The following is a 237,702-nucleotide window of genomic DNA, read 5'->3' as shown; positions in this document are numbered from 1 at the left end:
AAAACAGGCAAATGCTCTTTGGGGCTGCATTAATAGAAGCATAGCTTCCAAATCCTGTGAAGTACTAGTTCTCTGCTACTCAGCACTGGTTAGGCCTCATCTTGACTACTGTGTCTAGTTCTGGGAGCCACACTTGAAGAAGGATGCAGACAAGCTGGAGAGGGTTCAGAGGAGGGGAACAAAGGTGATCAGGGGACTGGAAACAAGGCCCTATGAGGAGAGACTGAAAGAACTGGGGATGTTTAGCTTTGAGAAGAGAAGACTAAGGGGAGATATGATAGCACTCTTCAAGTACTTGAAAGGTTGTCACAGAGAGGAAGGCCAGGATCTCTTCTCGATCATCGCAGAGTGCAGGACACGGAATAATGGGCTCAAGTTACAGGAAGCCAGCTGAACAGCAGAAAAGCTTCCTGACTGTTAGAGCAATATGACAATGGAACCAATTCCCTAGGGAGGTGGTGGGCTCTCCCACACTGGAGGCATTCAAGACGAGGCTGGACAGCCATCTGTCTGGGATGCTTTAACTTGGATTCATGCATTGAGCAGGGGGTTGGACTTGATGGTCTTATAGGCTCCTTCCAACCCTACTATTCTGTGATTCTATGAAATAAATAATAAAGTAGCTAATAGAGGATGGCAAACATAGCAGGAAAACATAAGTCTGGTAGCTCTTCAAAAGTTATAGGTGAGGGGCTGGCAGCTGGTATTTTTCTGTACCAGGGATGAAGATCAGCAGGAAGGCTGGGAGATCTAGGCTGAGTTGGGACAGGACAGACTTCCTCCACATCATGGGTTGAAGACCTGTTGCTGGCCTGAGGTGAGATTTTCCAAGGACTTCTTTTCTGCCTGGCCTGGGATTGCTTTCTCCCCCCACCCCTGCCCCATGTCCCACTAACATCTTTCACTCTGTCTCTGCCTGCCTTGCTGTCCTTGCTATCCTTGACCACAGTAGCACAAGCACGTGCACACACATGGACAGAGACACAGAAGAGCAAAAGAAAAGCAGAACTACCTAAGCAAATAAAAGGGTTTTTGTATTTATTGTTTTAATTTCGTTTTCTTCTAGGGAACGCAGGTAGATTTCAATAAATATAGGAGGATGGTGAAGGCGATAATATAAGAGCCAAGAGCAAGCAAAGCATAGGAAAAAAACACCCTTCTTTAATTTATGATTTGGGAGGATCAAGACAGAAAAGAAACACATGATTCACTTCAGAACGGGGGGGGGGGGGAGCCAAACACTAAATGGGTAGGCTGCTATAATATGCCTTTATTTAATAATTTATAAAGAAAGAAAAATCTAAATGGTTGAATATTAATTAAAAGGCAGTGGGGAGGGGGACGAAGGAACATGCCCAGAAGTAAATGTTTGTTTTTAAAAATCAAAATAAGACTGGGTTTTTAAAAATCTAGAAAAGGCAGAGTTGAATGAAAAAATGACAAGGAATAGAACAGGCAGCAGTGAGGGCCAAACTTAAAAAAATGACCACAGCCTTTTCCAGGGTCCCCAAGCGACCACCTCAACCACCTTAAGCAATGAACAATGGAAAGTGGTGGGGCAGAAGGGAGCATAGCAAAGAGTGAAGAAAAGCTCTGTTTGTTTGTAAAAACCTTGAACGGACAGAGTAGAATGGATACCCTGAATGAATGACTCAGAGGAAGAAAGAAATAGGACAGGTAGCTGCAACAGGTGCCAAAAAAAGAACAGTCCCAAAGCGACCGCTTGCACAAGGAGCGAAGAAATGATCCCAGGACAAGCTAGCTATTTGCTTTTAAAAATCTAGGAAAACCTGACAGCAATGGAGAATGAAGGAATCTAAGAAGGAACTGCAGCAACTACACACACTCACGCACACCAGATCCTCTAACAATACACCAGCCCTCTCCCAAAGAAAGAGGTTGCACAATAAACAAATGCAGCCTTTCACCGAACTATATATACCCCCCTTCCTCCACCACTCTGTCTGATTGGGGACTGCTGGAGTAGGTATAGCCCAAGGGTTGCCATACGCCAAAGCATACTCCCTCCTCCTCCTCCGCTCACCTTCCCTGTCCCTCCTTCTCCTCCTGCCCCTCCGCGTGAGCTTTCAGAAGTTGATACATTTTGGAGACAGCCTGTCTGGACTACTCAGGAATAAAAAGAGCTCCAAGTAAATGAGGTGGAGGAGGCACTTCGCCTTGGGGTGCCTTGGTTCTGCTCTGATCTGCTTTGTATCATGAGGAGGCTCCTCTGAATCAGCCCACTCTGCCTCATTATTCTGGCATCATAATGAGGCAGTGCACAGCCCTACCAGGAAGTATGTTCTGGGAATCAATTTTTAATGGTGCAGAGAATGTGCTCATGGAACCCTGCAAGGACCAAAGTGCAGCAAAGCTGATTCCTTTAAAAAAAATCCCGTACTCCTCCATTAGCTTCTCCTTCCATTGTCATGGAAACACAGCCCTAGTTGAAGGCATTCCACTGTGAATAACATTGGTCCCTTAGCACATAGTCACCTTTACTTTTCTTTCTGCTTTCCAATATGGGTAGTTCTGTGAACATTGCAGCTGTACTGTGGTGGCCCCCAGGACAGTTTCTCAGATTGCCAAATGTGCCGTCATGTTCCCAGAGTTGCCTAACCCTGGCATAGAACATCGTCAGCTAACTAGTTCTGTCAGGATGAGCAAACTATTTCCTCCAAGAGCTGCATGCAGTGATGGGTGGTGGGTGGTGGGGTGTAAACTGGCACACACACGAATGCACACAAACACAGACACATTCTTCCACCCTCACCCTTTAGCTTTAGCCCCCACCCCCAGCCTCCCGATGCAGCCAAGGTGACTAACCCCATGCTGCTAATAGCCGTGTGGGAGGCAACATGATCTTGGCTGTATTTGGGAGTGCTGAAGGAGCAAAGTTAAAGCTTCCTCCCCTCTGCACTCCTGATACAACCAAAATTGCTGTTCTCGTGGTGGTGTGCAGGGACAACAGTCTTCATTACAGTCACTGGGAAGGAGGCTTTAACCTTGTCCCCGCCGCAGGATCCCAGTGCAGCACAGGATTGTCCCTACATTGCAGCACGGGATCAGCACACTTGCTCTTGGCTGAACTGTGAGTGCTGTGGGAAGGGGAAAGCTCTGCAATACCCATGAAGACTCCCAATGCTGGTAATGGGAGTGTGGGAATAGTGTTCTTTTCCCCACTGCCCAGCTGATGGATGCTCAGCTGGGCAGCAGGGAGAAGTGGGTGGAGCTACCTGGGGCTCCATGCGCTGCTGGGAGACCTGCTGAGGACCACATACAGGCCATGAGTTGGCCATGTGCGGGCTATATGACACTAGCTGCTAAACTAATATAAGCCAAATAGTGGAAATTACCTAAAATTCCAGACACAGAAGTGTGGATTGCATAGATGTGGGATTCTTCAGCAATGGGGGGCAGAGCAATCCTAAGGCAGGAGAATATGGCCAATAATCCACCACTTCTGAAGCCCTGACTGCTCACACTGGCCAGAGTAGTAGGCGGGGAACTGCTTTACCAGCCTTTTTACCCCGATGGATCTTCATTTTTTGGAATTGCCCTCCCCCATTGAAATCAATTGGGCAGAAAGAAACTATGCCAGCTCTGGGCTGGCAAGGCTGAGGGGACAATCTGGGGGCCGCCAACCAACAGTGTAAAGCAGCTGGGGGTGGGGGGCTTGAGCAGGAGACCCTTGCCAGCTAGTTGCCTCTTCAAAATAGCCCTCTTCCTTGCCAGCCATTTTTCTCCTAGGGAGAAAAGTAACCAAGGAATGGGGCGATTCTGGTGGACAAAAGCCTGGGAAGGAATGGGATAAACAGCCCCTTTCTCTCTCTCCCCCCTCAATTGGTCCACTTCCTGGAGCCCCCTGCAGCTCCTTTGCATAATAAAATAAAGCTTTGGAGGAAAGAATCAGAGAATCAACAGCTGAGGTGCAGCTCTGAACCCATTGGCTCACTCTTGCATCGTCAGAATGTCTTTCCTGCATTGCCAAAGAAGGGTGGGGCTCTGATGGTACTCATAAAGTATGGGCTGATGATGCACACCAGCTAGTTTGCAGCTGCATTTCAAGAGGCATTGCTGCCAAGCAGCCAAGAGCAAGTGCCACTTTATGTAACTGACCTCCACGCTACGGAGATTGTGATGGCCTCATGCTACTACAGTGCAAAGGAGGTAAGGAAGCAGAGCTACCCTCTGAAAATTAGTATTGTACTTGTATTCCATAGTTCTGATCAGCCTTGCCAGATCTTTAGGCAAAAGATGTAGTACTGTCAGCTCCATTTCAGGGGCATTGTAAGAAGAGACACCTTTATGCTTTTCTTTTGGCTCACATTTCAGCAAAGTATATAATAGAATATATTGTGCTAGGAATAACCTTTGTTTGTATTTAATTGCCTTATCTTTAGTGAAGACTTAAATATTCCCTGGTAAATCAGTCATGTGATGAGGATAGAATGATGGCTACTTGGGTTGGATCCAGACTTAGCTATGCTTATCCCATTTATTTCAATGGGTCTGCTGTAAGCATGACTAAGTCTGGATCAAATCCATTGGCTCTGCCAAGTTGCAAATAGGCAGTTTTTAGCACACCTTCTACATATGCATATCCTTATGGATGAAGAAACAATGCTAATGTTTTAATGAGTACATAAGTACATCAAACAGGAGGTATTTGCTGTTCTGGATTAATTAGGCTGTAATCTTATCTATGTATTTGTGGGGAGGGGGATTGGCAAGAATAGGCATTATTGAGAACATTAGGCTCACCTTCTTGCTGTACCATATACCCTGTGCAGATCTTGACAGCTAGGGCTTTCCCTTAATGTATGGTCAGTTCACCATCTTCTTTTCATCCAAGTGTTATGACAAACTGTCAGAGGTTTGATACATGACCAAAACATGACATGCCTATTTCATTTAATGTTTTGAAGGTTGGGCACCAACAAAACAAAATGGGGACAACAGCTGCAAATACAAGCAACAAATGCTGAAGTGTACAAAGCTACTATAATTAAATGATTAAAATCTAAGTGCATGCAAAAACCTTACATATGATTTATTACAAAGTATGTCATATATGGAATGAGATCCGACTATACAATGACTCAAGGCTAATGAACCATAAAACACACCAAAAGTTTCACCAACAAAAAATGCACACATGTGATTTTGTAATGAAAGGCACTCTGTTCTACATTCCTGAATAGGTAAATGTATAGTTTTAAAGGACTAACACATTGACAGAGAAAGCAAAGCTGAAAGTTTTGGACACAAAAACAAAGAACAATGTTAAGACTGTGGAAACTTGCAAATATAAGCAAGAACTTGGTTTGATGTTTTATTTATTTTCTATTGTGGAATGTTACCATACCTCGCCCAGGTCCCATTAACTTCAATGCAGCACAGGAGAACTTCTACTTGGATTGTACATCATGTTCTGAAATATGCTACTGGGATCTGAGCATAATGCACACAGCATGATCAGTTGTTTTGCTGAGCATTCATAACTGTCAGAGCTCCTTATTCTGAATCGATGTGCACATACTCTTTTCTGAAACCAGCCCCAGATTTGGTTAAGTGAAACTGATTTGATGCTCAGTTACAGAACATTATCTCTGTAATTAAGTGCTTTTCATTAAAGGGGCCCAGGAGTGCCCCTTTAGTTAAGACAAATTCAGGAAGAGGTTCTGCCATTATAAGCTTCAAAATGCTATTGTTTGTAAAAATGATACCAGGAGAGAGAGAGAGAGAGAGAGAGAGAGAGAGAGAGAGATGCACACACACGGGCACGTGCACACACACACAAAATGAAATGACACCTGTTTAGCTTCTCTCTCTCTCTCCAAACTTAGCATCCGTAATCTACCTAATTAGTCCTACAATTGTGCAAAATGTCAAACTGACACAATAACAACTGCCACAGACACAGCAAGTTAAAAAGTGTTGAAAATTGGCACATTGGCCCTTTTTACTCCTATTTGCAGCTGAACACATCCTATATTTCTTTCAAAATTTTGGTGGAAGCTACTGGTGGAAACTACTGATGTATGTTATTCAGGCTTGTCGAGGACGTTCTGAGCAGCAGTTCAAAAGTGATTGAGGTTTTTCTGCCCCATTATAGCCTATGGCCACAACTGCTGGTAAAGTTATGGCATATGTGTTCAGTTTCATTCTGAAGCTAGAATTCAACTAGTACTCCAATATTTTCAGAAGGGTGTTACGATGAATTATACTGTATTCTATGTACAACGCCTATTTCTTTAGGTATGGAATGTGACCAGACAAAGTCAGACTACATCTTACTACAGAGATCGGGATCCTACCATGGGGGGGAGTGTAAAACTGTAACTCTTTGCTCCCTGGCTGAAGTCCCAGTCTGGAACAGCCCTCTACCCCAAATGACAGGGTCAAAACGACAGACTCACAAAATGCAATTGACAGGCATAGGACAAAATGTTACAGGCCCCTACCTCCCACTCTAGTGTCCTGATCCATACTGGCTCCTGTGTGCTTACATTTGAGTGAAAAAGACCCCCCCCAACTAGCAACATCTTTAGAGAAATATGTAGTTCAACCCTCAGGCAATGGGGTGGGGGAAGGCATAGGTGAGAAAGCAGAAGTATCAGGGCCTCACACCACCTTTCTGAAAGCAGAAAATCAGCTCAACAGCCCCTATCCTTGCTCTTTCTATGTGGTGGGAAAAGGACATGCAAGGACTGTGTCTCACACTAGGGGTATTTTCACACATTACACTGCACTGGCATTCCCACTTTATGTATGTTTGTTAAGATGGTTGTGAAAATCTAGCCCTATTCAGTCGTTCTCCTTGTGCCTAGATTTGGGCCTGAAAGGCTAAGGAAAATTGTGGGTGCATGGAGGTAAGTTGTAAGCAAGCAAGATTTATGACATTGCATAACATCATCCCTGACCTTGGAGCACGTCTGTTAAGGCATTAGCTTTAGCGTTGTGACAGATTTGTCCTTGTCTTGAGATGTTCTGCTATAGGATCTGGGTATTTAGCTTTGATCATGCATCAGGCGGTAACCATCCTGTGCATATTCCAGGAACAAAAGTAAGGTTACAATATTCCTGGTATTGTTCCTGGTACACAGAGTTTTAAAAAAGAAAAGAAAAAAGAGGACTCTGAGCAGGCAGGTCTTTTCACTTTTTTCTTCAAAATCTCAAGTTGTTTCTATATTTTGTGATATAAGAGCATAGAATACATAAATATAAAATGTGGTTGCAAGCAAAAAAAGGGAAGGTTCCTCCTGTGCAAGCACCGAGTCATTGCTGACTCCTAGTAGAGGGACGCCGCTTGCGCTGGCGTTTTTGTGGCAGACTATAGCGGGGTGGTTTGCCGTTGCCTTCCCCAGTCGTGGCTACCTTTCCCTCACCAAGCTGGGTACTCATTTTACCGACCTCGGAAGGATGGAAGGCTGAGTCGACCTGAGCCGGCCACCTGGGAGCTGGGACCCGGCTTCCACTTGGATTGAAGCAGGTCATGGGGAGAGTTTCGGTTGCAATAAAACTTTCTGAGTTTATCTAGGAGCCTCGCCTTTAAGGATTAAAGCAGCTTACCCAATAATATTTCTGAGCTGGGAGCAATATGGATTGGAGATGTCAATGAGGACTAGTGCTGCTGCTGTCCGTCTGAGGGCAGATGTCGCATCCTGTGAGAACTGATGCTGGGTTCTGTGAGGACATTGGCCTCTCATATTTAAATGCTTAAAAAAAAAATCAACGGCTGATGTATGTTTCCCACAAAACAGGAATTTCTTTAACAATTAGTTCTTTTTTTCACCCAAAGTTCACAGCTATGTTTTTGGGAAGTAATATATTTATTTCATTACTTGTCAGCAATTCTGAGCTACGCTTCCTTTCAAAACGAGATGCCACTTGCTTCTCTCTTATAGGTCCTGTTTACTTTTTACATTTCATGTCATTCACTTCATAACTTGAACATGTACAGTGTTCAGCAGTTATTCTTCCTTTTGTCAACTTTATCTGAACAAGTTTTGCTACTTTCCTGATTTCAGCTGGGAAAATTTCATCTTTCCCATAGCAGGTTCCTAGGTTAGTGAAAGGTTCAGTCAAAAGTCACAGATGTCAGCACACACGCTTCTACCAGAATGCTTCATTAGAATCAAACTGATTCAGACATCATATGATAATACATTTGAATATATCATTTATTTCTCTATGAAAATTGTAAACTTATGAGAGGAATACGCATATCATAAAGATGTGGAAGAAAAATAATTTTATTTTGGATAAATATTTGCAACATAGCCTATTATGCAGGTTGGTGTGGGAGTCTTGCACCATGCAAAGGCTTCTGGGGAAAGTATTTGTCCCAGACTGTATCCCCGGATCTTTGTCCTAGGAATGCCCTGGAGAGAGGGGGAGTGTTGTTGCTGAAAGGATGTGACATGTGAGTTTCCGCAGTTTGCAGGAATTATGAGTGTAGTCTCGCCAAGCTGCAGTGAGAGGGCAGTCCTGGCGGCCCCTTGTTTTGGGTGATAACTTGCTGAACATCCGTAGCCACCAATGTGCTGATGACATCCAGCTCTATTTCTCCTTGTCATTGAATCAGCTGAGGCCCTTTGGGTGCTCATCCAGTATCAGTAATGGGCTGGGTGAGGCCCTGTAGGTAGGTGGTTCTCATGTTCAGGAACTGAGTGCATAGCCTGGTGGTGTTCCTTAATCCAGCATCGTCACTTGAGGCTCCAGCGGCCCTGGTGGCTAGGAGTGCCTTTTACATGTTGCAGCTGGTTCACCAGCTATGATAATTTCTGGATAGGGATAGTCCAGCCACAATGGTAAGCTCCTTATTGCATTATGGCGATGTGTTGTACAAGCGGCCATGCGCTTGAAAACGAGGTGGAACCTTGAGCTAGCTCAGAATGTGGTGGCCAGAACCGTACAGCTAGGCAGAATTATACCACACCCATTCTGGAGGAATTGCACTGGCTGCCTTTTAGCTTCGGGGCCCAATTCAAGCTGCTGGCGCTTACCTTTAAAGCCCTAAATGGCTTGGGGCCCTAATAGCTACAGGGGCACCTGTCCCTGTCCTTGCCTGCCCAAGATCTAAGATTGTCAGGAGAGCCTCTTCTTCAAATACCTCAGATACATTACCTCTTAAAAGGGACACCAGTTCTCAGTTGGGGCACCCTGTCTATGGAATACACTCTCCATGACTAGCACCAACACTGTAATTATTTTGATGCCAGCTCAACACCTTTTTGTTTGCCCAGACATTTTATTTGCCTGTTCTAGTGTGGCGCAGAGTGGTAGGTGGCAGTACTGCAACTGAAACTCTCCCCACCACGACCTGAGTTGGATCCCAGCAGAAGCTGGGTCCCAGGTAGCCGGCTCAGGTCGACTCAGCCTTCCATCCTTCCGAGGTCGGTAAAATGAGTACCCAGCTTGCTGGGGGAAAGGTAGTCATGGCTGGGGAAGGCAATGGCAAACCACCCTGCTACAGTCTGCCACGAAAACGCCAGCGCAAGCAGGCATCCCTCTAGGGGTCAGTAATGACCCGGTGCTTGCGCAGGAGGAACCTTTCCTTTTCTAGTGTGTTTGCTCCCTTCCCTGATCTTATGATGATGATGTAGTTCTAATCCAATTCTGCCAAGAAAAAAAATAGCGATTGAGTTCCCTTTAAAAGAAAATCAAAATATAATAGCAAGTAGCACAAAAAAAATCTGCATCTATTTTTCTGACACTGGGAAAGGGGAATAATGGGCTGAAGAAGGGGAAGGCAAGCTGGGGAGTGGTCAGTCTTTCTGGAGCTAAAAGTGGGCTAAACATAATCACTCAATTAGCTGAATCCCAAACCCATTTTATTGAGTTCAGGACAGTTCCTGGATTAATTGAAAATGGTTACAGCACCCCACCCTCACTCATTTACTCTCAAAACTTCCCTTCCAGTCTTTCTCATATGAGGCTAAAAATCACTTGCATTTTCTCCCATTTCCTTCCATAGTTAAACTATGGAAGTCCCTCCTACAAGATGTAGTGATGGCCACCAATTTGGACAGTTTTAAAGGGGGACTGCACAAATTCATGGAGGAAAACAGCTATCAATGGCTACTAGTCCTGATGGCTATATGCTATCTCGAGTATCAGAGGCAGTATGCTGGGGCACATGGGCAGGAAGGTGCTGTTGCGCTCATGTTCTGCATTTTTAAATAAAAGGAGGTAAGAAATTGCAGGCATACCTTCTGTACTGAGTAAGCAATTTGCAATATTGGTTGTAAAGCAACTTGCAATATTGGAAGAAGTTTGAGAACTTACAATTTAATAAACAAAAGCTACCACTTTTTGCCAGCAGAAAAGGCCATCTTTATATTTCCTTTTTCATCTCCTTTTATGGCAACACACCAGAACTAATCCCCCAAATAAGTGTGTGCCATTAACAGATAGCCCAAGCAAACGAACTTTGCCTTCACTGATTAATCAGTGAAAGCTTTAATTGCTTAAGGGAGCAATCCTATGCATTTATACAGAAAAAAGTCCTACAACATTCAGCATCCAGCATGGCTGGCTGGGGCATGCTGGGAGCTGTAGAACTTTTTTCTGTCTAAACATACATAGGACTGTACCCTTCACTAAGCAAAGGTCGTAGCCCTGCTATCAAATGCTGTCAAATATAAATGGTCCAATACCAGATATTGACATCAAACATCAAAAGCTCTCTTCAGACACTTAGAGCTCCTCCGTGCATTCAGTGAACACATATAGGGCATGGCAGGAGGCAACATCATGGTAGCAGACTCTATCCATCCCTGCCATAGGCTCATTCCTTTGCACACCTGCAACATGCCTACATGCACAGACACCTCTTTGTGCCATTGAAAACCCTGAGCTTGCAGCATTGCATGGAAAGGTGCCATGGGCGTCCAAGCGGACACATGTAGGCATGTTGTAGATCCTGTTTCCCGCCTCCCAGCTGAGCAGAGCAGAGCAGAGAAGAGCAGAGCAGAGCAGAGCAAGCTACTCCAGCTGGTCCAGGGACTACAGAAGCAAGCAAGCTACCAGACAGTGAGCGACCAGAGCTAGCGAACAGGGGGAGCAAACAGGAGTTGGCCAGGGGAGTTGCAGTGGTAAAAGAGACAAAGGAGACAGAGGCTAAGAGGTAAGTGGGCTGCAGGAAGCCCAGGGGGCTGCCCTTTATCCTTCTGAGTGGCTGTGAGCTCACCAGGTGCTTCTGAGAGCTCCAACTGAATTGGGTATGTGTGGCCTGAGTACTCCCAGCAGCTGAGTAGGCGGGAAGCTTCAGTCTGTTTCCCGCCTCCCAGCTGAGCAGAGCAGAGCAGAGCAGAGCAAGCTGCTTGAGCTGGTCCAGGGACTACAGAAGTAAGCAAGCTCCCAGAGAGTGTGCGACCAGAGTGAGCAAACAGGGGGAGCAAACAGGAGTTGGCCAGGGGAGGTCAGCAGGGGAGGTCAAGGGGGAGGCCCCTAGCATTTTTTCATTTTTTTTATTTTATTTTTTAACTAACTTTTTTTCATTTATTTGTCTTGTAACATATACTTCCACACCAGTGGGACTCTGCTTTTAACCTCTACTGAGTAGAGGAACAGGCACAGGCTAGTCTAGAACAATCACAAAGCTAGACACAAAAAGGGAAAAGTGGAAATGGAAGGACAGGACTCTCCAGTGGTGGTGACCTGCAAGGTGTGTGCAATGTTTGTTTTCTTGCCTGAGAACAACATGGCCTACACCTGCAACAAGTGCAAGTTGATCACGCTGCTGGAAGAAAAAGTAAGTGGACTGGAGCAGCGACTGTCGACCCTCCGGGGAATAAGAGAACACAAAGAGTTCTTGGACAGAATGGGGGAACTACAGCAGCAAAGGGAAGACCAGAAGTTTGAAGATCAACAGCAAGATGAGGCAGTGGGAAATGCTGAGGTGAAGAAAAATGGAGTCGAGGATACTCCTTGGAAAAGGGTGACAGTTAGGAGAAGAAGAACTAGACACCACTCTGCACCAGTGGGAGCAGTGGAGCTGTGGAACCGATTCCAGGTACTTGCGGATGAGATTGGAGGACAGCCTGCAGAGGAAGAATCACAGGGGAACCTATATGAGAGTGAGCAGGAGGCTGAAGGTCAGTCAAACAGAGGCGATGAAACCCAGGCCTACAACAACAAGAAGAGAAGAGTGGTAGTAGTGGGAGACTCCTTGCTGCATGGGATTGAGACCCAAGTATGTCACGAAGACCCGTGGACTCACCAGGTATGTTGTCTCCCTGGAGGATGGATTAGAGACGTGACTGAAAGGTTGCCTGCACTCATAACACCCACTGACAGGTATCCCTTTCTTCTCATCCATGTGAGAACAAATGATACCGCCAAGCGGAGCTACGAAGAAATCACTTCAGACTTTGAAGCTTTGGGAAGGCAACTCAAGAACTTTGGGGCCCAGATAGTTTTCTCATCCATCCTTCCAGTAGTTAGAAGAGGGATAGAAAAGGAATGAAAAATACTCCGGGTGAATGACTGGCTACGAAGGTGGTGCCGACGAGAGAGATTTGGATTCTGGGACCACGGGCTATACTTCCTGGAAGATGGGCTGTTGGCAAGGGACGGGTTGCACCTCACAAAGGATGGGAAGAATGTGTTTGGCCACAGCATGAAGAACTTCATCAGGAGGGCTGTAAACTGAATCCTACGGGGAAGGGAGATGTAATGTTGGGGGTAACAATGGATGTAGGTGCATGCACTGCAATGGAGAGAACAGCTCTGATAGCGCCCAATAATAGTCTTCAGACACATGTAGGAAGAAAGCTAGACTATGAAGCACATGGTCTTCGATGTCTATATACTAATGCCCAGAGTATGGGAAGCAAACAGAACGAACTTCAACTCTTAATGCAGGAGGGAAATTATGACTTGATAGGTATAACTGAGACTTGGCGGGATGACTCTCATGACTGGAATACAGCAATTGAAGGATATAGCTTGTTCAAAAAGAACAGGAGGAACAGAAAGGGAGGTGGGGTTGCACTGTATGTGAAAAATACATATCTCTGCACAGAAATACAGGAGGAGAAGCTTGGTAGCCCCATCGAGAGCATCTGGATCAAAATAAATGGAGCAAAGAATAAAAGGAACCTGGTGGTCGGAGTCTACTACCAGCCACCCAATCAAGGAGAAGACGAGGATGAAACTTTTGAAAAGCAAATAGCCAATGTTTTAAGGAAGCATGATGTAGTAGTAATGGGGACTTCAATTTCCCTGATATTTGTTGGGAGACAAATTCTGCAAAACATGGCCCCTCCAGGAAATTCCTGACTTGTGTGGCGGATAACTTCCTCCTACAGAAAGTAGAGGAAGGAACTAGAGGATCGGCTATCCTTGACTTGATCCTATCCAACAGAGATGACTTAGTGGATAAAGTAGCAGTTACAGGAACTCTGGGGGAAAGCGACTATGTTGTACTTCAGTTCTTGGTTCTAAGGGAAGCAAAAGCCAAGTGTAGTCAAACGCGTACCCTGGATTTTAGGAAAGCTGATTTTAATAAACTCAGAACAATTATCAGTAAGGTCCCATGGCAAGCGACACTAACGAGAAAAGGAGTCGAAAATGAGTGGGAGCTTTTAAAAAAGGAAATTCTCAAGGCACTCCTTGGGATGAAAGCTATGGCAAACCTAGACAGCATAGTAAGAAGCAGAGACATCACCTTGCCAACAAAGGTCCGTCTAATCAAAGCTATGGTTTTCCCAGTAGTAATATATGGCTGTGAGAGCTGGACGATAAGGAAGGCTGAGCACCGAAGAATTGATGCTTTCGAACTGTGGTGCTGGAGAAGACTCTTACGAGTCCCCTGGACTGCAAGAAGGTCCAATCAGTCCATCCTAAAGGAAATCAACTCTGAGTGCTCATTGGAAGGAAAGATACTGAAGCTGAAGCTCAAATATTTTGGCCACCTAATGCGAAGAGAAAACTCTCTGGAAAAGACCCTGATGCTGGGAAAGACTGAAGGCAAAAGGAGAAGGGGACGGCAGAGGATGAGATGGCTAGATAGCATCACCGATGCAATGAATATGAACCTGAGCACACTCTGGGAGAGTGCGCAGGACAGGAAGGCCTGGCGTGCTATGGTCCATGGGGTCACGAAGAGTCGGACACGACTGAACGACTGAACAACAACAACAACAAACAGAAGAAGCCAATGTGGCTTCACAAAAAGCTTAGGGATGAACTGAAAACAAAAAAGGACACATATAGGAAGTGGAAAGAAGGCCAAGTAACAAAGGAAGAGTACAGGCAGGTAGCACAGAATTGCAGGGATGGCATCAGGAAGGCTAAAGCTGAGAACGAGCTGAGGTTAGCGAGAGATGCTAAAAGCAACACAAAGGCTTTCTTCAGCTATGTGCATAGTAAAAGGCAGAGGAAAGAAATGGTTGCTCAGCTATTAAATAAGGATGGCAAAATGATAATAGATGACAAAGAAAAGGCAGAGGTGCTCAATTCCTACTTTGGCTCAGTCTTCTCCCAAAAGAGGGTCTATGAGCCCCCTGCCAAAGGCGAAGTACAGGTTGAAGGGGCGGATTGCAGCTTGAGATCGATAGGCATATGGTCAAGGAACACCTAATTACTTTGAATGAGTTCATATCTCCAGGGCCAGATGAACTGCACCCTAGAGTAATAAAGGGACTGGCAGAAGAACTCTCAGAACCCCTGTCTATTCTCTTTGAGAAATCATGGAGGACGGGGGAAGTGCCAGATGACTGGAGGAGGGCTAATGTTTGTTGTCCCTATCTTCAAAAAGGGTAAAAAGGAGGAATCTGGGAACTACAGACCAGTCAGTCTGACATCAATCCCTGGGAAAATTCTGGAGCAGATGATAAAGCAATCCATCTGTAAGCACCTTGAAAACAATGCAGTGATTACTCAAAGCCGACATGGATTTGTCAAGAACAAGTCGTGCCAGACGAATCTGATCTCATTTTTTGATCAAGTAACCTCCCTTGTGGACTGTGGGAATGCTGTAGACATCATATACCTCGACTTCAGCAAAGCTTTCGACAAAGTGCCCCATGATAGCCTGATGAGCAAACTAGCTCAAAGTGGGCTAGATGAAACACCGATCCGGTGGATCCACAGTTGGCTACAGAATCGGACTCAAAGAGTGCTTATCAATGGGACCTTCTCAAACTGGGGAGAGGTAATGAGTGGGGTACCGCAGGGCTCAGTCCTGGGCCCAGTGCTCTTCAACATTTTTATTAATGACTTGGAGGAGGAGGTGCAGGGAATGCTGATCAAATTTGCAGACGACACAAAATTGGGCAGGATAGCTAATACTTTGGAAGACAGAAACAAAATTCAAAGTGATCTGGATAGACTGGAGTGCTGGGCAGAAAACAACAGAATGACATTTAATAGGGATAAATGTCAAGTTCTGCACCTAGGAAAAAAGAAACCAAATGCACAGTGACAAGATGGGGGATACGTTGCTCAACAACACTACAAGCGAGAAGGATCTTGGAACTGTTGTCGATCACAAGCTGAATATGAGCCAATAATGCGATGTGGGTGCAAAAAAAGGGCAAATGCTATTTTGAGCTGCATTAATAGAAGTATAGTTTCCAAACCCCGGGAAGTACTAGTTCCCCTCTACTCAGCACTGGTTAGGCCTCATCTGGAGTACTGTGTCCAGTTCTGGGTACCACACTTTAAGAAGGATGCAGACAAACTGGAGAGGGTTCAGAGGAGGGCAACAAAGATGATCAGGGGACTAGAAACAAAGCCCTATGAAGAGAGACTGAAAGAACTGGGCATGTTTAGCCTGGAGAAGAGAAGACTGAGGGCAGAGACGATAGCACTCTTCAAGTACTTGAGAGGTTGTCAGAGATAGGAAGGCCAGGATCTCTTCTCGATGATCCCAGAGTGCAGGACATGGAATAATGGGCTCAAGTGACAGGAAGCCAGATTCCGGCTGAACATCAGGAAAAACTTCCTGACTGTTAGAGCAATACGACAATGGAACCAATTCCCTCAGGAGGTGGTGGGTTCTCCCACACTGGAGGTGTTCAAGACGAGGATGGACAGCCATCTGTCAGGGATGCTCTGACTTGGATTTCTGCATTGAGCAGGGGGTTGGACTCGATGGCCTTGTGTAGGCCCCTTCCAACCCTACTGTTCTATGATTCTATGACAGTGGGACAGAGGCTGCATGTTCCTTGAACACATAGAACACATAGAGGAGCCCAGTAGGAAGAAGGCTGAAGTCAAATATTGGTTGATCCTAAATAAATACCAAGATCCAGCAAATATTTCATTATCAGCATTCACTGATAAGATAAGTTCCAGCATTCATTATCAGATAATGAAATAGTCTACATCTCCCAGAGAAGTTCTGAGAAACAAGAAGAACAACTCTGCTCCTGCCAGCAGAGGTAAAACTCTGGATCCAACCCACTGTCTTTTTAAAAAGCATCTGAAGACAGCATACAAAATGTTCTTGGTGCTAGTTCTTCAAACAAAAAGTTGTTGTTAAAACAATGGATTATATAATAGCATAGAATGCCTACAGGGCTTGGGACTCAGAATGCAAATAAACAGACTTTACAAGTTCTATCCAGTTCAGGAAGGTGATTTAGTACAGAAACATTTCAGCATCCTCCACAAACCTATTGCTCAGCTGACACACTGGGAATGGGAACCACTTAGCTGAGCATCAAGCGTGGGGAAGCTGACAAGTTAAGTACTCGCCTCTTCCTCCGCACTTTTCAAGCTGACATTCAAGGACAGAGAGGATATTGTTTGTTGTTTGTTTAAAGTATTTTTATCCTGCTCCTCAGCCAAACAGGCTCCTAGAGCGGCTTATCTGTAGTCAGTAAAACAAGAGAGTCCCTGCTTGTAGGCTAATAATCTACAAAGACATGACACACAAGGAAAAAAAGGATGAGGAGGGAAGAAGAAAAAAGTAGGTAGACTGGTGGGATGGTGGAATGGCCCTGCGTCTCCTTCTGTACAGCCTGCTGGAATGGCTGCTGGTGATGACAGTTGAGAACATGCAAACCTGTCTCCAGCCTCCATAGTTCAGCTATAGAAACTGTATGGAGGAGGTGATGTTTGTGCGAAGAATGTAATGAGGGGGTGGAATACATGGAAGGGTCATGGCCTGGTGGATCAGAGAGAGGGTGGGCAAACTGCCTTCCCAGCTGTTTTCTATTTGCAAGGCTGAACTACTCTCTCGTATGCACCTAGTTTATGGACTGGAATGTATCCATATTGTCCAAAATATTCTGCCCCTATCTCCCAACATTCTTTATTTGTCTCTCCACTCCCCAAAATGTTATAAAATCATACATTATTACCAAAGAATAAATACACGCTCCTCATACATGTAGTGCTTATAACATATATTCCAATACACAGCAAAAGATGTCCCATTCTGCAGCAGTTTGCTACAATTTCTGGTTCCATTTCGTAGGGGTTGTTGTTTGTTAAACCATTTATATTCCAATTTTTTGATCTAACAGATCTACATGCTGGCTCACAAAGCATAATATAAAAGCCAAGATACAAATGAAAACAAGAATCCCAGATAGAATGAAAAACAATCACCAAGCAACAGGAACAAAAAAGGGGGGCTAATACATGAATGCAGCAGCAGAAGAGACAGCAGAAATATTCACTCTGATTTTAAATACCAAAGAACTGCCTTTTTGCCTGGAATCTAAAGACTGATGGAGGTGTGGGTGGGGAAGCAAACCTTCCAACTGAAGATGTGTTGTTCTTCCAGTTAATTAAGCTGTCTGGGTGGTTCAAAACATTAAAACCACAGGTACAGCATAAAAACAGTATAAAATAGGAACGATTAAAACCACAGTATAAAGGTACAACCAGAGTAAAATCTAATGGCAATGCAGTTAATTAAAATACAGCAACAAATTTAAAACAGTAGAGCTAAAAGGCAAGAATGCTAAAATCCTAACATCCTTGGGAAAATAAAAATGTCTTCACCTGGCACCAGAAAGAGCGGAATGTAGGCATCAGGTGAACCTCTCTAGGGAGCTCGTTCCACAACCAGGGTGCCACAGCTGAAAAGGCCCTCTTCTTGGTAGCCACCCACCTCACTTCCTTTGGCAGGGCTCCTGGAGAAGAAGCCCTGAAGATTATCTTAGGATCCAGGCAGGTACAAATGGGAGGAGATGATCCTTCAGGTAATCTGTAGGGATGTACGAAAGTCACTTACCTTTTCGAAGGGTGACATTCACAGTGGGGGGGATGCGCTCCATCCCTCCCCCCGAAATTCTGTCCAGCCAGCTCTGCTCCGCGGACATTCCGCAGAGCCGCTGGCCGGGGCCACCCGCAGCCGGACATCCGGCCGCTGGGCAGCCTGCAGGGACACAAATGGTGGCTGCTGTAGCCGCCGCCGTTTGCGTCCCTGTATTTTGCCATGATAGGCGTCGTAAATATTCACGTAGCCTATCACAGCAAACAAACAAACAGCGGATGCAAATGACGGCGGCTACTGCGGCCACCATTTGCGTTCCCTTTTTTTTGCCGTTTTAGCCCACGTAAATATTTACGTAGGCTATTACGGCGAAAAAAAAAAGGAACACAAATAGCACCCACTACGCCATTTGCGTTCCCCTTTTTTTTCCACTGTTTTTTTTTGCTTGCTGTGATAGCCTACGTAAATACTTACGTAGCCTATCACGGCCTCCACAGAGACGCAAATGGCATCCCTGCATTAGCCGTGATAGGCTTCGTAACTATTTATGTAGCCTATCACGGCTATGATGAGGAAGCGAATGGCAGCCACCATTCGCAAGTTAGCACGGACAGCAGCAGGTAAGTGCTCCATTTCGTGTGTCTTTTGTGTGGGGGGGCTTCATTCTGCCACAGATTTCAGGGGGCCGAGATCTGTGGTGGAATTCTCTGACATCCCTAGTAATCTGCCCCCAAGCCATTTAGGGCTTTAAATGTTAATACCAACACTTTGAATCAGGCCCAGACATGGACTGGCAGTCAGTGCAGATGGAAAAGTACTTGCATAATATGAAATGGATATGACATCCATTTCAGGCACAAAGAAAGCTTTCCTGAACCAGTACATGAAATTTGAGCCTCCCCATGCTCTGGGATTCTCTTTTTGTCCCCAGGTTGTTTGACATCTACATGAAACAGCTGGGAGAGTCCCTCTGCAATATTCTTTATTTATTTACAGCATTTATATACCGCTCCATATCTAGACATATTCTGGAGCTGTGAACAATAAAAGATACAATGATATGATGAAAGAATAAAACTCTATTTTAATTTTTTTAAAAAGTAGAAGTAGTATAAAAACCGTGGCTTGTCGGTCAAGGAAGGCTTCCTGAAATGTCTTCAGGAGGTGCCAGAAATAACACAGTGCTGGTGCCTGTCAGACATCTGGAGGCAGGGAGTTCCAGAGAAAGGGGGCCACCACGTTCAAGGCTCTTCTCTGGGTGGACTCCAGTAGGTCTATAGGTCTATGTGGAACCATCAGGAGCATATCCTCCAATGACCTCAGTGACTGGGCAGGTAGGGATGGTGGAGAATTCCGCCAAGGATTCCAGTGAGGCCGGCCCTCCGGAATCTGTGGTGGAATGGTGAAATTCCTCCGGGACGGCACTTACCTGGGGCGGATTCGGTGGCAGCTCCGGCGGCAGTGGCAGCGGCTGGTCTCCTGGCTGGCCGCGGCAGGGCTGCTGCCGCCGCCATTGCCATCCTTGGACCGTGATAGGCTACGTAAGAATTTACATAGCCTATCACGGCTAACCTGAAAAAAACACCACGCAGCATACGCAAATGGCGGTGGCTACGACGGCCACCATTTGCGTTCCCTATTTTTCGCCGATTTATCTTACATAAATATTTACGTAAGATAAAACGGCAAAAAAAAAAGGGGGGGAACGCAAATAGCGTAGTGGACGCTATTTGCGTTCCTTTATTGTTCGCCTTTCTAGCCTATGTAAATATTGCAGAATGAACTGTATGACAATACTACAAAACACACACACACACACAAAAAGAAGGAAAAGTAGGGGTGGAGAGGAGGCTACAATTTGTACTAAGAGCCTCCCAAAACAAAAGCAATATATTTTTCCTTGGCTGAAGCCCTCTTCTGCAGACAGGAGCTAGTGTGCATATTAGGGATGTACGAAAGTCACTTACCTTTTCGAAGGGTGACATTCGCGGTGGGGGGAGGCGCTTTGTCCCTCCCCCCAAAATTCTTCCCGGCTGGCTCCACTCCACGGTGACTCTGTGGAGCCGCTGGCTGGGGCCACCCGCAGCTGGACATTCGGCCGCTGGGCAGCCTGCACAGGGACGCAAATGGTGGCAGCCGTAGCCGCCACCATTTGTGACCCTGTATTTTGCCATGATAGGCTACGTAAATATTTACATAGCCTAACATGAAGAAAAAACAACAACAGCGAACGCAAATGGCGGCGGCTACAGTGGCCACCATTTGTGTTCCCTTTCCCCCCCCCCCCGATAGGCTACATAAGTATTTACATAGCCTATCACAGGGGGAAAAAAAGGGAACGCAAATGGCGGCCGCCGTAGCCGCCACCATTTGTGTTCCCTTTTTTTTTTGTGATAGGCTACGTAATTATTTATCTGCCTATCACGGCTATAATGAAGAAGTGAATGGTGGCCACAGATGTGGCTGCCATTTGCAAAGCAGCACGAACGGCAGCAGGTAAGTGCTCTGTTTTGCACGCCTTTTGCGGGGTGGGGGGGGCGGGGGGTTCGTTCCACCACGGATTTTGGGAGGCCGAATGCACTGGCATTCAGCATCACTGAGATCCGTGGCGGAATTCTCTGACATCCCTATGTGTATTGCAACTCCTGTCCAGCTGGTGAAGAGGAAAGAAGATCATTAGTGGCCCCAGCCCAAACACACCTCACCCAAATCCCAAGCCCATCCGGGAAAATATACCCCTGCAGAGAGGTCTTTGATACACAACCATTTCCCCCCATTTTTTCATGTTTGGTTGGGACTTGGGAGCCACCAAACCACCCACACATCTTCTGGACCAGAAGTATTCCGTTTTCTTAGGAATGGGCCAAAATTTCTGCGGTGGTTCTCAATGTCTCAGCACTATCATATCTAGGGATGGTGGAGAATTTCTCCATGAATCTCGGGGAGGCCGAATGCCAATGCATTTGGCCCCCCGAAATTGTTGGTGAAATTCTCTGCCCCCCGCCCCCCCCCCAGGATGGGACTTACCTCCCTCGAATGTCCCTCTCGGCGGCGGGTCCTGGCGGGAGTTCGGCGGCGTTTCATCGGGGGTGGGGGCGGTGGCCGGTCTTCCGACTGGCTGCCGCCGCTGCCATTACAAAATAAAGCAAAAAACAAAACAAAACACCCGTGATAGGCTATGTAATGATTTACGTAGCCTATCACGGCTAGATTTCCAAAGTCAGCCATGATAGGCTACGTAAATCGTTACGTAGCCTATCACGGGTGACTTTGAAAAAAAAAAAGTGCGTATGCAAATGGCGGTGCCCATGGGCGCTGCCATTTGCATTCCTTATTTGGTCCCGGTAGTTTACGTAAAGATTTACGTAGACTACGGCGAAAATAAGGGCAACGCAAATAGCGCCTCCCCCCCGGCCTGAATTTCGGCCGGGCGAGGCAGGGCGCCTCCCCCCCCAGCCTGAACTTTGGTGGGAGAACCAAAGTGCCTCCCCCCCACCGCGAAGCAAGCTGCGGGACCACGTAAGTGCCTTTCGTACATCCCTAATCATATCAGTCCATGGATTCTATTTTCTGACAACAAAAAAAGGCCCTGCTCAAGGTGTGAATAATCAACCTACTAACTGGAATAATAACTCATACATACTGTAACATGTAACATGTGCATCATAGTGGAGCAAACATTCAGAGGTAGGATTCCAAACACCAAATTAAACATAAGTATTTACCATGCATAGTGAGACACAGTTCTCCATTTCACTTCCTTCCATTTTTGAATTTGGTCAAAACCTTGTTTTTGTTGTCGAACCCCCCCCCCCCAAATTCTTACCCATCTCCACGGGCCAGTCCTAGATTCTTTAGATAAAATAAAAGAGGGACAAGGATCAAGAGGGCATGTGATTGGCTGCATTGCTGCAAGCACCATGTCCATGTCCTCAGGCTGCAGCAACTGAAGGTGATCCCACAAAATATTGAGAGCAAATATTTAGAGATGTACAAAAGTCAGTTACCTTTTCGTGGATTGTGTTCATGGGGGGGGAGGCACTCCGTCCCTCCCCCCGGAATCCTCAATGGGGGGGAGGTGATCCGGTCCTCCCCCCCGGAATCCTGCCCGGCTGGCTCTGCTCCGCGGCGGCTCCACGGAGCAATCGGCCAGGGCCATCCACAGCTGGATTTCCAGCCACCGACTGGCTGGTGTGGACGTAAATGGCGGCCGCCGTAGTGGCCGCCATTTGCGTCCAGCCAGGTAGCCGTGGTAGGCTACGTAAGTCTGCCACTTACATCCTGGTCTTTGCTGTGATAGGCTATGTAAGTATTTACGTAGCCTATCACGGCAATCCATGAAAAACAAAAACAAAAAAAATGGTGTATGCAAATGGTGGTGGCTACAGCGGCCGCCATTTGCGTTCCTTATTTTTCGCCATTTTAGTCTACGTAAATATTTATGTAGACTATTATGGCAAAAAAAAAGGGGAACGCAAATAGCGTAGTGGGCGCTGTTTGTGTTCCTTTTTTATTCGCCGTTTTAGCCTACGTAAATATTTGCGTAGGCTAAAACAGTGAATAAAAAAAGGAACGCAAATAGCGCCCGCTATGCTATTTGCGTTCCCCTTTTATTTCACTATAATAGTCTATGTAAATATTTACATAGATTTAAACGGCGAAAAATAAGGAACGCAAGTGGCGGTCGCCGTAGCCACCACCATTTGCATACACCATTTTTTTTGTTTTTGTTTTTCATGGATTGCCGTGATAGGCTACGTAAATACTTACATAGCCTATCACAGCAAAGACCAGGATGTAAGTGGCGGCCATGGCAGCTGGTCGAAAGACCAGCCGCCGCTGCTGCCAGACCCGCCACTGGACCCGCCACCGTCCGGAACCGTCCCAGGTAAGCCTCGTCCCGGGAGGAATCTGTGGGGGGGCCGGGGGGGCAGGCCATTCCGCCACGGATTTCGGGGGGCCGAATGTCAGTGCATTCAGCCTCTCTGAAATCCATGGCGGAATTCTCCGCCATCCCTACAAATATTGTATGCTGATGACAGACATCTTCATCTTTCCTTTCCATCTTCTCTAAGTGTGGCTGGTAGACATTCTGAAGAGGTGTCTTCTGACACTGATAATGAGCTGGATGACGGCCAATAAACTGAAGCTCAATCCTGATATGACCAAGATACTGCTACTTGACTGCTGTTAGATCTGGCCTCGCAGATGGATGCTCAAGTATCCTCCATATCCTACAGCAGGGGTGGGCAGAAGGTAGATCTCCAGATGTTTTGGACTTCAACTTCCAGAAGCCCCTGCCAGCATGGCCAATGGTCTGGAATGTTGGGAGCTGAAGTCCAAAACTTCTGGAGATTTACTTTCTGCTGACCCCTGGCCTACGCCACCTTTAACCACTTTCTGATGGTACACCAAGCTGCTGACTTTCTAGAAAAAAATGGATCTAGCTATAGGGATGTCAGAGAATTCTGCCATGGACCCCAATGAGGCTGGATTCCAAGAATCTGGCCCCATTGGGGTCTGTGGAGGAATGGAGCAGTCACCTCCACAACCCTCCAGAATCCGTCCAGGCCGGCTCCTCCATGTGGTGATCCTGCGGAGCCAGCTGCCAGTTTTGCCGCGCTGGCAATATGGCTGGCTGCCATTGCCGTATCGCTGTGCTAAGTCCAGATGCAAATGGCATCCAGTATGCCATTTGCATCCCTGTTTACTTTTCATGCGATAGGCTACACAAATTATATCTACGTAGATATTTGCGTAGCCTATCACGTGAAAAAACAGGGACGTAAATGGCATAGTGGACGTCATTTGTGTCCAGACTTAGCACAGTGATACGGCATGGCAATGGTGGCCAGCCAGGAAGGCAGGAAGACACAGCAACTCTGCCAAGCAGGAGCTGTGGTAGTTCTACAGGTACTACATGCCAACGAGCACCTCTATAGGGAGGAGCTGCCTGGGAAGCAGCCATAGACCTTGGGACTAGTTACATTGGTTTTCTAAATGAAGGATCTACAAAAGAAAGGAAGGAAGGAAGGAAGGAAGGAAGGAAGGAAGGAAGGAGGGACCAAAGTGCAATGCCTTTCCCACTACGGCATACTGTGTTGGGAAAAGCGGCCTGGGGCCGCAAACCAGACAACACCAGGGCTTATTCTCTAGGGAAGAATGGCCTGTGGTCAGAAAGGCAGATACAAACTGAGTCAAGCCCACCAAGAGGGAATATTCCTTTCTAGGGGATGAGAGGTGACGGGGGCTCTTCCGCTCTGGGGCTAACAGCAAGAGTAAATGAAGGAATGGTCTCAACAAGCCAGGGGGTGGGGGTAAGGGAGTAACAGTGCATCACTCCTCGGGCCTTGAAACTGGAAATTGTGCCACACTCTCATGCTGAGGACACCAGACACCTCTGGCCTAATGTCCATCAGCGGGCTCCCCTTCCCCAGTACAGAAGGAGATGCTGCTCCTCCTTCAGCAAGAGTGCAACTATCGCAGCTGCCTCCGCCAGCCTCCTTGAACAAGGACCTCCGGGCACTGCAACTGGCCTCTACACTCTGCTGCCCTACTTCACTGGGACGCACTATCTGGATTAGGGGAGAGCCAGCTTGCCTAATGGAGCTGCTAGTGGCAGCAGCAGCTCACCCACCTCTGTCCCTTCCAACACCCCGAAGATACCTCATATTGGGCTGGCTTGTTTTGCCACACAGTGGAGTGTCATTAGAATAAGAAGTTAATTAATATAAATAGTATATGTAGTGCTTTCACCACTGTCTTGCAATGTGGATGTATTGCTTTGCTGGAGCACAGCACAAGCACGCACACCCACACACACAATGACAGAGACACACAAGAGCAAAAGAAAAGCAAATATAGAACTACCTAAGCAAATAAAAGGGGTTTTTGAATTATTGTTTTATATTTATTTGTCTTTTAAGGAAGACAGGTGAAGTTCAAGAAATACAGGAGGACAGTGGAGGTGATAAGAGCCAAGACCAAGCAAAGAATAGTGGGGAGGGGGGGAAACCTTCTTTAATTTATGTTTTGGGAGGATCAAGGCAGAAAAGAAACAGACGATTCACTTCAGAATGGTGGGTGGGGCGGAGCCAAACACTAAACGGGAAGGCTGCTATAATATATGCCTTTATTTAATAATTTAATAAAATATTTACGTAGCCTACCATGGGGAAAAAAAGGGAACACAAATGGCGGCTGCCGTAGCCGCCACCATTTGCGTTCCCTTTTTTTCGTCATGATAGGCTACATAAATATTTACGTAGCCTATCATGGCAAAAAGGGGAATGTAAATGGCGGCAGCTATGGCGGCCTCCATTTGCTTCCCTGCACAGCCCAGCAGCAGCCGGTTGTTGCTGCAGGAGGCCCCGGCTGGCGGCTCAGCAGAGTTGCCGCGGAGCGGAGCTGGCCAGCGAGGATTTCGGGGGGAGGGATGGAGTGCCTCCCCCCCACCGCGGATGTCACGAAACGAAACAGGTAAGTCGTTTCGTATATCCCTAATATAGCCCCTCCTTCCACCACTGTCTCTGATTGGAGACTGCTGGCATAGTTATAGCCCAAGAGTTCCCATTTGCCAAAGCACACTTCCTCCTCCTCCTTCTGCCCCTCCGTATGAGCTTTCAGAACTTGATACATTTTGGAGACACCTGTCTGGACTGCTCAGGCATAAGAAGAGCTCTAAATATATGAGGTGGACAAGGCACTTCATGGAGGAGGCCCTTCACCTCGGGGAGCCTTGCTGCTGCTCTGATCCTCTTCATACCACAAGGAGGCTCCTCCAGATCAGCCCACTTTGCCTCATTATTTGGGCTTCGTACTGAGGCAGTGCACAGCCCTACTTAAAAGGTCCTGGACATGTATGCTTTCATAATATCGAACTCAATATTTTGGAGAGCTTGTGTCATAGATTCTAGCCTTGCAGAATAGGTAAAAATTATAATACGACAGAAGAGAAACATTCCTGAACTTGCAGCTGATCGCAGCCAGGGATGGTGCAAGTGCTTGGCTCAGTCAGATGGACTCTCCCCCCACTTGCATCTCCGGGCTGTGTCCACCGAGCCACTGCTCCCACTCACACACGGCCACGGGCCATAACGAAGTGCTTGACCTTCCTGTGGTCACCATTTTGTGGGGAAAAAATAGTGCCTTGGGAAATTCCGTAAATATAATATTGCACACATAGGGAATTAAAAGCCCCGATCTACACAGAATTGCAGGCAGTGGAGGAGCCTTTACTTACATACTTTTACTTACATTTGATTTTCAAAGTGTTCTTTGCAAAAATTGAGTGTGTGTGTGTGGGGAATCCCAGCCCCCCCACCACCATGGGTTCTTGGGGCAATAGGAGCCATGGTGGAAGGATGGGATTCCTCCCAGCCCTGATTTTCATGAGTTTCACTTTGAAAACCAATGGAAGTGAATGGAGCCCTTCTACTGCCTACAATTTTGTGCAGATTGGGGCTTTTACTGCCCTATGTGCGCTATATTTACATTTACGGAAGTGCTCCGTGTAAAAGTCCAGGCTGGGGGGGTGGAGAATCCCCCCCACCATGGGTGCTTGGATAACAGAATCCAGGGTGGGGGGTGGGATTCCTCACCCCCACCCCCAATTTTTGGAGGAGCACCTTGAAAATCGAATGTAAGTATATGGAGCAATTCACTTACATTAGATTTTCAAGGTACATCTTGGGAAAATTGGGGGGGGGGTTTCCACTCCCGACCAAGGACTGTGGGGGCAAGCTAGTCCTTGGTGGGGGGTGAATTTTACCCCCCAAAAAGTATTTTCCTCCTGTGGGACTGAAGATCCCTCTCTCCACTGGCCTTTTAAAAGGCAACCAGCAAGAAGGATCCTCCACCTAGCTGGGGGGAAATGCCTTTTTGGAGGAGCAGGTGGTGTGTGGTGGGGGGAAAGAGGATGCCTGAGTGGTAGGAATCCCTTTGAGTGTCCCCCAATCTCACTCCATTCTGCCCCCTGCTTTTTTTATGTCTTTGTTCCTTTCTTGCACAAGAATGGAAGGAAGACATCAAAACAGGCTGCAGCCTGTTTCTTCTGAGGAAGTGAAAGTGCCAGGCATGAGGAGTGGAGAGCAGGTGCCCCCACCCACCCCTTCCTGTGCCTGGCACCCTTGCTTCCTCAAAAGAAATGGGGCACTTTCCCAGCTCCCAATAGGGATCCCTTCTCTCCCTTGCTTTGGAGAGCTATCAGTTTTTCGACAGCCCTCAATAGCAGTGCAGGGCTGCTCAGCAAGTGGGTCTCAGTGAGTGCAGAACGCTCATCGAGCACATCTGGGGGAGCATGAGCTGGGACAGCAGCTCAGTGAGCACCCAGGGAAGCTGGGCGCAGGTGAGTTCGTCCATCCCGAATTGCAACTGATGCGCATGTTTTACCTGAAGCTGTAGTGGCCAGTAAGCTTAACTGTTCAAAATTCTTTTCAAAGTTGGTGGAAAAGATTCTGATACTTTGGTATTTTGCAGTCCAACAAATATCACATAGTAATGGCACAGCTGAAATAAGATACATTCTCTTTGTACTCACACGGAAAAAAAACTGATGATAGCTTTAACCATACCAATGGAATTCTGTATCTCAGATACAGCATTCAAGTCATTCACAACCAGATTGAGTTTATGTGCAGCACAATGGACAAAAGCAGCTTTGGGATATCCACTCTTTATTTTAGCTTGCACATCACCTTCTTTTCCTGCCATTGCAGAGCAGCCATCATATCCATGGCCATGTAGTTTTTCTAGATCTAAGCCACATTTTGTACACTCACTAATAATTGTTTTGGCAACTGAGGTAGCATCTCATTCATTTAGCACTGCAAAATCAAGGCACTCCTCTCAGATGTTTACATAACCAGTTGTATCAACAAAACATACAGCAAGTGACAATTGCTCCTTTCCAGATATGTCAGCACTTTAATCAGCAGTGATTGTAAATCCAGTTGAAATGTTGGCTGAAGAAACAATGTCTTCTCTTATGTACCTTCACACAAGTTCATTTAATCAGTTCATTTTCCACACAGACAGATGTATAGCGAGCAGTAGTAACTGGAGAATTTTCCAAATATTTCCGTAGTGTATCATCTCTGGCTTAAATGTGAAACTCAAAGAGGCTTTGTATATTTCCACTTGTGCATCTTTCCCCACATAAAGCAATGTGTGCCACAAAAAATAATAGTGGACAAGACTGGACAGACTTTCTTCCTAATTTCCTCTACTAGGTGCTTCACAGCACTGTCAATTTGACACATTATGTCAAATCTCAGGTTTGTTTTTGATGGCCAAAATGTTTGATGCATCTATTTGCACATGGCTCTGCCAAATACTTGGAATATGTTTTCTTGCAATTTCATTAAAATCATTGTACTTTGTGAAAGGTGCAATGATGAACGCTCCCTCTACCCCATGATGAACAAGCTGTGGAAAAATAGTGCAATATTTACAAAATGCTCCTTTCAGGAGTGTGGAGTAAGCAAGCCATGGTGAATAGTGGGTTAACCACACATGATGGAAACAGTGTGGTCCCTTTGCATCCTTTTTGAAATCTTAATTTGCTGCAGGTATATTAGTATTCATAAGTAGTTCATGTTTCAGATCATCTGTTAATTTTACTGATGAATTCACATACGGTCCAATATCATTACTTAACGTCATCACTCCCCTGACTACGTTGACTACATTTAGTTGTTGCTGTTGAAACTAGGCTTGTGTGAACTCACCTGAGTCCGCCTTGCGACCTGCTCACTGGACCCCTGCCCACTGCCCGACCTGGCTTGCACTGGGATGCGAGCCAGCTGGTGGTCTGCAGGGGCCCAGCGAGGGCTGCCACTGCCGCCGATGTGAGCAACTGTGTCCCTCTCTGCCGAGCACCAGCAGAGAGGGGCGCGGTAGCTCTTGGCAGCGACAGGTGAGGGCCTCTTCTGCAGCGCCACCCAGAGCAACTGTACCCCCCTCTGCCAAGCACCAGCAGAGAGGGGTGCGGTAGTTCTTGGCAGCAGTGGCATGGCGACAGGAGAGGGAAGTGGCACTTCCTTCTCCTGTCTCGCAAAGCAACTGCGCCCCTCTCTGCCGAGCACCAGCAGAGAGGGGCGCAGTTGCTCTTGTGGTTGCTCTTGGAAGGCTTCCCATCCTGCCATTGCTGCTCGGGCAAGGAGCAGGGCCCTCCGCGCTTGCCTGATTCAGCATGGGTCACGTTGGGCAAGAGCAGAATAGCAGACTGGTGTCCGGGGGGCCGAACTGGGGGGAACCCACCAAGCTTGCACCCTCAAATGGATGCTTGGGACATCCCTAGTTGCAACTAGGGATGGCGGAGAATTACATCACGGATTTCAGTGAGGCCAAATGCACTGGCATTCGGCTCCCCAAAACCCGTGGTGGAATGGCATCCCACCCCACTCCCCCCCACGGAATCCACCCCAGAACAAAGCTTACCTGGGGTGGATATTCCGGTGGCAGTGGCTCCAGCGACGGCTCCAGCAGCGGCTCCGGCGGCCGCTGCAGCTGGCCTCTCGGCTGGCTGCTCTTGACTCAAATGGCGGCTGCCGTAGCAGCCGCCATTTGCATCTGGCCAGGCTGCCGTGATAGGCTATGTAAGTATTTATGTAGCCTATCATGGCAAAGGCAGCCACGCAAATGGCAGCCACCACACCATTTGCATAGCTGCCTTTGCCATGATAGGCTACATAAATACTTACGTAGCCTATCACGGCAACAACAACAACAAAAACCCACATTCTCTTTTTTTCGCTGTTTTAGCCTACCTAAATATTTATGTAAGCTATTATGGCAAAAAAAAGGGGAACGCAAATAGAGTAGTGGGCACTATTTGCATTCCTTTTTTTCCTCGCCATAATAGCTTACGTAAATATTTACATTGGCTAAAACAGAAAAAAAAGGGAACACAAATGGCGGCTGCCGTAGCTGCCGCCATTTGCGTACGCGGTTTTTTCCCCCCTGGAAGGCTGCCCAGCGGCCGGATGTCCGTCTGCGGGCGGCCCCGGCCGGCGGCTCTGTGGAATCTCTGTGGAGTGGAGCCAGCCGGATCAGGATTTCGGGGGAGGTGCAGAGCGCCTCCCCCCCACTGCGAATCACCCCGTCGAAAAGGTGAGTGACTTTCGTACATCCCTAGTTGCAACTGAACTGGAGCTGGCATCACTTTCAACCTATGTTGACTACAGATAGCTGTTGCTGTTGGAACTGAACTGCAGCTGGCACTTTGGCATGCATTTCTTATTCTTTTCAATGATGTTCTATTCCATCTATTTTGTGCTTAATTAAGAACTTCCTAATATCTATTTTTAAAAATCTTTCTGCCTCTGTTTGCTCTAAAATATTCTCTGTGCTTCAGACTAGGGATGTACGAAATGTACTTATCTTTCCGCAGATTATGTTTATGGGGGGGGAGGCGTTCTGTCCCTCCCCCCGGAATTCTCGACAGTGGGGAGGCACTCCGTCCCTCCCCCCCAGAATCCTCGATGGCCGGCTGTGCTCCACGGCGGCTCTGTGGAGCAGCCGGCCAGGCCCAGGCCAGAGACATCCGCAGCCGGATTTCCGGCCGCGGAGGGCTCTGGGTAAAAAAAACAAAGAACAAACCATGTACGCAAATGGCGGCAGCTACGGCCGCCGCCATTTGTGTTCCTTCTTTTTGGCCGTCTTAATCTACGTAAATATTTACGTAGACTATGATGGTGAAAATAAAGGGAAACGCAAATAGCGTAGCGGGCTCTATTTGCGTCCCTTTTTGATTCACCATTTTAGCCTACGTAAATATTTACATAGGCTAAAATAGTGAATCAAAAAGGGATGCAAATAGTGCCCGCTACGCTATTTGCATTCCCCTTATTTTCGCCGTCTTAGTCTACGTAAATATTTATGTAGACTAAGACACCAAAAATAAGGAATGCAAATGGCGGCGGCCATAGCCGCTGCCATTTGCGTATGCGGTTTTTCTTCTTTTTTTTTACCCAGCCATGATAGGCTACATAAATCTTTACGTAGCCTATCACGTCTTGAAAAAAAAAATAAAAACACAAGTCTGCAAATGGCAGTGGCGGTAGCCAGTCGGAAGACCAGCTGCCGCCGCCGCCGCCAGAGCCACCATGAACCGGAAGTTCCGCCCCAGGTAAGTCTTGTCCCAGGGAGGGATCCACGGGGGTGGCAGGCCATTCCGCCACAGATTTCGGCGGGCCGAATGCACTGCCATTCGGCCTCACCGAGATCCATGGCGGAATTCTCTGCGATCCCTACTTCAGACTGACTCCTATCTCCAAACTGCAATATTAACAGTGGATGAATCAGCATGGATGAAATTTGGAATGCCCATCCTCGTAATGTGGCAGTTAGCCATTTCTCCCTTTTGAAGGGAGAGGACTTGAACCTTTTTCTCCTCAGAAATGACATGTTGTTGTTGGAGGAATTTGAACATGTACAGTTAGCTGGTGATCAAGGGTCACCTAAATACAGAAAGCATATGATGATAGAACCTCTGAACAAAGACACCTATGTCACAGCACTTTACCATCTAAAGAGGAAGGCAGGTAAGATAATGCAATCCGGAGTCTTCAAATTACCTAACTGCACCACTAGATGGAAAGAAGGCTCTGAAAGGCAAAACTTAATTTTCAAGGGTCTGGCTGGCTACAATAATTTACATGGGAGAAGGGAAGGCAGGAAGAATAGAGCCCCCACTGTCCATTCCATGCAACAGCACTCTAACCTAGGGATGTATGAGAATTTTGTTTTTGCTTGCAAAACATGTGAGCATGCTCTGCTTGAAGCTCCAGACACAAGCACGAGCATGTGTCCTCTGTGTACAACAATTTGCAAATTGTTGTACACATGCTCGGGTTCACTTCATTTCCAATTCCTAGTTTGATTTCTGCAAATTTCCTCTGTAGACCAATCAGCCCTACTTTAGCCTATGGAGTAAATTTGTGCATATTAGGACATCTGTGGAAATTTGGGGGATTTCCCCAAATTTCCTATTTGATCGCTGCCCAATTTGTGTAATTTTCCCATTTGCACAAAGGGAGCAGTGATCACAAATGCAAATGGGAATCAGGAATGAGACGAGTGGCAAGGCAACGTTTGGAGAAACCTAGTGATCTGGAACATCGCTCTTTTGGCCATCTCTACTCTAACCATTTGGCCACTATTAGCTGATAAAAAAGAAGCTGGTGTGCCCTGGTAAACTTCCAGCCTCTCCAACTCACCACATATTCCCTCTCCTCCTGCACACAATGGTTGAGATGATCCCACCATATCTGGAATCTGAAGCTGGCACTGAAGCCTCACTGGATGTTTCAGGTGGGAATACTTGTCTCTAGGTGTGCAAATCAGCAAAACTCAAGTTTATTAAGGTTCTCTGAATTCTACCTTGAAGCTCGTTCTGACTTGTGTCCATATCAGATTGCAAGCTTGTTTTTGTTTTTGTCATAAACATTCATGCGTATTTGTGTGTGCATTTTTCAAATGCTTTTTTTCTTTGTTCCATCATGGATCACATCACAAGTTTGGAAATGTAAGGACCTTGACTGCAGGTTGTGTTCGATTCCACGTTTGCTTCTGGGATGTGCAAACTGGGTCAATTCTGTTCAAAACCAAACTGAAATGAATTTCTCATACAACTAGGGATGGCAGAGAATTCCGCCATGGATTTCAGTGAGGCTGAATGCCAATGCATTCAGCCCCCCAAAATCTGTGGTGGAACGGCCTCCTGCCCCCCCGCCCCCACCACGGAATCCCCCCAGGATGGCACTTATTTGGGGCAGATGCTAGGGATGTCAGAGAATTCCGCCACAGATCTCGGTGAGGCTGAATGCCAGTACATTTGGCCCCCCCGAAATCTGTGGCGGAATGGCCTGCCCCCCCTGCCCCCCTGCCCCCCCACAGATCCCCCCGGGATGAGACTTACCTGGGGTGGATCTTCTGGGCGGCAGCGGCTCCGGTGGCGGCAGCTGGTCTTCCGACCGGCTGCCGCCGCCGCCATTTGTCTTGTAAAAAACAACAAAAAAACCCGATACGATAGGTTACGTAAAGATTTACATAGCCTATCATGGCTGGGTAAAAAAAAAAAAAGACGTGATAAGCTACTAGGGATGGGGGAGAATTTCTCCCCGAAACTTCAGGGGGCCGACTGCCAACGCATTCGGCCCCCTGAAATTGGTGGGGAAATTCTCTGCCGGCCCCCCGCCCCCCCGGGATGGGACTTACCATAGCCGAATGTCCCTCTCGGCGGCGGGTTCCGGCGGCGGTTCGGAGGGGGCGGGGGCGGGGGCGGCGGCTGGTCTCCCGACTGGCTGCCGCCGCCGCCATTGCAAAAAAAAAAAGTAAAGTAAAGTAAAAAAAAAAAACACCCCCGTGATAGGCTACGTAACGATTAATGTAGCCTATCATGGCTAGATTTCCAAAGTCAGCCGTGATAGGCTACGTAAATCATCACATAGCCTATCACGGGTGACTTTACAAAAAAAAAAAAAGCGCGTACGCAAATGGCAGCGGCCCATGGGCGCTGCCATTTGCGTTCCTTATTTTGGCACGTCTAGTGGTTAAGACACTGAACTGCAGACCGGAAGGTTGACAGGACAGCAGTTTGAGACCCGAGTGCCATGTGACAGAGTGAGCTCCCGTCTTCAGTCCCAGCTCCTGCCAACCTAGCAGTTTGAAAGCAAGAAATTGCAAGTAGATAAATAGGTACCGCTTCAGCGGGAAAGGTAACAGCGTTCCGTGCACCTCGGTGTTCAGTCATGCCGGCCACATGACCATGGAAGTGTCTTCGGACAACGCTGGTTCTTGGGCTCAGAAATGGAGATGAGCACCACACCCTAGAGTCGGACACGACTGGTTGGGGACACCTTTACCTTTTACCTTTTTAGTCTACGTAAAGATTTACGTAGACTACGGCGAAAATAAGGGAATGCTATTTGCGTTGCCCTTATTTTCGCCGTAGTCTACGTAAATCTTTACGTAGACTAGACGTGCCAAAATAAGGAATGCAAATGGCAGCGCCCATGGGCCGCTGCCATTTGCGTACGCGCTTTTTTTTTTTCAAAGTCACCCGTGATAGGCTACGTGATGATTTACGTAGCCTATCACGGCTAACTTTGGAAATCTAGCCGTGATAAGCTACATTAATCGTTACATAGCCTATCACGGCTGTGTGTGTGTGTGTTTTTACTTCTTTTTTCGCAGCCGGGTAGATGGGGCACTTCTACCTGGCCTGAATTTCGGCCGGGCGAGGTGGGGCACCTCCCCCCCCTCGCCTGAACTTTGGGGGGAGAACCGAAGCACCTCCCCCCCACCGCGAAGCAAGCTTTGAGAACAGGTAAGGGACTTTTGTCCATCCCTATAGGCTATGTAAAGATTTACGTAGCCTATCACGGCTGGGTTAAAAAAAAAATATCCACGTATGCAAATGGCGGCGGTAGGGATGGCGGAGAATTTACTTACCTTCTGCGAATGTCCCTCCCGGCGGCAGGTCCTGGCGGCGGTTCGGCGGGGGCGGGGGTGGCAGCCGGTCTTCCGACCGGCTGCCGCCGCCGCCATTACAAAATAAAGTAAAAAAAAACAAAACACCTGTGATAGGCTACGTAACGATTTACGCAGCCTATCCCGGCTAGATTTCCAAAGTCAGCCGTGATAGGCTACGTAAATCCTTACATAGCCTATCACGGGTGACTTTGAAAAAAAAAAGTGCGTACACAAATGGCGGCGCCCATGGGCGCCACCATTTGTGTTCCTTATTTAATCCCGGGTAGTCTACGTAAAGATCTATGTAGACTACAGCGAAAATAAGGGCAACGCAAATATCGTTGCCCTTATTTTCGCCGTAGTCTACGTAAATCTTTACCTAGACTACCCGGGACCAAATAAGGAATGCAAATGGCGGCGCCCATAGGTGCCACCATTTGCGTACGCACTTTTTTTTTTTTCAAAGTCACCCGTGATAGGCTACGTAAGGATTTACGTAGCCTATCATGGCTGACTTTGGAAATCTAGCCATGATAGGCTGCGTAAATTTTTTTTTTTCACTTTTTATTTCGCGGCCGGGGAGATGGGGCACTTCTCCCCAGCCTGAATTTTGGCCGGGCGAGGCAGGGCGCCTCGCCCCCGGCCTGAATTTTGGGGGGAGAACCGAAGTGCCTCCCCACACCACGAAGCAAGCTGCAGGACCAGGTAAGTGACTTTCGTACATCACTAGGCGGCGGCTACACTATTTGCGTTCCCCTTTATTTTTGCCATCATAGTCTATGTAAATATTTATGTAGATTCAGATGGCCAAAAATAAGGAACGCAAATGGCGGCAGAACCGTACGCGGTTTCCCCCCCCCAGAGTCCTCCGCAGCTGGAAATCCGGCTGCGGACGGCTCTGGGCTGGGCTGGGCCTGGCTGGCTGCTCTGCAGAGCTGCCGCAGAGCACAGCCAGCCATCGAAGATTCCAGGGGGGAGGAACGGATCGCATCCCCCCCATCGAGGATTTTGGGGGGAGGGACGGAATGCTTCCCCCCCACCATCACAGCTGCCTGGCTGGTCGCAAATGGTGGCCGCTATGGCGGCCGCCATTTGCATTCGCAGCAGCCCATCCATGGCTGGAAATCTGGCTGTGGATGGCCCTGGCTGGCTGCTCCATGGCCTGGCCGCGGAGTGGAGCCAGCCATCAAGGATTCCAGGGGGAGGACCGGATCGCCTCCCTCCCCATCCCCCCCACCGCGAAAGATTCCGTGAAAAGGTAAGTGGGTTGTGTACATCCCTACATACAACCCTACTTGACAAAGGTGTTCAGCAGCAGCCCCATGTTCTTTCTAATATGTAGCTCTGCCCTAAGAAAGGCACATTCTGACCAAATGGAAAAGCCCTGTCCTCTGTAGTTCATTGCACTCTATGGATCTGTCCATCCTTCTACAGCTGTGCATGGTTCAGTAAACATTTTGTTCATCATTGTTTTGCAGATGAAGAGCTCTCCTTGCAACTTGCTGTCTGTGAAAATCATACAAATAAAAAATCTACAAAAGGCAGATTTATGTGAGTATCCTGGTGCTTCCACAAATCCATAATCACATTTATTTCTGTAAGGGGTTCTGTGCAGCAGTTGTTAGTTTGCCCTGACATGGAACATTCACACTGGTATAACGTCACAAAATTGCTGCAGGAGCATATAAGCATGGAAAAGTTACTAAAATGATGTGTCTAAACATCTCAGATCAATGTTGTTATTCATAGATTTTTTTATTTTGTTCATTCCACCTACTCTCTTTTGAAGATACTTTTGTGAAGATGCAGCATTGGTTTCAAACTTACTGTGGATATGGATAAAAGAAGAACAAACACACGCATGCTCCAAAGCCCCACAAACTATCATCCCCAGAGAATTTTGCACTGGGGTCTTCATGGTGTTAAGGCTTTCAAGTTCAATGAAGGCTGAAGGAGCCATCGTCCTCTTTGTAGCCCCTCTCTGTCTCTGCTGCTGAAAGGTCAGCTTTGGGGAAAGGGAGGGAAGGAGGGGGAGCTCAGAATGGCCCAAGCTTAATTACATGCCTAGCTGAAATTCAAAGGAAAAACCTGAACCACAGACTCCTTCAAAATCTTTCAGACTGCCAGAGCAGAGCAGAATAGTAAAATGAACATGTGCACTACAGTGGGTTACCCTTCAGTTCTGTGCAAAAAAATCAAAACCTGACTCTGTACTCAGTCCAAAATGTCTGCAGTGATATGACCCCTCCTGTTCATGCAAAAGAGATGTTGATGTTTGGACCAGAGGATCTCTCTCCCTTTTTATGGGGAGCAGCAGTCACATGCAGCACTTGTGTAGCAACACAAGGTATGGATCCAGGATCTGCCTCCCTCTAGAGGAAGGGCTTCACTTGCAGAAGTTCCCTCTGCCCAATTTGGGGGATTCTCCCTTTCCTCCACAGCTCACCCCATTTAGCAGGGTCTCCTGACTCTCTCTGTAGCATTTTCAGGGGATTGGAGGGGCTGCTGTGGGAAGGAGGGGGTGGTGAAGTCCACTTCTGCCAGCACAATTGAATTGATCCAACTTAAATCTGGATCCAACCCCAAGTGATCTGAATTACTTTGAGATCCTTTTATAACATAAATAGGGCTCCTTCACATGGAGATTTTATCCTGCTATTGAGATTGCTCACTCACAGAAGTTTGCGGGTCCTTTAGATGATGTTGTGAACCTCCAGGGCACATCCAGAGGTATTTCCTGGTTATTTCATCTCAAAAAGATCCCAAATTAATGAACTATCTTTTAAACTTGGAATGTTATGCAATTAAAACAACCACTAGATGGCGCAATTTTGTTAAGTTCTATGGAACTTTGAATATTAAAGGCTTCCCCTCGCAGCAGTCACATGCTCTCGGTATGGGAGCCCACTGTAAATGCGGAAAGGCTCCAGAATGGGAGGACTGTGGGGGTTTTCTTTAGTGTAAAGGCAGCTATACGCAATCTGTGTTAATCTTTAACATCATAAGCTATCATTTACAAAACTAACCACAAAGGCAAACTGCTCAACTACACCTTGCAAAAGCCACAATGTATCTCAATAATGCATTAGTGTGAAAAAGAGCACCAGATGGGTGGAGATAAAAGACAGAGCGATTAGAAGCGTAGATGGATTTTATGCCTGTGTTAGATGGTTTAACCTGTTGAATTAAAATAACTTTAAAAATCATTCATAAAGATGTTCCACAACGAAATGAAAATGTTGCATTCAAAATAGTATTCCTTCTTGATATGATATACTTGCTTCTGACATAAATTCTGTAACTGGCAAAATAGCAATCCTGCATGGCTGTTCTGTTTCTGAATTGTGCTGAAGGAAGAAAAATGCAGTTGGGAAGGCAGATGTTTGTTCATTCATTAGATTAACCACCTGATCCCTGAAAGTCTCAGGTGGCTAAACCACACCTTTTTTCTGCGGCATTTTGAGGGGGAAGTGAATGGTGAGATTATATATCAAGGAATTATAGACTTAACCCAAATTGCTCTTTGCTTCTTTGCCGCAAACACACCCATGAGCCAACATTACCCTTTTGAATTAGGTTATGAGAGTCAAAACAATCTGAAGCTGTGAGCCATATTATTTGGATGCTGTCGGCTTCTGTGTTTTTGCACTGGCATATTGAGCTGGCTGAAAATGCCAGACTGGTGCAGCAGTGATGGATCACATTTACTACTTCTGGAGCTTTCCCTGCTTTCATATCAGAGAAGTCTTCCATAAAATTGCCATTTAACTGGAGGTGTGTGTGTGTGTGTGAGTGTGACAACTCACCCATACTGAATCCTAAAGGCACTTCAGAGTCAGGATGGATGACTGTGTAAAATCTGTTCCATCTGTGTTTCGCAGGCACCTCTTGTGCCATCGTCCGCTCACAGACGGATGCAATTTTTATTTAAGAGGTTTCATAACAATTTACATGATTTACGTCAGTATGGAACATTTAGTGTATTTTCCCCAATCCATTCAACTTTTCCTCACCAGAAACTTGTGTATTTTCCAACCAATGAATATGTGTACATTTTGGGAAAGTAAAAAAAAATCCGAAAGTCCAGGGACTTCTTGCAGCCTGAGGGGGCCGCTCCACAGCAGATTCCACAGATCAGATTCTTAGAAATCTGAGCTCATTTTAGTCTGTCTCAAATTTCTCCAGCAGCCCTACTTCAGAATGCCTTTCTGTAGACACTACAGAGGCTACATCAAAACAGTCCTACACACTCACTGACTGTGGCTGGGTAGCAGACAAAATTGTTCCATTTGTGCTTATGTGCGTCACCGCTAAGGATGTCAGGGAAATCCGCTGCGGATTCAAATGAGGCCAGATTCTTTGGAATCTGGCCTCAGGAATCTGCAGTGGATTGGGACCACTTACCTCCGCTCCAGGAGGACTGGAGGCGGAACGGCACTCGGCTGCTTCTTGCAAGCCAGAGCCGTTCACCTCCCCCCTGTCCCTGCTGATTGCCGTGTCTTTAAAAAAAAAAAAAAGGCGATCGGGAGGATGTGCATAGACTTATACTCAAAATAGAGTCATGAATTTTGCATATAAGTCTATGTGTCCATAGGCTTATATGCAAGATTCACGGCTCTAATTTGCTTATAAGTCTATGGGCACATGTGATCAGCAGGATGTTTTTAAGACATGGCAATCAGCAGGGACAGGGAGGAGGCGAATGGCTCTGGCTGGCAGGAGGGAAGGTAAGCGCCCCCAAGCCAGCCCCCCCTCCCCGGAATCCAAGTGGAGCTGCTCGGAGAGGAGAGGATTCCAGGGGGGAGGAATGGATCACCTCCCCCCCAAGGATTCCCCACCGGAACAGACGGTGGGGAATCCGTACACCCCTAGTCACCGCTCCAAGATCTGTTTATATGTGATGAAGTATATAAATGTTGTAAATAACATAAATAAATATATAAATATGTGACATTACAGCTTTTTATGGTCTCAGCCAGATTTCCCCAACCTGGTGCTCATGTTTTGGACTTCAACTGCCATCAGCCAGCATGGCCGGTGTTGAATGCTAGGAGTTGTAGTCTAAACTTTACTGTTCTTGGGAAGGCTACTTTTCTTTTAGTCTTACCAATTTCCCTTCTGGGAAGTGAGTGTTTGGGGATGGGCCAAATGAGAGCCAGTTTATGAATGGGCAAGCCCCCCATAGTGGCCATTTTGTGAGAGCACCCACAACACACTCTCAAAATTCCAAATGTGCCCACTGACCCAGAAAGCTTGGAGACCCACAAGTATGTAAGGACATCAGAAGAGCCCTGCTGGATCAGACCAAGGGTCCATCTAGTCCAGCATTCTGTTCACACAGTGGCCACAAGCAAGACATGCGTGCAACAGCAGTCTCCAACCCATGATCCCCAGCAACTGGTGTACATAGGCATACTGCCTCTGATACTGGAGGTAGACCCATAGTCTAAAGCATCTGAAGGGCACCAAGTTGGGGAAGGCTGATTTCTAAACCCTCACATTGATTCATCATGAGCACAGAGATGGAATACAATTAAGAACGAATTATGTAGTTCCTATGTATTTTCTTGTTGTAAACTATGTGTGTTATTGACAATGGTAAAAAATGGTTTAGTATTAATATGTCCTAAGAATCATGCTTACTTTATCCCTTTTTAAAACAGTTAGCCAATCTGATTGCTATGTGAGCTTGTTTCTGCCAACGGCTTCATTTGAAAGAGCCCGGACCAAGACTATTAAGGACTGTAAGGATCCAAAGTGGAATGAAACGTTCTGCTTCAGGATACAGAAACAGGTCAAAGTAAGGCAAAAATTCAATAATTAAACATTAGCCATGTTCTGACAAATGTTTTGCCGAGTTATTACTTGCAAAGAGGCTTTAACCAGAAATAATTGTTTGTTCGAGTACAGAGGATGAGACAGGGAGTAGTTGCTACCTCTCAACCTTTTAAAAAGTTTCATAACAGACATTTATCTTCTGGACATTTCTTGAGTGATCAAGGAATTGCTGGTGGCTGCTGCCATTTTTTTTTTTAAATTACGCTTTTATTGAAAATATCATTTTCCCATGACATGTGCATAAAAAGAAAGAAAAGAACAAAACACAAATATAGCAACTGAAGCATGGTAGAGTTAATATATCACTATAAAGGGACAATTTTTGAATTCAGTCACACAGTGCTAACAAAAGATACTATTTATCCTTCAGGCAGGTTAGCACACCCTCAATATTTAGATCTAAATTTTAGATCAACTTTAAACTGCTCAGCAAACTAAGAAGTGTGAGCCTTCCCATCAAGAGAACACATCAGCTAGGAATGTGTGAGAAATTCATTTCAGTTTGTTTTTGATCAGGATTTCCCCAGTTTGTACCTTCTGGACTGAAATTGGACTCAATCTGTGGTTGAAGTCCATACATTTGTGAGCTTGTACTGTGATTCATTAGTCTGCATTCAAGTATACAAAAATTTGGGCCCGTGGGTTCCTTGATGATACAGGTATGAGTGTGGTACCAATCATCTTGTTATGGCATGGGGAATCAGTTTTTGAATGGTGATCAGCTCAGAACCTCTTCCATTACAAGTTACAGGGAGAAAACAAAATGGCCACTGCCTAAAATGGTTTCTCCTGTTTATCCGTGGGTTCCTTGATGATACAGGTATAAGTGTGGTACCAATCCTCTCATTAGATCATGGGGAATCAAGTTTTGAATGAAAATAAAATGGCCACTGCCTAAAACTGGTTTTCCCATTTATCTTGTTAACTGTTGTTCCTATAACAAAATTGACTATTATCAAAATTGTTCATTGTAAAATATTCTACAAAAATTGTTATTGTGGACACTTGGGAATTGGATCTTCAGATGCCAGATAAAATCACAATATAATAAAAAGCATATCATCAAACATAAAATGAAGAAGCAACAAAACCATACCGCTGTAGTCAGAGGTAATAAAACCCGTTTAACATGCTTGGGCAAATAAGTTTGGATTTGCTTTGTGAATCTGTCCATAAGTTCAACGGACTGCATTGGTATCAACTTCATCAAAGATTTACAATCAAAAACTGGTTTTATGCCCATTATTGCTCACAGAAAGCGAAGTTTTTAACAACATGGAGATTCAACAATGGGGAAGCTGCATGTGCAGCTGCTAACAGCATATTTTGGAAACAGCCCCAGCCCCCGTGCAGTCTCAGCATGACTCCATCCTCATGCTAGTGCAATCATTGGCACAAGGACTTTCCAACAGACAAGAAACTAGGAATTAGTACAGATGAGCATCTAGAATGAGCTGGATTGGGACTAGGGAGGGCAGGTTTTAAGCTTCCCCTCACATTGTGGTCACACTTGGAATTGCCCCCCCTTCTTGCTATTCACAATGGGAGGAGACCTCCCATGGGTGCCAATGGAAGCTTTCCTCCCATTGTGAATAGCCTATGCTGGGGAGGTGATTCCAATTGTGATTGTGACATGGGGAAAAAGTTAGGGATGTACGAAAGTCACTTACCTTTTTGCAGATTTGCTTCGCGGTGGGGGGGAGGTGCTTCGCTTCTCCCCCCGAAATTCAGGCCGGGGAGGGAGCCGCGCCACCTCGCCCGGCCGAAATTCAGGCCGGGGGGGAGGCTCCCCGCCTCGCCCGGCCGAAATTCAGGCCGGGGAGAAGCACCCCGTCTCCCCGGCCGCGAACTAGGAAAGTTAAAAAAAAAAATTATTTATTTATTTATTTATTTATTTATTTCTATACCACCCAATAGCCGAAGCTCTTGGCTTTAACGTAGCCTATCACGGCTGACTTTGCAAATCTAGCTGTGATAGGCTACGTTAATCGTTACGTAGCCTATCACGGGGTGTTTTTTTTTTTTTACTTTACTTGTAATGGCGGCGGCAGCAGCCAGTTGAAAGACTGGCTGCCGCCCCCGCCAAAAGCCCGCCGAACCGCCGCCGGGACCCGCCGCCAGGAGGGACATTCGGCTATGGTAAGTCCCATCCCGGGGGGGTGGCGGGGGGTGGCAGGGGGGTCACAGAGAATTTCACCGCCGATTTCGGGGGGCCAAATGTGTTGGCGCTCGGCCCCCCGAAGATTCGGGGAGAAATTCTCTGACATTCCTAGAAAAAGTTAATGCTCTCCTCCCTGCACATCGTGGTCCCAATTCAGTTCACACACACACACCCCGTACCACCTATGTGTTAAACAAAAATTAGTTATAGAAGGCTGAACTATGTTCATAAATGTCTCATTCATTTGGCCCAGGTCATAGTGTGTCTAGGAAGTGAAATGGCTGTGTGTCAGAAGCTGGGTTAGCAACACCTCAGTTCAGTTAAGTTCAATCTTTATTTTTCTTAAAACCAAAGGTCATCACAAAACAGGGGAGAAAAAAAGAAGACCCCCAAACAATTCCACAATAAAGAATCCAACAATTTCCATCGCATATATTTATACAATTATACATAATTCTGTCTAATTTTAAAAGCAGCTATTGCAAATAATGGAACTTGGTATGTAAGTTAAAAGCATACAGTTTTTCTCAAAATCTGCTATCTTAGAACAAGAGATAAACAGGATAAAAATATCTCTCTAGGTGATCTATACAATGAGCAGTACAACAAATAATGACAGATTTCATCCACCTCCCACCGATGCAGAAATGTTGGTCCCATGGAACTTTAAGGAACCTTCCTTCCAAACCAGCAGAAGGCAAGGCATACTTTGAAAAGTTAGCTTGGTGAAACCCTTTCTTAACAAAGGAAGTGTAAGGTCATGTAAATACTCCTGCAGAATATGATTTGCTTTTATATGCTTATACCAAAAAGAAAACCTGGTGTTCCCTGGTTTTTCCATATCCCAGTTGCAATCACTCTTGAACACCTTATCCTTGATCAATTTTTGATCCCTCCAAAATCAATTGTCCCCAATGTCTCAAAAGTGAGGTCATAATCAGGGGTGTTGTTAGGGAAAGGCACACCTGGGCACAGGCCTTGGATCTTTTTTTGAACTGTGCCCCGGATCTTTTGAGCTGTCCTAATTGCCATTTTTTAATACATTTTCCCATTGACTTGCATTGGAAAACAGAAAGGGCCATAACTTTTTTTAGTTTGTATGGTAAAAGCATGAAATTTGGATAACTGGTAGCCCCCATGGAGATGATTAAACCTGCCTAATTTCAAGTAGTTAGGTCCAGTGGCTTTTGTGCTAGTCACAGGTAAAATTTGCTATTTGCTATAAGAAAATCTGTCAAAGCAAAGGGCTATATTTTTTGTGTGCGTAGAATTTGGAGATCTGGCAGCCCCTATATAGATGACTGAATCTGCCAAATTTCAGACAGTTAAGTAGGGATGTACGAAAGTCACTTACTGTTTCGCGGATCTGCTTCGCGGTGGGGGGGAGGCGCTCCATCCCTCCCCCTGGAATCCTGCCCGGCCGGCTCTGTTCCGCAGGGATTTTGCAGAGCCGCCAGCTGGCTCCGCTGGCAGCCGGACATCCGGCCGCTGGGCAGCAGGGATGCAAATGGCAGCGGCCGTAGCCGCTGCCATTTGCGTCCCTGTACTTAACCGTGATAGGCCACATAAATATTTACATAGCCTATCACGGCAAAGTAAAAAAACCCGTGTACACGAATGGCGGTGGCTACGGCGGCTGCCATTTGCATTCGCTATTTTTCACCGTTTTAGCCTACGTAAACATTTACGTAGGCTAGAATGGCTAAAAATAGCGAATGCAAATGGCGGCAGCCGTGGCCGCCGCCATTTGTGTATGCTGCGCCTGGCCGCTGCTGGTCAGGAGACCAGCTGCCCCCACCCCCGCCGCCCCTGCTACCACCGCCCCTTCTGCTGCCGCCGCCCCTTCCACTGCCCTCCCACCGCTGTCCCTTCCGCCTCCGCTGCACCTTCTGCCGCTGCCGCACCTGCCGCCCCCTCCACCACCATCACACCTTCCGCCGCTGCTGCCACACCTTCCGCCACCGGCGCTCCACTGCCGCCACACCACTGCTGAAGCTGCCGCTGCATCCGCTGCTGCATCTGCCGCATCCGCCCCAGGTAAGTGCTGTCCTGAGGGGTTCTGTGGTGCAAGTGAGGGGGCAGGAGGCTGTTCCACCACGGATTCTGGGGGGCCTTGAAAAACTGTCAAGTCACCTAGGGGATTAGAGATCCTAATCAGAAGGTATTTAAGGTGACCATTAGGAGTTCACTATCCCTAATGTCTTGTGTAGGGTTTTTTTGAGGTGCAAAAAACCTCTCTCCCCCTACATTTCTGCTCTTACATGCCCACTGTTAGGAGCTTGCTTGCAATGAAATTTTGAAGAGGGAGAAGGAGGGAAGGAAGAGCTTCATGTGAAATACTGGTATTTCACACAGCACCTGATTTTACTGCCCCAAAGTGGAACCTTTAGCTTCTGCATAGTAGTTTAGTTTAGTAGCTTCAGTGCAGCAAAGGATCCAATCAGCCTCCACAAACTTCTTTCTCCCCTCAACTTTAATTTCTCCTAAATAGCTGTAGGATTCAAATTATTCCAAAAGGAGGGTTAGGACTATGTGGTGTCATGATCGAGGAACTGCTAAGGTTCTACAGTTTTAAAAAGTTAGAAAAAGTCCTCAGCCACCTCACCTCATAAAGTTAATTAAAGGATGTGCAATCCTTCCAAACCTTCCACAGCATCCCAAATTCCTCTGAGGTACTAGCTCTCTGAAAGGAGCCACTTGGCTTAGGGAATTCTCTCTACCCCCCCTGCTCCGCATTTCCAATCACCATTCTTCTTTTCTTCTTCCCTCCCCCATCCTGTTCTTTCTTTCTCTTCTTTATTCCACCCAGAGCATCTTGGGAGATTCTTAAAGAGAATTCTCTTCAGCGGGCAAGAGAAGTTCTGAACTGTATTTGACTTTATACAAACAGACAAGAGGGTTGGTTTCTCTCCTCCTCACTCAAGTCTTTGAGAAGGGTGGGTTCACATAATTGCAGAAAAACAAATCTGGGGCTGTTTTGTTTGTCAGTTGCCATTATCCAGTAATAGGAAGGGTTGCAGCTCAGTGGCAGAGCACTAGGGATGTCAGAGAATTCCGCCACAGATCTCGGGGAGGCCTAATGCCAGTGCATTCGGCCCCCCGAAATCGGTGGTGGAACGGTCTGCCACCCCATGCCCCCCTGGGGTGGGACTTACCTTGGGCGGATCTTCCTGGCGGCGGTGGCTCTGGTGGCGGTGTGGCGGCAGTGCGGCGGCGGTGCGGCGGTGGTGCGGCGGCGGTGTGGCGGCGGCCGGTCTTCCGACCGGCTGCCGCCGCCGCCATTTCCAGTTAAAAAAAAACAAAAACAAAAAAACGTGATAGGCTACGTAAAGATTTATGTAGCCTATCACGGCTAGATTTTTTAAAAAACACCGTGATAGGCTACGTAAATGTTTACGTAGCCTATCACAGCTGATTTAAAAACAAAAACAAAAACATGCGTATGCAAATGGCGGCGCCCATGGGCGCTGCCATTTGTGTTCCTTATTTTGGCATGTCTTAGTCTACGTAAACATTTATGTAGACTAAGACAGCGAAAATAAGGGGAACGCAAATAGCGTAGACGCTACGCTATTTGCGTTCCCCTTATTTTCGCCGTCTTAGTCTACGTAAATGTTTATGTAGACTAAGACGTGCCAAAATAAGGAACGCAAATGGTGGTGCCCTTGGGCGCCGCCATTTGTGTACGTGCATTTTTTTTCCTTTCTTTTAAATCAGCCGTGATAGGCTATGTAAACATTTATGTAGCCTATCACGGCTGACTGCAGGGACGCAAATGGTGGCGGCTACGGCCGCCGCCATTTGCGTCCCTGCTAGCCAGCGGCCGGATGTCCAGCTGCTGGCAGAGCCGGCCAGCAGCTCTGCAGAATCCCTGCGGAGCAGAGCCGGCCGGCCAGGATTCCGGGGGGGGGGGAGGAATGGAGCGCCTCCCCCCCCGGCGAGGATTCCGGGGGGAGGGACGGAATGCCTCCCCCCCAACCATTAGCATAATCCCCGAAAGGTAAGTGATTTTCGTACATCCCTACAGAGCGCACGCTTGGTAGGCAGAAGGTCCCAGGTTCGATGCCTAGCAGCTCCAGGTAGGGCTAGAAAAGAATCCTGCCTGAAACCCCGGAGAGCCGCTGCTGCCAGTCAGTGTCAACAGTACTGGGCTAGATGGACCCAGGGTCTGACCCAGTATAAGGCAGCTTCCTATGTTCCTATGAACAGAAAGCTTTAATAAAAAAACAAATAGGAGTTTTTGGTTGTTGTTTTAAGTGGAGGGGAGATAAATCCTGCTCATTTATACAGTCCTATGTATGCCTACTCAGAAGCCCCATAATGTTTAATGAGGCTTACCCTCAGGAAAGTGTGCATAGGATTCCAGCATGAGTTACTTTTGCAGGGAGGTTTGCACCTTGATGTTCTGCATGCTTACTCAGAAATCAGTCCGGAGTTGTGAGCATGGTACTGCAGGCTGCCTACCCAATTCCATCTAATGAATTGACTACCCTATCAGCTCAATCCTATGCATGTTTTGTCATTTGTGGTTTGTTTGTTTTTTCATTTTGCATGAATTCAAGTTTCAGTGGTGAGGGGAAGACACTTAGTACATGCTCAGAGTTTCTCCATAAATAAGCCCTAGATTTGAAAACAGACTCATTGGCTGAAACCTGGTGAAGTCTTGGCACAAATGAAGTTATGGGGAGGAAGATACAATGAGAGCTTGTGCATAACAAGGAGGAGGTGGAGGAGAGTTGCACAAAATAAGACATCTGTTCTTATGAAGAGTTGCTGGAGGATGGTAGGATGAGGAACGATGGTTGCACAGAGGGGAATAGAATTGGCAGGGGGAGAATGTAAATGCTCACTGGTGAAAGAAAAGCATTCTTCATATGCTCAGAGGCAGCCTATATTTAAGAACATAAGAAGAGCCATGCTGCATCAGCCCAATGTCTATCTAGTCCAGCATTCTGTTCACACAGTGCCAACCAGATGCCCATGGAAAACTCACAAGTAGGACATGAGTGCAATAGCAGCTTCCCACCCATGTTCCCCTGCTGCTAATATTGGTGAAATGTAAATAAATTCTAGTCATTGTAAATTTGCATGATTGTATATCCTTCAGAAACTTTTCAGGTTTCTTGCCTGGGGGACGCCTCTAATGACCTGTGCACTGTCATATGAATTTACCCCAAAAACTATTGGGGAAGGGGGGAAGGGAAAGCAAATCACTCCCTCCCCCAAACTGGAAAACTCCCACATGAACTACTGCACCTATCCTTCTGAATCTTTGCTGGTTTCTTACTTAGGGACAACTCTAGGCTGTCCATAATTTTCAGAACACTGGTCCACCCGGAAAATAAGTAGAGAAGTGTGTTGTCTTTTGGAGATCTGTATTGCCCTGGCTGTAGGCATTGAACTCTTAGGTTAGAGGTGTCAAGATAGAGATAAACCAGATTCAAAGGTTTACTTACAAGGAGACTTTACTGGGTAACTTACAGCACACAGCATGGCCAATAGCCAATGGTTGGATCAGACAGCTTCTCTGAACCAGAGCCATCGGGTACAATGGGTTTTATACCATACATGCTAGCAATAAGGCAGCACGACACTACCAAGTGCCCCCTGGCATCCATTCTCAGCATAGACTAACAGCACTTGGTTCTCAGCACAGCCACCTGCAGCTCAGCATAAACACATAGCATCACTTCTCAGGCACAGCCTGATAAGGGTTTCTCCTCATTAGTAAGGAGTGCACTGAGAAGGCTGTTATCAGCCTTTTGACTCATCTGCACATGCTCAGAGGCTTACTAGCATGGGAATTGCACCAATAATGAACTTAAGCAAGCATTATAGATCTCTACGCCCCTCTAACACTACAAATGACTTGGCTATGCTCCTGGAGCCAATTGTTATTGTTGTTGTTCAGTCATTCAGTCGTGTCCGACTCTTCGTGACCCCATGGACCATAGCACACCAGGCCTTCCTGTCTTGCGCTCTCTCCCGGAGCATGCTCAAGTCCATATTCATTGCATCGGTGATGCTATCTAGCCATCTCATCCTCTGCCGTCCCCTTCTCTTTTTGCCTTCAGTCTTTCCCAGCTTCAGGGTCTTTTCCAGAGAGTTTTCTCTTCGCATTAGGTGGCCAAAATATTTGAACTTCAGCTTCAGTATCTGTCTTTCCAATGAGCAGTCGGGGTTGATTTCCTTTAGGATGGACTGATTTGACCTCCTTGCAGTCCAGGGGACTCGTAAGAGTCTTCTCCAGCACCACAGTTCAAAAGCATCGATTCTTCGGCGCTCAGCCTTCCTTATAGTCCAGCTCTCACAGCCATACATTACTACTGGGAAAACCATAGCTTTGATTAGACGGACCTTTGTCAGCAAGGTGATGTCTCTGCTTCTTACTATGCTGTCTAGGTTGGCCATAGCTTTCCTCCCAAGGAGCAAGTGTCTTTTAATTTCATGGTTACAGTCACCGTCTACGGTGATCTTGGAGCCCAAGAAAGTAAAATCTGTCACTCCTTCCATTTCTTCCCCTTCTATATGCCAGGAAGTGATGGGGCCGGATGCCATGATCTTCGTTTTTTTAATGTTGAGTTTCAAACCAGCTCTTGCACTCTCCTCTTTCACCCTCAACAAGAGGCTCTTTAGATCCTCTTTGCTTTCTGCCATGAGGGTGGTATCATCTGCGTATCTGAGGTTGTTGATAATTCTCCCGGCAATCTTAATTCCGACCTCTGATTCATCCAACCCGGCGTTTCTCATGATGTACTCTGCATATAAGTTAAATAAGCAGGGTGACAATATGCAGTCTTGTCGTACTCCTTTCCCAATTTGGAACCAATCGTTTGTTCCATGTCCGGTTCTTACTGTTGCTTCTTGACCCTCATACAGGTTTCTCAGGAGACAGGTAAGGTGGTCTGGTACTCCCATCTCTTTAAGAATTTGCCACAGTTTGTTGTGATCCACACAAATAAAGGCTTTAGCGTAGTCAATGAAGCAGAAATAGATGTTTTTCTGGAATTCTCTTGCTTTCTCCATGATCCAGTAAATTTTGGTGATTTGATCTCTAGTTCCTCTGCCTCTTCGAAACCCAGCTTGTACTTCCGGTAGTTCTCGGTTCGTATACTGCTGAAGCCTAGCTTGTAGGATTTTGAGCATCGCCTTGCTGGCATGTGAAATGAGCGCAATTGTACGGTAGTTCGAACACTCTTTGGCATTGCCCTTCTTTGGAATTGGAATGTAAACTGACCTTTTCCAGTCTTGTGGCCACTGCTGAGTGTTCCAAATTTGTTGGCATATTGAGTGCAGCACTTTAACAGCATCATCTTTTAGGATTTTAAATAGCTCAGCTGGAATATTGTCATCTCCGCTAGCTTTGTTGTTAGTAATGCTTCCTAAGGCCCACTTGACTTCACTCTCTAGGATGTAGGGATGGCAGAGAATTCCGCCATGGATCTCGGGGAGGCCAAATGCCAGTGCATTTGGCCCCCCGAAATCTGTGGCGGAATGGCCTGCCCCCCCTCGCCCCCCTCCGTGGATCCCCCCGGGACGAGACTTACCTGGGGCAGATCTTCCAGGCGGTGGCGGCGGTGGCTCCAGTGGCAGCTGCGGCGGCTGATCTTCCGACTGGCTGCCACCACTGCCATTTGCAGATTTTTTTGTGGTTTTTTTGCACACCCCTTTTTTTTTATTTTTAACCCAGACGTTTTAGGCTATGTAAAAACTTACATAGCCTAAAATGACTGGGTTTTTTTTTAAAAAAAGGTGAATGCAAATGGCGGCGGCTATGGCCCCGCCATTTGCGTTACTTATTTTGGGCCATCTTATTCTACATAAATAATTATGTAGACTAAGACGGCGAAAATAAGGGGAATGCAAATAGCATCCACTACGCTATTTGCGTTCCCCTTATTTTCGCCATCTTAGTCTATGTAATTATTTACTTAGATTAAGACATCAAAAATAAGGAACGCAAATGGCGGCAGCCATAGCCACCACCATTTGCGTACGTGTTTTTCTCCCCCCCCCAGAGCCCTCCATGGCCGGAAATCCGGCTGCGGATGGCCCTGGGCTGGCTGGGCCTGGCCGGCTGCTCCGCGGAGCTGCTGCGGAGCACAGCCGGCCGCGGAGGATTCTGGGGGGGAGGAACGGAGCGCCTCCACCCCCGTCCAGGATTCCGGGGGGAGGAACGGAATGCTTCCCCCCGTCCAGGATTCCGAGGGGAGGGACGGAACGCCTTCCCCCCCACATTAACATAATCCGCAAACAGGTAAGTGATTTTCGTACATCTCTACTAGGATGTCCAGCTCAAGTTCAGTGACCGCACTATCATGGCTATCAGGGACATTCAGATCTTTCCTGTATAGTTCTTCTGTGTATTCTTTCCACCTCTTCTTAATCTCATCTGCTTCTGTTAGGTCCCTGCCTTCTTTGTCCTTTATCATGCCCGTCTTTGCACAAAACTTTCCCTTGAGATCTCCGATTTTCTTGAAAAGATCTCTAGTCTTTCCCATTCTGTTGTTTTCCTCAATTTCTTTGCATTGTTCATTTAAGAAGGCCTTATTGTCTCTCCTTGCTATTCTCTGCAACTCTGCATTCAGTTGGATATATCTTCCCCTTTCTCCCTTGCTTTTCGCTTCTCTTCTTTCCTCAGCTACTTGTAAAGCCTCATCAGACAGCCACTTGGCTTTCTTGCATTTCTTTTTCTTTGGGATGGATTGAGTTGTTGCCTCCTGAACAATGTGATGGACCTCCGTCCATAGTTCCTCTGGCACTCTGTCTATGAGATCTAATCCCTTAAATCTATTCCTCACCTCCACTGTATATTCATAAGGGATATGATTTAGGTCATACCTGAATGGTTTAGTGGTTTTCCCTACGTTCTTCAATTTAAGCCGAGATTTTGCAAGAAGCAGCTCATGATCTGAGCCACAGTCAGCTCCAGGTCTTGTTTTTACTGACTGTATAGAGCTTCTCCATCTTTGGCTGCAAAGGACATAATCAATCTGATTTCGATATTGACCATCTGGTGATGTCCATGTGTAGAGTTGCCTCTTGTGCTGTTGGAAAAGAGTGTTTGCTATGATCAGCGTGTTCTCTTGGCAAAACTCTATTCGCCTTTGTCCTGCTTCATTTTGCACACCAAGGCCATGCTTGCCTGTTATCCCGGTGATTTCTTGACTTCCTACTTTAGCATTCCAATCACCTGGAATGAAGAGGACATCTTTTTTTGGTGTTAGTTCTAGAAGGTGTTCTAGGTCTTCATAGAACCGATCAACCTCAGCTTCTTCTGTATCAGTGGTTGGGGCATAGACTTGAATTTCTGTGATGTTAAATGGTTTGCCTTGGATTCGTACTGAGATCATTCTATTGTACCCCAGTACTGCTTTTCCCACCCTTTTGTTGACTATGAGTACTACTATGAGTACTACTCCATTTCTTCTAAGGGATTCTTGCCCACAGTAGTAGATATGATGGTCACCTGAATTAAATTCGCCCGTGCTTGTCCATTTTAGTTCACTGATTCCCAAGATGTCGATGTTCAATCTTGCCATCTCATGTTTGACCACCTCCAGCTTACCTTGATTCATCGATCTGACATTCCAGGTTCCTAAACAATATTGTTCTTTACAGCATCGGATTTTCTTTTCACCACCAGACATATCCACAGCTGAGTGTCCTTTCGGCTTTGGCCCAGCCGCTTCACTCTTTCTGGAGCTACTTGGAAATACCCTCTGCTCTTCCCCAGTAGTATATTGGACACCTTCCGACCTGAGGGGCTCATCTTCTGGCATCATATCTTTTAGCCTTGTGATACGTTCCATGGGGTTTTCTTGGCAAGAATACTGGAGTGGGTTGCCATTTCCTTCTCCAGTGGACCACATTTTGTCAGAACTCTCCACCGTGACCTGTCATCTTGGGTGGCCCTGCACGGCATAGTTTATGGGTTCACTGAGTTACGCAAGCCCCTTCGCCACAACAAGGCAGTGATCCATGAAGGGGCCTGGAGCCAATACAAGACCCCAAAATGTCAAGGCCACCCTTGCACCCAAACCCTTGTGGCTAGCATTCTGAAATTTGGAGACATGATCTCCTCTGATGGGGCAATGAATCCTGAAATGTTTATCCAATTCTTCCAAGGAATAAAAATGTTATTGGCAGTTCCTTTTAAAAGAAAATCAAAACATAAACCCTGCACCTATTTTTCTGATATTGGGCAGGTGTAAACCCCTTCCAGGGGGCTACTATGCCTGAAATTATCATCCAGTTCTGACCAAGAGAAAAAAGTTAGAAGTTTGTTTGTTTTTTTAATTTCCCATGGTAGTCAACTGGAAGCATAACGGCTATTTTTTCCAAACCTTGATTCAGGTTTGGTGCTGAGTTGAAATGGTCCGACTACAAATTGGCCAGAGCAGAAGTGGGATGTTTTCTAAAATGCTGAATTGGGGTCTGAGTTGAAGTGGGGTGGGGGGTGGGGGTCAGCACACACTTCTTATTATGTATGTAATCTATACACACATGCAAGCATACCACACACACATATATATTAGAAGTGTGCTTAGACTCGGATATTTTATATATATATATATATATATATATGCATACAAATTTGTGTTATGGCCTTGTGCCCTGGATCTTTTAAGAATTTAGCAGCACCCCTGGTCACATTCCTCAGACAATGCTTCACATCTCTCTTTCCAGCTTTTTGGGCCTAGTTGTTCCTGAAAGCATTGTTTTGGAAGCCTTGTTGTTGTTGTTGTTCAGTCGTTCAGTCGTGTCCGACTCTTCGTGACCCCATGGACCATAGCACGCCAGGCCTTCCTGTCCTGCGCTTTCTCCCGGAGCGTGCTCAAGTTCATATTCATTGCATCGGTGATGCTATCTAGCCATCTCATCCTCTGCCTTGGGAAACATACTTGTTTCATTTATATATGTAAATAATTTGGCAAGGATAGGGGCCTAGATGGATCCAACTTGAATAGTTCTGAGAGCAACGTATCTTCTCTGGGTGCTTTGCCATTTACCAGTTGTTGAATTAAAACTATAATATCTTGCTCCATCACTGGAGGCCAAGGGGGGAGTACTTTCCAGGTCAGGCAAAACCGCCAAAGTTCGTTCCAGGTAACTATATGACGTTTCTAAAAAAAAATACCGCTAAAGTAGGGTTGGCGGAGAATTTCTCCCCGAAACTTCGGGGGGCTGAGCGCCAACGTGTTCGGCCCCCTGAAGAAGTTGCGGGGAGAAATTCTCCGCACCCCCCCGCCCCCCGCACCCCCCCGGGACGGGACGTACCTTTGGCGAATGTCCCTCCCGGTGGCGGGTCTCGGCGGCGGTTCGTCGGGTCTTCGTCAGGGGCGGGGGCAGCAGCCGATCTTTCGACCGGCTGCCACAGCCGCCATTCCAATAAAACTAAAAAAAAAACAACGCCCCCATGATAGGCTACGTGACGATTAACGTAGCCTATCACGGCTAGATTTGCAAAGTCAGCCGTGATAGGCGACATAAATCGTCACGTAGCCTATCACGGGTGACTTTTTAAAAAAAAGCGCGTACGACTAATGGCGGCCCCCATAGGGAGCCGCCATTCCCGTTCCTTATTTCGTCGCTGTAGTCTACGTAAAGATTTATGTAGACTACAGCGACCAAATAAGGAACGCGAATGGCAGCTCCCTATGGGGGCCGCCATTAGCGTACGCACTTTTTTTTTTTTTTAAGTCACCCGTGATAAGCTACGTGACGATTTACGTAGCCTATCACGGCTGACTTTGCAGATCTAGCCGTGATAGGCTACGTTAATCGTCACGTAGCCTATCACGGGGGCGTGTTTTTTTTAACTTTTTATTTCATGGCCGGACGAGGCGAGGCGCCTCCTCCCCGGCCTGAATTTCGGCCGGGCAAGGCAGGAAGCCTCCCCCCCGGCCTGAACTTCGGGGGGAGAGCAGCGAAGCGCCTCCCCCCCACCGCGAAAAGCTGCGAGACCAGGTAAGTGACTTTCGTGCACTCCTACGCTAAAGTAAGCTTCTCACTTTTCTGATAGTACCTCAGCTTCTGTTGAGAATTGAACTTCCTGCATCACATATGACACCATAGTCTAGAATTTATTGCGACACCTCAGCTCTGTACCATCCCAAGGCCATTTATACAAAGAGCCAGCTAAACCAATACCAATCTACATTGTGCCAGTAGGATTACAGTTGACTAGCAGAAGAAAATGATGAACCCAACCTACTTGCCTTATATTGGTGGTGGCGGGGAGGCAGGAAATTAATTCATCTTATGCAATTACTGTGTGAATCTTGGGGTTTAAGGTGTAAAACGTAGTCTAGGTTTAAACTGTAAGGTTCAGTATATAATTCAAATTTTAAAGATTATAGCTTATGTTGATTCTCTCTCTCTCTCTCTCTCTCTCTCTCTCTCACACACACACACACACACACACACACACACATTTCTCCAGCTCCTTTGGGTTTTGTGTCCTTCCAGAATCAAGACTTGATGATTTAACTTTCCTTCTCTCCTCAGAATGTTTTAGAGCTGATGGTTCATGATGAGAACAACTGCCTCATGGACAGCCATCTCCTTACTGTTCTCTTTGATGTTTCTAAAATCCAGCTTGGAGAAAATGTTTGCCTCACATTTCCATTGGATCCAAAAGTAAGAAGGCAGAACTGCAGGCACTGGAAGGATATTATTAACAAGTGAAATCCCTCCCCAAGGATTTACCATGGGGAGAGAAGGTGGGCATGCAACCCAGTCAGATTTTTCAGTCCTCCTCGCCCCTGCTGGCAGAGGAGGTAAGGAAGGAAAGGTCTTTTAGCTACCTCAATTGTTGCTGGGGTATAGAATCATAGAATCATAGAAAAGTAGGGTTGGAACGGGCCTACAAGGCCATTGAGTCCAACCCCCTGATCAATGCCAAGGTTTAGTGTGGCTAAGGTTCCTAAACCCTTCACCACAAAGATAAGGAGAGCAGGTGGAGCAAAATAATGTGCAGAAAGGACTTGAAAACGATAATGAAATGCTTCAAGACCTCTTGGAGAGTGATGCTACCTTCCCAGAGCTACCCTTGCTTGTCCTTGTGCTGTTTGAATGGAAAGCAATTCAAACTTGTTAGGAATGAGCACAACCAATTTTGGCAGAGCAGAGTGGACCCATTCCACTGCACCACCATTTCAGAGTGTAAAGAGGCCTTCCTAGAATGCCCAGGATTGCTACATGACAAGTCCACAGTCAAAGACCTTTGAAGAGCAGGTACTGAGGGCATACAATGGCCTTCATGCCCTGTATGTAAGCAGGTATCAGATAATAAGCATTGCTCAAAACAAACGCACACTCACAGGGTATCAAGACATAAAACAGTAAATGGGATTAATAAAGGGCTACAGTTTTATTTAATTTATCAGGGATCTGCAACAAGCAGAAACATATTAGCAACAAACTCTACCCAGTATTGCAGATCACCTAAGACTGAATGCAGAAACATAGGAAGCTGCTTTATACTAAGTCAGTCCATCAGTCCATCTAGCTCAGTATTGTCAACACTGACTGGCAGCAGCTCTTTAAGGATTCAGGCAGGATTCTTAACTAGTCCTCCCTTGAGATGCCAGGGATTGAACTATTGACCTTCTGCATGCAAAGCATGTGCTCTACTGCTGAGCTATGGACGCTCCCTGAGCTATGGCTTCTCCCATATGAGCGCTTGGGAGGACACACCTGTCACTGTCTACCTTAAATGGGTGAATACCCTGGCTCCAGGTGCCAGATCTATCCATTAACGCAGGGGTCCCCAACCCCCGGGCCGCGGACTGGTACCAGTCCGTGGCCTGTTAGGCCAGGGGAGCCCCCTTTACCTTGGGTCTGTGGGGGGGGAGGCAATCTCCCCCTGGAATCCTTGCCAGCCCTGGCCGGCTCCGCTCCGCAGCAAGTCCACAGAGCTGCCAGCCAGCTCTGGCCGCTGGCGGACTTCCGGCCACTGGGAGGCAAATGGCATCCGCATAGCGGACACCATTTGCATCCCAGTTCTTCAAGTAATAGGCTATGTAAATCTCTACATAGCCTATTACTGCAAAGAACAGGGAAGAAAATGGCGTCCGCTATGTGGACACCATTTGCGTCCCAGCGGCCGGAAGTCCACCAGCTGCCAGAGCCGGCTGGCAGCTCTGCGGACTCGCCACAGAGTGAAGCCGGCCAGGGCCGGTGAGGATTCTGGGGGGAGGGGCAGATCACCTCCCCCTGCGGACCCAAGGTAAGGGGGGTTCCCACACCCCTACTGCGGCCCGGTTCCATCCCCCCCCCCAGTCTGTGGAAAAATTGTTCTTCCACGAGACCGGGCCCTGGTGTCAAAAAGGTTGGGGACTGCTGCATTAACGGATCTGTGCTTTTCTTCGCCTGCTCACCTTGAGGCAACTGACCACCACATCTCACCACAGCTAGGAAGCCTTAGTTTCAGTGAAGATTCCAGGACTCAAGGCAAGGGTAGCTTTTCCTCTCAAGCTGGTTGGCTATGGGAGGTTGGTTGGATAGACCCTTCTCCACGAAGATGCCCCACAGTGCTCACCAAGTTAGCCTGTCCTGAAATCCTTCCCAACTCACTCTGAACCTTCCAGTTCTGACCAGAACAGGCTGTATGCCAAATTAGCTACATGGTGAAATATCTCCCCAAATCGTTGGAATAAGCAACGGTCATTAGATAAAACCCCTGTATTGAGAGAAAATGACTGGTTGAAATCTACTAAATAGTTAATGCATGTAAGTCAGAACAAGAAGCTGGGATGTGCTTCTTCTTTCTCTTCCTGTGCAGCCTACTCAGTGCTGGTTTTGGTTTCACTTTCTTGCCTACTAACTTTGCTTGTTTTAATGGTAACAAGAAAGTGCCATAATGTTGAAGAAAGCTCCTGTTTAATGCTTTCAGTCATTTCCATCTTAAGTGGGGTAGCACAGCGCCAGTATTATCCACTGCATGGGGTAGAAGAAAAAAATGCCAAATTCAGGAAGGGAGGTGGAACGGCCACTGTAGGGGAAATGTTAGGCAGCACCTGCTCTTAAAGGCAGATGGGCTCCTTCTCCATAACTGGCCCACCAGCCCTACTGTCCAGGAGTCTTTAGTACTCAAGCCTCATGTTCCCTCTGATAATAGGATTCCTCCCCACATCACAAGCTGTGGCTGGAGGAGTAGCAATATAGGAATTGATGTCTTTGGTGCCTGAGTAGGCAACTACAGGCATGAATGTTTGATAAGCAATGCTGATACAGCACTGAGTATAAGCAACGTAAGGGGCTGCATTTTCCCTGGTGTCTACTAATTTTTAACTTAGGACAGGGATTTTAGAGATGCTCACTTCTGAGGGTGAAAGTTGTATTGATTTGTCATGTTTGTATCAATGTATCTTATGTATCATCCTTGCACATGGGTTTTCCCAACCTGCTAATAAGGGAGGAAAACATTATCTCGTATCAAAACAAAAATGTTTGTCCTTTCATAGATTAAAGAACAACTGGAGGTGGAGTTTAGCCTGGAGAGCCTGTAAGTACATCCCAGTAATATGGCATATTTAAGAATATACAACATCAGAAAAGTGTGCACTTCGCCCACTGTGAAAGATGTAGTTTATCCAGGGACCCAGATATTAGGCAGGGCATGTCTGATAATGCACATGTCTGCACGCTGTGCTGGCACTGTTGTGGGGCATGGCTTGCCAGACTATATAACGCAGGGGCGGAGGACCTTTTTCAGCCCAAGGGCTGAATTTCATTTTGGAGAAGCTCCCCGGGCTGCAACCCAATGGTGGGCGGGGCCAGAGGCAAAAGAGGCAGGGCCCGAAATAGAAAAAAATACCAGCGTACTTTAGCTGAAAGCCCTTACTGCCAGTAATGCCTTAGGAGAGTCATTTCAACTTTTTTAGAATTGGGTGGGTGGGGGGACTACACAAAAGCTGAACCACTAAATGATGGGTGGTTGGGGGAAAGGGGGTGGGGCCAAAGGAAAGGGCATGGCCATCTGGGGAACCCTGGAGGGCTGGATTGGGACCCCAGGCAGGCTGGATTTGGCCCTGATATGAACGCTCCCTTCCCCTATCCAGGCCTCTTAGTTCTTGCAGCACCTACCCTCCATCACTTTATGTGCAGTATAAGGCGAGCTGGTCACACATGGGCTGAATATGATTGGCTGAGGCATGTTTTGTCCTCTCACACCCACTCTACACTGCTGCATGGGGAGAACCACATTAGTGTTGGGGGCCTGTGCATTAAACTAAGCCTGAGGTTGGTCACAATTTCAACAGGAATGTGCAGGGAAAGAGCTGAATATGTAGAGATTTGGCTGAGTTCCCGGAGGCACCTTTATGATGATTGGGATTCCTGATACCTCTCATTCAGAGCCAAATGACCTGGAGGGTGGGGTACAGATTGCTTTTAAGGCCAACCTTCTTACCTACCCAGAACTGTGGGGCCCTGGGAGTCAGGGAGATCATCTTCAACACCTGCAAGGGTTGAGCTGCTGGAGTAAGTAGCGACTTGGACTGTCGACATTCCAGGGACTGGGTTAACCTTGCCCTTTGCCTGCAAACAAGCTGAGCCTCTGGTGACTCCAGAGCTTAAGTCACACACCCTGTTATTGTTTCAGGCCTTGGCTTGTCGTTATTAATAAATGTTGGCCCTAGTTACCCTATACTTTGGTGTCTTGCCTTGTTATTCTGTTACGCCCCTACAAAAAAAAAGTGAACTGTGTTGTGTGACAGTCAACATGATCTGGATCTCACGTTTCTTATGATCTTGCAAAGCCTCCATGTTGTGCATCTAAGGGTAACTGTCCAATGTTTAAATCTTCTCAGTACCCTGTTGTATTAGGTTATATGATATGAGCTAAATTGAGCCAAATATATTAACACAGAGTTCAATGCTGGCAACTAGGGGATGGATCCAGGATCTGCCTTTTGTGAGAGGAAGGGAACATCCATGACAGAAAGGACTCCACAGGCAGAAGGTACCCCTGCCCAATTTGGGGGGGATCCTTCCTTCCTCCCCGAGCATCACAGCTCACCCCATTCAGCAGGGTCTCTCTGTGTAGCATTTTGAGGGTGGAGGGCATGGGGAAGTTCACTTTCACCAGAGCACTTGGTCCAACTTAGTTTGGGATCCAACCCTGGAAATGCAGATTTAGTTTACTGATGAAGACCAATTATATGTGAAATATTTTTATTTTGTATTGCAGACCAGTTCCTGATGAGCATATTTTCACTAATGGTGTATTAGTGGTAATCTCAATTTTGTGTTTTTTTTAAATCATATAGTAGTTGTGACCATATGACTATGATATCTTACTGAAGTTCTAAAGCTTCTGGGTTCTAAAATCGTTTGGCCCACCAGATTAGCGTGCCAGGGAAAACAAAGACCATGTACATGCGTACATCATATCTCACCTTAATATGAATGAATGAGCCTTTTGGCCAAACCCACAGCCCTAAGCCATCATTTGAAGTAGGCTTAACAGCTTTGGAAGAAACAAGGATATTAAGCCAACTTCAAACTATGGCTTAATATCCCTGCTTGTTCTGAAGCTGTTAACCATAGTTTCATGGTTCAGACAAAATGGGAAACTATAGTTAATGCCACACTTCCCACTTTGTTCAATGTTTTGCATGAAGTAAAGGGAACACATACACATCAAAAGTCTTGTTCATATCTTGGCTTAATAAGATTTTTATCTTAAAATAATTTTGGGTTCACTGAACTTGACATCAATCTGAAAAATTAAAGGTGCCTTATGCATATCCTTACGCATAGCTATGCATATTTTTTTCATCTGAAATATACTCTTGAAACTAATCAGACTGCCAAGGCATTGTTTTATTAAATATAGGTCATTAATAACATAATTTATAAAGAGGCCCATCTATAAATTTAGCTTTATTAACATATAGGCTCGAAAGAATACTTTATTTATTAATTTAAATATTTATAAACCATCCTTCATCAAATAGCTATCAGGGAGGTGAACAATGAGTATAATTAAAATGGCCATACAGCAAAAAACACAATAAAATCAATAACACATAATGATAAAATGGTTTTTGAAAAGTAATAAAAATAAAACAGGACAAAGTAACCAACTTAAAATGTCTGGGCAAACTAAGAAGTTTTAACCTGGTGCCAAAAGGAATGCAGAATCGCCCCCAGTCCATGGGGAGAGTGTTCCATAGATGGGGCAACATAAAAAAGGAGGCTTTTTCCCTATTTGCTACATAATGACCCAGTTCTCATGATCAAAACAAGCCACTGTGCCTTGTCATGTTGTCTGAACCCAAGCGACATGGCTTATTTGAGGGGGAAACAACCCTCAAATAACCCATGACCTGTTGCTGGGTTTTTTCCCATGCCAACAAGCCATGCTGCCCAGGCTTGGGCAACATGACAAGCTGTGCTGGGGCGGGTAACTCGACTAATGGTGCCCAGCACACACCCTGCCAATGTAAATAAGCCACCATGGCTTATTCAAGCTTACTGAAGGATATTTATTTAAACTTATTTAAACCCTGGTGGCTTGTCTGATCATGCAAAACAGCCCAATGTGTAGAAGGTGAGCCTCCCCTCCAGAACTTAATACACGGACAGGCTAGTATAGAGTGAGATGGTCCTCCATGTATTCTGGTCCCAAGCCTTTTAGAGCTTTAAAGTTAAGCACCAGCTTCTTCTATGAGCCCCAGAAGCAAATAGGCAATTGGATGTTATGGAGCATGCATATTACAGAGCACTGGCCAGAGCCTAAAGCCCACTTCTTCCTCCTGCTCTCTACACAGGTATCATCTATTAATGGGCAATCTATGACCTGATGTTGTAATTTCCCACCCTTTCAAGCGGTAGCTAACAGAGTTGATTGGGGGTGGGGCAAACTTGAAACATGATGCTACATTACCCATTTTGTATTAGTAGATGTTACTGGAAGCAGGAGATGAAGAGGAGCCATGGGACTGCATGTAATACAGAAACATGACCCTGATATATAGGGTCTCTGGATCACAGTTTTGCAGCCAACTCTGATGCATTCCAGGTTTCATTCAGAACCAGCCAGAACTCTAAAGGAGCTTTGAGTTCTGGCTAGTTCTGACTGAAACCCAGAAGCCTTATTGGCATATTCCAGATTGGTTCTAGGCTGTTTTTTGAAGTTGCTCGGTAAGGACCTGTTACTTTATAGCTACCTTACTTTTGCCAGAAGGATTTTACCTTTTGCCTGTTTGCCTTTCTCTTTTGATAGTCTCGTGAAATTTCCTGCCTGGAGGTACAAGTGAATGGAGGAAAGACAATGGAGAAGGAATCAAGAGGTTATTTTTTTTAATCAGTTTTAAATATATGATTTTAAAAGTTGCATCATTTAAAATCTCACATTTGGACCTTTACAAAGTTTGGTTATTTTGATGTTTTAATACAGTGTGGTATTTTTCTTCTATTTCTGCACTTCTGATGTTTGCCAGTTCCTATATGAATTGATCTGATCCACACCTCCCAGAGTGCTGTGCAGATCGGAACGTAGCTATCTAATATTACAGCGCAGTTCTTGGATCAAAAATGTATCAACATATATTTAAAATGCATATCACGAGATAAAGTACATTCAGAAATGTGTATTTTAAGAATAAGTATGTTTCCAAAGTATTTAAAATTTCATTTCTATACTGCCCATTGAGACTTGCCTGGCACCAACCCAGCCATCTTTCCAGCGCCAGGTGAGGAGTGTCCTCTGCTCCCAGGCATTTAGTGGCATATGATGCACCGCTCCAAGATCTGTTTTAGACATGGAGAGGTATACAAGTATTGTAAATAAATAAATAAATACGATGGGGCATTTATGCCAGTCGTATGAACAGGTCTAGTATTGTATTGAAATTGTTTTTAGCTGTTTAAATTGTTTTTATATTTTGTATATTTAATTTTTTATGCCGTATTTTCTGCTGTGAGCCTCGTGTGGCACAGAGTGGTAGGCGGCAGTACTGCAACTGAAACTCTCCCCACGACCCAAGTTCGATCCCAGCGGAAGCCGGGTTTCGGGTAGCCGGCTCAGGTCGACTCAGCCTTCCATCCTTCTGAGGTCGGTAAAATTAGTATCCAGCTTGCTGGAGGAAAGGTAGTCACGACTGGGGAAGGCAGTGGAAAACCACCCCGCTATAGTCTGCCACGAAAATGCCAGCGCAAGCGGTGTCCCACTAGGGGTCAGTAATGACCCCGTGCTTGCACAGGAGGAACCTTTCTTCCTTTTTTATGCTGTACTTTATTCTCTTATGAATGGTTGTAAACTGCCCAGAGAGCTTTGGCTATTGGGCGGTGTAGAAATGAAATGAAATAAATAATAATATTTAAATATGAATTTTCATACAATTTTTTGAATTCTCAGTTTAATGTGGAAATGGGATAGAACAGACTTATGAGTGAGCACCTGCAAAAGCGACACAGGCTGGAAACAGATTGATTTGTCTGTCCCCTCTGGTGGTATGATTATATAATGCCTGTACTATATATCTGCCAGTCTGTATACAGGCCCTATTTGATTGAAGAGTGGTGTAGTAAGATATATTTATGTATTTAAAACATTTATATCCCGCCCTATATCATTAGGATCTCAGGGCAGTGTACAGATAAAATCAATTTAGACAGTATAAAACAATAAATAATTTAAACAGCTAAAAACATATTAAACCATTAAGCAAGCTAAAACCAATTTAAAATCTAAAACAATGAAACATTTAAAACAGCGTGCTACTTTAGGAAATGCATTTAGCCCTCAAAGGGCTAAGATGTTAATAATAAATAATAATACTAATCTTAGCACTTGAGAAGAAGTACCTATCTTACCAAATTATAGTACCTTTAGCAGTAGCATTCGTGTGTATAATTAAGAAAAGAGTAAAATTCTGATGTTTTCTGATGTTTATTATTTATAGCTTATACCCTGGCCTTTAGCCAAAAAAGCTCCAAGCACAGAGCAGTTTACAAACAGAAATAGTATGACACTCGCTGCCCTCAGTCTTACAATCTAAATTTAAGACATGACGTTGTGGTAAATGTCCAAACTGGACTTGGAGGTCCGTGCCCAGCTGCCCTCCAATTAAGCTCTGGACACGCAAGTAAGATTCAACTCGAGTTTATTCATGTACAGCAAAGGCAGCTCTGTCAACCCAGAGGCAGCGCAGATCAACACTCACCAATTGCACTTATAATCATAATGTGGCTAAATAAGTGACATCAGCCAAGCCTAGCACGCATGTCTGCTCATTATCAACTAAACTTTTATTGAACCATCACCCCAGCTTCTTCTCTCAAATCTCTGCAAGTTTTTGAAAGGACGATGATTCATACGTCTGGAGTGAGTTGCTGTGGAAACAAGATAACTTATCTCTACTGTCCTAGCAGTTTCTTCTTTTGTATGAAAGAAACAAAGTCAACAGTTATAGGCTTTTGAGGAATCTGCCATGTAGGCACGAAGAAACTGAGACAAAATGGCCTTGCCTTAGTTATTTCCCACAACGTACAAGGAATAAGGGAGGGAGAGGGAGAGAGAGAAATAAAATGGTTAATCAGCCTATTTGAAGAGATGGTGACAGTTTACTTCCTCTTCCTTTCCTGCTGACAGGACAGTTGTTTTGGGGGTGTTTCTACATTAAGCAAAACCCCTGCAAAACCCCACATCCTTTTTGGAGCTTCCTGCTTTCGGTTTCTTTGTGAAATTAGGAAGGGCTTATTTACATGACAGCCACGTGGTTTGAACTGAGGGAGTGCCTTCCTCCTTCCTTGGCATGTGTGCAAAGGAGGATGGGGGGGAGTCTTGTTTTCATAGCTTAACTTCTTCTGTACTGCTTTCTCGCAGCCCCCAGGAAACCTCTGACTTACTTCTGAGTAAACATAAAATGTTAGATTGTGCTGTAAGTCTGCAACCCTTGGCACACTTACGTGGGACTAAGCTGCATTGTACGCAATGGGACTTACTTCTGAGTAGACCTAAGATCACCCTGTAAGTCTGCAACCCTTGGCACTCTTACTTGGGAGTAAGCTCCATTGAACGTAATAGGGTGCTCTGAAACAACAGAGGACGTTGCTTCTGAGCTTGGTGGGGAGGGGGATCAGATATGTCTCCCTTCATTGCAGGGACGCATTTTACCCTCTTCTCCCTCCAGTTAAGAAATGCAGAGGCAGGAGATGCAATCGGCAGGTGATTCTTGCCCTCGCTCCTGTCATATCTCATCCTGACCACACCCCCAACTACTGAAAACAAATGCCACAGCAGGCAGACACAGCAGTTTCTTCTTCTATTGGAGAATTTCACAGCGAAGTCATGGCGCTCCTGTTCCATGGGCTGGAAAAAATACATTTTTTGCTTTTGGGGAAATCACTGGATAGGCTGGAGGAAATGGTGGGAGACACCCTGGAGGGAAACGGTGACATCTAAAGAGCCCGCAAACTTCCGAGAGAGAGCCATCTCAATAGCAGGATAAAAGCCCCATGTGATGAACCCCTTAATGGCCTCTGTGAGGGGAGGAGGCCCAGTCCCTGTTTAGTGATGCAGCAGTAAGTGGAGAAGGCCTTGAAGAAGAAAGAACTTCCATCATGCATCTAGAAGGCAATAGGGAATGTCATGCAGACTGATGTACTTCTTCTAGTTAAGCTGCCTGAAGGGGGATTCTAAGTGAGTCTTCCACCCATGTTCAAGGAATCTTTCTCTCAGCTCTGGAAACTTCAAACTTGGATCCAAAGTGCACGGTGTGTACCTCATTTTAAAATACTGGGAAGACTGCTTCTTGACATTGGCAATCAACATTTTTTCTTCTTCTACTACTTCAGAGTAAGAGCAGGGCCCCCAATCCAGATCAGGACCCTTCCTTGTGATGGGATTATTTGGTATTGCTGCTGCCTGTTAAAACAGGCAGTTAGGAGGGAAAAAGAAAAGGCGGAACAGAATGAGCGGCTACCAGTCCCACATGCACACATAAGGCTAAAAAATAGAGACCACACCTTTTTTTAGTGAAGAAGGAAAAAGAAGTATTCTTGCACATACAAATGCAGGCACAGCATGGGGTTTCAAGAGAGTTTGTTCAGTCCATTTTGTGTTCCTTTACACAGGCAGGAACGAGAGAGCAAGCCATGTGCTCCCAGTAATGGAGGACGTTTGTAGGGGGGGGGGAGCAGGAGACCAATCAGGGGGAAAAACTAGTGCTGTGCCAAAAATTTCTCCCACATTTTTTTCAACCATTCTCATTCAATTTGATAGAAAAGAAATTGCTTTTGAAAAGAAATTCATAGGAGGAGAAACTTTGGAGAAATTCTCATGGGTTGAGTTTGGGGCTCTTGTGCTTACCTTGCTCTTGAGGCGGCTGAGGAGTGTGCATGAGCGGCCGGTCTGTCATTGTACAATAATCTCTGTGGCAGCCTCCTCGGCTTCCCACACTTCAGTTAAAGCCATCATGAGGCAATTCCTCCCATGGGGCTTTTTCAGTTCAGGAAGTGCAGATGGACTGGGAAGTTGCAGAGCAATGGAAAGATGTGTAATAAAGAGAGAAAACAGACACAGCACCCTTGGCCACCTCGCAGTGATTAGGTAAGCTCAAAAAGACCACCAAAAGAAATTCAAAACTCTGCCTCAGAAGAGTGGAAGCCTCAACATAGTTGATGCTGTTGCTACTTACAGAAGCAGTGCAACAAACCAAAAACCCTTAGGAAAAAGGAAAGAAGCTGTGCTACTACCCCTGCCAATAGCGAGCTCCCCCTGTGAGAAACAGTTGGAGAATTTCTCCTCCCCAAGGAGAAATTCGATAAAACTGTCCCCCCCCCCGCCCCAATTTCTCTGCCAACAAATAGGCTGGAGAATTTTGAGAGGCCATTTGTGCACAGCTCTAAAAAATAGGGGTGCACGAAAGTCACTTACCTGGTCTCGCAGCTTGCTTCGTGGTGGGGGGGAGGCGCTTCGCTGCTCCCCCCGAAGTTCAGGCCAGGGGGGGAGGCTTCCCTCCTCGCCCGGCCGAAATTCAGGCCGGGGGGGAGGCTTCCCGCCTCGCCCGGCCGAAATTCAGGCCGGGGAGAAGCGCCCTGTCTCCCCGGCCGCGAACTTCAAAAGAAAAGTAAAAAAAAAAACGCCCCGTGATAGGCTACGTGACGATTAACGTAGCCTATCACGGCTAGATCTGCAAAGTCAGCCATGATAGGCTACGTTAATCGTCACGTAGCCTATCACGGGTGACTTTAAAAAAAAAAGCGCGTACGCAAATGGCGGCCCCTATAGGGAGCCGCCATTCGCGTTCCTTATTTGGTCCCTGTAGTCTACGTAAAGATTTACGTAGACTACAGCGAAAATAAGGGCAACGCTATTTGCATTGTCCTTATTTTCGCTGTAGTCTACATAAATCTTTACGTAGACTACAGGGACCAAATAAGGAATGCGAATGGCAGCTCCCTATGGGGGCCACCATTAGCCGTACGCGCTTTTTTTTTTTAAAGTCACCCGTGATAGGCTACGTGACGATTAACGTAGCCTATCATGGCTGACTTTGCAAATCTAGTCGTGATAGGCTACATTAATCGTTACGTAGCCTATCACAGGGGCGTTTTTGTTTTTTTTTAACTTTGCTTGCAATGGCGGCGGTGGCAGCCGGTCAAAAGACCGGCTGCCGTCCCCGCCCCTGACGAAGACCTGCCGAACCGCCGCCGGGACCCGTGCCGGGAGCGACATTTGTGAAAGGTAAGTCCCATCCCGGGGAGGGGTCCGGGGGCGGGGGGCGGAGAAGTTCTCCCCGAACAACCTTCGGAGGACCGAATGCATTGGTGCTCGGCCCCCCAAAGTTTCGGGGAGAAATTCTCTCCCATCCCTACTAAAAAAACACACACACACTGTAGGCTATAGGGATCCTAAGGCTAGCTATGCCCAAATTCCCATAACTAACTGTTAAATTAAATTTAAATTAAGTTAAATTTCCATAACTGCCTCTCCTTCCTGTAACTTGCAGATGAGGTTGTAATATTCCCAACAGCTTGAAAGTAGGGAGCCTTTAACCTAGGGATGTCAGAGAATTTTGCCACGAATCTTGGGGAGGCTGAATGCCAGCGCATTCGGCCCCCCAAAATTGGTGGCGAAACGGTCTGCCCCCCCCCGCCCCCCCGGGACAGGACTTACCTTGGGCGAATCCTCCTGGCGGCGGCGGTTCGGCGGTGGTTCGGCGGCGGTTTGGCGGCGGCGGCGGCAGCCGGTCTTCCGACCGGCTGCCACCGCTGCCATTTCCAGTAAAAAAAAAACAAAAACGTGATAGGCTATGTAAAGATTTACGTAGCCTATCACGGCTAGATTTTTAAAAAATACCATGATAGGCTATGTAAATGTTTACATAGCCTATCACGGCTGATTTAAAGGAAAAAAACAACAACGCGTGTACGCAAATGGCGGTGCCCATGGGCGCCGCCATTTGCGTTCCTTATTTTGGCACGTCTTAGTCTACGTAAGCATTTATGTAGACTAAGACGGCGAAAATAAGGGGAACGCAAATAGCGTAGATGCTATGCTATTTGTGTTCCCCTTATTTTCGCCGTAGTCTACGTAAATGTTTACGTAGACTAAAACGTGTCAAAATAAGGAACGCAAATGGCGGAGCCCATGGGCGCCGCCATTTGCGTATGCGTGTTTTTTTTCTTTTAAATCAGCCATGATAGGCTACATAAACATTTACGTAGCCTATCACAGCTGACTGCAGGGACACAAACGGCGGCGGCTATGGCTGCTGCCATTTGCGCACCCGGCCGGCCAGGATTCGGGGGGGGAGGGACGGAGCGCCTCCCCCCCACCAGAATTTCGGGGGGGAGGGACGGAGCACCTCCCCCCCACCTTGAATCAAATTTAATTAAAGGTAAGTCACTTTCGTACATCCCTACTTTAACCGCCCCCCCCTTCTGGAGTCCCAATCCAGATGGGGGGCACACCTGCAATTTATATTGCCATGCATTGATTCATTAATGCAAATAGATCACTATTTGGCAATATATATTGAGGGGCCCGATACGGCTTGGGACCACAGTGGGGGGAAGGGTTAAAGTGGGAGGAGTTAGAAGAGACCATTCTTTGGAATACTGCTTTCTTGGCACTGGTAAGGACAGTTCTCGAGGATGAGCCTTTGGTTGGACAGATCAATCTTTTTCCAGTCTGTCGCAATTTCACATTTCTTCATCCATAAATCCATTCCATCCTATTTCTGCATTCTGCATTAATCTGTGCTTTTAAAAAATGCACAAAATTTTTAATTAATAACATTTTGAATGCATTTTCTCTCAAAATAGTATTCTATAAGCATTTTGCTCCTTTTTTTGAGCTGACAATTGCATTGCAGAAAAAGGCTCAAAATCTGAACATGATTTATGTTCCAATCTGTATGCAGACCATAATCCTATTATGACAACATAAATTAAAATGATTTTTGTTTTGCACAATCCAGAAGTAGTGAATGCCAGTAGTGAATTACTGTAGTGAACTGCTGCCTTTTAAAAGAATAACCAGTAACAATGCAGAGGTGTTGGCAGCAAAAGCTTTGGACACTGGTAAAGCTGTGATAAGGGGTCAACTGATTGCCTCAGGCTCTCATTTTAAGAAAATTCAAGAAAAACAAAGGCATGATTCAATTCAACAAGAAGCTAAATTAGAGAGAGAACATTTAAAAATGTGGCTACTAGGACGAGGGCTTTTTCTGCTGTGGCACCCCGGCTCTGGAATGAGCTCCCTAGTGAGGTTTGCCTGGCGCCTACATTGTACTCCTTTCGGCGCCAGGTGAAGACCTTTTTATTTTCCCAGGCATTTTAGCTTTCTAAATTTTTATCTTTGCTGTTTTAAATCTGTATTTTAAACTGCTAGATTTTATTGTGGTTGTATTGTTATATTGTGGTTTTAATGTTCTATATATTTTAAATTGTTTTATTGTGTGTTTGGTTTTAATTTTTGTGAACCGCCCAGAGAGCTTTGGCTATTGGGCGGTATAGAAATTAAATAAATAAATAAATAAATAAATAAATAAAATAATAAATAAAAAAACTACCAAACTTATAAATTACTTTTACATTAAAAATAAATACATTAACATGTAAGAAACAATGAGAACTAATAGATCAGGGTTTTTCAATGTGGTGCTTATGGGGACCTGCAATGGTGCCCACACAACTCTTCACTCCCTCACCCTTAAAAAAAAATGAAAAAGCATAGGGTGCCACGTTCTCCTTCCTGTTCCTGAACCTGCTGCTGATCAGGTGTTCAGTGGGCAGAAAGTGAAAGCAAGGCAAAGGGGTAGAGGGGAGAGAAAGAGCAAAGCTAGAGGCTAGGAGTGGGGAGAAACAGTGAGGTAAAGAGGTGGGAGGGCCAGGAAGCAACTCTTTCCATTTCTCCTTCCCTCCCAGCACTAGCCTCAGTATTTTTCTCCCCCACACCTATTGACTAGCCAGCCCCCCATGATAGACATTATGTGACTAGCCACATCCTCCATGGGGGCCATTTTGTGGTGGGGCTCACAGCAGTTTCTCAAATTCCCAAATGTGTCCACTGGTCCAAAAAGGTTGGGGACCTGTGCTATAGATACGTGTGAAACATATTTAAAAAATCAATTTTGGAAAACAAAAAACATTTGAATGGGGAAGCAAAGCCGGTAAACTACTGACGTATCAGTTGAAAAAACAACATTAGAAGCATATTCCCCTAATAAAAGGAGAAGAAAGAATAGCAAGACCCCAAGACTTTCTAAAATATTATTCCAATGTATATAAAACTTGAAAACTAGAAAGGGAAAATATACTAATAGAGCAATCCTATGGATGTTCAGACAGTGCAGATTTATATCAGCTCATGTAAAGAGGAATGTTTACATTTCAAATTGGTTTAAAGGCATGAGATAGAAATAGAATACTAAAAAGCTAAAACATATCTTCATTAAGTTCAGTAACTGAAAATTTGGAATTAAATAGCAAACAAAGTTTTAAAATTTGGGGAGAAAATAACTGTTTTTGTTATATTATTTTGAAATAAATAAAACTTTATATCTTCATATGCTGAAGTTACTGAAATACTAAATGTTAGGGATCCACACTGTTTTGAATACTTTCAAATTAGATTTTGTTTGACTGAATTAATAAGTGAAAACCATTATTTAAGAGTCCTAACAGAATTTGAAAAAATAATTATGAGGGACAAATATTTCCTGTCAAAACCTTAGAATTGTTTCTTAGATATGATACTGATCTTAAACAGGTAAAAGAGTACATGCTCAAATGGGCACAAGGTGAAAATATGCCAATAGAAATTTGGGGAAATATTTGGAGGAGAAATCATACTTTCTCTTTGACACTGAGAAAAAAATTATTATAAAATTATGACAAGATGATATAAAAACACCAGATTTTATAAACAAAAAATAAATAAATCAAAATCAAAATTACACAAATTACCTATTTGTTGGAAGTGTAAAGATGAAGCAGGACATTATTTTCATCTATGTTGCAAATGCTCCTTTGCCCAAAAATATTGGAACAGAATGAGACTTATTATAGGAAACTTTTTAGGTTATGAAATTCCTTTTGACCTGGTAATTTTCTGTTTGAACTTTTTTTGAGGGATCAGTAGCTCAAAAACACAGGGGTTAATGTCATCTATGTTGGCTGCTGCTAGGATATTGTGCGTGAAGAACTGGAGTTCTAAAAACTTTCCTCTGTGAAAGATTGGTATGATAAAACCATTGGATCTAGCAGTGGCTAATTTAACTCAGTGTGCAATCCTACAGGACGCACCCTGGGCACTTGTAAGCCTCCGATCGCGGAGGTTTACGAGTATCCAATGCAGAGCAGGAGGTGCCTGGTGCCTCCTGCTCTGCATTTTAGCTAGACAGGCAATTTCCGTCTAGCGGAAGCTTTGGGGAGGGGGAGGGAAGGAGGCTGTGGACGGCTGGGGATAACTTGTATTCCCACGTTCCCAGTCTCCTCCCCTCTCCGCCCTCGGGAATGCCCCCTTTCCTCCCTATGAATTCGTGTTTGCCAGTGCAGTTCTCTCCATGCTAGCTGTGAAGGGGAGGGGGCGGGGAGCACAGTTTCCTGGCTCCCAACTTGGAACCAGGAAACCGAAATATCCTGTGTCCCCCAGACGCTGTCTAGCAGGCAAAGGCTTGCTCTCTCATTATATCAGAACAAAAGAAAGTAGACAGAGATGGGATACCTTCAGAGAAAAGTGGAAATCTTTTACGGATTATTGTAAAAAGAATTTTATACATACCAATCTGAAATACTATTTTTCCTCTATGTTCTTCTTGAAATGTTTCTGTTAACAAATGTGGTATATACTTTGTAATGTTTTTGCCCCTCATATTTCATTCAAGTTAATTCTTATATGGGAATTTATTCTGAGAATATTGGAAGAAGATTTTTTCTGCATATTATATAATAATATAATGAATTGGCATTATTTGCTTATTTTAAACTACAATTAAAAATGTTTTAAAAAATCTGTGTTCCAATTTGGACTTTAGTCTGGGACATGTAGTTCAGGTTATTTTGTACTGGAATACATGATGATGAGAAGGAGAATCCCTTCCAAAATTGGCAAGCTGAAATTTGAATTTGAAGACTTAATTTGAAGCAGATGCTGGAATACAACGAAACTGGGGTGGGTGAGGGGAGCTCTGGAGGTCTGGGTTCACAAATGAATTCCTCATGCACTCCTAAATAAGCCTAAAGCCAATAGGCTCCTTCTAAGAAGCTGTTGTCACCAGTGTGGAGGGGGGCAGTGCTGGAATAAAACTCCATGTCTCTGTATTTGTTCAGTTCAGCTTTATTGCTTATTATCCTATGTCATCACAAAGTAAACAAAATAGCGAATATATTGTAAGGTAGACAAATTAAACATAAATTAATGAAAATGATTAATAATCCAAGACTACAAGATTCAACCTCAATATAAAATTCAGTGATACCAGTTTCCAATTTCAATTTTTATCAGTGGCTATTAACCAAATGAAGGATAAAGCATATTAAGGTATCTCTATTTGCTGTCACATGGAAGTACATACTAGTGTCTTTTTCTTGATTTTATAATAGTTATGTTCATGATAGTGTTCATGAACTGAATAAAAACATGTTGTCACAATACTAATTAAATACTAATAGAGTTCTTTTTGTACTTTGTTTTTTCGCTGCAGAGGAAAGCTTCACTTTTACTGTGCAAGGATCCTTTGAAGAAACCCAGGACCTTTTGCTGGGCTCTGAGTTGCATCCTGCTGATCCTCTTGTGTTTCACTACATCAAGCATAAGGAATCTGCACTGGATGTTGAACTACCAAGGAAGTCAGATGCCATAGGACTGGTATGCTTTTAAGTGCTGTTTTAATTTAGGAAGAAATGTGAAGCTGCTTCAAACGCATCCTATTAAAGTGCTTTCATTTTACAGTAAAATATTGAGGATGCATTTTGTCATTACATATTCATGGTCTCTACAAAAATAGGGAGATTCAACATCTTTCTCTGTCAAATATAACACACCTTTATGTGGCACCTTTAAAGATTAACTGACATATTGTAGTATAAACTTTCATGGGCCAGAAACCTGTTTGCCAGATGCATGAATTCATCACCTAAGTGTGTGTGTGTGTGTGTGTGTGTATAAAATGGATACAGAGAGAAGGAAAAATGCAAGATGAAAAAAAGGCTGTGTAGTGCAAAAGATTACAGTAGGCATGTCACAGTACTAGGCAGAACACAAATGAATTCAGAATTCAGTCAGTGGATGTGTGAGCCACTCCTGAATTTAGTGATGTACGAAAGGGACTTACCTGGTCCCGCAGCTTGCTTCGCAGTGGGGGGGAGGCGCTTTGGTTCTCCCCCCGAAGTTCAGGCCGGGGGGGAGGCGCCCCGCCTCACCCGGCCGAAATTCAGGCCAGGGGGGGAGGTGCCCCGCCTTGCCCGGCCGAAATTCAGGCCGGGGAGAAGCGCCCCGTCTCCCTGGCCACGAAAGAAAAAGTGAAAACAACAACAACAAAAAAACCCCGTGATAGGCTACGTAACGATTAACGTAGCCTATCACGGCTGACTTTGGAAGTCTAGCTGTGATAGGCTATGTTAATCATTACGTAGCCTATCACGGGGTTTGTTTGTTTTTTTACTTTATTTTGTAATGGCGGCGGTGGCAGCCGGTTGGAAGACCGGCTGCCACCCCCACCCCCGCCGAAATGCCGCTGAAACGCCGCTGGGACCCGCCGCCGGGAGGGACATTCGCAGGAGGTAAGTCCCATCCCGGGGGGTGGCGGTGGAGAATTTCACCGCCAATTTCGGGGGGCCGAATGCGTTGGCATTCGGCCTCCCCGAGATTCGGGGAGAAATTCACGGCCATCCCTACTCCTGATCAGCAGCCACCTGTGATTAATAGGCATAGCAAACTCAGTAAAGCTAATAAACCCACAAAGAGGGACAATTTATTTTATTTATTACATTTCTATACTGCCCAATAGCTGAAACTCTCTGGGCAGTTCGTATCAACTAATACCATAAAATGCAACTTGATAAAATACAATAGAAATGTTTAAAATTGCATTATGAAAGAAAAACCAAAACCAAAATATAACCTAGCTGCAGTGTAAATACAGCAGTGCAATTTTAAAGTACAGTAACAGATTTAAAACAATAAACTGAAAACTACCTTTTGTAGAGTGTTTGAAAGTCCCAAGGTGCGCTAAAACTAATAGAGAGTCAAAAATATTGCCTCTCATCCACAGCCCCATTTGCAGGCTTGGGCATTCTGGGAGTTGTAGGACTTTTATCCATCTAAACATGCATAGGATTGTGCCCTAAGAGCATCAAGTGGGCTGATGAGTCAGGTGAGTTCCCAACGTAAACAGGTTCTATAATAGTCAAAGCTATTATTGCTTTCATTAGGTGACCTTATGTGCTGATGAGACAAATTAAGTATGTTTGCACATTTAAGTGACAGGTATTTGCATGCTTAAGAGGTTTTGAAATCTTGTTCTTTCTCTTTTAGTCTTTTTCTACTAGAAATGCAGATGAAAAAGTTTGTCTCACTTTGCCACTGGATTCACTTTGCATGGAAAAGAAAGTAACTGTAGCTAAGGTAAAGATCATGTTATGGTAGAGGAATAAGTAAATCGGGGAGCACCTAGAACCAGACATGGAAGATCAGAAAGAAAATAACCAGGGTTTCTCAGTTCTTCCTGGAGATGTCAGGGATTGAACTTGAAACTTTTTTCATGCAGCACATATGTTCTACCACTGATCTATGGTTCTTCTCAAGTAAGGATCTTCCCAAGCAGAGTAAGGATAGTGCTGAGTTTTATAACTATACGCTAGGGATGGCGGAGAATTTCTCCCCAAAACTTTGGGGGGCCGAGTGCCAACATGTTCGGCCCCCCGAACAAGTTTCGGGGAGAAATTCTCTGCACCCCCCCGCACCCCCCCCCCCGGGACGGGACTTACCTTTCCCGAATGTCCCTCCCGGCGGCGGGCCTGAATTTCGGCCGGGCGAGGCGGGAAGCCTCCCCCCTGGCCTGAATTTTGGCCGGGCGAGGCGGGAAGCCTCCCCCCCCCGGCCTGAACTTCGCGGGGAGAGCAGCAAAGCGCCTCCCCCCCACCGCAAAAAGCTGCGAGACCAGGTAAGTGACTTTGGTGCACCCCTACTATATGCAGAAATTAGGGCTGTGCAAATCAGCAAAACTCTCTGAATTTCATCTTGAACCTGGCTCCGATTCGGGTCCGTATCAGATTGCGAGCTCCCCCCCCACACAGACAGGAAGATCCAGGTGTATTTTCTGTGCATTGTCGCCCCAAACATAGGCTTCAATTGTGTGCATTTTTGAAATGTATGCATGCTGTCAAACACTTTTTTGGGGTGGTGGTGGTCAGCAAATCAGACTGTAAACTTGGAAATGTAGTGCTTTGACTGCGGATTGCATCCAAGTCCATGCCGGAAAGCACCAACAGGGTAAAATCATGATCAGAAACAAACTGAAACAAATTTCTCTCACATCCCTAGCAGAAATGTAGTAAAATTATCAGGACAGGCAGAGCAAATATGTTGCTCTTAAGTGCTTGAATGTACCAAATCTGGGGCACTGGTGGTGGTACAAAACATAGGTATTGGAAAACCTACAGAACATCACCCAACATGGTAACTGCAGGAATTGGGAGGGTGAATGGGAGAGTATGATCACATAGAAAGGAACCATGCCATTCATCCCATCCACATATATGTTACCAGAGAGGTGCAGGAAGAAACAAAGGAAAGCAGCTTGCACACCACTGCGATGAAGTGTCAGAAGGTCTTAAGGGTTTCTCTGTCTGGTGGTGGCACCTGTTTCCTGAAGCTCCAGCAGGTTTTAAATTTACAGTTCGAACGATTCATATATTTTGTCCATCATGCTTGTGGCTAAGGTGACCTGAGTCAATGGAGAGCAGAGCTCTTATACTTTTGTGTAGAGCAAATAACGTCAACCAGTGTATCTTTTGTCATCCAGGGTGACAAGCTGTCTGTGTATCTGCTTGCGTCACCTTTTCTATACATCTATGGAAAGTGTAAGAGTACTGCCTCAGTCATATAATGTGTGTGTGTGAAGAGGAGAGGGAGTTGTGTGTGGGAGCAAACAGGAGGGAGTGCAAGCTGCCTGTGTTCCCCTAGGGGCTCCAGACAGGAAGCTCGAGCAGTGCCAAAAATCTCTTCCAGATGAACAATATTTCATGTTATATGTAACATTGCTAACAGTGTTTCTTATTTTTTAATCTCTAGGACAAAACCATTGATCTATGTGTGAAGGTAAAAGATTGGTAAGAATGTATTTATTTAGTTAGTTATTTCTTTATTTTTATTCTAGTGCATATGCACCACTCAGGGTGGCTAACAACATGCTTTTCTAGACAAGCCTGTTTATCCTGCTGTTTCTATTTCCAGTTTTGCTGTAGAATTAAGATTGGAGCTTTACATTATTTTCCTTTCCTGCCTTTCTTATTTTCTGCTATATAACCTCTAGGTAGAGTTGTGGTGTAGTGGACTAATGCAAGTACACAGATAGGGACTAGTGAATCTTAGGGATGGGGGAGAATTTCTCCCCGAAACTTCGGGGGGCCGAGTGCCAACGCATTCAGTCCTCCAAAGGTTGTTCGGGGAGAAATTCTCCGCCCCCTCCGCCCCCCCGGGATGGGACTTACCTTTCACGGATGTCGCTCCTGGCGGCGGGTCCCGGCTGCCGCCACCGCCATTACAAGAAAAGTAAACAAAAAAAAACGCCCCTGTGATAGGCTACGTAACGATTTACGTAGCCTATCACGGCTAGATTTGCAAAGTCAGCCGTGATAGGCTATGTTAATCGTCACGTAGCCTATCACGGGTGACTTAAAAAAAAAAAAAGCGCGTACGCTAATGGCGGCCCCCATAGGGAGCTGCCATTCGCGTTCCTTATTTGGTCCCTGTAGTCTACGTAAAGATTTACGTAGACTACGGCGAAAATAAGGGCAACGCAAATAGCATTCTCCCCCCGGTCTGAACTTCAAGGGGAGAAGCGAAGTGCCTCCCCCCCACTGCGAAGCAAGCTGCAAGACCAGGTAAGTGACTTTCGTACATCCCTACTAGTGATTTGTTTTGCTTTGGCAAAAAATACTGGATTTTATCCTCTCCCCCCCACCGCTGTGAAATTGCTTTTAAAAAGCATTAGCGAAACTGGGTGGTGATGACATCATCGAAAGCACCCATAAACAATTGTGAGTGAGCAATGACAAGCACACAATAAAAGCCTCATCTAAAAAAGCTCAACAATTAGTACCAATAATAAAATGCAATAAAATTCCAAAACGATACCAACAATGTAATAAAAAGAGCTAAAGCAGATAAAACAAAGACAATGGATAAAACTTACCCATCCAGTAAAACAAATGACTGCCTGAACATGAAAGTCTTTGCGATATAATGAAAACCTGTGACACATGGTGCCAACTAGGGATGTTGGAAAAATCTGCACTGGATTCAAATTAGAGGTGGGTGGATCACTTACCCCGTTCCAGCTGGGGGGGTCTGCAGGGGGGGAGGTGATCCCTCCCTCCCCCTGGAATCTGTCCAGGTTGGCTCTGCTCCATGGTGATCCTGTGGAGCTGGCAGCCGGCTCCGCAGCATTGGTGATATGGCTGGCCACCACTGCCGTGCCGTATGTCAAGGGCTCCTTGGAGGCCTCTCTCAGTCTAATCCAGTAGCCAAGTCCAGACACAGACAAAGGGATTCTTTTCAAAGCTTTATTCTTCTTTTACAACTTAACAACTCTATCATTAGCAACTAGATATGAGCAGCAGAATACCTATGCCCTAAGTTGGAACAGTTGGTCTCCGTTTGAAAGGGAATTACTGGCAGACCCTGAGCTTAAGGACTAGGGAGAGTCCCTCCCCTTTTCCCTTGGATCCTCTGGGCTCAGCCGTTGTTTGCGCGCCAACTGAGCACTACGCCTCCTTTCTGCACCCTCCATTTGGCGCCGCTCTCTGCGTTGGTGTCGCACGTCCATCAAGTCTGTTTCCCGCGCTCTGTCACTCCCAGGACTGCTATCTAAACTAGGAATGCTGGTGGGAGGAATCTCCATCAGCTGTTGGCCCTGGGAAAAAAGGAGTGCGCTCCTCTCCCAGGAGCAACTGCTCTTCCTCAGATTCAGAACTACTCTGTGATTCTATGGGCTCAGTGTCCACCCTGACACCGTATCGCTGTGCTAAGCCCAGACACAAATGGCATCCACTACACCATTTGCATCCCTGTTTTCATGCGATAGGCTACGCAGATTATATTTACGTAGATATTTGCGTAGCCTATCGCGTGAAAAAACATGCTTGGAATCCGGCCTCATTGGGGTCCGTGGCGGAATTCTCCAACATCCCTAATTCAAATGAGTTTGGATTTCTATGTATCTGACCTGCAGATTCCACAGTAGACCAGCTGGTTTAGAGACTTGTGGACCAGTTTCAAAAAAATGTTTGGAGGGGATTGGGACTAATGCACATTAGCACAAGAGTACAATTGCGCTAATGTGCACCTACACTAATGGGCAGTTGCGCATATGGAACGAAATTCTCATACATCCCTAAAAAAATCAGATTCCATCAATGAACGGATGAAAGATGCCTGACATTCCATGAAGCGCAGACGGAGTGGATGTAACAAAATCCGTACATCCCTAGTTCCAACCTAGCCTTTCCCTGTCCTTATCAGTAATTTCTTGTCAGCAAGTATGTTTGACTTTCATTAGCATTTTTATCCAGAGTTCAAAGTTTTAAAGTAGTGTTTTTTGTGGGTGGATAATTTTTTTAAAAACAACAATATACAACTACTTATATTTATAATGGTAAAACCAGTAACTTTTGCAGAGAGCACAATAATATGCAACAAGCCCCACTGAACACACTAGGACTAACCTCTCTGTAGAGGAGCAGCAATGGCTTCTCTACATGGAAGACTGCTTTAGGAACAATAGCTTGATTTTTTTTTTTACATCAATTTACTAAGGGTTAAAGTATCAGATAAAACTATTAATGATGTCCAAAACTTTAGAGTATTCTTGCCTGTATAAGTGCAGCTTTCACGTTCCATGTGCACCAATACATTTGGCGTTTGTGCATGCCACAATTCTCTTGTCCCCCACCCCTACCCTTGCACTCCATCTCACATGCACATGTTGTATTCCTGTGTCTGTGTAGAGGTACAGGTATGATTTGTCTTCAATTTCTTTCATAGTAACAGCTTTGTATTGGACTAAGTACATAATAAAAAGCAATACATTGACATTTTGTTTGTTCTGGATGTGGGCTATATATAAGGCCAAAAGACCTAGATGTGCGTTTGGGATATGAGCTATGTTTGGATGAACAAATCCTAATACAGAAACGGAAGAAGATTGCTGCGGCTGCCCTGAAAAAGGCTCTCTGCTTACAGAAGGATTTGCAGGATCATGAGGTATGCAGGACACCGCTTGGTAAATATTCACTATGAGGAAGTAAGGCCCTGATCGTATACACACTCTCTTGAGAGCAAAGCCAGTATCATAGGTTGGAATGATTGGGCAACTGCCAAGGGCCCACAGCCCGGCAGGGGGGCCACTGACAAGAGCCCCCTGGATCTGCTCATCCTCCTCGCCATTACAACCGACTTATCCACCTCCCTTTCTTCTGGCACAGACAATGGTGGTTGTGCAATGGTGGGGCAGCAGATGCCACTGGCAGCTTTCTCTGTCTGGCAAGCAAACAGGCTGGAGCAATGATGAGAAAGAGGAGGGGCAGGAGCAGCAGCTGGTGCCAGTGCTAGTGACAGGGCAGACTCCCTCGGGGGCCCCCACGGAGGATGTCTTGCCCAGGGCCCCCCAAATCTGGAGCCGGCACTGCTCGGGAATAAGTCTTGTTGAATTCAGTGGGGCTTATTTCTGGTTAGATTGATTATATATAGGACTGCACTGTTAGCCTCGCCTTTTTTTAACCAATGTATGGTTCATAAGTAAAGCCTGTTCGAGATCTATGACTATGTACTGGTTACTGGAAGGGCTGAATCCATCATAAAGAAATGCATTTGAACATTTGTGAATACATGAAGCTGTCCTTTTATGCTTGGTCTGACCATTGGTCCATCTAGCTCAGCCCTATCTGGATTTCCGAGGTCTCTGGTAGAGCTCGTTCCTAACCCTGCTGTGTGATGATGATGATTATTATTAAAATACAAAGTGGAGATTCTAGGGATGGAATCTGGGATCTTATGCAGCCATGAAAAGCTTATATTGTACCACTGAGCTATAGGTCTTTCCCATGTGAGCCAGGCAGGAGCTACTTATTTATCTGTTTGTAACATTTAATATCCTACTTGTATTTACTCTGAGCATCCATTTAAAACTAGGGATCGGCAGGCACCCCCCCCCCAGGTTCTCTGGGCACCCACCCAGTCCCTGCCCCTGCTCGTGCACACACTTTTGCTCCCCTCTGCTCACCGAGCCACCTGCACTCCCCGGGCAACCTTGTCGAGCTCCATAATTGCCATTTTTGAAAAATAAAATGGCGATTGCAAAATGCACATATATGCATATATGCAAAATGGGGCCATGAATCGCTCATATACACAAGAGTAAAGGTGTTTGCCTGTAGTCTTACGTATATGGCCCATTCATGGCCCCATTTTGCATATACGTGAAAATGTGCACATTTGCATGTATGCAAGCATGCGTATTTTCGAAAATGTGCACATTCCGTATACACAAATGGGGCTGTGAATAGCCTATGTAGGCAAGATTAAAGGTAAGCAAACGCCTGTAGTCTTGCCTATATGGGCTATTCACAGCCCCATTTCACATATATGAAAGTATGCGCTTTTTCATCATCACTTTTTTTCTGAAAAATGCTAATTGCGGAGCTTGATGCCGCTGCCCAGGTGAGTGCATGTGATTCGGCGAACAAAGGCAGGGGTTGAGCACGGGCAGGAGCTTGGCGACCATGGCTTGGGTGGTGGTGGATGGAGGGGGGTTCTGCCAGATTCCCAGACGGAATCAGGCGCCCACACCATCCCTAGTTAAAACTACAGACTTCTGTTCTGTAGGCATCTAAGTTTTGTACCATGCCCCTGCAGCTTGTGGCCACTGATTTAGATGGCTCTAAAAGGGGGTCAGACAAATTCCTGGAGGAGAAGGCTATGAATGGCTACTAGTCCTGATGGCTACTAGTCCTGAGCCAGTATGCCTATGTACACCAGTTGCTGGGGAACATGGGCAGGATGGTGTTATTGCACTCAAGTCTTGCTCATGGGTCTCCCGTTGTTGCAGAACTCAGAGTCAGAGAGACCACGGAGTGAAGGAAAAAGAGTTTCTTTATTTAACGCACAGGCTTAAGGCTGGAATCATTTCCAAAGAGCCAGAAGCCCCGATTTACATCAGCACATTATTTTTATAGATATTGTGACACATAGGAAACAGCTCCTCCTCTCCCTCCCGTGTGGGGTTGCAGTCCTCAACATTTCTTCTCCTAGCACCATTGTTTATAATACAAGAAATGGGTTATAGGGTAACCATGATAAGCAGAGAACAGAAGAGAACATAATATACAATAAGCAAAGAACAGGAACATGATATGCAATTTGACTTAACCTTAGCCTTGCTGACAAGTCAGGAGATTTCCACATTTTTGTTTTGCTAAACAATAACTTGGCAGTAACATGAGGCTACTTAGTCTGACCCCTGATATGGCTGCTACATTCCCCCCTTAAATGCATAATTTCATTACAATTATAGCATTTCATTACGCAAATAGACATTCTGGTTTTCGAAGCATAACACAGGACTCTTATAGCAACCCTCTTACTTAATATCTTGTTGAGCTATTAGAGCGTAGCAGGCGGCAGTTTTATTAGCCGAGACATAAAACAGATTGGTTAAACAGCGCATAAGACAAGGAATGCAAAGGCATAACAGTATCTCTATGAACAACACTGGTAGAATTAGGATGAACAATGCCTTAAGCCAGCTAAGATCTGGAAGCCAAGGGGTTAACCAATTTAGCTAATTGTTTTCTTATTGTTATGTCAGCCACTATATTATGCATGCAGATTATTGATTTGAACATCTACAGCATTACTATTATTAGTCAAATTAAATGATGGAGGAGAAAAAGATAAAAAAAACCTGTTTGCAGGTATATCTCTTGGCAAACAAAAATGCTTTACTCCAGTGATGTTAGCCAGGTGAAGCCAGTAATTATCAGCGAATCGCTGGGACAGATTTCTCTCTCTAGGGTAGACCCCCCTTTTTCGCACCTTATTAAGGAAACACAATGCAACACTACTAACACTACAACACACATGTTTGATCTTCTTTGGGATCTGACCGTACAGTGGGCAGCTATTCACCTGGCAAGCTGCAGTAGGCTCTAGTCCCCTTCTTCAGTTCTCCAGTTGCAGGTCTGACCGTACGCAGGGGGACAGTCTCCCGGTGTGCCCACAGTAAGGTCTAGCCTGAGTCTTCTTACTGCTTTTTCAGAATGATTTTTAAAGGATTTTTGAAAAGGAAAGAAATCCTTTCAAAGGATTTCTTTTTACAGTCTACTCCCCTCCTCTTGCTTTCTTGACTCGTGTCCAATGTATCCAGGGTTTAACTCCAGCTACTTTTATAGCTGCGGGGGTGGAAAGTATGACAGTTTTTGGTCTTCTCTACTTGGGAGTTAAAGGGTTATTTTTTCCCTCTTTAACTCATACTTCATCACTTGGTTGGAAAGGATGAACTTCTGTGATGGGAACTGGGGGCTTATTTTCTAAAACAAAGCGACGCTGGGCTTGAAGAACTTTGCTCAGTGTTTGGACTTCTTGTTTAGGGCTAACGTTTGCTTGCTCTTGATGCCGCTCCAGTGTCAATCATGAAGTCAATGTCACGGCCCCTCTCAAGCTGTCTTCTCTCTCGCCCGTTCTGGCTCTTTTGGTTTTCTCCTTTGTGTATTTGATTCATTTTATTTGGGCATTTATGCCACCAATGTCTATCTTGTCTACACTGGGCACACTGGTTCTTTCTTAAGAATCTTCTGCCTCTGCTGGGTCTTCTTCTATTTTTTCGTCCATGTCTTCTTGGGCCTCTGGGTCGAGGGGGGTATACTGGCGATAGGCATCTAAAAGACACTCCAAGTATGCTCTGGGGCCTTGGTGGCACCTTGCAGCACTTTAGACACTTTGGTCATATTAACTGACTTCTTCATACCTGCCTTCATGGGTTCTAACAGCAGGGTTTGATACTGGGTGAGGCGCTCTAGCCCCGCTTGTGTTTTGGGATTCCAGCAGGGGGGGTTTACTTACAAGGAGACTTTATTGGGTAACTTACAGCACACAGGCATACCTAATGGTTGGATCAGACAGCTTCTCTGAACCACGAGCTATTGGGCTAAATGGGTTTTATACCATACATGTTACCCATGAGGCAGCACAACACTAGCAAGCATTTTCAGCATAGGCTAGAAGTGTTTGGTTCTCAGGCACAGCTTTCTGTAAACAGACTTCGCTTCCCAAACAAAGTGCTTGATAACACTTTCATTTATTAGTATGGGAACAGAAATCTCTCTCTCTTTCTTTTGCTTTCTTTTTCTTGCTGATCTGCCCGTATTGCAGATCATATTTTAAACTTTTTACATAAAACTTTCTTCTCTATGCACCAGCCTTGTCTCTTTATTTGTCTTTTTTTCAAGTTAAACTCACTTACTTAAACCTTTCTGCCTTACACTAGTCCCAATGACACACATTTGGGATAGGCTCTTCTTCTCCTTCTAGTTACATTTTCTTCATCTTAAAGAACTATTACATTATTGTGGCTACTTTACCCCAGGTAATAAGCTCCAGGCATAATTAGCTGCTTCTAATTCACCCTGGGGGCAACTATGGCCACGCTTCTTCTCTACAAATGTTCTTTCTCTTTGCCTCTTGCCTTCTCTTTCTTCTTCTTTTTCTCCCTTCTCTATCTGTCTGCCACTTTCTCTATTTCTGTCTTTTCTACTTGCCTCTGCCTTTCTCTACTTGACTTTGTCTTTTCTCCTTGTCATTCATTGGGAACCACACTCAGTATCATTTGGAGTTGCAACTAACACTAATCTGCAAATATCACATATATTTTATGATATCTAAGAAATCATAAAATATACACAACAAACTTTTTCCTGCAATTTAACACAATGAATGGAAAACACTTTTTGCATGGTAAGGCATGATGGAGCAGATCCAGCAATCATACTGCTCTTCTGGCTGAAAGCTCAGGGCCTATCAAAATCAAGGGATGGGCATACCCACACACGCAAAGAGTTCTAGGTCACCATTTTTGCATCGGCAACTCTATGCTGCATGAGTTCTGGCAGAAGGAAATCTAAAAGTCATAGATCAAACTCAGCCTGTTGTACACCGAGCTGACTACAAACACAGACACACAGTCTACAGCAATGAGAGTTCAAGTTTATGAAAAGCTTCACAGCACTGTCCATGGCAAGTCTTTGACAATTTAAAATTTTAGTCCATGTGCAGAGTGTCTCTAAAAAGCCCAGATGATGATGGAGGCAAACAGAGAAGGCTCTGGGCAATGAAGATGAGATGTTTCCAGCAAAGGCTCCCCACTTCTGCATTAGTTTAAAAAGGGGAAATGTGGCCCTACACCCCTTCTGACAGACAAGGGCCTTTAACTTTTTAGCAAGGCCTCTGTCTAAACAGAGCGGCACAGCTCAGCTCTCTAGCCGTGACGCTTCAACCTGGGCAATTCTTCTGTAAATTTTATTCTATTTCTGTCAGGTTCTCACAGACATTTTAAAAACTTACTCTTTTTTTTTCTCTCTTTTAACCTGGTACACGAAAGCTAAGTGCCGAAACTCAGGACGCTGGGGGGTGATGGGCATCGCTTTATACTTGCATTTTCAGGCAGCCATTAATCTTCTTCGGGGAGGTGGTGGGGTGATTTGCAGGACTTCAAAGGCAAGCTTCCCAGTTTGTTTGTATTTGTAAATCCCAAGCTTAAAACAGGACAGGATGAGGTACAGGGCAGCCAAATCTTTGCTTTGGCATGGGCAACAAATAACTCAGGTCAGCTTTCTTTGCTGGGGTCTCAAACAGGAAAACAGTCTTAATTTAAAGTTGTAACATCACTGACAGCGTCAGCCAGCCAGCTACACAGATTTCACTGTTTTTTAAGACAGTTGCTCCAATATCTTCTTTTCTTCTCAATCAGGTTGGGTCTCTCAGCTTACACAGTTTATTGCAGCTTCCAGGAGCATGGTAGTAGCGTGATTTTGGCTTGGCCAGGAACATGCTGTCTGGTTTCTCGGTCTCTTCAGCACACACACTTAGGCAGTGTAACACTGGACACTCAAATTAGTGAGATTTCTTCATTGCAGGGAATCCCACGGCAAAAGCTTAACGGTTACGCTTTTCAGAAATCATATAGCTGATGGTCTACAGGCTCTATGAAATTCTAGGACAGTTCAAAGCTAAACACAGCTACCTTGACAGAGATCTTCATCATGGTCTTTCTGCTTCATTCTGCCTTGGGACAGTCTTATGGCACACTTTTCACTTGAAGAGGGGTCTAGCCTGTGCCCTGGGGGCTGATTCTTCACTTTTATTCTCCATTTTGCTCCTTCATCTTCTGGGTCTTCATTTTCAGTTTCTATTTCTTAGGGATTTCATCTCAATTAGGCGAGGTGATGACGTTGCACAACTCAGAATGTTGTGGGCAATTTTTCTGCCCCCTCTCGGCGTGCTAGGCTAACAGCTACTTCTTCAGCCTCACACTCCCACGCTCCCACGCTTCGTTAAAAGCCAGGCTGTCTTGCAACATTTCTCTAATTAACAGCCTTAGATCTTGTTCTTTTTTGTCTCAGCTCGACCTTGAGCTTTTTGCTGTTTCCTCTCTCTATTCTGAATCTTTTTTTAAAAAAAACCTTTTTCCTTATTTTTTGACATACATTTCAAGGGGGTGCAAGTCTTGCTTCCCCCACCTCCCATAGCCTCCCTCTTAAGATGAAGACGGACACAAAGAGGGAAGGGGATTGGTCAGTGAGTAAGGGGTCTCACTGGCCGACACAAGAGGATTTTACACACCACGCACTTTGCTACTGGCCTGGGCACCCCAACGGACAACGATATGCGACAGAAACCGCAGTAGCCACTCACACAATTATCAATTTTCACCACTTCATTCATATGTCCCTGCCACCCACTTTTCCCACTTTTCACTAGAGCGGAAAGCGGCTTCCCCAGCTTCCTGCTGAGTACTGGCCGTGCTGAGTACTGGCGCCCGCTCGGGGGCGTGATCAGGCCCCCCTTCTACCCGCAAGGAGTAGGTTCTTTTTGTATACGTATACCAACACTGACCTTCTTCATAAGGTGGGGCCCTCTTTTTTTCTGCCCAGTGGCCTTTCTCCCTAAAGGCGGGGCCCACTTTTACTCCATATACTTGCCTTTCTCCTGAAGGCTTCCAATGTGGGTTTCAACTCAATTGCAGCTGCAGTATGGGCAGGGCTCAAGTTACTTCCACCGCTTCCCAAGGTTCTCTTGCTGCTCGCTGCCGTTTGGGCGATCCCGGCGCAGGCCTTCTCCCGTTTACCCAACAAAAAGGTCGGTGGCGCCAAGAAAGGGAGGCATGCGCTGAGCTCTCCCTCCCGGTGCGGCGATAAAGAGCAAGCAACTGCCACCTCTCTGTCTCAGAGCCTGCCACATCCGAGTCACGGCACCATTTATGTTGCAGAACTCAGAGTCAGAGAGACCACGGAGTGAAGGAAAAAGAGTTTCTTTATTTAATGCACGGGCTTAAGGCTGGAATCATTTCCAAAGAGCCAGAAGCCCCGATTTACATCAGCACATTGTTTTTATAGATATTGTGACACATAGGAAACGGCTCCTCCTCTCCCTCCCGTGTGGGGTTGCAGTCCTCAACATTTCTTCTCCTAGCACCATTGTTTATAATACAAGAAATGGGTTATAGGGTAACCATGATAAGCAGAGAACAGGAGAGAACATAATATACAATAAGCAAAGAACAGGAACATGATATGCAATTTGCCTTAACCTTAGCCTTGCTGACAAGTCAGGAGATTTCCACATTTTTGTTTTGCTAAACAATAACTTGGCAGTAACGTGAGGCTACTTAGTCTGACCCCCGATATGGCTCCTACACCATCAACAGCTGGTTGGCCACTGTATGAACAGAGTGCTTGACTAGATGGACCTTTGGTCTGATCCAGCAGGGCTCTTCTTATGTTCTTGAAAACCTTGTGTTGGGGTGCAAAGTTCCCATTCCAATGTAATGTTTGGTTTTGCGGTAGCAGTTCCTTCCTGCAGGGGTGGGTGACTGTTTAAGATGGTCTGCCCTTGGAGATTTATGGAATCTGATGGATTCCTGAATGCTGTGGGGGATTTTCTGGCTGATAGGGCTGGCAATTGGGTCGAAGCCTTGGTCTCACTATGGAATGGTGAGATGAGAAAGGCCATCAATACAATCGCTCCCAAGTGCCCACTCCGGTGGTGTGGAGCTCATAATTCACCTTGGTTTACAGAAGATCTACGGGCAATGAAACACGCCAGACTATGGCTAGAGTGCAGGTGGGACAGGTCTATTATGCAGCAGTGAGGATGGCAATAAAATCTTATTATACCTCTATTATCTCATCCTCAAAATATCGCCCAGCAGAACTGTTCCAAGTGATGAAGAGACTGTTAGGATCTGGCTTGGGCTCAGAGAAATTGGGATTGGAACCCTCAGTCATCTGCTGTAATAAATTTGCTAGGCACTTCGAGGAGAAAGTTGTTTGTATTCACTCAGAACTAGATGCCACAGTTATCGCAGAGTCTGGGGAGGTGTCCAGTGTTCCATCTGGTTGTGTTTCTTAGGATCAGTTTCAGTTGTTGCAGCGTGATGATGTGGACAAGACACTTGAATCAGTCCATCCCTCCACATAGTAGCTTGACCCTTGCCCATCTTGGCTTTTCCAATCTAGCAGGGGTGGATTGGCTGGGTGGGTCCAGGGGATGGTAAATGCTTCGCTCTGATAGGGGGTGGTTCCTGCTGCCTTGAAGAGGCTGTGTGCCCTCTCCAGAAGAGGCCCTCCCTGGACCCAGAGGTGTGTGAGAACTATCACCCCATTGCTAATATCCCCTTTTGGGGCAAGGTGCTTGAGCGTGTGGTGGCTTCAGACGTTCTCGGAGGAAACTGGTTATCTGGACCCATTTCAGTCTGGTTTCAGGCCAGGGTATGGAACTGAAATGGCCTTGGCTGCTCTGACTGACGACCTACTCTGGGTGAAGACAGGGGAGTGCTACCCTGTTGATCTTCCTGGATCTCTCAGAGGCTTTTGACACCATTGATCATGGTGTCTTACTGGATCCACTCTGCAGGATGGGAGTTGGAGACACTGTGCTACAGTGGTTCTACACCTACCTGCAGGGCCGATTCCAGAGAGTGGTATTGGGGGATTCCTGTTCTATCCCATGGCTATTAAGTTGTGGGGTGCCACAGGGTTCTATTCTATCCCCCATGCTGTTCAACATCTATATGAAGCCGTTGTGTGTGGTCATTAGGAGCTTTGGGGTGGGGTGTCACCAGTATGCTCATGATGCTCAGCTCTATTTCTCCTTGTCATTGGAGTCGACTGAGGTGGTGAAGGCACTGTACCGGTGCCTGGAAGCTATAATGGGCTGGATAAGGGCCAGTAAACTGAAGCTAAATCCTAACAAGATGTAAGCTCTGTGGATTGGTGGTTCCTGAGTGTGGGAATTGGGAAGCGACCTGTCCTGAATGGGGTTGCACTCACCCTGAAGGAGCAGGTGTGTAGCTTGGAAGTACTCCTAGATCCATTCCTGTCACTTGAGTCCCAGGTGGACTCCGTGTCCGGCAATAATTGGGGCCAGCTTCGGCTGATCCACCAGCTGCGGCCTTTCCTGGACAGGGATAAGCTAGCCACAATAGTAGGGATGTCAGAGAATTTCACCACGAATCTCGGGGAAGCCGAATGCCAGCACATTCGGCCCCCCGAAATTGGTGGCGAAACGGTCTGCTCCCCTGCCCCCCCCAGGACGGGACTTACCTTGGGCGAATCCTGCTCGTGGCAGCGGCGGCTCCGCCGTCGGTTTGGTGGCGGTTCGGCGGCGGTGGCTACGGCGGCCGGTCTTCCGACCGGCTGCCACCATTTCCAGTAAAAAAAAAAACAAACCAAAAAAAGTGGTAGGCTACATAAAGACTTGCGTAGCCTATCATGGCTAGATTTAAAAAAAATACCGTGATAGGCTACGTAAAAGTTTACGTAGCCTATCACGGCTGAGTAAAAAAGAAAAAAAAACAGCACGTACGCAAATGGCGGCGCCCATGGGCGCCGCCATTTGCGTTCTTTATTTTGGCACGTCTAGTCTATGGAAACATTTACGTAGACTACGGTGAAAATAAGGGGAACGCAAATAGCGTAACGTCTACGCTATTTGCGTTCCCCTTATTTTCACCGTAGTCTACATAAATGTTTACGTAGACTAGATGTGCCAAAATAAGGAATGCAAATGGCGGCGCCCATGGGCGCCGCCATTTGCGTACGCACTGTTTTTTTTCTTTTTTGCATCATTTCCTTATGCAAATAAGGAATGCAAACCGTACACACGGTTTTTTTTCTTTTTTACTCAGCCGTGATAGGCTACGTAAAGATTTACGTAGCCTATCATTGCTGACTGTAGGGACGCAAACAGCAGCGGCTACAGCCGCCGCCATTTGTGGCCCGGCCGGCCAGGATTCGGGGGTGGAGGGACGGAGCGCCTCCCCCCCGGCCAGAATTTGGGGGGGGAGGGACGGAGTGCCTCCCCCCCACCGCGAATCAAATTTCTTTCAAGGTAAGTGACTTTCGTACATTTCTACACAATAGTACATGCGCTGGCAACTTCCCAATTAGACTACTGCAAAGCACTTTATGTGGGGCTGCCCTAAGACAACTTGGAAGTTGCAGCTTGAACATTAGATCACAAAAGTCTAGGGGTGTACGAAATCCACTTACGGTTCTGGTCCAGGTTGTCAGCGGGGCGGGGGGGAGGCGATTCGTCCCTCCCCCCAGAATCCTCCCCGCTGTTTGGGCGTTGTTGGTGGTTTGTTAATCATGGCAACAACCCACCTTGTGCCAGGTTTGCATGTAGGGATGTACGAAAGTCACTTACCTTTTCGATGGGTGACATTCGCAGTGGGGGGGAGGCGCTTCGTCCCTCCCCCTGAAATTCTGGCCGGGGAGGGAGGCGCTCCGTCCCTCCCCCCCGAAATTCTGGCCAGGGGGGCGCTCCGTCCCTCCCCCCTGAAATTCTGGCTGGAGGGGAGGCGCTCCGTCCCTCCCCCCCCGAATCCTGGCCAGCCGGCTCCACAAATGGCAGCGGCGGCTGTAGCCGCCGCAATTTGCGTCCCTGCAGTAGGGATGTACAAAACTCAATTACCTGGTCTCGCAGCTTGCTTCACGGTGGGGGGGAGGCGCTTCGCTTCTCCCCCCGAAGTTCAGGCCAGGGGGGGAGGCTTCCCGCCTCGCCCGGCCGAAATTCAGGCCGGGGAGAAGCGCCCCGTCTCCCCGGCCACGAACTTCAAAAGAAAAGTAAAAAAAAAAAAAAAAGCCCCGTGATAGGCTACGTAATGATTTACGTAGCCTATCACGGCTAGATCTGCAAAGTCAGCCGTGATAGGCTACGTTAATCGTCACGTAGCCTATCACGGGTGACTTTAAAAAAAAAAAGCGCGTACGCTAATGGCGGCCCCCATAGGGAGCCGCCATTCGTGTTCCTTATTTGGTCCCTGTAGTCTACGTAAATCTTTACATAGACTACAGGGACCAAATAAGGAACGCGAATGGCGGCTCCCTATGGGGGCCGCCATTAGCGTACGTGCTTTATTTTTCCTTTCAAAGTCACCCGTGATAGGCTACCTGACGAGTAACGTAGCCTATCATGGCTGACTTTGCAAATCTAGCCGTGATAGGCTACGTTAATCATTACGTAGCCTATCACAGGGGCGTTTTTTTAATTTACTTTTCTTGTAATGGCGGTGGCGGCAGCCGGTCGAAAGACCGGCTGCTGCCCCCGCCCCTGATGAAGACCTGCTGAACCGCCGCAGGGACCCGCCGCAGGGAGTGACATTCGTGAAAGGTAAGTCCCATCCCGGGGGATGGCGGAGAATTTCTCCCCAAACAACCTTCGGAGTACCGAAAGCGTTGGCACTCGGCCCCCCGAAGTTTCGGGGAGAAATTCTCCCCCATCTCTACCCTGCAGTCAGCCGTGATAGGCTACGTAAATGTTTATGTAGCCTATCACGGTTGCTTTAAAAGAAAAAAAAAACGCACATACACAAATGGCGGCGCCAATGGGCGCCGCCATTTGTGTTCTTTATTTTCGCCGTCTTAGTCTACGTAAACATTTACGTAGACTAAGACAGCGAAAATAAGGGGAACACAAATAGCGTAGACGTATTAAATACGTAAATATTTAATAATACACAAATATTTAAATACACAAATAGTGTAAATGTTTACGTAGACTAAGACGTGCCAAAATAAGGAACGCAAATGGCGGTGCCCATGGGCACTGCCATTTGTGTACACGCACTTTTTTTTCCCTTTAAAGCAGCCTTGATAGGCTACGTAAACATTTACGTAGCCTATCACGGTGTTTTTTAAAATCTAGCCATGATAGGCTACGTAAATCTTTACGTAGCCTATCACGTTTTTTTGTTTTTGTTTTACAGGAAATGGCGGCGGCGGCAGCCGGTCAGAAGACCGGCCACCACCGCTGCACCGCTGCCGCACCGCCACTGGAGCCGCCGCCACCAGGAAGATTCGCCGAAGGTAAGTCCCGTCCCGGGGGGGTCGGGGGGGCAGACCATTTCGCCACTGATTTCGGGGGGCCGAATGCGCTGGCATTCAGCCTCCCCAAGATTCGTGGCAAAATTCTCTGACGTCCCTATTTGTGTGTCACAATAAGCCATGGCAACCACCCATTGCAGTTTGAATATTCACCCTTGCCGCCAGCATGCGCCACAAATAAGCCTCGGTGGGCTGTGGTGTTCATCCAAAGCAGCTAGGGATGGCAGAGAATTCTGCCACGGATTTCAGTGAGGCCGAATGCACTGGCATTCGGCCCCCTGAAACCCGTGGCGGAATGGCCTCCCACCCCCGCTCCCCCATGGAATCCCCCCTGGGACGAAAGCTTACCTGGGGCAGATGCTCTGGCAGCGGCGGTGGCTCCAGCGGCGGCAGCGACAGCTGGTCTCTCGGCTGGCTGCTGCGGACTCAGATGGCGGCCACCATGCCACTTGCATAGCTGCCTTTGCCGTGATAGGCTATGTAAATACTTATGTAGCCTATCACGGCAAGCAAAACAAAACAAAAAACAAAAAAACCCGCGTGTGCAAATGGCGGCGGCTACGGCAGCCGCCATTTGTGTTCCCTTTTTTTTGCTGTTTTAGCCTATGTAAATATTTACGGAAGCTATTACGGCGAAAAAAGGGGAACGCAAAGAGCGTAGTGGGCGCCATTTGCGTTCCCCTTTTCTTCGCCGTAATAGCTTATGTAAATATTTACGTAGGCTAAAACAGCGAAAAAAAGGGAACGCAAATGACAGCCGCCGTAGCCGCCACCATTTGCGTACACATTCCCCCCCCCCCCGGAAGGCTGCCCAGTGGCCGGATGTCCAGCCGCAGGCAGCCCCGGCCGGCAGCTCTGCAGAATCTCCGCGGAGCGGAGCCGGCCAGATCAGGATTTTGGGGGGAGATGCAGAGCCCCTCCCCCACATCGCAAATCACCTCGTCGAAAAGGTAAGTGACTTCTGTACATCCCTAAAACCAGCCCATGGTTTCAAAATGCCAACTTGTGTGCATCCGTGTGAATTAGAAAAATCTGTCTTTAATGCTATCAGTGAATGCCGTCTACAACTTCACCCTCCTGTTTATAAAGGGAGATATTTTATTTTATGATCTGTCAATTGGCCATCTTCATCTATTCCTTTTTAGGAGTGATTTTTAAAAATGTACCCAGGCATTTAATTTTGTTGCGTTTTATGTTGAACAGGTGCCAGTGGTGGCTGTCATGACAACAGGTGGTGGCGCCAGGGCATTCACAGCTTTACATGGCAACTTGTTTGGTCTTCAAAAATTAGATCTCCTGGATTGTATTTCATATATTACCGGATCCTCTGGCTCCACCTGGTAACAAAGGTTTCCTTTTGGCATTTCTATCTTCTCTTCATACTGAATATTTACCATGGGTTTTGTTGTTGTTGTTGTTGTTATACACTTACTGATAGGTAGCATGAGCAGTATCCAGCAGAGCACTGTGACCCCAGTGATTCTGTTGTGGCCCTGCCAATTCCGCTGCGCAAGCAAGACCTACCACTGGTGTAATGGTTCCAGGAGCAACTTGAAACAAGCGGAAACACTGGAACAGGGCAGGTCAGCTCACATAAGGGAACTGTGGTGACCTGTCCTGGTCTACAAACTAGTGTTTCTGCTTGTTTCTGGGCTTCCTCTAGGAAGTGTTAAGTCTCCATTCCACAAGCAGTGGGTCCCGATTGTGCAATGAAATCAGCGGGAGGGGCCACTTGCACAACAGCCCCATTGGATACTGTCCATAAAGTAGGACTGGCCACCACTTCGGCCTGAAGCCTGAGCTCTGAGTCAAAGGAGGGCGCTTCGGGCTGCTTCAAGCCACCTCTGAGGTGAGGCGGAAGGAGCAAGAAGTGGCACAATGTAGGTCAGACCACTCTGAAGTGCTTCAGTGCACTTCAGTGTAATTTGGAAGCCCAGCTGCACTGCCGCCTCGCAGCCCCCAGCTCCTTACCTGGGTCCTCTGGACATGTGCCAGCAACCGTCTTGTTGTTCCAGAGGGAGTAAGCTTTTTTTAAAATGGTGATTCCCGGTATTTCTGGAAATAAATACTGCAGGATCTATTTCTGGAAATATAGGGAGTCACCATTTTCAAAATGGCTGCCCCCCTTTGCTGGTGCAACAAGACAGCTGCTGGCACATGGCTGGAGGGCCCAGGAGCTGGTGGTGGCAGCAGCAGCTTCTCTGGTGGTGGCAGCGGCTGCCCTGGCAGCAGCTCTCTTGGCAGTGGTGGTGGCAGTGGCTCTCCCCACCCCAGAAAATGATGGCTGGCTGTGTAAAGGCCCAGGTAAGAAGCCAGGGGCTGGGCGGTGCGTCGGGGCAGGGGGAGTGGGATTTGGATATCTGAATCCCGCTTCAGCTCTGTATGCCAAAGTGGGACAGGGGGTCCTGAGTTGGCCCAAAGCAAATTGGGCCCATCTCTGAAGCCACAAAGTGGCCTCTGATGCAGATTGGGGGGTCCATGCACAGCCCTACCATAAAGTCTAATATCGCTGGGCACAAAAACAAGCTGACAGTCTTCAATTCTCAGTCCTTTGAAACTTTGTTTTAAACATTATCCTTTTGCCACTCTTCTTATAAGTGTTTTCATATATAGATAAAATATTTATTGACAAGCTGGCAAACAGCTCCAAGGCATAGCAAGTGTATAACTGCACATCAAATTACATATTTGAAAAATGTTAAAATCTTTTGCTGGCAATAAAATAGCTTCTGCTTTTGTTGGAGAGTTTTCTTGTTTGTTTGTTTGTTTTTGTTGTGGTAAAATGTTCTTATTTTCAAGACTGCTGAGTACTTTCCTTAGGGTTTTTGACATTATTTGGGCTGAAAAATTCCATGTATGAATCAGATTCCTTCCAAAGAATCAAATCAACCAAATTTTGCATAATTATCTGATTCTTCATGAACTAAATTGTTGATGTTTACACATCACTGATGGTTATCAATGTGTCTTGCTCTTGCAGCAATTATTTTTAACCATTTCTTTCCCTAGGGCCCTATCAAATCTGTACAAACATGCTGATTGGTCACAGCAGGACCTTTCAGGGGCAATTGCAGAGGCTCGCAAGAATATAACCAAATGCAAGCTGAATCTCTTTTCCTTAGAAAACTTAAAGGAATACAGCAATGCTCTGAAGCAGCGGCAAAAAGAAGGCTACAAAACGTGCATTACTGATCTTTGGGGACTTCTCATTGACAAAGCATTAGACAATGGGGTAATACATATTTCTGCTTTATAGAAAATGAAACTGAATTACAGAATCTGAAACTGAAATGCTGTCTGTACAAAATGTGGGGAAACAATGTAAGCAAGACCATAGTCCTATTCAGGTATTTACCTTGGACGTGTGGGGGCAAAAAGTGTGTAGGGGGCCAGAGGAGCATGCATCATCAGCCTTGCCCCCAATGTTTCCACATGTGCCACCCCACCCCCTCCACTCCTGACCTTCGTGCATTCAGTGTAGGGATGTCAGAGAATTTCTCCACGAATCTTGGGGAGGCCGAATGCCAGCGCATTCGGCCCCCCGAAATTGGTGGAGAAATGGTCTCCCCCCCGCCACCCCCGGGATGGGACTTACCTTTCACGAATGTCTCTCCCGACGGCAGGTCCCAGTGGTGGTTGAGCAGGTCTTCGTCAGGGGCGGGGGCGGCAGAAGTAGGGAAGTAGGGATGGACGAAAGGGACTTACCTTGTCCCACAGCTTGCTTCGTGGTGGGGGGGAGGCGCTTCGCTTCTCCCCCCGAAGTTCAGGCGAGGAGGCACCCCGCCTCGCCCGGCCAAAATTCAGGCCGGGGGGGAGGCGCCCCATCCCTCGCGGGCGAAATTCAGGCTGGGTAGGAGCGCCCCGTCTACCCGGCCGCGAAAAAAAAGTAAAACACACACACACACACCCGTGATAGGCTACGTAACGATTTACGTAGCCTATTACGGCTAGATTTCCAAAGTCAGCCATGATAGGCTATGTAAATCGTCACGTAGCCTATCACGGTTGACTTTGGAAAAAAAAAGCACATACACAAATGGCGGCTCCCATGGGGACCGCCATTTGCGTTCCTTATTTTGGCACGTCTAGTCTACGTAAAGATTTACGTAGACTACGGTGAAAATAAGGGCAACGCAAATAGCATTCCCTTATTTTCGCCGTAGTCTACGTAAATCTTTACGTAGACTAGACGTGCCAAAATAAGGAATGCAAATGGCGGCACCCCATGGGCACCGCCATTTGCTTACGTGCTTTTTTTTTTTTTCAAAGTCACCCGTGATAGGCTACGTGACGATTTACGTAGCCTATCACGGCTGACTTTGGAAATCTAGCCATGATAGGCTACGTAAATCGTTACGTAGCCTATCACGGGTGTGTTTTGGTTTTTTTTACTTTCTTTTTTTTTTTGCAATGGCGGCGGCGGCAGCCGGTCGGGAGACCGGCCGCCGCCCCCGCCCCCGACAAAACGCTGCCAAACCGCTGCCGGGACCCGCTGCCAAGAGGGACATTTGCCGAAGGTAAGTCCCATCCCGGGGGTGGTGGGGGGCCGGCGGAGAATTTCCCCAACACTTTCGGGGGGCCAAATGCCTCTGCGCTCGGCCTCCCGAAGATTCATGGAGAAATTCTCCGCCAACCCTACTCAGAAGCCTCAGCCAGAGGCTGAGAGGCAGAGACGGGCCTAACGATTGGGGTGCAACTTTGGCACCCAGAGGGGAAAAGCACTCAAAGGTCAGTGTTGCAGGCCCACTCCCAATGCCAGGCCTTGCGGGGGAGTGGGCCATGGCTCAGTTTGCAGCCTGGGTTCAGAACCTTGTTTCCCTGCAGGTTTTAAAGGCCCTGCCAGCCAAGGGGAGGGATACCCCCAGGGAGGGATCTGCCTTGGCTTCTCTGTCTCCCCGCAAAAAGAAAGGGAAGAAGAAGAAGCACCATAGATCTAGGCAGAGGTCTTCCCACAGCCAAAAATGCAACTGCAGATCCCCCTCCCCCTCTACATCCCATTAATCTAGTCTCCTTCGAGACACAAATGCATGATGGACATACAGACCATGGTGTCATGCGTGCATCAACACGGCTTTGTGGTCAATATGGAGAAAAGACATCTGATTCCCACCCAGTGACTGACTCATTTAGGGGTCCTGCCAGAAACAAGGAAGTTCAGGATGTTCTTATCAGAGGAGAGATGTGTCAAGATCCAGAATTGCTTGTCAACCATGATGGCAGCAAAGTGGACAAACCTCATGGACTTAGCCAAGCTCCCGGGTCTGCTGGTTAGGGATGTCAGAGAACTCTGCCACGGACTGAAATGGGATTGAATTCCCTTCAGTCCGTGCCACAGAATCCTCTGCGAAGCAGCACCACGAGGTCCTGCACAGCCAGCAGTCATGAGGCTTTTTTGTTGTCATTCGCAAAGAGTCATGAAATTTACATAAATAAATAAGCAATATAATTCCTAAATCGGAAGGATAGTAAAGTAATATTATGATAATAAATCTAAGTTTTTTAAATTTATATTTAAAAAAAGCTTTATATTCCCACATCCAGTGTTGTTGTTGATGTTGTGAGGCTAAAATGGAGAGGCGAACCAACTCTGTGCATGTCTACTCAGAAGTAAGTCCCATTGGGTTCAGTGGGACTTACTCCTACACATGTCAGCATCCCACTTGGCCCCAGCTCAGCTTCGTATTTCAACATCCAGCTCATTATCAAACCTCCTGTTAGGTTATCTCAGGAGACCCTTGGGTGACCGGGGGGGGGGGGTGTTTCCAGGGAAACACCTGGATTGGGGGAAAACCTCCCCCCCCCACGCACACATACACACATATAATGGAAGAATGTAGTTCTTCATATTCCCTGGTATGTTTATCCCTCATTTTGTCGATTCCTTGAGCATGTTCAGAGTGTACTTTTAATTCAAACAAAGAGAAACTTGCTAATATTTCCACTCATGCTACATTTGTACAAGTGTAACTGCTGCAGAAACAACTTCCCATTATACTGTCTCTTTTTCATGAGTTTCATAAAAGCAGTGTGGTGTAGTGGTTAGACAGCCAATGTAGTCTAGTGGTTAGAGTGTTGGACTGGGACTTAGGAGATGGGGGGTTCTAGTCCCCACTTGGCTATGGAAGCTCACTGGTTGACTTTGGACCGGTCTCAAACACATTGTTTGTATGTTCTTTCTGAAGCAGTTACACTAGTACAAATGTAGCATGAGCGGAAGGATTAGCAAGTTTCTCTTTGTCTGAATAAAAAGCACACTCTGCACATGCTCAGGGAATGGACAAAATTAGGAATAAACATACCAGAGAATATGAAGAACTACATTCTTCCATTATGTGTGTGTATGTGTGCATGGGGGGGGGGAGCTTCACCTCCCCATCCAGCTGTTTCCCTGGGAAAAAAAACCCATTCACCCAAGGGTCTTCTGAGATAACCTAACAGGAGGTTTGATAATGAGCTGGATGTGGAAATACAAAGCTGAGCTGGAGGCAAGTGGGGTGCTGACATGTGTAGGAGTAAGTCCCATTGAACCCAGTAGGACTTACTTCTGAGTAGACATGCACAGAGTTGGTTTTCCTCTCCATTTTGGCCTCACAACATCAACAACAATGCTGTATGTGGAAATATAAAGCTTAGCATGGATAATAATACCTCGTGCAAGGCTCCAGGACTGGCATGGTCATTTTAAAAGGTTTTTTCTTTCTTTAAAACAGCGTTGCTTTAAACAAATAGTTTATCTCTCAGGCACACCTAAAACAACCTTCTTTTGGGAAGCCCCTACACGGAAGTGGAAGTGTTTTTGCTGAAAGTAATTACTGCACAGCAGGGGAGGGAAAAATACATAAACATTTACGAAAAACAGTAATTCCTACGGAAGTTATGCAGATTCACGGAGATGGTAGGGTACAGGAATTACGTTTGTTGGTATGTATTCATCTACGTAATTCTCGGAGTGGGAAAAAAAGAGTAGAATTCCGGGGGCTTGTGATCAGCGGAACGGAGCCACTGGATGCAAACTGCGGAAGTCAAGAGGAATGGAAGGAGCACAGTTCGTACATCCCTACCTGGTGTCTTGTCAGGCACTGGTGTCCTGGGCAAAGTTACATACACGACCACTTCAACACCACCTTCTCCCACTCCAGGACCAGATAGCACAGTTATCTCACATCGGGGTCCAGGTACCTTCACATCTGAAGTTATATCTGAAGTGGTGGATGGAGCCACTATGGTTAGAGAAAGGTGTCTCCTGGGGGCCCACCTGGGGAACAAAGTCACACAGGGGATCTGGTCCGACAAGGAGAAACATCACAGCATCAACTGGCTGGAACTTCAGGCCATTTTCCTGGGACTTCTCGTGTTCCATTCAACCTTGTTGGGCAGCCATATCCTGGTCAGGATGGACAATACCATGGCAAAAACCTATGTCAACAAACAGGGAGGGATCAAATCTTCATTGTTGAACAGGTTGGCCTGGATGTTCCTAACGTGGGCAGAGTCCTCCCTTTGGTCCATCTCAGCAGAACATCAAGCAGGAGTGTCCAATCCTACAGCAGATTGGTTGAGTTGGACATCTCTCAAGGAATCCGAATGGGTTCTAAACCCTCAAAACTTTCAGATCCTGACCAGAAGGCTCCGAAAACCATCAATGGATCTGTTCGCCACACCATACAATACACAGGTTCCCACCTTCTTCTCAAGGTTCGCATGTCACCCAGCAGCAGGCACAGATGCTCTCATGGAACCATGGCCAGAAGGGCTACTGTTTGCCTTTCTTCCAACAGTACTTCTTCCCAAGCTGATTTGCAAACTTCGAAGAACTTCAGCGGAAGTCATCCTGGTGGCTCCATATTGGACCAGGCGTCCATGGTTTCCAGAACTGATAAACTTGTTGATCCAGGATACCTGGTGACTGCCCAGCAGGCAGGATCTGCTTCTCCAGGGCCCTGTGCTGTATCCACATCCAGACATCTTCTGCCTAACAGCCTGGAGGCTGAAAGGCAGTGGCTGTTGAACCTGGGGTATCAGGAATCTGTTCTTAAGACTCTTCTGTCTTCCAGATGAAGTTCCACTAATAGGGTCTATAGTACCTCTTGGAAGGCTTTTTTGGTTTGGTGTCAGAAGAGTGATATGTCTCTGGCCCCTGGAGGGGTACAAGAGGTGTTGGGTTTTCCTGGGGGGGCTGGATAAGGGTCTAAGTATGAGTACAATTAAGAGGCAAGCTGCTGTGCTTAGCAGCATGCTGGGATATGCAAGGAGCCCTCCCATTTCATCTCACCGGCATCTCAAAAGGAGTGACTCATTTTAACCCCCCAGTTGTACATCGCTTTCCTAACTGGAACCTGAACTGGGTTCTTACAGCACTGATGAGTAGTCCATTTGAACCCATGACCATGGAACTTTTAGGCTGCTCACGCTTAAAACAGTCTTTTTGGTGGATGTAACTAGGGATGTGCGAACACACTCCCATCTGAGTTCTCCAGACTCCTGCCTAGCCACTGACCCCACTCACCAGTCCCCGGACTGCACTTGAGCTCCTCCAACTCTCAGCAAGCAGCCTGCACTCACCCCAGCAGCCTCATCAAGCTCTGTGGTCACCATTTCTTAAAAAAAAAAAGGCAATTGCAAAAATGTGCATGTTTTTGTATGCGTGAAAATGCACATTTGCAAAAATATTCTTGTGTGAAATGTGCATTTTTGCAAAGGCACACATTAGTATGTGCATGAAAATGTGCATTTCCCCTAAAATATGCATTTTCGCACATACACAAATATGCACATTTGCAAAATGCACATTTTCACATACACGGATATGCACATTCACAAAAATGTGCATTTTTGCATGTGTGCAAATTTGTGCATTTTTGCAATCGCCATTTTATTTCTCAGAAAATGGCGACGGCGAAGCTCGACAAGGCTACCAGTGTGAGTGCAGGCAAGGGGCAAGCAGGGGCAGGGGCTCGGGCATGTGGGTCCCCCAGATTCCCAGATTGAATCGGGCGCCTGTGCCATCCCTAGCTATAACTTCAATAAGGAGAGTTTTGGAGTTAGGAGCCCTCTCAGCTGATCCACAATTGCGTATTTTTCATGATGATAAGGTGGTACTTTGTACTGAGCCTTCCTTCATCCCTAAGGTTAACTCTGCTTTCCACTAGGGGTGTACAAAACCCACTCATCAGTCCACTGGGGGGTCTGCGGGGGGGGGGAAGCAATCCGTCCCTCCCCCCGGAATCCTCCTCGGCTGGCTCTGCTCCACGGCTAGTCCATGGAGCCGCTGGCCGGGTCCATCCCCAGCTGGACTTCTGTCCGCTGCTGGTCTGCAGATGCAAATGGCGTCCGGCGTAGCGGACGCCATTTGCATCCCTTCTCTTTGCCGTGATAGGCTACATAAAGATTTATGTAGTCTATCACGGCAAAGAGAAGGGACGTAAATGGTGTCCGCTATGCCGGTGAGTGGGGCCATTTGCATCCGCAGACCGGCAGCGGATGGACCGGACCCAGCTGGTGGCAGGTAGGATCCGTTCCGGGGAAACTTCGCGGGGTGGCGGAGGTGGGTGGTCCATTCTGCCACGGACTCTGAGGGGCTGGATTCTAAAGAATTGGAATTCTCCGCCATCCCTACTAAGGAATGGTCAAACTTCAACTAGATCTTTGCTTAATACAGAGCCTAGACAGAGCCCAGGAAATTTCTCTTCCATCATTCTGTCCGAAGCTGGTACGTCCCAAGGAACAGAGTTGGCATAAATGAGATTTGAGAAGGGCATTGAGGTTCTATTTAGATAAGACTGTTGTCCACAGGGTTTCTGGGTTTTTGTTCATTTCCTTTGACTCCAAGACATTGGGGGCTAAGGTGTCAAAGTCTTCCATTTCTAGATGGTTGAAGGAATGCATTGTGCTGGCCTATCAAACTTTAGGGAAGGACCTTCCTGGGGGGATCACTGCTCATTCCCTGAGGGGGAGGCATCAGCGTCTACCATTTTTAAGGGAGAGTTTCCCATCCTGGACAAATGGTAAGGCAGCCACATGAGCATCAGTTCATACGTTCGTTAAGCATTATAAAATTGACACTGGTTCTTTGGCAGATGCTGCTTTTGGGTGCAAAGTGTTGCAAAAGCTGCTGGCGCATTGAATGCTGGTCCCTTTCCTGCCCTGTTGATGTACTGCTTTGTTACATCCCAAAATGAAGGAATGCTCTCTGTGGAGCTCTGGAGAAAACAGAATTTTTCTTACTGTGAATTTTTGTTCTCAGAGCTCCACAAAGGGGATTCTTCCTGCCCTGCTAGGGGCTGAGCATATTATTCTGTTAACGAGGAAGAGTTTGGGGTGGTTACCAGTTACGTCTTCTGCTGCCACTGCACACGCAGGGAGGTAGGCAGGGATTCCTGGGTTGTTTCCCATTGCTGCCTGGAATGTTTGCCATTGTTTGTTTGTTTGTTGGTTGGTTGGTTGGTTGGTTTTTTAAACTTGTTTTCAAGTTGGTCATGTTCATATTTTTAATATGCCGTTGGCATGGGTTCACTTTTTCTTCCTTTAATTGAGGGGTTGAGGGGTTCTCCTCTTCTCTACCAGTCCAGTCTGGGAGGGCAGGGTGGCTCCTCCCCCTGAAGAAGTGACAAATCAACTCTGTCTACATGGTCCAGGGGGAGGTGCCATCCCAAAGTGAAGGAATGCCCTCCATTGAGTTTTGAGAACAAAAATTAATGGTAAGAAAATTTCTGGGTTTTTTATTAGCAGGGACACTGATGTCATCTGCCATTTTCTTTAGAATTCCCTGTCCCCTCTAAATTTAGTTTTAGCTGCAATTCTCATAGTAACAGGGGGAAATTAATTTTCCCAACAACAATATATTGTTCCCTGTTATAATGCAAAGTATTTTGCCCTGGCTTGGTCTTGAATGGGCTATTAAGATCCATTACCTTCATAAATGACCTGTTCCCAGTGTAGATGAAAACTGCTGGAACTGGTTTGTTGATATGGATCAACACAGCTGCCTGAATTTTTGGACTGTCCTGGGGGGGGGGGTGTTATGGGGACTGTCATGATGAGCTCCTGCACTGCAAAATTTACCTCTATGCCACTGATTAGATCTCTATCAGTTTGATAATCTGGCATTTGTTAAATCATTTCTTTTTAAAGAGATGCAGCGGCACTCTCTCAGAACAGAAACATGCCTTGAATCATGGCCAGAATCCCCTGCCTATATACATGGTTCTCAACACCAGAGACAAGTATAGCCTTCCCGAATTTAAAGGTAATGTTATCCATATTGCATCTGATTTGAAAATGGAAAGAGCTCAGCTCCTGTTTTGAGCTGACATACCATCCAAGATGGACACTTCTTTCACATGCGTGCTTGCACTCGCATACACGTGAGATTCTGAACTCATCAAGCCTGTTTGTTTTTCTCCCTTCCTTCCTACTTCTAGTTATATAGGGCCAATATTGGATAATGTGAACAAAATGATCAGGTGTGGGTTTTTTGCAGCATGAGATGAAATGTAAGAGAAAGAAGCAAGGCCAAATTATTTCAGTGTTAATCAAGAAAATGAATTAGAGAAGATGTATTTCCTTCAGTACCAGAGATGTTCTGTCATGTAATATAGACTCTGTTACATACCCCATGCTGAAAGATCTCTGATGCAGTGAGGGATCAGTAAGAATAATACCTCTTTGCTAGATTGAAGACCTTTAGGAAATAGGGAGGTCTGAATACAGCCTCTGGGCTGAGTTACACTTCCACCTTGCATCCTGACAGCCCACTGATCTAGGGAAGGAATAATACGTTTTTATCTACCATTTTGGCTATGACAGAAGGTCTCTGATCCAGCGAGGTGTGGATAAAGCCACAACCCATTCACTGGATTGGAGTCCTTTGTATTGTGAGGTAAGAGCCTAATACACAGTGTGTCAGAGTACTGCTTTGTCAGCTGAAGAGAGGTGTGAACTTTCTTTGCATATTTATTCTGCATCTATTTTTTATCAATAAACTGTCATCCTTTTTCACAAGTGGCTTGTTTCATCTTGGTAATCAAAAGAGCCTACTTTGATTGGGCCCTGACAGAATCAGAACCCCAGATCAATAAACTGGCCACCACAGAAGTGATTGCAAGGGAGAATTTGGGTCTAATCTCTGCAACAAACTAAAACCCTTCTTTGAGCCCACATGTCTGTGTTCTATAGCAGGAACACACTTAACACAAAAAAGAAACTAAGGGCAGCTAAATTACATCTTCTGCCTAAATGCCTGTTTCTTTCATTTTGTGAGGGCTTGCCTCTGAAAATTGACTAATTTATTGGAATAAATACATTTATTTGCTTTGATTAAAAAAGAACACCCTACTACTTTAGACTCAAAGCTGAACAATCACAAACCCAGGTTTCACAAAACTAATCTTCAATTTGAGCCTATAATCAGTCTTGTTCTGTTGTAGAGTGGATGGAATTTACCCCCTTTGAGACTGGATTATTAAAATATGGTGCCTATATTCGTTCCGAGGATTTTGGAAGCAAATTCTTCATGGGCCAGCTAATGAAGAAGGTTCCAGAATCTCAAATCTGCTTTCTAAAAGGTGACTTAAATTTGTCTATGTTTTGATACCACTTTCAAGGTACTATAATGCTTATGAAATCCCCTAAATTCCAATTTATAAAAAATCTATGAATGCAGCATGAAGGTTTGTTTTGTTGCTGTTTATTCATTCAGTCGCTTCCAACTCTTTGTGACTTCATGGAACAGCCCACGCCAGAGCTTCCTCTCGGCCATCGCCACTCCCAGCTCCCCCGGAGTCCGTCACCTCCAGAATATCATCTATCCATCTTGCCCTTGGTCGGCCCCTCTTCCTTTTCCCTTCCACTTTCCCTAGCATCAGCACAGCATCTTCTCCAGGGTATCCTGTCTTCTCATTATGTGGCCAAAGTACTTCAGTTTTGCCTTTAATATCCCTCCCTCAAGTGAGCAGTCTGGCTTTATTTCCTGGAGTATGGACTGGTTTGATCTTCTTGCAGTCCAAGGCACTCTCAGAATTTTCTTCCAACACCACAGTTCAAAAGCATCTCTCTTCCTTCGCTCAGCCTTCCTTATGGTCCAGCTCTCGCAGCCATAGGTTACTACAGGGAATACCATTGCTTGAATTATGCGGACCTTTGTTGTCAGTGTGATGTCTCTGCTCTTCACTATTTTATCAAGATTTGTCATTGTTGTCCTCCCAAGAAGTAAACGTCTTCTGATTTCCTGGCTGCAGTCAGCATCTGCAGTAATCTTTGTGCCTAGAAAGACAAAGTCTGTCACTGCCTCCATGTTTTCTTCCTCTATTTGCCAGTTATCAATCAAGCTGATTGCCATAATCTTGGGGTTTTTTTGAGGTTTAACTGCAACCGAGCTTTTGCACTTTCTTCTTTCAACTTCGTCATAAGGTTCCTCAGCTCCTCCTCGCTTTCAGCCATCAAAGTGGCATCATCTGCATATCTGAGATGGTTAATGTTTCTTCCAGCGATTTTAACTCCAGCCTTGGATTCATCAAGCCCAGCAGGTCGCATGATGTGTTCTGCGTACAGGTTGACTAGGTAGGGTGAGAGTATACAACCCTGCCGTACTCCTTTCCCAATCTTAAACCAGTCCGTTGTTCCGTGGTCTGTTCTTACCGTTGCTACTTGGTCGTTATACAGATTCCTCAGGATGCAGACAAGATGACTTGGTATCTCCATACCACCAAGAACTTGCAACAATTTGTTATGATCCACACAGTCAAAGGCTTTCGAATAGTCAATAAAACAGAAATAGATGTTTTTCTGAAACTCCCTGGCTTTCTCCATTATCCAGCGGATATTGGCAAATTGGTCTCTAGTTCCTCTGCCTTTTCTAAACTCAGCTTGTACATCTGGCAATTCTCGTTCCATGAATTGCTGGAGTCTACCTTGCAAGATCTTGAGCATTACCTTACTGGCATGTGAAATAAGTGCCACTGTTCGATAGTTTGAACATTCTTTAGTGTTTCCCTTTTTTAGTATGGGGATATAAGTTGATTTTTTCCAATCTGGTGGCCATTCTTGCATTTTCCAAATTTGCTGGCATATGGCATGCATCACCTTGACAGCATCATCTTGCAAGATTTTAAACAGTTCAGCTGGGATACTGTCATCTCCTGCTGCCTTGTTATTGGCAATGCTTCTTAAGGCCCATTCACCCTCACTCTTCAGGATGTCTGGCTCTAACTCACTGACCACACCGTCAAATCTATCCCCGATATTATTATCCTTCCTATACAGATCTTCCATATATTCTTGCCACCTTTTCTTGATCTCTTCTGCTTCTGTTAGGTCCTTGCCATCTTTGTTTTTGATCATACCCATTTTTGCCTGGAATTTACCTCCAATGTTTCTAATTTTCTTGAAGAGGCCTCTTGTCCTTCCTATTCTATTATCTTCTTCCACTTCCATGCATTGCTTGTTTAAAAATAATTCCTTATTTCTTCTGGCTAACCTCTGGAATTTTGCATTTAATTGGGCATATCTTCCCCTATCACTGTTGCCTTTTGCTTTCCTTCTTTCTTGGGCTACTTGCAGTGTCTCAGCAGACAGCCATCTTGCCTTCTTGGTTTTCTTTTTCTTTGGGATGTTTTTTCTTGCCGCCTCCTGAACAATGTCACAAACTTCTGTCCATAGTTGTTCTGGGACCCTGTCTACTAAATCTAGTCCCTTAAATCTATACTTCACCTCCACTGCATATTCATTAGGAATATTAGTGAGCTCATACCTAACTGATCTGTGGGTCTTCCCTATTGTCTTTAGTCTGATTCTAAATTGTGCAATAAGAAGTTCGTGATCTGAACTAGGGATGTACGAAAGTCACTTACCTTTTCATGGATGTGATTCGCGGTGGGGGGAAGGCACTCTGTCCCTTCCCCCGGAATCCTCAATGGGGAGGGGAGGCGATCTGGTCCTCCCCCCCCAGAATCCTGCCCGGCTGGCTCCATGCAGCGGCGGCTCCGCGGAGCAGCTGGCCAGGGCCATCCGCAGCTGGCGTTCCGGCCGCGGACTGGCTGCTGCGGATGCAAATGGCGGCCACCGTAGCGGCTGCCATTTGTGTCCAGCCAGGCTGCCGTGATAGGCTACATAAGTATTTATGTAGCCTATCACGGCAGGCAAAAAAACCCCAAAACCAGCATATGCAAATGGTGGCGGCTACAGCAGCCGCCATTTGCGTTCCCTATTTTTAGCCATTTTAGCCTACGTAAATATTTACGTAGGCTATTACGGCAAAAAAAAGGGGGGGGGAACACAAATAGCGTAGTTGGCACTATTTTTGTTCCTTTTCCCCCCGCTGTTTTAGCCTACGTAAATATTTATGTAAGCTATTACGGCGAAAAAAAAGGAACGCAAATAGCACCCACTGCGCTATTTGCGTTCCCCTTTTTTTTCACCGTAATCGCCGTAAAATGGCGAAAAATAGGAAACGCAAATGGCAGCCACCGTAGCCGCCACCATTTGCGTACACTTTTTTTTTTTGCTTGCCGTGATAGGCTACATAAATACTTACGCAGCCTATCATGGCAAACAGCAGACGCAAATGGCGGCCGCAGCAGCTGGTCGAAAGACCAGCCGCCGCTGCCGCCGCCACCGCTGGCGGAACATCCGCACCATGTAAGGTTCGTCCTGGGGGGAAATCCGCGGGGGGGCAGGGGGTGGGAGGCCGTTCTTCCACGGATTTTGGGGGGCCGAATGCCAGTGCATTTGGCCTCACTGAAATCCATGGTGGAATTCTCCGCCATCCCTAATCTGAACTACAGTCAGCTCCAGGTCTTGTTTTTACCAACTGCATAGATGTCCGCCACCTTTGGCTACAAAGGATGTAGTCAATCTGATTTTGGTATCGACCATCTGGTAAAGTCCATGTATGAAGTCGTCTTTTAGGTTGTTGGAAGAGAGTGTTTGTTATGCACAGTGAGTTGTCTTGGCAAAATTCAGCCTACGTCCCACTTCATTTTGTTCTCCCAGACCATGCTTGCCTGTAATTCCAGGTGTCGTTTGACTACCCACCTTAGCATTCCAGTCTCCTGTAATGAAAATAACATCTCTTTTTGGCGTATTATTCAGTAGGTGCTGCAGATCCTCATAGAATTGATCTACTTCTGCTTCTTCAGTATCTGTGGTTGGGGCATATATTTGGATCACTGTGATGTTAAATGGCTTTCCCTGAATTCAAATTGAGATCATTCTATTTTTTTTTGGATTGTATCCAAGCACTGCTTTAGCCACTTTATTATTAATTATGAAGGCTACTCCATTTCTTCTGTGGTCCTCTTGTCCACAGTAGTAGATCTGGTGGTCATCTGATGTGAAGTGGCCCATTCCAGGCCATTTCAGTTCACTGACACCCAAAATGTCTATATTTAATCTTGACAATAATCACATCCAATTTGCTCATAGATCTTACATTCCAGGTTCCTATGGTGTGTTGATCTTTAGAAGATCGGATTTGTCGATCACCACCAGCACCATCAGCTGCTAGCCGTCCTTTCAGCTTTGAGCTAGCTGCGTCATCACATCTGGGGCTAGTTGAACTTATCCTCTGTTCCTCCCCAGTAGAGTTTTGACCATCTTCCGACCTCCGAGTCCCATCTTCCGATGGTATACCGACATATCTCTGGTTGTACTAATCCATTAAGTTTTCATGGCAAGAATACTGGGGTGGGTTGCTGTTACCTTCCCCAGGGATCATATTTAGTCTGACCTCTCTGCCATGACCTTCCCATCTTGGGTGTCTTACGGTTTAGCTCATGGCGTCATTGAGGTTCTCCAGCTCCAGCACCACGACAAGGTAATGATCTCCTTTGCTGAAGTTTGTTTACTTTCTAAAATATCACAAAGGCTGTTTTCCTCTACATACTTACTTGGAAATAAACTCTGCAATAAAGCCTTAGGAGAGGCATTATTTATTCAATTATTATGTTTCTATACCGCCCAGTAGCCAAAGCTCTCTGAGAAGTTCACAAAAATGGAAACCCTACAGTTGTTGTTGTTGTTCAGTCATTAAGTCATGTCCGACTCTTCGTGACCCCATGGACCATAGCATGCCAGGCCTTCCTGTCCTCTGCTGTCTCCCAGAGTGTGCTCAAGTTCATATTCATTGCATCGGTAACCCTACAGTTGTTGTTCAGTCGTTCAGTCGTGTCCGACTCTTCGTGACCCCATGGACCATAGCATGCCAGGCCTTCCTGTCCTGCGCACTCTCCCGGAGCGTGCTCAAGTTCATATTCATTGCATCGGTGATGCTATCTAGCCATCTCATCCTCTGCCGTCCCCTTCTCCTTTTGCCTTCAGTCTTTCCCAGCATCAGGGTCTTTTCCAGAGAGTTTTCTCTTTGCATTAGGTGGCCAAAATATTGGAGCTTCAGTATCTGTCCTTCCAATGAGCACTCAGGGTTGATTTCCTTTAGGATTGACTGATTTGACCTCCTTGCAGTCCAGGGGACTCGTAAGAGTCTTCTCCAGCACCACAGTTCAAAAGCATCAATTCTTCGGCGCTCAGCCTTCCTTATAGTCCAGCTCTCACAGCCATACATTACTACTGGGAAAACCATAGCTTTGATTAGACGGACCTTTGTTGGCAAGGTGATGTCTCTGCTTCTTACTATGCTGTCTAGGTTTGCCATAGCTTTCCTCCCAAGGAGCAAGCGTCTTTTAATTTCATGGCTACAGACACCGTCTGCGGTGATCTTGGAGCCCAAGAAAGTAAAATCTGTCACTGCTTCCATTTCTTCCCCTTCTATATGCCAGGAAGTGATGGGGCTGGATGCCATGATCTTCGTTTTTTTAATGTTGAGTTTCAAACCAGCTTTTGCACTCTCCTCTTTCACCCTCAACAAGAGGCTCTTTAGATCCTCTTTGCTTTCTGCCATTAGGGTGGTATCGTCTGCATATCGGAGGTTGTTGATAATTCTCCCAGCAATCTTAATTCCGACCTCTGATTCATCCAACTCGGCATTTCTCATGATGTACTCTGCATATAAGTTAAATAAGCAGGGTGACAATATGCAGCCTTGTCGTACTCCTTTCCCAATTTTGACCACTCGGTTGTTCCATGTCTGGTTGTTACTGTTGCTTCTTGACCCTGGTACAGGTTTCTCAGGAGACAGGTAAGGTGGTCTGGTACTCCCATCACTTTAAGAATTTGCCACAGTTTGTTGTGATCCACACCATCAAAGGCTTTAGCATAGTCAATGAAGCAGAAATAGACTTTTTCTGGAATTCTCTTGCTTTCTCCATGATCCAGTGAATGTTGGCGATTTGATCTCTAGTTCTTCTGCCTCTTCGAAACCTGGCTTGTACTTCCGGTAGTTCTCGGTTCGCATACTGCTGAAGCCTAGCTTGTAGGATTTTGAGCAGAACCTTGCTGGCATGTGAAATGAGTGCAATTGTGCGGTAGTTTGAACACTCTTTGGCATTGCCCTTCTTTGGAATTGGAATGTAAACTGACCTTTTCCAGTCTTGCGGCCATTGTTGAGTGTTCCAGATTTGTTGGCATATTGAATGCAGCACTTTAACAGCATCATCTTTTAGGATTTTAAATAGCTCAGCTGGAATACTGTCATCTCCGCTAGCTTTGTTGTTACTAATGCTTCCTAAGGCCCACTGGACTTCACTCTCGAGGATGTCCGGCTCAAGTTCAGTGACCGCACTATCATGGCTATCAAGGACATTACTATCATGGCTATCAAGGACATTAAGATCTTTCCTGTATAGTTCTTCTGTGTATTCTTTCCACCTCTTCTTAATCTCATCTGCTTCTGTGAGGTCCCTGCCTTCTTTGTCCTTTATCATGCCCATCTTTGCACAAAACGTTCCCTTGAGATCTCCAATTTTCTTGAAGAGATCTCTAGTCTTTCCCATTCTGTTGTTTTCTCGATTTCCTTGCATTGTTCATTTAAGAAGGCCTTCTTGTCTCTCCTTGCTATTCTCTGCAACTCTGCATTCAGTTGGATATATCTTCCCCTTTCTCCCTTGCTTTTTGCTTCCCTTCTTTCCTCAGCTACTTGTAAAGCCTCATCAGACAGCCACTTGGCTTTCTTGCATTTCTTTTTCTTTGGGATGGATTGAGTTGCTGCCTCCTGAACAATGTTACGGACCTCCGTCCATAGTTCCTCAGGCACTCTGTCTATCAGGTCTAATCCCTGAAATCTATTCCTCACCTCCACTGTATATTCATCAGGGATATGATTTAGGTCATACCTGAATGGTTTAGTGGTTTTCCCTACGTTCTTCAATTTAAGCCGAAATTTTGCAAGAAGCAGCTCATGATCTGAGCCACAGTCAGCTCCAGGTCTTGTTTTTACTGACTGTATAGAGCTTTTCCATCTTTGGCTGCAAAGGACATAATCAATCTGATTTCGATATTGACCATCTGGTGATGTCCATGTGTAGAGTCGCCTCTTGTGCTGTTGGAAAAGAGTGTTTGCTATGATCAGCGTGTTCTCTTGGCAAAACTCTATTAGCTTTTGTCCTGCTTCATTTTGTACACCAAGGCCATGCCTGCCCGTTATCCCGGTGATTTCTTGACTTCCTACTTTAGCATTCCAATCCCCTATGATGAAGAGGACATCTTTTTTTGGTGTTAGTTCTAGAAGGTGTTGTAGGTCTTCATAGAACCGATCAACCTCAGCTTCTTCGGCATCAGTGGTTGGGGCATAGACTTGAATTACTGTGATGTTGAATGGTTTGCCTTGGGTTCATACTGAGATCATTCTATCATTTTTAAGATTGTACCCCAGTACTGCTTTTCCCACCCTTTTGTTGACTATGAGTGCTACTCCATTTCTTCTAAGGGATTCTTGCCCACAGTAGTAGATATGATGGTCACCTGAATTAAATTCGCCCATGCCTGTCCATTTTAGTTCGCTGATTCCCAAGATGTCGATGTTCAGTCTTGCCATCTCATGTTTGACCACCTCCAGCTTACCTTGATTCATTGATCTGACATTCCAGGTTCCTAAACAATATTGTTCTTTACAGCATCGGATTTTCTTTTCACCACCAGACATATCCACAGCTGAGTGTCCTTTCGGCTTTGGCCCAGCCGCTTCACTCTTTCTGGCGCTACTTGGAAATTCCCTCTGCTCTTCCCCAGTAGTATATTGGACACCTTCCGACCTGAGGGGCTCATCTTCCGGCGTCATCTCTTTTAGCCTTGTGATACGTTCCATGGGGTTTTCTTGGCAAGAATACTGGAGTGGGTTGCCATTTCCTTCTCCAGTGGACCACATTTTGTCAGAACTCTCTGCCATGACCTGTCTGTCTTGGGTTGCCCTGCACGGCATAGCTTATGGCTTCACTGAGTTACGCAAGCCCCTTCGCCACAACAACGTACAACATAATAAATAAAACATAATATAAAACCTTTAAATATTTAAAACAGAATAAAACCAGAGTAAGAACCAGCAGCAGGAAATGATTTTAAAACTCAAGAAGATACATTTAAAAACAAACCAAAGAACTAAAATTCCTGGGAAAATACAGAGAACTTCACCTGGCACCAAAAAGGCTACAATGTAAGTGCTAGATGAGCCTTATGGTCCTTACATTGTGGTCACCCACAATGGTTTTTAGAATGTCTCTCCTATTCTAAAAGGCCTTTCAACTTTTCAGAATGGAGGGAAAACTGCACAAAAATTGGGAAGCTACCAAATGACTGGTGTTCAGCAGGGAAAGGAGGTGGAACCATGAGAAGGGGGTGTGGCCACCTAGGGAACCTTGGAGGGCCAGATTTTCCCCCCAGGCATGCTGGATTTGACCCCTGGGCCTGAGGTTCTGCACTCCTGCTCTAAAACATTTGCAACTCTTCCCAATTTGATATCATCTATTAATTGGATACATTGATACTGTCTTCTAAGTCATTAGTGAAGTGTAGGCACTTGTCCCTACACAATACTAACATATCTCTTAAGGCAATTCCTTTTTTACATGCCTGTTTTTTTGCCTAGAATATGCACAGGAGTAGCAGACTCAAAGCCTACTGAATGGCTAGAGGGGAATTGACTTTCTTCCCAGATTATATTGGGCAATATTTCAAGAATGACAGAGACAGAATAAGTCTGCCCTCTTGTGACAATTCAGTTACAAACTAAACTAAAGAATTGGCTATTTGAATTAGAGCACCCAACTCAATCCTAGGGATGTACAGATTTTATTGAATCCATTCCATCTGTGTTTTATGGACTGTCAGGTGACTTTTGCTCCATCGTCCATGCATTGACAGATTTGGAATCTTTTCCTCCTGTGGAAAAATACACAAAAAAAGTCTGCCACAATTTACAGAACTTTTGCTGGCATGTAACATTTTGTATATTTTTCTTAATACAGAGTACAATCAATGAGTAGAGCGCGCATACACACAAAGATTGCTACACAGCAGAGGCTGAAGAGAGAAATATAAAACTTTTCTTAATGGCATACATACATTAGCGTTGTTTTGAGTAACTTTCATGTTTTTGTACAACTAAATTTGTGTACAATTCCAGAAAGTAAAAAACTGGCCTGCAAGTCTGTGTGACTGGGAAAACGCCAGCCTGCTGTGGAATCTGCAAGTTGGATTCATAGAAATCTGAACCTGTTTGAATCCATTGTGGATTTCTGTGACATGATCCTACTCAAGTCCCAGTAATTGTTTTAGGAAATATCACAATGCCATATTTCTTTGGAGGACCGGTATATTAGAATGAATATACACTTATTCTGAGTGTATATTCAGGAGTCAGGACATAAAGGTGAACCCTGCACCTCTTCTCAAGCAGGCCAGGAAAGAGCTAAAATAGATTGCAGTGCAATGTTTGCAGTGAGGGCTCTCAAAGATTGTGCTTTATGTTCTATCAGTTTTGCTTTGTATTTTGGTTTTCTATACATACCTTTTCCCTTAAAGTCTCTGGCTCACCTGTAGCTTAAAAAACAAAAAAACTTGCTTCAAGAACCAGCAACACTGAAGAACTCATGTTGAAAACTGTGTGCTTCTTCTTTTGTCGTTCGTGGTTTACTTTGTTGTAGTAGGTCATTCAATAATATTTGGTATTATCAGTAATTATGCTGCTGCACATGCTGTTTGGTATACTTTAATTCATCATTGTACCTGGATACACAACAGTCAGGCATGCCTTTCTCCAAATCCACTAAGAGAAAAATGCTGAGAGCATTTTCTGTTGGAGTCAAATCTAGTGACCATATTATTTTATGCCTTACAACCAGAAGACTAGATTACTGTTTATCTAATGAAACTTGGATTCTTGTCCACAAAAGCTTACATCATAATAAAGGTGATAGTCTTTAAGGTGCCACAAGACTGTTTGCTGTTTTTGCTGCTACAGACAGCACAGAAATGGTTTTATATTGAGTGACCTAATCCATTACTATTGTGCTGAGTGGCAGTGGTTGTCTAAACTCTCAGACCACCTGAAATCCTTAAATGGAAGGATACCAGGGGATTGAACCTGGGACTTCCTCCATGCAAAACGTATTTCTACTGCCCAGCTCCTTCCTATACAAGTTTTTGACTTGACCCTTCAGAAGACTGCCCTGCATCTTAATGCACCTGAACAAGAATTGGCAAATGTCCCCAAACAGGCCTCCCACATATATATTTCATACTAGATTTGAATTTCTTATTCGATCTCTCTCTCACACGTTAGGTATGTGGAGTAACGTTTTTTCCTATAACCTGCTGGATTCCTGGCGTGCACTTGACTCTTCAGAAGAAAGCTTTTGGCATAGGTGTACCCGGGACAGGGTAAAGGATATAGGTTGGTCATATATGCTTCACTTTATATTTGGTTATAGATTTTAAATGTTTGTGTCATTTGGCTCATCACTATAGTATCCATTCTAGCGACAGAATCCTTGCCTACACCAGCGGTGACTGATGGCATGAGATTTTTCCACCAAGCTAAATCTAAGCAACTTCATTATTATGAAGGACAAATTAACCCGTTGCAGCAAATTATTGATTTTGTCATCTTCCAGAACATTACTTGTCATTACTGTAGTTCTAAGCGAAGACATTTCACTCTCCAATTAATGTTCTTTTATGGCCAGGTAGATGTAATGCATGTGAACTGGTGGCCTGAGTCTCCTTCTTTGTGTCCTACACACACAGATACACACAGACACACACACACAAAACCCACAAATGGAGCAAAAATGACATACGAATTTAACATTCAGCATACTTCAGATGTATTTATTTTTAAATTTCAAATACTTTGACATTTTGCTTTTTTGAAATGTAACCCTGAGCGATACTTTTAGAAAATTTAAATGAAGTCTTGTCAATTAATGTTAAAAGAATGCCGTGAAGTATCAGCTTGCAGGAGCTCCTATGTCTACATGGCCTTCCCCCTTTCACGTCCTGTGGCAAGAGGAGAAAGCACCCAGTATATCCATCCCTTTGTATATGTGGTACTACACCCGCTCACCCAGCCCTCTGCCACTTAAATGAATGGGGAAGCCTACATATACATGAAGTGAGTGTGCTCATAGGACTGTGGCCTCAGCTCCTGATACATGCATGGGTCCCCTGTCTCACAAATGCGGAATGCACAGGTTCCAGGCAACATGGCCAGCAGGCACATTGTATAAGGGGGCATGATTTTGCTTCCCCCCCCCCACAATCCTGCTTGTGCATATTTATTTATTTATTAAATTTATTAACCACCCATCTGGCTGGCCACCCAGCCACTCTGGGTGATGTACAAAGCATATAATAAAACAGTTTAAAACAATAAAATTCTACAATAAAAACATTTTCTAAAATACCCTAACCCACCCCAAATGCCTGCCTGAATAACCACGTTTTTAATGCATGGTGGAAGCTCATTAAAGAGGGGGCATGGCGGAGTTCCCTAGGGAGGGAGTTCCACAGAGTGGGGGCCACCACAGAGAAGGCCCTCTCTTTCGTCCTCACCAGTCTAGCTGTCCTGGCTGATGGGACAGAGAAAAGGCCATCTGAGGCTGATCTTGTGAAGCACCTGTCTGGTGTTGCTGGAGCTGCTCCTTAAGATAGGTTGGGCTGGAACCATATAGGGTTTTAAAGGTCAAAACCAACACCTTGAATTTGGCCCGGAAAACATCTGGTAACCAGTGCAATTCTTTCAGCACTGGAGTGATATGATCTCGCCAGAGGCTGCCTGTAATCAGGCAAGCCCCTGCGTTCTGTACCAGCTGCAGTTTCCGAACCGTCTTCAAGGGTAACCCCATATGTAGAGCGCATTACAGTAGTCTAAACGAGAGGAGACCAGGGCATGTACTACCGATGGGAGCAGATGGTCGGGAAGGAAGGGGCGCAGCCGCCGTATCAGATGGAGTTGATACAGTGCTGTCTGTCTCACAGCTGACACCTGAGCCTCCATGGACAGCTGGGAGTCCAAAATGACCCCCAGGCTGCGGACCTGGTCTTTCAAGAGTAGCCGTACCCCATTCAACACCAGGTCAACATCCCCCACCCTCCTCTTGTTTCATTGAATGCATGAAAGGGTTCAAAAGAACACCCTTTCAGGGTAACCATTTAAATAACAGACAAAACCTTCTAATGGTGCACTTAAGTAGTACTGAACTGATTGCTTCTCCTTTTCCCCAGCACATGCAGAACTGGTCTCTTCCTTTCCCTCTGCACTGGCTGCTGTATGAACTTGCCTGCCAGATGCTTCTCAGATCTCCACAACAGAGCATAAAGGCAAGAGCCCTCACCCCAACATGGTGAGCAGACTCTCTGCACCCAACCTACATACTTCCATGTAGCTATGGGTACAACTGTACAATGTGCAAGAGACACAGACATTTAATTAATGTGTGGAAGTCAGGGGCAAAGCCTCCCCCAACCATTCAACCTTAATGAACTTAATAAAGGCCTTCCATATCGTGAGAGGGTTTTACTCTTAAAGGCAGCCTAAATAAAATAAATAAATTTGAAAAATATACAACCATGTGATAATCCAAAGTTTAAAAACAAAATAATTATAATATACATCAGTCTGTTTCATTGATTCTCCTCCATATGGCTGCATTTGTAAATTAATTGTTTTCTTCTGACCTGCAGAAGAAAGGCCTCCTCAGCCACCAAGACCGCAGGAGTTGAATACTCACCTAGTTATCCCTGCCTGTAAATTTTCTAAGGTCCTTCGTGAAGTCATCACACAGCGCATAACAACTTCAAAATTCTACAATTTCTTAGAGGGATTACAATTAAGCAATGGGTATCTAGATAATAAGAACTTTTCTATCTGGAAAGGTAAGTGGTCAGAAATTCTAAGACAATTTGCATAATTTGACATTTATTAAGATGATGACTTTGGAGAAAATGTGATGAGCTTCATATTAAAAACTGCATATTTATCTTTGTATATAATTAATTAAAATAAATATCTTGCTAGGGGTTGCCCCCCCCCCCATAAAAATAGTCATGTAACTAAGCTTCGATTCAGATTACGAGACTATGCTGTTCATTTGTTTAACTTCCTAACAACATGAGTCATAATAACTGAAAGTGTAATACTTGCATTTTAAGATGAGAAAAAACAAGACAGCGATCAACCTGGCTAAGCTTTTAATTTTTAAATGGGTTGAGAAAGAGAGAGATTGGAATCTAAACAACAACTGCTCCCATTGAGCAGAGGTCAAGCATCACAGAATGGCTTGAAGTGTTGTTACCTGTTATTTACTGATGGAAACACAAAGGGATAATAAGTTGTAGTTATACCTGTAGAATTTACTATGAGGACTATGAGATGGTGCATGCTGGGGATAGGGATGGGTGAGAAATTAAATCCATCAAGGTTTTTTTTATGGATTTACCCAATCTGCCTCTCTTGAGCTTTTCAGTGAGCTGAGAGCTATGTACGGAAATCAGTATTTTTGCAAGCTTCCCAATGCAGTTCTTCTCAGGAAAAATGTGCACAACAATGTGCATATTGGGGCAAAGTGGGCACAAAATATTTGAGAAAAGAGCACACAAAACTGCATTTCACAAATATAAAGTACTAGGGAGGGGTCCTGAATGCATACATTTAAAAACTGTATGTAAAAGTGTGTAAATTAGGAAAAATGCACACCAAAAAATATGAATTTCCTTGTGAGGAAATGGGACAGAACAAGCTTGACTTCTACCCCCCCGCCCGACAACCTTAGCAAGATAGACCCTTCCATTTCTAGCTGGGGGAGGCATGCATTGAATTGTTTGGCTGTGTTTTGCCAATTGTTTTGTCAATAAGCAATGGTTCTTTTTAGATATTCAGAGGCAATGAACACACCAATGGGTGAAGGAAAGAAGTTTATTTCGCTAAAATAGGCTAATAAAGCAAGAAAAAAGCAAGACAATACATTCAAAGCATAAAACAAATGTTCCTTCAGTCACTGGGAAACCCATACCCTTATCTAGAGATCAGCAAATCAGATAACAGCAGTGAACTGCATAATGCCTGCAGCACCAGTTCCGGATCGGTCTATGGCGAGTCTATGAAGCTGAATTGGGAGGGTCCCACGGACTCATATCCTATCCCCTTGATCCCTCCCATTCTGGACATGGTCCCACGACTTCATACATTCTACATTCTTGTAGACTGGAAAACAACAAGGCTCAGCAATTAGTAGGCAGGCAGCCGAACACAGATAGCTCCCATGTCCACTCTCGGCTAGGCTTGAGATTCTGCCAAAGTCTTCATCTACCAGCTGGAGCACAGCATTAACAGCCTTAACCCTGGGAACTAGCAGGAACCCCCCGACAGCTCAACAAAAAGGCACAATGGCACTGTAGACATGGGCAAGGGAACTGGTGCACCACTACCTCCTTAAAATACAATGGCCTTCAACGTTTCCACTATAGGCTGTCACTGCTGAATGGTGTCAGAAGCGGCATGGCATGAGCTGGAGTGTGGTCAGAAATACCCAATGCAGTTGTGGATCAATGACTTCCTCATCCCATGCTGCACACAGTTGGATGCTCCCCATCTTGGTTCACTGCTGCCTCCTCCAGATAAGCACCCTCCTCCATGCTTTCCCATCAGGACTGTGTGGTGGTTACAGAACAGTGCAGTCTACCAGCCACCACACCCACATTGAATATAAGTGAATGAGCCTACTGGGTTGGGCGTGAGCAGTGGGCCCACACGCTTCTCCCTTGTTCCATCCCTCCTCCCTTCATGCACTGGCTGTGATGCAGAGAACCCAAGTTGTTTAAACCAGAGTACTCCATTATGACTGAAAGGGAAGGAGGAGGAGCAGGAGGGCCTGAGGCTCATTCCCTTCATCAAAAATCATAGTTTATGAACCTGGGAATATTATGTCTGAACTAGGCCTGTGCCTTCAGATTCGAATTCCAAGCCAAAGTGGGGCGATTCTTCCCAAATCGGTCTGGGTCTGAAGCAGGCCAGGATCGGTCCGAAACAGGTCAGATCAATCCAAATCGCTTCAGATCAGATCGCTCTGGGCACCCCCGCCCCCAGAGTTGCTCAGTGAGCATGCAAGCCCCCTGATCCTTACCTAAACCCGTCGTCGTGAGTGCGAGCAGCCAGCAGCCTCTTCAAGAGAGTCGCCATTTCCTTTTAAAATGGTGACGGGTCTATTCCCGTATATCAAATGTTGTGTAAATGGCAGCCGTAAGGCAGTCATTTACACAGCGTTGCCAGTTTAATTGGCCATTAACGCCTGTAATGTTGCGGAAATGACTGCCTTACAGCCGCCAACATTTGATATAAGGAAATAGATGAGTCGCCATTTTAAAAGAAAACGGTGACTCCCTTGAAGAGGTTGATGGCTGCAGGCGCTCGTGACAGGTCTGGGTAAGGAGCAGGAGGCTCGCGCGGCTCAGTGGGCAGCAATTCAAGTGTCCATATCTTGCTTTGGATCTGGAGTCTGAAGCTGGTCAGACTGGGTCCAAATTGGGCTGAGGCAGATTGGGGCCTATTTGGAAGCTCCAAATTGGCCTCCAAAGTGGGTTGGGGGGTTCCATGCACAGCCCTAGTCTGAACTAGCCCAAAGGCTCACATTTTGTTGTGGCTGTTGGAAGGAAGGCAAGAATGGACTTGGGGTTTGGGGATGCAATACTCTTTATATACATACATACATACATATCTCACAATGACTGACAGAAAACTGGAAAAGGGTAAATTGATCAAAGAAGCAGGAGACTACTTCATGAAATTATTAACTGCTAACAAGAATGTTTGCCTTTCAGATACTGTGTTAGAAACACTGCCTAACCAGTTGACAGCTACATCAGAATACCTTTCCCTTGTTGATACTGCAGCCTACATAGACATCAGCTACCCACCGCTCCTGAGGCCAGAGAGAAAAGTGGATGTCATTCTGCATTTAAATTATTCTTCAGGATCGCAAATATCAGTGAGATGATTTGCAATTAGGCGTTTGTGGTTTTTGAATCATTGCTTTCTGTTTTGACACTTACAAGCTCTAGAAAAAAAAGACTTGGGGCCACTTTATATGTTGGTGTGCTGTGAACACCACTTGAATGCTGCTTGAAATGGCTTCAATAGTGTAACAAAGCTTTGACACATGGATTGTCCCCATTTTATGAAGAGTACTCAAAGGCCAGCATCAAGAGTAGGTATGGTTGGGCGCTTGTCAAATGTCCACACCCCAGCAGGCCCACTGACAAGAGCCCACATCTGAGCAGGGGTGCACTGCCTGCAGCATCACAGGAACAGCTCATGGTCACTCAGTCTCAGGGCTTGCATCAAGGCTAGGCATAGTCAGGCAAGTACCGTGTGCCCACACCCCAGCAGGGGCCCACTGACTAGAGCCCCATGGACTTGCTCCTCTTCTGCACCATTGCAACCCGCTTGTTAACCTGCCTCTTGCTCTGGCTCAGACAATAGTGGTGGTGAGAAGGATGAATGGTAGGTGCCACTGCAAACTTGCTCACTGGCTCTCTGCCCATCAAGCAATGTTTCTACTAGGGATGGCGGAGAATTTCTCCCCGAAACTTCGGGGGGCCGAGCGCCAACGTGTTCGGCCCCCCGAACAAGTTTCGGGGAGAAATCCTCCGCCCCCCCGCCCCCCCCCCGGGACGGGACTTACCTTCCCTGAATGTCCCTCCCGGCGGCGGGTCCGGCTGGCGGTTCGTCCGGTGTTCGAGCGGGGCGGGAGCGGCAGCCGGTCTTTCGCGTTTGCGTTGCCCTTATTTTCGCCGTAGTCTACGTAAACATTGACGTAGACTACAGCAACTAAATAAGGAACGCGAATGGCGGCTCCCTATGGGGGCCGCCATTCGCGTACGCGCTTTTTTTTTTTTTTTAAAGTCACCCGTGATAGGCTACGTGACGATTCACGTAGCCTATCACGGCTGACTTTGCAGATCTAGCCGTGATAGGCTACGTGAATCGTCACGTAGCCTATCAGGGGACTTTTTTTTTTTTTTTTTTACTTTCGTGTTCGCGGCCGGGCGAGGCGGGAAGCCTCCTCCCCGGCCTGAATTTCGGCCGGGCGAGGCGGGAAGCCTCCCCCCCCCGGCCTGAACTTCACGGGGGGAGCAGCGAAGCGCTCCCCCCCACCGCGAAAAAGCTGCGAGAAAAGGTAAGTGACTTTCGTTCACCCCTAGTTTCTACTGGTATAGTTTCTACTGGTATCCACACCACATCCACAATGGTGTGGATACCAGTGACAGTAGAAAAGTAATGAGTTCATACGTTGTGTTGTTCTACATGGTCTGATCACCATGTGCAGCAGCTGCTACCCAGAAATGTTTCTGAAAGGTCTCCACGTGGAAGCCATAATAAATAGCATGTAGACCAGCCCTCATCAACTTCCGAAGTCCATGCTTAAAAAAAAAAAAAATCCAGCTAAGTGTGACTTTACTTTCAAACTTCTCTGTTTCCATACTTCCAAGTCCCTCTGAGTTTTCACTGTAGTTGGCTTGACTGGTAACGTTTTCCTAAATTTGAGATTAAGGAAATTGTCCATATTCAAATATTATCAAATTCAAATCTGATGATAAAAAACTTTTATTACTATAATTTAAGTTTGACTGGCGTAGGGTCAGCACAGCACCTGCCTCAGACAGCAGATGCTGTGGGATAAGGAGCAATAGCAAGTTGCGGAAGACAAGAACAGTGCACGCCATACAGCCTCCCCTGCATCTCCAAAGTGAGCCTCTTGCTGACAGGCATGCTGTCCTGTCACCAGTGTTGAAATAAGATTCAACTGCCAGTCTAGTTGGCTCCTGTAGGTAGAATGGAGGGAGGGCTGCCATCTTGCCCTTTGTCTCAGGCAGCAAAATCTCTTGGGCTGGCTCTGAGTATATACCTGAAACCTTCTGGGAGATTATGATGATGATATAGATACAGCAGGCTATTCATCTGTTGTGATGATGATCCACTAGGGATGTACGAAAGTCACTTACCTTTCCGCGGATTCTGTTCATGGTGTGGGGGGAGGTGCTCCATCCCTCCCCCCGGAATCCTCGACGGGGGGGAGGCGATCCGGTCCTCCCCCCCCAGAATCCTCGATGGCCGGCTCTGCTCTGCGGGGGCTCCGCGGAGCAGCCAGCCAGGCCAGGGCCGTCCACAGTCGGATTTCCGGCCGCGGACTGGTTGGTGCGGATGCAAGTGGCGGCTGCCGTAGCGGCCGCCATTTGCATCCAGCCAGGGAGCCGTGATAGGTTACGTAAGTCTTTACGTGGTCTATCACGTCTGGGTAAAAAAAAAAAAAAAAGACGTACACAAATGGCGGCAGCTACGGGCTACGGCGGCCACCATTTGCATTCCTTATTTTTCGCCGTTTTAGTCTACATAAATATTTATGTAGGCTAAAACGGTGAATGAAAAAGGAACGTAAATAGCGCCCACTACACTATTTACGTTCCCCTCTTTTTTCTCCGTAATAGTCTATGTAAATATTTACGTAGACTAAAAAGGCGAAAAATAAGGAACGCAAATGGCGGCCACCGTAGCTGTTTTTTTTTTTACCCAGACGTAATAGGCTATGTAAAGACTTATGTAGCCTATCACGGCAAAGACCAGACTGCAAATGGTGGCCAGGGCAGCCGGTCGAAAGACCAGCCGCCGCTGCCGAAGTTGTCGCTGGAGCTGCCGCCGCCCAGAACATCTGCCCCAGGTAAATCTCATCCCGGGGGGGATCCGCGGGGGGGCGGGGGGGCAGCAGACCATTCTGCCACAGATTTCGGGGGGCTGAATGCCAGTGCATTTGGCGTCACTGAATTCCATGGTGGAATTCTCCGCCATCCCTGTGATCCACTGATATTGAACTATGGCCCCTCTGCTCCCTGATTTTCACCTCAGTCATGACATACAATGCACTTTTCCACTATCTGCCAGGGCTGGCCCTACCATGAGGCAGAGTGAGGTAGATGCCTCAGTCTATAGATGCTCCATAGTTAGGGATGTCCATCGCTGGGAAAACCAGCCCTTTTGGGGCTTGATGTATTTTCCCGGAGCCCCTGACTCAGCTTGCATTCACACAAGCCAAGCTGAAGGCTTTTCCCCAGAAATTGGAAATTTCCATTTTATTTTACTCTAAAATCGGCAAGTTACACAAATTGCAGCTGTAATTTGTGTAACTTGTGTTAAATTTCAGCCACAATTAGTGTAATTTGCATAAATTGCAGCTGTAAACTGCTTAGTTATGTGCAAATCACAGCCACACTTTGTGGAAATTGCATCCACAATTTGCACGTAACTAAGCACTTTACTGTCACAATTTGCACAAATTACTCTAATTACGGCCACAATTTGCACAAGTTATGCAAATTATAGCTGCAATTTGCGTAACTTGCCGATTCTAGAGAAAAAATAAATAAAACGGAAGTCCGTGAGCTGGCCCAACTCACAGAGATTGAGTCAGGCCAACTCATGGGTTGGTGAGTCCGAGTCCGGGGGGGAGGAGCGAGCTGCAGACTTCACCCACCTCCCGGACAGACGCCTCTGACATCCCCATCAGTAGTTGGAAATGGCAGCAAGGTGTTGAAGGACAAAGCTCAGCTGTGTTTGTCACACAGCTTGCCCTGTATCTCCTGAGCTGCCCTGTGCCACTCAGGGGCTGTGGAAGATGCTGCCCATTGCCAGTGTTGGAATAAGATTCAGCTGTCAGTCTAGTTGGCTCCTGTTTATGGAATTGGAGGGTGCCATCTTGTTCTTCACCTCAGGCAGCAAAATGTCTTGAGCCAGCCCTGCTCCCTGCTGTTCGGTGTTTGCCTCAGTCTTGCTTACCTTCCTATTCCGGGCAATGTGTGGCCCTCTTAATTGTGGATGTAACTATGTTTTTGTTTTGTTTTGTTTGTGCAGCTGCTTGGATTTGGAATTTTCTCACAGTTCTAAGTTGCATCATGCTAGCCAGTCCTTGATAGTGGTTTCCTAAATTTCCTGTACTATCTCTTGCTGCCTTGATGCTACTGTTCACTGAATCTTAATCATCATGCCCTTCTCTCACTCTGTTCTACTTCTTATCAGCTAGTTGAGAGCTAGTGTGATGAAGTGGCTGGTTAAGGGAGTGAGTTGTGGCCCAGGCAGTCCATGATTCGTATCTTGTCTTTGCTATGAACCCACTAGATGTCCTTTGGAAAACAGCTTTCCCTCAGTTCCCCATTTATAAAATGAGCATAATACTTGCCTACCTTTTAGAGTTGTTGAAAGGTTTATTTAGATATTGTATGTAAAACACTTTGAACATTCTAAATTGGTACACCGTAAGGGCACGATCCAGTCCCACAGTGGTGCAGCACCTTCTCATGGGGGATTCGTGTAGGCTCAACAGAGCCATGTCCCCCATCATCACCACACACACAGGTGGACACAAAAGCTGCACAGGATGCCATTTCAGGCCAACAGTAGGTGCCTGCATGCCTCCCATAGCCCCACGGAGCTCTTCCTTGGTGCCCAGTGCACGTGGCTGGTTAGAACTGAATGGGGATGTCACGAATCTAAGCGTCTCTTTTTTAAAGGCAAAATAAATTATAATAAATAAGAGTAGTGAAGTTTTATTTCTGTTTTTGTTTATCACATGATAACCCAGCCTTTACAAGAAGCCTCTAGATACTTTTCCAAGCAAGGGATTCCTTTCCCCAAAGTAATTATGAATGATGTTAAGGACAAGGATCTGAAGGAGTGCTACGTCTTTGAAGATCCCAGCAGTTCAGAGGCACCCATTGTGGTTTTTTTCCCTCTAATAAATGACACTTTCAGAAAATACAAAGCTCCAGGTAAGTTATCAAGAAAAAAACACCCCTGGGCAGGGCTATCATACCCATGTAAACGAGGAGGGTTGGTGCACACTGTAACAGAAGCACAGAGAAGCCAAATTAAGAAAAGCAATCAGACTAAAAGTACTCTCAGAAAAACCGTTTTTTCAGTGCAAAACTCCAGGCTGGCTGCAGGATGGCTGTGACATCATGTGCCCCAAACAACCTCCAAACACAGCAGACTTGCAGCAAACCCCCCATGGGGATAACTTCCTGGATGAATTGCTCAGGGGTTGTTTTTTTTAAAATCCGGCTAACCACGGATCTAGTGGCCTTTGGAAATTCAGGCTATACTGAGAGTGGTGGAGATGTACGGGGAGCTGTTTCCAGTTTCTGCACTTCTCCATAATGCTCTCAGTAGAACATTCATATCCCTCCAAGTAGTGAGACATACACATTCCCAGTCTGAGGACCACTTGTGCATCGCACCAGAGATAAGACTGAAGATGCAAAAATTCCACTTCAGAACCTGAGAAGAATGGAATGAGGAAGAGCAAATCACACGTGCTTCATGTATCACCTTGAAACTCAGTGACTTCCAAAGCTGCTCTGATGTGCATCAACCTGTCAATTGCAAACCTCTCTGTAAAAGGTTGCTACTACTTAGATGTATAGCGTTGTAGTGACTCTATTGTGTAGTGACTCTATTGTGCCTACACCACACAATAATCATTGCACGATCATTACAACCTGCCATGCTCTGATAGTGCAACGTTTGAGGTCAGCTCCTCAAGCACAAAAAAGCACAGCAGTCACTGCATCTCATCCTGATTATTTCTTTGTTAGTGCAGCAACAAACCATAGCAAAAAGAAAATCGGGAAAAAAATTGCAGATAAACAAAATCAAAGATTAAGGGAGTAATTCTGTGCTCTTTGAGAGGGCAGCTGAGGGACTGTTGGATGCTGGGACTTTCCTCTCTGCAGGTGGAGGACTCCACCTCTGTGTAGGCAGAAGGTACCCACAGTGCACCATGGGTGACCATGAAAACAGCCACAGCGCCATGGCTGCCTTCATGGTGCTGCCCATAGTGCTGTGTGTGTAATTGGGTCAGAAAGGTGGCGCTCCAGGGACACGTTGGAGGAGGACTTCAAGGTATGTGTGGATCCACTGGATCCATTCCAATGACCCCTCATTCCCCCAACCCCCCTTCCCAAAAGGTTGAAAAAGCATGGATCTCTGAAACTGCTGTGCTTATTTTTCTTCCCATTAGTGTCAATGGCAAATTTAAAAAAAATGAAAGGCTGAAGAAGGGCTGGAAAATCTGCTCCCACTGTCCACCCTGGCTGGCATGAGCTGGCAGGGCTTAGGAAGTGGTGTTTCCCCTGCCACAGATTCTTCTCCCCCCCCACACACACACCCTGTGGGATCTGTAAGGCTGCCATCCTATACACGCTTACCTGGAAATAAGTCCCACTGAATGTCTGAGTAGACATGCTGAGTATTGCACTGAAAAAAAGCTACATTTCAAAAAAACCACCACCTCATAACAGAAATCTTGCTTCACTCAATCTCCACTGAATTTTTAAAGAAGCTCAACTGATGGCCAAGAATGATGTGAAGGTGACAGACATAGACTAGTCTCAGAAATTAAAAAGGTCTGGATTTAGCCCGTACCTGAATGGGAAATTGCCTGGGTACTACTAGTTTATTAGCCAGAATAATAGTATAAAATAGTAATAGTATAAAATTACACATAAGTAGAAGGTACTGGAACAAACATATATCTAATCTGGCATGGTGGCACACACAAAAGCTGAACTGTGAAGACTCTGATTCATGCGGGAAGAATTGTCTTCTCACATGGGTTTAGCAATTTTAACCATACCAGCAAAAGAAAATACAGTATTTTGCTGACATGGTTAAAATCACCACATTCACATGAGGAGCCCATTTCCACAATCAACTTTTCCCATGGTAGATACCATCGAGGTTCTGTTTCCTGGGACCTCTACACCAGCGAGATGGCTTATTTATCAGACCTTATTTGCAAAAAAAGAGGACAACACATGCAGACAGAGAGCCTTGGACTCTCAGCAAGGTGATAATGTAACCATGACCTCTGTTTTGCAGGTGTGGAACGCAGCCCCTCTGAACTGAAACAGGGTGAAGTTGACGTGACTGGTCCCCTTTCTCCATATGGATTGCAATGCTTTCAGTACACAGAGGAGGATTTTGATAAGCTGGTGGAACTGACGAGTTACAATATTCAGAATAATAAATACTTGATCCTCCAGGCTTTGCAAAAAGCAGTAGAAAGAAAAAGACACTGGAAGAAATAGGCACCATGTCAAAACAAAACATGTTTGGTAAATGGATGCATTGGGTGCTGTGTTTTCCACAGATTCGTTTATTTCCACTTAATAAATATTTATTAAAATTATTAAAAATCTTAAATATTACTTGCTTAAATATCACTACAAGTTACAAATGAAGTGCAGTGTTTATATACTTTGCTTAAAGAGATGTTTTAAGGCTGTTGGTTGGGAGGAAGTCCCATTGAACTCAATGGAACTTTCTTCTGAATAGACATATGTAGCATTACGCTGCAATTGTATCTTGGACTTCACTAGTATTCATTTATATGTCATAACTGTACAGCTATACAGGTACAGAATTCGTAACACTAGTTGCTTTATTTCTGAACAGCTGCTGGTTAAATAGTTTTGTGTCTCATTTTAAGCAATTACATTTTTGTCACTATGAAATGGACAAATAGACAATTGAAGGTAAAACCTTTGTGAACCGCCCAGAGAGCTTCGGCTATTGGGCAGTAGAGAAATGAAATGAAAATAAATAAATAAATAAATACATACATACATACATACATACTTTATTGGTATGGTTTTCACTCCTGTAATTGTATATATACAATTATTCCCCAGGAAACTGGATGAGTTTTATTGGATGAGTTTCACGTATTGAGGCCCGAAGATGCGGACAAAGTACTTGGCCAAGTCTAGTAGGCCCCCTGTGTGCATGATGCTTGCCCTTCGTGCTTTATTATATCTAATAAGAAGGGGATATCCAGCTGGGTCCAGGAGGTTGTAAATTCTTTCTTGAGAAAAGGAGTGGTGCTGGCCTCTTTAAAAGAGGCACTAATTAGGTAACTCCTGAAAAAGCCTAACATGGACCTCGATGATGTTAACAATTTTAGGCCAGTAGTAGGGGTGGATGAAAGTCACTTACCTTTTCTCGCAGCTTGTTCGCGGTGGGGGGGAGCGCTTCGCTGCTCCCCCCGCGAAGTTCAGGCCGGGGGGGGGGAGGCTTCCCGCCTCGCCCGGCCGAAATTCAGGCCGGGGGGGAGGCTTCCCGCCTCGCCCGGCCGAAATTCAGTCCGGGGAGGAGGCTTCCCGCCTCGCCCAGCCGCGAACACGAAAGTAAAAAAAAAAACAAAAAAAACGTCCCCTGATAGGCTACGTGACGATTCACGTAGCCTATCACGGCTGACTTTGCAAATCTAGCCGTGATAGGCTACGTGAATCGTCACGTAGCCTATCAGGGGACTTTTTTTTTCTTTGATTGCAATGGCGGGGGTGGCAGCCAGTCGAAAAACCGGCTGCCGCTCCCGCCCCGCTCGAACACCGGACGAACCGCCAGCCGGACCCGCCGCCGGGAGGGACATTCAGGGAAGGTAAGTCCCGTCCCGGGGGGGGGGCGGGGGGCAGGGGGGGCAGAGGATTTCTCCCCGAAACTTGTTCGGGGGGCCGAACACGTTGGCGCTCGGCCCCCCGAAGTTTCGGGGAGAAATTCTCCGCCATCCCTAGCCAGTAGTAGGGATGGCGGAGAATTTCTCCCCGAAACTTCGGGGGGCCGAGCGCCAACGTGTTTGGCCCCCCGAACAAGTTTCGGGGAGAAATTCTCCGCCCCCCCGCCCCCCGCCCGCCCCCGGGACGGGACTTACCTTTGGCAAATGTCCCTCCCGGCGGCGGGTCCGGCCGGCGGTTCGTCGGGTCTTCGTCCGGGGCAGGAGAGGCAGCCGGTCTTTCGACCGGCTGCCGCCACCGCCATTCCAATAAAAGAAAAAAAAAACGCCCCCGTGATAGGCTACGTGACGATTAACGTAGCCTATCACGCCTAGATTTGCAAAGTCAGCCGTGATAGGCTACGTAAATCGTCACGTAGCCTACCACGGGTGACTTTAAAAAAAAAAAAAAGCACGTATGGATAATGGCGGCCCCCATAGGGAGCCGCCATTCCCGTTCCTTATTTGGTCGCTGTAGTCTACGTAAAGATTACGTAGACTACGGCGAAAATAAGGGCAACGCTATTTGCGTTGCCCTTATTTTCGCCATAGTCTATGTAAAGATTGACGTAGACTACAGCGACTAAATAAGGAACGCGAATGGCGGCTCCCTATGGGGGCTGCCATTTGCGTACGCGCTGTTTTTTTTTTTTAAGTCACCCGTGGTAGGCTACGTGACGATTTACGTAGCCTATCACGGCTGACTTTGCAGATCTAGCCGTGATAGGCTACGTTAATCGTCACGTAGCCTATCACGGGGGCGGTTGTTTTTTTTTAACTTTTAATTTCGCGGCCGGGCGAGGCGCCTCCTCCCCGGCCTGAATTTCGGCCGGGCGAGGCGGGAAGCCTCCCCCCCGGCCTGAACTTTGCGGGGGGAGCAGTGAAGCGCCTCCCCCCCACCGCGAAAAGCTGCGAGACCAGCTAAGTGACTTTCGTGCACCCCTAGCCAGTAGCCAAAATCCCCTTCCTGGACAAGCTGCTTGAGCGGGTGGTTGCTGGAGAACTCCAGGCACTCTTGAATGAAACTGATTATTTAGGTCCATTTGATTTTAGTCAGGCTTCAGGTCTGGTTTTGGAATGGAAACTGTGTGGGTTGCCCTATGGGATGAGCTTTGCCAAGAGAGGGACCGGGGAGTGCAACCCTGTTGATTCTCTAGGACCTTTCAGTGGCTTTCAATACCATTGGCCATGGTATCCTTCTGGATAGGTTGTCTGGGCTGGGAATTGCAGGCACTGCACTTAGGGATGGCGGAGAATTTCTCCCCGAAACTTTGGGGGGCCGAGCGCCAACGTGTTCGGCCCCCCGAACAAGTTTCGGGGAGAAATCCTCCGCCCCCCCGCCCCCCGCCCCCCCCCGGGACGGGACTTACCTTCCCTGAATGTCCCTCCCGGCGGCGGGTCCGGCTGGCGGTTCGTCCGGTGTTCGAGCGGGGCGGGAGCGGCAGCCGGTCTTTCAACCGGCTGCCGCCCCCGCCATTGCAATGAAAGAAAAAAAAAAAACCGTCCCCTGATAGGCTACGTGACGATTCACGTAGCCTATCACGGCAAGATTTGCAAAGTCAGCCGTGATAGGCTACGTGAATCGTCACGTAGCCTATCACGGGTGACTTAAAAAAAAAAAAAAAAGGGTGTACGGATAATGGCGGCCCCCATAGGGAGCCGCCATTCGCGTTCCTTATTTGGTCGCTGTAGTCTACGTCAATGTTTACATAGACTACGGCGAAAATAAGGGCAACGCTATTTGCGTTGCCCTTATTTTCGCCGTGGTCTACGTAAACATTGACGTAGACTACAGCAACTAAATAAGGAACGCGAATGGCGGCTCCCTATGGGGGCCGCCATTTGCGTACGCGCTTTTTTTTTTTTTTAAGTCACCCGTGATAGGCTACGTGACGATTCACGTAGCCTATCACGGCTGACTTTGCAGATCTAGCCGTGATAGGCTACGTGAATCGTCACGTAGCCTATCAGGGGACGTGTTTTTTGTTTTTTTTTTTACTTTCGTGTTCGCGGCCTGGCGAAGCGGGAAGCCTCCTCCCCGGCCTGAATTTCGGCCGGGCGAGGCGGGAAGCCTCCCCCCCCCCGGCCTGAATTTCGGCCGGGCGAGGCGGGAACCCTCCCCCCCCCGGCCTGAACTTTGCGGGGGGAGCAGCGAAGCGCTCCCCCCCACCGCGAAAAAACTGCGAGAAAAGGTAAGTGACTTTCGTTCACCCCTAACACTGCAGTGCTTCCAATCCTACTTGGATGGCTGATTCCAAAAGGTGGTGCTGGGGAATTATCGTTCTGTGTCTTGGCAACTATGCTATGGGATTCCACAGGGCTCTATTCTATGCCCATGCTTTTCAACATCTTCATGAAACTGCTGGGGGAGGTTATCCAGAGGTGCGTCATCAATATGAGGATGACACTCAGCTCTATCCTTCCTTTTCATCAAATTCACGTGAGGCAGTCGCTGTTCTGAATCAGTTCCTGGACATGGTAATGGACTGGATGAGGGCCAATAAACTGAAACTCAATCCAGACAAGATAGAGGTACTGCAAGTGGGTAGTTTGTCTGCTGGGTTAAGTGATGTTCAACCTGCTCTGTATGGAGTTTCACTCCCCCTAAAGGATCAGTTTTGTAGTTTGGGGGTGCTCTTGGATCCAGAACTGTCATTCAAGGCACAGGTAGACTCAGTGCCAGCTCAGGCTGATATACCAACTACACCCTTATCTGGACAAAGATAGCCTAGCTACAGTTATCCATGCTTTTATAACCTCTCATCTGTGTTACTGCAATGTGTTATACGTGGGGCTGCCTCTGAAAACATAGCAACTTCAGCTGGTCCAAAATAGGGCAGCGAGATTATTAACAGGGACTGGAAACTGTGATAATACTATGCCAGTACTTTTCCATCTGCACTGGCTGCCAGTCCATATCCAGACCCGATTCAAAGTGTTGGTATTAACATTCAAAGCTCTAAATAGCTTAGGACCATGTTACCTGAAGGATCATCTCTTCCCATATATGCCTGCCTAGACTCTAAGATTATCCTCAGCAGTCCTTCTCCAGGGGCTCCTGCCAAAGGAAGTGAGATAGATGGCTACCAAGAAGAGGGCCTTTTCTGCTGTGGCACCCTGGTTGTGGAATGAGCTTCCCAGAGAGGCTCACCTGATGCCTACACTGTGCTCTTTCTGGCACCAGATGAAGAACTTTTTATATTCCCAGGCATTTTAGTATTTTCTGTTGTTTTAAATCTTACTGTATTTTAAATCTTTGCATTACTGTTAGGTTTTATTTTGGTTTTTACTCTTATTTTATACTGTCCTTTTAAAGTTTTAAATTTTTATAATGTATTTTATACTGTATTTTATGGTTTTAATTGTTGTGAACTGCCCAGCTATTGGGCGGTATAGAAATGTAATAAATAAATAAATAAATTCCAGCAATTTATTTAATTATTTATTTACAGTGAAACTTTACATCCATAGGACCTCAAATTAGCATACACATACTTTTACACAAGACAGTAATTATAAACATCCAGTTCAATTAAAAATCAATTAACAACCTTTAAAATTTGAAATAGTTAAACAGGAAGAATATTCCACTATGTTCCCCCAAACATTACAAAACATATTTTACTACCATCTGCCTGAACATTCCAACAGAGCAGGCCTGGTGGATCAATTCATAATATGGCTGCTATTCCAAGTGCACTTCCAAAGGGGCATCTTGAATGTTGCCTGGAAACAACAGGGAATTAGTAGAGAGATCAGAAAGAATCAGTGAGCCCTACAGTCAGCTCCAGGCAAAAACCACCCTGCCACATTCTGGGCCAGGTGAAGTTTCTGACCTGTTTTCAAGGAAAGCCCCACATACAGCATTTTACAGTAGTCAAGTTAAGAGGTTAGCCAACCATGGAAGATAGCGGCCTGGTCCATTGTGCCCAGACAGGGACACAACTAGTATAATAATTAAAACCGAACTGACTTGCTCTTGTCTACAGGCATCTCCTGGGTATCCAAATATGATTATATATATATATATATATATATATATATATATATATCACCCTCTGTCAACAACTAAATTTAAATCAAATACATTTGTTTGTTTGTCAATTTAAAATTTTAAAATTAATTAAATATGAAAGATTTTGAAATAATAATAGGGATTACAGTTAGCTTACTGGGAAGTCTTATAGAATTGGGGGGTGGGGGTGGCAGGGGGGAATGGGCTAAGCCATAGGTGAACATCAGCCATTGTTTTCTTTTAAGTCTATAGGATTTTTGGTACAAGCCTTTAGTGGAGAAATATTCGTTTCCAAGCTATATATCACAGGTCCAAAGAAAAACAACCACCCTCCATGCATCATCTGCTACATCCAAAATTTTGAGGTGTTTCTCATGCACCCTGCATTTGCTATTTGTGGGCCCATGTCTACATTAGTATTCTACATAACTCAAGTTGTTTATATTCCAAATAGATTAATTGTTGTTCGCGTAATCTTTTACCAGTAGCAGATTCATAAAATGTCTATAGCTCATTGTCTTGTTTTTCAAATTTAGCTCCAGTTAGCATGACACTGTCCATGACCGGTGGAAGTGACAGCATTGCATGGGACAATGTATTTAACATCGTTTGAATCATGCGTAGCTGTCACTCTCATGAATGCAAAGCACCATTGTCACCTGTGTAGCACTCAGGTGACAATGTCACCTGAGTGCTACAATGACAACAGTCATATTGCGTGACACCTCTCAAAGCCATACTCTAAAGGTCATTTGTCTTACAGAGAAAATCCCCATATTAGGAAATGTATACAAATCTATACATATTCATGGGTGAAGAACATGTAAGTGTCCATTTTGTCACAGAGACATATGTTGGGAAACGGATGTGTCGTATTGCCATGTAGGGAAAAATGCCATTTGCAAATCAGTCATAATGAGTTTGATAATGTAACAAAGTCTGTGTATGCTTCATGTATCTTTAAGAGCAGCCCCTAGTAGGCCAGCTGTCTGTGGAGACGCAGGCCCAGAAAGCCAGAGAGGGTTCTGGAAGGAAGAAGGCCTGTGTCTGTGTGGGGTAGTTTCAAGAAGGAAGGCCTAGTTTATGTTCCAGAAGAAGAACAAATAAAGCAACTGCTGTGTTCCTAAACTGGATCACTGTCCTTTCTGAAAAATAACCTGCCTGGCTAAGCTGCTGGAATAGGCCAAAAAGCTGCATAACAATATTGTAGTCAGACTTGCACAATTGTTTTGCTGCGGCAATGTCAGGCGTTCGTCTGCTACAGGGAAGGAAATGTGCAGAGCCTCTTCCTGTGTGTAAACGTTCACTGTGGTGCTTCATTGCTTTCTTCTTTCACTTCTCCACCTTTGTGGGGAACAGATGTATCTGTGAATGCTGGGCAAACTAGAAAAGGAAAAATGGGGGTGGCAAGGTATGAGGAAACTGACAGAAACAAGAAAAGTTTGAAGGGCAGATCACAATAGGAAATTCTTTTGAGAAGGGAAGAATGTGGACTCTTCTGGGCTCAGGCCGAGAAACAGAACTTGGGCCTCATTAAAGACTCTACAAAGGAGACGCAGACTTGACAGGCCCCCAAACTTTCCTCTGGCATGGGTAACATCCAAAGCAGAGGAAGGTTTCACTTCCAGACACACAGATATGCACACACACTGTCCATATCAAGCATCTCCTGCTGTCCCCACCAACCATCCTTGCAAGCGCCTCCTCCTTACCTTCCAAGTGGCAGCAGGACTAGCAGCAGGAGGAACAGGCAAAGGGTTGAAAGAGGGGGGTGTTTTTTCTTTCCTGTCCTCCCCAATACACTGATTAGCAATGTGTTGAGAGGCAAAGCCCAGTGGCTGATGGGAGATGGAGCTGCAATTGTATACCTTCATGTGTATGTTTATTTGGCTACTTTATGCAATTACAGCAACCCTAGAGAGAACTCCTGTCTTCCTTCAGCCACTAGGCTTTGCTTCCCCACACGCTATTAATCAGCCCACTGAGGAGAAGGCTGGGAAGGGGGAAATCCCTTTTAAAACTCCCTCGCACTCCTGCTGCTGCGCTTGCCACCATTTGGAACGTAAGGTAGGGAAAGTGGGACTGTATTTGGGGTAAGTCACTAAGTGGGGCGGGCAAAGATGGGAGGTTGCATTTTCCAAGCACTCCATTTTGACTCAGAAAAATTACCAGGCTCTCTCAATTTTGGTTGGGAGAATTCAGATAAATTCTGAGTTTGGGTGCGTATACTGTTAGAAAAAGAGACTCCATAACCGTTGGCGCCTCAGTTATGTAGGAGCCCGAGTGGCGGGAAAAATGTGGGCGTGTTGCAGAACCCAGAGTCAGAGAGACCACGGAGTGAAGGAAAAAGAGATTCTTTATTTAACGCGCGGGCTTAAGGCTGGAATCATTTCCAAAGAGCCAGAAGCCCCGAAATACATCAGCACATTGGTTTTATAGACATTGTGACACATATGAAACGGCTCCTCCTCCCCCTCCCGCGTGGGGTTGCAGTCCTCAACATTTCTTCTCCTAGCACTATTGTTTATAATACAAGAACTGGGTTATAGGGTAGCCATGATAAGGAGAGAACAGAAGAGAACAGCAGAGAACAAGATATACAATTGTATGACCTTTGACAAGATAAGGAATTCCTGTGTCTCGTCAGCTTACAACAATATATTCAAGGGAGAAAGAGCTCAGCAAGAACATGAAGCATGAGACTGCATGAGGCTACTTAGTCTGACCCCCGATATGGCTGCTACATTCCCCCCTTAAATGCATAATTTCATTACAATTATAGCATTTCTGATAACCATACAAAGCTTTTTGTGACATACATATTACTTAGCCTCTTCTTGGGCTATTAGAATGTAGAGGGCAGCAGTTTTACTAGCTGAGACATAAAACAGATTGGATAAACAGCGCATAAGACAAGGAATGCAAAGGCATAACAGTATCTCTATGAACAACACTGGTAGAATTAGGATGAACAATGCTTCAAGCCAGCTAAGATCTGGAAGCCAAAGGGGTTAACTAATTGAGCTAATTGTTTTGTCTTATTGTTTTGTTAGCTACTATATTGTGCAGCTTGTTGATCTGTTCATCTACAGCATTGCCATTATCAGTTAAGTTAAAACAACAGAGCTTTTGGTGTGTCTCACAACTGAAATGATGAAGAAGGAAGAGGTAATTTATACCAGCTCTATTTTCTAGAACTGCACCTCTTAGATCACGCAACTCTTTATTTAACAATGACAATGCTCGTGAGGTGGCATTTATGCTTTTGGCTAAGCTGCAAGCTAACCGGTTGATCTCCAGACCATTAGCCAAGGCTAAACCTGGAACCTCAACCAGTGACATTGCTAAGGCCAATTTTTCTGAGTCAGAATATAACTGCACATGACTATTACAATTTTTAGTTAGTTGGAGTGCTCGAGGCTGCCGTCGATGAATTTTCTCGGGCCACAGGGGAAGAATTGGCATCAGTTTAATTGGCGGCTGAGGCAACATGGGTGGTTATTAGACAAGTTGGCAGGAATGAATGACCAAGTGCGGGAACTACATGTCTAAAACCATCCATGAGGCAAAAGTATGTGGGCATCATTAAAAGATATGTTTTGAATTTTATTACAGTGGAAGGGGGCCAGGGATAGCTTTGTATTTTCTGGAAAATTTTTGACAAGCATTCGTGCACACGTAGCAACGATGGGGGTGCGTAGAGTGAACTCTGTAGGGGGTAGGATCTTTGCAACCATGCCCCAATTAGCATTTTGGGAATAAGTTAAACTTACACTATAAACTCTTAACATGGTATCTTTTTGAATTTTCCTAGGATGTCTACAGACAGGTATTAGGCAAGAGCTAATAAGCCTGTTTACAGGTATATCTCTTGGCAAACAAAAATGTTTTATTCTTGTGATGTTAGCCAGGTGAAGCCAGTAATTATCAGCAAATCACTGGGACATACTTTTCCTTCCAGGGGCAGACCCCCCTTTTTGCACCTTATTAAGGAAACACAATGCAACACTACTAACACTACAACACGCATGTTTGATCTTCTTTGGGATCTGACCATACGCTGGGCAGCTATTCACCTGGCAAGCTGCAGTAGGGTCTAGTCCCCTTCTTCAATTCTCCAGTTGCAGGTCTGACCGTACGCAGGGGGACAGTCTCCCGGTGTGTCCACAGTAAGGTCTAGCCTGAGTCTTCTTACTGCTTTTTCAGAATGATTTTTAAAGGATTTTCAGGATTTCTGTTTACAGTCTACTCTCCCCCTCTCGCTTTCTTGACTCGTGTCTAATGTATCCAGGGTTTAACTCCAGCTGCTTTCATAGCTGCGGGGGTGGAAAGTATGACAGTTCTCAGTCCTCTCCATCTGGGAGTCAAAGGGTTATTTTTCCCTCTTTAACTTATACTTTAACTCTTGGTTGGAAAGGATGAACTTCTGTGATGGGAACTGGGGGCTTATTTTCTAAGACAAAGCGACGCTGGGCTTGAAGAACTTTGCTCAGTGTTTGGACTTCTTGTTTAAGGCTAACGTTTGCTTGCTCTTGATGCCACTCCAGCGTCAATCATGAAGTCAATGTCACGGCCCCTCTCAAGCTGTCTCCCTCTTCGCCCATTCTGGCCCCTTTGGTTTTCTCCTTTGTGTATTTGATTTATTTTATTTGGGCATTCATGCCACTAATGTCTATCTTGTCCACACTGGTTCTTTTTTAAGAACCTTCTGCCTCTGCCAGGTCTTCTTTTTTCTTTCGTCCACGTCTTCTTGGGCCTCTGGGTTGAGGGAGGGGGGTATACTGGCGATAGGCATCTGAAAGACGCTCCAAGTACGCTCTGGGGCCTCGGTGGCACCTTTAGACACTTTGGTCATATTAAATGACTTCTTCATACCTGCTTTCATGGGTTCTAACAGCAGGGTTTGATACTGGGTGAGGCGCTCTAGCCCCACTTGTGTTTTGGGATTCCAGCGGGGGGGGGGGGTTACTTACAAGGAGACTTTATTGGGTAACTTACAGCACACAGGCGTACTTAATGGTTGGATCAGACAGCTTCTCTGAACCACGAACTATTGGGCTAAATGGGTTTTATACCATACATGTTACCCATGAGGCAGCACAACACTAGCAAGCATTTTCAGCATAGGCTAGAAGTGTTTGGTTCTCAGGCACAGCTTCCTGCAAATAACTTCGCTTCCCAAAGTGCTTGATAACACTTTTATTCATTAGTATGGGAAGACAAATTTTTTCTCTTTCTTTTGCTTTCTTTTTCTTTGCTGATCTGCCTGTATTGCAGATCATGTTTCAAACTTTTTACATAAAACTTTCTGATCCATGCACCAGCCTTGTCTCTTTATTTGTCTTTTTAAAGTTAAACTTACTTAAACCTTTCTGCCTTACACTAGTCCCAATGACACACATTTGGGATAGGCTCTTCTTCCCCTTCTAGTTACATTTTCTTCATTTTAAAGAACTATTACATTATTGTGGCTACTTTACCCCAGGTAATAAGCTCCAGGCACAATCAGCTGCTTTTAATTTACCCTGGGAGCAACTATGGCCACACTTCTTTTCTACAAATGTTTTTTTTTCTTTGCCTCTTGCCTTTTCTTTCTTCTTTTTCTTCTTCTCTCTGTCTTCTACTTTCTCTATTCTTTTTTTTCTACTTGACTTTGTCTTTTCTCCTTGTCATCTATCGGGAACCACACTTAGTATCATTTGGAGTTGCAACTAACACTAATCTGCAAATACCACATATATTTTATGATATCTAAAAAATCATAAAATATACACAACAAACTTTTTCCAGCAATTTAACACAATGAATGGAAAACACTTTTTGCATGGTAAGGCATGATGGAGCAGATCCAGCAATCATACTGCTCTTCTGGCTGAAAGCTCAGGGCTCATCAAAATCAAGGGACGGGCATACCCACACACGCAAAGAGTTCTAGGTCACCATTTTTGCATCGGCAACTCTATGCTGCATGAGTTCTGGAAGAAGGAAATCTAAAAGTTATAGATCAAACTCAGCCTGCTGCACACTGAGCTGACTACAAACACAGACACACGGTCTACAGCGATGAGAGTTCAAGTTTATCAAAAGCTTCACAGCACTGTCCATGGCAAGTCTTTGACAATTTAAAATTTTAGTTCATGTGCAGAGTGTCTCTAAAAAGCCCAGATGATGATGGAGGCAAACAGAGAAGGCTCTGGGCAATGAAGATGAGATGTTTCCAGCAAAGGCTCTCCACTTTTGCATCAGTTTAAAAAGGGAAAGTGTGGCCCTACACCCCTTCTGACAGACAAGGGCCTTTAACTTTTTAGCAAGGCCTCTGTCTAAACAGGGCGGCACAGCTCAGCTCTCTAGCCGTGACGCTTTAACTTGGGCAACTCTTCTGTAAATTTTATTTTACTTCTGTCAGGTTCTCACAGACATTTTAAAAACTTACTCTTTTTTTTCTCTTCTAACCTGGTACACGAAAGCACTGAAACACTGAGTGCCGAAACTCAGGATGCTGGGGGGTGATGGGCATCGCCTTATACTTGCATTTTTCAGGCAGCCATTAATCTTCGGGGAGGCGGTGGGGTGATTTGCAGGACTTCAAAGGCAAGCTTTTCCGTTTGTTTGTATTTGTAAATCTTAAGCTTAAAACAGGACAGGATGAGGTACAGGGCAGCCAAATCTTTGCTTTGGCACGGGCAACAAATAACTCGGGTCAGCTTTCTTTGCTGGGGTCTCAAACAGGAAAACAGTCTTAATTTAAAGTTGTAACATCACTGACAGCGTCAGCCAGCCAGCTACACAGATCTCATTGTTTTTTTTTAAGACAGTTGCTCCAATATCTTCTTTTCTTCTCAATCAGGTTGGGTCTCCCAGCTTACACAGTTTATTGCAGCTTTTAGGAGCATGGTAGTAGCGTGATTTTGGCTTGGCCAGGAACATGCTGTCTGGTTTCTCGGTCTCTTCAGCACACACACTTAGGCAGTGTAACACTGGACACTTAAATCAGTGAGATTTTTTTCATTGCAGGGAATCCCACGGCAAAAGCTTAATGGTTACGCTCTTCAGAAATCATATAGCCGACGGTCAGTAGCTACAGGCTCTATGCAATTTTAACACAGTTCAAAGCTAAACACGGCTACCTTGACAGAGATCTTCATCGTGGTCTCTCCGCTTCATTCTGCTTTGGGACAGTCTTATGGCACACTTTTCACTCGGAGAGGGGTCTAGCCTGTGCTCTGGGGGCTGATTCTTCACCTTTATTTTCTATTTTGCCTTCATCTTCTGGGTTTTCATTTTCAGTTTCCATTTCTTAGGGATTTTATCTCAATTAGGCGAGGTGATGATGTTGCACAACTCAGAACGTTGTGGGCAATTTTCCTGCCCCCCCTCTCTCGGCGTGCTAGGCTAACAGCTACTTCTTCGGCCTTACACTCTTACGCTCCACGCTTTGTTAAAAGCCTGACTGTCCTGCAACATTTTTCTAATTAACAGCCTCAGATCTTGTTCTTTTTTTCCTCTCAGCTCGACCTTGAGCTTTTTGCTGTTTTCTCTCTCTATTCTGAATCTTTTTAAAAAAACCTTTTTCCTTCTTTGTTTGACATACATCTCAAGGGGGTGCAAGGTTTGCTTCCCACACCACCCATAGCCTCCCTCCTAAATTGAAGACAGACACAATTAGGGAATGGGAATTGGTCAGTGAGTAAGGGGTCTCACTGGCCGACACAAGAGGATTTTACACACCACTAGGGGTGGACAAAAGTGACTTACCTGTCCTTGAAGCTTGTTCGCAGTGTGGGGGAGGCGCTTCGCTGCTCCCCCCGTGAAGTTTAGGCCGGGGGGGGAGGCTTCCCGCCTCGCCCGGCCGAAATTCAGGCCGGGGAGGAGGTGCCTCGCCTCGCCCGGCCGCGAACTCCGAAGTTTTTTTTTTAAAAAAAACAAACGCCCCCGTGATAGGCTACGTGACGATTAACGTAGCCTATCACGGCTAGATCTGCAAAGTCAGCTGTGATAGGCTACGTTAATCGTCACGTAGCCTATCACGGGTGACTTAAAAAAAAAAAAAGCGCGATTTCTGACGCATACCGTTGACCGTCCGGGTGCCCAGGCCAGTAGCAAAGTGCGTGGTGTGTAGGGATGGCGGAGAATTTCTCCCCGAAACTTGTTTGGGGGGCCGAACACGTTGGCGCTCGGCCCCCTGAAGTTTCGGGGAGAAATTCTCCGCCATCCCTACACACCACGCACTTTGCTACTGGCCTGGGCACCCCAGCGGTCAACGGTATGCGTCAGAAACCGCAGTAGCCACTCACACAATCATCAATCTCTTCACTGCATCCATATGTCCCTGCCACCCACTTTTCCCACTTTTTACCAGAGCGGAAAATGGCTTCCCCAGCTTCCTCAGCTTTCTACTGAGTACTGGCGGGCTGGGTACTGGCGCCCACTCGGGGGTGTGATCAGGCCCCCCTTCTACCCGCAAGGAGTAGGTTCTTTTGTATACGTATACCACCAACACTGACCTTCTTCATAAGGCGGGGCCCTCTTTTTTTCTGCCCAGTGGCCTTTCTCCCTAAAGGCGGGGCCCTCTTTTTCCCACATACTTGCCTTTCTCCTGAAGGCTTCCAATGTGGGTTTCAACTCAATTGCAGCTGCGATACAGGCAGGGCTCAAGTTCCTTCCTCCGCTTCCCAAGGTTCTCTTGCTGCTCACTGCCGTTTGGGCGATCCTGGTGCAGGCTTTCTCCCATTCACTCGACAAAAAGGTCGGTGGCGCCAAGAAAGGGAGGCATGCGCAGAGCTCGTCTTCCCGGTGCGGCGATCAAGAGCAGGCAACTGCCACCTGTCTGGCTCAGAGCCTGCCACATCCGAGTCACGGCACCATTTATGTTGCAGAACCCAGAGTCAGAGAGACTGTAGCAGCCATATCGGGGGTCAGACTAAGTAGCCTCATGCAGTCTCATGCTTCATGTTCTTGCTGAGCTCTTTCTCCCTTGAATATATTGTTGTAAGCTGACGAGACACAGGAATTCCTTATCTTGTCAAAGGTCATACAATTGTATATCTTGTTCTCTGCTGTTCTCTTCTGTTCTCTCCTTATCATGGCTACCCTATAACCCAGTTCTTGTATTATAAACAATAGTGCTAGGAGAAGAAATGTTGAGGACTGCAACCCCACGCGGGAGGGGGAGGAGGAGCCGTTTCATATGTGTCACAATGTCTATAAAACCAATGTGCTGATGTATTTCGGGGCTTCTGGCTCTTTGGAAATGATTCCAGCCTTAAGCCCGCGCGTTAAATAAAGAATCTCTTTTTCCTTCACTCCGTGGTCTTGTTGCAGAACCCAGAGTCAGAGAGACCACGGAGTGAAGGAAAAAGAGATTCTTTATTTAACGCGCGGGCTTAAGGCTGGAATCATTTCGTAAATGTCGTCACGTAGTCTAAATGTCGTAAATCGTCACGTAGCCTATCATGGGTGACTTTGGAAAAAAAAAAAAGCGCGTACAGAAATGGCGGCGCCCATGGGGACCGCCATTTGCGTTCCTTATTTTGGCACGTCTAGTCTATGTAAAGATTTACGTAGACTACGGCGAAAATAAGGGCAACGCAAATCTTTACGTAGACTAAACGTGCCAAAATAAGGAATGCAAATGGCGGCGCCCCATGGGCGCTGCCACTTCTGTACGCGCTTTTTTTTTTTTTCAAAGTCACCCATGATAGGCTACGTGACGATTTACGTAGCCTATCATGGCTGACTTTGGAAATCTAGCCGTGATAGGCTATGTAAATCGTTACGTAGCCTATCACGGGTGTGTTTTGTTTTTTTTACTTTAGTTTTTTTTTTTGCAATGGCGGCGGCGGCAGCCGGTCGGGAGACCGGCCGCCGCCCCCGCCCGTGACGTACCGCCGCCGAACCGCCACCAAGAGGGACATTCGCTGAAGGTAAGTCCCGTCCGGCGGGGGGCGGGGGGGCGGCAGAGAATTTCCCAACCAACTTCGGGGGGCCGAATGCGGCGGCACTCGGCCTCCTGAATATTTGGGGAGAAATTCTCCGCCATCCCTATATAAAAGGCTTTTGCACACGTGTCTCGGGGTCCAGACTGCTCTGCACCCGTTTTGCAAAACGTTTCAATAAAATAGTGTTGGATCCACTGCTGCCTGCCTGGCATCCTTTTCTTCTAAACCGGAAGCAAGAACTTTTTATCTAACAATTTGGTGCTGTGACTCGGATCCTGCTTCGGGGAGCATCCCCTTCGCACTGAGCCGAGGGGCCGCGGAGGAGAAGTGGCCACAGGCAGTTGTTTTACGCTGCCTTCTCACAACGGTGGCGGCGGAGGCGCTTGGGGACCAACACCAGAGGGAGAGGGAGATGTGATCACTCCTTTTTGGCACCGGCAGTGGATCAATATTTCAGCTGGATGCGGCTGCAGGCAGGACAGAGGAGGCCTCGGGGTAAGTGAAACAGCTTACTTTAGGGGATACACGCAGGATGGTGGTGTGTTTGTGATTGTGCGAGACGCCTACGGGCAAAGCGAGTGAGGAGCCCCGATCTGCATTTCCTTGTCTCGGCGATGGGCTGGGTCAGAGGAGGGCGAAGCATGAGAGTTGTTGAGTGAAATCCCACCGTCATGGGCGGGTCCCAATCCAGGCTCACAGAAGAGTCCCATACGCCCTTGGAGTGTTGTTTGTGCAGCTGGTCACATTTTAAGCAGGATTATGGAACTAAGATGATGAAGGATTGACTTGTCCTTCTATGTGCCCGGGAATGGCCGGTATTAGAACCCAAATGGCCACCCGAGGGGTCTTTTGACCCAACCCTGGTATCTGCTGTGCGCATAATAGTAATGCAAAGGGGAAGTTGGGATCAGTTTCCCTATATTGATTCATGGGCAACTTGTGTACCTCTAGGTGGCAGGCCCGCCCCATGGATAGTTAAATGTATGTCCTTGGCCCTCCCTGTGATAACTGAAAAAAAATTGACGAGGAAGGGAATACCTAGGGTGGTAGCGACGGCCCCTGAGGATCCGTTGCTTCCTCCTCCCTACAGGACTGCTGTCGTGGGGAGACTGCACTCGCCCCAGCGCCCCCCCCAAGGGAGCCTGCCCAACCAAGGGAACCTGCCCAAGTAAGAGAGTCTGCCCAAGAGTTGCAACTGTTATTCCCGAGATTGGGTCTATGACTGGGTTCGAGGACACTCTCCAAGATCGTTTGGATGCCCTCAAGAAAAATTTCAAAGAGATGAAGGGTGCTTGGGGGCCTCGAACCCAGGAAAAGGTGCCTGATAAAGAGGGGGAAACCAAAGGAGGGCCTAATTACAATTTACGAAAGGACCCTCAACCACTAGTGAAATTGACCTTCCCTATTAGAGAGGTCCCCGATCCTACCGCCCAACACCCACAGGGGACAATGTTTGTTTACGTTCCCTTTACGACATCTGATTTGTACAATTGGAAACAGTTCAATCCTCCCTTTGAAGAGGACCCTGGTCTGCTGTTGTCCTTAATGGAAAATGTGAGGCTTACACACAATCCTACCTGGGATGACACACAGATGCTGTTAAACACTTGCTTCCTTAGTCAAAAGCCAACTATTCTTGTGGGGGCACGAACTAGATTTAGAGAAGAGAACCCCCAGGCAGCTGAGGAGCAAATGGCAGAGGTTTTGCCTATTGGGAGGCCTGACTGGGGAGTGGCCATGGCAGCGCAAAGGCAATTACATGCTGAATACTTTCAGCTTGTTTTAGCGGGCGCGAAACAGGCCGCTCGAAGGGCCCCCAATCTGCAAAAGGTCTTGACGTTGAAACAGGACAAAAGCAAGCCCCCCGCCGTCTTCCTCCAAAGGCTGAGAGAAGCCTTTGCTAAATATACTGACATCGACCTGAATGACCCAAATAACCTACGAATTCTCACAACGCAGTTTGTAGGAAATAGCTGCCAAGATATTAGAAAGAAGTTACAAAAAGTCGAAGGAGGACTGGTGGCTGATTTGGGAGTCCTGGTTGAGGTAGCCCAGAAGGTCTATGAAAGACGAGAGGAAGAAGAGGAAAAAGAAAAAGATAAAAGGCAGGCAAAACTACTTGCTGCCATTCTCAAGCCAGAGAAAGGAGGGACTAAGAAGGGTGGAAAGGAGAACAGAAAAGGGCCTCCCTTGGGAAAGGATCAGTGCGCTTTCTGTAGGAAGACTGGGCATTGGAAACAAGACTGTGAAGCCCTGAAACAGAAAGAGAAAGAAAGCAGGGGGGAAGAACAAAGAGTGTTGTATGAACAAGAAAGAGATTAGGACAGACCGGGGCCCGGACCCCTCTTGACCCCTCGAGGCAAGATGGGACCCCATGGTCAAAATTAAAGTTGGGGGTCGCTCCTATGATGCCCTTGTGGATATGGGGGCTGCCTTGTCCATACACCTCCTTAACAAGCCACCAGCGGGAAGTGGGGGAACTACCACCATAATGGGGGTCGAGGGAAGGGCAACGCGAGTGCCCCTTTCTCATCCTTTGTTTACTAAAATTGGAGAAACACACCTAGAACACGCGTTTGTCTGTACCCCCTCCTGTCCGGTAGCATTGTTAGGGAGGGACTTACTGACTAAGCTCCAAATTGAGATCACTTTCACCCCTGATGGAAGAATGGAAGTACGACTCCCCAAGCAACAGAGCAGCAACTATCAAATGGCCCGTTTTAAAGCCATGGAGGAACCCACCTCAGAGGCAAATGAAGACTGGTGCTTAATAGAAAACAGAGTCAACCCACTGGTTTGGGCCGGGGTTGGAGGGGCCTCTCATGCCAAATTGGCGGCACCATACAAAATTCCTCTCAAGGAAGGGGCGAAACCAGTTCATATGAAACAATACCCCCTTTCCCACCAAGGGAAGCTGGGTCTACAACCAGTAATAACGAAGCTCCGAGAGGAAGGCTGGCTCATCAAGATAATGTCCCCCTACAACATGCCCATTATTGCTGTATCAAAAGGGGGGGCAAAGGGTTTCGCCTTGTGCAAGACCTCCGCCTCATTCACCAGCAAATCGAGGCCCCCCACCCTGTGGTCCCTAACCCACACACCCTTCTTGTAAGAATTCCAGAAGATCATGCATGGTTTACTGTCATAGACCTAAAAGACGCTTTCTTTAGCATCCCACTCCACCCTGATTCGAGGCCTTTGTTCGCCTTTGAGTGGGAAAGCCCAGAGGGTGAGTCAAAGGTTCAACTAACATGGACAGTGATCCCTCAGGGGCTCAATCTTTCACCTGTCGTTTTTGGTCAGCAACTTCAAAAGGACCTCAAGCCTTGGGTCCATCAGCACCTTGAGGTGCATCTCCTCCAATATTGTGATGACCTCCTGATCTCAGCCAAGGCTAAGGATATGTGCCTAAATGGGACAATTTCCCTCCTTAATCATCTAGCAGAGAGAGGCTATAAAGTGTCAAAGGAAAAGGTGCAGCTAGTCCGACCAACTGTAAAATTCTTAGGTTACCACTTAGCCAAGGGGACCCGAAGCTTGGGATCAGAAAGAGTCGAAGTCATTCGTGACACTCCTGTCCCTACGCCCCCCCGTGAGCTAAGGGCCTACCTGGGATTGACTGGATTCTGTCGGCTGTGGATAGCTGACTATGGGGAAATAGCACGACCTCTATATGAGGCACTGCAAAAGGATAAATTAGACAAATGGAAATGGACTAAAGAAATGAATAAGTCTTTCCTCAGCCTTAAAGCTGCTCTTGTGTCACCACCAGCCCTCGCCATGCCAAATCCCAGCCGACCGTTTAGACTCTATGTGCATGAGAATAAGGGCATAGCCTCGGGAGTACTCTGCCAACGGACGGGCCCTTCCTGGAGGCCAGTGGGTTACTACTCCAAAGTTCTTGATGTTGTAGCACGAGGATGGCCGAGCTGCTTGAGAGCGGTAGCAGCGACAGCCTTGATCTGCACTGAAGCCGAAAAAATGACAATGGGAGGGGCCATCGAGGTCTGGGTGCCACATGGGGTGCCGCAAATCCTAGGGTCAGGGGGAGGAAGCAAATTCCTCAACCTGGCTCGGCACTCCCAATATGAAATAGGCTTGTTAACGAACAAAAGCCTCACTTTCTAAGCCTGCTCTAGCTTCAACATTGCCACCCTGTTACCAGCAATACGGGCCACACGTGGGCCGGGGCTCCCAGATCATGATTGTCTTGAAGTACTAGACTTGGACACCAAGGGTCGGCCAGATCTTGAAGATGAACCGCTGGAGGGGGCTGAAGATCTGTTTGTGGATGGGTCCAGTTATATGCTAGACAGGAAGCATTACACAGGAGCGGCTGTCGTCACCCATCGTGAGAGTGTCCATGAAGAACGACTGCCTCCTCATTTTTCCACCCAATCCGCTGAACTGGTGGCCCTGACAAGAGCTTTGCAGGCAGGCAAAGGAAGGCGGGTAAATATTTACACTGACAGTAAGAATGCTTTTGCCGTTGTGCACGCTCACGGACAGTTATGGAAAGAGAGGGGATTCCTTACAGCAAATGGATCCCCAGTTGCCAATGGCGGCTTAATCGTAGACCTCTTGGATGCCCTCCAGTTACCCTTACAAGTGGCAGTTATCCACGTCCGAGCCCATGGAAAGGAAAAAGAGGAAAAGTGGAGGCAAGGAAATCAAAGAGCTGATGAGGCTGCAAAGAGAGCAGCCAGGGAAGGAATCCAAGGAACATTCCTTGTCTTACCCAGAAGGGGGGAGTGCCCCACATACTCCCCCTCTGAGTTGCAAATGACACAAAAACACAAAGTGAGTCCTCGCGACGATGGATGGATCCAGATGACGGATGGAAGACTGCTTCTCCCACAGACCCTACAGGGAGCTATCCTGGAACAAGTGCATCACTCTCTTGGACACCCTGGGGCATCAGCCATGATTGACTATTGCAAAAGGCTATTTGTCTCCCCTGGCCTAACTGTACGCGCCCATCGACTAGCCGCAACCTGCGAGGTCTGTCAGAAAACTAATTCCCCCAGAGCCCCCCCTCCACCAGAAGGAGGGCGACCATGGGCATACTATCCCTTCCAGAGGGTACAGATTGATTTTGCTGAAATGCCACCGTGTAGGGGTTACAGGTATTTGCCTGTAATAGTGTGTCAAATGACGTGGTGGGTAGAAGCGTTCCCATGCAGGAACTGTCAAGCAAAAACTGTAGTTGCTAAATTGTTACAGGAGGTGGTGCCCAGGTTCTCCTTGCCTGAAGTTATAGAATCCGACCAGGGCTCACATTTCACTTCAGCTGTTACGCAAGGGTTGGCACGAGCTCTGGGGGTAGAGTGGCACTTACACTGCCCCTGGAGACCCCAGGCGAGTGGGCAAGTTGAAAGAACCAATCGGAGTCTCAAGGAGACTCTAACCAAGCTCCAGCAAGGGGTAAGAATCACTTGGGTTGAGGCTCCGCCAATAGCTTTGACAAAGCTTCGAAAAATGCCAAGAAAAGACATAAAGCTGTCCCCCTTTGAACTAATGTTTGGATTCCCGCCTCAGGTACACTGCGGAAGGAGGGAGGAGGTCAAATGGGAAATGGGAGATCAGATGTTAAGGGGCCAGTTGATTTCTCTACAGTCTGTTCTTTCACAGCTACAAGCCTACTCTGTTCCATTCCAGAGATTGCCACTAGATGCTCCCATCCATCTCTTCCAACCGGGAGATGAAGTACTGCTGAAAAAGTGGAATAAAGAAGCTTTAAAGGAAGGGTGGGAAGGACCCTACCTAGTGGGACCAACCAGCCATTCATGTGTAAAACTTGTAGGTTCTAGCAAATGGACACACTGCAGCTGGTTGAAGCCATTTAGACGACCCCTGCCTCCTCCTGTCACCCGGAGAGAACAGGAGGACACGGGCAACGGTCCTCTGCTCCCTGGCACCCCCCAGGAAGCTGCCAGGGACACAGGTGAAGAAGCCATCCAGGAGCCACAATCGCCTCTTGTCTATAAATCCCAGCACCTAGGAAAGGCCAAGATCCGACTTAATCGGGCTTGATAGAATAGCTACTCTTGCTAAAATGAAGTGGCTGTGGATCCTAATATTGCTTACCTATGGAGTAATGGGATCAAAACAATCTTGTTGCCAAGAAGGGGGAAACACAGTTTTCAGAGCTTCTCTAGGGACAGAATACTACAAATCCATGAAGTCTATCACTTGCTTAGGAAAGAAGGTTTTTGAGATACAATTAACCAAACCCTACACCTATTATACTGGTACTCGGAAAAGCCAATTACCACAAGGGGCCAAAGTCTGCCTCACTAAGGGAGGGCAGTGGGGATTAGATCAGTGGAGCCCGCCACGGGTCCATCAGACCATTAAGCAAGTTGTACAGCAAGCCAGGCTAACCCCTGCAGCCCCACGTCTGCCCCCCTTAATAAAGATCCCAGAGATAGAGAAGCGCCCCTGGAAAGCCAGATTAGGGGTCCCAATAACAGAAGAAACTGATAATGTGTGGCTAGAATGGGTAAAGTCCACCACGAATTCCTTAAATAAGTCTGACTGTTTTATTTGTGCTGCAGGAAGATCGGTAGCAAGGGTACTGCTTTTTCCTCGGGGATGGGACACTCCCTCCCTCCTCACCTGTGTGATCCGTTTGTTCCAGCACCCTAACGCATGGGGAGAGGAGGAGTGCCAGATTCTCAATAAGTTGTACCCTCCCCTCAAATTAGAAAATCGTGTTATACCCCCTGTAGCTTTTGTGCAACAAAGAAACCATACTGGATGTATATACCGAAATCTTATAGGGGGAGGGGAGCCTGTAGGGAACCTGACAAACAAATGGAGATGTGTTAATTCCACTAGCCTTAAAAATGACTCCCTCCCAATCCCACGGGCTGATCTCTGGTGGTATTGCGGGGGTCTAGAGTTGTATGAAGTATTGCCCTTCATACAACTCTAGGAGTTTGTGGTCAGGAGTTTGTGGACTGGTCCAGTTGGCAGTCCCCTTTTCAATCGCATTTCATCCAACAAGGGAGACTAGCCAACCCCGACAGAAACGGTCAATAACCCCTTTTGATAATCGAATATACACTGACTCTATAGGGGTGCCAAGGGGAGTGCCAGATGAGTTCAAAGGGAGAAATCAAATCGCTGCAGGATTTGAGTCTACCCTGTTTTGGTGGGCAACCATTAACAAAAATGTAGATTGGATCAATTACATTTATTATAATCAACAAAGATTTATAAATTATACCCGTGATGCTATAAAAGGATTGGCTGAGCAGCTAGATGCCACTAGCCAAATGGCCTGGGAAAATCGGCGTGTTCTTGATATGATGTTAGCAGAAAGAGGACGGGTATGCGTTATGTTAGGTGGGCAGTGTTGCACCTTCATCCCTAACAACACTGCCCCAGACAGCACAGTAACAAAAGCATTACAAGGTCTCACCACTTTATCTGAGGAGTTAGCCGAGAATTCAGGGATTAACAACCCCCTGACTGCCTGACTAGAAAAGTGGTTTGGAAAATGGAAACACCTAGCAGCCTCAATCCTTATCTCGCTTGTAGTGGTAGTAGGAGTTCTGGTATTATTTGGTTGCTGCATTATCCCCTGTGTTAGAGGCTTATCCCAGCGATTGATAGAAACAGCTCTGTCAAAACAGATGCTCTTGCTTTCTTGTACCAATAAAGAAGCTCCGTTTTAAACGCTTTAAGACGTGAGTAAAGACTTAAAGGAGGGAATTGTTAGAAAAAGAGACTCCATAACCGTTGGCGCCTTAGTTACGTAGGAGCCCGAGTGGTGGGAAAAATGTGGGCGGAGCCAAAAGGAGAACCATAATGACGCGCTCATGACTAACGGCTTGGTAAGCTGATACTGACTGTTTATTGGCTATTGACTTGGTAAGCTGATGTACTGACTGTTTCATTGGTTACTGGCAAGAACAATAGAAGTGATATGGTATAAAAGGCTTTTGCACACGTGTCTCGGGGTCCAGACTGCTCTGCACCCGTTTTGCAAAACGTTTCAATAAAATAGTGTTGGATCCACTGCTGCCTGCCTGGCATCCTTTTCTTCTAAACCGGAAGCAAGAACTTTTTATCTAACAATACCAATCCTTAAAGAATATGGGATAACGTCTCCTAAGTACACCTATCCACCTGCATTCAATGGAATATAAAAGGAAAAAACAACACTTGTTATAAATGCATTGCAGGATGTACCACTTAATTTTCTCTTGGACACCTACCATTGCATGGTGGAGGGTTTTTTTTCTTTTGAGTTACATTTCTGTCTGCAAATATATCAGTAGTGATTACAAGCTTCAAATAAGTATCAGTCCGGAAACATTTCAACACATTTGTGAAAAAATAAATTCATAAACTATATTTTTTGTTACATACACCAAAATGTCTTCATTTGAAGCTCGGCATTGCAATATGTGTACTGAGTACATCTTCCCATCAGACAGTAATTTGTAGCTGGTGATTTTGCTCATTTGCATGCTAGGGCCTATCTTTTTCCACTGTTTTGCCACCATAATCTATGCTGCAGTTAACATTTACATTATCATCACTCACTGCATAGCCCCAGGCCACCTGGTTTTTAATATATCCCAAAGGCATGGATAGAGGAGTTACCCTTTTTGATACTGCTGATTATCACTTTGCAATATTGTTTAACCAGATTACAATACCACCATATATGGACAATTTCCCCTTCTACTCCTACATCTCTAATGCCCGTTTGTTACAGCTGGAAAAATTCTAGATACTTTAAATGGATGATTTTATTTAAAACTTCTTTCAAATTGACATCTAATACATATATAAGACAATGTATATGTACATACATATGTAATTCATAAAAAATGCAATGTTATGTGTACATATTTTGTCTTCAATACTTTAGTATTAATGTTTAATTTAATGTTTAATGTTTTTAATGTTTGTAAACTGCCCAGAGAGCCTCGGGTATGGGGCGGTATAGAAAGGTAATTAAAAGTACCTTTTCTAACACTATAGTCCGAGGTAAATGTGACCATTAAAATTTACACGATATTTTAAAAGGGGGAGCCCAAGCTTAAGCCCTTCTTGTAAGCAAATATATTTGCTCTGCATTCAGTTTTCACTTCCTTCTCTTGTCCTTCCAATCTTCCTCTGCCCAGTTTAATTAGGTTAGATGTTGAAGCTGTTAATTGTTTGCTTTAAGTTTGAACTGTTTAGAGACATACATAAAATATTCAAATAGTTAATTATACACACATTACCAATTGGGCACAGCATTGCTCTTTAATGCATATCTTTAATTATGCTGTTACTCTGGAATTCCAGAGATGTTGCTTAAGCATGTCTTGAAAATATGCTGTTCCAGTTACTCAGGATACCTTTTGTTGTTCAGTTTGGGTCTGATATTTAGTTGAGAAATTGGTTTTGTTTTCTCCTTCTCCTTCTCTAACAAAGTGATGATACCGCCTGATCTTGGCTTATTTAAAATTCACAGTGTAATATGTTGCATGTAGTTTCAAACATGTAGACTCAGTATTTCTAGAGCTCAGCTGAAGCTTCTCAGAAGAGATTCTGTTGAAACAAATTCTCATCATTTTCGTTTTATGCCCCTTGCCTGAAAAAGAGGCCCATTTTGCAAAATATTCTCTGCCATTTTTTCGTGGTGATTGCCATTTCCCCCCACAGTGCCCTAAAAGCAGGGCTGGCTCTCCCATGAGGTGAAGTGAATCCCTGCCTCAGGCACCAGAGTGGACAGAGCAGCAAATTGTGCATTCCTTCTCCCTGCCCACACCAGGAGGACCCACCGCCGCCACGTCCAGCAGGTGTTCTGAAGAGCCTCAGCAGCTGCTCTTCTGCCATGGCATTTCCTGCAACTGAAGGGCAGGGCAGGGAAGTCTCTACCTGCAGTACTACAGCAGGTGCTCCAGAGAGCCCCACTGGCTGCTCTCCTGCTGTGGCATTTGCCATAATTATCTGGAGTTATCTGGAGCTCCAGAGAGCCCTGCCAGCCCCACTCTCCCTCTGTGGCAAATGCTGCAGTGAGAGAGCAGCAGGTAGGGATCTCTGGAGCAGACACCCACCTTCTGTTTCCTTCTGAGGGAATTCTCAAAGCAATACTGAAGACTGGCAGCTGCTTTCAGTCACCTGCCCTCTGACTTGTGCTGAGAATCCTCTCAGCATGAGCTAGAGAGTGGGTGGGCTCTTTGGAGACAGCTACATCAGTTGCAGGAAGCAACTGGCACAGCTATTCAGAGGGCAAGCAGCGGTATCAGTGGGGTCGGGTGGCAACAGCAAGGAGTGGGGGTACGTGGTGACATGTGGCAGCATGTGGTGGCAGCAGCACGTGTGTATATGTGGCCTCCCACCTCAGGCAATGGGAGAACTTGCACCGGTGCTGCCCCCAAAGATGTTAATTCTCTGGGTCATTGTTGGGGGTACAAAACAATGCCCCAAAGATGCCAACACAGTTGCTGCTGCTCCTGCAGCAGCAGCAGCAAAAGAAACTTGGGGGTGGGGGAGAAAAAAGCCATGCTACCACTGCTGCTCCTGCAATCCTGCCCCCCTGCCAAGAAACTGTTGGAGATCCAGCAAGAGCCTTGATGGATCAGACCAAAGGCCTATCCAGCCCAACATCCTGTTTCCTCTTCTTGGAAGCCCACAAACAGGATGTGGGGGCAATAGCCTCTCCTGCTGTTGTTCCTGACCAACTGGTATTCACAGGCCTGTTGCCTCAGATCCTGGAGGTAGCATATGGTCATCATGACTAGCTAGTAGCCATTGCTAACCTTATCTATGATGAAAGCCCTCGAAGTTGATGGCTGTCAACACATCTTATGGCCAGTGCTGGCCCAAGACACTTTGCTGCCTGAGCTGAACAACAAGATGGTGCTCACCCCATTCTATGTACCAAAGCCAACATGACTGGCCAAGTTAACCCTTTCTTCCTCAACACTGCCAAGGTACAATGTCAGCTTGGGGGTGCATGACACACATGACCCTGTCCTCCAACATGTCACTGCCATCCTCCAGCAGGTGCCAGCAGAGGAGGCCACCTCACTCCGGTAAGGCCAACCCTGCTTATTACGATGAATCCCACAGTTTAACTATGGGCTGTGTGAAAAAGTACTTCATACATATCAACACTGCATCAACCAGGACTTAAACACTGTGATAGAGCTTCTTCAGCCATCTCTTTCCATGTCTAGTTTTCCTGGGTCTGTCGTCGTCATCGTCCCCACCCCATTTTTGTTAGGAGAAGAATATTCAGGAAACTGTAAGTAACTGCCCTTATTTCTTTTTTTGTCCTGTAATACATTTAATTTGTCCTCCTTCCCTTTTATGCTGCATCTCACGACTTCCTGCTTCCACATACATGCTATGTCCTCTGGGCTATTGCTATGCAGTATGGGCTAAATCAGCAGGTTTGTTTAAGTATATGATATCTTCCCACAGTGTGGGATGTTGTGCAAATCCCTTCTCATTATCATAGTTCAGTTGTTTTATGACTTCCACAGTATGCTTGCTAACACTTACACTTGAAGTTAGTTTTTGAAGGTTCACATTCTTAACACTTTTATATTTGAAATTAACTGCCTAAGAAGCTGTATCAACTATGCAGAGCAATTGAGACATGTTGGCAGTATTAAATTAGAACTGGCAATAACATTCTTGCACATAAAATGGAGTGGGAGGGAAATTCCAAATCATCACATTTTGTGTAAAGGTAGAACAGAAAAACTCACCTGTCATGAGGTCTTCTTACTCAGACAGAAGTGGACCTCCATAATTTATTTTCATTTTATTTTTGAAAAGGGACATGCTCACATTTCAGCACTGTTCAGTTGTTATAGTGTCCCTAGTCTCAATCATGTACATGCATATGTACACATGTACTCTACAGGCATGGATTTTTCAGAACTTGGACCTAGAGCCATGCTGTGTCATGAGAAGGTCAACCAAAGCTTGGATTAGAAGAATATGTATTTTTGTGTACAATCTAGAGAGCTTTGTCCCCGGGACACACATATATGTATATAGGCGAGCTGTGCCAAACTAGTAGTGAAGAAAGATGAAAGGCACCTTCTGCTCCATTTTGCCCATGGGCACAGTTGAAACTGTCTCAGTATGTGCCATGGTAGTGTCATTCTGAACTATTCTACAGCCTGAAGCTGGCAAGCCCTGGTTCATAATTACTCGTGTTTTTTCTATTGTACTAGTGGTAAAAGTCAGCTGCTGCATGATCCTAGCTATATGCAAGTTTACCTGGGTACATAACTGAGCTGTAGGACAGGGATATTCTGTTATATATTCCTATATTTCCTTTAGAAAAATGGAATAGTAGTGTCAGGAAATTGGAGGACTCATTACGCCATAAGCAGAGCCATGCTGGATCAGACCAAGGAATGGACCAAGGGTCCATCTAGTCCAGCATTCTTTTTACAGAGTGGCCAACCAGCTGTTGACCAGGAACCCACAAGCAGGACATTGGGTGCTGTCATACCCCAAGAACCTCCCTCAGAATTACACTATTTTTGACACTGCATCATTGCATGAGCATCCTGGGGGGGAATAATGGTGGATAGCCACTACGAGAAGCCCCAGCTGCTGCCACAGGTGGTGGCAAAAAGTAAAGAGAAAACAAATAAGGAAACTGTAAATGCTGCCGAGCTGTCTGTGGTAAGCGTGTAAGCAAACTTTTGGAAGAATTAGAATTCAGCCTCCCCGTAAATTGAGACAATCTCCTCCCCAGTACATTTTTGCCTCCAGGAAATAGGTCAGCAGAATCTGTCAAGCTTCATTTCAGTCAGGTTCTCATTTTTCCACTGCTAAGTTTGTTCCATCCTATCTCTGCAGAGGATTGTAATTTTAAAAAAATTTGTATGACAATTCATATGTAATTTCACACACAATTTGTCTAAATAGATACATTTTGTATACAATTTTTCTGCATGCTTTTTTTTCCAAATGTATACATTTGTGCAATTGATTTTCCCACTGAATAGTGTTTTTGTGTGCATTTCCCCAAATATACACTTTTTTGGTACACACTGTTTCAAATGTACATATTTTTGTGCACATTGTTCCAGATGTATTCATTTTTTCTCTGTGAACTGCATCACAAACTTTGGGAAAGTATGGATTTCAATAGCTAACAGCATTCCAATTTATGTTCAAGTTTAGGAAGTGTGAATTTGTTAAGTTCCCACTGAAATGAGAACTGAGTAAATTACTTACACATTCCTACTTGGCATTCTAGTTTTGTTATGTGCTGGAATCTTTTTACATGAAGAAGCTTTCCATTGTGTGAGTTCTCATTATGACATTCTGAAGTGATACAGTCAAGGCACAGATTTACCATCTCAGCAGGAGAGGTGTATCTAATTTTGGGGGCCAGAATTCCATTCTGGAGTTTACTTACAACCAGCGAGAAATCTAAAGGAGCTATCCCACGTCCTGGACCCTATCCCCAAAATGTATTTGGGATTAGGGTCCAAAAAGTACAGCTGTAGTGGGGATAGGGTCCAGCACAACCAACCTGACTTCTGTCTGGTTGTAACTAAAACCCAGAATGGAATCTCTGCCCCACCGAAAGCAGATCCACCAGCCTCCCCTGTTCTCAATGAGAATGAGGCTTTTTGTCTGAGCAAGGCCTTTTCAGCAATAGCCCTTCAAATGGAACTTCCTCCTATATGAAGTTTGTCAGGCCAACAGATTTAAAGTTTCTGGGAGATGGCTAAAATCATTTTGTTCTGGCAAACATTGTGGAAGAACGGTGTAACTTTTCACTGTAACATTTATTTATTTATTTATTTATTTATTTATTATATTTTTAATCCACCAATGGCAAATGTTCTCTGAGCAGATTACAAATGGTTAAAAAACTAAAATGTAATACAGTTCAAAATATAAAGTACTATGCAAATATTTAAAAGAATAAGATACAATACAAAACAAAACAACGAACAGCAATAGATAAAGGTATGTAAAAACAGACATAAACATCTAGAACTAGGTCTCTGCCTGGGAGAAAAGAAAGGCCTTTGCCTGGTACTGAAAAGATAACAATGTAGGCATCAGGCAAACCGCTTTGGTAAAGGCATTCCAAAAGTGGGGTGACATAACTGAGAAGGCCCTCTCTCTTGTAGGTAGGGATGCCAGAGAATTCTGCTGTGGAAAATGAGGCCGGATTCCAAAGAATCTGACCTCTGGAGTCCATGGCAGAGCAGCCGCACTCACCTCTGAGTCTGGAGGAGTTCCTTGCAAAGTGGATCTCTGGGTTCCTATAAGATGCGATACGCGAATGGTGGCTTCCTTTAGCCTATTGCGGGGGAAAATACAGCCATAAATGGCATATTGTATGACATTTGCAGCTGTAAAGCACTGACTTTGACCTAAATTGCAGCTGTTTACAATACACCATTTACAGCTGTATTTTTTTCCTGCGATAGGCTAATAGCAGCCACCATTAGCGTATCGCATCTTCTGGGAGCCAGACAGCTGCTCTGCCAACTCCAGTGGACACAGCTGGGCTCCAGAGGATTCCACAGGGCCACAAGTGCCCCAAATTGCCCTTCCATGGACCTCCACCCAAATTGCCCCTCCACGGACTGCCCTGTCCCAGACCAGACAGTGGGATGTTCATACATCACTGCTTATAGGTCTATCTGTCTAGCTCCTGGCTGATCGTATGACGGTCATGTCCCTTTATTGATTTTAATTTATAGTTGTAAATGCCAGTCACAATACTATATAGAAGCACAGGTGGACTCGGTGGCATGAAGCACCTTTCATCAGCTCAGGCTCATATACCAACTATGTCCTTATCTGGACAGAGACAGCCTAGCTACAGTTATCCATCCTCTGGTAATCTCTTCTCTGGATTATTGGAATGAGTTAGACATGGGGCTGCCTTTGAAAATGATCCAGAAACTTCAGCTGTCCAAAGACAGGGCAGCAAGGTTGTTAATGGGGACTGGCCAACATGATCATATTATCCCAGTACTTTTCCATCTGCACTGGCTGCCAGTCCATTTCTGGGCCAGATTCAAAGCGCTGGTATTAACATTCAAAGCCGTAAACAGCTTGGGGCCAGATTACCTGAAGGATCGTCTCCTCCTATATGTACCTGCCTTGCTGGACCCTAAGATCATCCTCAGCTGTCCTTCTCTGGGAACTGCTGCCAAAAGGAAGTTAGGTGGGTGGCTACCAAGAAGAAGGCCTTTTCTGCTGTAGTGTCCTGGTTGTGAAATGAGCTTCCCAGAGAGGCTTACCTGTCACCTACATTGTGCTCTTTCTGGAGCCAGATGAAGACCTTTTTTCTTTTCCTAGGCATTTTAGTCTTTTAGCTCTGTTGTTTTAAATCCATTATTGTATTCTAAATCTCTCCATTGCTGCTAGGTTTTATTCTGGTTTTTACTTCATTTTATACTGTAGTTCTATACTTTTAAATTTTCTAATGTATCTTACACTGTATTTCATGGTTTTAACTGTTGTGAACCACGCAGAGAACTTCAGCTATTGGGAGGTATAGAAACAAACAAATTAACATTTTTGGCAGCATGAAAAACAAAGAACGTGACTCAACTTGAATAATCATTATTCTTGTTCCAATACTGTATAGATAAAATCTGTCTGTCAGTGCTTTGATTCTAAAGTCCTACTGAGTCAACAATGGTAGAGCCTCCCTACCATTGTCATCCCATTCTCTGGCTGCAAAAGTAGGGAAATACTTTTTGACATTTTTGAGGAGGTGGGAGATATTGGTAAATATTTATTTATCTATGACATTTGTATGCTACTCTGTAACATAACATTTTCTGGGTGGCTGGCAAGGAACAAACCTAAAAACAATTTAAGTGCAAAACAAACCATCAGACGATAAATGCAGAAGTGCAACAAAAAAGCAACCTCAGAGTTAAAATACAGATTTTAAAACTGAGAGTCCCTCTCCACACTAATTACTTAGAAGGTCTGGCTGAAAAATAAAAGGGGGGGGGTTCACCTGGCACCAAAAATGCCATGAAGATGCCACCAGGATGCTACCACCAAAAAGGCTGTCTCCATAGTGGCTGGCTAACCAGCCTGGCTTCATTCAGTGGAGGCACTCAGAGCAGGGCCTCTGAAGAAGATCTTAAGGTTTGGGTAGGTGCACAAGGGAGAAGACAATCCTTTAAGTAACATGGTCCCAAGCCATTTGGGTCTCTAAAGGTTAAAATCAGCATAGTAAATTGTACATAGAAATTAAACTGGGAGCTTCAGCTATTGGGTGCTATAGAAATGTGATAGATTAGATAGATAGATAGATAGATAGATAGATAGATAGATAGAGCAGCTGGCAAAGCACAGGCACAATATGGTGTAATTGCCCAGTCCCTATTAGTAACCTTGCAGCCCTTGGTTTGGAACAACCACAGTACCAAACCATTTTTAATGGCAGCCAGATTGCCGTAGTCCACACACAGCACATTGAAATAGGTTCCCAGAGTGTGGGTAAGTGTAGCCAAGCTATCTCCATTCAGGGAAGGCTGCAGGAGGCCACTACAGGGAAAAGGGACTTTGAGCCACAGAGGTCAGTTGTGCCTCCAATGACAGTGGTAGAACAATAAGCAACCCCAGATTGAGATCCTGAACCTTTAGGGAGAATGTTATCCTGTCTAGAATAGGCTGAACAGTACTCACCTAGGGGGATGAATTCACCTAGTGCCTCCATCTTATCTAGGTTAAGTCTCAGGGTTTTTTCCCCCTCATCCAGTCTATTACCACACCCAAGAACTGGTCCAGGACTGCCACGGCTTTACCTACATCTGATGGAAAAGAGAGATAAAGCTGGGTGTCATTCATAAAATGGTGGCACTTCAGATCAACTATCCAGATAACCTGTCCCAGCAGTTTCCTGTAGTTGTTTAACAGGATGGGAGAAAGAACAGCATGGCTGCCAAGGAGTCCAACAGTAATCTCCCAACACTTCCTTCTGGAAACCGCCACCCTTGTAAGAGCAGAAGCGCCTCCAGCTGCCTCCCACATTCAGCCCTTTTCTGTTAAAAGGCTTTTTTCTTTTTGCTGCCTCAATAGGCAGCAGGTCTCTCCATGCACTCCAGGAAATCTACCCCCCCCCCCACACACACACAAACACACACAATGCCTCCTTCATGAGACATGTTGGGGGGGAAAGAGAGGGTCTCCTGGTGGCTACATTGTGGGCTTTTCAGCATCAGGTGAAGACCATTTTATTTAGTCCTTGTATTTTGTTTTTTAACTGCATTTTTGTGTTCTTAGATCTTTACGCTGTTCCTGATTTTTACTCTGGTTTTTTACTTTGGTTTTATTCTGTTTTAAACTATTAAAGTTTTTTTTTTAATCATGTTGTATTTGGGGGGTTTAACTTTTGTGAACCTCCCAGAGAGCTTTCTGTATTACTATTGTAAATGGCCCTGAGTCAGACTTGATGTTCCACTGAGTCATGGGTGAAGATTTACCCATATCATGGGTAAACATTTAAAATTAGCCATATAGAGTATGATTCTTTCACAGGAAAGGAAAAAATGTAGTTTTTTCAAGTGCTCATTATCTAGCATGGATCCAAAGTTCTCAGGTATCTGCTCCTCCACTGCAAACATATCAAGAAGAAGAAAAAGGAAGAGAGAGAAAGAAATTGAGTGATTAGCTTTCACAACCCCATTCCTCTAGGCAATGAGTCTCTTCCTTTGGTAGTCATTTGATGAGCTTCCTCTTCTACTGGAGTAGGAGAAAATGGGCTGGGATCCATTTATCTTCTGCAATGTAGAAGGGCGGAGTTTGGAATTAGTTTTAAGGCACCTTCACACTTACTCCTGCCAGCATAACAGCTGTAAGTATGTTTCAGGAGCATCTGCCATCTGCCTTGACTATTGAAGCTGCACATGCCTTGAATTTGCCTACAACAGCATCATGCTGCAGTTCATGCCAGGTAAGGAATGCATTCTGTTGTTGTTTTGCTATTTATCTGCTGTGCTGTTACCTGAGGCACTCAGGTAACCCCAGGTTACCTCAGGTAACCCACTCAGAAATAGATGGCATTAGGAAGGAAGTAGATATTAACTGGACCATTCAAGGATTCTCCTCCTTTCCCCCTCTCCAACTCTAGAGCATGTACAGGGGGTGGCTTTGCATCCAGCCCCAAAGAGGGGTACAACATACAGGCATCAGTGCCCAGATGCACACCATGTCTCTAATAGGGATGGATGATAATTTTCTTTCAGTTCAGTTTCGATGAAGGATTTACCAAAATTCGCAAGGTTCTCCATATTCAGGACAAAACGAACTTGAATTTTTTAAAAAAAAAATTTAAAAAACCCCAAATGTGGGAGAAACCAAACTTACAGATTCACCCATCCAGGCCCAGGTCTTTGAATACTTCGCTCTCTGAAGTCTGGCTTTAAATCTCTGTGTATTCAACCACCTTAGTGCTGAATTAGAGTTGCCATCTCTTTTTTCGGCAGGCAGGTACACCATGGTCCTCTCCATGCTGGAATAGCTGCACCAATGGAATTCGGCTGGTGCAGATGACTGAGAATTTAATTTCAGTTTATTTTGATAAGAATTTGCAAAAATTCACAACATTCTTATTTGTGAAAGAACTTGAACTTTAAAAAAAAACTCTGAAAGTAAGAGAAAGCAAAACTGACAGATTTGCCCATCCCTAGTCTCGAAGAGGACCAGAACTGAAACAGTGTCCTCAGCCCTGACTTACACTGTAATCCTATACACACTTATCTGAGCATAAGCTTCACTGAAAACAATTAGACTTACTTCCAACTTCCCAAGCAGACATGTGGAGAACTGCACTGCTAATTTGAAAACATTGCATCATCAAAGGGATTTCAAGATGTCCTTGTCCTGTAACTCAGCATTCCCATTCAAGAATGCGTGTCCAAAAATCACCCACTTGTTGGTTCTTTAAGTGTTGGCTCTCACTTGTCACACCCAGATATTTGATTATCAACTGTTCTACTTCAGTGTTTCAACATTTCTTTCTGTGTGTATCATGTACGATTGTGACATGATAAAGTTGTTTACATATTTTATCTCTCTTTTAAAAAATAAAATAAAAAACTCTCCTTATCTTTTCCCCTCTAGGCCTTCACTATAAATGCATATCCTATGGAAAACATGGAACCTGAAACAGTGAACCACTGCAATGAAATGCACTGGAATTCTCAGTGCAAGGTACTATGAACATTTAGAATTGGGGAAAGAGTGGGATTAAAATATCAAAAAAAGAGAAAAAGAATGCAAGCTAATGGCCAAGTATTTGACCCATCATGAGTGATAACAGTAATTCCAGAAGGTGTGATTTATTACCTTGACACTGTTTATTTATTACCTTTGTTTACATAGTCACAGTAGACTTTTATCGCTGTTGTAATTGCTCCATATCCTTAGAGAATGTCTGTTCCAGAGCTCAAATGTTGGAACATGTATTTAATTTCTGTTTGTGACATTGGAACTAGTTTGTCATTCTCACTCTAGCATGTTCTGGGACATATCCCAGCAAGGAAGCCCTTTTGCTTGCTTCGGGTACATATTATATGCATTTGGGTACGTATTATATCCATTTGCTTGCTTTGGGTACATATTATATGAAGGTGGTTAAAGAGTGGATTTTCCTATTCATTCATCAGGTTTATGAATGAAATGTGGACTTTAATTAGAACTGAAATGAATTAGCTCTTCTCCTAGTTCTCCTAGCTGCGTTCCTCCTTTGTTGTGAATGGTGAATACAATCCAAGTCCCAAGTGTGAAGATAGTTGCTATTTGATAGTTACATTTGACATGTGAAGGTTTTGCAACATCTGTGACAATATCTGAGAGCTGGCAGAGGGAGTAGTCAGTATTTTACTGTATCTGTTGAATGACTTGCAAGAGAATTTTATTAGAATTTACATTAACTTCATTTAAGCATGCCAGTTTTGCATTTTGATGTCAAGCTTCAAAAATAAACCTGCCCACTGGGCTGTGGTAGCTATGAGTGAGTGTGGCAATAGCATGATGTAAGAGCAGCGCTGAATGTGAATGGGAGCAAGTTTTCAGAGAAAGCTCAGCTCACACATTTTTGAACTTATGTTCACCAAATGCATACTTTAGAAAAATCCACACTTGACTTTAAAGATGCGCACGCGCGCACACACATGCACACATGCACTCACACACGCGTGCACACACACACACATATATATATTTAAAACCTACACAGTTTTATGTTTAGTCTTTTGGTGGGAAATGTGAATTTGGGAGTGCACTTTCAAACAATGTGTACTGAAATGTGCACTGTTCCTGTTCAAACGAAAAGAAAAACAGATCACAAATGGGAGTGAGGCAGTCTGAGCTTCAAGGGGGAGCTTGGCGAGGTATGGTGAGCTTGAACATTACTGATCCTCCCATCTCTCGGATATAGCAGCAGAGGCTGATGGCTCCAATTTCGGTGGGATATGAATCCATTCTGGGTCTCAATCAGAACCAGTCAGAAAGCTAAAGGAGCTATCCAAGGTGCTGATCCTATTTTGGAGATAGGGTTCAGTGCCTTGGATTGCTCCTTTAGATCCTGGCTGTTTCTGACTAAAAGCCAGAATGGATTCACAGCCCTACCTAAATTGGAGCCACTAGCCTTCACTGGTACATAGTTTCCATTGTTGTTGGATACCGGGGGTAGGAAGGTCAGCACTCTGCAATCAAGTGACTGCTGACTGGCCAACATTGGCCCCTGTGGGAGCAGAGTAATGTCAGTGCTCCATGTAAAGTACTCCTGGCCAATGAGCAGCTTCATGCTTGCATGGTGCTGTCCTTGCCTCCAACACCCCAATGCAGAGATGGACCAAAACGTTTGTGCAATTAATGGCAGAGCAAAAGAACATAAAAGCAATATAGAAGAAGAGGATGTTTCCACTAGGTCAAATTAAAAAAGGTTTGTTTCTTGTTCATTCTTTTTTCTTTTGTGAAAATGTTCCTGTCACTTTCAGCCTACTTTCTTTAATTCCAAAGCCAGCAAATGGAACTTACCTTTGATAGTTTACACTGGCGATGTTTCAGCTGCAACTAAGTATGTCCATCACTGGGAAATCCAGTTCTTTTTTGGCTTGATGGAGTTCCACAGTGTATATGACTTGCTTTGCATCTGCAAGCTGAGCTGTGGGCTGTTCCCCAAACTCCAGGAACTTTTTTTGCATTGGGGTGAGGGGTGGGGGAGAGGATATCATGCAATTTGCACAAATTTCTGAGCAATTTGCACAAATTATGGCCAAATTTGTGCAAAATCAGCCATATTTTCCACAAATTCTCAGAAATTTGTACAACTTGGAGAACCTCCCTGCCCCCACAAAAAAACCAAAGCGCAAAATTCCCAGAAAATCTGTGAACTGGCCCGACTAACTGCAGATGAAGTCGGGCATTGCACTGGAAATGGAAATAAAGTCAGGGGGGTGGGGACTAGCATAGGAAAACCCAGAGAACTCCACCCCCCCAAATGGATTTCTCTGAGACCCCTGGGTGCAACAGACACTGAATTGGTATGTCCAGGCAGACTTTGGGCAGTATCCAATGCAACCCGAGAGTTAAAGTTAATTGCATTGTGCTAGTGTAAGGGGCCTCTAGCATGTGGTAACTCTACCATCAGCACGATCCAATGCAAAATAACATTTAATAGCCCATAGTAGGACCTTGCATCCACTGATGAAACTTCAAATAAATTCAATGGCAAAACCTCTACTAAATGATTGAAGTATTAAAGAGATACCAATCACCAATAAGCAGGAACATTCAAATTTGAACAATTTCTGCCCTAAATACTTTCCTACTAAAAAGATGTAGAAAATATGAGGCAATGCAAAGAATTGTCTAAAGAGAATGAGAGGACATGGACAAAAAAGAGGAGGATACTTACCTAATGACAATAAACACCATAGAAAGTACTATGTGAAAATAAGCTAAGAACACAGAGGGAGCAATCCTATGGCCAGGGCTCCAACCTTGGTTCCCAGAAACCGTGCTACCCTGCCCCCTCGTAGCTGGCACGGTTCTCTCCATTCCAGCTACGTCTCTGCGCTCGGAAATGGAGCTCAGAGATGGGGAAAAGGGTCAGTCCCAGGGAGGGGAGGAGACTACGTAAGCCATGTTACACAGCTTCCTATGTGCTGTGCAGCCTCCCCCCCCCACTTCTGAAACTCCCCGGTAAACAGGTGAAATTGCCTTGTCTGGCCAAAAATGCAGGACAGCTGAAGCACAGAGGCAAGGATCACCTTCGTGCTCCAGCTGCCCTACATTGGACAGTTGTCAGCCTCTGGGCTCAGAGGCTGTCTCTCCATAGGATTGCTCCCTTGGGGAGCAATTAGTGAATGCATTGTAGGACTGGGATTAGACTGATCTATCTACTACCCTGCTAGCACAGGGTCAAGGCAACCATTACTGGATAATCAAGGAATAACTCAACCATGTATTTCTTTGCCTTCGGGAGTTTTACTTTTCCTAACCTTATGCTTTCATTCTTCAAAAAACATTTTCATTTTTTGCTGTCAACTGTCTTGATTTATGCTTTTCCTTCACTAGCCTTCAATTTCCATAGTTGAAGGCTAGCAGACAGGGAAGACTGAAAAGGGAGTACAGAGGGGAAAAGAAATACATATTCATACTAGGTGCTATCAACCATCTTCAATACCATTGTAAGATTTTCAGCATTGATCAAGGGAAAATAAACATTCAAAGAAATGAAAGGGGGATCAAAAATAGAAGAAATCAGAGAAGAAATTGTTAAAATATTACAGTTGTCCTAGACTAGCAGTGTCTTGGGGGAGCAGGATCTCCAGCACAGTCATTTCGCTTCCCCCTTCCTACAATGGTTTACCTTTTGTATTTGAGTAGACCCATTGAAATGAATGGTACTTAAGTTAGATTAACATTGGATACCACCCAATCTCTAAATAGCCTCTCAGTCTCTGACTATTTGGTGAATGTATTCAGCATCCATACTTGACTTTTGAACCTTGCGGTATTGGCATTTGAACATTTTTTATAGCTGATAATGCAGCAGTAGTCGCTATTTGATCTAAACATGTAGCCATCAGCATTTGACAATATCTGACAGGGGGCATATTGTAGTAGTCCAAATTTGCAACAGAACTGAGTCAATTATATATTCTTAATTCATGTAATCAATCAGAACAGTGGGATTTTGAATTTTGATTCAAAGCTCAATTCCAGAGTTTGAATATCTAATTTTGAAGCTAGATTCATCAGATATTTTGTTTTTTAAAGTGAATTTCAGTTCAGTACAGTTCTAGGATGTATCAATGAAACTGCTTGTTCCATTGAAATGAATATTTATTTCATTTCTATACCACCCAATAGCTGAAGCTCTCTGGGTGGTTCACAAAAATTAAAATGACAAAGCGCAGCATAAAACAATATAAAATATGAAAGCTTAAAACCACAATATAAAAGTACAACCAGAATAAAACCTAGCAGCAATGCAGAGATTTAAAATACAGATTTAAAACACCAGAGCTAAAAGACTACAATGCTAAAATGCTGGGAAAATAAAGAAGTCTTTCACCTGATACCAAAAGGAGTACAATGTAGGCGCCAGGCGAACCTCTCCAGGGAGCTCATTCCACAGCCATAGAAGGTCCACATGTGCAGGATCTCCATGTTCCAAGACACAGTGAGCCTTGGGGTCAGTGCACTTGTCCTCAGATCAGTAGTCCCCCTCCAGTGCTGCAAACGTTGATGTCTGTTCTCAGCCTCCATGCGGCAGTGTGGTTGCTAGTAGGAACTAGGTGTTTTGACTGTACTATTACCTATTTTAGTTGAGTTGCACTGGGTGCTGGTTTGTTTCCTGAGTCATTTCATGTGCTGGTGTTAACTTTTAAAGCCCTAAATTAAAGGTCCTAGGTCATTGTCTGAAGGCACATGAGGCAGCCATCTTGCTAAAGCTAAACAGGTCTGGGTCTGGTCAGTGCTTGGAGAGGAGACTACCTGGGAACCACATGTAGCCACCTTCAGTTCCACAATAAATGTTTGTTTGTTTATTTATTTATTTATTAAATTTCTTAATCTCCCATCTGGCCAGTCACCTGGCCACTCTGGGCGATGTACAATAATACAACAGTTTAAAACAATAAAATTCCACATTAAAACATCGTATTTCTAAAATTACCCTAACCCACCCCAAATGCTTGCCTGAACAACCATGTTTTTAATGCACCGCGGAAGCTCATTAAAGAGGGGGCATGGCGGTGTTCCCTAGGGAGGGAGTTCCACAGAGTGGGGGCCACCACAGAGAAGGCCCTCTCCCTCGTCCTCACCATCCTAGCTGTCCTGGCTGATGGGACAGAGAGAAGGCCATCCGAGGCTGATCTTGTTGAGCGGCCTGTCTGGTGTTGCTGGAGGCGCTCCTTGAGATAGGCTGGGCTGGAATCATATAGGGTTTTAAATATAATGGAATGAATGAATGAATGAATGGCTTGCGGGATCTGGGTAGCTTAAGGACTGCCTGTTTCCATATGTTCCTCCCCACACTCCCCACATGCTCCGGTCATCAGTTGGGGCACGACTTCAGATCCCCTTGCCTCATCAAGCAAGGCAGGCATCCAAAAGACCTAGAGCAGGGATAGGCAATGTGGGGCCTGTGGGCATCAGTGCACCCTGGACACCTTTCTTAGTACCCACCAAGCTGTCCTGCCTTTCCCTCTTTAAAACAAACAAACAAAAACAAACAAAAAACACATTTTCTCATCAGCAGCTGGGACTGCTGTAAAATAGGTTTCTGTTGGTGCTGAAAACTGTGGGTTCAAAGGAGTTCTTTAGTGTGCTGGGGTTCAGGCCCTACCTTTGCCGTGTACTCAGTCTTTGGGGCAGGTTACTTGTCCTTTACCACACCTCCCATGGCAGCCATTTTGTGGTGGTGCCCAGGATAGTTTTTTTAAATTGCCAAATGTTCCCAAAAAGGTTGTCTCTCCCTGATCCAGAGCCTTTTTAGTAGTTGCATGGGCCATATGGAATGCTCTGCCAACAGAGATTTGTCAGGATCTGACAGTTTACTGTTTAAGGTCGTACATAAAAGACATCTTTAAGAAGGCATTTGCTTAAAAACATTAATAACTCTTGTGTGTTTTTAGACTTTATGCAAAACTGCTGTTTTATCATTTTATTGTTGTTGCCTATTTTCTTGGATTTTAAAGATTGCCTTAAATATTGCTGATCTTGGTTTGTTTGATATCTTGAATTCCCTTTTAAAGAAATAGGATATAAGCTTTAAAAATAAGTTTTGAATTAAATAATTAACTGAGTGAAGCAAATAATTAAAAATAGAGGCATCCTTCAAATTAAATTATATCTCAGTTCCTGAATATTCTTACTTATTTGTCACTAGACACTCTCAGTTAGTTAATGGTGAAATTAATGGTTAAATTTTCATTCTCTTCATTCTTTGTTCCCTTTGGTCAAAACTGAAGTCATACATGACAGGCCTTGTGGCCAAGAGGAGAGTGTACTGGGTATTTCAAATGCCTGCCGACTCCAAGCCACAGAGCTGAGGTTTGGGCACAGTAATATCTCTCCCCTTCAGTTCCTCATCTGTAGTAGATCAGTGACTTACCTCATAGAGTAGTTATGAAGACAAACAAGATAAAGACGAAAAGATATTTTCCCCATGTAAAGTGCTATATACAAGATAAATAGTAATTAGGTTAATGGGAACCTACCCATTGACTTCTGTGGGCTGAGGACCCACCCACAGGAAAGGAAGGTTGCGAGAAGTACATGGGAATGCCTAGTTCTATGGATGAGGCATATGATCAATTGTCTTGGTTACAGGAAATGATGAACACCAGTGTAGCATTTCATCAGCATGACCAAATAACTGCCGCATTTTTAAAAAAACCAAAAGGTGACAGGAGGAAACACCTTCTTTGGTACATTCATTAAAAAGTGGAGCAATGTCACGTAAGGAATTGTAGTTTCCAACTGAGTTCCACATGAATGAGAAAGAAAAAGGGCTATCCTGACTCTTCATATGGTGCACCCTGGTATTTGTAATGGTGACTACTCAGGTTTGGCAAAATTATGCAAATTTTTCAAATTTATCAATTGGCATAGCCATGGATTGCAGCATAATGATCCCAAGCATTTCCTCTGAGGACAGGGTACAGAGAATGAATGACATCAGAAGAAGGCATTCCAATATCGCCCAGCTCCCCAACGCATCCCCTCTCGCCCCCTGCATCCCCTTGTGACCTCTGAAACTGTGTTACCCCCAAACAGTGGAGGGCTGTAGTTGGAAGGAAGAATAATTGGAAATTGCGTACTCTTCCTTTCCACCAGTAGGAATCCTCTGCGGGATCAAAAGCCTTCCATGGGCAGAAGGAGCCCTTCTGTTTATGGCAGGCTACTTGTGGTTACAACCCAATGGAAGGAAACTGTCCAAAAAGATGTCACCGTTTGGTATTTAAAGTAACCTGGGAATAGTGGTGGTCAATTTCATTTTCAGTGCCGCCATTTCATTATCATTTTGCTGTCAAAATCCAATGCCGTTTGGTGAGCAAGCCAAGGATGTAGATAATGATGTGTGTTCCATACTTTAGCCTGGACAATTACTTAGGGTGCATGTTTAGACAGAAAAATGTCCTACAACTCCTAGCATGGCTCAGCCCACCATGCTAGCTGGGGCATGCTGGGCGGTGTAGGACGTTTTTCTGTCTAAACACACATGTGATTGCACCCTTAGATGTTGTTCTGTAGAACTACTCATCCTGGTTTAGCTTGCTCCTCTGATAGATACTTGCTTTAAAAAAATACAATTTGCTATTTACCCTCTTCTCCCTAATACGTTGTTTTGCAGCGGATGGAAACATTTCCTTGCAGTTTACTTACTGTGCGAGTCATTCGAATGAGAAATCTCCGCCAAGCTGATGTCTGTGAGTGCTCTTCCATTCCTAGCCATTTCACATTGTTTTTTGAACTAAACATATTACAATCCCTGTTGTTAGTTAGGCATCTCCTGCAACCTCAAATCTGCTATCAGGTTTCATTGTTGACTAGATCATTGCACAAGGAACTGTATGTCAGTGTCCAAGTATGGCTTACACCTTGGTGACTCATTAAGATGGATAAGAGAAATGTTTGCATTGTCTGTGGGTGGAAAGAGGAAACAGGAGGATGAAGAGAAGCTGTCCTGTAAATGATCTGAAGATATGAATGGGGGAGGATTTCGTTTGGTTTGCATTTTGATAAGAGCTTACCAAAACCACTCTTCCTGAATCACCCTAACCTGGTGCCCTCTAGCCAGCATGGCTGGCTGGGGATGCTAGTAGCTGTAGTCCAAGTCATCTGGTTGTGGAGAGCTGCAATTTGGGAACTGGAATGTGTTTATCCTTCAGTAGTCACAGTCCTTAGAACTTTGCAATGCAGTTCTCTAAACAAAAACAAAGTGCACCAAAAGGTGTATATTAGGGGCAAGTGCACACAAAAAGGTATATTTTAAGGGGGAAATGTACAATGCAGCATTATATTAAGGAAAACTGCTTTCAAAAGAAGTGAACATTTTGTAACATTGCGTACAAGAATATATATATTTGGAAAAATGTGCACAAAAATCCATACAGCTTTGGGGGCAGACTTTTTTTTAAGTTGCATGCAAACTGATGTGGAAATGAATGGAATGAACTTAAGACTGGGAAACATGAGAAAGCAAAATTGACCAATTCACCCATCTCAATAGCGGAGCAAAAAAATATGCAGAGTCCTTGGGATTGTTTTAGGTTTTAAAAGCACATCTAGGCTGACCCCACATGTTGAGGCTTTGAGTAGCCATCAAGCTTCTTTGACATTTAGGATCTTTTTTCCATTCATTCATTTATTCCTGTATCACATTTCTATACCACCCCATAGCCGAGGCTCTCTGTGTGGTTCACAAAGATTAAAAATCATAAAAAATACATTATACCAAGTGTAAAACCATTTACATAAACGCATGTAAACTGACAGCACACACACAGACAACATATATCTAGAAGAAAATTTTTAAACATCACCAAGAAGACCATCTCCTTTGTTGCCCCCTCCAAGCCTCCCTCAGAGGAGGCCCCTGGAGAAGGGCCTTAGATGCTGAACGTAGTGTATGAGTCATTTCATGCCGAGAGAGGCACTCTATCAAGTATTGTGGTCCCGAGCTGTGTAAGGGTTTATAGGTTCAAACCAGCACCTTGAATTGAGCTCAGAAACATACAGGCAGCAGTGCAAACAGGCCAGAATCAGTGTTATATGTTAGGATCTTCATGTCCCTGTTATTCATCTAGAACATAGAAAGATGTCTCAGAGCAGGTCAGACAATTTGTTCCATTATCTCAGCTGTCCCAAACCAGATTGCACTTCCTCCAGGTGTTTTGGATTACAGTTCCCATCATTCTGGACTCTTCACCCTTTTGACTGCAGCCAATGGGAGTTGTAGTCCACCACCTTTGGAGGGACCAAGGTTGAGGAAGGCTGATCTAGTTCAATAATATCGACTCTGACTTGCAGCCACTCTCCAGGGTATCAAGAAGAGCCTTTCCCCATCACCTGCTACCTGATGTTTTTTTAACTGGAGAGGCCATGGATTGAACCTAGAACATTCTCCATGCAAAGCCCATGCTCCACCGCTAAGCTATGGTTCCTATCCTAAGAAGTGGGTCACCCCATCAAGGAATGGGGAACTCCATTCTCTCATGGAACATTATACTAATTATGTATAGTAATGATGCACTATAATTTACAGAATTGGGGGTCTATCACATAATGCACATAGCTAGGAAGTCTGATATATCAACCTCGAAGAAAGTAAAAAGGCAATTATTGGCTGTGTATTCTACTGTCTCTGTGGAAAAGTCTCTAGAAGCCTGCTTACATCGGGCCAGCCACGTGGAGGAATCCACTGTAGTTCTACATGTTCCTGGGAGTCACTGGTGCTGGACTGAGGATTCCATGCACGAGTAACATGTTTACAAATGAAATGAGACAGTATTTGCTGGGCAGCCTTCCCTAGTCTGGGGCTGTCCAGATGTATTGGTGTACAACTCCCATAATTCCCAGCCAGTGTGGCCATTGGCCATGCTGCCTGGAAGTATGGGAGTTATAGTCCAACACACCTGGAGGGTGCCAAGTTGGTGAAGGCTGCGCTAGGGGCAGGGAGGCTGGTGGCTCCAATTTTGGTGGGGTTGTGAATCCAATATGGGTTTTAGTCAGAACCAGCCAGAACTCTAAAGGAGCTGTCCAAGGTACTGAACCCATTTTGAGGATAAGGTTCAGCACCTTGGATACACCTTTAGAGTTCTGGCTGGTTCTGACTACAACCCAGAATGGATGCATAGCCCCACCGAAATCGGAGCCATCAGCCTCCACTGGCAAGGGGGTAACCCCCTTGTGGAAGTAGTTCTGGGTGGCCTCCTTGTTGGGGATCTTTTGAATGAGGTTCCTATAGCTACAAAACCTAATCAGTCCTAGATTTTAGTAAACTGATAGTAGTGACAATGAAAGTAATCTGTCTTGTTAACCATGATTGTGCTTCACTTATGATTCACTTAAGATTGTGCCAAACCTTCTAAGCCAAATCACAAATACATTTTAAATTCTGCGTGGAGAAGAATGCAAACCTGAGTCTGGGAACAGGATGGAGCTTGAAGCTGTACAGCTTCACTGCCGTTACAATTTATGTTAAGTTTATGAAATGTATCAGTTGATTGCAATATAGCATGTGCCTAGGATGGCATGATACAATCACAAATGGAGGGCTGTGCAAACACGTTGCACAGGTGAACCTCTTTTCTACCAGAGGCAACATTCACATGCCTTTTTGCTACATTTTCACTCCATGTAAAATAATTTTGAGGGTCAATGCATGGACATTTCAGAATAATGTCTAAGAATTATGACATCTACACATTTTCCATGGGAAAATTATTATATTTTCCTTATTTGGCAGTATTAAAGAAAATGTGTATAATACGCAAAGGTCATGCAAATCATAGAATCATCGGGTTGGAAGGGGCCTACAAGACCATCGAGTGCAACCCCCTGCTCAATGCAGGAAGCCTGATTCCCAGGTGGTCTCCCATCCAAGTACTAGCCAGGGCTGACCCTGCTTAGCTTCTGAGATCAGACGAGATCGGAAATGAACATGTTCATCTATCTAACAGGGAAGGTATCAATATTTGTTCAGTGAGGTTAAGTTATTCAGGGAAATACTATTCGTGCAATGTGTAAGCATGAAGCTGATTGGTGGGAGATTCAGGACAGATAAAAGGAAGTACTTCACACAGCGCATAATTAAACTATGGAATTTGCTATCAGAACATGTAGTGATGGCCACCAATTTGGTTGGCCTTAAAAGGGGGTTAGACAAATTCCTGGAGGAGAAGGGTATCAATGGCTACTAGTCCTGATGGCTATGTGCTACCTCCAGTACCAGAGGCAGTAAGCCTATGTACACCAGTTGCTGGGGAACGTGGGTGGGAGGGTGCTGTTGCACTCATACCCCGCTTGTGGGTTCCTGGACAACAGCTGGTTGGCCACTGTGTGAACAGGATGCTAGACTAGATGGAGCCTTGGTTTGATCCAACATGGCTCTTCTTATGTTCTTAATGTGTATAGCTGTTTACATTTTAGCTTACATTTTAGTAAATAGTTTTTGAACGAAAATCTGTTTTAGATCACAATCCTATGCAGGTTTACACCAGAAAAAGTCCTACAACTTCCAGCATGCCTCAACCAACTATGGCTGGCCAGGGCATGCTGGGAGTTGTAGACCTTTTGTGTGTGTCTAAACTTGCATATGATTGTGCCCTTAATTGTTTTAACTTCTCCATTTCAAAATGACAACCACCAATTCCAGTTCACTGTTATCAGATACATCTTCAATCACAACTGCAGGATTGGAGAACTTTTTTCTCATTGGTATACATATCAGAACTGTAAGAACAAATGAAAAATCAGTGTTGGGTAGCCCAGAGGCATGATGGAACATCTTCCTTCTTGAGATTTCACATGCTTCCAACTTTAGTATATTAACTGGTAGGGCTGATACTGGGCTTTGGCTTGGATCCAAAGTGTCAGATGACCTCCCTGCTGACCATAATGGAGAAATCACAGACTGCCCTAAACTTTTTAATGTTTTTACATGATCTCATGACATTTTGCAGGCAAGGTAGCCCCAGACTCTAAGACCCACTGAATACAAAATTCAGTTTTAGGGCTGTTGCTTTTTAAACATGTTGTACCAATACTGTAGGAAGCTTTGCAGAGAACGTTTAACTCAGCGTCTGGGAGGTTATTGCCTACAAAAAACAACAGATTATGATTTGACATGAAAATTAGCACAAAATTCATTTTCTAAGCACTTTTTTCCACTTCTTCTCATGGTCTAAAATAATCATTGCATGGTAATGATGATCAAATACAACTGCTAAATGCTATTGCATGTCAACTACTAGCCAGCATTACATAAATATCAAATACTAAATTGAATATAAATGTAAATATTGAAATCAGATGTCATCAGTTATCAAATATTTCAATCATAGAATCATAGAACAGTAGGGTTGGAAGGGAACTATAAGACCATTGAGTCCAACCCCCTGCTAAATGCAGGAATCCAAGTCAAAGCATCCCTGACAGATGGCTGTCCTGCCTCATCTTGAATGCTTCCAGTGTGGGAGAGCCCACCACCTCCCTAGGTAATTGGTTCCATTGTCATATTGCTCTGACAGGAAGTTTTTCCTGATGTTCAGCTGGAATCTGGCTTCTTGTCACTGGAGCCCATTATTCTGTGTCCTGCATTCTGGGATGATGGAGAAGAGATGCTGGCCTTCCTCTCTTTCAAGTACTTGAGGAGCGCTATCGATATGTACCCTCAATCTTCTCTTCTCAAGGCTAAACATGCCCAGTTCTTTCAGTCTCTCTTTATAGGGCTTTGTTTCCAGTCCCCTGATCATTTTTGTTGCCGTCTTCTGAACCCTCTCCAGCTTGTCTGCATCCTTCTTAAAGTGTGGTGCCCAGAACTGGACACAGTACTCAAGATATCAGGGGGTTGGACTCAATGGTCTTACAGGCTGCTTTCAACCCTACTATTCTATGATTCTATGATATCCAGTGAAGGTTCAACATTTAGTGAAGAATTTGGAGGTGATTTTTATGGAGAACAAATTCATTTCCGCTCTAAGTCAGGATTCTGATTGTGATACTGGGGTTAGGATCTTAAATGAAGATAGTCAGAGATTATGCCTTAGAGCCGAGCCCTCCTGTGGCCCTCCAGATGTTGTTGGACTCCAGCTCCCATCAGCCCCACCAGCATAGCCAGTCGTGAGGGATTATGGGAGTTGTAGTCCAACGACATCTGGAGAGGTTTGCCACAGCCACCTTAGAACAACTGGAACCACTAGGACCGGACCACAGCGTGCAGGTGCAGGAGGCCCCCCAATCAACCCCCCTGACAGGCAGCGTGGCAAATGGTGGCGTCGTGGCTCCTCTTCCTGATGCTGTGATACTGCCAAAGGAAAGCAGCAGGATGTTCACTCACATATAAATCTGGAGGGATAAGCTGATTTCCCCAGTTCTGTCCCTTTATTGTGCTGACAATTTATTGTTCTGTTCCTTGTTCTGCTCCGCCCTGAGTTCTCCTCCCCGAATTCCATTTTAAAATCAATCCCTGCATTGGAACATGAGCTTTCAGACCCTTTAGCACATTTGTATCTCCCTCCGAAATCCTGTACGTTAACAGTGCACAGTGAAAAGATGTTGCGTGGGACGTATGCTTTTTTTCAAGATTCTTTTTGTGTCACGGATAAATGCATCTGTCATCAGCAAACACACCATATGAGACGGGAGTTGCACAGCTGGCTGGCTTATTAGCATGCCTTCTGGTTTGAGGTGTTCCAAAATTAAAGGGACACATCTCTGTAATGGTTTGTTGTTTAAAGAGCTTTGCAATAATGTTAGGGTGGATCCAACGGCACCACCATACACCTACATCTCAGAGCCTCAGACCCACCTTTTATGATATCTTGAATCTGATCAGCGAACCTGGAAAAACTCTGTCAGATGCAGCACTGATGCACCAGATTTCTTTAGCTGCTGACAGCAATGCCTAACGCTTGCTGGGGAGTGTTGCTATCTTTCCACCATGATACATCAGTACTGTATATGTGTCAAGGGCTCCTTGGAGGCCTCTCTCAATCTAATCCAGTAGCCAAGTCCAGACACAGACAAAGAGATTCCTTTCAAAGCTTTATTCTTCTTTTACAACTTAACAACTCTACCGTTTGCAACTAGATCTGAGCAGCACAGTACCTATGCCCTAAGTTGGAACAGTTGGTCCCCGTTTGAAAGGGAATTACTGGCAGACCCCTGAACTTAAGGACTAGGGAGAGTCCCTCCCCTTTTCCCTTGGATCCTCTGGGCGTAGCCGTTGTTTGCACGCCAACCGGGCACTACGCCTCCTTTCTGCGCCCTCCATTTGGCGCCGCTCTCTGCATTGGCGTTGCGCGTCCACCAAGTCTGCTATCCGCACTCTGTCATTCCCTGGACTGCTATCTAAGCTAGGAATGCCGGTGGGAGGAATCTCCGTCAGCTGTTGGCCCTGGGAAAGAGGAGCGCGCTCCTCTCCCAGGAGCGACTGCTCTTCCTCAGAATCAGAACTACTCTGGGATTCTATGGGCTCAGTGTCCACCCTGACAATATGTGTGTAATATTACATATGTATATTATATGTACACAGCAACACAGAGATTAACCCTTCTTCTTTATTCTCCTCTGACTGATGCATCTGGCATATGTAAAGTTACCTCAGGCTTGATTAATGCAATTTCCTCATCCCACGTAGATTTTTACTCAGGGCAAACCTACATGTGATCTAATACAGAGCTTTGTTAAAATATGCACATTGCATCAGCAGGGGATGTGCATGTAATAATTAATTAGATTAGATGAGACATGGAGGGAGAATTTAACCCTTTCTTCCCCTGCTGCAGTCCCAAGGAAAACCCCTCATCTGACTGAAGCTAGTATTTGTGTGTGTGTGTGTGTGTGTGTGTGTGTGTGCGCGCGCGGACGTGGTGGGGATCTGCTATTTTCACCAGTGGGGGAATTTGCTCCCAATGCAAATAGGATTTTCAAGATTTTCTTCAGGCCCACAGCAAGGGAGGAAAGGGTTAAATTCCTTTTCCATGCTGGTTCTGATTCTTTTAATTATCAGCCTGCCCAGGTGATATAATTTGCTTTAAAAAACAGCTACTGTAAATTTGCATTTAAGATTTAATGTCATGTGCAGTTTGGCTGTCAAACCCATGAGAAGGATGAGCCTAGCTTGTATTTATCTTGAAACTGGATTGTGTCTGGATTGTGCGAAGACATCCAGTAGTCTGATTATCAGAAATGAGCAGGAAAAGCTTTCCATGACGTGGAGCTAAATAGGATTCCCTCTCAAGGGCTCCTGGTCAGAGTGCTGCTAAAGGTAAAGCTCATATGGGGCAGTATCCAATGGGGCCACTGTGCAAGCAGGACCCACCACTTGTGCAACAGAGATTTTTACTGCCTCCTATAGGAAGCCCCCAAAGGAGCAACAACACTTGTTTCTGAATCGGGACCGGTTGGTGGAGCTTCCTTATGCTAGCTCCGCTGATGTGCCCTGTTCCAGAAATGAGAATTTCCTGTTGCTCCTGGAAGCACTAGATCTCCATTGCTCAAACAGTGGGTCTCACTTGTGGAGCAGTAGAGATTAGCAGAGGCACAACAGAATAGGCAGGGATGCAATGGAAGCAGTGGGGGCACAGTGCCACATTGGATACTGCCTATGGGGATATCTGTCATTTGGACATTCAGCCCGTTTGGGGGTTGACAGATTTCCACTGCCCGCCTGACCCATCTTGCATTCATGAGCTGAGCCGTGGGTTTTCCCCGATCTCTGGGGGCTTGGGGGGGGGGGGGCTGGAGCGGCAATTTGCACAAAATGTGGGTGAAATTTGCACCAATTTGTGTAATTTGCATGAATTGTATCCGGAAATTGTGCAGCTTGTGCAAATTTGCGCAAATTGAGGTGCAATTTGTGCAAATTGAAGAATACGGGAAACTCGCTAACTGGCCCAACTCACTGCAAACTGAGTCAGGCCAGTAAGCAGAAAACAAAACAAAGTCCAAGGGGCCAAGCTGACAAAAGCTTGTCGAGCTCCACTCCCCAAACGGATTCCCCTGACATCCCTAACTGCCTATGGTTCAGTTCAGAAGTTGGCAACACTAGTTACACTATTCTTCTTGTCCATAGTAAGCCAGTCTGACTGTTATGTAACCCTCTGGCTACCAACTGCTACATCTGAAAAGCTACAGACCAAAACTATCAATAATTGCAAGAACCCTGTTTGGAACGAAACGTTTTACTACAGGATACAGCCAGAAGTCAAGGTAAAAATTTAATATATTCTCTTTCAGCTGCTACTGGCCAGGAATATTCTCACCTGGCTCACCTTTAGAGGAAAATACCGTTGCATCTCTGCTCCTGTCCTGCATCCAATATGTGCATCTCTTTATTTGTGTCTGATGCTAAGGTATCTGGATGGATGGGGTTTGTTTGCTTGCCACTAGGGAAGGCAGAGAATTCCATTGCAGACCCTAGTGAGGCCGGATTCAAAAGAATCTGGCCTCCGGAGTCCACGGTGGAATGGATGACTTACCTCCGCCTCCCCACAGAATCCTCCGGAGCCGGCTCCTCTCTGCGGCGATTCCCCGGAGCCGCACGCCGGCTCCATATCGCTGAGGAATGAATACAGCCACAAATGGCATAGTGGACGCCACTTGCAGCCATAAAGCTCTTAGTTTAACCTAACTGCAGCTGTAAATCTGGAATCGCTGCGGAGAGGATCCGGCTCTGGAGGATTCCGGGGGGAGGAACAGATCACCTCCCCCCTGGGCAGATTCCCAAAGGAACGAAAGGTAGGGAATCCGCCCATCCCTACTTGCCACCATCATGGAACTACTTCTATTAGCTTTATAAGGAAACGGCATACATTTGCACCTACACACTCAAAGAGTGGGAGTTCATAAGCTCTAACACCAATGGTATTAGGGCTTCCCTTCTCTACTATCCCACTATGCTGACTTGCCATGTAATGAGCAGAAACAAAATACTATATCCCCTGGTTTTCCTTTCTGAGCAAGCTATTGCTATATGTAAGGAAGGGCTGTAGCTCAGTGGCAGAGCATATGCTTTGACTACAAGAGGTCCCAGGTTCAATCGCAGGTATCTCTCGGTAGGTCTGCAAAAGGCTCCTGCCTGAAATCCTGGAGAGCCACTCTCAATTAGGATAGCCTAAGGGCAGGCAACTAGGGGTGTACGAAACCCCGCTTACCTGGCTCCACCGGGTTCCGCTTGGGGGGGAGGCGCGGAGCGCCTTCCCCCAGAATCCTGGCCGGCCAGCTCCACTCCACGGGGATTCCACGGAGCCGCTGACCAGCTCCGCCACCAGCCAGACATCCGGCCGCTGGCTAGCAGGGACACAAATGGCAGTGGCCATAGCCGCCACCATTTGCGTCCCTGAATTCAGCTGTGATAGGCTACGTAAAGACTTACGCAGCCTATCACGTCTGGGTTAAAAAAAAAAAAAGTGTACGCAAATGGCGGCGGCTATGGCTGCCGCCATTTGTGTTCCTTACTTTTGGCCATCTTAGTCTACGTAAATATTTACGTAGGCTAAGACGGCAAAAATAAGGGGGAACGCAAATAGCATCCGCTACGCTATTTGCGTTCCCCCTTATTTTCACCGTCTTAGTCTACATAAATATTTACATAGACTGAAATGGCCAAAAATAAGGAATGCAAATGGCGGTGGCTGTAGCCGCTGCCATTTGCATACGCATTTTTGTTTTTTTTAACCCAGACGTGATAGACTACGTAAGTCTTTATGTAGCCTATCACGAATGGGGGGGGGGAAACAGACTGCAAATGGCGGCGGCGGCAGCAGCCGGTCAGAAGACCAGCCGAAGCCGCCGCTGGAGCCGCCGCCATCCGGAACATCCGCCCCAGGTAAGTCTTGTCCTGGGCAGATCCGCGGGGGGGCGGGGGGCAGGCCGTTCCGCCATGGAGTTCGGGGGGCCAAATGCAGTGGCATTCGGCCTCACCGAGATCCGTGGTAGAATTCTCTGGCATCCCTACAGGCAACCTCTTGGCCCCACAGGCACATGTGGACATTTGAAAAGCTACCCTGGGTATAACAGCTACCCTGGGCACAACATAAAATGCTTTGCATGGGTGGCCATGGCTAGTGTCAAAGGACAAGTAATGTCCCCAGAGACATTCGTGGGAAATTAAGATGGCAGCAGCTAGAGGCCCCCACTTCGCCTTGAAGCGATCCCAGCTGCCAGTAAGAAAATATAAATATCTTAAAATACAAATTGGGTTGAGTATGGTGTCTGGTGGGCAGAAGGAAGGTATCTGGGGCACATTAAGCATCACTTTGCCTACCCCTGGTGTAGACAGTACTGAGTTAGATGGACCAACTCAGCATAAAGCAGCTTCCTAAATACATCCTTGTCGCGCAATGGCGTCTTTATGCAGAAGTTAAGCCTACTGTTTTCATTGGGACTTACTCTTAGGTAAGTGTACACAGGATTGCAGCTTAAGTGAACTTGAACCTAAATACTCTTTCACTTAGAATATGGGGGTTGTATCCAATGTTAGTCCTACTTAAAGTAAACCCACTGAAATGAATGGGACTTAAGTTAGATTAACATTGGATACAACCCATTGGTTACAACTCTGGAGCTTCATTTAAATCAGTGGTTTACCTCAATCAGATGTGGCGAAATGGCACTATAGTTTCTAAATTACAGCTCCTACATTTAAATGTTGTAAAAACAGATAGGATAGGGAGGAAAGTAAGTGCAATTGGACAACTACAGTAATAAACATCAGAGAGTCTTGTGGCAACTTAGGGACATTTATTGTGGCATAAACTTCCATAGGCAAAAGCTGACTTCACCAAATGCATCTGGTAACGTATGTCACAATAATTTTTCTAGACCTTAGGTGCTACAAGACTCTGCATTGTGTTTGCTGCAATAGACCAACTATATGGCTACAACTTTAATAATAAACATATTGTTCGTATTTCAAAGCGATGTCATTCCATATACAAAGTAGTTTGCACTTGACTAGAAAATTCATAATTGTTTTACTCACTAGATTGCTGATATAAATACATGAATATGTATTGCAACATGAGTCAAAGTTGTTCATGCTTTCATTGGTCAGGAAAAGCCTGCTCGTGCAGTGATATCATTAGACTGTATTTTTCTCTTTATTGAAATGGACATCACATTGCAAATTGTCTGCCCTGGAATGGAGCCCATATATAATGAATAAATACAGCAAACTTTGCATTTTTAGATTTCAGGTGTATGAAAATAACTTTGTCAAGTCAACCACAAAAGAAATTAGGGAATTACAGCAGACCTTAGTGCAAATTTGGATGAATGGTAAATACTTTGCTAGTGTTCTCTACGTAGTATAGTAATAAAGTACTTTCATAGGTATTTATATAAAATATATATATACCCTGGCTTTCAAGCAACATATAGCAATTTAAAAACCAAAATGCTTAAAATCAATCAAAATAACCACATAAAATGTTAGCAGCAGCAGCTAACATACAAGCTCGCATTTTTAAAAATCAATAAAATGCTGAGCAAAACAAAAATGTTTTCAAGGCCTACTTAAAGGGAAGTACTGAAGAGTCCATGCATATTATTTTAGGGAGAGAATTCCACTAGGGAGAGCTGTTTCATTAACAATCACCATACACAGACAGACAGCTATGTATTAGGGATGTATGAGAAATGAGAATTCCATCTGGGGGTGAAAACTCAACCGATTTTTCTGTTTCAACCCTGGTGGATTTCATTCTGTTTCCCCCACTGGTGTCAACTCAATCTGTAGCGAGTCAAGTCAAGACATGGGTTCCTTAAAAAAAAAAAAAGATGGAAATTTGCACAAATTTTATTTTTGGGGCAGGATCTTTAAATTTGAAGAAATGGGCTCATAACTTTGGGGAGGGGCGATCTTGTGGAAGTGTGCATGATCACAAGTCTGCCTGTCCACTATGCAGCCCTGCAGAGGCGTATTCCTCTCTTGACAGTTTCATCCTCTCCACACACTACTTTGTTTAGCCCAGCCCAGCAGAGCCATATTCCATACTTGTCAAAGAACTTGTCAATTCCCTGTTCCCTTTGCTTCAGAAGCACCGAAGTGGAGGTTGAAACTGACATGTTCTTTGACATGGCGGGAGCAGAGAAAAATGTGCTTCCCCCACCCCACCCCGAATTGGGTTGAAAACATCCACTGCAACAGAAACACTGTAGAATCCTATCAGGCTTAAACAGAATGGAATTCCAAGATTCACACATCCTAACTATTAATCCTGAGAGAGCAGAGGACAAAGCCTGGCGTGCTATGGTCCATGGAGTCACAAAGAGTCGGACATGACTTAACGACTGAACAACAACAACAACAACATTAGGGAAGTACTGAAGTGTCCATGCATACTTCCCTACAGAGAGAATTCCACTAGGGAGAGCTGTTTCATTAACAATCATCATACACAGCCAGCTTTGTATTAGGGATGTATGGAAAAATTAGTTTCGGTTTGTTTTTCACCAGGATTTATCCAGTTTGCACCTTCTGGAACTGACCCATGAACTGGAACGCAATCTGCAGTCTGAAGTTCTTACATTTCCTATATTGCAATGTGAGGCATGCAACAAACAATGTGTTTTTCAAATGCATTTGAAAAATGTGCACAGACACTCTTTAGTCAATAGGAGAAATTCTGCACAAGTGATGCATACATTTGGAAAAATAGGTACAAAATATGCATTAATTTTTATGCAAAGGCCTCCCCCCACCCCACCATCACCAAAGCTCACAATCTGAGCCTCAAGGTGAAAGCCAAAGGAACTTGATGAGCTTGAGTTTTGCTGAATTGCCCATCTCTACTATGTATGTGCAGGATTACATGAAGATGAACATCACTGAAAGCGTCAGTGGTTATATTCATATCCTGTATAGTGGATTAATCTTTCCAACCCAACAATTCTACACTGTTGTTGTTCTTACTATCCTTTCTTTCCACAGGGCAAATAAGAGCAGAGGATTCTAAGTATCTCACTGCTTTTATAGGCACAGATCATATCTGACATCTAATATACTTCTTGATCCCCACAGAATGTGCTAGAGCTGTCTGTCTATGATGAAGATGCCATCACTCCAGATGACCTCCTCTTCACTATACGCTTTGATGTAGCTCGGCTGCCAGTTGGTGAAAGAGTTCTCATGTATTTTAAGTCTGATCCTCAGGTGAGTTCCAAAATACAACATTTAGACAGTTTGGAAGTACAGTGCACTGAACTTTAATCCTGTCTACCTATTTATCAAGCTGGACACAGCTCACCACCAGGGGCTTGGTAAGCCTCCTGTTACCCACCTACCTGAGTAATGCAAAAACAGGCAGTGGGAGTTGCATGCTACACACACACACACACACACACACACACACCCCTAGCATATGGGAAGGATACTGTATTTACATTTCATTCATGATATAAAAAATGCGTTAGAACTTGATTATTGCTGGGCTAGTGGTGGTACCAGAATAAAATATTGGGGGGAGGGGGATGCAGGTGGACACAGAAGGGGTAAAGTGCATTTCTAATATGTGGGGAACCACTGTCCTAAATAATAAATTTCTGGAAGACAAATAATGGTATATGTCATATTAAAGCTTTCCCATATTTTCTCTGAAGTAAGTCCTATTGATTTTTTTGATGGTGCTCACTGTCAAGTAAGCATGTTTAGCAATGCACCTTTATTTTAATTTCTAGTTTATGATTCAGTTATAAATTTCACAGGAGTTCAGCAAGGGGGAGCATGTTACTTTTGGGGGGGGCACTCGCCAATAAATCCCAATGCGTATTAGTCACAGTAGCTTTTAAAAATAGGCTTCCATAAAGACTCTGATTCGGTGTGGGCTCCTGCTGCCTGAATGGTGGAAGACTACTACTGTTGTTGTTGTTGTTTACTATTATTTATTACATTTTTGCACTGCCCAACAGTCAAAGCTCTCTAGGTGATTCTCCCCCCCCCGCCAATTCTCCCTCACCCTGCAGTCCCCAGGACTGCCTCCCACACTGTTCCATAAGGTTTTGCAACCCTCCAGAGTACATTGGGGTGGGTATAGGGGCCTGCACTGGGACTGGGGTATTGGTAAAACTCACCTCCTCCCTTCTGCCAACAGGAGCATCCTACTCATTTGGGGAACTTAGTATCCAAGCTGAAATCTCTTGTGCAGTTTGCACATGCAAACATTGATGGTTAATTTTCCATTTGTAAAATCGGGCCAAAGCTGGATGTGATCATCAAGAAAGTTGCCATAATAGCATTTTGTTCCTTGTTCCTCTCAACACATCAGCAATAAAACTGCCATATGTGTGCTGATTGTTGATGTAAATGAAAGACCTGTTGGGCTGGAAAGTGTTAATGTTGCTTAATTATTAATAATAATGTAGGGCACGATCCTATGGCTGCTAGACAGTGTCTAGACGGCCATAGGATTTTTTGGTTTCTGGGAACCGTGTTCCCCTCCCCCTCCCTCACCCCCTCGTAGGTGGTGTGGTTCGTCGCTGGCTCTGTACTCATAAGAGCAGCGTGGAGTGGGAAAGGAGGCATTCCTGGGGGAAGGGGAGGGGACTGCAGAAGCGCCATTACGATGCTTCTTATGTGCCATCTGGCCCCCCTCCCCACTCCAATGTGCCCTGGCTAGACAGCCAAAATTGTCCATCTAGCCACAAATACAGGGCGGCTGGAGCACAAAAGAGAGGATCTCCTCCGCGCTCCGCTCACCCTGCATTGGATAGTCATCCGCCTCCAAGTTTGGAGGCGGCCGACTATCCTCATAGGATTGTGCCCTCCATCATTGTTATTCATATTTCCTGGAGAGGTCTGCACAGATGCTGGCAAAACCCAAATCTTCATGCCTAGAATATTATGTGTCCTCTAACAACTTTATAGTGTGTGTTGTTGTTGTTTTATATCAGAAGGAAGAAAAAATTATGTACCCATTTAAGTTTTGTTCTTTTTTGTTTGCTTTGTTTTGTTGGGGCTACTTTGTAGGCACAAGAAGAGCTGGAAGTTGAATTTATGATTGAGCCTGCGTAAGAATTTTAAATTCTATATGTTCCTTCTACATTATGCTTACATTTTAAATGAAAAACAGTAAAGATTTTTTTCAAATACAAAAAATCTAATTTCTAATTTTCAGATGCAAAATTAAGGCAATGGTAATTCAGTGACAGCAGAGTATCATCTCCACTCCCAAATGCCTCTCACTCTGGCCCAGACAAATGTGGTGGTAACAAGTAGATGTCTACTTGCTCACTGGCTCTCTGCCTGCCAAGCAAACAAGTGGTAGCAATGATAAGAAAGTGGTTGAGGAGGAATAACATCTGGGGGACTATGGCAGTGGTCTTGCTGCAGGAGTGTCTTGCCTCAAAACCTGGATCTGGTACTGATTATCATCAGTATGTTCTGCATGGGAAGGATGCCTCACATGCACCTCCAACAGTCAAATGGTTGGTGCTGATCACTTGTTTGAAGGACATTTCTCCCTCCAAAAGAGGCAATCAAGGCCAATCATCTGACTAGTGAAAGGTGATCTTTGTAGCCACAAAGCCTGAGAAGATCTTTTGATCAGGGCAAATACTCTTGCCTTGAAGATTACCATTATTATTAAGTAATACATTTCTGGACTTCATAGTTGCACCAAAATGCAACTAGAGTGTGTCCAACCACCACAAAATACCAAAAAATTCCAAATGGAAATTAATTTTGTTAAATTGTTATTATTAAATATTTGGCATCATTGTCATTATATGTGACTGTTGTACTGGCAGGTAGCAGAGTTTAAGCCAGTTGCCTTCACCTTAGACATTATGGGAGGGGTGTGGTTGCTGTCCCCCCAAAGCTCTATCTCACACTGCCCCAGTAATGCAGGAATGCAGAACTTCAAGGGAAGGGCAGTATCCACGCGAGACTAGCCATGTCAGTGTCAGAGGCCTGGTCGGAGGGCAGCAGTAGCATTGGTCTTCCTCTGCAATCAATTCTGCCTCTCCCATGTGGTCTTTGTGTTTCTTCCTACATTACCAGAATAGTGTGGGTAATAGAGCCATGGGAAGAAACTACCATACTGCAACTAAAAGAAAAACTGTGGACACCACTTGGGGCCATTGAAGCCAAAGGACCGCAATAAACCCAGAGTATGTGGATCAGACACTAAGCTTTCATTTTCTTTGAAGTCCCCCTTTTTACAATCAGAGAAAAAACAACCTTATTCTTGCCTTGCAGGAATAATATTTTACTGTTTGGAAGTATTATTCTGTTTACATCTTGTTTTCTAGGTCAGGACCTCCTGAAACCATAATTACAAATGGAGTTCTAGTGGTAATTCTATGTTACATTATATTTCTGTAATTTATCAGTGCAAAGAATCAGTTGGATCCAATGCTGAATCATCTACTAGCAGAATGGAAACTGCTAGTGGAATGGATTTTCCCTCTCCCCTGCAGCCCCTGTGTGCTGCCCAAATCTATTTGGAGGGTTTGGGGACTCTTCGGAGCAGATTTAGACCACTTGGGTTAAGTACAAGGGAAGGAGAGGATGGGGGAGTCCTGTTGCAGCAGCGGAAGTCTACTTGCACAACCTTGGATCCAAATCAATACTTGTTTGACCTAGTAAACTGAGTTGTCAGTAGCCCAACTTACTTTTCTGCTGAAAGTGTTCCGGTGCTTCTGACTTAAGTACACGTATTTCAGATTAATATCCATTGCATTCAAAATCTTCTTTGGCCCTATAACTGAATGTCATATTTAGGGACAGACTAACCAGTTGAAATCAATAATGTTAAGATTGGAATCCATACATGAGCTACACATTTCCTTTGTGTGCGGCTGCAGCGAGAACATTATTGATGAATTCAAATTTGAAAACCCAAATTTGTTTGACTTAAAGGAAATAAACTGACCTGCTTTTAAGGGATCTGTTTTACTGGGTTAATGAACTGTCAGGTTTGCCATGAAACTGAATGTTGTCTTTCAAATTTGGGGCATGATCAAACCAAAGTTAACCATGTTGATGTCCCAATGATTTCAGTGGGAGAGTTGTGCCATTGAAATCAATGAAACCTCAAATACCCAGTTTTGGCTAGACCTAGTCCTGATATTACATATTTAAATAGTGACAGGTTTTTATATTTTGGTTAAAATTTGTTTCTGCCGTACATGATTCCCTCGTTGTATTGTTAGGTCTCTTGATAGAAATGTTGGGCTCTGTGGAAGCAATGACTAGGCACTACTAGTCCTATTCTCTCTCTCTCTCTCTCTCTCTCACACACACACACACACACACACACATACACACACACACACACACACACACTCCCACTGTAGTCTCAGCAAGCAAGGGAATAACTATCTCCCCAGGATTCATTCTGGCAGGCACTCATCTTTTCCTCTGTTATAAACATATGAAGATGAGTTATATCACCGGTCGATCTGTTCCAGTACTATCTCCTCTGACTGGCAAAGACTTTCCAAGGTCTATAGCAGGGGCTTTGAGAACTTTTTAACTCAATTGAATCTGGGACATTCTGCATACAAAGCATGCACCCTATTCTCAAAGCCCCTGCTATAGACCTTGGAAAGCCTTTGCCAATTAGAGGAGATAGTACTGGAACAGTATTGCAGAGCTATGCCCCCTCCCTTCATTCTTGCACAAGGATTGTGCAATTCACAAGGATTCAGCAGGGAAAACCAGAGGAAACCTATTCCATATGACTGGGGATCTTGGAGAAGCTAGTCGACTCTGAGATAGGGATGTCCATTGTTGGGAAATCTGGTTTTTTTTTTACTCACCAGAGTTCCACGGCGTGTACGACTCGATTTGCATTTGCAAACCGAGCTGCAGGCTTTCCCACAAACTCCACAAACATTTTTTTGCGCATTTTCCCCCACAGGTTCTGCAATTTGTGCAAAATTCTGAGCAATTTGCACAAATTACAGCCAGATTTGCACAAATTTGGCTGTAATTTGTGCACATTTCTCAGAAATGTGCACAAATTGAAGAGCTTGCAAAAATGCACACAATGTAACAATGCCTGGAAAATCTGGGAATTGTTCCAACTCGCTGCAGGCCAAGTCAGGCACCACAGCAGAGACCAAAATGAAGTCCAGGGGGCTGAACCTAGGAAAACCCATCAAACAACCCCCCCTGGATTTTTCCAATATCCCTACTCTGAGAATGCTCCCCTGTCCAATAACAGGCTCTGCTCCTAATATCGAACATTTCCTACAAAATACCACCATCCCAGCTATTAATTCATCCAGAGACGAACTTTCCTGATTACATTGTTCAAAGCAATCTAAAAAAATTTGCAAATCCAGGAGTAATCTCTGTTGATTTTGTTTGTTGCTTATATCTGTTTCAGTGTCGTGAAGTTTGCACATTAGAAGCTGAGGTGGATCAGAGGAAGCGACATAGGTCAAGTGAGTATGTATGGATACATTGATTATTCCTAATTAGACAGTTACATTACATTGTTGAATAGCACTTCACGCATTTTTATAAGAAATGAATGAAAAACTGGGATTGGTCCTTCAAAAGACTGTTCTTCAATGGCAAGTATCAAGTATATGATTTGTGTTATTAACTACATTGTCTGCAAAAATACAGAATTACAACTAGGGATGTCAGAGAATTCCGCCATGGATCTTGGTGAGGCCGAACGCACTGGAATTCGGCCCCCCGAAATCTGTGGCAGAACGGCCTGCCCCCCACCCCCCCATGGATCCCCCCCGGGACGAGACTTACCTGGGGTGGATGTTCCGGGCAGTGGCGGCTGTGGCAGCGACAGCTGCGGCCGGCGGCTGGTCTTCCGACCGGCTGCCGCCACCGCCATTTGCAGTTTTGTCGGGGTTTTTTTTTTTTTTTTTAGATAGACGTGATAGGCTACGTAAAGACTTACCTAGCCTATCACATCCGGGTTAAAAAAAAAAAAACATGTACGCAAATGGCTACGGCCGCCGCCATTTGCGTTCCTCATTTTTCGCCGTCTTAGTCTACATAAATATTTACGTAGACTACGACGGCAAAAATAAAGCGGAACGCAAATAGCGTAGTGGGCACTATTTGCGTCCCTTTTTGATTCACCGTTTTAGCCTACGTAAATATTTTTACGTAAAATATTTTACGTAAAATATTTACGTAAAATATTTTACGTAAAAACGGTGAATCAAAAAGGGACGCAAATAGCGCCCACTACGCTATTTGCGTTCCCCTTTCTTTTTGCCGTAATAGTCTACGTAAATATTTACGTAGACTACGACGGCAAAAAATAAGGAACGCAAATGGCGGCGGCCGTAGCCGCCGCCATTTATGTATATGTTTTGTTTTGTTTTTCCCAGAGCCCTCCGCGGCCGGAAATCCGGCTGCGGATGGCTCTGGCCTGGGCCTGGCCGGCTGCTCCACGGAGCCGCCTCAGAGCACAGCCGGCGGTCGAGGATTCCGGGGGGGAGGAACGGATCGCCTCCCCCCCCGTCGAGGATTCCGGGGGGAGGGATGGAACGCCTCCCCCCACACCATGAACATAATCCGCAGAAAGGTAAGTGAGTTTCGTACATCCCTAAATTTATAACCCAAAGTCAAGATTTGTTGCAACAACAACAAGTCCCGTCCCCCCCCCCACCCTGCAAGTGCTTGTCAGTGTGTAGCAGATATATTACACACCTTGAAACTACAGGGTGAAAATGAAACTCCAGATGAAATGTTTAAGGTTCAAGTAAAGATCTGATTGGAATGTTGGATTCCCTTTGGAACCAATATTTACTTTCAAATACATTGAAATGAAAACATTCAGCCATATCCAACGATTTGCTGCACATGCCACAGGCATATGTGGGAACTCAGATTATATACGTATGTGGAGTTAAGGGAGCTCTGGTATGCTGGCTACACGAGCTTGCTCACATGCATAGGATTGCGCCCTTAATCCAGTTAAGGGTCCATAGGAATCAATGCAGCACTTTCCTTCAGGACCAGAATCAGTTCTATCATAGTAATATCTGACAGTACTATGGCAGCCCAGGAGGCAGATGTGTACTATTGGTGGGGATGTCAGAGAAATCCAGTTCAGGGGTGGAATTCAATACGTTTTCCTAGGTTTGACCCCCCACCCCAGACTTCATTTCAGTTTCCGCTGCAGCGCCCAACTCAATCTGCAGTGAGGAGGGCCAGTTCCCAGATTTTCTGGGAATTTTATGCATTCGGTTGGGATGATTCTGCAATTTGCACAAATTTCTGAGCAATTTGCGCAAATTGCAGAACTTTTTTTAAAAGTGCAGCCCGTAGCTCAGCTCATGAATACAAAGCAAGTCGTATACACCGCAGAACTCTGTTAAGCCAAAAAAAGAAATGGATTTCCCAGTGACAGACATCCCTAATTATTGGATCCATTTAATGCAGGGGTGGGCAACATGTGGCCCACAGGCCATATGCAGCCCCTGCTGCCCACCCAGTGCAGCCCCCACTATGCCACCAAATTCAGCGGTGGTGAAAAAAATGCTTTAATCAAAAATTATTGCTTTTAACACTACTGAGTACTAAAAGGGTCAAATTTTGCTCACAAACAAACTCAATGTAACCTTTTGGGCACTACTGAGTGCTACAGAGCATTTTGCCACTGAATGTGAGGAGTGCAACCCATGGGGGGATCTGGGGAGTGAAATTGCCCCCCGGGCCTTCCAGCGTTGCCCCCATGGCTGATAGCTTCTATTAGGATAAAGGCTGTAACATCATGCTGGTGGAAGGCATTTACTGGAAGCAAATCTCCCTGCCCCTTCCTTCCCCACACCGGTGGAGAGCCTCTTTGCCTGATTTCAAGTAGGTGGGTTCCCCCTTCCTCCTCAGCCCACAGGCCATCCCATTCAGAAGGCTCTAGGGGCTGCCATAAAAGGAGCAGGCAGGGAAGTTAGCTACCAGGAAGTAACTCCCTTCCACCAGCACAACATCAGATGTCTGCCATAATGTTTATCTTGGTGTATTGAGCAATTTGGGGGCTAATCCTTTGTGTATTCAAAATGGAGGTTTAAAAATTAAGTATACTGCTTCTTATGGAAAGAGATATCATGATGATGTTTCTCAATGTTCTTTGCCTCCTGTCTTTAGGGAAAGACCTTTCACTTTCAGTAAAAGGATCCTGTGAAGGCACTCACTCTTTTAAGCTGGGTTCAGATGCCATCGTCACCCCCCCATGTCCCACCATATTCCACTATGTCAAGTACAAGGATCCAGTATTGGATGTTACACTACCAAAGTCAAAGCCACATTATAATCCCGTATGTAAACTTACTTTCATAATCAAAATAACAATGCAAACCTCTCCTCATAATAACCAGAATGACTCTTTTCCACTTGGAATGATAATGTCTTATTTTCCTTAGTGTACCTGTTCTTATAGCACCAAAGAGGATGTTCCACCTGTGACGTTGAATTCCTTGCCCGTAGGAGAGAAAGTACCAGTAGTGGAGGTGAGTGCCATTCTTCAGCTTTTGCCGTAGCATCTTAAAATTATGAAATCAGTAAGAATAAACTACTCTACTGAGGGAGAAGAATCATAAGGTATTCACTACACGGCAGCTTTATGATGAAGATTAGAGATATGCAGTTGGTGGCTCGTGGACCTCAAGATTATTCTGCTTGACTCCCAAGACCCTGGGGGTTCTGTGGAACACTTTATTGGTTCAATGTTCCTCTTCTTGTGGCAACAACATCTTCCTCAGGCATGGATAACTACCCTCCATCCACCCACTCTTTGTTCCTCCTGGCTGTTAACATGAGCATAACTTAAGCTCTTCTAGGTGGGTGTTCCCATAGAAGAACTCCCAAGTACTGACTCCCAAGTACTAAAATGTATGAGCCCGCACACTCAAGAATTAAATGTGCCTTGTAGGCCCCTTCCAACCCTACTATACTATGATTCTATGAATTCTTCCATTCCTGATAGTTCATTATCAGTCTCCTTTTATAGGGAAGAAGAAGCTGAAGGATAGAGAATTGGTTAAGATTATACACTAAATCCAGAGCTGCCAACCTGAATGCAGGTCTGAGTCCAACATTTTATACTTTGGATTCAGAGCTAGCCCCTGCCACTAGGCAGAGTGAAGCAGCTATCTCAAGTGGTAAGTGCTGGGGGATTTGGGTGGCAGCAAGACACCCAGTCATTCCCCTCTGTTGGAGGGCAGAGCTGAGTGTATTGCATAGTCTGCCCTGCATTCCCTAAGTTTGCCTGCTGTCCTCCAGTAAGGTACAGGATGTTGTCCCATTGTCACTATTGAACTAAGATTCAGCTTCCAGTCCGGTCGGCTTCTGTATGTGGAATGGGTGTGGGGTGGGAGATGCCATCTTGTCCTTCACCTCAGATTACAAAATGTCTTGGGCTGGTCCTGTTTGGAGTACATACTGACTGGACCAGAGGGGCTAGGTATAGTTTATGGTGTACTTGGCACTGGCAATCGGAGAACAGGCTCCCAATTCTGAGTACAGAACAAAGGAGAGACCTCTGTAGTCTACTTTCTCTTTTCCATCTACAATAGTTACTCTAGAATGAGCAGGCATAGAAGAATATTTCCATTGAGCCATGAGAGTGGAAATGTACCAAATGCTATAACTGAACTGCCCTTTAGAATTCTTCTGGGAAAAGAGCACAAACAATTTGTTTGTATGCAAAAACGGTTAGGAGGGAGAGGGAAGTCCATCTTCCTTGTCTACTGGGTGTTGCCATCTTTTCTCCATATGATGACTGCTATCATGTGACTCACCACACAGTTGGGGCAATTTTCCACCAGTACAAGCAGTCATCAAGCAAGGATTGCTGAGGTATGAAGGACATTAGTAGTGAGACACTCCACATGATTGACTTACCACATCATGGAAGCTACCAGATGTAGGAATCTAAAATGACCCCCAATGATCTCCAAGCGAGCCCTCAGAGAAGTAGAATTCTTCTTTCCAACCTCCATATTTCCCCTATGCCACTTGTTGATTCTTCTTATTTCTACATGCTAATTGAGCTCTTCAACTTCTCAAGCAAGTCACTTTGCATTAACAGATTTGTGACTTAATCTAGACTGGAAAGTATATCCTGCTGGGACATACTTCCAAGTAAATGTGTTTAAGAATAAAGGTATTAGACATCTTTTTTTCCCCTAGTGGTTTTAAGTATCCAGTAAAGAGTGGGGAACTATTTGGAAATCCAGGGATGATCGTCTCCAACTTTGAATAAGCAGAACGATGTTACATCATGATTGCTCTGTATAATTCATATATTCTCTTTTTTAGGAGAAAAAGTACAATTTGCATGTGAAAGTGGATGACTGGTAAGAGACTTCAATACTTAATCTCTCTTGTAGCTAGTGAGCTCCACCTGATTTTGCATATTTCACCACCACATTTGCTCTATAACTGTTGCGACACAGTAGCCCATGATTTAAATATTTTATTTGCCCTATAAGGGATCCCAGCTAATGTAATGTATAATAAAAAGTAATCTTACAGTGCAACCCTGTGCTTGCCTGCCAGACCCACACCAGTGTCCAGGGGTCTGTTGGCATATTGCTGGCGATGGGCCCCCTTGCTGCCGCCTGCTCCTGCTCCTGAAGCCCCCTGCTGGCGTCCTGCCACCCAAGTGCCCTGCTTTGGTTTTAAGCAGCTGTCATGATTTTTCTGCTTTACCCTTGTATTTAGTGTATTCTTTGAATATTGTATTTGTATATTAATAGAAGCATAGGTCCCAAATCCCGTGAAGTGCTAGTTCCCCTCTACTCAGCACTGGGTAGGCCTCTTCTTGAGTGCTCCATCCAGTTCTGGGCACCACACGTTAAGAAGGATGCAGACAAACTGGAGAGGGTCCAGAGGAGGGCAACAAAGATGATCAGGGGACTGGAAACGAAGCCCTATGAGGAGAGACTGAAAGAACTGGGCATGTTTAGCCTTGAGAAGAGAAGACTGAGGGGAGATATGATAGCACTCTTCAAGTACTTGAAGGGTTGTCAGAGAGAAGAGGGCCAGGATCTCTTCTTGATCATCCCAGAGTGCAGGACACGGAATAATGGGCTCAAGTTACAGGAAGCCAGATTCTGGCTGAACATCAGGAAAAACGTCCTGACTGTTAGAGCAATACGACAATGGAACCAATTACCTGGGGAGGTGGTGGGCTCTCCCACACTGGAGGCCTTCAAGACGAGGCTGGACAGCCATTTGTCAGGGATGCTCTGACTTGGATTCCTGCATTGAGCAGGGGGTTGGACTCGATGGCCTTGTAGGCCCCTTCCAACCCTACTATTCTATGATTCTATATTTTTGTGAGCTGCTTTGGGTGCCTTTTGGCCAAAAGGCAGCATAGAGATAAAGTATAGCAGAACATAACTGCCCACCACTGCTGCTCGGAAAGCCTGCCCACCACCAAAGCACACCTACCTGCTGCCATCAAAGCCTGTCTGCCAGCTGCCCAAGCCCCCTGTCCACTGGTTGCCTAAGTCTGCCACCCATATGCTCACCAAAGCCATCCTCTCAAGCCTCCCACACTCCCACAACCAACCAGCCAGGGACCCTTCCCTCTGAGGGTGTTGTTGATGTTGTTTTTAACCTGGAGGCAGTGGGAGGGAGGGCACTCCTTTTCCTTCTCCTTCTCCTCCACACCTGGCCAGCCCACTAGCAAAGTGCTGTAGGTCCCAGGGGGCAAAGTCTGGAGACCCACACCTCATGATTCATTTTTTAAAAAACTTAGATTTTGAGAAGTAGCAATCAGAACCAATCACATGCTGCTTTTTGGGAAGACTCAGCTGATGATGCCATAAGAATGTTGAAAACACCACCCTGTGCCTTCATTGGCTGTGTGCCCCCAAAGGCAGCTTCTGATTGGCTCAGGTCGCTGCTACTCAAAACATAAGTTTTAAAAAATAAATTAGAACGGGGTGCTGGGGGGCCTACAGGCTCACCCCCAGTGCTTCCTTTTGCTGGCCGGGTTGATGAATGAGGAAGGTGAGGGTGACAGCAGGCGCCGGGGCAGGGATGGGCCCTTCCAGGGCAGGGATGGGCCCTGAGTTGCTGGGATCTTGGCTACTACCCACCCATGCTGACCCCTGTCACCAGGCCAGATGTCTACTCAGAAGGAAGTCCCACTAAGTTCAAAGGGACATGCTCCCAGGTAAGCATGCATAGGATAACAGCAATAGTATTTTTTGAAGTCCAACCATATGTTTATTTCTTTGTTTATTACATTTATTAAATGTCTCATAAAATTTATCTAGGTGTTTTTCAGTTAAAAACAATAATAGTACCAAAAAACCCCACAGTAGACTAACACAATACAATCCAACACAACATAATAAATCCTTCCTTTTCCATTTTTTCCAGTAGATGGGCCTCTGAGCCCATCTAGTGAAGTAGCACTGGTGGAGATGGGCCAGGGCTGGAGAGGCTGGAGAATAGAATGTATTCTGGCCTCTCCTCCTCTCCCCACCCACCAATTGCTCCCCCCTTTTCCCTTCTCTGTTCAAAGTCGTGACACAGAAGTCAGAAGAGAAGCTACCGTGGCGCTTTCTGCAGCAGTCAGGAGAGGGCAGGGTTGAAGATCTGAGCAGGGATTTTCACCTCTGATTTTCACCTATGGCCTCAGAGGCAAAAATTCCCAGTATCCTATGGCCCCTCAAGCAATGCCTAGGGACCAAAGGGTTGCACCCCCAAAATGCGAAATACTTAAAATGATTGATAGAACAGAAAAGCCTTAGCCTGGCACTGAAAAGATAACAATGTGGGCACCGGGTGAACGTCCCTATGGAGAAAATTCCAAAGGTGAGGACAGGCACCACCAAAAGACCTCTATTGTTCCTACCCTCTAAACCTGAGACTGAGGAGGGACTCAAAGAAGGGCTTCCATAGATGTCCTTAATGCACTGATATTGATAGTGATACCATTTGGTGCAATTACTCCAATGGAGCAGAAACCATTTTCAAACAGTTTTGTAGGAGCAAGAAAGGAGATCCTTTGTCATTCAAACTCTTGGCCAGAACCATCCTAACTGGGGTGGGGTTAGGGATGTCAGAGAAATCCGCCACAGATTCAAATGAGGAATCGGTGGCGGAACAGCCCCGCTTACCTCCAGTCCAGGAGGATTCTGGCCGGAACGGCACTTGGCTGCTTGAGGCTTCACTGGAAGTACTCGCCTCTGTACTGATCGCCATTTTGCTTTAAAAAATGGCGATCAGCAGGATGTGCCCATAGACTTATATGCAAAATAGAGCCATGAATCTTGCATATAAGTCTATGTGTCCATAGATCGTTCCAGTGTCCCCTTCCCACTCCAGGCCAGCTACACAGGGGTAACAGCTTGACAAGATAGATCGTTCCAGTCTCCCCTTCCCATTCCAGGCCAGCTACATGGGGGCAGCAGCTTGACAAGACTCTTGACTCTTGTCAAGCTGCTGCCCCCACATAGCTGGCCTAGAATGGGAAGGGGAGACTGGAATGATCTATGGATACATAGACTTACATGCAAGATTCACGGCTCTATTTTGTGTATAAGTCTATGGGCACATCCTGCCGATCACCATTTTTTAAAGAAAAATGGTGATAGGCGCAGAGGCGAAGAGGTTCAGATAAGCCTCCCTCAAGCTGGGCGGCTCCGCAGAATCCCCGTGGAGCGGAGCCGCTCCGGAGGATTTGGGGGGGGGAGGAACAGATACCCCCCCAGGCGGATTCCCCACCAGAATGGAAGGTGGGGAATCCATACATCCCTAGGTGGGGTAGACTTCCAAAGTCCCAGTGGTTTGCACTGGACAGGACAGAAGGTGCAAGTCTTCTTCTTCATTCTTGTGGTCCTTACAAATTTTTTTCCTCCCCCCTGCATTGTGGTGCAGGATGCAGTTGATCCAAGGCTGCATCTGACCCACCCCCGACCCTCCCCCATACAGCCCATTACAGGAGATACTGTAGATGGTAGAGAGTCATATTGGTGGTAGAATGTTCCATGAGCAGAACTTTGGCTTCTGGGGTGGAGCCCCTCTCCACTGGCAGAGAGGTACCTTCATCCCATCCTAATCCCTTCTCATTCTCCATCAAACTTTATCTGAGTGCAGTAGTTATTTAGGACTGACATGGTGAATTATTTTGCTATTGCTTATAAGTTATTTATTTATTTGATTTAATTATACCTCACCTTTCTACCAAAAAAAATGGCTCTCTAGGTGGCTGGTTTCTTGTTTCAAATTACTGGAGGCCAACTGTAGACAGTGGCATGTAAGCTTCTTTGGGAATTCACGATTGCTCTTGTAAACATTAACATATATTATTTTAGTATTTAACCAGTTAATGGTTATATTACCATGGTTAAACAACGTGTTTTCAAGCATTAAAAGTTAATTATCAGGAGTGCAGCATGGCCTTAGCTCACAAGAGAGCTGAGATAAAAACAAGAATAATTGTCACATGTCTATTGGACATATGCCAAAGCAATGATTTTCATTTGGCTTCATTCTGAATCAGTCTGTCTGTGTGGGGAGGTTACCGTTCATTATGGGTGACCATTGATGCAGCTAGTTAGTTTCTTCCGTGAATTCTGCAATTTAATAATAGCAATGCATTTTTAAAGTACTTTCTCGGCATTCAGCATTACGTTGTGTGAAATAACCAAATAATCCGTGGTTATTTCACACAGTATGATACCAAAGTGTCATATTCAGTCATCCCTCCTGCTCCATTTCTGCTTGATCAATTCCTCATATATTTAGATAAAATATAATATGTGTGTATATTCTAGTCATTGTTCCTGCCCAGCAGACCTAGATGTGCGCTTGGGATATGATCTGTGCCCACAGGAGCAGGAGTTCTTGTGTAAACGAAAAAGACGAGTTGCTCAGGCTCTCAAGCAGGTTCTCCAGCTAGATTATGACTTGCAAGAACATGAGGTATGTGAAATGAGATGCCAACTGATAATTATCTAAGAAGACTAAGGATGGATTTATTCTATTACTTATGACAAGGAAAAGTCACAACAGTGGTTTCCCCGCTTCTAATTCTCTGTCAGACTTCCTCTACATGTAGTAGTTATTTAGAACTGACATGGTGAATTATTTTGCTACTGAAAATGTTATATATGTTATTTTTTTATTTGATTGGTACCCTACCTTCTACCAAGAAAAATGGCACTCAAGGCATCATGTTTCTTGTTTCAAATAACTGGAGGTCAACTGTAGACTAGACAATGGTACATATGCCCTCTTCAGACATTCAGTTCAGTGTGAACGCCTGAAGAGGCAAGCAGGAATATGCCAGGGTAGTCCCAGCCCTTGATAACTGTGCGTGCACCCACCATGTTCCCCGGCCAGCACGTGATCAATTCATTCTAACTGACCTGGGTTCCCTTCCCTGTGGAGGAAAACCTAGGCATGTAGAAGGCAGCCCCCTTCACACTCAGAGAAGTAAGTCCCACTGAATTCAGGTAAGGGTGTATAGGATTGCTGTCTTAGTATGTTTTTAAGCCGTATAGTAATATTGATAATGAAGGTTCTTTTGCACCTTAAAATCCTGAGCCTCATATTCGGAGGGAGGGTGGACAAGTGTTAGGCTGTGACCTTCCCCTTGGTTTTTATTAGATCTTTCTGATACCATCAAGACAGAAATCTCAGGTTTATATCCTTTTCTGAGCCTATAGTATTTCATGCACATACACCTAAATGCGGCTATTTGATTAGTGTATAATAAAAGTGTGAGTGTAATATAATTTACAGCGCTGGTGTTAAAGACATACTTTGTTCGTGGCAACTGACTTGGAAATGTTACAATTAGCCTCCTTTTGCATGCCAGATGTTGTACATAGGGCAGGACTGGTGGCCCTCCAGATGTTGTTGGACTCCAACTTCTCCCAGCCAGCATGGCCAACAGTCAGGAACCGTTGGACTTTGTGCCCAGCAACACCTAGAGGGCCACTGGTTCCCCAGCCCTAACAGAGGCCTGCATCTGTGACCATTTGTTATTTTGACCACCTTATTCCTTCTAAACATGGTGGTGCCATCTGCTATCAACTATGAAAAACATATTCTAATCCTTGACTTACTGAGTATTGTGCATCTATTGCTACCCTGTTTTGAAGAATGGGCTATAAATACATTACATGAAAAATCATAAACTTAATAGACCTCATTTGACAAATGTTTAGGCTGTCATCCTGACAACATTATCCACTGAGAGAAACTAGATACAAATATCTATGTATGTCAAATTTATTCTCCCCAGGTTTAGCTGTTTTGAAATGTCTTCATGATAGTCAGTTAAACCCTATAGTTCCAAAGGATATGTACAATGCAATCCTATACATGTCTGCTCAAAGGAAAGTTCGATTGAATTCATTGAGGCTTACTCCCAGATAAGTGAGTTTAGGACTTCAGCCTTAGGCACGCTTTTTCTGGGAGTAAACCCCATAGCATTCAGTGGAACATGCAAAGGGTTTGCAGTTTTTCTCACATACATAGAAGGTATGGTATACTATTAATGTGGCTACTGTAGAGTAAGGAGCAACTGCATTTTAACTTCAAAATGTGGCCTAAATGTTTCATCCTGCAATGGAAGCCTCTATTTTTGTTTTCTGCTTTTTTGTTGTTCCCTTGGTAGCAACGGCAGTAATAGTCTATGTATCCATTTCTTATGCCTGTGTGTTATACAGGTTCCAGTGGTGGCTGTCATAACAACAGGAGGTGGGACAAGATCATTCACGACAACATATGGCTGTATAAAGGGTCTCCAAAAATTAAATCTCCTAGACTGTGTAACATACTTGTCTGGTTTGTCTGGCACTTCATGGTAAGTGAAGCTTAGTGTGAAATCTTTGTGAAGACTGTTAATTCACAGAGAAGTGGCAGGCTGACTTCTGTCAATATCACAAAGCCTTTCTACAAATCTATGGTGTGATCACACTTTGAATAATGTATATAGTTCTGGTCACTAATCTATAGACCTGGAAAAGGAACAGAGAAGAGCAAACAAAACCATCAGGGGCCTAGAATAGTTTCCCTGTGAGGAAAGATTATAATGTCTTGAGCTTAGAAAAACGGTGAGTAAAAGGAGACATGATAGAAGTTTATACAATTATGGGTGGTGTGTACACTACGTACTAGAACCTGGGGTCATCCAATGAAGATGAAAGGTGGGAGATTCAGGGCAGACAAATATATATGCACTTCTTCACACAGTGCATATGGAAAACTTCATGTGCACGATGGTAGCACAAGATATAGTGAAAGCTACCAAGTTACATGGCTTTAAAAAGATGGAGGAAAAGGCAATAATGGCTACTACTTATGATGGCTATATGCTAAGATTTTATATCTGTTGCCTTGAATTAGGGATGGGATGGCCTGGGTGTCCAATTCTGTCTGGGAATCTGCGCCCCCTGCCCATGCTTGATGAGCCTCCCACACTCACCTGGGTGGCGACATCGAGCTCTGTGACTGTGATTTTTCAGAAAAAAATGGCAATCACGAAAAAGCACATATTTTCATATGTGCAAAATGGGGCCATGAATAGCCCATATAGGAAAGATTACAGGTGTTTGCTTGCCAGTAATCTTGCATATATGGGCTATTCACACCCCCATTTATACATATACGTGAATGTGTGCACTTTTGAAATTGCGCTCATTTTTGCAAATGCGCTCATTCACGTATATGCAACATGGGGCCATGAATGGTCCACGTACACAAGATTACAGGCAGGCAAACACCTGTAATCTTGTGTATATGGCAGATTCATGGCCCCATTTTGCGTATATGCAAATATGCGTATTTTCGCAGTCGCCATTGTATTTTTAAAAAAATGATGATTGTGGAGATCAACAAGCCTGCCCAGGTGAGTGCGGGCAGCTTGGCAAGCAGCAAGGAGCTCAAGTGTGGGTCCGGGTGCATGCAAGCAGGGGCAGGGCAGGGTGGGCGCCCAGAGAACCTGGATGGGGTGGGGGCACCTGGCCCATCCCCACCTTGAATTTATTAGGTATGTATTTTGCTGTGTATGATTTTGTAATTGTTCTTAATTACACTTTTATCAGTTGTTTTATGTTTTATTCATCTTGTAAATCACCTTGATTCCCAGAAAAAAACATTATTATTATTATTATTATTATTATTATTATTATTATTCAGATTTATTAGGAACATTTGTCAGTATATTCTTGAAGAGAAGAGAGAAGGGCTCTGCAAAGTCTGAAGAATGTATCAAGTTATTGGTGGCTCATGTAAGACTATCAGCTGATTTTTATATGGAGCTGAGGTAGATCTATAAGGTAGTTTGGACTTTTGGAGCTTTGTCTATTTGCTGGCATAAGCCCATTGTGAACTTCTGTAACACTGTGGGAAAAACATGAGTGCACCACACATGGGTCTCTTTTACTCCTGGACTAGGAATTTCAGTATTGTGGCTAAACTGTCTTAAGTGTCTCCAGTTGCATGCTTACTCTTTCTTGTTTTATGTATAATGCATTTTTTCAGGGCCATGGCACACCTATATAGAGATGCTTATTGGTCACAGAAGGATCTGGATGAGAAAATAAATGAGGCAAAGAAACAAGTGACCAAAAGCAAGATGGAAATGTTTACCATGAATCGTATAAAATATTATCAACAACAGCTGAATCAACGGAAACAAGAAGGATACAACACAACTTTTATAGATCTCTGGGGACTTGTCATAGAGTATTTGTTAAATGATGGGGTACCGTATCAAATCCTTCTTTTTGTCCTGAGATGCTTGCTTTATAAGATGCTAGCTTTATAAATATGAAGGACAATCTTGCCATTAGAATTTGGACAGGAAATGCCTTTCAATAGGACCATAGATATTGGGAAACTCTATTGCAGTCAATTTTCTGTCAGATTAATAAGGCTAATTACTGTTAATTTGGGTGTCATGTACTTAAATGGTGTCCCTAAATATACATCAGATGAGAATTCAAAGGTGGGAAGTCACTAGTAGAAATACAAAAAAAACAAGTTTCAAATCTGTGCACCAAGAGCCCTACTAATCGTCAGATTCGAACCTATTTAATATATATTTCTTTTACTGACTTCCCACCTTTGAATTCCTGTCTGACATGCCTGAGAATATGAAGGATTGTGCCTGCTTGCCTGACAGTGCATCTCACCTCCATGGCTGGCTAGGATGCTGGGAGTCATAGTCTAACTCATCTGAAGGCACCTGGCTGGGGAAAGCTGATGTAAACCATGTTGTGGTCAGGGTGGGAAGCCAACAGCGATGATCCCACTCTCCTCCCCTACAGGCATATCATGCAAATGGGTCTTAGGTGTCTATGGAAAAGGCTGCTAAAGAATGAAGTATAACACATACACACATATATTCATGTTCCATTTCTATCCAAGTGTCAATAATCTACAACTTGTTTATGCCATCACTTCCATCAAGATACATAGCTCATTTCAGCTTTGGATTTATTCACTCATGTTCAGGGGATAAATCAGGAGCAATCAGGACTTGAAGACTGAGGTTTATGTTAAGCTTAGCTTTAGACATCAAGATTATTTTCAAGTCGGTGTTATTTTATGTCTGTTCCATGGCTTTGCAGATAACTTTTTTTCCCCCTCCATCAGAAAAATAATCACAGGCTCTCAGAACAGAGAGAGGCTTTGATGGATGGTCAGAACCCGCTGCCAATCTATGTAACTATCAACATCAGGGACAAGTACAGCACTCAGGACTTCAAAGGTGAGGAAAAAGAATAAGGGGGGGGGGAGAACTCACATATCTGATCTTTGGTGGAAACAAAATGAATTCTGGACATGTATCTATTGGGAATCCACAATATTTGAATGACAGAACTGCATCTCTTGGTTATCAGCATAGCTTTTACTTACTCTGTTTGTAGAATGGGTGGAATTCACTCCATATGAGGTGGGATTCCTGAAATATGGAGCATTTATACATCCAGAGGACTTCGGAAGTGAATTCTTCATGGGCCGCTTGATAAAGAAGCTTCCAGAAAGCCGGATATGCTACCTTCATGGTGATGTATTGAATTATCTAAGACAGTGGTCCCCAATATGGCGCCCACGGGGACCTCCAGTGGTGCCCATGAAGCTCTCCCCTCCCTGCCCCCTTCAAAAAAAATGTTTTAAGAAAAACCTTGGAAAATGTTAGGGTGATCTTCTTTCTCTCCCTTTCTGGACTTGCTCTTTCTCTCCCCTGTACCCCTTTGCCCTGCTGTTTCCACCCTCCCTCCTAGCCTCTAGCCTCTCTATTCCCCACTTAGCTCACTTTTTACTAGTCAGACCCCCCACAGCAGCCTAAGTGACTAGCCACATCCTCCATGGGAGCCATTTTGTGGCAGTGCCCACAGCAGTTTCTCAAATTCCCAAATGTGCCCATGGATCCAAAAAGTCTGGGACCCCAATCTAGGGGGAAAGTTAAAGTACTTTGATAAGAACTTCATTAGCAGGAGTAGTTACTGTTCTGTTTCCCTAGTGTTCAGAAACAAGGACCAGATCCAAACCTATCTACTCCTTGAAGAATACTTACAATATGTTAATCTTTTTGGCTTGGACTGAGGGCAGTCAATTCATTCTTTGGGTATATTTAAATGATTGCTTTTGTTGGACACTTCTGGCTTCACACTGCAGTCAAGTTCAACCAAGTACCATGACTCCAAGCCAGAATATATATATCGGAGCCTGAGACAACTGTGTGATCGTGCTCCATGGAGCTGTCTGCACAGTGGAATAGTCAGCAACACACTGTCTCTTCATTTAAAAGGAAAATGCGACTGTTCCTTCTGCTTTCTACTCCATTGGAGTGGCAGAAAGACAAGAACCAGCCATAATACTCCCCTTTGCTCTTACCTTGCCAAAGGTGATTTATAGCCATTCTTTATAACAGGGGTGTACAACTTCAGGCCCTGGGGCCAAATCTCACCCGCCACCTGTTCCAAACTTCCAGTTCAGTCCTTTTCCCCAACCACTGATTGGTAGTTTCCCGACTTCGGTGTAGTTTTTTCTAAAAGGTTATAATGCCTCGCCTAATGCTTAGCAACCAGCAGCAAGGACTTCAAGCTATAAGGTGCTGGTATCTTTGGTCCCATCCCTTTTATCAGTTGTTGTTGTTGTTCAGTTGCTAAGTCGTGTCTGACTCTTCGTGACCCCATGGACCATAGCACGCCAGGCCTTCCTAGGGATGTACGAAAGTCACTTACCTGTTTGCAGATTATGCTGATGCTGGGGGGGAGGCGCTCCGTCCCTCCCCCCGAAATTCTGGCCGGGGGGGGAGGCGCTTTGTCCCTCCCCCCCGAATCCTGGCCTGCCGGCTCCGCTCCGCAGGTATTCTGCGGAGCCGCCAGCCGGCTCCACCAGCGGCCAGACATCCGGCCACTGGCTAGCAGGGACGCAAATGGCGGTGGCTGTAGCCGCCGCCATTTGCATCCCTGCAGTCAGCCGTGATAGGCTACGTAAATGTTTACGTAGCCTATCACGGCTGAGTAAAACAACAACAACAACAACGTGCATACGCACATGGCGGCGCCCATGGGCGCCACCATTTGCGTTCCTTATTTTGGCACGACTTAGTCTATGTAAACATTTACGTAGACTACGGCGAAAATAAGGGGAACGCAAATAGTGTAGCATCTACGCTATTTGCATTCCCCTTATTTTCGCCATAGTCTACGTAAATGTTTATGTAGACTAAGATATGCCAAAATAAGGAATGCAAATAGCGGCGCCCATGGGTGCTGCCATTTGCATACGTACGTTTTTGTTTTGTTTTTTTTACTCAGCCGTGATAGGCTACATAAACATTTACGTAGCCTATCACAGTGTTTTTTAAAATTTAGCCGTGATAGGCTACCTAAATCTTTACGTAGCCTATCACACTTTTTTGTTTGTTTGTTTGTTTTAACTTGGAAATGGCAGCGGTGGCGGCTGGTCGGAAGACCGGCCGCTGCCGCCGAACCGCCACCGGAGTCGCCGCCAGGAAGATTCGCCGAAGGTAAGTCCCATCCCGGGGGGGGGCAGGGGGGCAGACCGTTTCACCACCCATTTCGGGGGGCCGAATGCGCTGGCATTTGGCCTCCCCGAGATTCGTGGCAAAATTCTCTGACATCCCTAGGCCTTCCTGTCCTCTGCTCTCTCCCAGAGTGTGCTCAAGTTCATATTCATTGCATCGGTGATGCTATCTAGCCATCTCATCCTCTGCCGTCCCCTTCTCCTTTTGCCTTCAATCTTTCCCAGCATCAGGGTCTTTTCCAGTGAGTTTTCTCTTCGCGTTAGGTGGCCAAAATATTTGAGCTTCAGCTTCAGTATCTGTCCTTCCAATGAGCCTTTTATCAGTAGTCTTGCTCTTTTTGCTTTGGCCCTGCCCACCACTGCAATGTGGCCCCTGAGACCTTCTCCAAAATAGAATTTGGCTGAAAGAGGCTCTGCACCCCTGCTTTAGAATCTCTGAAACTTCTCTACTGTCTTGCAGAGGAAACTGAGTCAAACTGCTACCTACTATTTTCCTACTACATTCCCACCTACGACCTCTAGCAACTTGTTAAGTATTATCAATAATACCAATCAATGCCCCAGCTAATTTTAATTTTCTGTAAAGTGCAGTGGTCCCAAATTATGCAGTTCCTTGTATATCAGGCTCAACATTTTGTGCTGCAGGTTGCAGAAAACTGAAAGCCAGAGCAGTCTGGTATTTTATATGTCTGTCTGTGTGTGCATGTGTGACATCTGTGTTTACTTCATGATATATATCCACTCAGGCAGTGAAAACACAAGTTTAGACAATATTTGAATTATAGTCTTGTTGTCATGGTGGACTGAGGAGATCTGGGCAAACTGAAAGCAGCTGATTTGCTTCCAGGTCCTGCTTATGTTTATTTCTTGTGAACTCATCCTCCTTGCCTCTCGCTCCTTTCTTAGGTATGTGGAGTAGCATATTTTCAGTGAACTTGTTGTATATCTGGAACAGAGTGAGCGATTCAGAGGAATTCTGGCACAGGTGGACGCATGACAAGTTAATCGATCTCGGTGAGTATTTTTCATGCTTCTGCTTTGCTCATTTCTCTGCTATGAAATTTTATGTATGTATGTATGTAATTTAGGCATTTCACGACTACCTGACTATGTCACTTTAACAGTTAGGGATTAGGGCCAATTTGGAAGGTGCCACAGGACTCTTTGTTGTCCATCTTGTGTAGGTCTTCTGAATCATTGTTTAATGAGCACAGTCCACAGCAAATCTTCCTAAAATGGGTTGAACAGTGGCATGTCAAAACATAATGCACACTCATAACTCATGCTTCCCATGAGCCGCCCACCGTGTATTTGATACAACAAGGGCTAAAAAGCAAGACACAAAGTTGTGTCTGTACCTTTGGGAATAATGGGTAGGATCCGACGGTGCCCTACAGCTGGTGGCCAGCACTGCCAGTTCCCAGTGCACGTGCAGCTCCTTCTACTGGCGGTGGTAAAGTAGCACTTCCGGGGCAAGCCCTCAAATGACCAGAAACACACATTTCTGGAAGGGGCAGGTCATGCCATCCAGAAATGAGAATTTCCAGTTGTTTTGGGGCTTGCACTACATCACCGCCAGTGAGCGTGCACCAAGAGCAGCGGTGCTGGCCGCCAGCGGTAGGGCACCATTGGATCCTACTCAATGACTTTCCCTTTTGATTCCTCTCAGACAAGCACAGCACTTCCCACCTTGGATAAAACTTGACAATGTGTCGCTGTCTTAAAGGTGGGATAAAGGAGAGCCAGTGTGCTGTCGTAATTAGTGTGTTGGACTGGGACTTGGGAGATGCGGGCTCTAGCCCCTACTCAGCCATGAAGCTCACTGGGTGACTTTGGGCCAGCCACTGACTCTCAACCTAACCTACCTTGCAGGGTTGTTGTGATAAAAATGGAGGAGTAGAATCATGTATGCCAGCTTGGGTTCCTTCCTGCGAGGAAAAGGTGTGGTATAAATGTAACAAATTAACAAATTAATACACAACATTTGAAAGGCTGACACTGTACCAGGACTGCCTAACAGTTGAGTCTGGACCAAAACTATCATGTTTGGTGATGAAGTTCACAGTTATTCATATAGAGAGAGGCAAAGCTAAGCTAGGAGCTTGGAAGCAAATCCCATTGAACTCAATGGAACTTACTTCCAAATAAACATGATTTTTTTTCAGTCGTTCAGTCGTGTCCGACTCTTCGTGACCCCATGGACCATAGCACGCCAGGCCTTCCCGTCCTGCGCTCTCTCCCGCAGCGTGCTCAAGTTCATATTCATTGCATCGGTGATGCTATCTAGCCATCTCATCCTCTGCCGTCCCCTTCTCCTTTTGCCTTCAATCTTTCCCAGCATCAGGGTCTTTTCCAGAGAGTTTTCTCTTCGCATTAGGTGGCCAAAATATTGGAGCTTCAGCTTCAGTATCTGTCCTTCCAATGAGCAGTCAGGGTTGATTTCCTTTAGGATTGACTGATTTGACCTCCTTGCAGTCCAGGGGACTCATAAGAGTCTTCTCCAGCACCACAGTTCGAAAGCATCAATTCTTTGGCACTCAGCCTTCCTTATAGTCCAGCTCTCACAGCCATACGTTACTACTAGGAAAACCATAGCTTTGATTATACGAACCTTTGTCGGCAAGGTGATGTCTCTGCTTCTTACTCTGCTGTCTAGGTTTGCCATAGCTTTCCTCCCAAGGAGCAAACGTCTTTTAATTTCATGGCTACAGTCACTGTCTGCGGTGATCTTGGAGCCCAAGAAAATAAAATAAATAAACATGAGTAAGATTGGCCTTTTACAGTCATCTTATAACAGATGTGCTTGCTGGAAACAGAACTTGGTTGTCTGAATCCTCGCATAGCCACCACTGAATTATACAAAAGTTGATGCATGTTTATAAGCCAAAAACCAATGCTTCTGTCACCGTTTGTGCCCTACTGCAGATGAAGAGCCTGATCTGCCTACAAAGCCATATGAGATAAGGAGCCACATGTATGTCCCAGCTGGAAAACTTGCCAGTAAACTTCGGGGGGCCTTGACAGATCGCCTTTCTGTTGCCCAGTACCACAATTTTATGAAGGGATTTCAGCTGCATAACTACTACTTGGAGAATGAACATTTTCATAGATGGAAAGGTAAACGTGTCCATGCAGTTGTTGATTGAGTCCACTGTTCCACGTTAGAACAAATGTGTTGCATGTTCACGGATCTCTACCTGACAGCTTGAAGAGAAACCTTGAGACACAGCTGACATTTTTCTCCCTCTCTCATAATACTGAGACCTGGGGTCATCACATGAAGCTGCTTGGTAGGACATTCAGAACAGATAAACGGAAGTATTTCTTCACCCAGTGCATAAACTATGGAATTCACTACCACAAGACATAGTAATGGGCACCAATTTAAAAGGGAGTTGGACAAATTCCTGGAGGAGAAGGCTATCAATGGCTACTAGTCCTGATGGCTATATGCTACCTCTGTCAGAGGCAGTATGCCTATGTACACCAGATTCTGGGAATCATGGGTGGGAGGGTGCTGTTGCACTGATGTCCTGCTTGTGGGTTTTTCCCATGGGCAGCTGGTTGGCCACTGTGTGAAGAGAATGCTGGACTAGATGGACCCTTGGTCCGATCCAGCAGGGCTCTTCTTATAGTCTTATGACACTGTTGGGACCAGACTGACAAGTGATTTGGTATTAGGCAGCTTCCCATCTTTGTTTGGAGGATGAAAGTTGGTCTATAATGTATATGTCTAAAGGAAGATAAATTCTGGTTTGATGAACAAGCCTGTCCCCCAGATTTCAATCAGTTGTCAATGTCATGGATATTAGCCATGGATAATATTGTTCTCCAGACAGTTGTCTAATCACTTTTAAAGCCATCATAAAACAAATAGGGTTGTCAGAGGAATCCATCCAGGGGGTGAAGCTCAATGAGCTTTAGTCAGCTTGGCCCCCCAGACTTCGGCTCCCTTTCCCATGAGCTAGCTCACAAGCTCTACATCGACTCAGGCTAGATCACAGGTTTATGGGTTGTTATTTCAATTTGTAAAGCAATTTGTGCAAATTATGGCCACAGTCTGTGCAAATTATGACAAAAATTGTGTAAATTGTAGCTGCAATTTGTGCAATTTGCTTTTTACTCCCCAAACAAAACAAACAAAAAATTTCTGGATTTTGGGAACAAACCCCCAGCTCAGCTCGCAAATGCAGATCAAGTCGAGCCAGCTTTCTGGAATCCGTTGGGCCCAAAAAAGGACATCCCTGTGCACAGATGCCCTAGTCACTTAGTGTACAAATGGAGGGTATAGATTTCATGAATGATAATAAAGAGATGTTTGCTATTCTATAAACCAAAACATAAATGGAGCTTTACAAAGACAGCTACCATCAGTGTTTCCATCCCCCCTTTGGTGTGACTGAGCTTCCAAAAATATGCGGAGAGGAGAAATATAGCTATTCTTATCCCCCTCGAGTTCCAACACTGGGGCAATGCTTCTGTGCCAGCAAAAAGAAAGGCCTTTAAAGCTGCAATCCTATATACACTTTTGGGTGAGGAAAGCCCATTGAACACAATGGAGCTTAGCTCTGAATATGCATGCAGACGACTGGGCTGCTGGTACATATCTACAGCTTTTGCGTGCTATGGATATTGGAGGATTCTGTTTGTGGGGTGAAGCTCGATGGATTTTTTTCCGGTATGACCCTGTGGATTCTGTTCCATTTACTTCTGGTGGTGTTGAACCAATATGTGGATTTCTGGGGGGTTTTAATGGTTGCAATTTGTGCATTTCATAGAATCATAGAATAGTAGGGTTGGAAGGGGCCTATGAGACCTTCGAGTCCAACCCCCTGCTCAGTGCAGGAATCCAAGTCAGAGCATCCCTGACAGATGGCTGTCCAGCCTCATCTTGAACGCCTCCAGTGTGGGAGAGCCCACCACCTCCCTAGGTAATTGGGTCCATTGTCATATTGCTGTAACAGTCAGGAAGTTTTTCCTGATGTTCAGCCGGAATCTGGCTTCCTGTCCCTTGAGCCCATTATTCCATGTCCTGCACTCTGGAATCATCGAGAAGAGATCCTGGCCTTCCTCTCTGTGACAACCTTTCAAGTACTTGAAGAGCGCTATCGTATGTCCCCTCAGTCTTCTCTTCTCAAGGCTAAACATGCCCAGTTCTTTCAGTCTCTCTTCATAGGTCTTTCTTTCCAGTCCCCTGATCATCTTTGTTGCCCTCTTCTGAACCCTCTCCAGCTTGTCTACATCCTTCTTAAGGTGTGGTGCCCAGAACTGGACACAGTACTCCAGATGAGGCCTGACCAGTGCTGAGTAGAGGGGAACTAGTACTTCCCGGGATTTAGAAGCTATGCTTCTATTAATGCAGCCCAAAAGAGCATTGGCCTTTTTTGCAGCCACATCACATTGTTGGCTCATATTCAGCTTGAGATCTACAACAATTCCAAGATCCATCTCACTTGTAGTATTGTTGAGCCAAGTATTCCCCATCTTGTAACTATGCCTTTGGTTTCTTTTTCCTAGGCGCAGAACTTGGCATTTATCCCTATTAAATTCCATTCTGTTGTTTTCTGCCCAGCGCTCCAGGCTATCAAAATCAGTTTGAATTCTGTTTCTGTCTTCCAGGGTATTAGCTTGTTGTTCAGTCGTTCAGTTGTGTCCGACTCTTCGTGACCCCATGGACCATAGCACGCCAGGCCTTCCTGTCCTCCGCTCTCTCCCGCAGCGTGCTCAAGTTCATATTCATTGCATCGGTGATGCTATCTAGCCATCTTATCCTCTGCCGTCCCCTTCTCTTTTGCTTTCAGTCTTTCCCAGCATCAGGGTCTTTTCCAGAGAGTTTTCTCTTCGCATTAGGTGGCCAAAATATTGGAGCTTCAGCTTCAGTATCTGTCCTTCCAATGAGCACTCAGAGTTGATTTCCTTTAGGATTGACTGATTTGACCTCCTTGCAGTCCAGGGGACTCGTAAGAGTCTTCTCCAGCACCACAGTTCAAAAGCATCCATTCTTCGGCGCTCAGCCCTCCTTATAGTCCAGCTCTCACAGCCATACATTACTCCTGGGAAAACCATAGCTTTGATTATACGGACCTTTGTCGGCAAGGTGATGTCTCTGCTTCTTACTATACTGTCTAGGTTTGCCATAGCTTTCCTCCCAAGGAGCAAGCGTCTTTTAATTTCATGGCTACAGTCACCGTCTGCAGTGATCTTGGAGCCCAAGAAAATAAAATCTGTCACAGCTTCCATTTCTTCCCCTTCTATATGCCTGGAAGTGACGGGGCCAGATGCCATGATCTTAGTTATTTAATGTTGAGTTTCAAACCAGTTTTGCACTCTCCTCTTTCACCCTCAACAAGAGGCTCTTTAGATCCTCTTCGCTTTCTGCCATTAGGGTGGTATTGTCTGCATATCGGAGGTTGTTGATAATTCTCCCGGCAATCTTAATTCCAACCTGTGATTCATCCAACCCGGCGTTTCTCACGATGTACTCTGCATACAAGTTAAATAAGCAGGGTGACGATATGCAGCCTTGTCGTACCCCTTTCCCAATTTTGAACCACTCGGTTGTTCCATGTCTGGTTGTTACTGTTGCTTCTTGACCCTCGTACAGGTTTCTCAGGAGACAGGTAAGGTGGTCTGGTACTCCCATCACTTTACGAATTTTCCAGAGTTTGTTGTGATCCACACAATCAAAGGCTTTAGCGTAGTCAATGAAGCAGAAATAGACGTTTTTCTGGAATTCTCTTGCTTTCTCCATGATCCAGCGCATGTTGGCGATTTGATCTCTAGTTCCTCTGCCTCTTCGAAACCCAGCTTGTACTTCCGGTAGTACTCGGTTCACATACTGCTGTAGCCTAGCTTGTAGGATTTTGAGCATCACCTTGCTGGCATGTGAAATGAGCACAATTGTATGGTAGTTTCAACACTCTCTGGCATTGCCCTTCTTTGGCATTGGAATGTAAACTGACCTTTTCCAGTCTTGCGGCCACTGTTGAGTGTTCCAAATTTGTTGGCATATTGAGTGCAGCACTTTAACAGCATCATCTTTTAGGATTTTAAATAGCTCAGCTGGAATACTGTCATCTCCACTAGCTTTGTTGTTACTAATGCTTCCTAAGGCCCACTGGACTTCACTCTCGAGGATGTCCGGCTCAAGTTCAGTGACCGCGCTATCATGGCTATCACGGACATTCAGATCTTTCCTGTATAGTTCTTCTGTGTATTCTTTCCACCTCTTCTTAATCTCATCTGCATCTGTTAGGTCCCTGCCTTCTTTGTCCTTTATCATGCCCGTCTTTGCACAAAACGTTCCCTTGAGATCTCCAATTTTCTTGAAGAGATCTCTAGTCTTTCCCATTCTGTTGTTTTCCTCGATTTCTTTGAATTGTACATTTAGGAAGGCCTTCTTGTCTCTCCTTGCTATTCTCTGGAACTCTGCATTCAGTTGGATATATCTTCCCCTTTCTCCCTTGCTTTTCGCTTCCCTTCTTTCCTCAGCTACTTGTAAAGCCTCATCAGACAGCCACTTGCCTTTCTTGCCTTTCTTTTTCTTTGGGATGGATTGAGTTGCTGCCTCCTGAACAATGTTACAGACCTCCGTCCATAGTTCCTCAGGCACTCTGTCTATGAGATCTAATCTCTTAAATCTATTCATCACCTCCACTGTATATTCATAAGGGATATGATTGAGGTCATAGCTGAATGGTTTAGTGGTTTTCCCTACGTTCTTCAATTTAAGCCGAAATTTTGCAACAAGAAGCTCATGATCTGAGCCACAGTCAGCTCCAGGTCTTGTTTTGACTGACTGTATAGAGCTTCTCCATCTTTGGCTGCAAAGGACATAATCACTCTGATTTCGATATTGACCATCTGGTGATGTCCATGTGTAGAGTCGTCTCTTGTGCTGTTGGAAAAGAGTGTTTGCTATGATCAGCGTGTTCTCTTGGCAAAACTCTATTAGCCTTTGTCCTGCTTCATTTTGTACACCAAGGCCATGCCTGCCTGTTATCCCAGTGATTTCTTGACTTCCTACTTTAGCATTCCAATCCCCTATGATGAAGAGGACATCTTTTTTTGGTGTTAGTTCTAGAAGGTGTTGTAGGTCTTCATAGAACCAATCAACCTCAGCTTCTTCGGCATCAGTGGTTGGGGCATAGACTTGAATTCCTGTGAGGTTGAATGGTTTGCCTTGGATTCGTACTGAGATCATTCTATCATTTTTAAGATTGTACCCCAGTACTGCTTTTCCCACCCTTTTGTTGACTATGAGTGCTACTCCATTTCTTCTAAGGGATTCTTGCCCACAGTAGTAGATATGATGGTCACCTGAATTAAATTTGCCCATGCCTGTCCATTTTAGTTAGCTGATTCCCAAGATGTCGATGTTCAGTCTTGCCATCTCATGTTTGACCACCTCCAGCTTACCTTGATTCATTGATCTTACATTCTAGGTTCCTAAACAATATTGTTCTTTACAGCATCGGATTTTTCTTGTGATACATTCCATGGGGTTTTCTTGGCAAGAATACTAGAGTGGGTTGCCATTTCCTTCTCCAGTGGACCACATTTTGTCAGAACTCTCTGCCATGACCTGTCCGTCTTGGGTGGCCCTGCACAGCATAGCTTATGGCTTCACTGAGTTACGCAAGCCCCTTCGCCACAACAAGGCAGTGATCCATGAAGGGGAGGGTATTAGCTATCATGCCCAATTTTGTGTCATCTGCAAATTTGATCAGCATTCCCTGCACCTCCTCCTCCAAGTCATTAATAAAAATGTTGAAGAGCACTGTGCCCAGGACTGAGCCCTGCAGTACCTCGCTTGTTACCTCTCCCCAGTTTGAGAAGATCCCATTGATAAGCATTTTTTTGAGTCAGATTCTGTAGCCAACTGTGGATCCACCTGCTCGTTGTTTCATCTAGCCCACTTTGAGCTAGTTTGCTCATCAGGATATCCTGGGGCACTTTGTCGAAAGCTTTGCTGAAGTCGAGGTATATGATGTCTAGGGATGTCAGAGAATTTCGCCACGAATCATGGGGAGGCCGAAAGCCAGCGCATTTGACCCCCAAAATCGGTGGCAAAACAGTCTGCCACCCCCCCGGGACAGGACTTACCTTCGGTGAATCTTCCTGGCGGCGGCAGCGGCTCCGGTGGCCGGTCTTCCGACCGGCTGCCGTCGCTGCCATTTCCAAGTTAAAAAAAAAAAAAGTGATAGGCTACGTAAAGATTTACGTAGCCTATCACGGCTAAATTTTAAAAAACACCATGATAGGCTACGTAAATCTTTAAATCTTTACGTAAATCACGGCTGAGTAAAAAAAAAAACAGCACGTATGCAAATGTAGGGATGGACGAAAGTCCCTTACCTGATCCTGATGCTTGCTTCACGGTGGGGGGGAGGCGCTCTGTCCCTCCCCTTGAAATTCTGGCCAGGGGGGAGGCACCCCATCCCTCCCCGCCAAAATTCTGGCTGGGGGGGAGGTGCCCCGTCCCTCCCCGCCGAAATTCTGACCGGGGGGGAAGCACCCCGTCCCTCCGGCTGCGAATCTCGTCTCCTGCCGGGATGCAAATGGCGGCAGCCGTAGCCACCGCCATTTGTGTCCCTGCAGTCAGCCGTGATAGGCTACATAAATCTTTACGTAGCCTATCACGGCTGACTTTGAAAAAAAAAAAGCGTATACGCAAATGGCGGCACCCATGGGCGCCGCCATTTGTGTTCCTTATTTTGGCACGTGTAGTGTGCGTAAACATTTACGTAGACTACGGCGAATTTGCATTGCCCTTATTTTCTCCGTAGTCTACGTAAATGTTTACGCACACTACATGTGCCAAAATAAGGAACACAAATGGCGGCGCCCATGGGTGCCGCCATTTGCGTACGCGTTTTTTTTTTTTTTTCAAAGTCAGCCGTGATAGGCTACGTAAAGATTTACGTAGCCTATCATGGTGTTTTTTTAAAATCTAGCCGTGATAGGCTACGTAAATCTTTACGTAGCCTATCACGTTTGTTTGTTGTTGTTGTTTTTTACTTGGAAATGGCGGCGGTGGCAGCCAGTCGGAAGACCGGCCACCGCCACCGCCAAACTGCCGCCGGAGCCGCCGCCGCCGCCAGGGACATTCGAGCTAGGTAAGTCCCATCCCAGGGGTGGGGGGGGCAGACCATTTCTCCACTGATTTCGGGGGGCCGAATGCACTGGCATTCAGCCTCCCCGAGATTCGTGGAGAAATTCTCTGATATCCCTATGCAAATGGCGGCGCCCATGGGCGCCGCCATATGCATTCCTTATTTTGGCACATCTTAGTCTACGTAAACATTTATGTAGACTACAGCGAAAATAAGAGGAACGCAAATAGCGTAGACGCTACGCTATTTGCGTTCCCCCTATTTTCGCCATAGTCTACGTAAATGTTTACATAGACTAAGATGTGTCAAAATAAGGAACGCAAATGGCGGCGCCCATGGGCGCCGTCATTTGCGTACGCGCTTTTTTTTTAACTCAGCCATGATAGTCTACGTAAACATTTACGTAGCCTATCACGGCTGACTGCAGGGACGCAAACAGTGGCGGCTACGGCCACCACCATTTGCGGGCCCAGCCGGCCAGGATTCGGGGGTGGAGGGATGGAGTGCCTCCCCCCCGGCCAGAATTTCAGGGGAGAGGGACGGAGCACCTCCCCCCCGGCCAGAATTTCGGGGGGAGGGACAGAGCGCCTCCCCCCCGGCCAGAATTTTGGGGGGAGGGACGGAGCACCTCCCCCCCACCACAAATCAAGTTTTGTTAAAGGTAAGTGACTTTCGTACATCCCTAAATTGATGTCCACAGCATTCCCACAGTCCACAAGGGAGGTTACTTGATCAAAAAATGAGATCAGATTCATCTGGCAGGATTTGTTCTTGACAAATCCATGTTGGCTTTGAGTAATCACTGCATTGTTTTCAAGGTGCTTACAGACTAGGGATGGCGGAGAATTTCTCCCCGAAACTTCGGGGGGCCGAGAGCCAACGTGTTCGGCCCCCCGAACAAGTTTCGGGGAGAAATCCTCCGCACCCCCCCGCACCCCCCCCCGGGACGGGATTTACCTTTGCCGAATGTCCCTCCTGGCGGCGGGTCCGGCCAGTGGTTCGGCAGCTGTTCGTGCGGGGTGGGAGCAGCAGCCGGTCTTTCGACCGGCTGCCGCCGCCGCCATTCCAAGAAAAGGAAAAAAAACAAACGCCCTCGTGATAGGCTACGTGACGATTAATGTAGCCTATCACGGCTAGATTTGCAAAGTCAGCCGTGATAGGCTACGTAAATCGTCACGTAGCCTGTCACGGGGGCGTTTTTTGTTTTTTTTTAAACTTTCGAGTTCGCGGCCGGGTGAGGCGGGAAGCCTCCTCCCCGGCCTGAATTTCGGCCGGGGCGAGGCGGGAAGCCTCCCCCCGGCCTGAATTTCGGCCGGGGCGAGGTGGGAAGCCTACCCCCCCGGCCTGAACTTCGCGAACAAGCTTCGGCGAAAGGTAAGGGACTTTCGTCCACCCCTATTACAGACTGATTGCTTTATCATCTGCTCCAGAATTTTCCCAGGGACTGATGTCAGACTGACTGGTCTGTAGTTCCCAGGTTCCTCCTTTTTACCCTTTTTGAAGATAGGGACAACATTAGCCCTCCTCCAGTCATCTGGCACTTCCCCCGTCCTCCATGATTTCTCAAAGAGAATAGACAGCAATTCTGAGAGTTCTTCTGCCAGTTCCTTTATGACTCTAGGATGCAGTTCATCTGGCCCTGGAGATTTGAACTCATTCAACATAATTAGGTGTTCCTTGACCATATGCCTATCAATCTCGAGCTGCAATCCTGCCCCTTCAGCCTGTACTTCGCCTTTGCCAGGGGGATCATAGACCCTCTTTAGGGAGAAGACTGAGCCAAAGTAAGAACTGAGCACTTCTGCCCTTTTGTCATCTGTAATTATGCCATCCTTATTTAATAGTTGAACCACCATTTCTCTCATCTGTCTTTTACTATGCATGTTTCTGAAGAAAGCCTTTGTGTTGCTTTTAGCATCTCTCGCTAACCTCAGCTTGTTCTCAGCTTTGGCCTTCCTGACACCATCCCTGCAATTCTGTGCTACCTGCCTGTACTCTTCCTTTGTTGCTTGTCCTCCCTTCCACTTCCTATATGTGTCCTTTTTTTGTTTTCAGTTAATCTCTTAGCTTTTTGTGAAGCCACATTGGCTTCTTCTGTTGTCATCCACCTTTTTTTCTTATTGGAATTGTTTGTAATCGTGCCTTTAGAATTTCCTTTTTTAAAAACTCCCACCTGGACTCCTTTTCTCATTAGAGTCGCTCGCCATGGAACCTTACTTATCATTGTTCTGAGTTTATCAAAATTGGCTTTCCTAAAATCCAGGGTACGCATTTGGCTACACTCGGCTTTTGCTTCCTTTTGAACCAAGAACTCAAGTAGAACATGGTCATTTTCCCCCAGAGTTCCTGGAACTGCTACTTTATCCACTAAGTAATCTCTGTTGGTTACGATCAAGTCAAGGATAGCCAACCCTGTCGTTCCTTCCTCTACTTTCTGTAGGAGGAAGTTATCTGCAACACAAGTCAGGAATTTCTTGGAGGGGCCATGTTTTGCAGAATTTGTCTCCCAACAAATATTGGGGAAATTGAAGTCCCCCATTACTACTACATCATGCTACCTTGAAACATTGGCTATTTGCTTTTTAAGAGTTTCATCCTCATCTTCTCCTGGATTAGGTGGCCGGTAGTAGACCACCAGGTTTCTTTTATTCTTTGCTGCATTTATTTTAACCCAGATGCTCTCGATGGGGCTACCAAGGTCATCCTCCTGTATTTCTGTGCAGAGATATGTATTTTTAACATATAGTGCAACCCCACCTCCCTTTCTGTTCCTGCTGTTCTTTTTGAACAAGTTATATCCTTCAATTGCTGTAGTCCAGTCAGGACAGTCATCCCACCAAGTTTCAGTTACACCTATGAAGTCATAATTTCCCTCCTGTATTAAGAATTCAAGTTTGTTCTGTTTGTTTCCCACACTGTGGGCATTAGTATATAGACATCGAAGACCATGTGCTTCATAGTCTGGCTTTCTTTCTTCATGTTTGTGAAGACAATTATTGGATGCTATTAGAGCTGTTCTCTCCGTTGTGGTGCGTGAGCCTTCGTCCATTGTTATCCCCAATTTTACAGCTCCCTTCCCCGTAGGATTCAGTGTAAAGGCCTCCTGATTAGGGATGGGGGAGAATTTCTCCCCGAAACTTTGGGGGGCCGAGTGCCAACGTGTTCGGCCCCCCGAAGTAGTTTTGGGGAGAAATTCTCCGCCCCCCGCACCCCGCACCCCCCCGGAACGGGACTTACCTTTCCCGAATGTCCCTCCTAGGAGTGCACGAAAGCCACTTACCTGGTCTCGCAGCTTGCTTTGCGGTGGGGGGGAGGTGCTTCGCTGCTCCCCCCCAAGTTCAGGCCGGGGGGGGAGGCTTCCCGCCTCGCCCAGCCGAAATTCAGGCCGGGGGGGGAGGCTTCCCGCCTCGCCCGGCCGAAATTCAGTCCGGGGAGGAGGCGCCTCGCCTCGCCCAGCCGCGAAATAAAAAGTTTTTTTAAAAAAACACCCCCGTGATAGGCTACGTGATGATTAACGTAGCCTATCATGGCTAGATCTGCAAAGTCAGCTGTGATAGGCTACGTAAATCGTCATGTAGCCTATCACGGGTGACTTTAAAAAAAAAAAAGCACGTACGGATAATGGCGGCCCCCATAGGGAGCCGCCATTCGCGTTCCTTATTTGGTCGCCATAGTCTACGTAAAGATTTACGTAGACTACAGCAACCAAATAAGGAACGCGAATGGCGGCTCCCTATGGGGGCCGCCATTATCCGTACGCGCTTTTTTTTTTTAAAGTCACCCGTGATAGGCTACATGACGATTTACGTAGCCTATCATGGCTGACTTTGCAGATCTAGCTGTGATAGGCTACGTGACGATTAACGTAGCCTATCATGGGGGCGTGGTTTTTTTTTTACTTTTTATTTCGCGGCCGGGCGAGGCGAGACGCCTCCTCCCCGGCCTGAATTTCGGCCGGGCGAGGCGGGAAGCCTCCCCCCTGGCCTGAATTTCGGCTGGGCGAGGAGGGAAGCCTCCCCCCCCGGCCTGAACTTGGGGGGGAGCAGCGAAGCACCTCCCCCCCACCGCGAAGCAAGCTGCGAGACCAGGTAAGTGGCTTTTGTGCACCCCTACTCCTGATGAAGTTCTTCATGCTGTGGCCAAACACATTCTTCCCAGCCTTTGTGAGGTGCAACCTGTAGCTTGCCAACAATCCATCTTCCAGGAAGTACAGCCCATGGTCCCAGAATCCAAATCTCTCTTGTCGGCACCACCTTCGTAGCCAGTCATTCACCCAGAGTATTTTTCTTTCCCTTTCTATCCCTCTTCTAACTACTGGAAGGATGGATGAGGAAACTATCTGGGCCCCAAAGTTCTTGAGTTTCCTTCCCAAAGCTTCAAAGTCTGAAGTGATGTCTTCGTAGCTCCGCTAGGCGGTATCATTTGTTCCCACATGGATGAGAAGAAAGGGATACCTGTCAGTGGGCTTTATGAGCGTGGGCACCCCTTCAGTCACATCTCTAATCCTTCCTCCTGGGAGACAGCATACTTGGCGAGTCAACGGGTCTTCATGACATACTTGGGTCTTGATCCTACGCAGCAAGGAGTCTCCCACTACTACTACTCTTCTCTTCTTGTTGTTGTAGGCCTGCGCTTCATCGCCTCTGCTTGACTGACCTTCAGCCTCTTGCTCGCTCTCATGCAGGTTCCCCTGTAATTCTTCCTCTGCAGGCTGTCCTCCAGTCTCATCCTCAAGTACCTGGAAGCGGTTCCATAGCTCCACTGCCTCCACTGGTGCAGAGTGGCTTCTAGTTCTTCTGCTCCTAACTGTCACCCCTTTCCAAAGAGTATCTTCTACTGCATTTTTCCTCACCTCAGCATTTTCCTCTTCTGCCTCAGCTTGCTGTTGCTCTTCTAGCTTCTAGGGGTATACGGAACTCACCTTCAAGTCTGCAGGTGGGGGTCCATGAGGGGGAGGCGATCCATTCCTCCCCCCAGAATCCTGCCTGGCTGGCTCCGCTCCACGGCAAGTCTGCGGAGCCGCCAGCTGGGTCCGTCCACTGCTACCCTGCCTGTCTTCGGACACAAATGGCATCCGACATAGCGGACGCCATTTGCGTCCCTGCCGTTTGCTGTGATAGGCTACATAAATCTTTACGTAGCCTATCACAGCAAAGAGCAGAGATGCAAATGGCACCCGCTATGCCATTTGCATCCCTGCCTTTTGCCATGATAGGCTACGTAAAGATTTATGTAGCCTATCACGGCAAACGGCAGGGACGCAAATGGCGTCTGCTACACTGGATGCCATTTGCGTCCAAAGACAGGCGGGAGCAGACAGGACAGGCAGCAGTGAACGGATAGCAGAAGGTAGGATCCGGCCCCACGCGGATTCCCCCGGGTGGCGGAGGTTAGTCTTTCATTCTGCTATGGACTCCAGGGGGCTGGATTCTTAGTTGGGGTGTATGAAACCCCACTTACCTGGCTCCACTGGGGTCCGCAGGTGGGGGGAGACATTCTGGTCCTTCCCCTGGAATCCTGCCTGGCTGGCTCCACTCTGCAGCCAGTCCACTGAGCTGCCAGCCAGGCCAATCCGCAGCAGGGCCTCCACCTGCTGCCGGGCTGCTGCGGACGCAAATGGCGTCCTGCGTAGGGGACGCCATTTGCGTCCCTACGCTAGCCCGTGATAGGCTACGTAAATATATATGTAGCCTATCACGGGCTAGTGTAGGGACGCAAATGGTGGCTGCTACGACGGCTGCCATTTGCGGCTGCAGCAGCCCAGCAGCAGCCGGAGCCGCTGCCGCCGCTTCATCCGCCACCGCCGCTGCCATATCCACCACTGTCAGCGTGGACACTGACCCCATAGAATCCTAGAGTAGTTCTGATTCTGAGGAAGAGGAGTCGCTCCTGGGAGAGGAGCGCGCTCCTCTTTCCCAGGGCCAACAGCTGACGGAGATTCCTCCCACCAGCATCCCTAGCTTAGATAGCAGTCCTGGGAGTGACAGAGCGTGGGAAGCAGATTTGATGGACATGCGACGCCGACGCAGAGAGCGGCGCCAAATGGAGTGTGTGGAAAGGAGGCGTAGTGCCCGGTTGGCGCGCAAACAACGGCTGCGCCCAGAGGATCCAAGGGAAAAGGGGAGGGACTCTCCCTAGCCTATAAGTTCAGGGTCTGCCAGTGATTCCCTTGCAAACAGGGACCAACTGTTCCAACTTAGGGCATAGGTACTCTGCTGCTCATATCTAGTTGCTAACGGTAGAGTTGCTAAGTTGTAAAAGAGGAATAAAGCTTTCAAAAGAATCCCTTTGTCTGTGTCTGGACTTGGCTACAGGATTAGATTGAGAGAGGCCTCCAAGGAGCCCTTGACAACCACCAGGTAGGTCTGTCCTGGGGGGATTCCGTGGGGTGGCGGGGAGGCCGTTCTGCCATGGACTCCGGGGGGCCGGATTCTAAAGAATCTGGCCTCACTGGATTCCATGGCGGAATTCTCTGACATCCCTAATTCTTAGAATCCAGCCTCATTGGAGTCCGTGGCAGAATTCTCCGCCTTTCCTGCTAGCTTCTGTTTTTCACTTTGCTGCTGTAGTTCCACCATTCTGTCCAAGAACTCTTCATGTTCTCTTATTCCCTGGAGGGTCTACACTCGCTGCTCCAGTCCTCTTACTTTTTCTTCCAGCAGTGTGATCAACTTGCACTTGTTGCACATGTTGGCCATGTTGTTCTCAGGCAAGAAAACAAACATTGCACACACCTTGCAGGTCACCACCACTGGAGAGTCTTGTCCTTCCATAGTCTCTTTTCCCTTTTTGTGTCTAGCTTTCTGATTGTTCTAGAGTAGACTGTGCTTGGTCCTCTACTCACTGGAGGTTAAAAACAGAGTCCTACTCTTTGCCTTTGTCTCCTTTGTCTCCTCTTCCATTGCAACTCCCCTGGCCAACTCCTGTTTGCTCTCCCTGTTCACTCGCTCTGATCGCTCACTCTCTGGGAGCTTGCTTGCTTCTATAGTCCCTAGACCAGCTGGAGCAGCTTCCTCTGCTCTGCTCAGTGAAGAGGTGGGAAACAGCCTCTCCCTGTGTTCTGACATTGCCGCAAATTGTAATTTGCGCACTTTAAAATGTTTTAATTTGGGGGGATCTTGAAATGTGCACAAATGTTGTCATATTTTTTTTTACATTTTAGAATTTCTGCTTTTGCACAACTGCACATGAACGCAGCTCTGCCTGTCTGCTATGTAGCCCTGCAGAGGCATATTCCCCTCTTGTCAATATCCTTGTCAGTTTCATCCTCGCCACACATTACTTCATTTAGCCCAGCAGAGCCATATTCCATACTTGACAATTTCATGCCCCCCCCCTCAGCCCCCTTCCTTTGCTCAGGAAGCCCGGCTGCAGTTACTGCAATTGGGAGCTGGGGAAACAGGGCCAAGGCAACATCTGTGTTGAAAGTGCTTGCTTGAGACTCAGGCAGTTAAGCAATGGAGGTGGGAACCGTGGGATGCTCCCAAATCATGTCAGTTCAACACTTCAAACCATCACTTGTTTTCTGATGACAAAATTATATTTCATTTCCAGCTACTACATTGGATTACTCTCCCAATCAACTAACGGAACATGAAGACCACTTGGGACTGGTGGATGCTGGTTTCTTCATCAATACAAGTTGCCCACCACTTTTAAGGACAGAGAGGAAAGTAGACGTCATTGTGCATTTCAGTTACAGCTCAGGCTCACAGACACAGGTAATAAGTTTATTACTGTTTGTTTTTCTTCAGCAATAAATGTTCATATGGATGTAAATAGGGATGTACGAAAGTCACTTACCTTTTCAACGGGGTGATTCGTGGGGGGGGGAGGTGCTCCACACCTCCCCCTGAAATCCTGATCTGGCCGGCTCTGCTCCATGGAGATTCTGCGGAGCCACCGGCCGGGGCCGCCAGCAGCCGGACATCCAGCCGCTGGGCAGCCTTCCGGAAAAAAACCCCACATATGCAAATGGCGGCAGCTACGGTAGCCACCATTTGCGTTTCGTTTTTTTTTTTGCTGTTTTAGCCTACGTAAATATTTATGTAAGCTATTACGGCGAAAAAAGGGGAACACAAATAGCATAGTGGGCGCCATTTGCGTTCCTTTTTTCCCCGCTGTTTTAGCCTACGTAAATATTTACGTAGGCTAAAACAGGGCGGGGCGGAAGGAACGCAAATGGCAGCCACCGTAGCCGCTGCCATTTGCGTACGCAGTTTTTTGTTGTTGTTGTTGTTTTTGCTTGTTGTGATAGGCTACGTAAGTATTTTACATAGCCTATCATGGCAAAGGCAGCTATGCAAATGGCGTGGTGGCTGCCATTTGAGTTCACAGCAGCCGGCCGAGAGACCAGTTGCCGCTGCTGCCGGAGCCGCCGGAGCTGCCACCGGAGCCGCCACCACCAGAACATCCACCCCAGGTAAGCTTTTGTCCTGGGGGGGATTCTGAGGGGGGCGGGGGGTGGGAGGCCGTTGCGCCACGGGTTTCGGGGGGCCAAATGCCAGTGCATTCAGTCTCACTGAGAACCGTTGAAGAATTCTCCGCCATCCCTAATAAATCTGTCAAGCTCAATCACATTCAGGTTCTCATTTTTCCACTGCTAGACTCATTCTGTCCAGTTCTGCATAGGGTTGGCGGAGAATTTCTCCCCGAAACTTCGGCGGGCCGAGCGCCAACGTGTTCAGCCCCCTGAACAAGTTTCGGGGAGAAATTCTCCGCACCCCCCCCCCGGGACGGGACTTACCTTTCCCGAATGTCCCTCCCGGCGGCGGGTCCCGGCGGCGGTTTGTCGGGTCTTCGTCAGGGGCGGGGGTGGCAGCCGATCTTTCGACCGGCCGCCGCCGCCGCCATTCCAATAAAACTAAAAAAAAAAACCCGCCCCCGTGATAGGCTACGTGACGATTAACGTAGCCTATCATGGCTAGATTTGCAAAGTCAGCCATGATAGGCTACGTAAATCATCACGTAGCCTATCACGGGTGACTTTAAAAAAAAAAAAAAAGCATGTACGGCTAATGGCGGCCCCCATAGGGAGCCGCCATTCGCGTTCCTTATTTGGTCGCTGTAGTCTACGTAAAGATTACGTAGACTACGGCGAAAATAAAGGCAACGCTATTTGCGTTGCCCTTATTTTCGCCGTAGTCTACGTAAAGATTGACGTAGACTACAGCGACCAAATAAGGAACGCGAATGGCGGCTCCCTATGGGGGCCGCCATTTGCGTACGTGCTTTTTTTTTTTAAGTCACCCGTGATAGGCTACATGACGATTTACGTAGCCTATCACGGCTGACTTTGCAGATCTAGCCGTGATAGGCTACGTTAATCGTCACGTAGCCTATCACGGGGGCGTGTGTTTTTTTTAACTTTTTAGTTCGCGGCCGGGCGAGGCGAGGCGCCTCCTCCCCGGCCTGAATTTCGGCCGGGCGAGGCAGGAAGCCCCCCCCCCCCGGCCTGAACTTTGGGGGGAGAGCAGCGAAGCACCTCCCCCCCACCGCAAAAAGCTGCGAGACCAGGTAAGTGACTTTTGTGCACCCCTAGTTCTGCATCAGATTGCAGGCTTTTTATCTCCAGGACAGACACGTATTTTTGTGTGCATTTTTCTAATGTATTCATTTTTGTCCTAAAGCATGATTTTGCCCATTTTTCAATGCACGTTTCTCAAATTAGTGCATGTTTTCAAGGTCCACATTCAGGTCCACATTCGACTCTGGGAGGTTGGAGGTGCAAATTGGGTAATCTCCCATAAAATTGTGAAGCCAACAAATTTCTCACCCACCCTTATGTGTTTTTAACATTGCAGAAGCTATATACTTTATGTTCCCAGGGCATAACAAAACTGAATGGTACTTATTGAGAAAAACCTTTAGTAAATTGTGCCCAGAGTCAACTCTCTCATTAATTTATGATAATATTGCTACCTATCAATATGATATCTCTATAAAGTATAAAAGCACTTCATCCCAAGTGAAGCATTTTGAGGTCCCATTATTTGTAGGGATCTACGAAAGCCACTTACCTTTCCACGATTATGTTGATGGGGGGGGGGAGGCGTTCCATCCCTCCCCCCGGAATCCTCAACGGGGGGTGAGGCGATCCGTTCCTCCCCCCCCCAAATCCTCCACGGCTGGCTGTGCTCCACGGCAGCTCTGCAGAGCAGCCGGCCAGGGCCAGGCCAGAGCCGTCCGCTGCCAGATTTCCGGCCACGGAGGGCTCTGGGTAAAAAAAAAAAAAAAAAAAATGCATACGCAAATGGCGGCGGCTAAGGCTGCCGCCATTTGCCTTCCTTATTTTTGGCCGTCGTAGTCTACGTAAATATTTATGTAGACTATGACGGCGGAAATAAAGGGGAATGCAAATAGCGTAGCGGGCACTATTTGCGTCCCTTTTTGATTCACTGTTTTAGCCTATGTAAATATTTACGTAGGCTAAAACAGCGAATCAAAAAGGGACGCAAATAGCACCCGCTACGCTATTTGCATTCCCCTTTATTTCCGCCGTCATAGTCTACGTAAATATTTACATAGACTAAGATGGCCAAAAATAAGGAACGCAAATGGCGGTGGCCATAGCCACTGCCATTTAAGTACGCATTTTTTGTTTTGTTTTTTTACCCAGCCATGATAGGCTACGTAAATCGTTACACAGCCTATCACGTCTTGTAAAAAAAAAACAACAACAACAAGACTGCAAATGGCGGCGGTGGCAGCCAGTCGAAAGACCAGCTGCCACCACCGCCGGAGCTGCTGCTGCCCGGAACATCCGCCCCAGGTAAGTCTTGTCCCGGGGGGGATCCGCGGGGGGGCGGGGGGGTGGCAGGCCGTTCCGCCACAGATTTCGGGGGGCCAAATGCACTGACATTCGGCCTCACTGAGATCCGTGGCGGAATTCTCTGCCATCCTTAATTATTTGCATGTGCTTCAGTAAGTCGATCTTGCCCACATCTTTTTCTTGTATTAAAAGAAAAGATTGAGTAGAGACATACGTTTGCCACAAAGAGATACCATACTTAGAAGATGAAAACAGTAGGGCTGTGCATGGACCCCCTGATCTGACTTGGAGGCTGCTTTGGGACTTCTGAGGAGGACCCAATTCGCTTCGGGCTGATTTGGGGGGGGGGTCCTGACCCGATTTGGCCTATGGAGCTGAAGAGAGATTCAGACATTTGAATCCCTCTTCCCCCTGCCCAACACGCCACCCAGCCCCGAGCTCCTTACATGGGCCTTAGGCCGCCAGCCATCTTGTTCCAGGGGAAGCCGCCACCACTGCTGGGGGAGCCACTGCCGCGGCCAGCTCCTAGGCCCCCTGAACACATGCCAGCCGCTGTCTTGTTGTTCTGGGGGATGGGGGGAGCCATTTTTAAAATGGCGACTCCATGTATTTCCGGAGCACTGAGACGGCTGCTGGTGCGTGTCCATAGGACCCAGGGAAGGAGCTGGGGGCTGGGCAATGGCAGTGGCAGCGGCATGGCGACTGGGCTTCCGGATCATACCAAAGCGCTTCGGAGCAACCCAGTTTGCTTCAGGCTGCTTCGTGCCCCTTCTGCCTCACCTTGGAGGTGGCTCAAAGTGGCCCAAACCACCCCACTTCGACTCGGAGCTTGGGCTTCATGCCAAAGCAATGCACAGCCCTAGAAAACAGGACAAATGAGTGAATACTAATGTATGTCATCTAATAACGAGCAAACAGTGCAAGTTCTCTGCAAATTTATCTGAAGATTGATGCCTCCCTCTGGCTCAAATGTTGTTTGTAACTTTAGTAGTTCCTGGAACTTGTATTAAAATAAGATCATAGTAAACTTTACATAGCATATTTTCAGTCAGTTACCAGGCCCATCTCTTATTACTTTTAAAAAAATTTGTAGTCAGAATCCAAAGTGCTACTTCAAGAGATTATGGGAATGATTCAGTAGTGTTCAGCCGCTCATGCTATTTACATTGTGCTAGTGAAAGCCAACCCTGCACAACTTCAATAGCACTTGCCAGTGTGATGGGTTTCCTGGGAAGTCCATCATGCTAGCAAGCACTATTGACATTGTATAGGTGTTGGTTCCCACTACTGCAATGTAAACTAGTCGATGGACACTATTGGATCCTTCCCTATGAGGGCTGGGCCATGCCAGAGGGGCTTTTGACTATGTCCTTTGAATAACAGATCCTCACGCCATATCACAAACTTCGAAACAAAAGTTTGCCACATGGCATGGGTGGCTGCTGCTTGACAAACATAAATTCAAAGCACCCATGGGCACATGGAACTAGGGACCAACTTGAAGATGATACATTGAACATGTGTACATGTTTTTGTTTTGAATAACATTCTTTTCTTTTGAGTCCAATCAGGCTCAAGACAAAAATTATAATATAAAATAACTGTTTTGGTGAAAGTAAGATGATGGCAATTCCTGTCACTCACACATGCATTTAAGCGTACTCATAATGTGCTGTAAGTCATGAATTCCCAAGTTCAGACAATATTAATTTATATGACTACGTACAAAATTATTTCTCTTATTAACTACTAATTCTAATATTTATGTTTCAAGAGATACATCATATGACTATTCTTTTCAACAACACTCTCAAACTCCTGCATATAATTTCTTCTGATCCCTGGGTCTCTAAATCTGAGGTTTTCCCATACATTTTCTAGTACCATCTGATGGGTCTTTTAAAGCAAAGCAACATTAATTGCTGGGTTTCCAAATGGTTTGCTCTCAGTTCTCAGAGAATCTCTGATTTTAACTTCCATGTGAATGTAGCCTCTAGAACAAGCTTGCAAGTACTACATACAGCAAGGCATCCCGTTCCCAAATGTTGTTCTTGAGGACGAAGACAAGAAACAACTGAAGGAATGCTACTACTTCAACCAATCAGAGATCCCTGGTTGTCCAATCCTGATTTTCTTCCCGTTGGTGAATGATACCTTCCGATATTATAGAGCACCTGGTAAGTTACTGACATCCAAACAGTTGGCTACAGCTTACCTGGAGACTACAGCTTTATGTCTCATTTGACAAGTTCTCATTTGTTTAAGTCCTGCTTGCTGGTTCCAGTTCAGCTAACTCATGGATTACAGAAAGCTGATGTTTCAGGCGGTGTGTCTCTGCTTGCAGGCTGTAAGCTGTGTTTACTTCTCAATGCTTACTGTAGATCAGGGGTGGGCAACATGCAAGGTGAGTCATTCTCTGTTTCCCTGCAAAATCAAGTTCCCATCAGCCCACCAAAAGTTGTTAGCAGTGAAGGCTGGTGGCTTCAATGTCAGTGGGGCAGTGAATCCGCTCTGGGTTTGAATCAGAACCAGACAGAACTCTAAAGAAGCTATCCAAGGTGCTGAACCACATTGGATAGCTCCTCTAGAGTTCTTACTGGTTCTGACCAAACCCCAGAGTGGATTCACTGTCCCATGACATCAAAGCCACCAGCCTCCACTGGCTATTTGGCAGGCTGGCAGGGACCTGCCTCTGCTGGGAAACAGGTATGCAAGAATGGCTCTCCTTGTTTGCCCAGTTCTCCAGCAGAACCAAGAATGCTAGGAAAGAGAGTGTGTGAGGCAAGTCATTCCCGTGCATCTTGTTTCCAGCAGGATTTGAATATTTAACCTCATGACCATCCCAACTACCTGGATCAAGATTGCTCGTTAAAGCCTCCCCCTCCCCCTTTCCCAGCAATCTGGATCAGGGTGTATGTATGTGTGTGTGTGTGTGCGTGCGTGTGTGTGTGTGTACAAATGTAATGCTAGGCTGTCCTGAGATGACAACGCTTAGCCCTGGCTCACACGACACAATAAGCCACGAAAAGTTATCACCATGGTTTGTTTCAGGGTAAGTTGTTCTGACATCCAAACTCAGAGCAATTTTTTCATCATGGGTTGTTTTCCATGAACAAACCATGCTGAGAACCCATGGCTTGTTGTTGAGCTATTCAGGGTGGCTTGTTTTCAGGGTAGCTTGTCGTGACCTCTGAAGCTTGCACGGTGATTACATCATGGGTTGTTCGGAATGGCTGGATTGCTGCCTGGCAAGAATAGCGAAAACCCTGCAGCTCCTGACAATCTCACTAGTACCATCGCCATCCTCCCTTGTCAATTCCCTTGTCAGGACCACCCTGTACTCCTAAAAATTGAGGAGAAAGGATACCAGAGAGTGTCCTGAGCATGTTCTCAACCTTGATGATGGTGGTGATGATGATGATAATGATGTCCTGCACCAGCGGGCATGTTCAAAAGTCTGCCGCTATGAAATTTGCATAATTCCCCCCTCCGCCTTACTGCTGTGCCTTGAAATTTGTGTATCTTTACCAGTCCTCATCACTGCTCTGTAGCCCATATGTATGACAGCTAACAATGGAGACCAGTGGAGGGAAGTGACAAGTATGAAAGGGGGTGGGGAGCCAAAAGCAGCTGGCAACTGCAGGAGAAGGAGCTTTTCAGGCAGGTGTAACACTTTCCTTGACTTCAGTAGTATGTGAAGCAGTCTTTTTTTTTTTTTAAGGTGTTTGCTCGCAAGGCAAGCACAGAAGTGGAGTATGACATTGACAAGGACAGTGACAAGAGGGGGATATCTGTATATGGCTAAATAGGGAACAGGCGGCCTTGCATTCCTGCTCACTTGTGCAAGACCCCAAATAGATTTTTTTTTAAAGTTTGCAGACACATTACCACATTCATAAAGGCTCAGAAAAGTATATGTTTTGGTGATCTGATGCACAAGGAGGGAGTTTCCCTCATGAGCCAGCAACCCCAGTGGACCAGCTGGAGAAAGGGTGCTGAGTCTGACATATGGAATGATGAAACAAGAATTTTTGCTGCAAAATCACCAGGGATACATGACAGGAGCAGGTGGAAGGACTAAGGGGAAATAACCCATGGCAAGCATCAGTGCATCCAATTGTCTGTCGGAAGTAATGTGGGTTATCAAGAGAACAACAAACCCATGGTGGCTTATCTTCAGGGTGGCTTAACGTGATGTGTAAACTTGCCCTTAGATTCATTTAAGCTTCATATTTGTTCATATGTTCAAGGGGTCAATCAAAAGTTGAAGGGTGGTGAGCAAGAGGTAAGAGCCTTGGGTACTATGACTAGACTTATGCAGCTCCTGCATAAATTTCTCCTAAAATTTCTCCATAAATTTCTCCTAAAATCCAGAGAGCTTCGGCTATTGGGCGGTATAGAAATGAAATAAATTAAATAAATAAATAAATAAAATGAAGTGTTGAGGTGAATTTTGAGGTCCCTGCTCCAAGAAGCATTAAAAAAATTAAAAGGGGAAAATAAAGTGTCAATAAGATTAGCAAGATTTTACATATCACTCTTCCTGACTGGCCACCCCCAGTGGCAATTAGATCTAGTGCTGCCTAGCAACACTGTTCCTGGAAGTGGAGGTAGGGGCTTTTCTGCACAAGGCTTTAACCTGCACCTTTACTGAGGCTTCTACTTCTGGATTCATTGCAGGATTAAGATCGGCTCCTTTACACATGTTTTTTTTTCCAGGGTTTTTTTTCCAGGGGGTTTCTTTCTCTGCTTTCCTATATGTTCCATTACACAGCTACTAGGTGGTGCTGTGGTATAGCAGAATTGCATGATTACATGAGCAGTTACATGAGCAATTGTGCAAGTGCATGAGCAATTACTATAACACCATTCAGAAAAGATACCACACTCTCCTCGTTAGGGAAAATATGCGATAATGGTTGCAAAGCACATGCGAGGCCCTGGAGGAGGATGACGTCATGTAAAGGACCCGCAAACCACCATGAGTGAGCAATCACAAGCACACAATAAAAACCTGGTGTAGAAAGACTCTATGTCTTCCTGTGCTTTCTGCAGACCCCTGCGGAAAAGGACAGAAGCAGAAGTGACAGGAATACCAAAGAATTGTGGAAGGACTTTGAGAAGCTGCCTTATCAGGTTTTCCGGTCATAGGAGCTCTGCAAGTGCATTCAGCTGAATGTGCTTACAGAGCCCTTTACAGACCTTTGTGTTCAACGTGTGAAGGTCTACCTGCCAGTTAGGCATATAGGGAAGATGAGGGCAGAGCTTATGTATGCGCCCATGTGCCCCAGCCCACTTTAACCCTTCACCCAAGGAGGCAAATGCCTGCATAGGGTTATCATGTTCCTTCGCTGTCTCTCTTGACCTCCCCACACCCAAGTGATGAATTAATGGCTTTGTACTGAATTGTTATGATCTGTTGTATGCAATGGGGGGGGGGAATGAGTATAACTTTAAAATAAAGAAAAGCACATCTCTGTGGTAACAGCCATTGAATGGCAGCTTCTGAATCTTGACTGTGTAATGCTCTAAAGCCATTGCCTCCTGTGTTGAGCTTTAAGTGTGGGCAAAATAAGGTTGTGTAACCAGGTGCAAGATAAAACATTAGATTTAGAAAGAATAACAGCACCCCACACAAAATCCTGAATGAACTCATGAGAGCAGCCTTCTCCAACTTGGTGTCCTCCAGCTGCATTGGACTACAACTCCTAGCATGCCCCACCCAGCAGGTTGGGGAAGGCCACACTAGGGAAATACTGATGCTTTCCCCACCCCACCCCCAAAGTAAGCCAAAACCAACCACCTGCTGTGTCTTTATTCTAGGTGAGAAACGCTGTTGCGATGAGATGGCTGCAGGAAATGTCGATGTTTCCACTGGCCAGACCCCATACTCCACTTTCTGCCTTACCTACAGTGATGAGAATTTTGACAAACTGGTGAACCTGAGTGAATACAACATCCTGAATAACCAGCACTTGATTTTCCAGGCGTTGCATGCAGCTGTGGAACGGAAAAGGCAACAGTGCTGCAAGAATTAATCCCCTTCCTATGTGCCCGTATAGATTGGCCGGGGCTTTTTTTTCAATCCCCAGAACACTTGGGGTAGGCAGAGGACAGAGTATTGATGATCCACAATGTATGGTTAAATTGAAAGCCTCCGTGGGATCAGTTTCATCTCTCTTATAATGACTGTTTCATGTTTCATCAGGGGCACCATTTCAGATTTCACTAGGTGGGTGGGAGGATTTAGTAGGAGGGGGCAAGGTTCACTGTAAGCTGCGAAGGCCCAGTCTTGGGTATATTTAATACTAAATTGCCAAAAAAAAAAAAAGCGGTGGATTTTAAGAGCATATGTCTTGCCTACTTTTTATAAGAACTATACCAGAATGATTAACGCAGATCAAAAAGTCACGCGGGTCGAACATGCACACACAAACACACACATTTTTAAGGCAAAGCAATAGTGCATGGGTTTAATTTTTTCTAATGATAGTGATCCATAGATACCGTGCTTTGACCTGATATATGGGTACCCCTGAGGAATACTGAAATGTATAGAGTGTGGTGAGAATGTGATTGTCCCTTCCCTTCTTAAATGGTGCCCCTGTGTATCACAAAGCTTCTGTGACACAAATTAAGAGCAATCCTAGGATGTCTGTGTGACTCTTATATTGTGGTCCATGCATGCACAAGCGCCAGGACAGGTAGGAATAGGGGAGATGCCACGCAGGATTTAAAGATAAGAATGAAGACAATGTTCACTGAATGAAGCAAATCACAGATTCAGGCTAGAGGCATCTCAGATGTGAAATCATTCTCAGTTTAAAATGAGGTTAAAGCGGTGGGGGGAGGACCTTTGCAAAAACAGTGGGCACGGTCAAGTTAATCATTTCATAATCCTTGTTGCTTTTCACAGAGTGCACTAAGCAAATGGTTAAAATCTCTGCCTTCCAAACTGAGGGACTCAAAAGTGCTTAACTTCCCCTGATTAGTGTCCTATACTAGTGACTAAGCGGTGGAATTTGTTGTACTGATAACTAGGGATGTGCATCAGATTCAGCTAAAGCCTGAGCCAAATTGAGCCCCTTCAGACCATTTCTGGTGCTTCCTGAAGTAAGTAAAACAGGCTTCCCTCTTAAGTGACTAGAACTGAAACTGGACTTTGCATGAGGCTTTGTTTGCAATTCCGCTTCAGAAAGACAGACGGGCTGTCTCTTGCTTTCATTTCTCGAAATGCTGATAAGGGGGGCAGGAGGGAAGGGGTTGAGTGACTGACAGGTTCACATTCTAATCATAGGGCACATTTTAGTTGGGGCTCTCCAATCACTTGCTTTGGTAGGATAAGGATGGGCTGTGAAATGGACATTCGTCCACCACTACCAGGCTTCATAATGAAAAAAAAATGCCTTAAACTGGTTTTCAGTCATCAGAACTCCCTATCTCCTGCACCTATCCTTCAGAGACTTTTCAGATTTCTTGCCTGGAGATTCCTCTATGATGTGTGCCATTTTCATACAAATTCCCCCAAACCCCATTGTGGGGGGGTGGGGGTGGGGAAGCAAATCACTCACACACACCCAAATTTGAGAACGCTGTTATATGGGTTCTGCTTATTGTTAGCTTGGCTCCAGCACCAGCCCTCCCTGCAACAGTGCTGTACAATGAGGCCTCCCCATTCCCCCCTTCTCTCCACCAATCCCAAATAGCTGGCAGTGGTTGTGGCAATGCAAGAGGCTGTGCCCTGTGGCCCTCATGTAGCACCATGGAGAGTGACAAGTCCCTTAGACCCATAACACCTGGGAAAGTACAATTCCTGGTGTCCAGGGCAACATTCTGGCTTACTTTAGGCTGTAGCAGCAGTCCTTCTCATCAGCACATCTTCCAGCAGATAAGTTTGGGAGCTAAGGAAAGGGGCATTTATGAGGGTTGGGACAGTCTCCAGGATTTGTCATTTAAGGATGGATGAGAAATTCCCTCAGTATAAGGGTTTTTTTATGGATTAACCAAATCCACACCTCCTGGAATGGAACACAGAGCCAAACACCAGTCGTGGTTGGAAATCCACACATTTCCAAGCTTGTGATGCATTCCATGAAAGAAAGAAAAACAGTGTCCATTAACATGTGCACATTTGAAACATGTGCAAAGAAAACCGCATACGTGTCTAAAATGCACAAAAACACACTTTCATCAATTGTACATTTGAAAATATACATGAATTTCTGTGCAGAAAAAAAGAGTTCAGAATTGGTCCAGTAATATGGAACAAGCTTAACGGTGGAAAAATGAGAAGCTTGACAAGACCGAGCTTGACAGATCCACCCATTCCTATTGTCATTTTCACAAGAACATATCAGGATCATTATGAGACTTGGAGCCTGGAATGGGCTCAAGCTTAAAATGAGCCATTTGGGCCGGACCTACACCTTGTATCATATTGACATGATCCCATCATCGTGCTGCTATATCCTTCTTGCACGTTCATACCAATATACCGTGTAGACAATGTCATCTGTTGTGCTATTTTGGATAATATGGAATAGAAAGCAGGAAATAATGCTAGAAATATGATATATGGAATACGCAGTGTGCCCCAGCTTCAATACCAATAAAAAGCACTAGTGTAGATCTAGCCCTAGACCCATTCCAAATCCAATCCTAAATCAGCTCATTTTAGAGGAGCCCAATGCAAATTGAGCTTAGGGAAGCTTGCCCATCACTATTTTTTAAAAGTAGAATTGCCATCAAATGTTGCTTAAAACAACATTTCTAGAAAACTGCGGGGATTCCTTCTCAGAAGAAAGTTGCAATGATTTTGAGGGAACTGCGAAGCAAACAGAGGACTAGCAGCACCAAAGGTTCTGCACATGGGAGCAGAATTCCATTTTCTGTGGTGCGAGACATTTAAATTTGAATGCTTGAAAAATGCACTATCCTTGTAACATGACCACAACCTTGAGGGAAGATGTATAAATCACACGCAAAACACAAGTATTGCATGAAATAAATAATTGCTGGGAAAGGCTGCAGGTTAGGGCTTCTTCCAACACTGGAAGTGTTTTTTAATACTTGTGTTGCAGAGCTGGGAGATGGATGGATGGATGGATGGATTTAACTGGGCACTTTTTGGCAGTTTTTTGGCTGACGAGCAGAGTAAAAATGCTATATAAATTAAAGCAATTCAACAAGGGAACAAAGCTGACTTGAGAAGTTGCAGAATCTCCTTCCTTGAAGGTTTTCAGGAAAAGCTATGCAGGGTTACTTTAGTCACTGAATATTTTTTTCTTAGAATTTGAGGTTTTTGGAAGAGATCTCCTGGATCTTTTAAATATTCTATTCAAAAGGACAAACCACTAGGAATGTACAAAGATAGTAGGCCACTATGATAAATTTCCAGAACACAAGTCAATAAAGAAAAAAGCCATACTCTTGACAGCGATGCTCTTCAATTTAAAAACCTTTAAATTTAAACCTTTAAATTTTAAAGAACACAAGTCAATAAAGAAAAAAGCCATATTCTTGACAGCGATGCTTTTCGATTTAAAAACCATTGAGGATCCCTGAAATACTGTTACCTGGTATGGAGAAATGACAGAACAACACTTGGCACTAGAAAGCTGAGCTATTTTGCATTTGATGCAAAGAGGTATTAACATCCAAAGCCCTAAATGGCTTGGGACCGGGTTATTTGAAGGATCACCTCTTCCCATATGTACCTGCCCAGACCCTAAGATCATCTTCAGGGGTCGTTCTCCAGAAGCCCCTGCCAGAGGAAGTGAGGCAGGTGGCCACCAGGAAGAGGGCCTTTTCAACTGTGGAATGAGCTCCCTGGAGAAGTTCGTCTGGCACGTACATTGTACTCCATCCGGTGCCAGGTGGAGACTTTTTTTATTTTCCCAGCATATTATTATTATTGTTGTTGTTGTTGTTCCCCACTTTTTTCTCAGTACTGGGACATAAGGCAGCTTACAAACATTAAAACATACAATTAAAACATCTGAAAATATACAAAAGTTAAAATATAATTAAACAACAATACAATTAGAATTACATTGAAAACATGAAAACAGCATTTTAGCAGCTTACCCCCTGCCCCCCGGTTCCAACTATGTCCCAAAGGCCTGCTGGAACAGGAATGTTTTAGCCTGCCTCCAGAAACACATCAAAGGAGGGAGCCATCCTAGCCTCCCTGGGAAGGGTGTTCCACAGCTGTGGGGCAGTCACTGAGAAGGCCCTCTCCTGGGTTCCCACCAAACGTGCTTGTGACAGTGGTGGGACTGAGAGAAGGGTCTCCATAGAGGATCTCAGGACATAGGCAGGAGGATACGGTCTCTCAGATAATCTGGACTGGAGCCGTATAGGGCTTTATAGGTCATAGCCAGCACTTTGAATTGTGCCTGGAAACAGACTAGAAGCCAGTGAAGCTGTTTTAACAAGGGAATTGTATGCTCCCTGAACCCAGTCCCAGTCAACAGTCTGGCAGCAGCTCTTTGGACCAACTGCAGTCTGAACACTCTTCATAGTGTGTGTGCGGAGGAAGCCTGTAAAAAGCCTGAACCAAAGTATCAGGCCTGAACCAAAGTCTCCACGAGGAAAAATACAGAGAATATTGTAACGGAGTAGCTGAGAAAAACAAGACACAAAGAACTGGGTAAGAGGGTAGAATAAATATTCCTGCACACAGATAAAGCAGGCTCCAACTCCTATCTCATGGGCAATGGGTAGGCAAAAACCCATTCCCTACTGAGATAAGATACTGCCTTACAGGAGGAATTTGTAGATCATTGTGACCCAGCTGTGTTTAGGGGTGTATTCATGGTTAGGGAGCACTGATGAGCACCCCCAACCCTAATGTGATTGGATATAGATAACATATGTAAGCTTTTAATTGGCTGAAATCTTTCTCTTCATATTTTTTACTATGTACTTTGTTTTCTTTTAAAAACCCATGTATCCTGTTCCCAAATGGTAGTTCCTTTGCGGGCTACCCATGTATACACGTTCCAGTAAAGAAGTGTGATTTCAGATACATTGACCTCATCCTTTGGGTGGGGGTGGTTCTCATTCCCTTCTGGTTCCCCACAGTTTCCCCCCCAATAGGCAGCCCCACGTAGAGCGTGTTGCAGTAATCCAAACGGGATGTAACGAAGGCATGCGTCACCGTGGCCAGATCAGACATCTCCAGGAACAGGAGCAGTTGACGCACTAGTTTTAACTGTGCAAAAGCACATACAGAGCATCCCAAGATACTGACTATGGAAAATTATTGAGCATGGGAATATTGGTGATGGGTCAGTTTGTTATCAGTATGTAGTATCTTACTCTAATAGCAGCGATGCTTGAAGAACTTTTCTGCCAACACATTTGTTGTAAAGCCATTATTGCAGCATGACCGTGAAAGAATCATGCGCTCAAAGCATTGCATCCAAGTTTTTGTTCCTCCAGTGCTGTTCTTCTACCCAATCTCAATAAAAGCCAAGAAGCTCAGTGCCAAGGAAGCTATTAGAGAGAAGAAGGCTTCCTTCAAAAAATGGAAGGTTTGCCCAAATGAGAACAAGGAACTCAAACTTGCACAGAGGACATGCAAGCGTACAATAAGAGATGCAAAAAAGGCTTTTGAAGAGCATATCGCTAACAATATCAAGGCCAACAATAAAACTATTCTTTAAATATACCAGAAGCAGGAAGCCAGAAAGGGAGG

The 237,702-nt window shown here is 45.6% G+C and overlaps 2 protein-coding genes and 1 pseudogene across 2 annotated transcripts; 2 read left to right on the top strand and 1 right to left on the bottom strand.

Annotated features, from left to right (window-relative positions):
* The first annotated feature begins 4,010 nt into the window (after positions 1 to 4,010).
* LOC146357387 (cytosolic phospholipase A2 epsilon-like) lies at positions 4,011 to 127,622 on the top strand. Its single transcript, XM_084846386.1, has 20 exons — positions 4,011 to 4,170; positions 36,139 to 36,211; positions 40,324 to 40,460; positions 55,170 to 55,301; positions 58,130 to 58,170; positions 59,857 to 59,899; positions 61,897 to 61,963; positions 72,830 to 72,993; positions 74,662 to 74,751; positions 76,420 to 76,457; positions 79,476 to 79,611; positions 93,210 to 93,346; positions 95,016 to 95,238; positions 103,137 to 103,251; positions 104,432 to 104,569; positions 114,670 to 114,780; positions 117,072 to 117,263; positions 120,204 to 120,370; positions 125,015 to 125,201; positions 127,312 to 127,622. Exons 1-20 carry the CDS (start codon positions 4,141 to 4,143, stop codon positions 127,518 to 127,520), a joined length of 2,430 nt encoding a protein of 809 aa, XP_084702512.1. The 5' UTR covers positions 4,011 to 4,140; the 3' UTR covers positions 127,521 to 127,622.
* On the bottom strand, positions 26,026 to 28,846 carry LOC146357388 (zinc finger MYM-type protein 1-like; annotated as a pseudogene).
* Positions 127,623 to 169,787: 42,165 nt separating the features above from the next.
* On the top strand, positions 169,788 to 232,350 carry LOC146357386 (cytosolic phospholipase A2 epsilon-like). The gene is made up of 19 exons (XM_084827489.1): positions 169,788 to 169,860; positions 178,233 to 178,369; positions 183,183 to 183,314; positions 185,127 to 185,167; positions 186,410 to 186,452; positions 188,494 to 188,551; positions 191,229 to 191,398; positions 191,504 to 191,590; positions 193,401 to 193,438; positions 197,879 to 198,026; positions 199,781 to 199,917; positions 201,597 to 201,819; positions 202,713 to 202,827; positions 202,988 to 203,125; positions 206,022 to 206,129; positions 208,041 to 208,232; positions 222,785 to 222,951; positions 227,992 to 228,178; positions 231,825 to 232,350. Exons 1-19 carry the CDS (start codon positions 169,788 to 169,790, stop codon positions 232,037 to 232,039), a joined length of 2,409 nt encoding a protein of 802 aa, XP_084683615.1. The 3' UTR covers positions 232,040 to 232,350.
* The last annotated feature ends 5,352 nt before the right edge of the window (positions 232,351 to 237,702 follow it).

This window comes from Heloderma suspectum, chromosome 1 (assembly GCF_057233095.1).
Source record: "Heloderma suspectum isolate Gila_16-S chromosome 1, 16-S_ref, whole genome shotgun sequence".
Lineage (NCBI taxonomy): Eukaryota > Metazoa > Chordata > Lepidosauria > Squamata > Helodermatidae > Heloderma > Heloderma suspectum.
Note: the sequence above shows the minus strand (reverse complement) of the source record. Positions and strands in the feature narration are given on the sequence as shown.

Bases quoted from the DNA above. Each gene is read 5' to 3' on its own strand.
- LOC146357387 (XM_084846386.1), top strand. From the start codon at position 4,141: ATGGCCTCATGCTACTACAGTGCAAAGGAG. The intron at 55,302-58,129 runs GTAAGAAGGCAG...GTCCTTTCATAG, and splicing joins CATTTCCATTGGATCCAAAA to ATTAAAGAACAACTGGAGGT. The intron at 93,347-95,015 runs GTAACAAAGGTT...TTCTTTCCCTAG, and splicing joins GGATCCTCTGGCTCCACCTG to GGCCCTATCAAATCTGTACA.
- LOC146357386 (XM_084827489.1), top strand. From the start codon at position 169,788: ATGGAAACATTTCCTTGCAGTTTACTTACTGTGCGAGTCATTCGAATG. The intron at 188,552-191,228 runs GTGAGTATGTAT...TCCTGTCTTTAG, and splicing joins GAGGAAGCGACATAGGTCAA to GGAAAGACCTTTCACTTTCA. The intron at 201,820-202,712 runs GTACCGTATCAA...CCCCTCCATCAG, and splicing joins AGTATTTGTTAAATGATGGG to AAAAATAATCACAGGCTCTC.